The sequence below is a fragment of the Taudactylus pleione genome, unplaced genomic scaffold (assembly GCF_031769625.1).
Source record: "Taudactylus pleione unplaced genomic scaffold, aTauple2 ptg000887l, whole genome shotgun sequence".
Classification (NCBI taxonomy): domain Eukaryota; kingdom Metazoa; phylum Chordata; class Amphibia; order Anura; family Myobatrachidae; genus Taudactylus; species Taudactylus pleione.
The window spans coordinates 1,413,291-1,694,540 of NW_028285288.1; the positions used below are offsets into that span (position 1 = coordinate 1,413,291).

General features: G+C 46.3%; 2 protein-coding genes across 3 annotated transcripts; one reads left to right on the forward strand and one right to left on the reverse strand.

The window, feature by feature from the left end:
* The first annotated feature begins 11,786 nt into the window (after window positions 1-11,786).
* On the forward strand, window positions 11,787-180,255 carry LDLRAD3 (low density lipoprotein receptor class A domain containing 3). Of its 2 annotated transcripts, XM_088459028.1 has the most exons (6): window positions 11,787-12,033; window positions 68,613-68,759; window positions 94,558-94,683; window positions 95,689-95,823; window positions 176,053-176,398; window positions 178,329-180,255. In XM_088459028.1, the coding sequence occupies exons 1-6, from the start codon at window positions 11,895-11,897 to the stop codon at window positions 178,564-178,566; spliced, it is 1,131 nt and encodes a 376-aa protein (XP_088315154.1). In that variant the 5' UTR covers window positions 11,787-11,894; the 3' UTR covers window positions 178,567-180,255. The 2 variants fall into 2 exon arrangements, with proteins under 2 accessions (XP_088315154.1, XP_088315155.1); XM_088459029.1 differs by lacking the exon at window positions 68,613-68,759.
* A 73,934-nt stretch (window positions 180,256-254,189) lies between these two features.
* Window positions 254,190-265,155, reverse strand: COMMD9 (COMM domain containing 9). Its single transcript, XM_088459030.1, has 6 exons — window positions 265,035-265,155; window positions 259,733-259,858; window positions 258,734-258,873; window positions 257,745-257,779; window positions 255,278-255,381; window positions 254,190-254,677 (listed from the first exon to the last, which is right to left on the reverse strand). Exons 1-6 carry the CDS (start codon window positions 265,101-265,103, stop codon window positions 254,537-254,539), a joined length of 615 nt encoding a protein of 204 aa, XP_088315156.1. The 5' UTR covers window positions 265,104-265,155; the 3' UTR covers window positions 254,190-254,536.
* Window positions 265,156-281,250: the final 16,095 nt, after the last annotated feature.

Below are 281,250 nucleotides of genomic sequence, written 5' to 3' on the forward strand. Positions count from 1 at the left end.
CAGCGTCTCCTGGCCTCCCCTATCTCTTCCCTGGCCCTTCCCCATGAGGCCATGGCCCTCTCTCAGGTGCACTATATTATGTCCCTATTTATCCCCAGCGTCTCCTGGCCTCCCCTATCTCTTCCCTGGTCCTTCCCCATGAGGCCATGGCCCTCTCTCAGGTGCACTATATTATGTCCCTATTTATCCCCAGCGTCTCCTGGCCTCTCCTATCTCTTCCCTGGCCCTTTCCCATGAGGCCATGGCCCTCTCTCAGGTGCACTATATTATGTCCCTATTTATCCCCAGCGTCTCCTGGCCTCCCCTATCTCTTCCCTGGCCCTTCCCCATGAGGCCATGGCCCTCTCTCAGGTGCACTATATTATGTCCCTATTTATCCCCAGCATCTCCTGGCCTCTCCTATCTCTTCCCTGGCCCTTCCCCATGAGGCCATGGCTCTCTCTCAGGTGCACTATATTATGTCCCTATTTATCCCCAGCATCTCCTGGCCTCCCCTATCTCTTCCCTGGCCCTTCCCCATGAGACCATGGCCCTCTCTCAGGTGCACTATATTATGTCCCTATTTATCCCCAGCGTCTCCTGGCCTCTCCTATCTCTTCCCTGGCCCTTCCCCATGAGGCCATGGCCCTCTCTCAGGTGCACTATATTATGTCCCTATTTATCCCCAGCGTCTCCTGGCCTCTCCTATCTCTTCCCTGGCCCTTCCCCATGAGGCCATGGCCCTCTCTCAGGTGCACTATATTATGTCCCTATTTATCCCCAGCGTCTCCTGGCCTCCCCTATCTCTTCCCTGGTCCTTCCCCATGAGGCCATGGCCCTCTCTCAGGTGCACTATATTATGTCCCTATTTATCCCCAGCGTCTCCTGGCCTCTCCTATCTCTTCCCTGGCCCTTTCCCATGAGGCCATGGCCCTCTCTCAGGTGCACTATATTATGTCCCTATTTATCCCCAGCGTCTCCTGGCCTCCCCTATCTCTTCCCTGGCCCTTTCCCATGAGGCCATGGCCCTCTCTCAGGTGCACTATATTATGTCCCTATTTATCCCCAGCGTCTCCTGGCCTCCCCTATCTCTTCCCTGGCCCTTCCCCATGAGGCCATGGCCCTCTCTCAGGTGCACTATATTATGTCCCTATTTATCCCCAGCGTCTCCTGGCCTCTCCTATCTCTTCCCTGGCCCTTCCCCATGAGGCCATGGCCCTCTCTCAGGTGCACTATATTATGTCCCTATTTATCCCCAGCATCTCCTGGCCTCCCCTATCTCTTCCCTGGCCCTTCCCCATGAGGCCATGGCCCTCTCTCAGGTGCACTATATTATGTCCCTATTTATCCCCAGCATCTCCTGGCCTCCCCTATCTCTTCCCTGGCCCTTCCCCATGAGGCCATGGCCCTCTCTCAGGTGCACTATATTATGTCCCTATTTATCCCCAGCATCTCCTGGCCTCCCCTATCTCTACCCTGGCCCTTCCCCATGAGGCCAAGGCCCTTTTTTGACAGGCTCAAACAGCGCCCCCTGACCTGTGGTGCCCTGTGCGATGGCACCGGCCGCACTACCCTAGCTACCCTTTGTATAAGCAGTGTATAGCGTTGTGTATGAGCAGTGTATAGTGGTGTGTATGAGCAGTGTATAGTGGTGTGTATGAGCGGTGTGCAGGAGCGGTGTATAGGGTGTGCATGAGCGGTGTATAGGGGTGTGTATGAGCGGTGTATAGGGTGTGTATGAGCGGTTAATAGGGTGTGTATGAGCGGTGTATAGCGTTGTGTATGAGCAGTGTATAGGGGTGTGTAGGAGCGGTGTATAGGGGTGTGTAGGAGCGGTGTATAGGGGTGTGTAGGAGCGGTGTATAGAGTGTGTGAGCGGTGTATAGGGGGGTGTGTGAGCGGTGTATAGGGTGTGTAGGAGCGGTGTATAGGGGTGTGTAGGAGCGGTGTATAGTGTGTGTAGGAGCGGTGTATAGGGGTGTGTATGAGCTGTGTGTAGGGTGTGTGTGAGCGGTGTATAGGGGTGTGTGTGTGTGGTGTATAGGGTGTGTGTGAGCGGTGTATAGGGGTGTGTGTGACCGGTGTATAGGGGTATGTGTCAGCGGTGTATAGGGGTGTGTAGTGGCGGTGTATAGGGGTGTGTAGGGGCGGTGTATAGGGGTGTGTAGGAGCGGTGTATAGTGTGTGTATGAGCGGTGTATAGGGGTGTGTATGAGCGGTGTGTAGGATGTGTATGAACGGTGTATAGCGGTGTGTGTGAGCGGTGTATAGGGGTGTGTAGGAGGGGTGCATAGGGTGTGTAGGAGGGGTGTATAGGGGTGTGTGAGCGGTGAATAGGGGTGTGTGAGCGGTGTATAGGGGTGTGTGTGAGCGGTGTATAGGGGTGTGTAGGAGCGGAGTATAGGGGTGTGTAGGAGCGGTGTATAGAGGTGTGTAGGAGGGGTGTATATGGGTGTGTTGGAGCGGTGTATAGGGTTGTAGGAGCGGTGTATAGGGTGTGTAGAGCAGTGTATAGGGGTGTGTGTGAGTGGTATATAGGGCTATGTATGAGCAGTGTATAGGGGTGTGTAGGAGCGGTGTATAGGGCTATGTATGAGCAGTGTATAGGGTGTGTATGAGCAGTGTATAGGGGTGTGTATGAGCAGTGTATAGGGTGTGTATGAGCAGTGTTTAGGGGTGTGTATGAGCAATGAATAGCGGTGTGTATGAGCGGTGTATAGGGTGTGTATGAGCGGTGTATAGGGTATGTATGAGGGGTGTATAGGGGTGTGTAGGAGGGGTGTATAGGGTGTGTAGGAGGGGTGAATAGGGGTGTGTAGGAGCGGTGTATAGGGTGTGTAGGAGCGGTGTATAGGGGTGTGTTTGAGCGGTGTATAGGGTGTGTAGGAGGGGTGCATAGGGGTGTGTAGGAGCAATGTATAGGGTGTGTAGGAGCGGTGTATAGGGGTGTGTAGGAGCGGTGTATAGGGGTGTGTTGGAGCGGTGTATAGGGTTGTGTGTGAGCGGTGTATAGGGGTATGTATGAGCGGTGTTTAGGGGTGTGTAGGAGCGGTGTATAGGGGTGGGTATGAACGGTGTATACGCTGTGTATGAGCGGTGTATAGGGTGTGTATGAGCGGTGTATAGGGTGTGTATGAGCGGTGTATAGGGTGTGTATGAGCGGTGTATAGGGTGTGTATGAGCGGTGTATAGGGTGTGTATGAGCGGTGTATAGGGGTGTGTAGGAGCGGTGTATAGGGCTATGTATGAGCAGTGTATAGGGTGTGTATGAGCAGTGTATAGGGGTGTGCATGAGCAGTGTATAGGATGTGTATGAGCAGTGTATAGGGGTGTGTATGAGCAATGAATAGCGGTGTGTATGAGCGGTGTATAGGGTGTGTATGAGCGGTGTATAGGGTGTGTATGAGGGGTGCATAGGGGTGTGTTGGAGCGGTGTATAGGGGTGTGTAGGAGCGGTGTATAGGGGTGTGTAGGAGCGGTGTATAGGGTGTGTAGGAGCGGTGTATAGGGGTGTGTAGGAGCGGTGTATAGGGTGTGTAGGAGCGGTGTATAGGGTGTGTGAGCAGTGTATAGGGGTGTGTGTGAGCGGTGTTTAGGGTGTGTGTGAGCGGTGTATAGGGGTGTGTGTGAGCGGTGTATAAGGGTGTGTAGGAGCAGTGTATAGGGGTGTGTAGGAGCGGTGCATAGTGTGTGTATGAGCGGTGTATAGGGGTGTGTATGAGCGGTGTGTAGGGTGTGTGTGAGCGGTGTATAGGGGTGTGTGTGAGCGGTGTATAGGGGTGTGTGTGAGCGGTGAATAGGGGTGTGTGAGCGGTGTATTGGGGTGTGTGTGAGCGGTGTATAGGGGTGTGTAGGAGCGGAGTATGGGGTGTGGAGGAGCGGTGTATAGGGGTGTGGAGGAGGGGTGTATAGGGGTGTGTAGGAGCGGTGTATAGGGTGTGTAGAGCAGTGTATAGGGGTGTGTATGAGCGGTGTATAGGGTGTGTAGGAGCGGTGTATAGGGGTGTGTATGAGCGGTGTGTAGGGTGTGTGTGAGCGGTGTATAGGGGTGTGTGTGAGCGGTGTATAGGGGTGTGTGTGAGCGTTGTATAAGGGTGTGTAGGAGCAGTATATAGGGTAAGTAGTTGCAGTGTATATAGGAGCAGTGTAGAGTGGATATATATGAGCAGTATATAGGCTAAGTAGTTGCAGTGTATATAGGAACAGTGTAGAGGGGATATATGGAGTGTAGGAGCGGTGTATAGGGGTGTGTATGAGCGGTGTATAGGGGTGTGTATGAATGGTGTATAGGGGTGTGTAGGAGCAGTGTATAGGGGTGTGTAGGAGCGATGTATAGGGGTGTGTAGGAGCGGTGTATAGGGTGTGTAGAGCGGTGTATAGCGGTGTGTGTGAGCGATGTATAGGGGTGTGTGTGAGCAGTGTATAGTGGTATATATGAGTGGTGTATAGGGGTGTGTATGAGCAGTGTATAGGGGTGTGTATGAGCAGTGTATAGGGTATGTATGAGCAGTGTATAGGGTATGTATGAGCAGTGTATAGGGTATGTATGAGCAGTGTATAGGGTATGTATGAGCAGTGTATAGGGGTGTGTATGAGCAGTGTATAGGGTATTTATGAGCAGTGTATAGGGTATGTATGACCGGTGTATAGGGGTGAGATTGAGCAGTGTATAGGGGTATATATGAGTGGCATATAGGGGTGAGTATGAGCAGTGTATAGGGGTATATATGAGTGGTGTATAGGGGTGAGTATGAGCAGTATATAAGGGTGTATATGAGCAGTGTATAGGGGTGTATATGAGCAGTGTATAGGGGTGTGTATGAGCAGTGTATAGGGTATGTATAAGCAGTGTATAGGGGTATGTAGGAGCAGTGTAGAGAGTATGTAGGAGCAGTGTATAGGGGTATGTAGGAGCAGTGTATTGGGTATAAAGATTTGTAGGAGCAGTGTATAGGGGTATGAATGAGCAGTGTATAGGGTATGTATGAGCAGGGTATATATGAGTAGTGTATAGGAGTATGTATGAGAAGTGTATATGGGTATGTATGAGCAGTGTATAGGGATATATCTGAGCAGTATATAGGGCAGCATGTAGTTGCAGTGAATATAGGAGCAGTATATAGGGCAGCATGTAGTTACAGTATATATAGGAGCAGTGTATATGGGATATATATGAACACTATATAGGGCAGCATGTAGTTGCAGTGTATAAAGCAGCAGTGTATATGGGATATATGGATTAGTATATAGGGCAGCATGCAGTTGCAGTGTACAGTATATAGGAGCAGTGTAGATGGGATATATTAAGTAGTATATAGGGCAGCATGTAGTTGCAGTGGATATAGGAGCAGTGTAGAGGGGATATATATGAGCAGTATATAGTGTAAGCAGTTGCAGTGTATATAGGAGCAGTGTAGATGGGATATATATGAGCAGTATATAGGGTAAGTAGTTGCACTGTATATAGGAGCAGTGTAGAGGGGATATATATGAGCAGTATATAGGGTAAGTAGTTGCAGTGTATATAGGATATATAGGAGCAGTATATAGTGTAAGTAGTTGCAGTGTATATAGGAGCAGTATATAGCGTAAATAGTTGCAGTGTATATAGGAGCAGTATATAGTGTAAGTAGTTGCACTGTATATAGGAGCAGTGTAGATGGGATAAATATGAGTAGTATATAGGGTAAGTAGATGCAGTGTATATAGGAGCAGTGTAGATGGGATATATATGAGCAGTATATAGGGTAAGTAGTTGCAGTGTATATAGGAGCAGTGTAGATGGGATATATAGGAGCAGTATATAGGGTAAGTAGTTGCAGTGTATATAGGAGCAGTGTAGAGGGGATATATGAAGCAGTATATAGTGTAAGTAGTTGCAGTGTATATAGGAGCAGTGTAGATGGGATATATAGGAGCAGTATATAGGGTAAGTAGTTGCAGTGTATATAGGAGCAGTGTAGATGGGATATATATGAGCAGTATATATTGTAAGTAGTTGCAGTGTATATAGGAGCAGTGTAGAGGGGATATATATGAGCAGTATATAGGGTAAGTAGTTGCAGTGTATATAGGAGCAGTGTAGATGGGATATATAGGAGCAGTATATAGGGTAAGTAGTTGCAGTGTATATAGGAGCAGTGTAGAGGGGATATATATGAGCAGTATATAGTGTAAGTAGATGCAGTGTATATAGGAGCAGTGTAGATTGGATATATATGAGCAGTATATAGTGTAAGTAGTTGCAGTGTATATAGGAGCAGTGTAGATGGGATATATGAAGCAGTATATAGGGTAAGTAGATGCAGTGTATATAGGAGCAGTGTAAAGGGGATATATGAAGCAGTATATAGTGTAAGTAGTTGCACTGTATATAGGAGCAGTGTAGATGGGATATATAGGAGCAGTATATAGGGTAAGTAGTTGCTGTGTATATAGGAGCAGTGTAGATGAGATATATATGAGCAGTATATAGGGTAAGTAGATGCAGTGTATATAGGAGCAGTGTAGAGGGGATATATGGAGCAGTATATAGTGTAAGTAGTTGCACTGTACATAGGAGCAGTGTAGATGGGATATATAGGAGCAGTATATAGGGTAAGTAGTTGCAGTGTATATAGGAGCAGTGTAGATGGGATATATGGAGCAGTATATAGTGTAAGTAGTTGCACTGTATATAGGAGCAGTGTAGATGGGATATATGAAGCAGTATATAGTGTAAGTAGTTGCAGTGTATATAGGAGCAGTGTAGATGGGATATATGAAGCAGTATATAGTGTAAGTAGTTGCAGTGTATATAGGAGCAGTGTAGATGGGATATATGAAGCAGTATATAGTGTAAGTAGTTGCAGTGTATATTGGAGCAGTGTAGATGGCATATATATGAGCAGTATATAGTGTAAGTAGTTGCAGTGTATATAGGAGCAGTGTAGATGGGATATATATGAGCAGTATATAGTGTAAGTAGTTGCAGTGTATATAGGAGCAGTGTAGAGGGGATATATAGGAGCAGTATATAGTGTAAGTAGTTGCAGTGTATATAGGAGCAGTGTAGAGGGGATATATGGAGCAGTATATAGGGTAAGTAGTTGCAGTGTATATAGGAGCAGTGTAGATGGGATATATGGAGCAGTATATAGTGTAAGTAGTTGCACTGTATATAGGAGCAGTGTAGATGGGATATATGAAGCAGTATATAGTGTAAGTAGTTGCAGTGTATATAGGAGCAGTGTAGATGGGATATATGAAGCAGTATATAGTGTAAGTAGTTGCACTGTATATAGGAGCAGTGTAGATGGGATATATGAAGCAGTATATAGTGTAAGTAGTTGCAGTGTATATAGGAGCAGTGTAGATGGGATATATATGAGCAGTATATAGTGTAAGTAGTTGCAGTGTATATAGGAGCAGTGTAGAGGGGATATATATGAGCAGTATATAGGGTAAGTAGTTGCAGTGTATATAGGAGCAGTGTAGATGGGATATATGGAGCAGTATATAGTGTAAGTAGTTGCACTGTATATAGGAGCAGTGTAGATGGGATATATGAAGCAGTATATAGTGTAAGTAGTTGCAGTGTATATAGGAGCAGTGTAGATGGGATATATGAAGCAGTATATAGTGTAAGTAGTTGCAGTGTATATAGTAGCAGTGTAGATGGGATATATGAAGCAGTATATAGTGTAAGTAGTTGCAGTGTATATAGGAGCAGTGTAGATGGCATATATATGAGCAGTATATAGTGTAAGTAGTTGCAGTGTATATAGGAGCAGTGTAGATGGGATATATATGAGCAGTATATAGTGTAAGTAGTTGCAGTGTATATAGGAGCAGTGTAGATGGGATATATAGGAGCAGTATATAGGGTAAGTAGATGCAGTGTATATAGGAGCAGTGTAGATGGGATATATGAAGCAGTATATAGGGTACGTAGATGCAGTGTATATAGGAGCAGTGTAAAGGGGATATATGAAGCAGTATATAGTGTAAGCAGTTGCTGTGTATATAGGAGCAGTGTAGATGAGATATATATACGAGCAGTATATAGTGTAAGTAGTTGCAGTGTATATAGGAGCAGTGTAGAGGGGATATATGAGCAGTATATAGTGTAAGTAGTTGCAGTGTATATAGGAGCAGTGTAGAGGGGATATATATGAGCAGTATATAGTGTAAGTAGTTGCAGTGTAGAGGGGATATATATGAGCAGTATATAGTGTAAGTAGATGCAGTGTATATAGGAGCAGTATACAGTGTAAGTAGTTGCAGTGTATATAGGAGCAGTGTAGAGGGGATATATAGAAGCAGTATATAGTGTAAGTAGTTGCAGTGTATATAGGAGCAGTGTAGAGGGGATATATAGGTGCAGTATATAGTGTAAGTAGTTGCAGTGTATATAGGAGCAGTGTAGAGGGGCTATATGAAGCAGTATATAGTGTAAGTAGTTGCAGTGTATATAGGAGCAGTGTAGATGGGATATATGGAGCAGTATATAGTGTAAGTAGTTGCACTGTATATAGGAGCAGTGTAGATGGGATATATGAAGCAGTATATAGGGTAAGTAGTTGCAGTGTATATAGGAGCAGTGTAGAGGGGATATATGAAGCAGTATATAGGGTAAGTAGTTGCAGTGTATATAGGAGCAGTGTAGATGGGATATATGGAGCAGTATATAGTGTAAGTAGTTGCAGTGTATATAGGAGCAGTGTAGAGGGGATATATGAAGCAGTATATAGTGTAAGTAGTTGCAGTGTATATAGGAGCAGTGTAGATGGGATATATGAAGCAGTATATAGTGTAAGTAGATGCAGTGTATATAGGAGCAGTATACAGTGTAAGTAGTTGCAGTGTATATAGGAGCAGTGTAGATGGGATATATGAAGCAGTATATAGTGTAAGTAGTTGCAGTGTATATAGGAGCAGTGTAGAGGGGATATATGAAGCAGTATATAGGGTAAGTAGTTGCAGTGTATATAGGAGCAGTGTAGATGGGATATATGGAGCAGTATATAGTGTAAGTAGTTGCACTGTATATAGGAGCAGTGTAGATGGGATATATGAAGCAGTATATAGTGTAAGTAGTTGCAGTGTATATAGGAGCAGTGTAGATGGGATATATGAAGCAGTATATAGTGTAAGTAGATGCAGTGTATATAGGAGCAGTATACAGTGTAAGTAGTTGCAGTGTATATAGGAGCAGTGTAGATGGGATCTATGAAGCAGTATATAGTGTAAGCAGTTGCTGTGTATATAGGAGCAGTGTAGATGAGATATATATGAGCATTATATAGTGTAAGTAGTTGCAGTGTATATAGGAGCAGTGTAGAGGGGATATATGAGCAGTATATAGTGTAAGTAGTTGCAGTGTATATAGGAGCAGTGTAGAGGGGATATATATGAGCAGTATATAGTGTAAGTAGTTGCAGTGTAGAGGGGATATATATGAGCAGTATATAGTGTAAGTAGATGCAGTGTATATAGGAGCAGTATACAGTGTAAGTAGTTGCAGTGTATATAGGAGCAGTGTAGAGGGGATATATAGAAGCAGTATATAGTGTAAGTAGTTGCAGTGTATATAGGAGCAGTGTAGAGGGGATATATAGGAGCAGTATATAGGGTAAGTAGTTGCAGTGTATATAGGAGCAGTGTAGATGGGATATATGGAGCAGTATATAGTGTAAGTAGTTGCAGTGTATATAGGAGCAGTGTAGATGGGATATATGAAGCAGTATATAGGGTAAGTACTTGCAGTGTATATAGGAGCAGTGTAGAGGGGATATATGAAGCAGTATATAGGGTAAGTAGTTGCAGTGTATATAGGAGCAGTGTAGATGGGATATATGGAGCAGTATATAGTGTAAGTAGTTGCAGTGTATATAGGAGCAGTGTAGATGGGATATATGAAGCAGTATATAGTGTAAGTAGATGCAGTGTATATAGGAGCAGTATACAGTGTAAGTAGTTGCAGTGTAGAGGGGATATATATGAGCAGTATATAGTGTAAGTAGATGCAGTGTATATAGGAGCAGTATACAGTGTAAGTAGTTGCAGTGTATATAGGAGCAGTGTAGAGGGGATATATAGGAGCAGTATATAGTGTAAGTAGTTGCAGTGTATATAGGAGCAGTGTAGAGGGGATATATGAAGCAGTATATAGTGTAAGTAGTTGCAGTGTATATAGGAGCAGTGTAGAGGGGATATATGAAGCAGTATATAGTGTAAGTAGTTGCAGTGTATATAGGAGCAGTGTAGATGGGATCTATGAAGCAGTATATAGTGTAAGTAGTTGCAGTGTATATAGGAGCAGTGTAGAGGGGATATATAGGAGCAGTATATAGTGTAAGTAGTTGCAGTGTATATAGGAGCAGTGTAGAGGGGATATATAGGAGCAGTATATAGTGTAAGTAGTTGCAGTGTATATAGGAGCAGTGTAGATGGGATCTATGAAGCAGTATATAGTGTAAGCAGTTGCTGTGTATATAGGAGCAGTGTAGATGAGATATATATGAGCAGTATATAGTGTAAGTAGTTGCAGTGTATATAGGAGCAGTGTAGAGGGGATATATGAGCAGTATATAGTGTAAGTAGTTGCAGTGTATATAGGAGCAGTGTAGAGGGGATATATATGAGCAGTATATAGTGTAAGTAGTTGCAGTGTATATAGGAGCAGTGTAGAGGGGATATATAGGAGCAGTATATAGGGTAAGTAGTTGCAGTGTATATAGGAGCAGTGTAGAGGGGATATATATGAGCAGTATATAGTGTAAGTAGATGCAGTGTATATAGGAGCAGTATACAGTGTAAGTAGTTGCAGTGTATATAGGAGCAGTGTAGAGGGGATATATAGAAGCAGTATATAGTGTAAGTAGTTGCAGTGTATATAGGAGCAGTGTAGAGGGGATATATAGGAGCAGTATATAGGGTAAGTAGTTGCAGTGTATATAGGAGCAGTGTAGATGGGATATATGGAGCAGTATATAGTGTAAGTAGTTGCAGTGTATATAGGAGCAGTGTAGATGGGATATATGAAGCAGTATATAGGGTAAGTAGTTGCAGTGTATATAGGAGCAGTGTAGAGGGGATATATGAAGCAGTATATAGGGTAAGTAGTTGCAGTGTATATAGGAGCAGTGTAGATGGGATATATGGAGCAGTATATAGTGTAAGTAGTTGCAGTGTATATAGGAGCAGTGTAGATGGGATATATGAAGCAGTATATAGTGTAAGTAGATGCAGTGTATATATGAGCAGTATACAGTGTAAGTAGTTGCAGTGTAGAGGGGATATATATGAGCAGTATATAGTGTAAGTAGATGCAGTGTATATAGGAGCAGTATACAGTGTAAGTAGTTGCAGTGTATATAGGAGCAGTGTAGAGGGGATATATAGGAGCAGTATATAGTGTAAGTAGTTGCAGTGTATATAGGAGCAGTGTAGATGGGATCTATGAAGCAGTATATAGTGTAAGTAGTTGCAGTGTATATAGGAGCAGTGTAGATGGGATATATGAAGCAGTATATAGTGTAAGTAGTTGCAGTGTATATAGGAGCAGTGTAGAGGGGATATATAGAAGCAGTATATAGTGTAAGTAGTTGCAGTGTATATAGGAGCAGTGTAGATGGGATCTATGAAGCAGTATATAGTGTAAGTAGTTGCAGTGTATATAGGAGCAGTGTAGAGGGGATATATAGGAGCAGTATATAGTGTAAGTAGTTGCAGTGTATATAGGAGCAGTGTAGAGGGGATATATAGGAGCAGTATATAGTGTAAGTAGTTGCAGTGTATATAGATGCTGTATACTAGTGTAGCAGTGTATATGGGACCTGTAGGTCGAGTGCAGTGTGCGCATGTCAGGTACACAGTCACACAGACACCAGGGGAAGTGAGCAGCGATGACTCCCGGACGGATACGCCGCTGAATGGATCCAGCTCTCCCGGGGACCTGTGCGCTGCGGTATCCGGGGAAGGAGCGGCCGGGGCCTGTGCAGCTCAGCAGCCGCCGGGCCGGGTCTGTGCTCCGGGACATGTGGATCCTCTGCCTGCTGCTGGGCTCTGCGGGTGAGTGCGGGTGCTGGGTACGGTGGTGCTGTCACTGAGCTGCCCACATGCCAGGGCCCCCAGAGATATACCATCCCCCCACTGGTATATACCCCTTCCCCTGTACTCTGACCTCCGGCCGGCAGCCTCTTATTCACTGTAATATCATCATGTGTCACATTGTATCGGTGTGTGTGTGTGTATATCGTACACTATGCTACATTGTATCTGTGTGTGTGTGTGACCTGCATTGTGCTACATTGTATCTGTGTGTGTGTGTCCTGCATTGTGCTACATTGTATCTGTGTGTGTGTGTGTCCTGCATTGTGCTACATTGTATCTGTGTGTGTCCTGCACTATGCTACATTGTATCTGTGTGTGTGTGTGTCCTGCATTGTGCTACATTGTATCTGTGTGTGTCCTGCATTGTGCTACATTGTATCTGTGTGTGTGTGTCCTGCATTGTGCTACATTGTATCTGTGTGTTTCCTGCACTATGCTACATTGCATCTGTGTGTGTGTCCTGCACTGTCACATTGTATCTGTGTGTATCTCATGCACTTCTGTGCTACATTGTATCTGTGTTAGTGTGTGTCCTGCACTGTCACATTGTATCTATGTGTATCTCATGCACTTCTGTGCTACATTGTATCTGTGTGTCCTGCACTGTGCTACATTGTATCTGTGTTTGTGTGTATGTGTCCTGCACTGTCACATTGTATCTATGTGTATATCATGCACTTCTGTGCTACATTGTATCTGTGTGTGTCCTGCACTGTGCTACATTGTATCTGTGTGTGTGTGTCCTGCACTATGCTACACTGCATATGTGTGTGTCCTGCACTATGCTACATTGTATATGTATGTGTCCTGCACTATGCTACATTGTATCTGTGTCTGTGTGTCCTGCACTGTGCTACATTGTATCTGTGTGTGTGTGCTATGCTATATTGTATATGTGTGTGTTTCCTGCACTGTGCTACATTGTATATGTGTGTTTTTCTTGCACTGTGCTACATTGTATATGTGTGTGTTTCCTGCACTGTGCTACATTGTATATGTGTGTGTTTCCTGCACTGTGCTACATTGTATATGTGTGTGTTTCCTGCACTGTGCTACATTGTTTTTGTGTGTGTTTCCTGCACTGTGCTACATTGTATATGTGTGTGTTTCCTGCACTGTGCTACATTGTATCTGTGTGTGTCCTGCACTGTCACATTGTATCTGAGTGTGTGTCCTGCACTATGCTACATTGTATCTGTGTGTATCTCATGCACTTCTGTGTCACATTGTATCTGTGTGTGTGTATCTCATGCACTTCTGTGTCACATTGTATCTGTGTGTGTGTATCTCATGCACTTCTGTGTCACATTGTATCTGTGTGTGTGTATATCATGCACTTCTGTGTCACATTGTATCTGTGTGTGTATATCATGCACTTCTGTGTCACATTGTATCTGTGTGTGTGTATATCATGCACTTCTCTGTCACATTGTATCTGTGTGTGTGTATATCATGCACTTCTGTGTCACATTGTATCTGTGTGTGTGTATATCATGCACTTCTGTGTCACATTGTATCTGTGTGTGTGTATATCATGCACTTCTGTGTCACATTGTATCTGTGTGCATATCATGCACTTCTGTGTCACATTGTATCTGTGTGTGTATCTCATGCACTTCTGTGTCACATTGTATCTGTGTGTGTATATCCTACACTATGCTACATTGTATCTGTGTGTGTGTGTGTGTGTATATATATCCTACACTATGCTACATTGTATCTGTGTGTGTGTATATATCCTACACTATGCTACATTGTATCTGTGTGTATATCCTACACTATGCTACATTGTATCTGTGTGTATCCTGCACTATGCTACATTGTATCTGTATTTCCTGCACTGTGCAACATTGTATCTTTGTATGTGTACTGCACTATGCTACATTGTATCTGTGTGTGTGTCCTGCACTGTGCTACATTGTATCTGTGTGTGTGTCCTGCACTATGGTACATTGTATCTCTGTGTGTGTGTCCTGCACTATGCTACATTGTATCTGTGTGTGTGTGTCCTGCACTATGCTACATTGTATCTGTGTGTGTGTGTGTCCTGCACTATGCTACATTGTATCTGTGTGTGTGTGTGTCCTGCACTATGCTACATTGTATCTGTGTGTGTGTGTGTCCTGCACTATGCTACATTGTATCTGTGTGTGTGTGTCCTGCACTATGCTACATTGTATCTGTGTGTGTTTGTGTGTGTCCTGCACTATGCTACATTGTATCTGTGTGTGTGTGTCCTGCACTATGCTACATTGTATCTGTGTGTGTGTGTCCTGCACTGTGCTACATTGTATCTGTGTGTGTCCTGAACTGTGCTACATTGTATCTGTGTGTGTGTCCTGCACTATGGTACATTGTATCTGTGTGTGTGTCCTGCACTATGGTACATTGTATCTGTGTGTGTGTGTGTCCTGCACTATGGTACATTGTATCTGTGTGTGTGTGTGTCCTGCACTATGCTACATTGTATCTGTGTGTGTGTGTCCTGCACTATGCTACATTGTATCTGTGTGTGTGTGTCCTGCACTATGCTACATTATATCTGTGTGTGTGTCCTGCACTATGCTAAATTGTATCTGTGTGTGTTTGTGTGTGTCCTGCACTATGCTACTGTGTGTCCTGCACTGTCACATTGTATCTGTGTGTATCTCATTCACTTCTGTGCTACATTGTATCTGTGTGTGTGTCCTGCACTATGCTACATTGTATCTGTGTGTGTCCTGAACTGTGCTACATTGTATCTGTGTGTGTGTGTCCTGCACTGTGCTACATTGTATCTGTGTGTGTGTGTGTCCTGCACTGTGCTACATTGTATCTGTGTGTGTCCTGCACTATGCTACATTGTATGTGTGTCCTGCACTATGCTACATTGTATGTGTGTCCTGCACTATGCTACATTGCATATGTGTGTGTCCTGCTCTATGCTACATTGTATATGTGTGTGTCCTGCACTATGCTACATTGTATCTGTGTGTGTGTGTCCTGCTCTATGCTACATTGTATCTGTGTGTGTGTGTGTGTGTCCTGCACTGTGCTACATTGTATCTGTGTGTGTGTCCTGCACTGTGCTACGTTGTATCTGTGTGTCCTGCACTGTGCTACATTGTATCTGTGTGTCCTGCACTATGCTATATTGTATATGTCTGTGTCTCCTGCACTGTGCTACATTGTATATGTGTGTGTGTCCTGCACTGTGCTACATTTTATCTGTGTGTGTGTGTGTCCTGCGCTGTGCTACATTGTATCTGTGTGTTTGTGTCCTGCACTGTGCTACATTGTATCTGTGTGTGTGTGTGTCCTGCACTATGCTACATTGTATCTGTGTGTATCTCATGCACTTCTGTGTCACATTGTATCTGTGTGTGTATATCATGCACTTCTGTGTCACATTGTATCTGTGTGTGTGTATCTCATGCACTTCTGTGTCACATTGTATCTGTGTGTGTGTATCTCATGCACTTCTGTGTCACATTGTATCTGTGTGTGTATCATGCACTTCTGTGTCACATTGTATCTGTGTGTGTATCATGCACTTCTGTGTCACATTGACTCTGTGTGTGTTTCCTGAACTGTGCTATACTGTATCTGTGTGCTCTGTTACATTGTATCTGTGTATCTCATACACTTGTGTCACATTGTATCTGTTTGTCTCCTGCTTGTCACATTGTATGTGTGTGTGTCTCCTGCACTGTTACAATGTGACACAGTGCACACATAGATACAATGTATCTGTGTAACTCCTGCACTTCTGTGTCACATTGTATCTGTTTGTCTCCTGAACTGTGTGTCACCTTGTATCTGTGTCTCTCCTATACTGTTACATTGTATCTGTGTCTCTCCTATACTGTTACATTGTATCTGTGTCTCTCCTATACTGTTACATTGTACCTCTGGCCCCCTTGCTCTCTGTCATGGTGTCTGTTTGACTCCATTGCCCTGCATCATGCCATCTGTCTGGCCCCTGATGCTTGGCATTTGTCTATCTGGCCCCCTTGCCCTGTATTATGGCTTCAGTTAGTCTGTATGTCCCCTTGCCCTGTGTGTTATGGTGTCTGTCTGTCCCCTTGCCCTGTGTTATGGTGTCTCTGTCCCCTTGCCCTGTGTTATGGTGTCTCTGTCCCCTTGCCCTGTGTTATGGCTTCAGTCAGTCTGTATGTCCCCTTGCCCTGTGTTCCTGTGTTATGGCTCTTGTCCGTCCCCTTGCCTGTGTTATGGCGTCTGTCCGTCCCCTTGCCTGTGTTATGGCGTCTGTCCGTCCCCTTGCCTGTGTTATGGCGTCTGTCCGTCCCCTTGCCCTGTGTTATGGCGTCTGTCCGTCCCCTTGCCCTGTGTTATGGCGTCTGTCCGTCCCCTTGCCCTGTGTTATGGCGTCTGTCCGTCCCCTTGCCCTGTGTTATGGCGTCTGTCTGTCCCCTTGCTCTGTGTTATGGCATCTGTCCCCTTGCCCTGTGTTATGGTGTCTCTGTCCCCTTGCCCTGTGTTATGGCGTCTGTCCGTCCCCTTGTCCTGTGTTATGGTGTCTGTCTGTCCCCGTGCCCTGTGTTATGGCGTCTGTCTGTCCCCTTGCCCTGTGTGTTATGGCGTCTGTCTGTCCCCTTGCCCTGTGTTGTTGCATGTCTGCAAGGCCTACATTCAATGTTTGACACAGTGGGGTAGATTTACTAAAGTTTGTAAAAATAAATGGTGGTGTTGCCCATAGCAACCAATCATAGTACAGCTATCATGCCTCTATTGCATTCTTGAAAATAATAGACGGAATCTGTTAGATTGCTATTAGTAACACGACCACTTGTCTGTTTTAGCGTTTTCTGGAGTGTGTTCCCCGCAGCTAACGTCATCTGAAGCCTATGGGTTACACTTCGCAATGGCAACCGCACACGTGTGATCTGTAGACTGCTCATGTGCAGTAGTCCCAATAGAGGAGTGAATAGACCGCTGATGCAGTCATTTCGCTTCGAACACATCGCAGGGACGGGCTCCTTTCGTGGCCCCTGACCCTGCATGTGCTATTTAATACCTGCAGATGCTATAGTCGCATTCTGCAATGCGATCATGGGTGCTAATATCACACCCACATTGCATTGAAGCATGTGATTATTGATATAAGGAGTCCCCTTAGAGGTAAGGTGGGATTCTCCCCCCCTCTCCTCTTCCTTTAAGTGGATCAACTGTGACCTGTAAGTGGGGCACTGGGCGTGCCAGTGGGCATACTTGTGTGGGGGGAAAAACACGGTTAGGCCACATTTTTTGATGCCATTTTAGTAGAACACTGAACCTAGCTTAGATTTGGCTGCTGTGAGTTATCCATAATTATATTGTGAATTAAGTCTTGTGTCTTTGATGCCTTAATTTGCTCACCGCAGTACTTGCCTATGTTTTGCTGAAGTCTGTACTGCAGAGGTGTGTGACTATGTAGTAATGTTTGCCAGTCATGTGACTCACCGACGTGATTGTCAGTAATAGGTAGCGGTTATTAGGCGTTAAACGATGACTCAATTATTTGACATTATTTTGGTTTAATCTTTGCCTCTTATTCTCAGCCGTTTGGTGCCGCTTGGCACGGAGTTTCCCGGGTTTGCAAAACAAAAGTGTTCCCTGCATGTGCCCTGGATGTGATCCTACATGTCATTGTGTAAATAGACCATTTCTGTTGTTGCATAAGGTTCTCATCTGCAGCCATTTTTCTTGTATTTTTATTTTTCTGCAAATTCCTAAAAGCTGCCAGATTTGAATCTCAAGCCGTGCTTAAATGTCTGTCATCGTTCTGTCAGGGAAGCGGAGGTGATCAGGGGGTGTTGGCCTGTACACTGCCAACACAGCGCAAAACTCACAAAGCAGTCTTATCGCTGTAATGCTGCCAGTGGCCAGGTACAGATCGGGCTACAAGCTGGCCTGTAGGGGTGAATGAAAGGTTAATACCTACCCATAGGAGCAATCATTGTTCATTTCGCTAAGAAGTAATGTCACTGAGGCGAAACCTGGAGCTGGATACATATGCGCTCTGAACATACGCAGAAAATAGGGCACATACATTTTTTTTTTTTATTTCTTACATGTTTACATTGCATCGGATGTGCCAGACGTATCTGCAGGGCTACATTTGTACTTAACTGTAACGCAGACCGTGTTAGTGGTAATGGTATATGTCACAGGATTACCTTATTTTTACACAATGTTACAACGTGTTATATGCATAGAATAGGGTGCTGACAGTACTCCAATGGGATATGTCACAGGATTACCCTATTTGTACACAATATGACAATGTTACAACGTGTTATATGCACAGAATAGGGTGCTGACAGTACTCCAATGGTATATGTCACAGGATTACCCTATTTGTACACAATATGACAATGTTACAATGTGTTATATGCACAGAATAGGGTGCTGGCAGTACACCAATGGTATATGTCACAGGATTACCCTATTTGTACACAATATGACAATGTTACAATGTGTTATATGCACAGAATAGGGTGCTGACAGTACACCAATGGTATATGTCACAGGATTACCCTATTTGTGCACAATATGACAATGTTACAACGTGTTATATGCACAGAATAGGGTGCTGGCAGTACACCAATGGTATATGTCACAGGATTACCCTATTTGTACACAATATGACAATGTTACAATGTGTTATATGCACAGAATAGGGTGCTGGCAGTACACCAATGGTAATCTTCTTTCTTGCTGTAGTCCATATTTAAAGGACAAGTGAATAGATGGCTGTGCCTTGATATGATATAGTCAGGGCAGTAATTAATTGATGATTCAGCTGAAGAGACCTATATGCAATCAGCCAATTAGAAGTAGCTAGATGGTGTTGCTGGTGACCTCATTGTTGTCATGGCGTATCTTTACATCAGCCCTGTAGTATGCCTGCCCCGCTAATTGTACTGTACTCTGCTTACACTTGACCACCTCTACCTGCCTCCTTCTGCCTCTCCAGGCCCCCCTCCCTTTCCTCTTCTGCCTCTCCAGGCCCCCCTCCCTTTCCTCTTCTGCCTCTCCCAGGAGGATATGGATAGTCTTCATTCTAGCACCCTGCACCTGTCACAGCCCGTGCAGTTCCTCTTTCCTGCTTGGGGTGACACTCTCTGCTCTGGTGCTTCTAGCACACACTGGTCTGTATTCCAGAAGTTTGAATGCGCTGAGTGTGCTAGAAGCACCAGAGCAGAGAGCGACACCCCAGGCAGGAAGGAGGAACTGCACGGGTTGTGACAGGTGCAGGGTGCTAGAATGAACACTATGTGGACATGTGCAGTGGTCAGAAATGTCTTTTCTTATGCACGTAGACAGCATACAATAACCACAAGATTGATAATTACCACTGCCATGAATATGAGTGGGCACAGCCGTTTCAGTAGGTGATAGACACAAACTGATGTACCCAGAGAGTCACTGTGCGAGTCTAGACTTGTTCCCCGTGTGGGTTGTTAGCGGGTCTGACTGCTCTGTAACAACATTCTGCATTGATTAGTTTTTGTTTTGTTTTTTTGCATGATTTTCCGTGACACTTTATGGGAAGACTGGTAAATAGAAATGACCTGATAAGAAGCAAGCAGGACCCACCAATGTGCCAGAATAGTGCATTTATTGTGTAGCTACATAGTTTTTATTTTATCTTTAGAAAACTCTCTTAACTATATTGCTTATTGGTGTTTTCTAGTTACATATAGTTGAGGTTGTTTTGTATCTAAGTTCAGGACCTAAAGTTACTTTTTGGTTTGCTTGTTTTTTTGGGTTTTTTTACTTATTACTTACCGTCCTGCATTCATTTACTAAATATGTTGCATTTTCTTTCTAGGGTCTCTGATTATTAGTCACTTGTTTATAGAGTTATTAATTTCTTTTGCCCTGTAATAGATGTGCACCTGCTCGCTGGATAAAGTGTACTCTAAAGCAGAGCACAGGGCAGAGATGCCCTCGCTGAAAAGTGCTAAATACTTAGGGGGAAATTCAATTCTTAGAAATGTGCTCTTGTGATGTCCCCCTACACAAATCCCTGAGATTTACAGTACAGCGACATTGCACATTTTCCTACCTACATCTAAGGGGCGCATTGGCAAATTGCTGGTGTCAGACAGGCAGTTTCTGACCTGTGCTGGCCCCGCCCCCAAACTTGTGATGTCATGCTGAGAGAGCGGGGCCACCGACACCAGGAAGAAGAGCACTGCCTGGGCGTATCTGTAATGGGTGCAGGGTGTGTGCGGTGCACATGTGGCCCCTGAGTTCTGCCTACACCACAGACCCTGTACCCAATTATTTTTACCTCTCCAGAGTCCTGCGTTGACCGGTGCTACAGACAGATATCACCAAAAAAATGGGCAGCCATAATCCCGGAGATTTGTGCATAGGTAGTAGAGACGTTTCCAGGAACATAGCAAAGGGTCCACAGTCTCGAAGAGACCTGCACATGCGCAGTATCCTCTAGCTCGCAGGTTCTTAAACTCTTCAGTTTCCCTTAACAGTGCATGTTTTCCAGGTCTCCTCCAAGAATCACAAGTGAGATAATTAGCTCCACCTGTGGATCTTTTAAAATGTGTCCGTGAGTAATGACTACACCTGTGCACCTGCTGGGTGACTTGGAAAACGTGACCTGTGTGGGGTACTGAGGACCGAGTTTGAGAACCACTGGTCTAGCTCATAGCCTAACCCTTAATCTAATCCTAACCCTAAATATCAACAAAAGAAGTCTACCCAAATGCATGTCTACATATTGAGTGTCGACCTAATGACCATGTCGATATTCTGATGACATTCTCAACCTGTCATCCTTCTGAATATCGAAAAGTCGACCAGATACCCATGTGAATAAATTGCTGATCTATGTCTGTTTTATGTGTGGTTGTTTTGTATCTACAATGAGAGACAAAATCTCTTTATATTTATGTTGAGTTGTGTAAATTTAGTATTCACTGTTTGTCATTGGGATTAATACATTTGTTGGCGCACGTTCAGTATGGAGCTGACAGTTGTTACATGTTGTTGGCTGACCTAGGTGGCTCACACAGCAGTTATTAATAATAATAATAATGTCATTTTGCTGTATATTTACTTGCTTATAGTAAGCAGTAAGTTAACCTCAGTTTATCTCTAATTAGCACTCACAATATTAAAATAATAATAATAATATTTAATAATAATATCTTAGAGTGCCAGCATAGTACGTTGTGCTTTACAATGGGGAACACACATGGATTCAGTGGCCATTTTGTGTCTCGGGTGTCTTGATCCTAATTAGCAGATAGGCTGCTGAGTCTGAGTGCATTCTCATGTGTATTGCTTTGGCATGCAATATGGCCGTCTACACTATATAGGTGATGGGAGTATGCCAGTATCTAAAAAGTTAGGAGCCAGCAATTTTATGAGGTAAAATATGTGAGCAACTCCCAGAAAATTAGTTTGGGTGTAAGTTTAGTGGATGTGGCCATACAAAACATTATTCACGGAGCATATTAATATGGCAGATATGGCCAACAGGGCATGAATACAGTGCCTCGAGCACTCCCACGGCTTGTTTTATATTGTTTAGGGGTCTATTTACTAAGCAGTGTTGAGACAGAGTGAAAAGTGATAAGGTACCAGCCAATCAGCTCCCAACTGTCATCTCACAGGCTGTGTTTGAAAAATGACAGTTGGGAGCTGATTGGCTGGCACCTTATCACTTTTCACTCTGTCTCCTAACACTGCTTAGTAAATAGACCCCTTAGTGTCCCTCAGCTTACACTTATACTGGCCTATGCCCCTCGGCACAATTTTATACTGGCTATTGCCACCAGAACCCAGTTATAACAGTGCCCCTAGTATGTTATTGTACCATTCAGTTTTATCTGCCCTGTGATATCCCCAGCCATACTTTTTGCTCCCCTCCACACGGATCGGTTTTCATGTTTTGCTTCTAATGTGACCCGTTCGTTAGAGAAGCGTATTTGCTGTTGCACACTAAGTAACGTAATACACTTCACAAATAAATTTGCAGCCTAAAATTAAACTCTTCCCACACACAGCACACTGTTTAAAATAAATAGTTGAACAAGGGGCAGTGCCCCTTCATCATGAAATGCTGCACACTGGCCTTAGTGCTGGACCACGTGGGCTGGTTTCCCAATTCCCACAAGCCCACTTTAGAGCCCAATGAAGAACCGTGGCAAAACATTAAGGCGCTGCTAATTTTAGACAACATTTAACCTTCTATGACCTGTTTTTTTAAACGTCATAATGTGTTTTTTGTTTTTTATCTTCAATTACGAGCAGCCCATGTGGCTAATTATCGTAATGTACTGTGTGCATGCATTCCGGTGTGTCCTGTGTAAGGTGTAACTCCTGGCCTAGGCCACCTCAGTAAGCTGTACAATTTATTGGAGAAAATCTTGTTTGGTTCGGGCTGTATTTTACTTTATATGCTACAAAATATCATCTCCAAGTCCCTGTCTAATTGCCCGGCTTGGCAGTAGTCACCAATTTTTCATATGATTGCATAATGCCTATTTATCATCACTAACATGGTCCGTTACACGTGAGGAAACGCTAGTTTCCGCATATTTAAGGTAACGGGCCGTTCATCATCAAAGGTCTGATAGGAACACCTGATATTCAGTAAACTTCAAAAACCTTAATGTTTTTGGAGTTTGCCTGAGAGAACAAACGCCATCTTCAGATGGCGCTTGTTCTCGGAGCTCCTCTCCTTACTATGGGAAGGGGTTCTGGGGATGCGAAGATCTGCCGCCTCTTCACTGGCTCCCCAGCGGCTTTGCACATGTGTGACCTTACCTGACAAAAATGAACCCTAGTGTGTCTGTGTGTGAGCATGTGGTAGGGAATATAGAGTGTAAGCTCCACTGGCCAGGGACTGATGTGAGTGGCCTAATATCCTCTGTAAAGCGCTGCGGAATATGTGTGCGCTATATAAATAACTGGTACTAAATACATTTGCGTCATTGGATACACTTGTACCCGCACAGCAGCACCTCAGTCAGTTGTAGCTTGTTACCCCTAGAATCCGCTTTACTGATGCAGTCTGATTAATCTACCTAAATTGGATTGAATAGTTTCTGCCACTTGGATGTGGCCTACTGCAACTTTTACTAAACTAATTTGTATTATCTTCTTTTGCGGATAGCCAAGTGGCATATCTGTGTCATAACTAAGGGTCTATTCCTGTGTTTATTAGCCTTGCATTGATATAATCAGGCACATGCCCCCCGACCCTGATCTTTGGGTACGGTTGCATTAAAAACAAAACACAGCAGAGTTATGTGTCCCAGACCCAGAGTGATGAAGTAAACAAATGATTATGATGATGATGTAAACACATGGCTGAAAGGCACAGAGGAAAACAAATTGGTCTGCACCCCTGTGATGCAGCTATGTACAGTCCTTACCATTTGATAATGATGATAGAATGGAACAGATATTTGCCTAATATATGGAACAATGCTTACTGGCCAGGTTATTCTTCATCTCACATGAAAACACCATGTACATTAATATCATGTACTGTAAGATATGGAGCGTTACTTGCCAGACACCTCGTGCGCTGATGGTCCCTCTGGCACCTCAGACATTGTCATTTTTAATTAACCCCAACCCCCTTCCCCCCACCCCCTTCCCTACGTTACAGCCGCATCTGCTTAAATTGAAAAAAAATAGTGATTATTTTATTAGGATACTCGGGAAGGTCCTCTGCCCCCTGAGCTGCGTTCCAACAGCAGAATGACTGTTTCATTGTATCTCTGTTAATTCTCATTGATTAAATGGACAGGATGAATCCTTCCCACCTTATCTCATAATTCATGACTGATTTATGCTCTGAGATGTTCAATATAAACCTAATTCTCCCAGACTCTGCCTATGAATAATATCCATGTTAATAACTTCTGAATTTTCTCTGACTAAGCTGGAGGTAGTAATAACATTAATTGTAATATGACTAGAACAGTGTAAACCACATGTGGAGCTGACATTATATTATGGGCCTGATTCAGAGCCGGTCGCTATTTGCGGTCGCTCGTTCAGAAAATAGGGGTGGCTATTCAAATGAACCGTTCGCTGTTTGCGGTCTGTTCACGCCTCTAGGTCTGAACGAGCGAACAAAACTTGCGGTCGTTTTTTGGGAAACTACGCCCCCTGGCCGCTCGCATCCTACGTCATGTCCGCTATTTATTTGATTAATCGAGTACATCGACCAGGGTATGAACTGCTCGCTATTCTTGTGGTTGGTTTTTGCTACCACAATTTTGCGAGCAGTTCTGGCTATAAAATAACCCAGTGACGTGGTCAATGACGCTGTGTTTTAATTATGCACACCCATAAAACGCCCGTTTTGACCTTTAAGCACGTCTGCGATCGGATCTCCACTCCCCGTTTTCAAGCACCTTTCCCTGTTACCACCCACATACGTCTCCTCCTGTCACTCAAATTATCAGGCATTCGCTATTTTGCGAGCACATGAATTTCGACCGCACTGACTGGTTCGCGCATGCGTATAACGATCCGTACGCATGCGCAGTTGGGCAAACATCGCTCGGAGCGAACGAGCGGCCGGTTACGAGTGGCTCTGAATCAGGCCCTATATTTATGAATGATGTATGGCGCATATCTGTCAAACATAACGCTGGCCAGGCTGTAAGGCAGAGGGTTTGTTATATAAACTTGCTATGCATGGCTGTAATCTAATAAAGTGAGTGATCTATCTTTGTGCATAGTTTATAACCTGTGACACTCCCCATGCTAGGGTTGTCCATCGATACCCACACACCCGATGGTTGGAAGTGGAACCATTGATGGTACCCATTTGCGCATGTACACCTCCGCCATTGGTCCTCTGTGGCCAATTTTCATGACCAAATTGATGGTAAAACCATTGGCTAGCTCATGCCTTTATACAGTAGATCCCTCTCAACATTTTGGAGGCCATCATTCTGCTAGTGCACAGCCACAAGGCCATAACACACTGGGGGCGTGTCCATGTCATTATGGGTGTAGCCAACTCTGATCGCAACCGATGGATTCCCCACGACCCCCTACCCATCACAGGTCAGGATAAATGTGGTTGGCAGGTATACATTATATAGGTGAGCAGGGGCAGATATTGCATGCAGGCAGCAGGAATATGCCCTTAGGGCTTGGATTGGCAGGTGGTTAGATCTGCTGTACGGTACCCTACACTACGTGTGCAGGAAGGTGAAGCTAACTTAAGCAGACATGAAAATGATATTACTAGCCACATGTCTGCAGTGGTGCAGAGAGGGGGAGGGACTACGAAGTGCCCCACCCCCTCCCAGTACCAGGTCCCCTGCCAGCCCTGCATGTCTGTACAATTTGAATGCAGAATTCTGTTATTTGACAAGTATTTATATTGCACAGCGCTTTGCAGGAGCTTACACTCTATATTCCCATTCACCAGGGCTGTAACTAGGGGTGTGTGATTGGTGCGCTACACAGAGCGCAGGGCTATGTGGGCGTTACCGTCGCTGCCCCAGGACCCTTGCTTCTGGCTAGCAGGGTAGCTGGAGTGGCACCCTGCAGCCAGTATCGCTGTGGCAGTGCCGCCTGTAGCATCCTTTTGGACGTCTTGACGTGTGTACAGCTGCCCGGCGCATCTTGCGCCGGGCGCTGTTGCACTTCTGGGTGTTGGCAGCCCCGCCTCCTGTGTGTGATGTCATGCACAAAAGGGGGTGGGGCCAGGTCAGGGCGTTGTTACGGCCCTGCCTGTCACATGGACACACGCTCGTATAGACTAGGTAAGTTTTTTTTTTTCCAGAAGCCAATCAACATATGCTGGGAGGAAACACACGCAAACACTGGTGACATACAAACTCCACACGGATAAGGGCCTTGGTGGGAATCAAACCTAAGCCCTCAGCGCTGTGAGGCAGCAATGCTAATCATTGTGTATTGTGCTGCCCTTCAAGACCAAATTAAGGTATTATCTCCGTTAGATGAATGTGATGTATGTACTATGTGCTGAGCACTCTGTATGGTTTGGGTATGAAATAGTCACTGGTTCTAATTCCAACAGCGGCATCCCGATGGATGAAGACCCCAACAGGGGTGGTAAGTATGCTATCGCTACCCCTCTCCACCACCCTAACCCCCCGCCCTCAGTGGTGCCTAACCCTCCCTCCCTGTAGCCTAACCCTCCATGGGGGGTGCCTAACACTAATCTCTCCCCGAGGGTTCCTAAACCTAACCCCCCCCCCCCCCACCCGCCACGGCTAAGACATTGTGTGCGCTATATAAATAACTGGTAATAAATAACAAGTCCCGCTTACCTTCATTCGGGATGCCGGCTGTCGAGATTACGGCGTCAGAATAAAGATAGGCGTCAGGATTTCGACGCCTATCTTTAGTCCCGGGCCGGGATTCTGACAGCCAGAATTCCAGCCGTCGGTAATATAACCACATCCCCTGTGTATAAATGGCGTATACCTTTAGAAGAAAGAGAAAAACAAAAACAAATAAACAGGATTAGACTAGAGCTGGTTATTTAAGCTTACGGGTTCTTACTTCTTATTATACCGAATTACAGGGAACGCTGAGGTCTCATCGCTGCGTACGGATATGGAGACGGTTATTTAATGAATGCCTGTGACCCCTGCGACATGGCTTGAGAGGAAACGAGAAACGTTATTAAAGACACATCTCAAGTTTCCCGGGGTCAGATTGCAGCATACACAGAGGTGAACACACATTATTCTGTATGTTATCTGCTTATGCAGCATGTCCCCTCTTCCCCATGGAAATGGATTAACCTTTACGTGGCTGTTGAAATATCCGCAGCAGTAGTAAAAGACGTTCTCCAATGGTACAGCGGGGTCTCCAGCTTTATTGCAGCTTTGGTTTGTGTCTCTCCAGCTGTTGTGAAACTACAAGACCCAGCATACCCTCCCATCGATTAGCTGGTAAAGCATATTGGGACTTGTAGTTTTACCACAGCTAGAGAGCCACAGGGCCTGATTCAGACCCGCTCGCAAGCGGGTCGATGTTGCCCAAGTGCGCATGCGCACGACAGGTGGCTCCATCGCGCGCATGCGCGAGACCCGAATAACAACGGCCAAGCCGTTGTTATGGGTCTCGCACCAAAGGGGGCGTGCTGTCGATGGTGATTGACAGCACGCCCCCTTTGGTGGGCGTGCTGGGGGCGTTGCTGCCCAGATGGAGGCGTTCCCATGGGAATGCCTACCATCTGGGTCCGGCCCCACTGACATCACTAGTGATGTCAGTGGGAGTGCTTTTGGCTCTGATAGAACCAAAAGCACTCCAGGGCTTGCAGCAGCGAGACCCTACCGCAAGGGTCTCGTCGCAAGCCCGATGGTCTTGACCATCGCAACCATCATTTTGGCCACTCGCTATAGCTTTGGGTGGTCACCCACAGCTATGCAAGCAGCCAGGAGGCCGCTCCAAAAAGGAGGAGGGACGGCCCTGAATCAGAGCGAGCGCTCCGTCAGAGCGTCCGGCTCTGAATCAGGGCCACAGTTTGCTCAGGGCTTGATATGCCTTCATGAAACTATTACCATGTAGACTTTATTATTTACTTACTTTGCCCTTGAATATGACAAAGGACAGCTCTGTGGTACATCTGTGTACAAGGCATAGGTCAGGGTTCATCTGTGTTGTGTATAAAGCTCGGTATGCACTATACCAGTGATTTTCAACCTTTCTCAGCTCGAGGCGCACTATTCAAGATTTTAAAATTGCCAAGGCACACCATCCGGCAATGCGGCGTGCGTGACCTGTGAACGATATGATAATGTACGATGTTACGTTGTTCCGATGGTGATCTGATATATAACACAAGAAAGAAGGATTCTAGATAGATGTTTTTCTATGGTTCTAACTTGGAGAGTAAACCCGTGTTTGGAATTCATTTAGAATCAAATAAATATCTACAAGCCTGCTAATAGATCAAACACTAATAATGAAAAAAATAAAGACCATCAACACTATTTATGTATTATAACAATAGCTGGTTAATTACAAATTGCACTAATGCTACAAAAGATTACATGTCCTTTAGAAAACAAAATAATCATGTTGCGTAAAAAAGCAAATGTCAGGAGGAGGAGGAGGAGCGGGGGGAAGAGATTAGCACAGAAAAAGTGCCAGCGTCTCAGAGCTCACACCCATGTTGGTATCGGTAAGTAATGGTATCGGGATCAAATACCGATAGCGGCAGCTCAACGGGTCGAAATCCTGACTACAGGAGGTAAGTACTCTACCCCACCCCTCCCCCTCTCCCTCCCCTAACCCTCTCTTAGTGGTGCCTAACCCTAACCTCTCCCCTCCCCGCACCCTAAATCTAACCTTCGCAGGGAGGTGCCTATCTTCTAATCCCCCTTTCCATGCCCTAACCCTCCCGGGGGGGTGCTTAAGTCCCCCCAGCTCACCTTCATTCGGTAAGCCGGGTGTCGGGTTTTAGTAGTGGGGCTAATGATGGGCATCGGGATTTCGGCGGGCCTGACTACATCCCACCATGTTCACGGGATTGTGCTATATATACCAAAACCAGACAGCACATTTGCCAGAGTGATAAAGCCACACTGGCGCCATGTTACTCATCTGCATGGGTCATCCCAGAGGATAATCAGCACTACGACCCTGGACAGCACTAGGTGACCCAAGAGTAAGGGGGGATCCAGCCTACACCCCAACAGCAGAGTGTCCCGTACACATCCACACAACACGTTTAGGGTTGGAGGTAAGAGAGAGCAGCATGTTTGCCACAGAGAACCAGGAACAGCAGTAACACTGTGCTGGTATCATACCGGGGTTACCTCCCCCAGCACTGCCCCAGCCACAGGTAAAGCTGCAAGTAACGCGACTTGTCCCGCTCAGCGGTGGTGCACCGGCCGACCATCTTGCTTCCATACACGAGGGCCCCTGTATCCTGCACCTGCAGTCCCAACGCGGTGTGCGTTACTTATGATGTCACACCACCACGTCTCCATAGGTCACGTTTTAGGCGCGCGCCTGAGTCTTCCAGAAGAGCCCTGCACTGCCTGGGCCCGTAGTACAGACAATGTCTAGATAGACACCAGATGTTAGACAGTCAATAGTTAGACAAGGAAAAAAGTTAGACACAAACAAAAGTCAGACATGTAAAAAGGTCGACAGGTACAAAAGGTCGACATGAAAATGGTCGACAATTATTTTTTTTTGTGCAGAGGCTCATTCTGACCTGTCTCCTGACAGTCTGACTACTGCGCTGCCCGAACGGAGTGGTAGGATGGGCGGGAGGGGAGCTGCAGAGCCATGGAATGCCCCTAGGCATTTGCTTAAAATGTCTATGCCTAAGGCCGGCTCTGGCTTAGGACCTGATTCAGAGCCGCTCGCTAGATGCGATTGCTCGCCCCCCCAGCGTATGCAAATTCGGCTAAGTGACGGCATGGCAGGCGATCGCACGGCAAGGCATAAGCACGCCCACTATGTCTTGGCGAGCGAGCACTTTGTGTATCTAGACGCCCATTAGCGTGTCTTGAGACGCCCACTAGCGCACGTCATCTCCAGGAAGTGTATGCAACCATCGGTACATCGAGAACCATCGGAAGCGATTGCAGCGCTTGTGTTAGACTCTACCCGCCCGCAAACACTGTGAGCAGTTCAGTGTAAAATACAACCAAGTGACGTGTACGGTGACGCATCTTTGCTAGTTATGCACACCCACAAAACTCTGTTATGACGGCCAGACACGCCTGCGTTCGCAACACCACTCCCCCGTTCACAAGCACCTTCTCCAGTTACCACCTACAAACGGCAAAATCTGTCACTCGAAGTAGCGGCCAGTCTGTGTACTGTGAGCGCCTGAGTCCCCATCGCAGAGACCGGCTTGCGCACGCGCATTGCGAATTTTACGCAGGTGCAGATGGGCGACTATCGGTCAGTGCGAGCGGCCGCAGCTTAGCGAGCAGGTCTGAATCGGGCTGAGAAACGTGGCCAAATTCTGAAAATGTCAGTTTTTCGTATTTTTGTCTGAATCTTTCTTTTAGTACATCCTGCCCATAGTACCAACCCATCACCTCCTAACGGTCATTTTACAGACTATGGGGTCTATGTACTAAGCTGTGGAGAGCGATAAAGTACCAACCAATCAGCTCCTAACTGTCACTGTACAGGCTGTGTTTGAAAAATGACAGTTAGGAGCTGATTGGTTGGTACTTTATCTCTCTCCAAGGCTTGGTACATCTCCCCCTTTGTGAGGAAAATAGAAATACTAATTTAATAATACATTCACTGATATAACGCCAGCATATTGCATCTTACAATATGCAACGATGACACAATTTATGGAAGGCTGTCGTCGGCATATTAATGTTTTCTTAGTTGCAATAAGTCACAGATTGGTGCAATTTATGTCCTGTCTTATTGTGGCAGAACCTCCAGTCCTGCGGTGTGTAACAGGGGTTAAAGATCCCCCCCCCCCTACTGCGCGCACTCCGAGACTAACTTTTATTTTCTGCTCGTATCGCTAAAAGCCCGAACACATTGCTTGGCTGTCAAAGTTAAACATTCAAAGCTGTAACTGGAAATTGCATATTTTATCACCGACATAAAGCACAAGTCCTGCGCTTCTCTTAAAATGTGATTTTTATTTTAACCAAATTAAAAATTGATGCAGTGTGTTTACCAAGTTAAAGTGCGGCGCGTGCATCCATAATGCGCGGAGCACAGCCGGCAGTATTGCTGCTCGGAGCAGACATCTGTTACACAAACTGCCCACATCTAAGAAATATGCCCTTATCCGCTACGACTCTTTTTTTTGTTTTCTGTTTTATTTGGATGAAAACGATTTTTTTTCCCTTAACGTCCCCGGTTGATGACAGTAGCTCTTTAATCGTCCGCGGCCTGTGAGATAGGGAATGTGCACCCTGTGATTTACGCCGGTGATCAGCGCTTTTATTTGGTGATAAAAATATAACGTTGCAAATTAAAAAGAAGACAGAGACAGCTAATGTTTTAAGAGCGTTCCAAGAGCCCTGGGGGAGAATGAGGGGGGGGTTGTTACTCCGAAATAATAACTGGAGCACTGTCTCTGGCGGAGACGTGATTGTATGACTGGTTCTTTGTTGCCCGTCTGTGCTGCCCGGAGGGTGACGGGGCATCGCAGGGCACAGTCTCAGTAGCTGAACGCAGCTGAGGGAGCTGGCAGGGAATGGGTTAAATAAGGGTTCCCCCCCCCCCTGGTTATTGGAGTGGCTGACTCCTCCGGGAAGCATTAGCGATTCGCAAAATGGTCAAAGCGCAGCGCAGAATCCACTTGGGTAGTGTCTTTAATTTGAGGAAATTGCCGCTAGAGTTTCGCCACACTGGCGGGTTTATGGAGAAGGAAGGCGGCGTTTGCCGCGGAGTAAGTTGTCCGCGCAGGAGGAGTGGTTTGGAGTTGGGGGGAGTGAGAGATTTTCTTGCTCGGCGGCGCGTGGCAGTGCAAAAATAAGATCTTTAAGTTAACGCAGCAAGATTTATGAAACGCGTTACAGAGAGGGTGCATTTTGCGAGGAGCACATAGGGGTGCGGAGGGGCACCAGCCATTTCCACCCTGTAGAAGGGCTTGTGCTTTGCATCAGCGCAGAGCCGGCGGACATTGGATTTCGCATGGCCCTGATGACGCAATTCGTGGCATCAATTTCACCCCACAGTTGGCCTTCGTACCTGCCCCTCCGTGATTTCCCTGAGGGTAGAACCAAAAAGTCGACGACACTGTGGAAGGCTCTGATGATATTTATCATGTCACCCTGACCACTCACCCTCCCTTCACCCTAACCTTCTGCCTGAAGGTTAGTTCTACAAATTTGGCAAGTACTGTACACTCTATCTAGACAGGCAGAGAATGACTGACAGCTGGGCAGACTTGTTATGCAGAATTGACAGGGGTGGATCAATTGCTTTATATGCAGGGGATGGGTTATCAATGTCTCCCATATCCAAAATGCTTGGGGCCAGGGGTATTTTGGATAACGGAATATTCCGTATTTCGGAATATTTGGATATGGGAGACGCAACCTCTATTCTTGTCGACTCACTGGTGGGCTCAGCGGTAGGGCATATCGCGGCAAAGTGGACCGGCCGGAGGGTGTGATGACACGATTGCCTCATCGTGGTCCAACTCTCTCTACACAATGCCGCGGTTATACTGTCATAAAGTGGCGAGTGGAGCCAGGATGATGCGATTAAGTGCGAATTGCATTTTGGCCGTACAATACCCATTGGCGTCAATAGGGACCAAACATAACTTTTACGGCTTCAGCGAACCCTTCCAGGCTTTGCTAAGTCACCACGAGGCTGAAGCACTATGCACATGTGTAGACGCCCGTCAGTATCTCGGAAACGCAGCAGACGAGGACAATAGTGCTGGACATCGCCGGACCGGTAAGTTATGTTAAATACCAGTAACATATTTATTTATTTATTAACAGTTTCTTATATAGCGCAGCATATTCCGTTGCGCTTTACAATTGGAATTATAAATAGAACAAAACTGGGTATAACACATCATAAGATATATAATTAGGTATTACAATTATACCTAATGAAATATGCCACAGGCAAACAGAATCGTTCTTAATTGGAGCCCTCAGTCTCAGGCCTTTGTCACCTGTATGTCATCCAATACCTTGTGCGATGTGGGAGGAGCTACAGCTGTCTGTCATGTAGCGGGTGAGATAATACATTAAAACATATCCGCAGTATAATGGGGAAGCAATCGGGAAGCCGACTGCCTAAATACCGGCAGCCGGCTTCCCGACTGTCATATCCCGGCATGGGTGAAATGCCGGGCGTCTAGATGTAGACGCACGCATTTCCCCGAAGCCGGGAGACTGGCGCCCGGCATCCCGATCATAGTGATGCCGGGCGCCGCGAGCGGACAGCCGCGGGGGGGGAGGGTTAGGTTTAGGGCTCCCGGGGGGGACTTAGGGTTAGGCACCCCCCCGGGAGGGTTAGGGTTAGGCTAGGGGGAGGGAGGGTTAGGGTTAGGCACCCCCAGGGGGGACTTAGGGTTAGGCACCCCCCCCGGGGGACTTAGGTTTAGGCAGCGGGGAAGGGGGTAGTTAGAGTTAGGCACCCCTAAGGAGGGTTAGGGGGGTTAGGTTAGTAGATACTGACCTATCCACGATCGGGATTTCCAGCGCTGTTGGGCTTCCTCTGCTCGGAACTCTGCTGATGTCGACCTGCCGCTGACGGGAAGCAAACCGCCGGCGATGCGGCCGGCGGTATTTCATACCCATTCCAGTATACCGTGTTACAGTAGGGATGGCCATTCGGAGGTCCCTTATTGATCTGTTGGATCAATATATTTGTATTTAATAAACTTGACAATCGAGAAGATATTGATCTTCTTTTCCCAGGATGGATAGTATTTTCAGGCATGCATAGTTTAAAGCAGGGGTGGGGAACCTTTTTTCTGCTGAGTGCCATTTTGATATATATATAACATTATTTGCGTTCTAGGTGCAGGCCACGCCCCCTCCACATGTCACATGGGGGCGTGGCCACAATTGCCGGTGATTACAGCAATACCCGGAGCATAGCAGAAAAAAAATCCCAGAGGGCCAGACCAAATGATTCCGAGGGCCTAATACGCCCCCGGGCAGGAGGTTCCCCATCTCTGGTTTAAAGGAACAGTATAAAAAAAAAATCACGAATTCGCAGAACAGGCCAGCACAGGTCACTCATGTGCAGTGATGCCAAAGAACTGGTAATAACATTGCCGCCCCCATTGAGATTTTGTTTGTTTAATTGACCCTATCAATGCACCAGGCCTCCAGGATCGACCTGAAAAAGCTTCCTGGGCATCGATGTTTCAGAAAAATCGATCTTTGTTCCCGTCCCTGGGTTGCGGTATCTTTTCTTTTTTTTTTTTTACCTTCAAGGCTGAAAGGATACATCTGTATGCACTAAGTAGTATATATAGTAAGTACAGTTGTATACTTTTCATATTTTATTTTTGGTCGCCTTTGGATATAGTGCAGAAGTAATCGGTGCAGGAGGAAACATCCAAACCAATATTTAATTTAGGTGTGCCGTTACGTGCCAGGTAACACACTATTTTATATTTCTCCCTTTTCCCCTTCAGTTTGCGGAATTGCAGCGATAAACAAAAATGAGCCAGGAAAGTTTAATATTCCACTTCAGGAACAATTTTCTTTAAGTGACTTTTTGACCCAGTTGCAGGATTTAAGCTGCCGATCTCATCCCCAGCAGGCAGGGGGTTAAGCCATTTCGGGAGCGCAGTTCCGTAATATATTCAGAAGTTGAGACTGAAGAGATTGCCCCAGGTAACGCGCTGAGTGGGCTGTCAGATTTAATAAGCCTACGATTTCTCTTGTGAACTGTACTGCAGTTCTGTCTATTAAAATATTAAACATATATTCATGTATCCTCCAGACTCTGAGGGGACATGTCTGCTGACAGCCGTCTGATATAATGTTCCTTATATCCCGCAGACCTGCATTCATCCGTCTGCTGAGCCGTACCTCACAGATTGTGTCTGCTCCCTAATATATATAAGTATCAGTGGCTGTATACGTATGGAGGGAACATTCCCCTCAGGCCGCAGGCACCTAATATGGTCGTTGGATTTGAGGCGGCATTAGTGTACCTACCACAGGCATAGGCAAACGCAGGGGGGGTTTCCGTCTGCCTGGAAACCCCTCTCCCCAGCCCACACCATGACCACAATAGAAATAGTTATATAATTGTTACTTGTGCTGCATGTTCTTCTCAGTATCACAAATGAAATAATTAGCACCACCTGTGGATCTTTTAACATGTATCAACCAGTAATAATTAACCTGTGCACCAACTAGAAGATCTGGAAAACATGCACTGTTCGAGATGCACTGCTATAGAGCCCAATATGTACATATACAGTATGTCCGGGGCAGTGCTAGGTTCTTCTGCTGCTCCTCCAGGCTCCCGGACTTGCTCCAATAGTCTGGAATGGTGCCCACATCTAAAATAAATAGGTTCAGCACAGGCAAGATGGCCCTACTGGCGCATCTAATGGCTTACTGTGATCGCTGGTCCTGTATATGCTGGAATTAATACACAAAATACACTTTGTATGACGCTTATTAAAGCTGGTTAAGTACTAATTCTGCCCTCTTCATTGACAGGCCACGCTCGCTCTAAAATTAAGCATTTGGAAACCCCCCTTTGGAAATCCTGCGTTTGCCACTGATAGGTGCAAGGAGTGCAGCTGCTATGGGGCCCAGAGCTGAGAGGGGGCCCATCTTCCTTGTCAAAGTTACATGTGTTATATAGGGGCCCTTAAAAACTTTTGCTATGGAGCCTTCAAATACCTAGTTACGCCCCTGTGAGGCGGCACAGTCTTTGGACATCGGCTGCACGGAAGCCATTATTTAATGCCTTTCCTGCGCCAATTCGGTTTGTTACATTTATGTGATTGATAAAGAAATCAAATCAATGAGAGAATTTGCTTATTCTGAGGCTCCAGGAATACTGCAGTGTGTCCAGGTGACTGGGCCGTGGCGCGGACAAGCTAGCATACTGTGTAATCCCGACTGTCACGTATTTCAGCAATTATTTGCAACTGCGTACGCACGAAAAATTCTGAAAACCCCCCACGGAGCCTGCATTACCATGATGCCACTGCGATCGGGACAGACAGTTGCAGAAATGGGGCGGCAAAAGTTATGGGTGCCCCTGGCAGGTGGCTAGAAGTGACCGCAAAAAAAAGACCAACTCATGGACGTGTAATGGAAGGGATGCAGGTGTTTCGGTAATAGCAGCTGCGTTCCCTACTCACAGAGAAACGGAGACTGCCATAGAGCAGGTGCCGATGGCGTCTGAAATATCACCGGTGGTGGCGCAGCTTGCAGAGACGCTGAAAACGTCGCTCACCTCTGTATGGGGCCCACTGTGTTCCTCTCCCTGAGAATCCCAGGCCCAAGGTGGTTTTGGCCTGAACGGGATGAATGTTTTTGTGAATGGAAGCAGAACAAAAAGGGTTTTTTGTTTGCGGAGAATGGGAGCGTTGGATCTTCATTTGGGCAGGGTGGGAAGGACACCTTTAAAATGGACACAAGCTCCTCGCAAATGAAAAAAAATAAATAAAATGCTCCATTTACAACCGTGTTAATGAGTAAATGATCAGTGCGCAGTCACGGAAGTGATAAGATGGTTAGTGGCCAGGATAAAAGACTTTGAAGTTTTCGCCTGCTAGACAAATTAAATTTTGGCTCACACCAAAAGATAATCGTTACTTTTATTTTTTTTAAATAAACTTGAAAAAAATAAATGAGCAGAATGGAGCGGAATAAACGGGATTTGTCACCTTCTACTGGATTCTTTTTTTTTTTTTGGATTTTTATTATTAAATAAACGAACCGTTGCTTTGTGTTTTCAGATGAAATTTCATCAAATTAGGTCTTAAAGGAGGAGCTACGAAATTAAAGCAAAGATATGTGCATACGATTTCATTTTATTTTATTTTAGGGCGAGATATAAAATGTGATCCGTTACAACCATGGTCATGGACTGAGGGCGGGATGTACTAAGCATCGCTTCCATGATGTGGTACATCCCCCCCCTGACTTCGGGTACATACCGCGCTTCATTACCGCGGTATGTACCAATAATTTCACAAAGGACAACTCTCCCAATAAGCTGTCGGGCAGAGGAACTTCCAGGTTTAACACCCAGGAGTCCCTCTGCCATCCTTCTGCACAAGGGCAGATGCCCGCTGGCCACGTCGGGTGATGGGAGGGATCCGATCAGATCTCTCCCAAGGGGGAGCGTCCCAATAAGAAGCCCATCGAGACGAAACTTAGTACATTTGGGGAATGCGTAAAACCCCTGAAAACTGAATTTTTTGTGGTTTTACCGCATTTTTACCTTTAGTACATCCCACCCTAAATCTTTCCGGGACAACTCTCTGATGTCCCGCTGTCCCGGCGAGGTAGTTACGCGTCCATGCTTCAGTCATGACAGTAAAGGCGCATGAATGGCAGTCGGGCTGCGCGCGTGCAAACAGTGACTAATGGAGGGGGGGGAATCGGTCGCATTCCTCTTCGGGAAAATATTACAAATTTTAGCCCATGGGCTACCAATGGCTTACCTCATATAAAGATGGCATCGGCTGTCTGGATCAAGCTGCGCTTTCCGGAGCTTGATACATTCGACTAGATCGCAGCCCCATAGAAAGCTAAGGAGACCGCAACAGGTATTTGCTGCGTACCCTGGATCATAAATAGTATACAGTCTCCCGTATCCAAATATTCCGAAATACGGAAATTTTTTAGCATGACTGAAATAGTGAAACCTTTTGCTTTTTGATGGTTCAATGTACACAAACTTTGTTTCAGGCACAAAATTATTACAAATATTAAAATGACCTACAGGCTGTGGGCCTGATTCAGATCCGGACGCTATTTGCGCTCGCTCGTTCAGAAAAAAGGGGTGGCTATTCAAATTAACCGTTCGCTCTTTGCGGTCTGTTCACGCCTCTAGGTCTGAACGAGCGTACAAAACATGCGGTCGTTTTTTGGAAAACTGGCCGCTCGCATCCTACGTCATGTATGAACTGCTCGCTATTCTTGTGGTTGGTTTTTGCTACCACAATCTTGCGAGCAGTTTTGGCTATAAAATAACCCAGTGACGTGGTCAATGACGCTGCTGTATTAGTTATGCACACCCTTAAAACGCCCGTTTTGACCTTTTAGCACGCCTGCGTTCGGATCTCCACTCCCCGTTTTCAAGCACCTTCCCCTGTTACCACCCACATACGCCTCATTCTGTCACTCAAAATAGCAGGCATTCGCTATTTAGCGAACAAACGATTTTCGGCCGCACTGACTGGTTCGCGCATGCGTATTACGATCCGTACGCATGCGCAGTTGGGCAAACATCGCTCGGAGCGAACGAGTGGCCGCTTACGAGCGGCTCTGAATCAGGCCCTGTGTGTATAAGTTGTATATAAAGCATAAATGCATTCTGTTTTTAGATTTGGGTCCCATTCTCAAGTCATTTAATTATTTAATGCAAATATTCCAAACTACGGCATATTCTGATATCAAAAATACCCCTGGTCCCAAGCATTTTGGATATGGGAGACTCAACCTGTACTACGTTTTTAGGGAATTTAGTTATTGATTACCAGTTATTTATATAGTGCACACATATTCCGCAGCGCTTTACAGAGAATAATTGCCCAGTCCCTGCACCAGTGGAGCTTACAATCTATATTCCCTATCACATGTGCGTGCGCACACATACACACACACACCAGGGTTAATTTGTGTTGAGAGCCAATTAACCTACCAGTATATTTTTGGAGTGTGGGAGGAAATCGGAGCACCCGGAGGAAACCTACGCAAGCACAGGGAGAATATACAAACTCTGCACAGTTAGGGCCGTGTTGGGAATCGAACCCATGACCTCAGTGCTGTGAGGCCGTAATGCTAACCATTACACCATCTGTGCTGCCAGAATCCTAAGGTGATGTGGAAATCCTGCCAGTTTCTGAGGTTTAACTGCAGAATCACTTTGACTTTTATATCCTCCTTAATGTTTGATGCAAAGTGACACAAATTACAAAGTCCTGCGATGAACAGACACTTTTTTTTTTTGGCTGGATATTGTTTCCCCCCCCCCCCCCCACTGACCATAATGGGTAAGGTGATCCTGATCCGTATACTGTTATTGCCCATATTCAGGAAGATTCCAATCCAATCTCCCCAAATTTCCAGGAGACCCAAGTGTGCTGGGAAAAGTAAGCAACTCACGATTCCTGCCCACTTATCCAAGGAGGGGGAGGGGTGTGGAACTGTGTATCGCGCCATAATGTGATCATTTCTCAGCGCCACCCACTCACCCCTCCCACCTGTACCTTCCCTAATTCTCCCAGAGCCATGTATGCTTCAATATGGATCCCAATTTCCCCCCCCCCAAACATTATAGTATGTACTCTATATTCTATACTATACTTGTATAGCGCCTGATTTTGAGTTGCACACACTGCCGATTATTTGCAAATGCGCATGCCCGAAAAGTTCTGAAAACTCCTTCGGTGCGAGCATTACAGAGCGTACAAACCAAGATGCTGCTGCCAGCAGGACAGATGGTATCAGAAATGAGTTGGAAAAACGATGGGCGTTCCTGGGAGGTGACTGAGAGGTGGATAGAAATGGGCGCAGAGAAAAACTCATGGGTATGTTATGGGAATGTGTGTGCATGGGCGCTAAATGTGGCCATCTTATTTCTTACACGTCCGGACACATGGATGTACACAAGGGAAGGCGCTTGTGGACCTGATTATGAATGCACACAAAAGTTTATTATTTATTAACAGTTTCTTCTATAGCGCAGCAAATTCCGTTGCGCTTTACAATTTGAATCAAGATTAACATTATACTGGGTTGTAAAAGACATAGATAAGGGTAAGAGGGCCCTGCTCACAAGCTTACAATCTATAGGGGAATAGGTGTTGATACACAAGGAGAGGTGCTATTGCAAATAGGTCCAGCCCAATTGCAGATGTTCTTGGTGGGCTATATAATCCAATCACACTGGAAAGTTGGCCTAGGGTTAGGAGGATGTTCACTTGAAGAAAGAGAAGATGTGATAGGTGTTTACTATAAGAAGAGAGTTAGATAGGGAGCTATAAAAGGGTAGGTGGGCGGTCCTGGAATCTGATTAGCTTGTCTAAAGAGGTGAGTTTTCAGAGAACGCTTGAATGTTTGGAAACTAGTGGAAAGTCTTATTGTGCATGGGAAGGCATTCCACAGGGTGGGTGCAGCCCGAAAAAAGTCCTGTAACCGTGCATGGGAACAAGTAATGCGCGGGGATGAGAGACGCAGATCTTGTGCAGAATGGAGATGTCGGGTTGGAAGATATTTTGAGATAAGTGAAGAGATGTATGTTGGTGTGGTTTGGTTAATAGCTTTATGTGTGAGTGTAAGTATTTTAAATTGAATACGGTAGAAGACCGGCAGCCAATGGAGGGACTGACAGAGTGGATCAGCAGACACTGAACGTTTGGTGAGAAAGATCAACCTCGCAGCTGCATTCAAAATGGATTGTAGTGGGGAGAGCCTGTTTTTGGGAAGACCAATAAGGAGACTATTGCAATAGTCAATGCGGGAAATTATGAGTGCGTGTATAAGAGTTTTTGCAGTGTCTTGCGTAAGATATGATCGAATTTTGGCTATGTTTCTTAGATGTATGTAACAGGATTTAGAGACAGATTGAATGTGGGGAACAAAAGACAGTTCAGAGTCAAGGATGACACCTAGGCAGCGAGCTTGTGGGGTGGGGTAGATTGTCGAGTTGTCAACAGTAATAGAGATATCAGGTTGGTAACTGCTATTGGCTGGTGGAAATATAATTAATTCTGTTTTGGATATATTAAGTTTGAGGTGGCGAGATGACATCCAAGATGAAATGGCAGAGAGACATTCAGTGACACGGACCAGCACAGATGGTGACAAATCTGGGGAGGATAGGTAAATTTGAGTATCGTCCGCGTACAGATGATACTGAAAACCAAAAGAGCTGATTAGTTTGCCAAGAGAGGTGGTATATATTGAGAAAAGCAGAGGACCTAATACTGAACCTTGTGGTACTCCAACTGATAGAGGTAGCGAAGTGGAGGTAGAATCAGAAAAGCGAACAGTGAAAGAGCGATTAGATAGGTAAGATGAGAACCAAGAAAGGGCTGTGTCTTGAAGACCTATGGATTGTAGTGTTTGTATGAGAAGAGAGTGGTCAACAGTGTCAAAGGCAGCTGAGAGATCTAGAAAAATTAGAAGTGAATAATGGCCTTTAGCCTTGGCAGTGACCAGATCATTTACTACCTTAGCCAGTGCTGTCTCAGTGGAGTGTTGGGAACGAAAGCCTGACTGAAGTGGATCCAATAAGTTGTGGGTGTTAAGAAAGTGTGTGAGGCGAGTGTAGGCAAGTCTCTCCAGTAGCTTGGAGGGGCAAGGTAGCTGGGAGATAGGACGGTAATTTGAGAGAGAGTTAGGGTCAGAATTTTGTTTTTTCAAAATGGGAGTGATCACTGCATGCTTGAACAGTGATGGAAAGATACCAGTAGAGAAAGAGAGATTACAGATTTTAGTTAAGTGTGGAATGAGCACAGGAGACAGAGCTTTACTGATTTGTGAGGGTGTAGGATCAAGAGGAGAGGTAGTAGAGTAGGAGGATGAGAAGAGTGTAGCTACTTCATCTTCATTAGTGGGGTCAAATGATGAGAATGTGCCATTGGGTTCAGGTAGGGAATTGAACAAGACCCTGGCTGAGGAAGTACATACCATTTCATTTCGGATATTATCAATCTTGTTTTTGAAATAGGAAGCAAGATCTTGTGCACTGATAGTAGCAGGTGGGTTGGGTGATGGAGGGTTAAGAAGTGATTTAAATGTATTAAAAAGTCGCTTGGGGTGAGAGGCTTGGGTAGAGATAACAGATTGGAAATATATCTGTTTGGCATTATCCAGTGCATTACGATAAGAGTGGTAGATTGTCTTATACGTGAGGAAGTCACTTGGAGTATGAGACTTTCGCCACTGACGTTCTACTTTACGTGAGAGTTTTTGTAGGTGTCTTGTGAATTTGGAATGCCACGGCTGACGTCTAAGTCTACGCGGAATGTGATGGGTAGCTGGAGCTACTTCATCAAGGGCTAGTTCTTGGGTCTGGTTCAGGTGTGATACAGCAGTCTCAGGAGAAGTGAAAGTAGAAATAGGTAAGAGTGATTGTTGCAGAGAGGTGGATAGTTGTTCAAAATTAATAGCATTAATATCTCTGCGGGTTTGAGGAGGTTTGGTTGATTTGCTTGGCATTGAGGCTGATGTAATGGAGGAGAGTGTGCAGGTGATAAGGTTATGATCTGAGAGAGGGAAAGGAGAATTAGTGAAATCAGAGACTGAGCATAGTCTGGTAAATACAAGACCAAGGCAGTGGCCATCTTGATGAGTAGAGGAGTCAGTCCATTGGGAGAGGCCAAGAGAGGATGTTAAGGATAGAAGTTTGGAGGCATGAGGGGATTGTGGACTGTCAATGGGGATATTGAAATCACCCATGATGATGGTGGAGATGTCAGAGGATAGGAAGTGAGGGAGCCAGGCAGAAAAATGTTCCAGAAATTGATTGGGTGGTCCAGGTGGACGATAGATAGCAGTGAACGCATGTATTGGCAGTCTCCCTTCTGGTTATAATACTGAAACTCTCTTACCATCTTTTCCCATGCCTGCAGGTCTTCCATGTTTTAGTCACATTGTTGCCTACAGGAGAATCGAATTGTAAATCAAAACCCCAGATTCTCTTCTCTGCATCTCAGGGGGCCACCAAGGAGTTTCTGGGCAAAGACCGTGATTTGCCGCATTCACTATTACAGCTGTCTGGACTCTGCTTTCGACTCTCAGAAACTCCTTGTTGGACCCCCCGGCTGTAGAGAATACAGCTTGCCTGACCCTTGTGATCAGTGTCTTCTCCTCAGCATCTGCTGCTATTGCTGGTGTGAGCTGCAGCTGACTGCAATAATTCTTTATTGGTATTCTATAAAAACACAAAAAGGACAATACAACAAATATAGTTTCAAATCTTTTTTTTTTTACCAAGAGATGATCATTAAAGTAAGTCTGTCATTTCTCATCATATGTTCCCAATTGTAAAGCGAAAGGAATCTGCTGAGCTATATAAGCAACTGCTAATAAAAAAAACAAACTAAGAATAATAAATTGGGCAAACCAACAATAATTAGGTGAAATAAAAGTTGAAAAGTAGTTTAACAATTTATATCTAAATTAGAGCATTGAAATAATGGCTACCTTGATCAGGTGTGTGTGTATATATATATATATAATATTTTATGTAGCTGGTTAATACAGTGAATTGTGGAGCACAAAGGCACTTTAAATACTCTTAGGATCCCATATGTAATTTTATCATAGCAATATATTCTCAATCAGACCCGGCAAGAAATATAGGCTTAGGGATGAATTCACACAAGGTCATACTGCGTTTGGGATTTGTTTCATAGATGTCACATTTATCATGTATTTTGTGCTGAGTCAGACAAAAGAAATGTCACAGCGAGTAGACGCAAACAAGAAATGAAGTATTGCAGGCAGCAGTGTTAGTATCAATACCACAACATATATTGCTACTGAAGTTATACAGAAATCCGTCCATAGGTGGCGCTAGACTCGCCCTTTGGGTGGAGCATAAAACGCCCCCCTCAACTGCACACTGCACATTCTGCTACCAGCTATAATCTCCTTTTTAAACTAGTTTTTCTAAAGTAGGCATGTATGGTTTAGACCAGGGGTGGCCAGACTATTGGACTCTGTGATCTACTTTTAAAACTAAAAACGTTTCGTGATCTACCGAGCCCGAAAAAGGAGGTGTGTTACGCAAAATAGGGGGCGGGACCTCACAGGAAGGGACTTGGGGTGGGGTCTGTCCTGCCAAAATCACACTTAGTATCCCCAATACAAATTACTCCACACAAAAGCCTTATCTTAATTACATTACAACACATAGTCGTGTCCTTTATTCACTTTACGACAAACAGTAGTATCCCATATACACAATGCCCACTGTAGTAGTGCCCCTTATACAGTGCCCACTGTAGTAGTGCCCCGTATGCAGTGCCCATTATGCAGTGCCCCTGTAGCTGTGCCCATTATGCAGTGCCCCTGTAGCTGTGCCCATTATGCAGTGTCCCTGTAGCTGTACCCATTATGCAGTTCCAACTGTACTTGAGCCCATTATGCAATGCCCCCTGTATTAGAGCCCCTTATGCTATGTTCCCTGTATTAGAGCCCCTTATGCTATGTTCCCTGTATTAGAGCCCCTTATACAGTGCCCTCTGTAGTTGTGCCCATTATGCAATGTCCTTGTATTATAGTCCCTTATGCAGTGCCACTTATGTAGTGCCCCCAGTAGTTCCCTTTATGTAGTTCCCCTTATGCAATGCCCCCAATAGTGCCCTTATACAGTGCCCCTTATGGTATTCCCCCGCTAGTGCCCTTTATGGAGTGCCTGCAGTAATGCCCCCTATACTGTTCCCCCAGTAATGCCCCTAGTAGTGCCCCTTATGCTGTTTTCACAGTAATGCCCCTAGTAGTGCCCCTTATGCTGTTCACCTAGTAGTGCCCCTTATGATGTTCCCCCAGTAATGCCCGTAGTAGTGCCCCTTCTGCTGTTCCCCTAGTAATGCCCCTTCTGCTGGTCCCCTAGTAATGCCCCTAGTAGTGCCCCTTATGCTTATCCCCTAGTAGTGCCCCCCCTTATGCTGATCCCCTAGTAATGCCCCTTATGTTGTTTTCACAGTAATGCCCCTAGTAGTGCCCCTTATGCTGATCACCTAGTAGTGCCCCTTATGCTGTTTTCACAGTAATGCCCCTAGTAGTGCCCCTTATGCTGTTCACCTAATAGTGCCCCTTATGCTGTTCCCCCAGTAATGCCCGTAGTAGTGCCCCTTATGCTGGTCCCCTAGTAATGCCCCTTATGCTGGTCCCCTAGTAATGCCCCTACCAGTGCCCCTTATGCGGGTCCCCTAGTAATGCCCCTTATGCTGATCCCCTAGTAATGCCCCTACCAGTGCCCCTTATGCTGATCCCCTAGTAATGCCCCTAGTAGTGCCCCTTATGCTGTTCTCCCAATAATGCCCCTAGTAGTGTCCCTAGTAGTGCCCCTTATGCTGATCCCCTAGTAGTGCCCCTTATGCTGTTCTCCAAGTAATGCCCCTTATGCTGGTCCCCTAGTAATGCCCATAGTAGTGCCCCTTATGCTGTTCTCCCAGTAATGCCCCTTATGCTGTGCCCCTAGTAGTGCCCCTTATGCTGTTCTCCCAGTAATGCCCCTAGTAATGCCCCTAGTAGTGCACCTTATGCTGTGCTCCCAGTAATGCCCCTAGTAGTGCCCCTTATGCTGATCCCCTAGTAGTGCCCCTTATTATGTTCTCCCAGTAATGCCCCCAGTAGTGCCCCTTATGCTGATCCCTTAGTAATGCCCCTAGTAGTGCCTCTTATGCTGATCCCCTAGTAATGCCCCTAGTAGTGCCCCTTATGCTGTTCTCCCAGTAATGCCCCTTATGTTGATCCCCTAGTAGTGCCCCTTATGCTGTGCCCCAGTAATGCCCCTAGTAGTTCCCCTTATGCTGGTCCCCTAGTAATGCCCATAGTAGTGCCCCTTATGCTGTTCTCCCAGTAATGCCCGTAGTAGTTCCCCTTATGCTGTTCTCCTAATAATGCCCCTAGTAGTGCCCCTTATGCTGATCCCCTAGTAATGCCCCTTATGCTGTGCCCCTAGTAGTGCCCCTTATGCTGATCCCCTAGTAGTGCCCCTTATGATGTTCTCTCAGTAATGCCCCTAGTAGTGCCCCTTATGCTGTTCTCCCAGTAATGCCCCTTATGTTGATCCCCTAGTAGTGCCCCTTATGCTGTTCTCCAAGTAATGCCCCTTATGCTGTGCCCCAGTAATGCCCCTAGTAGTTCCCCTTATGCTGGTCCCCTAGTAATGCCCATAGTAGTGCCCCTTATGCTGTTCTCCCAGTAATGCCCCTAGTAGTTCCCCTTATGCTGTTCTCCTAATAATGCCCCTAGTAGTGCCCCTTATGCTGATCCCCTAGTAATGCCCCTTATGCTGTGCCCCTAGTAGTGCCCCTTATGCTGATCCCCTAGTAGTGCCCCTTATGATGTTCTCTCAGTAATGCCCCTAGTAGTGCCCCTTATGCTGATCCCTTAGTATGCCCCTAGTAGTGCCTCTTATGCTGATCCCCTAGTAATGCCCCTAGTAGTGCCCATTATGCTGATCCCCTAGTAATGCCCCTAGTAGTGCCCCTTCTGCTGATCCCCTAGTAATGCCCCTAGTAGTGCCTCTTATGCTGATCCCTTAGTAATGCCCCTAGTAGTACCCCTTATGCTGATCCCCTAGTAATGCCCCTAGTAGTGCCCCTTATGCTGATCCCCGAGTAGTGCCCCTTATGCTGTTCTCCCAGTAATGCCCCTAGTAGTGCCCCTAATGCTGTTCTCCCAGTAGTGCCCCTTATGCTGTGCCCCCAGTACTGGTGCCCCCTCCCCTGTGTAGTACTTGCCTCTCTTCGCGCTGGTCAGCGCTCCCTCGTAGATGTCCGCTGACTGGCTCTAACTAGATCCAGCAGGTGCGCAGGCTCTTCACATCACGGGAGAAGCGGGATGACGTGATGACGTTACCCGCGCACTGCATCACTGGGAACGCTGGCCTCTGACGCAATCAGGGGCTTCTTTAGTCTCCTTAGTCTTCTTTAGTTAGGGACACAAGGAAAGGCAAATATCTGTGTCGCCATGGTCAATATTGTCCTCATTAGCATGTCAACATGACGGCCATGTCGGCATTCTCATATCAACATTGTGAGCATCTAACTAATATCACAAACTCTTTCTTACAGGTAACCAGAATAATAAATTTAATTGAAACACACTGCATATATAAAGGGAATTGTAGCTTTATATACATAATATAGCTGGCGGAAACCCTGGGGTGAACACAAGCTGCAATCAACCTGTCCCACCACAGTAGCGCACCTGCCAGAATTGTGACAAAATAAGCCCCACCCCTGAACTGTGCAGACCACACCCCCAAATACATGTAAACCGGGTCTCTATCTGTGCAATCATGATCATTCTCCCCCCTCTAAAGCCCACCTTCTTTAAACCCAATTCCTTTCAAGGCCTGCAATGTGGAAGCCACTGGAGCTGAGATCAATAACAGGCGATTGGCCTGTAATATTTTATTATTCAGAGAGGGCCGTGCATGCTCAATAGGTAATCAAAGTCCACCTAGGGTGTAATTTCTGACGGGCAGGGCCCTCCACCTACTGTACCTAATTCTCACCCTGCTCTATCCTTGTCTCCAGCGCGGTCCCTCCCACTGACTCCCCAGCTCTGGTCCTGCCTGCTCTCACTGACTCCCCAGCTCTGGTCCTGCCTGCTCTCTCACTGACTCCCCAGCTCTGGTCCTGCCTGCTCTCTCACTGACTCCCCAGCTCTGGTCCTGCCTGCTCTCTCACTGACTCCCCAGCTCTGGTCCTGCCTGCTCTCTCACTGACTCCCCAGCTCTGGCCCTGCCTGCTCTCCCACTGACTCCCCAGCTCTGGCCCTGCCTGCTCTCTCACTGACTCCCCAGCTCTGGTCCTGCCTGCTCTCTCACTGACTCCCCAGCTCTGGTCCTGCCTGCTCTCTCACTGACTCCCCAGCTCTGGTCCTGCCTGCTCTCTCACTGATTCCCCAGCTCTGGTCCTGCCTGCTCTCTCACTGACTCCCCAGCTCTGGTCCTGCCTGCTCTCTCACTGACTCCCCAGCTCTGGTCCTGCCTGCTCTCTCACTGACTCCCCAGCTCTGGTCCTGCCTGCTCTCTCACTGACTCCCCAGCTCTGGTCCTGCCTGCTCTCTCACTGACTCCCCAGCTCTGGCCCTGCCTGCTCTCTCACTGACTCCCCAGCTCTGGCCCTGCCTGCTCTCTCACTGACTCCCCAGCTCTGGCCCTGCCTGCTCTCCCACTGACTCACCAGCTCTGGCCCTGCCTGCTCTCCCACTGACTCACCAGCTCTGGCCCTGCCTGCTCTCCCACTGACTCCCCAGCTCTGGCCCTGCCTGCTCTCTCACTGACTCCCCAGCTCTGGCCCTGCCTGCTCTCTCACTGACTCCCCAGCTCTGGTCCTGCCTGCCTTACTCTCCCAGGACTGGTAACTACTGTTGTTCATACTTTATAGAAATCTCACTGTGATTTGTTTTTTTCTGCCTTGTGTATTGTTTGTTTGAACTTATCGCCTTGTTTGTGTGTAATTGTGACTTATTGTCATCTGTACCTTTATAGCAGTAATATGATTTATGCTTTTGAAAGGGCAATTTATCTTGGTTTTTGCTACATTAGAGCATGTGAGCAGATCTCCCCGGCTTGCTATATAGGAAACCTTCATAAAACATTATGTGTTGCCTGACTAATCATCTCAAATGTAACGGAGTCGGGGGTGGGGGGGGAGTATCATGCCGCAGAAATTTAAATGCAGCCATATTACTGCGTGTTTATATATAACGGGCCGTATTAGAGAGTGACATTTATTAGCTTAATGCGACTTTGCAAACACGCTGAGAAAATGTCACGTTTGGTAAATGTATGCGATTGTCATATTGCATTAAGTCAAACACAGGAAAGGTATCATTCTGTGATAACAACCAATATTGCTCACCGTGGGGCATTATACCTGTATTTAATACAGTAGTGCACTGTAATAAGGGTGTTTTGGGGAGGGGATGGGAGGATAATGTCGGTGTCGGTGGTTGTAAGGGGCCCCTGTCTTTTCTCATTCCCGCTCTATTTTATAAGGTATATTTGCAGTCAATATTTAAGTATTGGTGCCAATAGGGAACCATTCTCTGCTTGGAGACCCTTTTATTTGCGATCATAAAAGCCGTCCCTATCACTATCTATGGGGACTGCGAAAATAACGGCTCTGGTGGGGTCTGTCCTGCCAAAATCATACCTAGGGCCGTACTCAATTCTGAGCGAAAAGTCGTTTTCACGTGTTTTTTTGTGATAATTTCGGCTTTTTTTTGTTTTTCTCCGTATTCAATTCCAGTCCGTTTTCGCCAATGCGGAAAGTCACGGCACTGAAATAGGCGATACTTTATCTCCACAGAACAGCAGTAGAAATAAGTGTCAAAACTATATTTTGGGAAACCACTCAAAACCCTTGGTACACCCCTCAAAGGACCGTTCACCCAAAAAGAAAATAATTAAAAAATTCCGGGAACACCTTAAAAAAAAGGTATTTGAAATTTGGGGCGAAAATGACAAAAGTGGGGTGACAACTTCAAAAAATAACTAAATAAGCTTCTGGGGGTGCTGTAAGAAGGGGCCAAGTGTTTTTGGGATTGCAGGTGTTCGTATGACGGAGGAATTTAACTTTTCTTAAACTTCACTTTAGAGACATAAAAATATGCTAGCGCCCATTTTCAAGTACCCCAAATTTGATGTAACTACTTATTTTCTCCAACATACAGCTTTATGCCATTCTTCACCACTTTTACCAAGACGCTAATAACAAGGATTTCAAACACCTTCAGTACCACAATTAGTTTTATTAGGGCTATTGGAACACTTCTACATTGATCCCCAATGTTAGTGCAGCTTTTTGAGGGGGTTCAGATTAATTTCCCCAATTCTAACAGCACTTTCCGCCCGTTCTGCATTCGCCACTTGACGTTTTCGCCTGTTTAGGAATTGAATACAGCAGAAAGCGGGGAAGTTTTTGCGTCCAAAACACGCTATGTAGGCGAAAAGTCAGCAGGCGGAACTTTATCGCGGATGCGAAACTAATTGCATGCGGCCCGTAGTATCCCCAATTACTCCACACAACAGCCTTATCTTAATTACATTACACCACACAAGTTTGTAATACTTGCCTAAAACTTGTACACTTGTGTAATTAATGACATTACACCACATAGTAGTGGTGTCCCTTATTCACGTTACGAAACACAGTAGTTCCCCTTATACAGGGCCGGCTCTAGGGGTGTTCGACCTGAGCGGGCGCACCCCTCCCCAACATGCCGATTTCAGTGGGACATTACTGTCCCGCTGCTTCACCCGTGGGTCGAAGTGGCCCACAGGTGGTTAAATTGGGAGGTTGGGCACACTCACCGCCGCGGCGGTGCCAGACCCCGGAGACTCTGAATGGATGCTGCGCGCATGCACGCGGCATCCATTCAGTGACAGGAGAGGGCTGGGTGAAGCCCAGCTAGTGAGGCTCCCCCCAGCCTGACGTTATTTGGAGGCGGACACGCCTCCTAATAACGTCATGTAGTGGCGTGACCTATGGTAATTAGGCCACACCCCCATTTTCGGTCGCGCGCTTCGGAAGGGGCCGGCACAGGGTGCTCTGACCCCTGGAGTCGACCCTGCCCTTATACACAGTGCCCACTGTAGTAGTGTCCCTTATGCAATGCTCCAGTAGTTGTGCCCATTATACAGTTTCCCTTGTATTAGAGCCCATTATGCAATGTTCCCTGTATCCCTATCACTCTTTGGGGACTGCGAAAATTAGCAATTTACTTAAAACTAATGGTGCATACACACGGGGCCTGATTCAGACCCGGTCGCTCTGACAGAGCGCTCACTCTGAATCAGGGCCACGTTTTTTTTTTTTTTTTCTTTTTAAGAACTGCTTTCTGGCCGCTCGCATAGCTGTGGGTGACCACCACAGCTATAGCGAGCGGCCAGGAAGATGGTCGCGATGGTCAAGACCATCGCGACCATCGGGCTTGCGACAAGACCATTGTGGTAGGGTCTCGTGGCCACAAGCCCCAGAGAGATTTCGGCTCTAAGAAGTGATGTCAGTGGGGCCGGCCCCAAACGGTAGGCGTTCTCATGGGAACGCCTCCGTTTGGGCAGCCACCCCCCGGCCCGCCCACCAAAGGGGGCGAGCTGTCACTCAACATCGACAGCACGCCCCCTTTTGGTGCGAGACCCGGAGCGACGGATATTGCCCGTCGCTATCCGGGTCTCGCGCCTGCGCACAACAGAGCCGGCTCCGTCGTGCGCATGTGCACTGGGCCACCATCGAGCCGCTTGCGAGTGCACTGCGCTTGCGACCGGGTCTGAATCAGGCCCACGGTCAGATGAACGATTTTACCAACAATTTGACCAACGATTTGAATGATTGAACGATTTCTGACTATTAAAATGAATGGAATCGTCCAAATCTGACTGGACACAAATCAGATGTCAGATATCATTATCTGACCATCGGGAACGCGCATCGTTCATCTGACAAACATGTCAGATATGTCAGATTTTCCTTCAGATATGAACAATTGAACGATTTTAAAATCGTTATTGTACAGATCTGAAGGAAAATCTGACCGTGTGTATGCACTATTAGCTTATTAGATATAGCAGACGGGCTACAATTTCGCAGGCCAAGGCCCGGGTATTGTGCACATCTTGGTGTGCCAGACTACATTCATTCCATACGTGCCGACTATCTGGCTGCCCCTTCCGGGAGGGAGCAGCCAGATCGGCATTACTGGGGGGCGTGGCCAGCAAACGGGGGCGGGGGCGGCCAGATGACACATTTTGTGGGCGGAGCGGGGGGGGAGCCACGCAAGCGCGTCATTTTGGCCCCGCCCCGCTACACACTGCCGATTATTACAGGCAGTGTGATGCAGGGGGCGGTGCCAAAATGACGCGAATCGCGTCACAGCCCCCCTTCGCTGCCAGGGTTTTACAAACAATTGGGGTGGGACAGGAGGGGTCGGCAGCAGCCGGGAGACTTGCCTGCCTTCCCGGGAGGTCGGGAGCGGCACCCGATTTTCGGGAGGCTCCCGACCAAATCGGGAGGGTAGGTAAGTATGATTCATTCTTGTGCTGTTTTTTCTATTGAATTATAAATATTATATTGAATTGCCCCACGGCGGGCCTGTGATTATTTGGATCTGCCCCTGATTTGCTATTATTATACTGTGTGCCCGCAAGTAAGGGAGCAGCAGTTAACTATTGCCTTTTTATACCTTTTGTTGGCCTGTGCTTGCCATCCCATTGTTCTGCTATTGATGAAAGGCTGAAGGAATAGTAAATATAATCATTTATTTTCACTGAGTGAATCTGATTTCTGCTCTTTTAGGCAAATATTCCAAACTTGTGTTTTTTCCAGGGATGTGCAGGCTCGGTTCTACTCGGTTCTACTCGGTTCTTTTTACCGGATCTTATTGGGTTTCAGCTGTCACGAGTTTTGGATAGCCAATAAGATTCGGTAAAAAGAACCGAACGGAACCGAGTAGACCGAGCCTGCACATCCCTAGTTTTTTCCAGACACATCAACCCCCTAACCAATGAGTCCCTTCACCGTCTGTTCTCCAATGAGGCTCATTGGTAATATGTGACTGAATTGGAAAATCCAATTTTCATGGGTGACGATTAAAGTGGCGTAAAGCTTTAGCTGTAGAGCTGAAACCCATGTCAACCAATCAAATGTTGGCTTTTATTCTCTATACTGTACTAGTAAAATTAAAGCTTTACATTGGTTGGCTGGCGTAGGTTTCAAACCGCTGAAAGCTATAAGCCCAGGGCTGGTCTGGCCATCTCTCATACTTCTGGCAAATGCCAGAAGGGCCGATGGACCAAAGCCTGGCCGAGCAGCTCCACATCCTGACACTCTGCTCGGCCGGGATACTGAGAGACGGAGGTGTGTCGTGAGACCAGGCCCCCGAGAGACCAGGCCACCTCCCGTTAAGCGAGGCACAGGGGATTGCCAGGGCCTGTTTAGAGCCCCAACCCATCCCTGTATAATAAGCCCCCATATTTATCATTGATTCAGATTGCTCAAAGCTTATCCCTTCAGTAATTATAATCATTGGTTCTCATTTGTGGCTATTTCTTATGTTACTATATTGAATGTTGTAAGATCAACTCCAATGTATAATCCTTGTTTTGCTTTCAGATTTGACCAATTACCTCATGTAGAGCCGTATTCAATTTGAGCAGACCCGTTGATGCTTTTCCTCATCCCGGACTTTTCGCCTGTTTTGCAGGCGGAAAACTATCGCGCACGTGCCCGCGTATCCCCGTATTCAATTTGAAAGTACACGAAAACGGGACCCGGCAATACTTAAACAAGCGGAAAGTCATTTCAGATTTGGGGAAATCAGCCTGACACCCCCAAAAGATGCTCTGACATGGGGGTTAGCTATGGTACCCCCCGATTTGGCTTGCTGAAGGTATTTGGTGTTTTTAAATGGGCTTAATAGTTGCTAAATAGCGTTTTTGTATAAGTGGTGCAGAATAGTATTCAGGATTATTTTTTGCAGAAAATAACTTATCCCAGCAAATTTGGGGTACTTGAAAATGGGGGTCAGCATACTTTAAAGTTAAGTTTATAAAATCGTGAAAAATCCACCTGCCGCAAGCACCTGCAATGAAAAAAAAACACCTGGGGCATACTTGGGGACCCCCCTGGAGTGTAGTTTGCTAGTTTTTAACTTTGTCCCCCAATTTATTTATTTATTCGACCCCCAAATTGAAAGTGATTTTTTTTTGGGGGTGTTCTTAAGTGTTTTTTTTTTTTTTTTTTTTTAATTACACACTTTACCTTTGGGGGACTGTCTGAAGGCTGCACGGGGGTTCACTCAACTTTGCACCCCAAAACGGCAATACTTTTCCGCCTGGCGAAATGACGTCATCGGTTCCGTCTTTTCGCTCCAAATTGAAGCCGTAGTCTTCATTTCAGCATCCAGCACCTGTCACAACAACCTGTGCAGTTCCTCTTTCCTGCCTGTGGCGTCGCTCTCTGCCATGGTGCTTCTAGCACACTCTGGTCTTTATCTCAGCAGTTTGTTGCATCAGCTGAGTGTGCTAGAAGCACCAGAGCAAAGAGCGACACCCCAGGCAGGAGAGAGGAACTGCACAGGTTGTGACAGGTGCAGGGTGCTAGATAAAATAGAGGTAAGTGCGAGCGCTCTGGATTAGAATTATGGATAGGATTGACCAATGTTATTTATGATAGCAAGAGGTCTAGTTCATGGGCATATGTAAGATAAATGGGGAGGGGGGCAATGGGGGAGGGATGAAATATAATATAAGGGTCCAGGTGTGAACCACCATGTAGACTGTAGGTAGGGTGTTCACTTAAAACATCAGTTCAGTCACTGTGTGGTCCCAAAAAAGATTATATAATGAATACACCTAGGTCAGCAATAACTTGTGGCAGTATGTTCTTATAATACCATCCGTTGATCTATCTATGTACAGTTATTAATGGTAGGTGGTATATGAAAGCAGTTCCCTTTTGTCCACTGGTATAATTATCGGTCTCCCGGCTCGCCTCCTCAATCGTTACCCATATGCAAAGAAAGGGAGAACCGGAGCATCAGGAGCAGGCAGGCAAGAGTGATGTAAGATATAGTATGTAGGTAAAGACTTACCCAGGTTCTGCCTCAGTTTTGCTGGTTCACCTGTAGTCCTTGCTCGACGGTCCAGTGTGTGTGGGTATGGGGGTAGCTGTCAGTCCGGCTGGACCATATATACACTATTCATGGACTCAAGGGAGTGAGATTTAAAGTTATTTATTGCCTGTCCACATGCAAATGGCTCCTTGTGGTACAGGTGTAATAGGTAATATAAAATAACAAGATACACATTCACTGGTAGTGTGAAGGTTCAAGGTTAAAAAGGTGGGTCGCTGTACTGTCTCCAACGCGTTTCGTCCCCTGTAGGGACTTTTTCAAGGGTAGGTGGTTTGGAGGGCACAGTAACTGACTTTAAATACCTGCATTTGGCTCCACACATGGTAAAGATTAAGCCACTTCCGGGTTCGCACTCTCCGCTGTGCGTCAGTCACGTGACTGGAGTGTGCCTGGCCTAGTACATAACGCGCTGACTGCGCATGCTCACTGTAGCGAGAGCGGACATTTCGCCTCATATTAAACTGATTGCTGTGTTCCTTACGTCTCCCAGTTGGTAATAGAGTTAAAATTGGTCTCCCCTGTCTCTATACTGAGGGCGGCCATTTTGGGTAGGACTTGTAATAGTGTAATCTTGCTGTGGATACGTATTTGCAGTGAACGAACACTGTACACTTTAGAACTAATCACATAGATGTACCTTGTAAATCACATGTGTATATACATGTGTATATACCTCATTGCTAGTTCTCATTGACAATGCATCAGTCTATCTAGTGATGTAGGATACATAATAATGTGATACTTTATCTATTGCCTTCCCGGTCGTAGGGGAGGGGGGGGGGAGGGAGAAAATGGAGGCGGGGTGGAAAATAGGATATTCAGTATGATATTCAATATAAGATATTAAAAAAATTCCCCAATCAAATCCCGACCTTATAAATTGTGGTATAGCCCCATAATAGATGTAAATGTTGATCCTGCTATCCTTCCTACCGGAAAAGAGCCTCAAAAGTTTAAAGGGTTACATTCAGTTGCTTGGTCTTTGGTGGGGTATAATGATCCTTATGTATTATAATAATACCTAAGATATGTGTATTTTTACAATAGGCTTCCAATTGATGGTGCTGATACTTATTGTTCAAAAAATGATAGGAATAGTGTTAACAACTTAAATTGTTATGTATAACCTCCATATTTTGCGGCAACATCTCATGATTGGCGATGCGGGTATGATTCTCAGCCCATAGCTAGAGCCTTATGGGTCAATATTTAGACCTTCCAGTTGGAGAGTCCGCAATTCGAATATCCACCGGCTTTCTACTCTGTCAATTCTGGTAATGTGATCCCCACCTCTCCAGTTGGGCTCAACCTTTTCTAATCCAGAGAATATAAGACCCTCTGGATTGCAGGCATGTACTGTCCTAAAATGGTCTGACACACTGTGCCCTATTAAACCTTTTTTTATATTGTTAATATGTTCGTTAATTCTGGTTTTCAAATTTCGTGTGGTTCTTCCAACATATTGAAGTTGGCAGGGGCATCTTAATACATATATAATGTGGCAACTATCACAAGTGCTAGTTTCCTTTATTTTATATTTCTTTCCTGTTCTGCTTGATACAACCTCTGTTGTTGGTGCAGTGCTTCTATATTTTAATTGTGTACATGACCGACACCGTCCGCAATGATAGAAGCCTACATTTACATTGCGTCCCTCCAGGGTTTGTTGTCTTGAAGTTGCTCGATTTGGTTTAATGTGATTAGTTATTAGTTTTCTACCAATGTCTGGTGCTTTTCGAAAAACTACATCCGGTTGGGTGGATAACACCGGGTGTAGTTTATCGTCCATATGGAGTAAACCCCAATGTTTTTTTTAGGATGTTTTTCACTTTAAATGCAGATCCTGTGTAATTGGTAACAAAATAGACTTTATTTGGATCCTCCTGTACTGTCTTGTCCTTGTATTTTAGAAGTGGTGATCTCGGGTTAGTTAATGATCTTTGATAGGACTCCTCTACACGTCCCATGTCATAGTGTTTTGCATTAAATTGATCTTTCAAATCGTTACTTTGTTCCAAGAAGTCCGTCATGTTGGAACAATTTCTCCTTATACGGGTAAACTGACTCATGGGGATGCTATTTAACCAGTTAGGGTGATGGTTGCTATCAGCCCTAATATAGCTATTCACATCCACCTGTTTGTGATGTGTTTTAGTTTGAATCCTATTGTCCTGGATAAAGATATCCAAGTCCAAAAATTGGACTTTTTCTTTACTGTACTTGGTAGTGAAAATTAAGTTCCGATCGTTGGCGTTAATATACGTCAGGAATTGGTCTAGTGATGTCTTATTACCTTGCCAGATGAATAGTACATCATCTATATAACGTCGCCATAGAACCAAGTTTGCCCCAAGCTCACTGGGGGACCAGATGTTGTTGTCCTACCAGTGACTCATGAAGAGGTTCGCGTAGCTAGGGGCAAACTTTGTTCCCATGGCTGTCCCACATCGCTGCAGGTAGAATTCATCCCCATACCACATGTAATTATGGCTGAGGATGAACTCTATGCCCTGTAGGATAAATGTCACTTGTTGTGGGTCTAGTTCTGTGTCCATAGCCAAAAAATATTTTATACTTTCCAAACCCTGGGTGTGGTTGATGACCGTGTATAGCGACGTAACGTCGCTAGTGGCTAACCATAAATCCTCAGACCAGGTTATATCTTGCAGTACATTGAGTACCTGTGTTGTATCCCTTAAATGTGATCGCTGTTGTTTCACATAATTCTGTAGGAATTTATCAATGTATTGTGACAATGGTGCGGTTAGGGAATTAATCCCAGATACAATCGGCCTTCCTGGTGGGTTGACGGGATCTTTGTGTAATTTTGGAAGATAATAGAACACAGGGATCACAGGGTGGGGTGTGTTTAGAAAATCATATTCCTCTTTCTTAAGGATCCCTGTCCTCAAGCCTTCTTTTAAAAGTAGATTTAATTCCTCGTGGTAGCGTGTGGTGGGGTCCCCTTTTAATTTTGTATATGTAGCCGTGTCCCCTAGGATTCTCAGGGCCTCTTTTTTGCAGTCCTCCTGGTTTAGAATGACCACCCCCCCCCCCCCGCCCCTTATCAGCCGGTTTAATAATTAATGTGGTGTCTTTTTTTAGGTCATTTAGTGCTTGCATCTCTGATTTAGTTAGATTACATGCAGTACTTCTAGATGTATTGATCTTGTTAATATCGTCCATAACTGCCTTCTCAAAGGTGTGGATGTAAGGACCTTTGAGGTAACTTGGGTTAAATTTGGACTGAGGTTTCAGTGTAGTATGCTTGTATCTGTCACTGTTCAGATTGTTGTGTGGGTTACATGGTTTGTCTAAAAAGTATTTTTTTAGGTTCAATTTTCTGATGTAATTCTTTATGTCCATATATGTTGAAAATTTATCGATCTTGTTGCTAGGGGCGAACTTAAGTCCTTTGCTGAGAACTGAGGTTTGCATTGGTGTTAGTATTTTATTACTTAGGTTAAAAATTCCTATTGGCTGTTTGGCATCTGATTGGGTTATTGATCTTTTTTTATTTTTTTGCCCTCCCCTGCAGCCTCTTCTACCGTGTCTAATTTTCTTTTCTGTGATAGTAGATTCAGATTTTTTGAGGGGGGTATTTGGGTTCCTAGATCTAAAAAACTGTCGCCCCATTTTTTGGCTGATGTAAGATCTTCTTGTACGGCACTTAAGAGTGACTCTGACGTGTTTATGTTGGGTAATGTCATTAAGTTATTTCCTTCTGGATTTGTCTCTTTGGGGCCAAGTGAATCCCTCCACCCTCTTTCAAATGACTGTCTTATAGCGTTGGTATAATAATCCTTGTCTGGGCTTAAATCATTCATGGAATGAACAGAGAAACTGTGTGATTCTTCCTCACTATAAGTGCTTAAATTTAGGAGATTGAACTCTTCAATGTTGGTTGCCGGTTTTGTGTGCAAACGAGTCATGAACTGTTGGTAGGTCAAGTTATATTTTTCATATATCGGGGTGCCTGCAATGTTTAACCTATCGTGTTTGCAGACAGTGCTGGCGATGTTATTCATCGATTTCTGGTGAATGTTGCTTTGTTTATCTTTATGACTGGTATTCAGTATTGTTTTCTTATTATGTTTTTTGGTTTGTTTCGTTGTTTTCTTTATTAGGTCTCTTGACTTGTGTCTATGTGTACTCTTAGTCCCAAATCTATCCCTGAATATTTTGGACTTTTTTGTGTTTATAATGAGCTCCTCCTCTCTATCTAGTTTTTGTTTGATAAGCTCTTCTAAAATCTGGTATTCTTTATCTCCTTTGTGCGGTTCTAGGCTACTGTCTAATGTATCAATGTCCCTTTTTAGTTTCTCTAATTCAAGATCTCTTTCTTTAATAATCAGTTCCATTAATTTAACAGAACACTCATGTAACACTTTGTCCCAATTTTTGATGAATTCAGCATTGTCCTTGTTATGAGTAGGTCTCTTTTTAATCTTTAACCCTTTAGGTACAATATCGTGTGATATGTACCATTGTATAGTGTGTTTGTCCCACCAAATTCTAGTTTCTTTTTCTAATAATTTCTCAAGTTTAATGAATGTCTGACAGAAGGGCTCATTGGATGCATCTAGTGGTATCTGACTGTTTATTTCTAAGAATACAGTGTTCGCCCTATCTGACCTGGATCCCCTATAATCTAGAAGGCCCATGCGTGTATAAATGTGTCTTCTTAAGCTGCCAACCTGTATGGGATATAGGTTCAATTTATTTTAATAGTGGTCCGCGCTACAGGAGTGTGATTCTAATTCTAGCTGCTAATGCACAAAGAAACAATGAGGTATCCCGACCTCGTAGAGAGCTGGATAAAATAGAGGTACGTGCGAGCGCTCTGGATTAGAATTATGGATAGGATTGACCAATGTTATTTATGATAGCAAGAGGTCTAGTTCATGGGCATATGTAAGATAAATGGGGAGGGGGCAATGGGGGAGGGATGAAATATAATATAAGGGTCCAGGTGTGATCCACCGTGTAGGGGTGCAGTGTGCTAGAATGAACACTATAGATAATTCCCATATAGCTTCAGAATAGCCCCAACAGGTACAGTATATTTGGGTGGGAGACTATTAGAAATTAGAAATGACAGGGAGGATGGCCTATCGCACTATAAATGGAGGGGGGGGGGCACTAAGCGCCATGCACTCTCCATTACTTGTCTCCAGTACTCACAATTACTTATTTGAATCCAAAATGAAAGGTAGATCGGTGCGACGGTGCAGTAAGACCATCTCTCATAAATAGTGATTTATATCATGCATAAATATTTCTATTGTTGGAGAAATATAAAACATAACAGGAGAAAAGTCTGGAAGGCTTGGTACCCGCAGATTTCCATTCCATCTATAGAGACCAGACAGCGCAAGCTCCGTCCGACAGGCTGCGCTGTTTAGGCTGAGTTTTATCCGCCATTCAGAAAAGTAATGATGCTATTTATTATATCGATGTGGTTAATGGTTCCTCTGCGTCCAGATAATTACCTAGCAAGGACGAGAAGGAAATGCTAGCCAGCAGAAAGGTCACTTGATCCTGCTTACATAGGCTTACCATACTATCCCTATAAGCCGGGACGCTCAGGAATTACACAGGTTCTGTGTCTGGCTGACTTCAAGTCTGCATTTCACCTGGTTTTAATCAGCCGCAGAACCTGTGTAATGCATGAGTGCCCTGGTGTAAAGGGATAGTACGGTAAGCCTATGTATACATAGAGAGTGCTGGCCCGGGGGCCACGTGCATGGCAATCTAGGGCCACCAAATATTTCCTAAGGATGTAATTGAGCCAATTCTAGATTATGACAGTTACTGTGTGAATTAATACTTCCTGGATGACCGTACGGCCTTAAAGCTTCCGTTTGTTTTCTTTCAATTGTTTTTGCATGCCTCTATCAGCTACAGCAATTCCTAGAGGAAGCGTTTTATACGGAGGTGTTAAAAGCCATTGATTGGTCATAGTCATATTTCTCCTATTTTATGGGGCACAATTATGGGTCAAATTTGTCCTCACAAAAAGTTTCTTGCACGCCACTGTTTTTTTTTTTTTAAATGTTACCATATAAATTATGGACCTATCATTAGTGCTCAAAGATAAAAAGTGTAGATGTAGCCAAGAGCAGCCTATCAGATTGCAGCTCTCATTTTATAGTACATACTTGATAAGTTATAGCTAGTAGCTGATTGGATGCTTTGGGCAACTTGAGAAGCTCTGATGCTTCTACCCCAGAGTGGCTATAAAAAATGTGCCTTGGTTACCAGAGCTTTTTACCAGGTGGGTAGCAGCAGGCAACCTGTTCTACAGATAGAGGTCTGATCCAGGCACGCTCTGCCCATGTGAGTGGTAGAGGGCACAATGTCAGTTGCAGCATTGCGCCAAGCTCCCAAGTTTACATAATATGACCTATTTTGGAGAAACGGTGTCTGTTTAAGTTTATCTGTTTTTGCTTTCATAGGAGGATTTTTTTTTTCTCCACTAGGCAAAGTAGGCATTAGCCTAGGGGCATGTAGTTGTTAGGGAGCATTGTGGCCATAGCTGTCACTACTAACATTTATAAATGATTGTGATGTGAATTCCTACTAATTCACGGTACTGAATTCAGCATATCTGGGTACGGCTAGTGCAGGATTTGACGATCATAACTGTTGTCTGCAGATATCTTCAGGGAAGAGCTTTGGGGTCTGATTCTTGGCTGTAGTGAGCAAAGGATACCTGGGATACTAAATGGAGGATTAGATTACTTTGGGTCCAATGTTCACACTCTGCCATTAATAATATGAACACTCTGAGGGGCTCATTTATAGTGCGCAAAACAGCACAAATTCCTGTCTGGTGTCTGTGTTCTGCGATTTGTTGGATCTAGGCCTCTGTCTAAGGGCCTAATTCAGACCCGTTCGCTATCTGCGTACTCTCACTGCAAATTTGTCAAAGCGACGCCACGGGAAGCGATCGCTCGCCAAGGCATAAGCACGCCCACCATGTCTTAGCGAGCGGCCACTTTGTGTATGCGTACGCCCAATCGCACAGGCTGAGCCGCCCACCAGCACCACGTCATCGCCAGGAAGTGTATTAAAACATTAGTACAACGAGCACCATCGGATGTGAATGCAGCGCTTGAGGTAGCTTTACCCTACCGCAAGCACTGCGAGGAAATCGGTGTAAAAAAAAGGCAAGTGACGTGTACTTTGACGCTGCCTGTTAATTATGCACGCCTCTAAAATGGCGTTGAAACACTCAGGCACGCCTGCGTTCGCATCTCCAAACCCCCCGTTATTAGTGTCCTGCCCCTGTTACCACCCACAGACGACCTCTCGTGTCACTCATTACCCTAGACTGCCTTTGCTGGGCGAGCGGGAGGGATGCGATCGCAGTGTGTAGTTCATGCACGTGCAGAACGAAGCATGCGCGTACGCAGAACATCGGGCCGCTTGCGAACGCACAGCGCGAGCGAGCGGCTCTGACTCAGGCCCTAAGTTCACGGGTATGGCGAGCAAGATGGATGGCATCAACATCGGAGAAGAGTTTTACATTGGCTGATAGCGGAGTTGGGTGGAGGCTGAGTTTGCTTTGCTTAGTAATATCCTCCTCATTCCGCAGAGCAGCTCAAAGTCGAGATATATGATAATGGAAACACTTGAATTGTGCTGTGAGCCGGTGGTCTTTTATATTGTCTTATACTTGTAATTGTATTGGACGCATTCCAGTTTCCCTTGGGCGAAAAAGCTAATTTCTTGGCTTCATACGGGCAAGTGCCATATGTAATAACAAACGTCCCCTCGCTCTATTAACTTAGGGCCTGATTCAGACCCGCTCGCTAGGATGCATTCGCACGTAGATTGCCGATGTTTGCAATCTGCGCATGTGTATAAGATGCAGTGCGTGTGTGCTAACCAGTCACAGCGATCGCCCCTTGTACACAGACGCTCCGCAAGCATGAGTGACAGGACATGCCGTTTGTGGGTGGTGACAGGGGGAGGTAGATGGTAACGGGGGTGGAGTGGTGCAACTGCAGGCATGTCTGTGCATCTGAACGCCATTTCTGGGGAGTACATAATTAAGACGCAGCATCAGCATACACGTCACATGGCTGAATTACACACAGCAGCGCTCGCAGTGCTTGCGGTAGGGTATGGTCAACCACAAGTGGTGCGTATGGGTACGATGTCAGCCGATGTTACCGATTGTTTAATACACTTCCTGGAGATGACGTGTGTTACTAAGGGAAAGTGGGCGTCTTGTGTCAGGCTGGTGGGCGTCTAAATACATACCGCGATTGCACGGCAAGACATCGTGTGCATGCTAATGTCTTGCTAGCGATTGCGGGATTTGCATATTTTGGCAGCTGACGGCTGCGTGCGAACGCATCCTTGCGAACGGGTCTGAATCAGGCCCTTAGGCCATAAATGTAGCTAAACCGTTAAAAGTTTTAAGAGAAAAATTGAAAATTTTACTTTGATGAAGGGGGTGATTGCAACATGGTAGCAGGTTGTACATTTTCACTGCTGCACAGTCCACCACTCCAGATAGCTCTGACTTGAAGCACACTATTGTGCACTATTGCTTTGCACAATAAATCTCCAAGAGCGGAGATGAGGCCTGAACTTGGAGTACACTGTACCGACTATCCAGGGTGTTGTGCATTGAGCATCCAGGAAGCTTCGCAAATAAAATCCTGTTGCCGCTGCTGAAAATATCCCTGTATTGCTGTAAGGAGGGTGCCTGTAATAAGAGAGTCGGGCCACTGCCTGGGGAGGGGGTTTGTGTCAACTATAAATATTGTATTATAGGACCCCATCCATCAACGAAGGTAAACGCCAGCGGCATTTTTCGTTTAGTATGACTGTGATACAAACGGAAAAGCCACTGGTATTTACCAATACTTAGCTCTCCGGCGAGGTCCAGCGAAGTCCTCCTCGTCTATGCGGAAAGTCAAAGCACTGAAATAGGCGATACATTATCTCCACAGAATAGCAGATGAAAAAAAGTGTATAATCTAAATTTTGGGGTGCAGATGTTAGGAAACCACTCAAAACCCCTGGTACACCCCTCCCCGAACCCTCTCCCCCCAAAGAACAATTCACCCGAAAAAAAAGAAATTACAAAATTACAGGATCACCCCAAAAAAACACCTTTGAAATTGGGGGTGAAAATGACAAATGTGGGGGTGACAACTTCAAAAACTAGCTAAATAAGCTTCTGGGGGTGCTCTAAGAAGGGACCAAGTGTTTTTGGGATTGCAGATGCTTGTATGATCACTTTTCTAAAACTTCACTTTAGAGACATTAAAATATGCTAGCACCCATTATCATGCCCCCAAATATGATGGCTCTACTTATCTTCTCCAAAAAATACTGCATCATGCCATTCATCACCACTTTTACACGGTCACTAATAACAAGGATTTTAAACAACGTCAGTACCCCAAATAGTTTTATTAGGGCTATTGGAACACTTTTACATTGATCCCCAATGTTAGTGCATCTTTTTTGGGGGGGTTCAGGCTGATTTCCCCAAGTCTGACAGTACTTTCCGCCTATCCTGCATTCGTCGCTTGCCGTTTACACCTGTTTTGGAATTGAATACGGCGATACGCACGATAAGTTCAATACACGCGATGTCGGCAAAAAGTCGGGCAGGCAAAACTTTTCCGTAGGTGCGAAACTAATTGAATACCGCCCTAAGTATGATAAATGTTGTGGTGGTACAACCTGCAGTCACCTCTGTTGTACTGAATGGGCAGCAGTGTCAATGAAAATGAGCTATTGTACTGATAAATCCTCAGATGTTATAGAATCTGAGGGATAATGCTGCCCCCTGCTGGTCGGCAGAATATTATCCAGTCTCAAAAATGTTGATGGTGACCAATTTTGGTTTAGGCAGCCGTGTGTGGTGGCTCCTTTGTGCTCCAGTTGTCTTTTTTTTTGGATCCTATGCCTAGAGTATTTAGGAGCCTGTTCATGATCAATAATGGTCCCATTACACATGTGGAAATATTGTGTCTTTAACCATATTCATGCGCCAGGCAACATTTGGTTATGTTTTGACGCCACACTGTAAGGCAGATATTTTTAGGACAGCATTAACCTGATTAAAGTATGTTGAGAAAAGTGTTGGAAGACCTGAGACCATCCAGCCAGACTTTAGCTTTGGGAAATTAGTTTTAGGGGTGGCAGAATAGGTGACGTAAGGGTAAGTACATTATATGGGATATTATAGGCGGGATTCTAATTTTTGCAGTCAGGTTTGGTGTGGATTAACCCTTGCACACTCACATGTCACGCAGACTCAGGTGGGTCCTAGCTGTGACATCTGATTTGACTAATGTGGATTAGATTAGACGCTTAGTGACTAAGCAGCGGGTTCTAAATTCCGGTGGTTTTGCTATCCGCAAATTTTCTAAGGCCAAAACCGCTTCCAAACCGCCGTCAAAACACATTTTAGAGTAGAACAGGACTAGAGCTAAAGGTACTAGTCAGCGGTTTTGGTATCATTTGGAAACCGCCGTCAAACCGCCACTAAGGTTTAGAACCCGCCACTTAGTACATTTTGCCAGTAACGGGGCTATTTATAATGCCAGCCTGCTCTCTCTAACCCTTCAGCAGGCTGCTGTAACAGAGCAGGGTCAGAGTGCCTGACCGCTGGGCATCCCTGCTTTGTAAGAATCTGTGTGTCCTGTTACACAGTGTACATGTGCATAGTAAGTGCACCTGCGATTGTGGTAACCAGTGGTGTGGGGCCCTCTGTCCCGGAATGCCTGAGAGATTCCACCCTCATGGATCCTATCGCCTTCCCCAGCAGTGGCAAACGCAGGATTTCCAGAGGGGGGTTTCCAAATCCTTAATTTTAGAGCAGGTGTGGCCAGTCCATGAAGAGGGCAGAATTAGTACTTAACCAGCTTTAATAAGCATCATACAAAGTGTATTGTGTGTAATAATTCCAGTATATACAGGACCAGTGGTCACAGTAAGCCATTAGATGCGGCAGTAGGGCCATCCTGCCTGAGGTGAATGTATTTAATTTAGATGTGGCACCATTCCAGATTATTGGAGTAAGTCCGGGAGTCTGGGGGAGCAGCACAATAACCTAGCACTTCCCTGGACATATATGTACATATTGGGCTCTATAGCAGTGCGTCTCTAACAGTGCATGTTTTCCAGATCTTCTAGTTGGTGCACAGGTTATTTATTACTGGCTGATACATGTTAAAAGATCCACAGGTGGTGCCAATTATTTCATTTGTGATACTGAGAAGAACATGCAGCGCTAGTAACAATCTATTAGATTATTATTTCTATTGTGGTCATGATGTGGGCTGGGGAGAGGGGTTTCCAGGCAGACTGAAACCCCCCATGTGTTTGCCCATGCCCAGTGTAGATGGGGTGGGAGTGTGATGAAGCGATTCGTAACATCACAGCACTGAACCTTCCCAGCAGGGTTGGGGCTGTCATGATGCAAATCGCATCACCTACCCAGAGGGTGAAGGTACCCTGGGAGGCTGGGATGGCACAACCTCATTGTTTAAACTGCAGGATAAACACAGATATCAGTAAACTGTGGCTCCCTCTGTGTTGTTAACTGTTGCCTTGCCACCCAGCTGCAGGGTGGCACTGTGGGTATGACAGTAGTGTGCCCGCAGCTTAGAGGAGCAGGGTGTATACACCTGAAGAAGACCTTACAGGCTGCATTACCAATTTTTATCCAATTAACAGAGTAGATTTTCCCCCCAAAATCAGGCTGTCCCCCAAATGTCAGCCTACCATAACACCACGCTGTAACCCTTTAATTATTTCCACCTCAGGCTCGCCAGCTGTTGCAGAACTACAAGTCCCAGCATTCCTCTGATTACAAGCCAAGCTTTAACTCCCTCCTCCAACTTTAAATAAACTTTGCAGTGGCTGAAACAGTCTATTCATTTTATCTAAGTAAAAATAGCTTCCATTTACTGTTGGTTATTATTTTCAGCCGTACTGTGAAGTTTCATGTAATCCTGTTAATTAGTTTATTTTTAATACCAATTAATTAAGTTTTCTGCTTTATGTGAGCTCTGTGCTGTCTATTTGATGTTTTAGCCATTCATTTCAGTGTCTGCAGTTACTTGTGCAGTACAGGTTTTCTTTCTTTACCCTGTCACCTATGTAACCAGCAGTACGGTGTCACTGTAGCACACCTGTGATGGGTGACCACCAGGGGAATGCACACCATTGTGTCCCTGGGGGATTAGGGCAGCACCTATGAATAATTCACCTAGTCTGGGTTATGGGTGTGTGTGTCTGACCTCCAGCTTTATCTGTGTATTGTGCTGTTGAGAAGCCAGCAGGTCATTGTCACTAACGAACTAGGGATGAAAGAAGTTCTGGATGTTATAACCAATAAATTCTTGTTAGATAACAGAGGGGTAGATGTATAAATCCTTGGAGAGAAATAAAGTACCAACCAATCAGCTTCTAATTATTCACACACAGCCTGTAAAACGAGCCCCCTCCACTGAACCTCTGCCTCATCCATTTCATTGCTCCATCTGTCCTCCTCATGCTGGCCACCTCCAGCACTGTCCTCCTCATGCTGGCCATCTCCAGCACTGTCCTCCTCATGCTGGCCATCTCCAGCACTGTCCTCCTCATGCTGGCCATCTCCAGCACTGTCCTCCTCATGCTGGCCATCTCCAGCACTGTCCTCCTCATGCTGGCCATCTCCAGCACTGCCCTTCTCATGCTGGCCATCTCCAGGACTGTCCTCCTCATGCTGCCCATCTCCAGCACTGTCCTCCTCATGCTGCCCATCTCCAGCACTGTCCTCCTCATGCTGCCCATCTCCAGCACTGTCCTCCTCATGCTGCCCATCTCCAGCACTGTCCTCCTCATGCTGCCCATCTCCAGCACTGTCCTCCTCATGCTGTCCATCTCCAGCACTGTCCTCCTCATGCTGCCCATCTCCCAGCCATCTCCAGCACTGTCCTCCTCATGCTGGCCACCTCCAGCACTGTCCTCCTCATGCTGCCCATCTCCAGCACTGTCCTCCTCATGCTGCCCATCTCCAGCACTGTCCTCCTCATGCTGCCCATCTCCAGCACTGTCCTCCTCATGCTGCCCATCTCCAGCACTGTCCTCCTCATGCTGCCCATCTCCAGCACTGTCCTCCTCATGCTGCCCATCTCCAGCACTGTCCTCCTCATGCTGCCCATCTCCAGCACTGTCCTCCTCATGCTGCCCATCTCCAGCACTGTCCTCCTCATGCTGCCCATCTCCAGCACTGTCCTCCTCATGCTGCCCATCTCCAGCACTGTCCTCCTCATGCTGCCCATCTCCAGCACTGTCCTCCTCATGCTGCCCATCTCCAGCACTGTCCTCCTCATGCTGCCCATCTCCAGCACTGTCCTCCTCATGCTGCCCATCTCCAGCACTGTCCTCCTCATGCTGCCCATCTCCAGCACTGTCCTCCTCATGCTGCCTATCTCCAGCACTGTCCTCCTCATGCTGCCCATCTCCAGCACTGTCCTCCTCATGCTGCCCATCTCCAGCACTGTCCTCCTCATGCTGCCCATCTCCAGCACTGTCCTCCTCATGCTGCCCATCTCCAGCACTGTCCTCCTCATGCTGGCCACCTCCAGCACTGTCCTCCTCATGCTGGCCACCTCCAGCACTGTCCTCCTCATGCTGGCCACCTCCAGCACTGTCCTCCTCATGCTGGCCACCTCCAGCACTGTCCTCCTCATGCTGGCCACCTCCAGCACTGTCCTCCTCATGCTGGCCACCTCCAGCACTGTCCTCCTCATGCTGGCCACCTCCAGCACTGTCCTCCTCATGCTGGCCACCTCCAGCACTGTCCTCCTCATGCTGGCCACCTCCAGCACTGTCCTCCTCATGCTGGCCACCTCCAGCACTGTCCTCCTCATGCTGGCCACCTCCAGCACTGTCCTCCTCATGCTGGCCACCTCCAGCACTGTCCTCCTCATGCTGGCCACCTCCAGCACTGTCCTCCTCTTGCTGGCCATCTCCAGCACTGTCCTCCTCATGCTGGCCATCTCCAGCACTGTCATCCTCATGACAGTTGCTTTTAGGAGCATTCTGGACTTATTTTTTAATGTATAGAAATACCATGAAGTACTTTCTATCAGCAGGCTTTACACTTTGGTGCAGTTCCATTTTTTCCTTTCTCTTCGCCAGTCCCTTTAGCTCCTCCCAGAGCTTTCCCGTCAGTCTGATTGAGGTGTAATTATCCTCTCGCAATAGAATAACTTTCGGAATGTGATTTCATGGGACGCTGGGGGGGGGGGCCGGATTTCATGGGACGCTGGGGGAGATGTATCAAGGCTGATAAAGAGTTATGAAGTTGCCCATAGATACCAATCTGCTTCTGCCTTGTATTTTATAGAATGTACTGAATAAGTACTAGAAACTGAAGGGTTGCTATGGGTTACTTCTCTACTCTTTAGAAGGCATGATACATCTCACCCTGAGCAGATAAAACAAATATTTATTATGAATCTGTACTTTAGTGGCTATGGCCATATTTGCCTGATGCATTTGTTTCTTACTCCCTCCTCCATTGTCTTACAGAGGGTCAACTCTTACCTGGGAATAACGTCACCACAGAATGTAACATCCCCGGGAGCTTCATGTGCAGCAACGGCCGATGTATCCCAGGCGGCTGGCAGTGTGACGGGTTACCCGACTGCTTTGATGAGAGCGATGAAAAAGAATGTCGTAAGTCCCAATGCCCCACCTGTACAACGATAGGTCACATGATTCCTGCCCCCACCTGTGCAATGATAGGTCACATGATTCCTGCCCCCACCTGTGTAATGATAGGTCACATGATTCCTGCCCCCACCTGTGCAATGATAGGTCACATGATTCCTGCCCCCACCTGTACAATGATAGGTCACATGATTCCTGCCCCCACCTCTACAACGATAGGTCACATGATTCCTGCCCCCACATGTACAATGATAGGTCACATGATTCTTGCCCCCACCTGTGCAATGATAGGTCACATGACTCCTGCCCCCACCTGTACAATGATAGGTCACATGACTCCTGTCCCCACCTGCACAATGATAGGTCACATGGTTGCTGCCCCACCTGTGCAATGATAGGTCACATGATTCCTGCCCCCACCTGTACAATGATAGGTCACATGATTCCTGCACCCACCTGTACAACGATAGGTCACATGACTCCTGCCCCCACCTGTACAATGATAGGTCACATGACTCCTGTCACCACCTGCACAATGATAGGTCACATGATTCTTACCCCCACCTGTGCAACGATAGGTCACATGACTCCTGTCCCCACCTGTACAACGATAGGTCACATGATTCCTGCCCCCACCTGTACAACGATAGGTCACATGACTCCTGCCCCCACCTGTACAATGATAGGTCACATGACTCCTGCCCCCACCTGTGCAATGATAGGTCACATGACTCCTGCCCCCACCTGTGCAATGATAGGTCACACGACTCCTGCCCCCACCTGTACAATGATAGGTCACATGATTCTTGCCCCCACCTGTACAACGATAGGTCACATGATTCCTGCCCCCACCTGTACAACGATAGGTCACATGATACCTGCTCCACCTGTACAATGATAGGTCACATGATTCCTGCCCCCACCTGTACAATAATAGATCACATGATTCCTGCCCCCACCTGTACAACGATAGGTCACATGATTCCTGCCCCACCTGTACAACGATAGGTCACATGATTCCTGCCCCACCTGTACAACGATAGGTCACATGATTCCTGCCCCCACCTGTACAACGATTGGTCACATGATTCCTGCCCCCACCTGTACAACGATAGGTCACATGATTCCTGCCCCCACCTGTACAACGATAGGTCACATGATTCCTGCCCCCACCTGTACAACGATAGGTCACATGATTCCTGCCCCCACCTGTACAATGATAGGTCACATGATTCCTGCCCCCACCTGTACAATGATAGGTCACATGATTCCTGCCCCCACCTGTACAATGATAGGTCACATGATTCCTGCCCCCACCTGTAAAATGATAGGTCACATGATTCCTGCCCCCACCTGTACAATGATAGGTCACATGATTGCTGCCCCACCTGTACAATGATAGGTCACATGATTCCTGCCCCCACCTGTACAATGATAGGTCACATGGTTGCTGCCCCCACCTGTACAATGGTAGGTCACATGAGTGCTGCCCGGACCTGTACAATGATAGGTTACCTCTCTGGAAGAGCACCTAGAAATGTGCTTTCCTGCAAAGCTGCTGCTGGAGGGTGCAAAATGTGTCCTACAATAGCTGTAAGATAGAGGTTGGGATAACAAGTGCACATGGGACCCCTCATTTGTTAAAACGCGCCTAGCGGGGAACATCACAAAATTGCATTTGTATTATACTGTAGAACAGACGCCCCATTTTACAAAAATGATTTCAGTCATTTGTTCATGCGTCCCACATCTGTTCCTGCCGCAGTAGGTGGGGCCAGACAGCAACACCTACTGCAACTCGGAACAATAGGGAGTCAGGGATGATGTGCGGGGAATGAGCGCTAGCATTGTATAAAACAGCAATTTCTTTTTTATATGTATGTGTGTGTGTGTATATATGTATATATATATATATATATATATATATATATATATAAAAAAAAAATTTAATTGTAGAATAATTTGTATTCTGCAAGTGTACAAAATTTAGTATCAGATTTAATATAATAATTTCAACTGTGTCAGCGATGTCCTTTTTTATATATGAGCTGCAATACCTTGCCGAGACCCCTAACCTCTGTGGCTGTCACCTTCCTCCTGACAGAGCCATAGAGCCGCCTGTTAATGGCACGCTTTATCATAGTACCGCTTTACAATTACTCTTGAAAACTTTTTAACAGAAACATTTCACTATAATTCATTCATTCAGCTGTTGAGGCTTTAGTGCCCATACAGACTGCGGTGTTAGGCAGCTCTAGACCGAGCTGCCTGTGATTCGGGGGACAGGCCTGATAGAGATAAGCTTCATCAGGCCTCACCCAGTACATGGGCAGCTGTGCATGGTCTGTGGGGCGAGTTCCATTGATGAAGACCCGTATCGTGTGTCTGTTACCTACATTCCAGGGTCCTGAATACAAACATTTCCCTGTGGAGTAACCGGTTCCTGGGTCACTGAAAGATGTCCCATCTGGAGCAGGGACTTTTACACAGAGACTGTTTGTTTTCTGACTAGAAAGTAGAGTTTATGTTACGTGCTTAATAAATAGTCACATTGTGTCAGGGCACAACACACGCTATAGATTCAATGGACATGTTGAATACTCTCATTTTTCACACATAATGACCAGTTGGTTCTTAAAAAAAGATTTAAAGGGAAACAAACTTAATAATGTAACTGACGTATACCGAATATTGTTTATTCTTCTCTTTGTTACACATTTGTGTCCGGGATAGCACAGGAGAGGCAGAGAGTAATACAGAACAGTTGTCAAAATAGAATATGAAAGAGTTGTATAAAATGTTTATATTTCTGAACATTGCAGGTTGTCCTATTAGTACAGTGTTCTCTGCATTCAGTATATTAGTGTTAGTGAGGGGCTTCTAGTTCTAGACAGGGTCAGATTAACTACAGTGCAGCTGGGCAGTCGCCGTGGGACCCACACACAGCTACATTACCAGCGCTGAAAGGGAGGGGGGGGGGCACACACAGCTACATCACCAGCGCTGAGGGGGAGGGGGGGGGGGCACACACAGCTACATCACCAGCGCTGAGGGGGAGGGGGGTTCCACACACAGCTACATCACCAGCGCTGAGGGAGGGGGGGGGGCTCCACACACAGCTACATCACCTGCGCTGAGGGAGGGGGGGGCTCCACACACAGCTACATCACCAGCGCTGAGGGGGGGGGGGTGCACCTTGGCCTAATGTGAACTGGGGACACTTCAATGTCCCCAGTGGTGCTGGGAGTATTTACACATCATACATGTTGTGGTGCTGGGAGCATTTACACATCATACATGTTGTGGTGCTGGGAGTATTTACACATCATACATGTTGTGGTGCTGGGAGTATTTACACATCATACATGTTGTGGTGCTGGGAGTATTTACACATCATACATGTTGTGGTGCTGGGAGTATTTACACATCATACATGTTGTGGTGCTGGGAGCATTTACACATCATACATGTTGTGGTGCTGGGAGTATTTACACATCATACATGTTGTGGTCCTGGGAGTAGTTACACATCATACATGTTGTGGTGCTGGGAGCATTTACACATCATACATGTTGTGGTGCTGGGAGCATTTACACATCATACATGTTGTGGTGCTGGGAGCATTTACACATCATACATGTTGTGGTGCTGGGAGTATTTACACATCATACATGTTGTAGTGCTGGGAGTATTTACACATCATACATGTTGTGGTCCTGGGAGTATTTACACATCATACATGTTGTGGTGCTGGGAGTATTTACACATCATACATGTTGTGGTGCTGGGAGTATTTACACATCATACATGTTGTGGTGCTGGGAGCATTTACACATCATACATGTTGTGGTGCTGGGAGCATTTACACATCATACATGTTGTGGTGCTGGGAGTATTTACACATCATACATGTTGTGGTGCTGGGAGCATTTACACATCATACATGTTGTGGTGCTGGGAGCATTTACACATCATACATGTTGTGGTGCTGGGAGCATTTACACATCATACATGTTGTGGTGCTGGGAGTATTTACACATCATACATTTTGGGGTGCTGGGAGCATTTACACATCATACATGTTGTGGTCCTGGGAGTATTTACTCATCATACATGTTGTGGTGCTGGGAGTATTTACACATCATACATGTTGTGGTGCTGGGAGTATTTACACATCATACATGTTGCGTGCTGGGAGTATTTACACATCATACATGTTGTGGTGCTGAGAGCATTTACACATCATACATGTTGTGGTGCTGGGAGTATTTACACATCATACATGTTGTGGTGCTGGGAGTATTTACACATCATACATGTTGTGGTGCTGGGAGTATTTACACATCATACATGTTGTGGTCCTGGGAGTATTTACACATCATACATGTTGTGGTCCTGGGAGTAGTTACACATCATACATGTTGTGGTGCTGGGAGTAGTTACACATCATACATGTTGTGGTGCTGGGAGTAGTTACACATCATACATGTTGTGGTGCTGGGAGCATTTACACATCATACATGTTGTGGTGCTGGGAGCATTTACACATCATACATGTTGTGGTGCTGGGAGTATTTACACATCATACATGTTGTGGTGCTGGGAGCATTTACACATCATACATGTTGTGGTGCTGGGAGCATTTACACATCATACATGTTGTGGTGCTGGGAGTATTTACACATCATACATGTTGTGGTGCTGGGAGTATTTACACATCATACATTTTGGGGTGCTGGGAGCATTTACACATCATACATGTTGGGGTCCTGGGAGTATTTACTCATCATACATGTTGTGGTGCTGGGAGTATTTACACATCATACATGTTGTGGTGCTGGGAGTATTTACACATCATACATGTTGTGGTGCTGGGTGTATTTACACATCATACATGTTGTGGTGCTGGGTGTATTTACACATCATACATGTTGTGGTGCTGGGAGTATTTACACATCATACATGTTGTGGTGCTGGGAGTATTAGAACCTCACCAGGAGAGGCGCCTGCTGCCTTTTCTGTCAGTGGCCCAGCCGGCTCCTGCTCTATTCAGTATCTGATACTGTAGGTACATTACACATGCGGCAGAACCCGTGACAGGCACATGCGTAGAAGCAGCGGCTTGTAGGGATAGCATCGGCTGCAGCCCCTACAGAAGTCCCGTCTTACCTGTGGCTCTCCAGCTGTTGTGAAACTACAAGCACCAGCATCCACAGACCTTAATCCAGCCCTGATAACCATAATAAAAAAGTGGAGAATGATGATGGTGAAATTAGGTTATATTTCCAATCAAAATGATTTTTCACATTATATTTATTTATACATTTTTTTTTTCTTTAATGCTGTATTACCACGTAATAATTACTCACTTTTCCCCCTCCCCTGGATTTCCATCATCGCTATTTGTGTTTGCTCCTCCCTCTCACATTACCCCCCTCTTCCCCTCCCCCTCCTTCCCTCCCCTCCTCAGCATTACGCACCAGTTTTTGGCTACAACACAATTCAGGGGCTTCCAGCCAAAACGGCTGCATGGAGCAGCCTCGGGGGATCCGCATAGTGATAAGGGGCAGGTGGGGAAAATGTAAGGATTTGGGTGGTATTGCGGCTTTAATTTGGCAGAGGAAATAAGTTATACCCCTAAATTATGAAATTATATGTCAAAATAATTTCCCCTTCAATATCCAATTGTTCATAGCTACAAAGGACTTTATTCACAAAAAGCTCTGTATGCACCACAAAACGCGTTGGGTTTGCACCAGTGCAACATTATGATCCAGCCACTACATTTAGAAATGCGCCTAGGCTTGTCATGAAGCTTAAAAATCAGGTGAGCGCAAATCTGTGAACGTCACACCCCACCTGGTGCCACTGTAGACCTGCAGTTCCCGTTAAAAATAAAAAATAAAAGTTGAATTGAATTACACTGTCCATTTTATCCTCCTCTATGGCATATACAATTCATGACAATGTCAGAATATCTAGACTGGTATTTTTGCATGTGACACTTTTGTGTGTTTGAAGATTCGCTGTGCATTGGGCCTAGAAAGGAACTTGGCTGTAAGGTGCAAAACGCGTGACATTTAAAAGCCTAGGAGGAGACCCGACCTCTGCCGGCTCAGATCTCTGTGGCGCTCTCCGGCAGGCTTGGTTGGCACTGCTCTTCTAACCTTTCTAATATCAATTCTCTCAGATCCCTGATGAAACATGAGAAGCTGTGATAGGTAACCCCTGACCATCGCTTCCCTAGACTTTCACAAAGAAAATCTATCAACCTTATAACATAGGTCCAGAGAATACGGTCTGTGTTTTACTGTCAGCAGAAACGATGCTTCTTTATTCTTAAATGCACAGCAGCTGCCTTGTGAGACTACAGCCCTATTGCATTCTTATATGATACGTCCCCTACAGAGGGCACTTGCAGTAAAACCCACCGCACACTAGCAGAACTGTCTCACTGCCACTAATGTTTCACTGTATTCTCCCCCTGTGTGACCAGCGTGTACCAAGTACCTGATGATCTGGCCTTCCTTGGGTGCCGTGTAGTTGCTACTCTTTCTAACTGTATTTATTTCAGCCAGTTGCTGTATTAAAGGGGAAAAATCATAATTTTAAATAAATAATGTACATGACCATTGCTTTACATAATTACATATGTTAAGAGCAGTCCAGCCTTATTTTTCATGTTGATTTGTCTATAAATATTAACGGTTGAAATATTTTTGCCTACTTTCTAAAATGGTGCTAGTAGGCATTACAATTCAGTGCAGTTCCATTGTTTCCTTTCCCTTCCCCATAGTCCCTTTAACTTCTTCCTGAGCTTCTCCTGACGGTCTGATCGAGGTGTAATAATCCTCCCACAATAAAATATTTTGGAGGCGGGGTGAGATCTGAAATTGGGCATGGTCAGGGATGCCCATTTCCGCCCCCATGTGAGCCAGATTGTGAGGTGACTGCACTGGCAAATAGCTCCCTATTGGTTTGCGCTGTGACAGACGGGTCGAGGGTGCACGACATACAGATTGGGCGAGCCAGGCAGCGTAATGTGATTTCTCACATACGTTATTGCAGAAACTCCGCCTGATACCATTACTAAAAATAATTGGCATAAACTTCTCTCTAAAATTTCTTTAGAGTTTTGAAAAAAAAAAAAATTATAAATAATTGATATATACACTTACAATACATACCCTAGTGTAGCTCTATTCTGTAGTGTTTGTGCGCACAAGGGTTATATAAATGCAGCGTCCGTCCCCCAGCGTGTTAGGTAGAATTCCCAGCATGCCTTAGGAGTCATTGCCTTCATTAAAGACACTAATTGCCTCAAACAGAAAGTAATGAGTCTCAGGCTGCCCTCTGGGCTTTTCACAATCCCTCCAGGTTATATTATAAAGAAATCGATGAAAGAAAAATTCCTTTGGCAGAAAAAAAAAAATGACACAATAATTTATTTTTTCAATAATAAAGACATTATTTTCTCAGAAATGGGCACCGCATGGCCTTGTTACAGGTCTATAATCCGCATACTGGCACACTGTCCAGCAAGAATATAACAGCAGGTGAGATGAGATTATTATTACGCCTGATTGGCTCATACAGTATGTGTGTGAGGCCTTCTACAAAGGCCACTGAGGCAATGCTGCCTTTACCTCCAAAACTACACAGGGCGTATTATCAGCGGACATTTTCTGCACCAACGTATTTGCTTCCCAAGCTCCATATTAATATAAAGTAATTTTCCCCCTGCTTATGTGACATAAACACGTTGGCCCTTGTTTTTTGTCTATTTACTAAGCAGTGTTAGGAGACAGTGTGAAAAGTGATAAGGTACCAGCCAATCAGCTCCCAACTGTCATCTTGCAAACTCAGCCTGTGAGATGGCAGCTAGGAGCTGATTGGCTGGCACCTTATCACTTTTCACTCTGTCTCCTAACACTGCTTAGTAAATAAACCCCTAAATTAATGTTATGATTTCTCTGAAAGGTACCCCGGCAGGGAGACTTACCCACTGTTCCGTGCAGCCGGGAGTGCACCCGATTTTCGTGAGCCTCCCGGCCGTTCCAAGTGCACTGTATGTATGTGTGTGGTGTTATTATTAAGTTATTTATTATATAGCGCACATGTACTGCGCAGTATTTTACAGAGAATATTTTATTCACATCAATCCCTGGCTGCTGGTACACTGGGAGCACATTTGTTGCCTAGATTTAGTGGAAGCAGCCATTTCTGAAATGTATCAAGGAATGGAAACATGGACCATTGGGGAAGTTGCAACCAATCGGCTCCTAGCTAGCATTTATCAAGTAAATTCTGTAAAATGATAGGTCGGAGCGGATTGGTTGCCTGGGGCAACTTCTCGGCTCTCTCGAAGGATTGATAACGTACCGTAGAGTGAGCAGACATTACTGATGCACAAAATGGCTGTAGCAATAGAACTAAATTCAGCCACTAAGGACCGCAGACGTCACAGTGGCAGGAATTTTATGCCCACAGTGACATGTACGCTAAATGCTCCTTCCATACTGTCTCCATCACACATGTGGCTCCATCGGAAACTATATGATTTACCGCCGGACGCCTGTCAGAATCCCAACAGCGGCTGCTCGACATGGGTGTAAATCCCGATCTTCCCTGAGGGAAGTATTCACTAACCTAATTCCCTCCCCTAACCCTCCCTTAGGGGTGCCTAACCCTAATCTTTCCCCCCAGTGGCTAACTCTAATCCCCCCTCTAAGTGCCTAAACCTAACCTCTCCCTCCCCCTAGCCTAACCCTAACATCCCGGGAGGGGGTGCCTAACCCTAAGTCCCCCCTGGGAGCCCTAAACCTAAACCCGGCATCGGTAAAATGACAGGCATCTAGATTTAGACGCCCGTCATTTAACACTCGCCGGGATAAAGCAGTTGGGAAGCCGGCTGTCGGGATTAGGTCCGTCGGCTTCCCGAATGCATACCGCTCCATCCCACTTGCATGTAGTTAGTAGATAAAACATCACATATGCTGGAAACAAAGTGTCCGGGTTGTCGCCTTTTTTCCTGGGAATATTTATGAGAGGTGAAGTCTGCTCCCAGGGGGTGTCCAGCCCAGGGTCAGCAGCACATTAAAGGAACACCTGGGAGCCACATGCAGGCCACTGTAAGAGGTGGACAGTGTGCCTGCCATACATACAGACAGAGTCATTGTATCCTGTTTGTTTGGTAAGTAAAGTAAAAGTCTATTTTCATGAGATGGAGACAAATCCGTTCTCCTGCCAAAAGACAGAAAACTGATAAAACATCTCCGACCAGAGCGGACAATTCTGTCACTCCCAATTCTCGTCACTGCGACCGTTCTCTGAAAACCACACCGTGAGTAACGCGATGGGACTGACAGATTCAGATTCGCCCCGATAAGTGCGCAGTACCTTGTCCTAACGCACTTCATCTCTGGAGATATATATAGAATCGACAACCTGCGGCATAGGCAAACGCAGGGGGGGGAGGAGATTCCGTCTGCCTGGAAGCCCCCCTCCCCAGCCCACACCATGACCACAATAGAAATAGTAATATAATAGATTGTTACTAGTGCTACATGTTCTTCTCAGTGTCACAAATGAAATAATTAGCACCACCTGTGGATCTTTTAACATGTATCAGGCAGTAATAAATAACCTGTGCACCAACTAGGAGATCTGGAAAACATGCACTGTTAGAGATGTGCTGCTATAGAGCCCAATATGTACAAATATGTCCAGGGCAGTGCTAGGTTCTTCTGCTGCTCCCTCAGACTCCTGGAATTGCTCTAATACTCTGGAATGGTGCCCACATCTCTAATAAATACATTCAGCTCAGGCAGGATGGCCCTACTGACGCATCTAATGGGTTACTGTGATCACTGGTCCTGTATATGCTGGAATTATTACACACAATACACTATGTACAGTATGACACATTGGGCGGAATTCAATTGTTTTTATCCCCTATCGTGCCCGACGGAGCTATTCTTTTCTTGCTCCTGTCGGGCGCGATCAGCTGCCAAGCGCTACATTTCAGCTCGCAGCCCCTGGGGGATGAGAGCTGAAATGTGCGAAAAGTGACATGTTTGGGCGCCCAAACATCACTTTTCACAATCACGCCCAGCACTTTGGTCGGGTTTAGCTGCTTTACACGGCTAAACCTGACCTCTATGGGCGCGATCACGGCGAAGAACGGCAGCAATTGAATGGCGGCCCGCGATCTCCTGTCACTTTAGACGGGAGATCCGGACCGCGTAATCAATTGAATTCCGCCCATATAATGGGTTACTGTGATCACCGGTCCTGTATATGCTGGAATTATGACACACAATACACTATGTATGACACATATAATGGGTTACTGTGATCTATGGTCCTGTATATGCTGGAATTATGACACACAATACACTATGTATGACACATATAATGGGTTACTGTGATCTATGGTCCTGTATATGCTGGAATTATGACACACAATACACTATGTATGACACATATAATGGGTTACTGTGATCACTGGTCCTGTATATACTGGAATTATGACACACAATACACTATGTATGACACATATAATGGGTTACTGTGATCTATGGTCATGTATATGCTGGAATTATGACACACAATACACTATGTATGACACACATAATGGGTTACTGTGATCTATGGTCCTGTATATGCTGGAATTATGACACACAATACACTGTGTATGACACATATAATGGGTTACTGTGATCACCGGTCCTGTATATGCTGGAATTATTACACACAATACACTATGTATGACACATATAATGGGTTACTGTGATCGCTTGTCCTTTATATGCTGGAATTATGACACACAATACATTATGTATGACACATATAATGGGTTACTGTGATCTATGGTCCTGTATATGCTGGAATTATGACACAAAATACACTATGTATGGCACATATAATGGGTTACTGTGATCTATGGTCCTGTATATGCTGGAATTATGACACACAATACACTATGTATGACACATATAATGGGTTACTGTGATCTATGGTCATGTATATGCTGGAATTATGACACACAATACACTATGTATGACACATATAATGGGTTACTGTGATCGCTTGTCCTTTATATGCTGGAATTATGACACACAATACATTATGTATGACACATATAATGGGTTACTGTGATCTATGGTCCTGTATATGCTGGAATTATGACACACAATACACTATGTATGACACATATAATGGGTTACTGTGATCGCTTGTCCTTTAGATGCTGGAATTATGACACACAATACATTATGTATGACACATATAATGGGTTACTGTGATCACTGGTCCTGTATATACTGGAATTATGACACACAATACATTATGTATGACACATATAATGGGTTACTGTGATCGCTGGTCCTGTATATGCTGGAATTATGACACACAATACACTATGTATGACACATATAATGGGTTACTGTGATCTATGGTCCTGTATATGGTGGAATTATGACACACAATACACTATGTATGACACATATAATGGGTTACTGTGATCACTGGTCCTGTATATGCTGGAATTATTACACACAATACACTATGTATGACACATATAATGGGTTACTGTGATCACTGGTCCTGTATATGCTGGAATTATGACACACAATACATTATGTATGACACATATAATGGGTTACTGTGATCACTGGTCCTGTATATGCTGGAATTATGACACACAATACACTATGTATGACACATATAATGGGTTACTGTGATCTATGGTCCTGTATATGCTGGAATGATGACACACAATACATTATGTATGACACATATAATGGGTTACTGTGATCACCGGTCCTGTATATGCTGGAATGATGACACACAATACACTATGTATGACACATATAATGGGTTACTGTGATCACTGGTCCAGTATATGCTGGAATTATGACACACAATACATTATGTATGACACATATAATGGGTTACTGTGATCTATGGTCCTGTATATGCTGGAATGATGACACACAATACACTATGTATGACACATATAATGGGTTACTGTGATCTATGGTCCTGTATATGCTGGAATGATGACACACAATACACTATGTATGACACATATAATGGGTTACTGTGATCTATGGTCCTGTATATGCTGGAATGATGACACACAATACACTATGTATGACACATATAATGGGTTACTGTGATCGCTGTGCCTGTATATGCTGGAATTATTACACACAATACACTTTGTATGACGCTTATTAAAGCTGGTTAAGTACTAACTCTGCCCTCTACATGGACTGGCCACACTCGCCCTGAAATTAAGCATGTGGAAACCCCCCTCTGGAAATCCTGCGTTTACCACTGTGCGGGCTACATGATTCTCTTTTGCGCATCACTTGTAAAGGATTTCTGCCTACAGATGATACAACTTTTTTGCTAAATACCTTGTATTGGCTTTCCAGTTGCCTTCTGTGCTTTTTAGCCATGCACCAACATCATCAGGCAGAGATCGGTTATGGGATATGAATGACAAAAAGCTGCTGCTGTCTTTTGACATTTGCATCCAGTGCTGGACCTGCAGATCCGGGACATATCTGTCCCTGACCAATAAAAGAAAAGAGTTCTGTATGATAGAAAGGCATGGCTGGAAAGCAGCAGACGGGAGCTGGGAATAGAGAGCAATGTATTTAGTAAAGAAAATGGAATAAATACAAATATATACAGTAATATACAGAGATTGACATTTACAGGAGCGTTCCAATATGAAAGAAAGTTGAGAAAAGCGATTGATTTGGCGTTTTACGTCATTGCGCAGGGAGAGGTGGGGCTGTCATGTGAGAGTGAAGCGGGATTATGGAGGGTGGTCCCCTCTGCTGGGATTTATTCCCAAACTTCGGGACGTGTATGTGCTAAGCATATATTTTTGACTCGTGGTCCGTGCCTGGAAGTCTTCGGTGGCTCCTGATGGCGTAAACAAAACTTTCCTACTCCTGATGTTGTCACATTCCCACCAATTTCTCTCGCAATTGCTGCATACGAAAGACCATTTTCACTTAACACCACAATCCTGGATCACGTCGCTGTGCTGCGGTCTTGAAAAATAAAGGATACCCAACGAAATACTGATAGGACAGTAACATCATAAGTACACAGGGACTTTCACCCTGAGGGCTCTATTTACTACAATCCGCATATTGAATGCGGATTGTAGTGTGATATTACCGAGTGAATTCGCATTGCGAATTCAGGCAATATCACAGGTATTTACTATAAATCCCTTGCAGGGACAGAGCTTGCGATAAAGCTCTGTCCCTGCGGATCCCATCCGCACTCTAGTCGCAGTATTTTCGAAAAAAATACCGCGACTAAGAGCCCGCACATGCGCCGACCCACCGTCGCTGCTACCTCCCACCGATGCTAAGCCCCGCCCCCTGTGATTGCGGACCTCCCCCTCCCACCCCGCGACCCCCCCCCCTCCCTTCATTACACTTACCTGCATCCTCCTGGCCTCCGGTGATCTTCACCGGGCTTCCCGGTCAGGTGATCTCCCATACTGCACTGGGACCCGATCACCTGATAACCGGGCAGCAGTGCACTATGGGAGACCAGCTGACCGGAGAGGAGCCATCACCGGAGGCCCGATCACCGGCCCCTGGAGTCAGGTAAGTTAAAAAAAAAAATGTTTCCATTTTTTTTTCTTTTTTTTACAGCAATCAGCTTGCGGTCTGTTTAGACCACCCAGCTGATTACTGGTACCGGCTCCCGCCTCTGCTCACTCCGTTAGAGCAGAGTGGGAGCCCGGTAACCGGGGGAGACCCTGGATAACGCCACCTCCAGGTGGCGTTATTATCACAGGGCTTCCCCCGGTATTTTATTACAATTTATTTTTAGTAACTCTGGTCGGATCACATTTCCCATTACAATTATGAGAAATGCGATCTGCTTTACTAAAAATAAGTGATACTTAGGGGTTGTAGTAGAATTTTACTAATTCTACTCCAATTGCCCTGTAATAACTACAAGTCATACATGCCTACCCTCCCGGTTTTCGCGGGAGGCTCCCGATTTTTCGGGTAACCCCCCACACCCCCGGAAGGGTAAGCATTTCTCCTGTATTCTGCCCACTTCCTAGTGAAGTGGGCAGAATTAGGAGAATACCCGCGGCAATCGCGGGTCTCCGTGAAGGGGGCGGGGTTTAAGCTGTGATTCAGCATTTGGCACCGCCCCTATGTAAATTGTGCCTAATCGCGGCAATTTTACCGCGAGGAGGCGGGGCTTAATGACGCGAATCGTCAAGCCCCGCCCCCGTCGGCTCCCTGCTGCTTCTCTTACCCGGGCTTCTCCCGGGAAGAGAATATTAAAGGTAGGCAACCCTGCTACAAGTGAAACTAAAATAATGTGAAAAGGGTGTGAAAACACCCTTTTTCACTTTATTTTAGTAAAAATAATGTTAATAAATAGAGCCCTTAGGGCGACTAGAGTGCGGATGGGATCCGCAGGGACAGAGCTTTATCGCAAGCTCTGTCCCTGCAAGGGATTTATAGTAAATCCCTGTGATATTGCCTGAATTCGCAATGCGAATTCACTCGGTAATATCACACTACAATCCGCATTCAATATGCGGATTGTAGTAAATAGAGCCCTTAGTGTTGTTTTCACTGCATAACCTCCCTTGTAATGCAAATATTTGACCTCTGTTTATTGTGTTGAATTCAGCATTAAATTTCCTTTCATTTGATCTATGAATCATTGCACTGCGTGAAGTGTAACAGTATTTTATAAGCATTTGAAGTTGAAAAACATTAAAATTTCAAAAAGTGTCCGCAATTTTGGCCACCGCTGTATATATGTATACAGTCATGTCACGTTACTATGACCACCTACATTTGACTTCGACAGCGCGTAGCCCATGTATGTCACGTGCTGTGCGCTGGCTTGGTGAGTATATAAGGTGTGCGATAGACCGCCTGCACACATATTGTATCACTTGTTGCTGTCATGGGTAAAAGAGGAGATTTATCTGCGTTGCAAAAATTGCTGATTATTGGCTTTCGGGCCAAGGGAGCCAACATCGCAGTTTGTGAACTGTTCGCCTGCTGCTATGGTGAAGGTGAATCGTGACTGGACAAATGGCACCATTGTGAATAACCGACGTGGAAACTGCGGAGCGCCACGTTCCATTGATGTGAGAGGTGAATACATACATTTCTCAAATCAAACACGGGAGTTACTCCCTGTTCTGGCTGCGGGTGGTCTGGTTTCTGAGTTAGGCAGAATCTCTATAATACAGGAGAAGAACAGGGACAATGAGATGTAATAATTCTACATAAGCGCCTTCACTATTGTGCAGCGTAATTGCTGTTATTTTATCTGTAGGGCTCATTTCCCTTTTCGCAGTTCTGCTCTGTGGTAGGTATAATAATCCGCACCGGAAACATCCTTTTCTTCCATCTGACTTTTAGCTTTTCAGTATCCTAAAATTTAGATTTTTTTTTTTTTCAATAAATAGATTAATACTTTAATAATCAGCAGCGGAATTTATATATTGTGATAATTGCGGCGTAGTCACCACTCACCCATTGTAGTTTTTCTAAAGGTGAGATACCTCAAAACTGTGTGTAAGGTATGCAGGGGTGAAGCTCGGGTTTCTACCACCCGGGGGCAAAGACTCAGCTTAGTGCCCTAAAATCCACAAACCCTCCTGCCACTTTCCACCAATGCCCGCCACCACTGTCCCTACTCTTTCTCTCCCTTCCAATAGTGGGTTGGGTATGAAATCCCGGCTGTTGGAATGCCGGTGGTCAGAATCCCGACAGCGGAATCCCAACAGCCAGAATCCCGACATCCATAGGAAGGAACGTAAGTATTTTCCTAATCCTTACCCTAACCCTCCCTCCCTGGTGCCTAACCCTAACCTCCCCCCCCCTAGTGCCTAAACCTAACCTCCCCCTCCCCGCACTCTAATACTAACACTCCCTCCCCGGTGCCTAAACCTAACCCTCCCCCTAATGTCTAACCCTAACCCCGCTACCTAACCCTAATCTCCCCCTAACACCCTGATACTTACCTTCGGGAAGGCCGCGATCGGAACATTGGTGCCGGGATCCCGACCTGTCGGTATTTCGGCGCCGGTATTCAGACCGTCAGTATTCCGCGTGCTGGGATGCCGACTACATCCTCCAATCATACCAAGGAAGTGCGAAATTCTCCTACATAAGAGTCACATTACACATTCTACATTATGTTATGTTATGTAAGAGACTTACCTTTTAGTTGAGCAGCTATACAAGTGTACATAACATGCACAACAGGGGCAATTCTAGAGAGGGACTGAGGGCCTCATTTATCAACCAGTTTTATCATAAGCAACGAGTGATGAGCTCCTTGTGTATGATAATAATGGTGCTCCAGCCAATCAGCTTCTAACTGACTTCTGTCATCTGTTTGAAAAATGACAGTTGGGAGCTGATTGGCTACAGCACCATTTATCATACACAACAAGTTTTATCACTCGTTGCGTATGATAAAACTCATTGATAAATGAGGCCCTCACAGTGGAGATGGACTGGTACTTAGGGGTATATTATTTACTAAAGTGCGAGTTTATAGATGTGGAGGTGTTGCCCTTAGCAACCAATGACGTTCTAGCTATTATCTTCTAGTAGGTGCTAGATAACTGACAAGTAGAACCTGATCGGTTGCCATGGGCAACATCTCCACTTCTATAAACCCCGTATATATACCCCTTACCCTTCAGCATCCATGTGCCCCGGGAGTATGCAAAGAGATTCAGGGGCAGTTAAAGTTCCCCTGGTGTCTGAGAAGTCATTCAGCAAAGTTGGTGCCATGGTTAGCATTACTACCTCACAGCACTGAGGTCTTGGCTTCGATTTCCACAACGGCAACAGACCTAGCTGAGTGGAGTTTGTATATTCTCCCCGTGCTTGGCTGGGTTTCCTCTGGGCACTCCTTTTCAATTTAAAAATCTACTGATAGCTTAATTGGCTCCCAAGCAAAAATGAAACCTAGATTGTATGCCCATGTGGAAGGGACTATAGATTGTAAACTCCGTTGGGGCAGGGACTAATGCGACTGACATATTGGTGGAATAGGTGTGCACCGTATGCTTGGTCACCTCTGTCTGCCCCCTCCTGGATCTGTCCCTTCCCTCCCTGCCGCATCTAGTATATTTACTCCAGAGTACTCCTCATGGGCCGGGCTGTCCCTTAGCTGCAGTGGGAGCTGTTAGGGTGGAAGCGGTACCTTTTTTTTTTTTTTCCTTCTTTTTTTGTAGATGCTGTGGGTCGTCCAAATGAAAATCCCATGCTTGATCATTGCAGCACTCCCCAGAGAGCAATTACTACAAATTAATTTATTCACAGGACTATTTTTTCTCTGTTATCAACAATATATATGTACAGCAGTAGCCTTGTCAGACTTATTGAGTGTATACAGCATAAGCTAGCACCCGGTAAGACATGACCGCTGTGCAAGGCTCTTGCAGAGGCACCATGAATAGCCTTAGCAGGGCAGCAGACCAGAGCTATCATAACTTGACATTTTGTGTCTGCGTATTAGATCACTGGGCATTCTCCTGTATTTAACATGTACAATAAATTGCATTAGTGCCCATTTAAAGGGTTTTTATTACCCTGTAATTGTTCAGTATAAGAAGAACACAGTTACAGTTCATGTATTGTTTAATTAATTGCAGACGCCTTACTGTGGGCTGAAAAAGACATTTAAGCTCACCGCGGGAATTCAGTGGACAGCATAGAGGCCCAAAATGCTCATGAGAGCGAAGTATGGGCAGTTAATCTTTTATATACAGTAATTGATTTATAATGTTCTGCAGGTCCTGCTAAGCTTTCTAATAAGAGACGGCAGCCACAACATCTTCCGTTCCTCCTCCTGCTTCTGTGTTCTATCTTTTGCTTAGCCTGTTGCACAGGGGGCAGCCATGAGTGGTCGTTGGTGGTGGTCTCTCTCTCTCTCTCTCTCTTCCCCCCCCCCCCCCATCCTAGACAGATGTCTGATCAGAAAGTAAAAGCTACCACATAGAAGCAGCCCACGCTCTCCTGGATTGCGGCCATTAATCCTATCCAAATTATATTCCTGGTAGAGAAACTGATGGCTATTTCGGATGATAGTGAGGAGATGGTTTTCTTAAGGCTATACTACCACCTACGGGGGTCTCTGACATCTCCCCAGATTCTCAAATCTTGCTCAGTTTTTCCCGCAGGCTCTGCAGCTAGTCCTGAACAGAGCGACCATTGTTGTCCGCACTGCAAATCTCTATGTATCAATCAGAGTGAACACGTGAGGAATTAGTTCATATTTCGAGCAAAACCTATAAGCTTGCAGGCGATCGTCAGGGCTCCCACTCTTCTGCAAGTCGTTACAGTCCCGTCTTTAATCATACTTTCCTACTCTCCTGGTTGTTGTGGGAGGCTCCCGAATTTTTGTGTAGCCCCCCCGCACTCCTGGAAGAGTATCCGGACCTCCCACATCCCACCAACGTCCTAGTGATGTGGGCAGGATGGGGAGATGATTGCCGAGAAACGCGACTCCATATGGAGGGGGGAACCTAATGACATAGGAACCTCCCCCCCATGTCCAGTTGTGTCTCCTCCCCGGGCATCTCCCAGAGTGGAGATACTAAAAGTCAATAAGTATGTCTTCCATCTGAACCTTTGTGGCGTTTTCATAGGGGTGTGAGCCTTGCACTAATACCTCCTAAAGTTAGTGATTTCAGGAGAAGAGCCCAAAAAAACAGAGCTATTTGGTTGTTTTTTTTATTAGAAGTCCTATATCTAGTTAACCAACCATTTCCCTTAATTGCCTGGTCCCCAAGTTGTATTTTTGTAATGGCAGCTTAGCGAACAGGCGCTGAACTAGGGATGTGCAGGCTCGGATTGGTTCGAATTTTCCCACCAATTTCGGATTTTTCCCACCAAAAAATCGGGTCTCAGAAAGAGGCAAAACGTAATCTTTCATGGACAAACATCAACATTCCTGGACAAAAGTCCATGAAAGATGACTTTTTTTTTGCCTCTTTCTGAGACCCGATATTTGGCGGGAAAAATATCTGAATTTGGCGGGAAAATCCGAACTAATCCGAGCCTGCACACCCCTACGCTGAACCCTCACACCGTTATTCTGAGATGACAAATGTCTAGAATCTCGGTCAAATTATAGAGGTAGTTTTCACAGCAGTAAGATCATTATCCCCGTCGTCCGGATTTGTGCCACTGATCAGTAATGAGAAATTGCATATTAAATTTGCTGTATTTAGCTTTTACATCTCAAACTGTTACTCAAATGAGAATGAATTACCCCATTGCACATTCGGATTGTCAGTTGTCATTCTGTTTTCTTTATCGGAGATGTATTACAGCTTCTGAGATGTCGTCTACGGAACAACACACGAGATCAGTGGAAAAAAAAATTAAAAATCAATGCTGTTCTGGCAATTAGTGAAAATAATTGCTTTTTTTCATTTATTTAGTAAGAACCTTCTTAATATATTCACATTCTCATGGCTGGATTATTAACATTTTATATTTAACATTTATAAATTGCCTGCATATATCGTTGTGCTTTACAGTTTGGAATAAAACAGTAATAAAACAAGAATGGATAATAACAGTCAGAAAAGGAGGTAGGAGATCCCTGCTCGCAAGATTACACTGTATAACAGTGTTTCCCAAACTCATTCCTCAGGGAGCACTAAAGGCCCCCATACATCTGCGACGGATCATCGCGATGTAGCGATCCTGCAACCCGGCATCGCAGGAACGCTACATTGCAGGAGCTTGGGGTTAGGCACACCCCTGGGAGGGTTAGGGTTAGGCTAGGGGTAGGGGGAGTTAGGGTTAGGCACCCCGGGGGGAGGTTAGGGTTAGACACCCCCCCCGGGAAACATAGGTTTAGGCTGTGGGGACAGGGAGGTTAGGGTTAGGCACTTAGGGGGGGAGGTTAGGGTTAGGCACCCCTAATGGAAGGTTAGGGGGGGTGAGTAGGGTTAGTTTTACTTACCTTAATCCCCTGTCGGGATCTTCACTCCTGCCAGTCTTCCGGCGCCAGGATTTGTTATTCATATTAATTCCCCCTAATATCATACCTGCCAACTTTTAGGTCCCCCAAAGAGGGGACAGTTCACGCATCGTAGGCACGTGCGGCCGAAAATGGGTGGGGCTTTGGGAAAGGGGGGAGTGGCCTCAGGAAACCGAGGCGGAGCCTTGCGGCTTCCCCTTTTACGTTACTATGGGGGCGTCTGTTCTCCTCCTGCACACCTGCTGCTCTGCATAGCAGAACAGCGGTTTGTGCTCCCCCCAACTTCCCCCCCCCCCCCCCACCGCGGGACAGTTGGGAGGTGTGTCTAATCCCCCTAAAATCTGGCCAGGATCCAACTAGACCTCCTTGTGTTGGTTTCATCCCAGTCGGTGCAGGGTTGTCCGAATGCATAACCAGACAGACAGACCGACATACGTATGTATAAGATTCTACTTGCAGCCAGCCTGTTTCTGTTCTGCTGATCTCAACAGTGCAAGATGTGGCACAATGGCTTCTTTTTGGTTCTAACTTATTTATTTATTTTTTTTTTAGATTAAACTTTGTTTATGTCTGTACACTGCCATTGTAATTACAAATGTACAACAAGTGAGCAAGTGGAGATGGATCCAGCAGGCACTCTATGAGTATTACTAGCAGTACTAGGGGGGGGGGAAGGGCTAGGTTTAGGGTGCGGGGAGGGGGAGTTTAGGTTTAGGCACCAGGGAGGGATGGTTAGGGGTAGAGAGAGGGGGAGGGTTAGTATACATACCGACAGCTGTTGGTATCCTAACCTCGTCAGGATGCCAGCGTCGGGATTTTGACTGCCGGGGACCCCTAGCTTCGGCATCCCGTACTAAGGCCCTCATTCAGAGCCGTACGCTCTGAGCAGAGCGCACGCTCTGAGTGAGGGCCGCCCTCCATAATTATGGAGCGTCCTCCTGGACGCTCGTATAGCTGTGGGTCACCACCCACAGCCTATACGGGCGTGCAGTTTGATGGCCGCGATGGTCTTGACCATCGCGACCATCGCCACTGCGAGCCGGAGCCTGCGGTTGAGTTTTTCAACCGCAAGGCCCGGAGTGATTTTGGCTCTATCAGAGCCAAAATCACTCCCACTGACATCACTAGTGATGTCAGTGGGCCGGCTTCTGACGGGAGGCGTTCCCTTGGGAACGCCCCCGTCAGGGAGGCACGCCCACCAAAGGGGGCGTGCTGTCAATCAACATCAACAGCACGCCCCCTTTGATCAGACACAACGAGCGAAGGAAAGTCCTTCGCTCGTCGCGTCTGGCGCATGCGCACGACGGAGCTCCCGCCATCGTGCGCATGCGCAGTGCACAACATCGACCCACTTGCGAGCGGACAGCCGCTTGCGAGTGGGTCTGAATCAGGCCCTAAGCCCTTTATACTATAATACAACATGTAAATAAAATAATGTTACAACTGTCATTGGCTAAAGATAATTAAATAACAATCTGGCCAAACTTGTTGTTTGACGGTAGTGTGTGCGTGTAATTCTTGCGCGGGCTTTAATGTATCGGCACAAGGCCGTCTGCTTATATAATAGGACCTTGGGCGAAGTTTATCCCCCATTCATCCCAAGTTGTTTTGTAATATTTGAAACTCATTTTAGTTTTGTTTTCCCAGCCCAGATATATTTTTTTATAGGCTGAGTTGATGATGTTTTCTTCCTTATTGATAACATGACAGGGAGTATCTGAAGGGTAAAGAATTTTGGGTAATGTAACCATTGTAATTAGATAAGGAAGCTGTCTGTGTTTCCATGGTTTCATCTCTGACAGAACTTTTTTATTTTTCTTAGCATGTAAGAAATATTTCACTTGTACAAAGCCGATCTGCTCATCTCTCGTTTAGAACGCTTAGTAAATAAACCCTCAGGTTTCCAAGTCTGGGAAACGCTGTGTTAATGCATTTTTTTTTTTTTTTGCTTGTGATTAAATTACTATATTAATTTCCAGTAAGTTATATAAACTATAAACCAATTAACAGTTGCAATTATGTTATAGTTAACTTAGGTATTCAATATTAATTAAAGTGTAACTTTCCCTGACTTAAGCTTGATTATCTATAAAATAAAAAATTTAAATAAAGTGTAATTTTCTTCTTTTTAGCAAAATGACTTAAATAAAGCTTCACTGAGCAGCAATTAAACCCTCAGCCCCCCCATCATTCATGCCCTGCTATTGTATGCGCTTTGAGAGAAAAAAAAAAAACTTAAAAAATACATAAATAATTAGGCGTACACTGAGGGATATTTGGTAACATCGCTGTATGGTGCAAATATAATATATGCTTTAACTGCAGCAAGCAGTCAGCGACTATCTGACACATGTTATACAGTGAAAATATTGGATTCCTTTCTATCAGGGCTTTTCAGCAAGACCCTTTTTTGCCCACATTACTGTTAGAACAATGTGTTAGCACATTTTAAAGAGACACATAGTTGCTCCATTGGAAACATAGTGAGTTTTAAAGCAATAGAGTTGAAAAAAAGTTTAGACAGAATGACATCAAAGCTTCATTAGCGAGAGCTGAGATGAACCGCGAGGGTTAAATGGAGAGTTTGAAACCAAATGGTTTATGTAAAAATAAGTTCCCCATTAATCAAGAGGTTGTGGAGAATTTCTGGTATAAATAGTGTTGTCTATACAAGTGTAATCCATTTATTTAGGTTAGGTTATATACAGGTTCCAGGTCTTTTGAAAAGGGAGAAGCAGAGACTCATAATGGGGTCCTGTAATGTGTATTTTATATAAGCACTGACAATCTGCACACCGGATTTGTGGGGATATATAAGGAGGTCTCTGTTTTTGGATCAACTATGCCTTGAAAAAGACCCGTGGAGGGTAGAAACGCGTTGGAAGTTGATCTAAAAACGGAGGTTATAGATATATTTTTTTCACTTCTGGCACATAGAAAAGGTATCTTGGAATTAGATTGGGGCAGCTGTCGGAAAGCCCAGTATGGACGGGACCCACGTGGATTTGCAGTACACATAACACTGCAGCCGCGGGTGAGAGCCGCGAGCATATTGCTCAGCCAGAGAACCGGCATAGATAGGACCCACGTGGATTCGCTACACACATAAAGCCAGAGCCGCGGGTGAGAGCCGCGAGCATATTACTTTATTAGAGAACTGGCATAGACGGGACCCACGAGGATTCGCATTATACATAGAGCTGGAACCGCGGGTGAAGAGACGCGAGTATACCATCCTGCCTATTAGGTTTACCAACAAGCCGGGGTGAGTGTATAGAGAAGCGGTTCAGTCTCTGGTAAGAGCCGAGCTTTACATAACATCCACCGCTTGAGAGGTAACACCATCCTGTGTATATCAGGTACTATAGGATTTTCTCTGTATCTCTACACTCACCGACAGAGGCAAAGCAGATTACATCATATGCGATTGGGTCCCCACAGGTCCGGTAGGATACCCCTTCCTTTCTTGTGCATAAATTTCATACCATTGAAGTGGAAGAGACTGTTTATTTAGAAGATTTGTGTTTTAAAGGATACAGTGTTTTCTTTTTCTTTTTTCATCTTGACATTTTGTTACATTAAAGAATTCTTCTTCTTGTTTATGGAGAATTGTCTATTTGGATCTTTCTTCAAAGAGGACTAGTATTGATCAGTTTTTTTTGGCCAGTTGGACAATTTTATTGGGACAGTGCATTTTTGCGTGTATGGGGCAGGTGAAGTGTTCTGGAATATTTTGGAGCCAGCTGTATACCATTTCTGACTTTGTCAAATTGTGAATACATTTTTTACCTAAAGACATATAGAAGTAATTTTTATCTTTATTTTTGAACAATATAAACACAGCGCTGATATATATATATATATGACACCATTTATATTTTTGATTTGGAACACCGGGCTGTAAGGTGTAGGTGTCAGGTGCAGCAGCAGTGTGGAGCTCTACTAGAGACTTTATTTATAAAGTACACTGAGGGATATTTGGTAACATCGCTGTTTGGTGCAAATATAATATATGCTTAAACTACAGCAAGCAGTCAGCGACTAACTGACGCATGTTACAGTGAAAATATTGGATTCCTTTCTATCAGGGCTTTTCAGCAAAACCCTTTTTTGCCCACATTACTGTTAGAACAATGTTGGGGCAACTGACTGACAATTCGCTCCCCGGCGATAGTGGCTGGGAGCAGTAAGAGGACTGTTCGTCAGCCAGTCCTGGTCTGCTCTGCACATGCGTGACCTGGCTCCATACGTACGCAGTACACTGGCAGGCCAGGTTAGGCTTCCAGCTGCACTTCCATTAAATAATGTAACCATTTGGGGGAGGTAATGTGGGTGTGGTGATTATAAAATGCAGGTGTGTTTGCGACTGTTTTGGGGGCGTGTCACAGCTTGACCGACACTTTCAGCGACCATCGAAGGGGTTTCTTAGAAGTGCAATGGTGCGACTGAGGGTGTGTCTTTGTACGCAAGCAGGGGACTTGAGACAACGCTAGTTGGCGTGTCCATACAGATCTCAGCAGCCATAATGGCCTACAGCTGCTGCGTACAGCATCTCGGCGGCGTCATGCATTGCGTCCACCTGGCTGAATCACGCCTATAGTACCGGCTTAATCTTGTACCTGTGACTGAGTTGAATTTTACAACCAAATCCCGTTTCTGGGCTAGCACCATTTCACGTGGTACTGTGGGGTCTATTTACTAAGCAGTGTTAGCAGACAGAGTGAAAAGTGATAAGGTGCCAGCCAATCAGCTCCCAACTGTCATTTTTCAAACACAGCCTGTGAGTAGACAATTAGGAGCTGATTGGCTGGCACCTTATCACTTTTCACTCTGTCTCCTAACACTGCTTAGTAAGTAGACTTCTGTATATCTTATCCCATCCTCTTTCCACCATGACACAAACCTCTGGGGCCGATTCAAGCTTTTGCCAGTTACGCCTCAGAGTGCTGATTCTGCTGGCTACCTATGGGGCTGATTCATTTAAGCATGGAAGCCACCAGAACGGCATCGCCCGTTACCTCACAGATGGCTGATTCTGCAAAATCAGAGAGTGCGTATCATCATAAGTCTGTTCATGAATACCAAAATAACGTTATTTAAGGAAAATGTCCTTAAAACTTTATTTTAGTATTGATGAATAGGCCCCTCAATCCGGCCCTAAAGCTTCCATTGTTTTTAGATATTATGAATGTTTGTGCATTAGTAAATGCTTATTATAAAATATCTGTGCCAGCTGCTACTATGGATGTTCCATATATAGAGCAGTAACTTTTACCATCTGTGTGTATGTAGAGATCCAAGACCTCTGGTGGCCGCCATTGTTGCTTTGCTGGTCTCTGATCTGACATAGTGGCATTAGGGGCCCATTTATTAAAAAAGTTTTAACACACAACAAGTTTAAAAAAAACTCTTTGCGTGTGATAATGGTGCTCCAGCCAATCAGCTCCCAACTATCACCTGTTTGAAAAGTGACAGTTGGGAGCTGATTGGCTGGAGCACCATTTATCATACGCAGCGAGATTTAAAACTAGTTGATAAATGGCCCCCCTAGCCTTAGAACTGCCGTGTACGCCCCACAATGGTGATGGACAGAGATCCCAGCTATATATGTGAGTAGCGGGACCAGGCTAAACTACCAACCAAAGTGATATTATTATTGGAAAGAGTAGGGATTTTGTAAAAATAAAACTTAACTTGGATAATTCCTTTACCAATAGCTGTAGTTTTTTTTTTTTTTTAAATCTGTTGTCTCCTTTTTCCAACACAGCTAAGGCCAAATCCAAGTGCGGCCCAACGTTCTTCCCCTGCGCAAGCGGCATCCACTGTATCATTGGGCGCTTCCAGTGCAATGGATTAGAGGACTGCCCTGATGGAAGTGATGAGGAGAACTGCAGTAAGTGACTACGGCACAGCGAGCTGAATGATAAGCTAATGGGAGGGGGGGATGCGGTTCCTTCTTGGGATAATTCCCCCCCCCGCAGTCTCCTTATCGCCCCTGCATTTACAAATGCCAAAGACTATGGGGCCTATTCATCATAACTAAAGTTTCCCAGGAGGTAATTAGGTTTACGCATGGAGTTCTACCTAATTACCAGAGGAATTCATCATTCCTCCTCCCCATAAGTATCTATTCCGAAAAGCTGTCATTTTTACGAATAGTTATCCCTCTCTACACTAACTTATCGCAGCTGGAAGCAGTGCTGCGCATGCGCTGTTACATCTGTAAAACCAGCGCATGCGCAGCACTGCCTACAGATGCGGTAAGTTTGTGTCCCCCCCCCTCCGCTCACCTCCCCCCCGTTCAGCACTTACCTGCTCGCGCAGCAGCCTCCGGCTCCGTCTGCTATGCGGTCATGTGGTCTCCCAGCAGAGCACAGTACTGTTTAAAAAAAAAAATATATATATATATATATTTTATTTTTTTTTTTTCTAAACTTTATTGTGTTCTGCTGGTAGAACACATGACCGCATAGCAGACGGAGCCGGAGGACGCACCAGAGCGCCGGAGGGAGACGTCGGGGGACCTGTCCAGCTGTAAGCAGGTAAGTGTTACCTGCTATTCGCCACCTCACAGTGGCGGATAGTAACACCATCAAATTCCGAATATACATAATTTTTGGAATTTGATGAATACCATAATTTCCATATCACCATACTAATGTACTAATGTATGGGGAGTGTGGAAATTAACGCAGGGGGACTTAGCAAGGAGATATCAGTGTTATCTCCTTTGCTAAGTGGCTACATGAATACTAATATAACGTTAATTAAGGAAAATGTCCTTAAAAACGTTATTTTAGTGTTGATGAATAGGCCCCTGTGTTAGATAAACTGTTGGAGCCATGTTATGTAGTTTGATAAAAATCAGCCCCTGAATGTCTCTGCTCCTCTCTTCCAGTTGCTCACCCCCTGCTCTGCTCCACCTCTCGGTTCCACTGCAAGAACAAGCTCTGCATCGACAAGAGTTTTGTCTGCAACGGTCAGAAAAACTGCGAGGACAACAGCGACGAGGAGCATTGTCCAAACACACAAGGTACGCTGACATCTAGCCCACTACACTGGAAGTTCTACCGCTAACAAAGACCCACGTTCAGTAGAGCAGCTGGACGGCATGTTGGTGTCTAGAGGACGACGCTGTGCGGTTAGGTAGAAGTATGGAAGGGTGCAACTAGGTGGGTGAGCAGCTCAAGCGCTACCCAGAATCCTTTGCTGCAGTAAGTTTTGTATGATGGTTGTTTAGCATTTAAAGGACAACTAGGTTACATTTAATGGCTGACACATTGCACAAAAGAAAATTGTTTCAGCAGGTCCCCTAGATTTATTTTTTGCAATTCAGTTCATCTCTACACGTCCATGTCCCTGCGTCAGACTGCGCCTCTGGGCCATTTACTGTATATATCACAGCGCCAGGCCAGGGGAGCGCACAGAGAGATGAATAAAATGTGTCTCAGGGAAAACCCTGTTTTTTTTATTTACTACTAAATTATCCTCAAAGCAAAAAAAAACATATTATTATTGCCGGAGGACTTAGTAGTAACTTTGCTTTAATGATAATCTACAAATGTGTATATCATGCACCCTTGCAATATATTTTACTGTTTGCACAAATGCACCTATGTATTCACCTCACACACTTGTGCTCGGCCAAAGTATGGCTCTTACAGTCAGCACCTACTGGGCTGAACAGGGCCATATTCAACAATGGGGCACAAGTGACTGCAGCTCCAGGCCTCCAGATATAAATAGGCCCATCAACATGATAGTAAGAAGATGCCCACACGGTCGGGGGGGCCACACTGTCAGCCATTAGTCTTACATTTGTATTTCTATGTTCCTCCCACATCAAGCAACTTTTCTACATTTACCTTTTTAAAGAGACATTAAGGTTGAGAGTATAGGGGTGTACACGCCCACATGGCACTGACCACACCCACACATCACTGGCCACACCTCCACTTCTCACTGTAAGCCAATGAACATTTTCAGGCCATTGTGGCCCTTAATCCAACCCTGGGGCTAAATATTCACATGGTGGAAACTGAATAAGGGGGCATATACACACGAGACGATATCTTTGAACAATAATGATATCGTCCAGCGATATGTCGTTCATATCGTTCCGTGTGTATGCAATGAACGACCAACGATGCGCGCTCCCGCGGGTCGTTAACGATGCCTTTTGTCGTCCGTACATGCAGGCCAATTTGGACGACATCGTCAAGAATTTACTGTTCAGAGATGTGGCAGGATGACTTCACTGAAAGTTATCTATCATAGGTATCTATCAGTGTGTACAACCAATGTCTATCATAGCTCTCTATCAGTGTGTACACCCAATATCTATCATAGATATCTATCAGTGTGTACACCCAATATCTATCACAGATCTCTATCAGTGTGTACACCCAATGTCTATCATAGATATCTATCAGTGTGTACACCCAATGTCTATCATAGATATCAGTGTGTACAACCAATGTCTATCATAGATATCTATCACTGTGTACACCCAATGTCTGTCATAGATATCAGTGTGTACAACCAATGTCTATCATAGATATCTATCAGTGTGTACACCCAATGTCTATCATATATATCTATCAGTGTGTACACCCAATGTCTATCATATATATCTATCAGTGTGTACACCCAATATCTATCATATATATCTATAAGTGTGTACACCCAATGTCTATCATAGATATCTATCAGTGTGTACACCCAATGTCTATCATATATATCTATCAGTGTGTACACCCAATGTCTATCATATATATCTATCAGTGTGTACACCCAATGTCTATCATAGAATATCTATGTGTATACACCCAATATCGTTTGTCCTGCACTACAGAAAGTTCAAGGGAAATCGTTCTATGTGTACCCGGCTTAAGCGTCACTTCACAGACCAATCTAACGATTTCAAGCCCAAACCCTTGGCTCATTTCATTATTTTTTTCCCCTAGAATACATCTTGTTAATCCAGCCTAATTAATTCTTGAATTAATCGGAGAGCAGGGGGCAGAATAGGTCTTTTATGTATGTGTCATTTTGTAAATGCACTTTCCCTCATCAAATGCCCCTGGACGGTAAGGAAAAGCTATCCCATTACAATGATAAGATGGATCCAATTGACATAACTTATGGATTTTAAGTGAAGCTATTACCCAAAATGCTTTGCTGCCGGCTGGCCATGTCTGATGCGTGACAGACCCAATACACAAAAGTAGCACGCTGTTACCCAGAACCCCTTCCAGCGGCAGCACGTCTGTATTCTACATGATCAGGCCATTACCCAAAGCTCTGCCTGAAGCGTCCGCTCCGTGCGCTAGTACTTGGTCAGATGACGAGACAGATAATTACTCAGAAAACCCGTTCGTAGAACCTAATTGTCCGATGTGCTGCAAATAAGACTGCGGCAGGCCGTCACCAACAGTCCCCGGCAGGCGGGGTGACTCAGAAATCACAGCTCATGAGTCAGGACCGCGCACCTGTTCGAAGGAAGTAAATAAATTCAGGGGAATAGTTTATTTTTAGGAACATCAGCTAGAAAACTGTATTTTCCCTAATTATCCATCTAGGAGGCTATTAGCAGAATAATTTATAGCTGCCGTAAGTGAGCATGTGAAGTGACAGTGTGTAACACATCAGAATATATAATGAGCACATTACAGATAAATAAATGGGCTCTTGGCACTGTGACCCCCCATTACTGCGGGGTGGGGGCTGCGATTGTGTCTCACAGCTGCAGAGCTGCTCAGGTTAATTCCAGGAATCGGCAGAACCCGTCTCCCCACCTCCTCCTCATTGCTTTGATATATCACTTTCTAAGGGCTCCGCTCCCCTGAGGATCTCCCCTTCTATACGCTTCTCTCCACCCCAAGTATCAAGGAGGACTTGAATGGATCAGGGCTGTGTTGCCGTTTCGCTGGCTTCCCTCATTGACTGACATGAGAGGATGTTTCTATGAGAGGTAAATAGGGGTGACTGTGCCAGGTGTGAGCGCTCAGGACGGGCGCTTGTCAGAGATTTGCCAGGAACTTGAAACTCTCTTAACCTTTACAAGGCCCATTTGCAGCGTCTAGCACAGGGTAGGGGTGGTATAAGGATGGATCCCGTCCGATAAGCGGTTAATTACACTCTGTGGGCGGGATGTACTAAACGGCAAATGCGGTAAAAACCCCGTTTCCGGGGTATTACCGCATTTTTCGTATGTATCATCACCTGGCCGCCGGGTCTCCGATGCGGAGGGTACCGCCAGCTTTTGCTGGCGTTACCCTATAGAAGCCTATGGGCTTCTACCGCATCACGCTGCTATGAGGGGATCCGATCGGATCCCTCCCAGCATGCCCCACAGCCGCCGCCTCACTCTGCACATACGCAGATGGACTTCCGGGGCATAAACCCGGAAGTCCGCGGCACAGCGCACATCGCAAAGGACAGCTCTTATCGGAAGAGCTGTCCTTTGCGCTACTGATCGCATATGTTAGTACATATGCGTTCAGTAGGAATGCGAGGCATGGCGGGATTAACTTCGCAAGGTTTATAGTTATACAGTTTTCATCAATGCCGACTACATACATGGAGCACACAGAATTGTGTGTTATATAATATGTGTGTATAGAGTGTTGTTGTTTGAGCCCAAAACCTGCTGCGCATATGTTACTGCGTATACATGGCTTCCTTCGGCGAGGCAGTGTGAACGGGCACTCTGTGCCATAGTAGCCTATCCTCCCGCACCCTGCGGGAAACTCACAGTTCACTGTGGAGTCCCCCGCTGCACCGCAAAGGAGACAGCGCGAGTCCGGTATTGATAGGGACGGTGACTGAATAAGAGGACGCCATGACGCTACCCAATACCTCCCCGGTGGCCGCCTTGCCCAGCAGAGCTGAATCCTGACTCTGAGGGCAGTAAAAAGGCTTGATCCTTGTGGCAGCCGGGCAGTGTGATATCATGTAACCTACCTCCAGTAATCCCTTCTGTGCACACCTGGTTCTGGGTGGCAGATGCCCCAGCGGGTAGTGTGCAGTGACTTTGGGGTCTATTTACTAAACCTTGGATGGAGATAATACAGCGATAAAGAACTAACCAATCATCTCCTGTCATTTTTAAAACGCATCCTGTGACATGGCACTTAGGAGCTGATTGGCTGGTACTTTATCTCTATCCAAGGCTTAATAAATATACCCCTCTGTATGGGCATGGATGTCAGGCTGTTGAATTGTGACTGTGTCTGTATGTGGTCAGCTCTTAGCCGTCTGCTATAACACAGAAAACGCAGTACTGCAGCAGCTTTATCAGAACGTCAGTCAGGCGCGGAGACATCCAGCATTTCCATAGCTCCGAAAAGTAATTGAAATAAATGTCCACCCTCTGTGTCTCATTAGGCAGGTTTAGTAAAGGGCACTGGAATAAAGTATACATTGGGGGGGAATTCAATTCAACGTGAATTGAATAGCGCAGGGAGCAAGCTCCCAGAGCTATTCAATTCAGTGCGCTGTGTGGTCGGAGAATGCGGGAACCTTAACAAGGGTATTAAGGCACGGTAACCGGCATTCTCTCCGGGCGCGCGGCTGTTAGTGCCGCGCTATGTAGAAAAACAGCTGCGCGCCCGGCACTTTGGTCGGATTTTTCCTCGCATCCCCAGGGGGGTACGAAAATAAATCCTTAGCGCACCCAAACAGCACGGTGTATTGAATAGTAGCTTCAGGAGCTCCCTCCCATCGATATATTCAACATCGCGCTGAATTGAATTCCCCCCATTGCTTGCCAACATTCCATTGGAAACTTTAGGCAAATACAGGAGACACCCCTGAGTGGCAATAGATACGCCCATAGGTGGAGCTAGACACACCCAGTAGGCGGAGCATGACACGTCTCCTCAACGATGTGCAGCGCATTCTACTACCAACTAACATTTTATGTAAACTATTTTTCAAAAGTAGGCAAGCATGCTCTGTGTTCTGCTACCCATCTGGTCTGCACTGGAGAGTATTGGATCTCAAGGGGTATTTACCTTTAAAGTCTTATTTGTGGCCCCTCTAGCAAAGTTTTGTAAGTGCCGCCATGTTACGCCAAAGTGTGAAAATACCACCTATTACACCATGCTTGCCTAGTCTAATGAATGTACGGGAGACTACTGAGCTTTGTAGAGTTCTCTGTGATTCCAGGGAGAGTAGACTGCCCCCCCCCCCCCTCTCAAATCTCATCCACTTTCCTAGTGGTGTGATCGGGGGCCTCAGTGATGCAATTCGTAGTGAATAGTCACCCTGGGCAGTGGGGCATATCGCATCATTGCTCAACGGCGGTTTAGAACCCCAATAACACAAACCATTTTGTCTTGTTCCCTGCTCTTGCCTTTTGGATTTACCATCTGGTATCTCACAGAAGGTAGGTCCTATGGTAGATATGCTTTGTCTCAAGTTCGACGTAGAAAACCTTGACATGTACAAAGGTAGTCAGGATCATAAGGTCAACACAGAAATGGTCGACATAAAAATGGTCAACACCTTTTTTTCTCCATTAGGGTTAGGCACTAGAAGGGACAGTTAGGGTCAGGTATCTACCCCGACGGTAAGGGAGGGTTAGGGTTAGAAAAAAAAAAAGCAAAAAGAAAGTGTCCAGTTTTATGTCGACCAAATTGTTGTCAACCTTTTGACCATGTCGACCGTTTGTATTTCTCTGCCTTCATCCATATCAACATTTTCTGTGTCGACCTTTTGTCCCTGTCGACCTGTCGCCTGTCTAACATCTGTTATCTGTCAAACCCATTTCTGGAGAGCAAAAGTCTGCAAGCTGGCAGCTCCCATTCTGCTGGCTCAGACAGAAAAGCCCCCCGCCCCCCCCCCCCCAGTCCCATCTCCTCCCAGAGAAGTATTGTTGCGCTGGGTGTATTTTGAAGGGTCTAAAGTACAAGTCATGTCCTAAAACCATAAAGGTTTAAAATGTAAAAAAAAAAACATAAACAGTCAGAAAATATGTAAAATGCTGTAATAATAGAAACAGTAATAAGCAAAATTTTCAGACTAGACACATAGATGGAGGGAGCAGGTTGCTTCCTGGATAGAATATGTTCTGTAAAGCGGCAAACATATGCGTGCAGTAACCTCACAAATGAGTTACTCGAAGTTTATGGCCGACATATATAGCCAACATGATGATTACCTAAAATAGAATCTACAATTTACTAACAGCTTGAATAAAGCAATTTCCAGCATTGCCGTCCTCTCACAGAGCAGGCGAAACGCGTTGTTTCCCCCTTTGTCGTCTTTCTATTTTCATGTCTGACACACAGAGCTGTGTTACTGGCTGTAAAGAACATTTTCTACTCTACTGGATCACTTCCAAATTGGCCCAGTTACTATGGCAATGTTATTTTAAAGCTAGTGTGAAATTAAGGCTTCGTTCGATGGATCTTCCCGTGCTTTGTCAGGTCACCCTTAACACTAGGAGAACATCTCCCATCGCTGGCACCTAGTCTGGCAACCGAGTTCAAAGTAATGACAGATCACTGCTAATATTTAATGCGTTGCATATATATTTACCCTTTCCCTAATCTCTAGCCATGAGTTTAGTACAGTATAGTACAGTATACCTTCTGTAATCAGTGCTAGATTCCGATCTCTGCAGCGTTCAGCTGGGCTTGTACTGTCATTACTCTTTTGTAAATTGAATTTTTGAATTGATCAAAGTGGGACACGTATGTGAGAGTTTATAGAAACGGAGATGTTGCCCATAGCAACCAATCAGATCCTACTTATCGCTTATCCTGCACCTTCTAGAAAATAATAGCTAGAATCTGATTGGTTGCTAAGGGCAACATCTCCACTTTTATAAATCCGCACTTTTTGTAAATATAGCCTGTAGTCCCCTGTAAAGAGCGGAGGTAGTAAGTTTTTGGGGTACAGTAATCAATACTCTATTCATTTATAAGCAACACAGTGATATAATTGATTAGGAAAAATTCTCCTCAGTGGGGACCATGAAGATTTGACCGCAATTTCTGCCATAAACGTAGGCGTCTTATTGCATCCATAACAAGTACACAGTTCGCACAGTACGCAGAGCTACTTTAAGAGTATGCAAATGTCTAATGTGTCTTTGTCACAAATTACACCGAATCGTAAGCTATGCGTTGAGTGTATAAAGCGCAAGTGGCGTATCACTACTACATATTACAGTCTGGATTCCATACGGTCTGACCGTGGGAAAACCGTACTGCATTAATAAACACACGGCTCCTTTCTCGCGTCCGCGTCTCCATATGGCGGAAAAACACAACGACAGGAATTTTTTTTTGTCTTTTTTTAACCAATTATGCCTATATGGACTGCAGAAGACCACACCAGAGCCAGGAATTAGTTGGGCAATAAGTTGCTGCACATGAGTTTTGTACTGGGGAGGACGGGAGAGGTCTTTTTTAAAGGAAAACATTTTTTAATTTTTTTTTCCTCTCAGAATTTCTCCAAGGCACAATGTAGATCCCGGGACACGCTGGTGCTTGTAGTACTATAAACCCATCCAAACACTTTAAGGTAGTCAGGTGCATCATGTAGAAATATGCTTTTATACACCCAGCGCTCGCCGCACCAGGTGTGTGGCAAGCGTTTGGGGCTGGCAAAACTAGATTTTGATTCACTGTTACATTTTGATTTTTTTTTTTTAAATGTATTTATTTTTCCAGCCGAATCTCATATCTTGCACCTGGGGGGGAGCAACTGTAACAGATTAGGCTCTAAAAGATGTATATGCAAGCTGCTTCCACCCCTAAATGGTACTTACTGTGCCAGTCACCCTAGCCTGCCCCTTCCCTCGCTGTGTTCACCTTTTTTAGTGTATATTAAGAGGTAGACTCAATCTGTGTAGCAATCAGTGCCCCCATATAGATGGCATTCTGTGTAATCGTTCTCTTTCACACAGTGTAGCCGGAGATAATTAGCATATTTAACAGGGGAAAAAAATATTTAATAACATTTTATTCGGGATGTAGTTTGGAAGCCAACGGTCTAAATCCCGACCGCCGGCTTCCAGACGTTCTAATTCCGGCATGGTACTTATGACAGGCATCTAAATCTAGACGCCTGTCATTAACCAGACGCCGGAAGACCGACGCCCGCCATCCAATCGAAGGGATGCCAGGCGTGGACAGCTGCGCGCGGGGGGAGGGTTAGGACTCCCGGGGGGGACTTAGGGTTAGGCACCCCCTCGGAAGGTTAGGGTTAGGCTAGGGGAAGGGGGTGTTAGGGTTAGGCACCCCCTCGGAAGGTTAGGGTTAGGCTAGGGGAAGGGGGTGTTAGGGTTAGGCACCCCCTCGGGAGGTTAGGGTTAGGCTAGGGGAAGGGGGTGTTAGGGTTAGGTACCCCCTCGGGAGGTTAGGGTTAGGCTAGGGGAAGGGGGTGTTAGGGTTAGGTACCCCCTCGGGGGGTTAGGGTTAGGCTAGGGGAAGGGGGTGTTAGGGTTAGGCACCCCCTCGGGAGGTTAGGCTAGGGGAAGGGGGTGTTAGGGTTAGGCACCCTCGGGGGAGGTTAGGGTTAGGCACCCCTAAGGGAAGGTTAGGGTTGGTGGGGGGAATTAGGTCAGCGATACTTACCTTAGGGAAAATCGGGATTTTCACCCTTGCCGGGCTGCCGCTGCCGGGATTAGTAATACCTACTACATCCTTTTATTCATATAGAGCCAACTTATTGCGCAATGCGTGCTGTTAGTTTGTTGTTGTTTTTTTTTTATTTTTACATACATTTTGTATTTGTTCATTATTTACGATCACAGATGAAAGCATCAGGTTTATTATATGTATCAGGGTATTCGGCTTTAGCATTTCTACTACAGGTTGAGTCTCCCATATCCAAATATTCCGAAATACGGAATATTTTCAGCATGACTGAGATAGTGACACCTTTGCTTTTTGATGGCTCAATGTACACAAACTTTGTTTAGCCACTTAACTGACGATTTTTTTCAGCAAAACCGGTCAGAAATTGCCAGGTCCGCAGGAAAGTCCGGGGAGTCAGAAGAAAACAGTTCTGCACATGCGTAGAACAAATTTCCTCTCCAAAAAAAGCAGCGGGCGGTGCGTTCGCACCTTGTCAGCTGAAGCACAGCTACCTGCGTTCGCATCCCATACGACCACGTCAGTTAAGTGGTTTAAGGCACAAAATTATTAAAAATATTGTATAAAATTACCTTCAGGCTGTGTGTATAAGGTGTATATAACACATAAATGCATTCTGTGTTTAGATTTGGGCCCTATTCATAAGACATTTCATTTCATTTCAATATGGTGTACAAATATTCCGATATCCAAAATACCCCTGGTCCCAAGCATTTTGGATATGGGAGACTCAACCTGTAGTCTGTGGCTGGTGCCAAAAAATATTCTGGCATGTGGGTATAAGAGTCTGCTAAAGTGTAATCCAATTATTATTACTATTATAGATAAATGGGCATCGCCCGCCCGCCCGCCCGCCAATGTAGTCTACAAATATTTTTTTTTCTTGTTTTTTCTTTTTAAACATACCCATCTGCTTAAATACATTATGCAGTAGTTGTTCTTGTTCGTAGGTGTGTGAGGTTATATGTGGAATCTCCACTTTAGAGATATACTGTAGCTCTGCAGCTGAAGCAGACTAGCAGACATGTACTCTTACAGGCTGTGTCATGGTGCCAGTATGTGGCCAGATCTGGCCAGTGCCCAGGACCTTATCTATACTGGCACATACATCTGTTGGCACATTGCACAGATCTGACCGTTTAGCTTTCTCCCGAACATGTTTATATTATGAAGAGACTGCGATATATTTACTAAAGCTTCTAAAACAGACAAGTAGTGATGTTGCCCATAGCAACCAATCCATACTTGCCTACCCTCCCGATTCGGCCGTCGCCCCCCCCCCCCCACGGTAATAAGTGACACGATTCACTCTGAATCGCGTCATTTTGGCCCCGTCCACTGCTTCACAATGGCGGTAATCTCTGCATTGTGTAGCGGGGGCAAAATGATGCCCTGCCCACCAATGCCAGGCAAGCTGTTTGGCTGAGCCCCCCTGCTATGCCGATCTGGCTGCCCTCTCCCGGAAGCGCCAGCCAAAATGTCGGCAACCCTGAACCAATCAGATTCCGTGAATCATTTTCTAGCATGCAATAGAGAAATGAGAGCTAGAATCTGGTTGGTTGCCATGGGCAACATCATCACTTATCTGTTATAGAAGCTTTAGTAAATCTACGTCAATTGTGCCGTCTGTCCATGACTAACAGAATTTTATGGCAGTCCCATTCGACATCCCCCCCCATCAACCCGTATCGATCTTGCCAGGGATAGCAGCTTCTGGGCAGAACGCACCGTCGCCAGCTAGAAGAAATAGTTGTCGCCTTCCGTTGTCTTTTAAAAAAATCTTTCCTTTTTTTAAGTTGTATATTTTTCTCCCCGGCTGTAACACATTGCCGTTACATTAAATACTGACATTAGGAAAGGGAAGGTCGTGCTATGGTTTGTGTGACATTCAGGCAGCACTGCTGGGAATTATGGCTTTCAAGCGAGAAGAAATAACCCCCCCCCCCCATGGAGTGAATGCATTTTTGTGAGATCTTAATGGAATTCTTCCCGTCTTTAAAAGATTCCATTGTTACATCTACACACAGCGCAAACAATTGCATATGCCTTGGCTCGCATAGAAACGCCTTTTATTCCAGCGTTTCCTGTGGCGTTAAAAGCTTTCCAGTCCGGTTTCTGCACAGAGCCTGGTGATTGGCAGCTCCGGATACCGGGGCTTCCTCCGCTCGTCGGTCCAGCCTCAGACTGCGCGGGGATACCTGCTGGGGATATGGACGTTATTAAAAGGATTAATCATTCTGCTCCCGCTCTCCAGTCTAGGCTCTTATTCTCTAATTAGGCTGAGAGGCAGCCATAGGAAAAAGGGCTAAAAGATATGAACTTATTTTGGGGATAATTATTATCATACATAAGTTTTCTAAGGTTTGCATGTTAATCATTCAAATGATACTTTTCTGGAAGTATCCATCTATAATAATATAATACAGGACACCTGTGGGGTTATCTAGGTAGAGGTCAGTGTCAGTGCTAATCGGATCACGGTGACCCCTGCATCAGTCACTGACTATTAATAAGGATTAATGTGGAAGTGTCCCCTGCCCTGTTAATACAGCAATTCGTTATCAGTGTCTGACTGCGGCTGAACGAGGCGGCTTGTTTATTAAAGGGACACTGGGCAAAAGATACACATTGGTTAAGGCTGAAACACAATATTGTAACATCCAAGGAAGACTTTGCAAAAGTGTTCATACCCTGACAGCTGGGAGAGGTATGAAACTAATTTGCATCATTGGATATATGTATTTTTTTATTAATATTAAGCTGTTATACTGGCAGCAGGATCCGTCCAGTCAGGTTTGTTGGCAGCCTATGCCTCAGGCCCGTGGCAGAATTACTTTCGCTGGTGTCCACAGTAGATGGGGCCTGGCACAGGCGGAATACCCTGCCGAGACCCCCACAGGCAAATGCATTGTGATGCCTGGATTAGGCAGGGTGGGACGATTCTGGGCATGCCAATGGCTACACTGCGTGTGCACCAGCCCTCGAGGGTCTTGGGCATGGCCAGGCATACCCTGGAAGTTGGCGATTCTGTGATCCTCCCCAGCCTCAGGCAGACTGGCAGAGTTCTAGCTCTCAGTCATCACGGGGTATGCAACTTCGCTGGTTCTACTACTTAGAGGGGCCTATTCATCATCGAAGGCCGTATGATCTCCGATGATGAAGGATTGAACTCGCTGCGAGGGATACTTAATTATCCAACTGTGGTAGTTAACGTTAATCTGAGCTGGAATTGAAGACCTATATGCGCCTTCTCTGATTTTTACATCTCGTTTAATAATGTAGCCCTGCGAAATGAAATCTCTTTTGCGTGTGCACATAACAATCATGTACCCAGCGTTTACTAGGCAGGGGACAGCCTCATTCCGCCACCAGAAGCTGCACTCCCCACAGAAGCCGCCATCTTGGCCTGCAAGCCCGTGCGCTTTCCTTTCATGAAGGTGCCATATTCGGCGCCCAGTTCGTGCTCTGTCCACTACATTTATTGTCATTGCCTTCTGAGGAGTCGGATTGCTTCTAGCCAGACCGCTCACACACAAACGTCAGATGGGAATGCTGGACTTTAATCGCAGCGGCGCAGTAAGGGAATCACTCTGCGTACCGCACACGCTGGATGGTGTCATAATCCCAACACCAGTCAGAATCCCAGTACCGGCATCCTGATGGTAAGTAGTGGATGAGGGTTAGGCACTAGGGGAAGGGTTAGGGTTGGGCCAGAGGTTCCCATACGCGGTCCTCAAGGCTCCCAAACAGTTCAGGTGTTAGAGATATCCATGCTTAACCACAGGTGACTTAATTGTACCTCAGTCAGTTTGATTTAACGGAATCAGTATGATTTACCGCCGGACCCATGCCCGGCGGTTGGAATCCCGACAGTGGCATCCCGGCAGAGGAGGACATCCTGATCGTCCAAGGTAAGTATTGTCTAACCTAATTCTACCCCCTAACCCTAACCCTCACTTAGGGGTGCCTGACCATAACTCCCCCCCCCCCCCCCCAGTGCCTAGCCCTAATCCCCCCTCTAAGTGCCTAAACCTACCCCCTCTTCCCCGCCCCCTAAACTTAAGTCCCCCGGGGGTGCCTGACTATAACCTTCCCCTGGAGGTGCCTAACCCTAACCCTCCCTCCCCCTAGTCTAACCCTAACCTTCCGGGGAGGGGTGCCTAACTCTAAGTCCTCCCCCAGGAGCCCCTAACCTAAACTGCTGTCCGCGCTCGACGCCCGGCATCACTTCGATCGGAATGCCGGTCTCCTGGCGTCGGTAAAATGACAGGCGTCTAGATTTACACGCCGGTCATTTGACCCTTGCCGGGATTAAGCAGTCGGGAAGCTGGCTGTCGGGATTAGGTCCGCCGGCTTCCCGACTGCATACCGATTTAACACCTGTGCTCAACCATGGTTATCTCTAACACCTGTACTGTTGGGGAGCCTTGAGGACCGCGTTTGGGAACATCTGGGTTAAACACTAGGAAGGGGGGGGATGGGGAGTTTAGGCATTGGGGGGGGTTACATTTAGGAAGCAGGGAGGTCGGGGGAGTGGAAGGAGAGTATACTTACCTCCTTCGGTTTGAATTGTGACCCTGTCGGGAGGTCGGCGTCGAGATTCTGACCGTCTGTATCCCGTACCCCACCCACACGGGGCTAAATGGAGGACATGTAATAATGTTGGGGTGATTGATTTGCGCCAATCCAAGTTCTGATCTGAGCAGCACATGGATCCGCTGCCATAGATACAACACTGCAATCTCTAGGAACAATGATTCAATTGGGACTAGGTTTGGTGCCCACCAGGGTGTGAGGGAGATGGGGAATGGGGGGGTGCAGGCAGAAGTAATGAGAACCTCAGCTCTATTTGTCATTTCTCCACCACAGCCTTCTCTGGTCCCTTAATATTTCATGAGTGCAGTGAGACGCATCTTTATGGCAAATAATTGCACCAAGCCCCGTGTGAAAGCCTGAACGCTGTGCGTCTGGTAACATACTCGAGTGGATGTGATTATTCAGCGGTAATTACACATCACTGCAAACGGGTCACTTTCCAGCAGTTCCCAGCGGATACAGATCCGCATGCAACACCGCAATGTCTTCCAGCCGGTGGTTTGTTAATGGGAGTGACCCGGAGCGTGCCTGCAGTTCACTTCACCCGAGACGCACAATAGGTGCTCCCACTACAAAGACTGCCAGAGGATACATCTCCAGCATGTGGCAGCTGGCATGTAACTCTTGTGCAGAGCTGGATGGAAGCCATCTGCACTGCTGAGGTATAATTTGGAGCAGTGACACCCGCAGGCTAATAAAAGTACTGCACTGCATGTAAAAAAATGCTTTTGAGAAGCTACATAGCCAATAATAAATGTAATCATAGATTTGACTTGCTGTCTAATTAAACATACAGTTCAGAGTTTGGTTATTTTTTTAATTTCATACGATGTTCTAGGTAACATAGTCCCCCTTTAAATGACAAACTAATTGGTAGAAATAGCTAATGTCCCAGAATGTTGTAGTTATAATCATAATGCATTGAGCTTGTCATGAACGGTAACAGCAAGGAGAATAAGGAAAAAAAACCTTAGTAACGAACATTGACTGAAATACATTTTCTATATATATACTTGGAGCTCGACGTCATTTATTCCCATGTAAGTGACTTTTAAGTGACAAGCTAAGTTTTGTTTACAGCTGGGAACTGGCTGATTGCTAAGATGAGAAATCGTATCTATTAACGTCCCCAGTATGTCATTAGAACTACACTATGTTTGAGGGGGATTTAAATGAATTCTATTCAGAACAACCTGACGCTGCTGTCCGCTTCTGAATGTGGGTGGGAAGCTATATACAGCGGTTGCATTGATTTTGTTTGAGAAAGATAAAGCAGCACCATATATTGCTTGTATGGTGTGCACCTTTTACTGTATCTAGGTTTATCTTTGACTGCGGGGTCTATTTACTAAACTGTGTTAGGAGACAGAGTGAAAAGTGATAAGGTACCAGCCAATCAGCTCCTAACTGCCATTTTTCAAACACAGCCTGTGACATGGCAGCTAGGAGCTGATTGGCTGGTACTTTATCTCCTAACACAGCTTAGTAAATAGACCCCAATGTGTATCAGCACACACAAGGTGGGAATTGGGCCATTATGAGATGTACAATAACCTTTTAGCCATAGGTGATCATCATCTGCACAGTGTGCTATACATTTTAAAGGATGAGCCTATATTTGTGAGCATTTAGTTAAATGTGCACAATAGACCGTAAAGGGACAGATAGTGCACCTGAAAAGGGCCATGGCCTCATGGGGAAGAGCCAGGGAAGAGATAGGGGAGGCCAGGAGATGCTGGGGATAAATAGGGACATAATATAGTGCACCTGAGAGAGGGCCATGGCCTCATGGGGAAAAGATAGGGGAGGCCAGGAGATGCTGGGGATATATAGGGACATAATATAGTGCACCTGAGAGAGGGCCATGGCCTCATGGGGAAGGGCCAGGGAAGAGATAGGGGAGGCCAGGAGATGCTGGGGATAAATAGGGACATAATATAGTGCACCCGAGAGAGAGCCATGGCCTCATGGGGAAAAGATAGGGGAGGCCAGGAGATGCTGGGGATATATAGGGACATAATATAGTGCACCTGAGAGAGGGCCATGGCCTCATGGGGAAGGGCCAGGGAAGAGATAGGGGAGGCCAGGAGATGCTGGGGATAAATAGGGACATAATATAGTGCACCTGAGAGAGGGCCATGGCCTCATGGGGAAGAGATAGGGGAGGCCAGGAGATGCTGGGGATAAATAGGGACATAATATAGTGCACCTGAGAGAGGGCCATGGCCTCATGGGGAAAAGATAGGGGAGGCCAGGAGATGCTGGGGATATATAGGGACATAATATAGTGCACCTGAGAGAGGGCCATGGCCTCATGGGGAAGGGCCAGGGAAGAGATAGGGGAGGCCAGGTGATGCTGGGGATAAATAGGGACATAATATAGTGCACCTGAGAGAGGGCATTGGCCTCATGGGGAAGGGCCAGGGAAGAGATAGGGGAGGCCAGGAGATGCTGGGGATAAATAGGGACATAATATAGTGCACCTGAGAGAGGGCCATGGCCTCATGGGGAAGGGCCAGGGAAGAGATAGGGGAGGCCAGGAGATGCTGGGGATAAATAGGGACATAATATAGTGCACCTGAGAGAGGGCCATGGCCTCATGGGGAAGGGCCAGGGAAGAGATAGGGGAGGCCAGGAGATGCTGGGGATAAATAGGGACATAATATAGTGCACCTGAGAGAGGGCCATGGCCTCATGGGGAAAAGATAGGGGAGGCCAGGAGATGCTGGGGATATATAGGGACATAATATAGTGCACCTGAGAGAGGGCCATGGCCTCATGGGGAAGGGCCAGGGAAGAGATAGGGGAGGCCAGGAGATGCTGGGGATAAATAGGGACATAATATAGTGCACCTGAGAGAGGGCCATGGCCTCATGGGGAAGGGCCAGGGAAGAGATAGGGGAGGCCAGGAGATGCTGGGGATAAATAGGGACATACTATAGTGCACCTGAGAGAGGGCCATGGCCTCATGGGGAAGGGCCAGGGGAAGAGATAGGGGAGGCCATTAGATGCTGGGGATAAAAGAAGAGGAAGCTACAAGTGAGAATGGTAATAAACAGGAAAATTGACAGGCCCAAACAGCGCCCCGTGCCCTGCGGTGCCCTGTGCCATGGCACTGGTCGCACTACCCTAGTTACGGCCCTGCTAATCGCTCACCTATTGAAATCCCTGATATTATAGCAGACCAGTAACACAGGGCGCCTTCAGCTGCAAGCTCTGTGTAAAGTTCAGCTCTTTTATAGCTATACAAATTGGCCATGATTGTTCCTGAAGTTGGAAACGTCCCCGGGTGCCGCAGCCCCATAGCGTTAAATGACATTGGATGTGTGACGCGGCCCATTACTGGAATAGGCTGTGAGCTGTGGATACACAATGATCAAGCTGAGCTTGCTGTGTCATTCAGAGTCTATTTTTGGGGTGGCTGTAGGAACAACTCAAGGGGTCAGCAGTGGTCACGTAGTGGGTGGTAGGATAGGAGATATCACCAGCTGTTCCCTGCAGTGCTAGGAATGACTCTTCCTGGAAGGTGCTGAGTTCTTGATGGAGACTCCTCACAGTGGAGAAAGCAGCAGATTGAATTCAACTGCCCAACTCTGTGTATATCAAATAAACCGCCTCCGATAGGGGCATCCTGCTGTGCACTATTTTGGACAATAAATCAAGATCACATGGTTTAAGTAGTAAATAGATGCGTACTAAAGGGGTGTTTCTCGTAGTGGGTGTGCAGCTCCTACTGAGAGGTTGCCCGCCTCTCTATAAAAAATAGGGGTACTGCTCTCAACCATTACAAGGGTATGGGCATACCTCCCAACATGACCCTCTCCAGGAGGGACACAATGCTCTGGTCCTGGACTTCCCTGGTAATTTATGATTGGTGGTGGCTCCAGAGGTGGGGCTGCAGCACAGTCCAAAATTCAAATAGGGGAGTCATACCAACTGCCAGTGAGTCCCAGCCAGTGATGTTGGCAGTGTGTGACATGACAGTTGGTGTGACTCCCCTATTTGAATTTTGAACTGCGCTGCAGCCTCACCTCTTACCAGGGAAGTCCAGGACCAGAGCATTGTGTCCCTCCTGGAGAGGGTCATGTTGGGGGGTATGGTATGGGATGTTAGTATTGTTTGTTTAAATGTAATGTTGATGATGAAGGAGAAGCCCCACGTTTAATTTCATCAATTTTACTAAAGAATATGTATAAGCAGTAAATAAAAATATACACACAATAAAATAAAGGTTATCCAGCTGCTGGCAGGCATTTTGTGGCTACTGCCATCTCTAGCTGCTGCCTGCATGTATTGTGATGTCACAGTTCAGGTCACAGCCCTATATAAAGGATGCCCAGCTACTGGAAGCCATTTTGTGGCTACAGCCATCTCCAGCTGCTGCCTGCATGTATTGTGATGTCACAGTGCAGGTCACAGCCCTATATAATGGATGCCCAGCTACTGGCAGCCATTTTGTGGTGACATTTTCTCCTACATTGATGCTCTCTGAGTGGTTCCTGCTTTATTTAAGCTACTTTGGATAATGACTACTGGTATGGACTTAGGATGACATCTTCCAATAAGGTCCAGAAAATCAACATCTTCAGAAAAAGAATCTGAATAACATCTTCAGGTAAGAATAGTATTAATAGAGGAAAAATATCCCCGGCGCTCGCTTTGCTAAAGAGGGAATGTGTATAGTGCTGCAAGTCCCAATAAATTGGATTCCCCAAAATCCAAAATAGATAAAAAAAGATGGCATATAAGTGTATTCCACAAATAACCTCTATTGATTGCAAAATTTTATTGCATTTATATATATTATTAATATTTTGGAGTTGTGCACCTGAGATTTGTCTGTTTCTGTTCCACAAATATGCAAAGAGGGCTGCGCTCTGTTAGTGGTGAGCAATCATAAGTACTATTATGTATGCTTGATTCAGAAGCGATCAATATATAAAGAGGAGGAGGAGGAATAAATATGGTGATGTGGTTAGATATACAATATGATTACTAGTAGCTGTTTGTAGAATCTCGCTTTGATCTTAATTGAAAAAAACGTTATGAGATGAGACCGATAAGGGATGTTTGGACTTGGACAGGTAGATTGCGTCAGATCAGCACCTGCTGACCAATGTTACAGGGGGAGTGTGTCCCTCACCCCACTGAATAGCAGTGTTGAGGTTCCAAAAAGTTACACTTAAATGTCTGGTACCCAGATAATGGTGAGCGTCTGTCAATAAAGAAAAAGATTCTGGTGAGGCCGCACCTAGTCTTAGTCCTCCGTCTGGGTCCTGTTCCTATCTTCTTCCGGTCTTCATCCACTCCTGCTTCTGCCGATGGTACGGGCCGTATTCCAGTGGTCGCCGCTAGTGCAGCCACTGGCTTGGTCCCCCGCAGCGTCCGTGGGCACTTCCCGTCCAGTCCCAAGATCTCGCAGGCTGGAGGGGATCTGGTGGCCCCGGATGACTACGCGCTCAACTCACCTAGCTTGAGGAGACTGGGGCAGGCAGAGGGACGTCCATGGAGAGCGATGATAATGTAGGATGTCGGGTTTGAGCTCCTACGCGTGTCTGCTAGTTTAGCCTTCCTCAGGCTGAGGGGGCGAATTTAGACTTGGGGTTTGTTTATTATGTAGCTCTTGTTCCAGGGTAGAACTTTTTGGGGTTCAGGTAATTGAGGAAGTTACAGTTATTAAAATATTACCTCACAAATGCCTCATTTATATAGATAGGGAGCTTCAACTTGCTGCATAGCCTCAGTAGGTGACTTCCTCCAGGGGGTGTACTCACTGTGACTTCACTTGGGTGTACAAAGATGGCTGTCCTTTGCGGGATGTAGCGGAGGTGGGACCTGGCCAAGGTCGCTGGCGATAGCGTCAGGATCCAGCGGCGGTGTGGGCATTGGCGGCAGGCCTGGATCGAGAGGATCCAGTCCCTGCCGGCCATTCTGCAGAGTTCGGCAGTGGAGCCTATTTCAAAAATGGCGCCTCAGCGCCATTTTTGAAATTCACGCAAGATCTATTGTGCACATGATTTGCATATTCATTAGATCATGTGCAGGCTCGGATCAGGGTGATCTGTGATGACTGCATCTTTGTGTAAAAAAATAACCACAGATGAATGGATGGGATCAGTGATACCCGTCTGTGCTGCTGTGCTTAAAAAAATTGAAAACCTGTGTAAAAAACAAAACAAAACTGCGCCCCCCCCCCAAAAAAAAATAAAAATAAAGATCAACCAGCACAGGGCTTTGGAGACCCAGTGCTGGTTGTGCTACATATAAGGGATAAACGATGTAGGGGTCCCCCCTGTATTTAGCGAAACCAGCACTGGGCTCTGAGCTGGTTCTGGAAATACAGGGGGAAAAAATTAGTACAGCTCTCCTGTATTTTCCAGAACCGGCACCAAGGAGAGCGCGGGCTTCCAGCAATATCTCTTACATGGTTTCTGTTCCTGTGCTAAGGACGTAACATTGCTGCTTGGCGCAAGAGGCGCCATGTCGGCTAGGAGGGCTGAGGAGACTCGGAGTAGGGATATGGTAATTGCACACCTAGTACACAGATATAGCGACAGCTCTGTAAAGGGAATGAGCCATTTACTTACAGATCTGCAGAGCACAGCGCATGCTGGAACTTGTAGTTGTACTACAACTAGAGAGCCGTAGTTTGCCTTTCTCTGCCTTGTGGTAAAGCTAAGATTGTCACCATATATTCTGTCTGAGCTGTAAGTATGCTGTGCTATACTATAATATGTCATGTTTCAGCATGCAGTACCGTACAGCTACAGATTTGTATATACCTCATATACTAGATTGGTAATTTGTAGCAGTTGCCGCTGTAAGTGTGTCACTAAGGAGGTGTCATTTTGTCAGCAGCGGGAATAATTTGCACAGATCATAAGACAAGATACTGTACATAGACCGGCACTGACAGCAGCAAAACAATGGGTAAAAAGTACGTTATGCCTAAAAAAAACTAAACTCACCTTACGTATAATCGCAGCTGTAGCCGCCATTATTAGACTCGGCACTTACACCCACCCCATGGCTGCTTAGTGAGACAGGGAACTGAGTAATAAACTAGATTTGAGGCCTTATTTATAGCTGGAGGCTATTGCAGCCCTGACTGTGCCTTTATGCTAATTTCACAGCCGGGGGAATTCGTACAGAAACCACCGGCGCTGCTAATCCCATGCTTTGCACCATCGCACATCGCATCGGTCTTATGGAGGCACAGATGATCCATCGGAACGGTTACCTCCCAGGAACGCTCCCAATGAAATGGTCTCTCTCTGCGACTAGGTTCATTCTGCATCCCCTGGCAGTAACCATCGGGACAAATGCGCAAACTGAAAACATTGTCCGCTTGCGTCCGATGGCACGACAGCTCCCACCTCCGAATCAGGCCCTTAATGTGCATATAATTTTACTACATATTAACCACTAAACAGGGGCATTTCTAGATGGGAGGGGGCCCGTGTGCAGTCTCCGACACAGCCCCCTCCTCTCTGTCCGGCGGCCGGCAGCGCACTGAGCTGTGCGAGGCCAGCGCTGGAGTTATAGACTCTGGGCACTAGAGTGTGTCCAGAGTCTATAGAGTATGCGCAGGTCACCGGGAAAATGGACGCGGCAGCCATTTTCCCTGTACAACGCATGCGCAGACGATGGGAAAATGGCCGCGGCAGCCATTTTCCAGTCATCTTTACAGCGCCGGACCCCCGCGCCGACGTGGGACTCCGGAGAGGGAAGTAATACTATGGGTGCAGGGTGAGCGGTGTGGGGCCCCCCTGCCCCACACACCTTGCACTCATTATAGATACGCCCCTGTCACTAACACAGTACATCTCAAACTCTGCAAGACACACTAAGGAGTTTGTTTACTAAGCACCCCTAACTGCAGGTTTTAAGTATATTTATGGTTGAGCACAGATAGTTAAATCAAAAGGACTGAGGTCAGGGTTGCCTACCCTTCTGGAAGTCGCAGGAGGCTCCCGATTTTTCAGTTAACCCCCTGTACCTCCGGAAGGGTAGGCACTTCTCCCACATTCCACCCACTTCCTAGTGAAGTGATCAGAATGGGGAAAATATCGGCGAATCCAGAGGTAGGGGACGGTTCTAATGATGCAATTCTATGATAATCGTGTCATTTGGCCCCCCCTATAAAATGCACTGTCCGCAGCAAATTTCCCTGAAGGGGCGGAGTTTAATGATGCAAACCTCTCAGCTCCGCCCACCTGGGTTTCCTCCCCGGGCTTCTCCTGGGAGGGAAACAGAAGAAGTCGGCAAGTATGACTCGGGTACTAATTAAGTTACCTGTGCTCAAGCTTGGACATCCTTAAAACGTGGACTGTTAGTGTGGCTTGAGTTCCGAGTTTGTGAAGCACTGCCCTAAAATATGTCCCAAGGCATCTGCCAGCCGTACTAGCGAGAGCCTTTCTCACAAGGGCCTGCTGGATTGCCTTCTATATACATTACATTTACGGCTGCTGGGGGTCTGAAACTCATTAGCGTACCAGGGTTATCAGACAGCAGAAATAAACCATCTGACCACAGCGACACAAATCGCGCAGCTTGCTGAGTCTCACAATATTCTTCTGTAATCACTGTACATAAACCAGTGGGAGAGGAGCACAGACTTCTGGGTAATTCCATTTAAAAAAATGCAAAGGTCAGTTGTAGAAATGTCATTACATAGAGAGGGGCTTATTTGCATTGTGTCTCTGGGGCGTGCAGTTTGGAAACCACTCGGTCTTATTGATTTAAGGGCTGGTTCAGCAGTGCATGTAAGTGCAGTCCTGAACGCAGATTCCCGATGATCAGGAGTCTGTGTGTATGCAGGAACTGTTCTAAGAATGTGCAGAACGGGTCCTGTGTGATCGCACGTAACCCTTGCTATGCCTCTGCCTGATTGACAGGAATTCCCAGATTTGACAGGCATTCCCGGAATTGGGGGCGTGTCGGCCCCGTTTTCCGGGAGTGGCAAGGCCAGGATCTGCATCCACGGACGCAGTTTCCTGGCCTCGCAAGCCGGCCATCCTGTGTAAGCTGAGGCTCACTCAACTGACTGGCGCTGTCCACCATAACGACCGATGGTCTTGATAATTATCCCAGCCTGCGATTTCGGTCACAGTGCTGGAATCGCACATGCAGCAGGGGGCGTCATACACCTCCCGCTGCATTTACATATTTGCAGGGACGGAATTGCAAAGCTACTTGCGTGCGGCTTTGCAATTCCGTGCTCTGCGGAATCAGTCCCTTAGTGCGACTGTCTGCTCACACGGTGACTTGGATGTCGGCAGGAACCGGCATTATGCTGCAGTCACTGAAAGGTCCGCCAGTGATTGCGAAACTCGCGATTAGAAGTGTCTTGGGAAAGTGCTGGACGTTCCTGGGCGGTGGGTAAACGGGCGCACGGAGATGGTCCATGGGCGCGTTATGGGAGCGTAGCGACATTTGCATAAAGTCGCAGAAGGGGCGTCTGCTTTCACCTCTTAAGTCAAGCCCATCAGCCCACTGATCCGTATGGAGCATGACCTACAGTAGGTTTAATGCTCACAGGAACATTACAGATATGAATGTTGGTGCAGGGATTATGTAAAGTGTTAATAAGAATAATACTACTATACAGCCTTTTCTCCATGCACAATAGCAGAGATTTCATGGCTTCTGTGCATGACAGACCCTACCCGCCTGCTCCAAAACCCTGGTAGGAGGCATTTTAATTAAGACAGTTTGTTCAAGGCAAAAGCAGTTTGACGCTCGGCTGTCACCCAGGTGTTAGAATCCTGTGCTCAGGAGCGCCCAGCACGGAGCCAGCCCACAGTGGGAAATCACTCGGCTATATGAGCGGCGTGGGGCAGTAACGGGAGGGCGCTGGCTTTAAACGCATCTTCTGCAGCTGTTTTATGACACATCCATAAAAGGGGAAAGCACCAAAGTGATTTCAGGATAAATGGTGACTCTGAAGGAGCGCTGTGGATGAGTGGGTGCAGCAGTTTAATGCATCTCCCCTATGAGCTGCTCATGTCTTGTAGTAATAGAAAACCATTTTACATTCAAGTTTTCTTAATGGTTTTTCTTTTTAACCAAATTTCAATTAGTAATTAATAATATAAAATAAAAGTGGTTTTGACACTTAGGCCCGTATTCAGTTAGAAGCAAAAATTCAGTTGACGGACTTTTCACCGTCATCAGAAACTTATCGCGTGCGCCCTCGCTTTTCCCCGTATTCAATTCCAAATCGGCGAAAACGAGACGTGGCGAAACTGAAGTCAGCGAAAAGACCCCCCCTCAAGTCGATTTCGCTAGCTTTCAAATTTGTCCCCCAACATTTTTTTTTTTACGCCCCCCAAAAACGAAAGTACTTTTTGGGGTGTCCTAAGGTACTTTTTTAAAATTTGTTGACACAGATTACCTTTAGGGAACTGTCCAAGGGGTGCAGGATGGTTTTGGGAAGTCTGCACCCCAAAACCCCAATACTTCACTTTTTCTCGCCACCTGTTCATAGGCGATACTTTTTCGCCAGGTCTGATGCATTGAGTTTTTGCATCGGCGAAAAGTCGGACTAACTGAATACGGGGATAAATGAAACCGGCGAAAAAGTATCGCCTTTGAATACGGCCCATAAATGGGTATGAGGAAGGCGCGGGATGTTTATCACACAGGCACTCGTCCATTTCTCTCATTGGGGCTTATTGTACGCTAATGCCATCACAGTGCCGCAGATGCCAGGATAGATACTGAGACGCCCACCGGGGCCATTGCAAATCCAAGAAGCTGCGCACACATAGGCAGACGCCATCGCAGATCATTAGATAGTAGGCCAACTGAGTAGCCATATGGACTCGCAGAATGGCCGCCCGAACTGAGATGTCGGAACCACTTTATCTGCGCACGGGATCACAGTTGTAGGCTGAGACACCCCCCCCCCCCCCCAAAATGCTACATTTTTGCCGCCACTCCCCGTTACTGCCCTCAAATGGTCAATCATTTTGCAAAGACCTCCTTGCCGCGAGCAGCATCGCTAAAGTAACTTGGCACATATGCAGTGCGACCGTGACACTTGCGCAGTCGGACGATAATGGCTCAACTGCGTAAATATTGTACATATCTGAATCGGGCCCATTGTCCACGAAAATGCAAACAATTGCCCCTGTCCATATTCCTCATCATCATAAGTGAGGAAATATACCACCCTGGGTGGGGCCAAAGGTACACCCGGAAACATGGCGGATTTACACCAATGTACAGACCACGCCCGTTGTTGCGTTGACCCTCCCTCATTGAACTACTTCTACGTGATAAATAGTGACTCATTACAGCCCAGTTCCGTCTCTTCAGCCGCCAATGACGCTGCGCTTGAAATGCGTTCACGCCTCGCCATTACTTGAGTACGCTCTGATCTGGAGCATGCACGGTGCAAAAACGGGCAACATACACTTTGCCAACAGGTCAACTACAGATCAGCCGCCGTATGTTCACTATTATTCACTAGTATTTGCACTATATGGTGCGAGCATCATGGCACAACTAAGGCACAGCGGATAGCCACTTTCCGGGATCTGCAGGACATGCCCCTAGTCCCTCTATCCATTGAATAGATGCAACCCAAATGGGACACTACATCCAAAAGTTGGGACAGCAGTAGAGTGTCCCCGGGCTCTTACCTTTCTCTCAGATTACCGTCTTTGTCGCACTGGTATAGTACGCAGCTCTACTCGTAGGGAACAGGGGACACTTCTTTGTGCTTTTATTGCACTAGTTGTGCGAAAGAGACAAAACAATACTGAGCGTCGGGACGCCTGGTGCGGCTTATTCTCATATTTCGTGGCGCACCAAACAGAGATTGTGGTGTGATTTGAGGATCGGTTTAGTGAAGGCACATTTGTATAAAATCATTCCGACGCCCCTGGTCAGGAATATAATGGAGACGGACCATAGCTGTAGTATATACTGCATTGGTGCTCTAAAATCAGAGCGTCCTACAAAGCCTCTGCGATGCCCTGCCCATGGCGTGCGAAGTAGGGTTCCCCGGGCTGGTCCTGCCTTTCTAACATAACGCTGGGGTCTATTCAGCAATGATTTTATTACATAAAAAATGCAGAAACTATGATTTCTGCATTTTTTAGGTAAATCCTCTATTCAGCTATGGGATAATGCAGAAGATAACGCAATTATCTTCTCTATTAATTCCCACCTCGCAGAGTACCGCACTCTAGGGATCAGCCATTGATCTCTATCCTGCTTTAACGTTTTCTGCTATTCAGCAAATCAAAAAGCATTAAATTACTCCAAATCCTTACTCTATATAACGTCATCTCAGATTATCGTTATATGAGGAAAATTCATTAGATTTCCTGAAAACTGCAGGGACAGAGGGAAATTTTCCCATAAGTCCCTGCAGCATCCTGTAACACCGCCCAGTCTCCGTTCTTGCTTCCCGGTGACCGCCGGCAGGTAAGGCCAATTACAGCATGTTAAGCCTGCCGAAAGTGATTGACATGTGTATACAGGCTTTATATTAGCTTGTATGCATTTATATTTATGTGCTATTCTATTTAACATTTATATATACATTTTAAATATAAAGGGGCCTATTCATCAACACTAAAATAACGTTTTTAATGACATTTTCCTTAAATAACGTTATTTTGGTATTCATGAACAGACTTAGCACAGGAAATATCACAGATATCTCCTTGCTAAGTTCCCCTGCGTTAATTTCCACACTCCCCATACATTAGTACATTAGTATAGGGATGTGGAAATTGTGGTATTCATCAAATTCCGAAAATTATGAATTTTCGGAATTTGATGCAGTTACTATTCGCCACTGTGAGGTGGCGAATAGCAGAATCGACTTCCCTGTATCCGCGTGTGCAGGTCCCCCGACGAGTCCCTCTGGCGCTCTGCTCCGTCCTCAGGCTTCGGAGGCTGGTCGGACATGTGTGCTCCCCAGCAGAGCACAAGAAAGTTTAGAAAAAAAAAAGTTTTTTTTTTTTTTTTCTAATCTGTCATGTGGTCTGCTGGGAAACCACATGACAGACCAGCAGGACGGAGCCGGAGGCTGCTGCGCGGACAGGTAAGTCAGGGGCGGGGGGAAGGTGAGCGGAGGGGGGTCGGGGGGGTACACAAACTTAACGCATCTGTAGGCTGTGCTGCGCATGCGCTGGTTTTACAGATGCGATAAGGTAGTGTAGAGAGGGAAAAGTATCTATTTCCCGAAAAGCTGTCATCGCAAAAATGACAGCTTTTCGGAATAGATACTTATGGAGAGGTGGAATGATGAATTCCACCTATAATTAGTTAGAACTCCATGAGAGTTCTAAAGCTAATTATCTCCAGAGAATTTTTAGGTTTAATGAATAGGCCCCAAAAGCACATAAATATACATGTATACAGGCTAATATAAAGCACATAAATATACATGTATACAGCAGGGTTGCCTACCTTTAATATTCTCTTCCCGGGAGAAGCCCGGGTAAGAGAAGCAGCAGGGGGCCGACGGGGGCTTGACGATTCGCGTCATTAAGCCCCACCCCCTCGCGGTAAAATTGCCGCGATTGGGCACAATTTACATAGGGGGCGGGGCCAAATGCTGTGATCCATGCAGAATCAAAGCTTAAGCCCCGCCCCCTTCACGATTGCCGCGGGTATTCTCCTAATTCTGCCCACTTCACTAGGAAGTGGGCAGAATGCGGGAGAAATGCCTACCCTTCCGGGGGTGCGGGGGGTTACCCGAAAAATCGGGAGCCTCCCGCGAAAACCGGGAGGGTAGGCATGTATGGTATACAGGCTAATATAAAGCACATAAATATACATGTATAGGGCTAATATGAAGCCTGTATACACATGTCAATCTATTTGGACAACCTGGACTTGTACCTACCTGTCCGCGGTCACCGCAAAGCAGGGACGGAGACTGTTCCCGAGCGCGTGACTGAGCATGCGCAGGAACAGAAGGGATTTCGGAAACCGATAACAATGCCGACTGTAACATCGCCGGGACAGCGTGCTGCCGTAACCGCTGCACCTGCTAAAAATATTGCTGAATAGGGCCATAAATATTTATAATTGATAAAAAATCGTGACGATGTTGCCCGATAATTTTCTGGTGAACATCGTCACTATAGCTGATTAGACCCCGCTGTGTTTGACTCGTGTTGCAGCGCGGGCGCAAATTTATCAATACTTCACTACCACTTGCCTTGTTTTCCGAAGACACTGCCTGGACGTGATGCAGCTTGCACAGTGCAGGGTCTGGGTTATCCTCTTCCCTAATTCCCCTCCCTCCCCGCTGACGCCCTGCTCTCCGTCTTATACAGCGGCAAAGCCAGATGTCAGCCGGCTTTGTGCTTAGACATTGTGTTTGCAGAGGGCCCTGTAGGGCCGGGTAGCACATAGAGCTGTATAATGTATAGAAGGCTTTCCCCCAGCTTCCAAGATCATCCGAGTCTCTGCTGCGGAAATTGTCATTCATTATCATGCCCGTGACATTTAAGGTTGGTGACTGCAGCACAGAGCAATTTATCTAATGAAAACCAGCCTTCAGTGCCGCCTTTATTGGTTAAGTGACACAACGTGCCTGCTGTATATTTGGTGTACTGCAATACGGTGCTACATGGAATTAGGGGCCCATTTATTAATTGCATATGCAATGCGATCTTGGCGCAAAATTAGCGCAGGAATGTATGAAATGGGACGGGGACTCAGAAAGGAATCCGTCCCTGCAAAGTGATTGCACAGGGCCGGATTAAGGCTTGTGGGGACCCCGGGGCAACTAAGTTGTGAGGGCCCCCTCCAAGCCCCATACGGAAACTTTGTCACCAGATGTCCTGGGCGGCAGAGCTGCTTCTGAGTTCCCTCCTCAGCGTCACGGACATGTCACCTCCTCAGCGTCACGGACATGTCACGTGACACTGATGAGGGGACTCTGGAGCCGCTCTGAGTCTGTGCTGCATGCAACAGAACAGCCGCTGCTTCTGAGCCCGACCCCCATCCGGAAACAGGTGCCGCTGGACACCTGTTCTCGGCAGGGTCACATGAACCCTATTTGGGGGCCCCAGGACATCCCCCCCCTTAATCCGGCCCTGTGATTGCATCAGCGGTCTCTTCACTCCTGTGCCAGGACTCCTGCGCATGTGCGGTCTACAGACCATGCATGCACAACGGCCATTGTCGAGGGAAACCCTCTCCCAGTATATTTTGCGATGTGTAGCCCATCTTCAGATTCAGTTAGTTGTGGAGGCCAAGCTCCGGAGGTCAGATCGTCTGCAGAGTGCTCCTCATCCAAAACAAAATCTGAAGCGTAACTGCGGCAGTGGTGGGGTTAATGTTAGAGTGCAGAACTCTCCGGCACGGTCTCCTCTCGCTACAGAGTTTGGTACTGGGACCCACCTCTGACCTGATGACCTCATGTGCAGCTGGCACCATCCGCATACACACGGGCAGATTTTCCTTCAGTTCTGTACAATAACCATTTTAAAAATCGTTCGTATCTGAGGGAAAATCTGACATGTTTGTCAGATCAGGGCCGCAACTAGGGGGGCGCTGGAGGTGCACGTGCACCGCTGCACCTGGTGCCAGTGTCCTCCAGCCCGGCGCTGCAGAGAGGCTCCAAGCCGGACGCCCGCTGAGATGTTATTAACAGCAGGCGCCCGGCTCCTTCTCTGCAGCGCCGCGGTGGAGCCGGAGGCTGGAGTTCTCTTCTGAACTCCAGCCTCCGGCTCTCCCCACGGGCACTATGGGAGAGACATCATGATGACTCCCCCATACTTCCGAGGAGCAGCCGGGCGGACCGGACGCTACACTGGATGCATGAGCGGGGTTCAAGGTAAGTATTTTTTTTTAATAAGCTGCACTACAGGGGCATTATTATGGGGGCATGGACATTACCAGAGGGGCATTACTATGGGGGCATGGCACATACAGGGGCATTACTGTAAAGGCACTATAGGGGCATTACTATTGGGGCATGGGCACTACAAGGGCATTACCCCAGAGGCATTACTATGGGGACATGAGCACTACAGAGGCATTACCACAGGTACATTACTGTGGGGGTACTACAGGGGCATTGCTATGAAAGCATGGGCTCTACAGGGGCATTACCACAAGGGCATTAATAAGGGAGCATGGGCACTACAGGGGCATCACTGTATGGTGGGCACTACTATGGATGGGGGTATTAACATATGGGCATTACTATGGGGGCATTACAATATGGGCACTACTACGGGGCATTACTATATGGGCTCTACTACAGGGGCATTGCTATGGGGGCATTATCATATGGGCACTACTACAGGGGCATTACTATATGGGCACTACTACAGGGGCATTACTATATGGGCACTACTACAGGGGCATTACCTCAGGGGGCATTACTATAGGGGCACTGATGCAGGGGGGAATTACCAGGGGGGGGCGCCAAATTACTGTCTTGCCCCTGGTGACAAAAATCCTAGTTTCGGCCCTGGTCAGATGAACGATGCGCGTTCCCGCTTGTCAGATAACGATATCTGACATCTGATGTGTTTGCAGTCAGTTTTGGACGATTTCCATTCATTTTAATACGGTCAGAAATCGTTCAAATCGTTGGTAAAATCGTTCAATCATTCATCTGACACATCTGACCGTGTGTATGCACCATTACTGTGCCGGATGTATGTTAGCTCTTGAGGCGAGACACCTAAATAACGCAGTTAACCCCTGCAATACTGCTATGCTACTTAATGCTGATATCATGTTCATATCAATAATCTCAGCATCCTGGTTAGGGACTCTAACGAGCCCCTTTCACATTCCACCTGACACCTATAATATTGTGCCCACATAGGCTATAGCAGTAGTTAAATGGACTAATCTCTCTGTTTTCCTGTTAGACATAAATATAGAGGCACAAACAAGCCTGGGATCCCAGCCAAAGATTCTGATTAAGGAGAGGCTTGGGGCAACCTCACCACTTAATTACACCATTGCCCGATCCAGAAAAAGGAACACGCCGAGAAGTCACAGGCACGATTAAGGACGTTGTCAGTGCTGAAAGGACTGTGCCCCTCTGGAGGCGGGTGTGTGCCCCCTTATAACTGGAAGAGGTCAACGGTGACAGTGATTTTATGTAGAGTTACAATACACTCCTCATCGACACAATAAGAATGAAATACGGGGATTGGCCTACGAAAGGGACCGTTATAATAAATGCCTTTACTGTCACTGGAGGGGCAGTAGTACAGGCTTGTTTTGTCAGGTCGCAATCTGCCTCTGCCCTTTGCAGAATTACTGAGGAATAAATAATTTCCATTTATAATTGCTTTAATATATCACCGCGTGGTGTCTAGGTTGCTTTATGTAATTTTAAAACTAAATTTTTTTGAATGATTTATAGTGAAATTATTGGAATTGGAAGACTGTGGAGAGTAGCCAGGGCCTCATCGATGCATGGCAGCAGCACCGAATAGGACTCTGGACCTCATTCAGAGCCGGTCGCACAGAGCGTGCGGTCGGTCTGAATGAGGGGAGGACGTCTTGAATTTTCAAGACGTCCTCCTTTGCGATGGTAAGGCTGTGGGTTAACACCCACAGCCTTACAACCGCCTAAGGTGATGGTCAAGACCATCGCGACCATCGGGGCTTACGACGAGACCCTAGGGTAGGGTCTCCTTTGTCGTAAGCCCCGGAGAGCTTTCGGCTCTGTCTGAGCCGGAAGCTCTTCACTGACATCACTAGTGATGTTAGTGGGGCCGCCCCCAAACGGTAGGGCTGCCACCCCCCCGGCCCGCCTTCCAAAAGGGGCGAGCTGTCAATCAACATCGACAGCTCGCCCCCTTCGGATCGACACCCGCTACGACCGGTGCTGTCGGTCATAGCGGGTCTCACGCATGCGCACGCCAGCGCCGTCGTGCGCATGCTCTGTGGGGGGCCATCGACCCAGTCCGAGCGCATCGGCGCTAACGACCGTGTCTGAATGACCCCCCTCTGTGCCGCCCCTGCCCTCAAAACACGTGACTTCACAATGTCACATCAAGGGGGCGGGCAGAAGGAAATAGAGCATTGCCCGGCGCATCCAAAGCGCCTTTGGGGCCATGGGCGCAACCAGGTTTGCCCTGACGAAGTCCTGCCCCCCTGTGTTGTTGCTGAACTATATCTCTTCCCATGATGCTCAGTGTACAGCTGGCTGAGCCTCATGTTCCCCAGCAGCTGGTGTAACAAGCATGGCAGCTCCCACTAGCAGTGATAATAATAATACATGCAAATGAGGTTTCTTGATGCAGAATAATGATGGTTAGAAGAATCTGAGCCCCAAATGGGCTCACAGGCTACAAGCTGCACAGATAAAACTTTAAGCTGAGAACCAGGATATTGATGCCACCTAGGCATGGTAAGTCCTACAGGAATAATTAATTATGTCCCCTATATGGATTTTCCCCTCTATATAACACCGTGGCCTAAATGTAAGAGAGTGCCAGTTTTACTAAGTGCCGGCATTTCATTTTAGCACCAAGATTTGAAGCGGTAGCATTCCTTTACAATGCAAAACCAACCTGTGTTTAAATCTCAGTGCTAAATTGCTGAAATGCCGGAACTTTGCAAATCTCGCACTTTGGGTCTGATTCAGACCCACTCGCAAGCAGGTCGATGGCCGGGCAGTGCGTGCACGAGCCCGGGAGCGAGCGAGAAATCACTCACTCCGGGGCTCGCAATAAAACGGAGTTGATTGACAGCTCGTCCCGTTTTGTAGGCGGGGAGGGGGGGTGGCTGGGCAAACGGAGGCGTTCCCGTAGGAACGCCTGCCGTTTGAGGGTGGCCCTACTGACATCACTCGTGATGTCAGTAGTTGAGCTTCCTGCTCTTTTAGAGCAGGAACGAGACTCTACCACAAGGGTCTCGTCGCAAGCCCGATGATCGCGACCATCACCTGGCCACTCGCAAAAGCTGTGGGTGTGCACCCACAGCTATGCGAGCGGCCAGGAAGCCGGCTACAAACAAAAAAAAAAAGCCCTGATTCAGAGCGAGCGCTCTGAAAGAGCGTCCGGCTCTGAATCAGGGCCTTTGTTTTATATGGGCCCTTATCCTGAATTAGCATTTATTGGCTAATTCTACCACACACACAAAGTGGCGTGTAGTTGCTGGAAGCCACAGAAGCCTGATTTACTACCTTATGCTAATGTGATAATCTATGCGGGGGTCCTGGGCTGCTCATTGGCTGAACACCAGCCTCCGCAACCATTGTCATTAGCATCAGATGAGAGATCTGACAGAAACAGACTTCCCCACACTGCGTGCTGCTCAGAATCGCTTGGAGCGTTACATACACACTCACATATCGGGGTGGTTCCGTGCGATTGCATTGGCACCGCCCAGTCCCTGCTCCGAAACGCCCTATTTCACGGAGAGACCGTTCCGTCTGACTCAAAATAAGGCAGAAATAAGGAAAGATGCGTAAGTTTGCGCGTGCGTCTGAGCTGTATGATAAAACGCGCCGTCTGCATCCGTACGCAGAGATCCGGTCCTGATTTTCACAGTGCATAATTGTAACACCTTGCTATATTGTGCTGCTGTCTGACTTATGGGGAAATTAGGATTCTGAGTTTTTTTAGTATTAATTAACAGACTTAGGGGCCTATTCATCAACACTAAAATAACGTTTTTAAGGACATTTTCCTTAATTAACGTTATTTTAGTATTCATGTAGCCACTTAGCACAGGAGATATCACAGATATCTCCTTGCTAAGTTCCCCTGCGTTAATTTCCACACTCCCCATACATTAGTACATTAGTATCCGAAAATGATGTATTTTTGGAATTTGATGGTGTTACTATCCGCCACTCTCCGGTATAGCGGGCTATACTAACCTGCTTTCAGTGTGAGCAGGTCCTCCTCGGCTCCCTCCATCGCTCCCTGGTCCCTCTTCCGGCTCCGGCTGCTGCTCTGTGTGTTCTCCCAGACACACAAGATTACTGATTACAGCTGCGATAAGTTAGGTATAGGCAGGGAAAGTATCTATTTTCTGTAAAGCGGTCACCGCAATAATGACAGCTTTTCAGAATAGATACTTATGGGGAGGAGGAATGATGAATTCCTCCGGTAGTTAGGTAGAACTCCGACTTCTAAACCTAATTACAGGTGCGTTTCTAGAGAGGAGGGGGCCCGGGTGTAGTCTCTGACACGGGCCCACTCCTCTCTGTCTGGCGGCCAGCACCAGAGTTATAGACTCTGGGCACTAGAGTATGCGCAGGTCACCGGGAAAATGGCAGCGGCGGCCATTTTCCAGTCGTTTTTACAGGGCCGGACCCCCGCTCCGACGTGGGACTCCGGAGAGGTAAGTAATACTATGGGTGCAGGGTGTGCAATGTGCACACCCTGCACCCATTATAGATACGCCCCTGCCTAATTACCTCCATCGATATTTTAGTAATGAAGAATAGGCCCCTGTGTCTCCGTGGTTTTCCCCACCGGTGAGAGTTTGGTATACAATTAGGAGCAGGTCCCTATTTTTCATAAAATCCATATTTTAAGGAAAAATTGTCAGCACTTGCTCTGGAGCCCTTTGGTTACCCCCCTTCCCCCAATAACTAATAAGCAATTAGAAGTTTCCAATTAGCTTAATTAGTCCTTACTCAGCTTCTGCAGCGCTGTCCTCCTCCGCCATCTCTATCCCAGCGTGGCAGACGGCACCCACGGGACCAGGCACAGGACAGGTACTACTAACCCTGCACACCACTACCCCTAACCCTGCACCCGCTCCCCACACACACTACACTACCCCTAACCCTGCACCCGCTCCCCACACACACTACACTACCCCTAACACTGCACCCGCTCCCCACACACACTACACTACCCCTAACACTGCACCCGCTCCCTACACACACTACACTACTCCTAACCCTGCACCCAATCCCCACACACACTATACTACCCCTAACCCTGCACCCGATCCCCACACACACTACACTACCCCTAGCCCTGCACCCGATCACCACACACACTACACTACCCCTAACCCTGCACCCGCTCCCCACACACACTACACTAGCCCTAACCATGCACCCGCTCCCCACACACACTACACTAGCCCTAACACTGCACCCGCTCCCTACACACACTACACTACTCCTAACCCTGCACCCGATCCCTACACACTCTACACTACCCCTAACCCTGCACCCAATCCCCACACACACTATACTACCCCTAACCCTGCACCCAATCCCCACACACACTATACTACCCCTAACCCTGCACCCGCTGCCCACACACACTATACTACCCCTAACCCTGCACCCAATCGCCACACACACTACACTACCCCTTACCCTGCACCCGATCCCCACACACACTACACTACCCCTAACCCTGCACCCGATCCCCACACACACTACACTACCCCTAACCCTGTACCCGCTCCCCACACACACTACACTAGCCCTAACCATGCACCCGATCCCCACACACTAGTGCTCATCTGCACCCAATCCCCGCACACTACATTACCCCTAACCCTGCACCCGATCCCCACACACACTACACTACCCCTAACGCTGCACCCGATCCCCACACACACTACACTACCCCTAACCCTGCACCCGATCCCCACACACACACTACACTACCCCTAACCCTGCACCCGATCCCCACACACACACTGCACTACCCCTAACCCTGCACCCGATCCCCACACACACACTACACTACCCCTAACGCTGCACCCGATCCCCACACACACTACACTACCCCTAACGCTGCACCCGATCCCCACACACACTACACTACCCCTAACCTTGCACCCGATCCCCACACACACTACACTACCCCTAACCCTGCACCTGATCCCCACACACACCAATGCTCACCTGCGCTCGCTCCCTGTGCACACAACTACATTACCCCTAACCCTACACCTGCTCCCCACACACACTAGTGCTCACCTGCACCCAATCCCTGCACACTACATTACCCCTGCCCCTGATCCCACACACACTACACTACCCCTAACCCTGCTCTCATTCCCTGCAACTCATGTGGGATTTTGCCCTCAGAAAAAAACAAAAAATTTGGATACCGTGAAATTCAGGAGCGCGCATACCCGTGATAATCTAAAATTTGTTGCGAGGTTCACGTAATTTCTTCCTGGCAAAACCTTGCTGCCAAATGGATATGACCCTTAGGGGCATATTTACTAATCATTGGGTTTTAGGCCCGATAATTGGAATTTCTTATTGCTGCTATTCGTGACAATAATACAGTTTTACCTGAATGTATTAATATACTCATGCAGGGACAGGGGTTCCGAGACGAGCCAGTCCTGACTCCCTGCAATGTGTACAGAAGTGAAACGTTTGCAAAAGCAATAATTTCAATTTTATATCGTGAGCCGGGGCCGTTCTGCGCATGTGCGATGGGTATTGGCGGGGACGGTTTAGGAGGAACCCTCTCCCGATAATTTTTGTGACATAGCAGCCCATAGGCTACTATAGGGTAATGCCATACACACCTGGGGTCACCGCCTGCGGGTGGAAATTATGGCAAATGCAGCAGATATATGCTATGGTCCCTACTTCATATTTGTGGGTATCTCCTGACAGCTGGTGTTTTCAAGGAATATCCCGTAAATATTATTAGATAAATAGGCCCCATAGCCAGCGCTGGGACTTCTCAGTGTTTCCATGTTGGCCGACTGAGAGAGCCTCTCCTGGGTTACAGCGACTGTGGAATATTAACCATTGGCCCCGTCCGTTGAGCCTTGCAATTGTAGAACATGACTTGTTTGCAATATGGCAGAGATTTTAAAAACAGCAGCTTGGTATAACTCCGTGCAAGTCACAATAATTCAGCCTTCTGCGAGTCTCAGCCACGCGGCGTTAGATGCGCAGAGTTTGTTCGGATGCGGAAAGGTCTATCTGACAGCTTAATGCCACCCTGAGGTGCTATGTTTAAATGCCGCTGCCACCGGGCCCTCTTCCAGTCTCCCGTGTCCCATTAAGTGATGTTCAGCTCCTGTCAGTTTATACCCCCGTAATGTTAAAAAGAAATCAATGACATTTTCTATGTCAAGGGGCTGTCTATGTGCCACTGGGGGCTCTGGGCTGGAATAACAAGGCTTCTTTCTCTGTGCACTGTGACAGGGAAGCCAGCGCAGCACAGCGAGAAGGGCCAGGAGTGAGGCGTTAGAGTAAAGTGTCAGTAGTGTGCGGTAGAGACAGTACATATAACATATAAGGGCACGTATACACATGGGAGGGGAAAAAGAAAATTGCTATTGAAGATTAGTAAAAATCGTGTATGTTGCCCTCACTTTTAAAAATCATTAGAAGCCTGTTCATCAGTATTTCACAAATCTACTGCGCAGCATACAATGGGCCTGATTCAGAGACGGACGCAAAGCCGGTGATTACGCAGTTGAGCGGTTATCGGTAATCGCCGCATGCATCAAGTTTCATTTTCATTGCTGCTGATTTAGTTGCAAAGTGAGTGACAGGCCCTTTTGTGGACGGCTAGGGGGGTGGTGACTCAACTCGGGCGCTTCGAGGCAGTTTTCATGGCTTCTTCGCCTGCGACTGAAAATGCGTACTTAGTGAAAATTACTATGGTGTCTCAGTTCCTGCCGCCGTTCTGCGCGATCATACGGTTACTCAGATGCTGATTAATATTGATGTGCATATTTCGTACAGCCGCTGCGTACGGAATCGCAGTTGTGTCGGCATTTGCATCCATCTGTGTATCAGGCCCATTGTATGTAATGAGCCTTTCTATTTTACTGAGCGCGGGCGCTCCCGAACACTGCTGGCTACAAATGCATGGTACGCAAAGCAAACACTTGTCGCACAGTGATTCAGCACAGATCGCTATTGCGATTACGAAAGCAGCTTAGCTGCGAAAGTATGCTGTTAGCAAAAGCTCAGCCGCCATAAAGACGCCCTCTTCTGCTATCTCACATCCGTCCTACTCGCAGACCTGCGAAAACATTGGTAGCATCGAGTAACATCGGACCCTCACGCACAATTACAGCAGGTCAGACCTTACTCAGAAATTGCAAGTCATCTCGCATGCAGTGAGTACACAAGGTGCGTATGCCATCTCCAACCTTACTGAGAATTTCATACCGGGAATTCGATGGTTGCCAGCCATCAGATGCAGCTTTCCGATGCTCATCTGATGTCTGGCTGGGGGGGGGGAGCGCACACAGCATCTATTCTTGATGTAGGGGAGCCTGGGGGAAGCCCAGCATCTCGCCCCCTTTCATGTAGGCTCCTCCCCCGTTTTGGACGCAAGTACAACCATCGCCACGGTTATACTATTTAATGGTTGCGATGTGATGGCGAGTTGCCATCGCATCGCTGGATTTAATTTTAGAAGCCTGGCATCGAATGGTTGATTCCGATGTCCATGCCTAGCTTTCATTCCCTCACTCCGGCAGTTGAGAATCTTCTCATCGGTACTGCTTCCAGCTTCGTCTCGGTACAGCGTGCCGCTATAATACATCTCCCCCAATGTGATGTTACATTTACCTTTACACTAGATGTTTCAGAACAAAGTAACAAAAAAAGTTTACATAAGGCAACATCATATCTTATCAACCAAACAACTGGAAAATTGTGACGCTTTAAGATGCATTAACCTCTTATACTCCACGTCCGGCCATTATCTCATTTCTGAATCATTGTAGAGATGTTACGTTCTGCTTGGTACAGTTGGTTTTGCTAATTGCACTTACTGGAGAATCTGCAGAATCTCCCTCCCCAGCCGGTGGCTACTAAGGGCAGTAACTGGTTCTGGATGACGGAGCATTGTTGGGTAATTATGGGTTGGCTGTGAAGTGATGTGGAAATCTCTGCCTTTTCTATTTCCTTCTAATAAGTAGGTTATTAGCTTTTAGGAATATCGTTTTTATACTAATGGAGTTTTTAATCACAGCGTTCCTTCTGTAATGCATTAATGTGTGCATAGTGTACCGCAAGATGTCATTCTACAGTAGATGCCTGCAGAACAGTGTTCAGATATTTTTCTACAATGCTCTGCAAATCACAGTGCACTGATTATTGCATGTAGTGCTCGGCAAAGCTAAGTAACCTGTAATGGTCCATGTAAAACGGGTTGGGTACGGGTTGCCAGCGCTCGGAATCCCGACACCGGGATCCCAACAGAGTTGGCATACCGACAGTGGGCCTGATTCAGACCCGGTCGCAAGTGCTGAGCGCTCACAACCGGGTCGATGGTGGCCCAGAGCGCATGCGCACGACGGAGCCGGCTCCGTCATGAGCATAAGCGAGACCCGGATAGCGACGGGCAATCCGTCGCTCCGAGTCTCGCACCAAAGGGGGCGTGCCGTCGATGTTGAGTGACAGCACGCCCCCTTTGGTGGGTGGGCCGGGGGGGTTGGCTGCCCAGAAGGAGGCGTTCCCATGAGAACGCCTACCGTCTGGGGGCGGCCCCACTGACATCACAAGTGGGAGAGCTTTCGGCTCTGTTTGAGCCAAAAGCTCTCTGGGGCTTGCGGCCACGAGACCCTACCACAGGGGTCTCGTTGCAAGCCCGATGGTCGCGATGGTCTTGACCATCATCCTGGCCGCTCGCATTAGCTGTGGGTGGCTGACCACAGCAATGCGAGCAGCCAGGAGGCCGCTCCATTAAAAAAAAAAAGACGCCCTGATTCAGGGCCAGTGTTCTAACCCTCCCCTTCTCCCTACCCTAACTCTCCTTCACCGGTGCCTGACCCTGACCCCCGCACCCCTAGTGCCTAAACCTAACCCTCCCCCCTTAGTGCCTAACTCTAACCCTTATCCCTAACCTTGCTACTTACCTGTGGGAATTCAGCAGTCGGGATACTGACCGCATCACAGGTAAAACAATGGCCTCATTTCTCCAACATTCTCTGTACAGTTATTTCCATCCGGTGTTCTGCAGAGCTGATATTTCTGTATCCACATTCCTCAGTAGAGGCAGAGCTCATGTCTCTACATAAAGTGCTCTGCAAAACTTGTGGGTCTCTCCACAGATCTGTCTAGCAACAATGCAGAACTCCTGTCTCTATAGTCACAACGCTCTTCAGAACATTGTTCCGCAGAATGTTTGCATCTCTCCTAATGTTGCTCTGCAGAGCTCATGTCAGTGCCTAGCCACAGCACGTGCGGAGCTCACATCTCCTTTTCATCTTTTGTTTCCCACCCAAGTTTCTCTGTAGAGCTCATGTCCTGACTCTCTCCTCCATGGGGGACATATATTAGGTTGCAAAATCGTGCATTGTGGGCCTGATTCAGAGCCACTCGTTCGCTCCGAGTGATGTTCGCACAACTGCGTATGCGTACGGGTTGTAATACGCATGCGCGAACCAGTCAGTGCGGTCGGAAATCGAGCGCTCGCAAAATAGCGAATGCCTGCTAATTTGAGTGACAGGATGAGGCGTTTGTGGGTGGTAATAGGGGAAGGTGCTTGAAAACGGGGAGTGGAGAACCGAACGCAGGCGTGCCAAACGGTCAAAACGGGCGTTTTAAGGGTGTGCATAATTAACAAAGCAGCGTCATCGACCACGTCACTTGGGTGTCTTTTAGCCTGAACTGCTCGCATGATTGCGGTAGGAAAATCCAACCACAAGTACTGCGAGCAGTTCAGACGCCTTTCGATGTACTCGGTTAATCTAATAAATAGTGGAGATGACGTAGGATGCGAGCGGCCAGGGGACGTTTTATAAAAAATAGCGAGCGCATGTTTCATTAGCTCGTTCAGACATAGAGGCGTCAACAGACCACAAACAGCGAGCGCTCAATTTAAATATCCGGCCCCTTTTTCTGAACGAGCAAGCGCAAATAGCTTCCGGCTCTGAATCAGGCCCTGAGTTCCAACTATAGAGGGCGACTTTGGCCTCCAAATTGCCAGATGTAATACAGAGTGATTTGGAGGCTAAAATTCCAAACCAACAGCTCTGTGCGGCCGCTTTAACACTGACGTAATTCTGTCGTTTCAGCTTTGTTGTTACAGAAAGCAACATTTTAATACAAGCTTAGCCCCCTCCCCTGTATTATAGCCCAGCATCCAATCCTCATGTACGAACATGCACCCTCTTATCTAAAGATAACCAGCACCTAAAAAATACTGTATTGCCTGTCACAACCACCTTTATTGCAAAATAAAGGTGGTTATGACAGGCGATATAGCATTTTGCTTTTGCGGCGTGCTTGGTGGTCTTTTTAAAAAAAAATTGACTTTATTACATCCTGCGTCTTATTTTCCTAACATTGGACGATCTGGCCCTGGTGACCCATGTCTGAGAAGCGCCATTTTCACCGAATCACACCCTATGATATTTCCCCTCATAATGCTCTGCAGAGCTCATGTTTCCCTTCTCACATTGCTCTGCACTGTTCTGGCCCCACAACCCTCTGCAGGGCTCATGTTTCCCTTCTCACATTGCTCTGCACTGTTCTGGCACCACAACCCTCTGCAGAGCTCATGTTTCCCTTCTCACATCGCTCTGCACTGTTCTGGCCCCACAACCCTCTGCAGGGCTCATGTTTCCCTTCTCACATTGCTCTGCACTGTTCTGGCCTCACAACCCTCTGCAGAGCTCATGTTTCCCTTCTCACATTGCTCTGCACTGTTCTGGCCTCACAACCCTCTGCAGAGCTCATGTTTCCCTTCTCACATTGCTCTGCACTGTTCTGGCACCACAACCCTCTGCAGAGCTCACGCTTCCTTCTACCCACATTGCTCTGCACTGCTCATCGTTCTATAGTCACAGCGCTCTTCCGAGTCCCCCCAGTCTGCGCCTGGCTCCAGCTAACATTAGCTTTTGCAGTATCACCCGGAGAGGAATGTTCTTTATGAGGCGTGGAGGGATCTGCACGCTATATACAGAAAGCAGCTCTGAGATAATTAATAGCGTAATTAAATACAGCAGTAAAAGCTCCTTTGCACCTCCACGTGTTTCCGTATATACGGTGAGACGTCGTAGTTTGTGCTCCGTCTCCCAGGGGCCATTTTATCAATAGTCACATATTTCAATGCCATCTAGGCACGATAATAGCGCCCATGATCACATTGCAGTATGCGATATTACCGGCCCAATGTATTACATAGCACATGCAGGGACAGGAGCCCGTCCTTGTGAAGCGACTGCGTCAGCGGTCTCCTCTATTGGGACTGCTGCTCATACGCAGTTTACATATCATCCATTCGCGGCAGCCATTGCTGGGGAGGGTTCCTCCAAAACACTTTCCCAGGAACTTCTGCAAAGTGTAGCCCATAGGCGACAGCCGCACCGGCTGCGGGGGCCAAACTCCGGAATGTGCTTGGTAAATCTGACCGCCACCTAACCCCCATAGAAACCTATGGCGGCTGCGGCTGCTATCGGAAATGGAAGGACCGCAACAGATATCGCATATATCTGCTGTAATCCCTCCATAGTACACCTGGGGGACACTTAATATTTGCAGCTAAAACACCCGTTTTCGGGGAATATGCCGCAAATACTTATTGATAAATAGGCCCCTCTGAGAGCTGGGGCAGAATTTGCGCTCGGACTGTTCTCATTGACAGGCTGAGGTAGGACGTATTGTGTCTGTATTCGTCTGCAGAATGTAAAGTAAAATGTACAAGTCGGCGATTAGGTATATTAGAAAGGCGAGAATGTAATCCTGCCGACCCGCTCGGAATGAGCCTGGGATGTCTCGATGAGCATAAAACCACCTGCCGTGAATGGGTAGATCTCCAGAGAAATTTGTTGGTAAATGGGCTATTTAATTTGCCAATTTAGGCTTTACGTGCCCCCCCCCCTCTTACTCCAAAGTGATAATTACAATGACTTCTCACCGGCACACACAGGACAGAGAATGTGGTGAGGTGACACAAGGGGTTAGCTTGCTGCCCGTACAGCTCTGTCACCTCATCCCACCAATCTATCATGTCATTCCCACCACAGGAATAAGACTGACAGGCGAGCTCTTGGAGGGGATAAGGTGGTTTATGGGGCCTATGTACCAAGGCACAGCAATACAGCCTGTATAGCATAGTTTCCCATAGCAACCAATCAGCTTCTGCCTATCATTTTATAGAATGTACTTAATAAATGCTAGCTAGGAGCTGATAGGTTGTTTTGGGCACTCTTTAGGAAGCTTGATACATCTCACCCTAAGGCGGCGTCCCTACAGAGACCACCCCTATGAGGACAGCGTTAAAATTCCGAAAGTTGGGTAAGGCTAGAGAAATCTATTGGTACTAATATACAGTATATGCATGTGTTGGGCAAAAAAAATATGATATACGGACGACTGAAGATTGACTTCCGCCATCAAATTCTTTGTTTCTTCCTAAGACGCACAGTTTTCAATTATAAATATCACTGCGTTTTCCGAGGTGGCCACTGGTGATTGAAACGTCATTTTCCGCCTCAGACACCGGGAGGTTGTGAAATAGAATTGGGAGCGGAGATTGTACACATTAATCCCTCCGATGTTAATGCTCCTAGCCCACAAGCTGAACGCGCCATGCAGAATAATTGCGCTGCCTGATTACTGTATATACGTTACAGAGGATGATTCTGCCTCCGCTGCATTCAGGGGGCAATGCCCGTCCGCTCCTGCTCACCAGCAGGAATCTGTCATCTCTGCTGCACTAAAGGCTAAAGTGTGGTTTTGTTGGTGGGGAGCGGAGGAAGCAGGAACATCAGTGGTGTTTTATAGCTCTGTGTTCACTGCCTGGAATGAAGATGAAACATGCTGTTTTATTGTGGCGTTCTCATCTGAGCTGGCAGAGGAACAGATATATATATAATATATATATGGTTTTTTTACCCTTTTGATTTTAAGGAATGACAGGATCTCTCTAAGCGCGAGAGCAGAGTTTAAATTGCCTTTGACGGGACACCAAAAAGCTTCTGTAGTGCAGAGTTTTATGGGTGGGGAGGGGATTGCACATGTATTATCTGACACATTTTCTCGTTTTGCTGTCTCTGTATATTACGGCGGGGTTGGCCCCGTATAACCGGCAGTCGCTAAAAGCCTAAAAGCCTTCATGTGTTAGGCAGATGTTAGATCTGACCTTAGTAGTGATAGGGTTTAGTGGATGTATGTATATATAATATATATATATATATATATAATATAATATAATTTCACATCAATTGCCTCCCCAATGCCTCTACTTCACACATGGCTGTCCTGGTCAGCAGATACAGCCCTTATCGCCCTCCTAGTTGCTCCTCTGCACTGGGCCTTGTCTCCTTTCGCCCGCCTCTAATACTTCTCCTGTGCTGCCCCTCACATAGAGAACTCCTTTCCCGACCTGACCAGACTCTCCCCAACTTTCTGTCTTCTGCCAGCTCCAGTCCCTTCCATACCTGCCTACTCTCCAACGATGTATTTAGTGGTGCTCTCCCAGGCGACCACCCGAACAGATCTGGTCCTCATCCCCCAATGAAGTGGACAGGTGGGGACGCGCTGATATGATTTACGCAGCCACACACCCCCTACCGTCCCTGGACCCTCCCCACCAATATCTCAGTAGTCACTAGTGTCATCTTTTCAGGTGTCCGGAATTCCTTTATCAGGGAACTTCTTGTCCTTCCCGGTTTCTTCTCTGAGGATGTGCAAATGTTTGCACCTACCGTTGTCTCCATCATAGGCCCGTATCCAATTAGAGCTGAATAGCCGCGATCAGTGAAAAGTTTTCGCCAGTTTCCAAAGTATCGCCCTATTCGATTCCTGGACGTTTTCGCCTGGGCGAAAACTCTATAGGCAAAATCAGGCAAAAAAAGTATGGGGACTTGGTTCAGAAAAAAAATTCTTAATACTCCCTAAAAAAGGCATGTCACTTTTTGTGTTTAAAAATGGGTTTTAAATATTGAATCTGGTATTTTGGGGTGCTGTATGGATGGGACAGCTGTTGTTAGGATTGCAGGGGTCTGCAGAAGGTGTTTTTAATAAAAAAAAATTAAAATGCACTTTATTAACTCCAAAATATACTAGAACCCATTTAAATGTCCCCCCAATATAACTACAGCAATTATTTTTCACCTAAGAAATTGCTTTATACAATTTTTTCACACTAATGCAAAAGTGCACATAACAGTCCTTTGACTCAATTTAGGAACCCAAAATACTTTTATTACAGCTATTAATACACGTTTATATTGATTACCAGGTTCACTTACGCTTTTTTTGGAGTACAGACTGATTTCCCCCCCAAAAAAGTAATTTTCGCTAGTTTCACCATTCGCGGCATGCGCACGTCCGCGGTTTTGCCTGTTTTGCAATTGAATACAGGGAAAAGCTGGAACGCGCATTGTGAAAATATGCGATAACTTCGCCTCAAAACAGGTGAATGATGTGAAAGCATTGCGCTTATCGGCGATGATTGAATACCGGCCTTAGGGCTCGATTTAGACCCGCTCGCTAGATGCGTTCGCACGCAGCGAAAGTATGCGAATCCGCGATCGCACGGCAAGGCATTAGCACTCCCACTATGTCTTAGCGTGCGATCGCAGTATGTATGTAGACGCCTGGCAGCCTGTCTTAAGACGCCCACTTATACACGTCCTCTCCGGGCTATGTATGCAACCATCGGTAACATCGAGTACCATCGGAAGCGATCACGGCACTTGTGGCTGACCGTACCCTACCGCAAGCACTGCGAGTGCTTCAGTGTGAATTTCAACCATGTGACGTGTACTATGACGCTGTGTCTTCGTTATGCACGCCTCTGAAATGGCATTAAGATGCTCAGGCACGCCTGCGTTCGCACCTCCACTCCCCGGTTTTCATCGACCAACCCGTCACCACCCACAAACGGCTCATCCTGTCACTCATTCTAGCGAGCTGTCTATGCGCAGCGAGCGAATGCTTCCCGATCGCATGAACTAGTTTGCGCACTGCGATGTATGCGCAGATTGCATACATTGGCTGCATACGAACACAGCCTAGATAACGAGTCTGAATCGGGCCTTTAGAACGGTAAGCTTTCTGACCTCCGAAATGTGACCGATTTCCTCATAGTTACAGCAGCAAAGTGATGGTTGCGTTACCAGTAACAATACGTGGTCAATTGAAGAAATAGAACTGGTCTGACAACCAAGATAGTGTTACTTTAATAATGTCTCTTCCATTCTTAAAAATAATCATCCCCTCTTTATGCTTCAGTGGGACCTATCCCATCGTACAAAGGGCGCTGCGTAATAGGCAATTCTCTAACCCGCTTATTACTTTCACATCTCAGCCTGCTCCCTAATGATCTTACTATATTCGGCGCAGACCAAGTATGTTTCAGACAAATCATTCTTGAGAGACTAGCTGGCTAAAAGTTTAATTAAATACCATGGCTTGCTGTGTCCTGCCCGTCTCATGCATATTCATCGTAATTATGCTAGTAATAGAAAGAAAAAAAATAGTCCATCTAATTATCCCACAGTTACGTCCTATTTCTGCATGCCCAGAGTTTTCTTATAATTACTGGAGAAATTAATTGAAGAAGTTTCATCACTTTGCCCCATTACGGCTGAAGATTATTGGATTTTTTCTTTTCTTTTGGGGGTTAAACCACCGTCTTCTCACTGAGATTAACCCATTCGGATCACGCATCTAGAGGAGCTTGAGATGTTTGAGGAGTAGGATTGCCAGCCTGGCACATGTTACATGCATGATGTGCGCCCACGTGAGCAATTTCAATCAGTGTAGTGTACCACACCAATAGTATCTGTTATACACATTGTGCCACACTATAGTAGTGCCCCTTATTACACATGCCATGCAGTAGTAGTGCCCCATTATGCCACACAGTAATGCCCTTTATACAAATTATACCACACACAGTAATGCTCCCTATAACACATGCTACACAGTAATACCCCTTACACATTATGCCACACAGTAATACCCCTTACACATTATACCACACAGTAATACCCCTTATGCATTATGCCACACAGTAATACCCCTTACACATTATACCACACACAGTAATGCCCTTTATACAAATTATACCACACACAGTAATGCCCTTTATACAAATTATACCACACACAGTAATGCTCCCTATAACACATGCCACACAGTACACCCCTTACACATTATGACACACAGTATACCCCTTGTACATTATGCCACACAGCAATACCCCTTACACATTATATCACACAGCAAAGCCCTTTAAACACATTATACCACACACAGTAATGCCCCTTATAACATATTATGCCACACAGTAATACCCCTTACACATTATACCACAGTAATGCGCTCTACAAATTATGCTACCTAGTATTAATGCCCCTTACACATTTTGCCACACAGTAAAGCCCCCAGCAGTCTCTTACCTCCCCGTTGTGTCTCACCAGCAGCCTCAGTCTCCTCTTCATGTGTATTTGGTTGCCTGCTTGGCAGGGATCCATGAAGAGACAGCGGCACCACGCTCATAATTTCAAATCTGACGCTGCTCACGAGCCAATCAGGAGCCACTGCTGCGACCCCCACAGGAAAAGTCACCGACTATGGCCCCCACAGGGAAAAAAAAAAACACATCAGCCCCCACAGGAAAATAAAAAACACAGTGAGCTAGTCACTTCAGTGCAATGGGCGGGGAGGAGGAGGGGACATCACAGGTCACGCAGCAGCCGCATTGCTATTTATAGGTCACTGTCCGTGTCGCGTCTGAGCCACCTGGAAGATGAGCCCAGCGCAGCCCGGGCCAGCCAGAAGGAAGTTATCTCACTGTGGAGGTTGCATTGCTGCCGGTGATTGGCGATTGCTGCCAGGCCCGCCAGACATCCGTCCTGGACCCCAGCGGTGGCCGCACAGCATCCCCTATGAGGTGGTGTCCCTGTGCGCCCGCTCTGCTGGAACGGCCCTTAGTGATGCATAAATGTGATTAGTCTGAATTAAGAATCTTTTTTTGAGTAATGTATTATTGTTTAGTTATATAGTGCTAGCATGTGAAGCAGTGTGCCACCTGTCCCCTCAGGGGGAAAGACTGTGGTGCCATTGTGTGTCCCAGTAAACATAGGATACATAAAGGACATGGAACAAGCTTTTTGCTTTCAGCTAAGACGTAATTGCCTATAATGAACGTTCTGCCTGGAGATGTAGTTCATTTGGGTCCAGTATCCAGGAGCTCCCAAGGCTGCTAGGTGGGCCATTTGATACTGAATCCAAACGAACTACATATCTCCAGGCCCAACGTTCGTGGTAGGTAATTACGTCTTGGCTGAAAGGAACAAGCTTGTTCCAGTGTTAACACAATTTACAGTTTTATTTTCACTGTAAATTGAGTCTTTTTCAACTGTGTATCCATGCAGTATAGATGCACCTCGCGCTCCTTGCGCTATGAGGGGTGGGACAGGAGTTGGAGTGTTGTGAAAGTGCGGTGGCAGTACAGGAAGGCTGAATACATTTTAGTTATTAATAACACTGTCCAGGTATGTACATTATGCATGAGCTGTGTACTGTAATTATATTATGTACTGCTATCACTGTACAGCTACATCTCCAGGTTCTACTGTTGTCACTCTGTCACAAGGGCGTAGCTATAGTAAGTGCAGAGAGTGCGGCTGCTACGGGGGCCCGAGCCACCTCTGGGTCTCGGCCCTATCCCTGCACCAAGTTTTACAGACATCTGGGCCCAGAGCTGATCTAAGCTACAGCCATCTCTAGCTGCTGCCTGCATGTATTGTGATGTCACAGTGCAGGTCACAGCCCTATATAATGGATGTCCAGCTACTGGCAGCCATTTTGTGACTACAGCCATCTCTAGCTGCTGCCTGCATGTATTGTGATGTCACAGTGCAGGTCACAGCCCTATATAATGGATGTCCAGCTACTGGCAGCCATTTTGTGTCTACAGTCATCTCTAGCTGCTGCCTGCATGTATTGTGATGTCACAGTGCAGGTCACAGCCCTATATAAAGGATGCCCAGCTACTGGCAGCCATTTTGTGACTACAGCCATCTCTAGCTGCTGCCTGCATGTATTGTGATGTCACAGTGCAGGTCACAGCCCTATATAATGGATGTCCAGCTACTGGCAGCCATTTTGTGTCTACAGTCATCTCTAGCTGCTGCCTGCATGTATTGTGATGTCACAGTGCAGGTCACAGCCCTATATAAAGGATGCCCAGCTACTGGCAGCCATTTTGTGACTACAGCCATCTCTAGCTGCTGCCTGCATGTATTGTGATGTCACAGTGCAGGTCACAGCCCTATATAAAGGATGCCCAGCTACTGGCAGCCATTTTGTGTCTACAGTCATCTCTAGCTGCTGCCTGCATGTATTGTGATGTCACAGTGCAGGTCACAGCCCTATATAATGGATGTCCAGCTACTGGCAGCCATTTTGTGACTACAGCCATCTCTAGCTGCTGCCTGCATGTATTGTGATGTCACAGTGCAGGTCACAGCCCTATATAATGGATGCCCAGCTACTGGCAGCCATTTTGTGGTGACATTTTGTCCTATATTGATGCTCTCTGAGTAGTTCCTGCTTTATTTAAGCGACTTTGGATAATGACTACTGATATGGACTTTGGATTACATCTACCAATATAGGTCCTCAAAAGCAAAAAGAATCTGAATAACACCTTCAGGTAAGGACTATATAACACGTTTTTGCCTGTCACCCTCACCCCTTCAGACACCTCCCTCCATTTTATCTGCAGTTTTTAATTTAGAAACCGTGGATAAAGCAAATTATTCATCTGATATGACACTGCGTGACTGCAAACAAAAAATATGGTGGTTGCTCATATCAGCTTAATGACATAGCACAGGTGCTTGACTTAAGGTGGGAGAGCTTGGGGGCAGCCCGGCATATCCGTAACTGCCGGGCACGCCCCCAAGAGTTTTGAAATAGGAGGTGTGCCTTAAAGACACGCCCCATCCCTTGTGGCTACGCCACCTTTTTTTGGACGCATGCTGCTGGACCTAGAGTGAACTCTACAGGCATATACTACTGTTCTCTCCTGGTGTAACCCTGGCACATATACTACATGTTCTCTCCCGGTGTAACCCAGGCGCATATACTACTGTTCTCTCCTGGTGTAACCCAGGCACATATACTACTGTTCTCTCCTGGTGTAACCCAGGCACATATACTACTGTTCTCTCCTGGTGTAACCCAGGCACATATACTACTGTTCTCTCCTGGTGTAACCCAGGCACATATACTACTGTTCTCTCCTGGTGTAACCCTGGCACATATACTACATTTTCTCTCCCGGTGTAACCCAGGCGCATATACTACTGTTCTCTCCTGGTGTAACCCAGGCACATACATTACTGTTCTCTCCTGGTGTAACCCAGGCACATATACTACTGTTCTCTCCTGGTGTAACCCAGGCACATATACTACTGTTCTCTCCTGGTGTAACCCAGGCACATATACTACTGTTCTCTCCTGGTGTAACCCAGGCACATATATTACTGTTCTCTCCTGGTGTAACCCAGGCACATATACTACTGTTCTCTCCTGGTGTAACCCAGGCGCATATACTACTGTTCTCTCCTGGTGTAACCCTGGCACATATACTACATGTTCTCTCCCAGTGTAACCCAGGCGCATATACTACTGTTCTCTCCTGGTGTAACCCAGGCACATATACTACTGTTCTCTCCTGGTGTAACCCAGGCACATATACTACTGTTCTCTCCTGGTGTAACCCTGGCACATATACTACATTTTCTCTCCCGGTGTAACCCAGGCGCATATACTACTGTTCTCTCCTGGTGTAACCCAGGCACATATACTACTGTTCTCTCCTGGTGTAACCCAGGCACATATACTACTGTTCTCTCCTGGTGTAATCAGGCACATATACTACTGTTCTCTCCTGGTGTAATCAGGCACATATACTACTGTTCTCTCCTGGTGTAACCCTGGCACATATACTACATGTTCTCTCCCGGTGTAACCCAGGCGCATATACTACTGTTCTCTCCTGGTGTAACCCAGGCACATATACTACTGTTCTCTCCTGGTGTAACCCAGGCACATATACTACTGTTCTCTCCTGGTGTAACCCAGGCACATATACTACTGTTCTCTCCTGGTGTAACCCAGGCACATATACTACTGTTCTCTCCTGGTGTAACCCTGGCACATATACTACATTTTCTCTCCCGGTGTAACCCAGGCGCATATACTACTGTTCTCTCCTGGTGTAACCCAGGCACATATACTACTGTTCTCTCCTGGTGTAACCCAGGCACATATACTACTGTTCTCTCCTGGTGTAACCCAGGCACATATATTACTGTTCTCTCCTGGTGTAACCCAGGCACATATACTACTGTTCTCTCCTGGTGTAACCCAGGCACATATACTACTGTTCTCTCCTGGTGTAACCCAGGCGCATATACTACTGTTCTCTCCTGGTGTAACCCTGGCACATATACTACATGTTCTCTCCCAGTGTAACCCAGGCGCATATACTACTGTTCTCTCCTGGTGTAACCCAGGCACATATACTACTGTTCTCTCCTGGTGTAACCCAGGCACATATACTACTGTTCTCTCCTGGTGTAACCCTGGCACATATACTACATTTTCTCTCCCGGTGTAACCCAGGCGCATATACTACTGTTCTCTCCTGGTGTAACCCAGGCACATATACTACTGTTCTCTCCTGGTGTAACCCAGGCACATATACTACTGTTCTCTCCTGGTGTAATCAGGCACATATACTACTGTTCTCTCCTGGTGTAACCCAGGCACATATACTACTGTTCTCTCCTGGTGTAACCCAGGCACATATACTACTGTTCTCTCCTGGTGTAACCCAGGCGCATATACTACTGTTCTCTCCTGGTGTAACCCTGGCACATATACTACATGTTCTCTCCCAGTGTAACCCAGGCGCATATACTACTGTTCTCTCCTGGTGTAACCCAGGCACATATACTACTGTTCTCTCCTGGTGTAACCCAGGCACATATACTACTGTTCTCTCCTGGTGTAACCCTGGCACATATACTACATGTTCTCTCCCGGTGTAACTCAGGCGCATATACTACTGTTCTCTCCTGGTGTAACCCAGGCACATATACTACTGTTCTCTGCTGGTGTAACCCAGGCACATATACTACTGTTCTCTCCTGGTGTAATCAGGCACATATACTACTGTTCTCTCCTGGTGTAACCCAGGCACATATACTACTGTTCTCTCTTGGTGTAACCCAGGCGCATATACTACTGTTCTCTCCTGGTGTAACCCAGGCGCATATACTACTGTTCTCTCCCGGTGTAACCCAGGCGCATATACTACTGTTCTCTCCTGGTGTAACCCAGGCACATATACTACTGTTCTCTCCTGGTGTAACCCAGGCACATATACTACTGTTCTCTCCTGGTGTAACCCAGGCACATATACTACTGTTCTCTCCTGGTGTAACCCAGGCACATATACTACTGTTCTCTCCTGGTGTAACCCAGGCGCATATACTACTGTTCTCTCCTGGTGTAACCCTGGCACATATACTACATGTTCTCTCCCGGTGTAACCCAGGCGCATATACTACTGTTCTCTCCTGGTGTAACCCAGGCACATATACTACTGTTCTCTCCTGGTGTAACCCAGGCACATATACTACTGTTCTCTCCTGGTGTAACCCAGGCACATATACTACATGTTCTCTCCCGGTGTAACCCAGGCGCATATACTACTGTTCTCTCCTGGTGTAACCCAGGCACATATACTACTGTTCTCTCCTGGTGTAACCCAGGCACATATACTACTGTTCTCTCCTGGTGTAACCCAGGCACATATACTACTGTTCTCTCCTGGTGTAACCCAGGCACATATACTACTGTTCTCTCCTGGTGTAACCCAGGCACATATACTACTGTTCTCTCCCGGTGTAACCCAGGCGCATATACTACTGTACTCTCCGGTGTAAGCCAAGGGGGAAATACTACTGTTCTTCCAGTTCCTTTTCTTTCAATTTAGATGCATATTATGTCCATCTCCACATGAGCCCCTTGATGTCTGGGGTCACCCAGTAATGCTCTGTGCACATGAATGAGCATCTGTATTGCATGGCACTGGGGGCATCTATTTGGCGCCAATATGTACAGTATGAGCCGTAACAAGGTGTTTGTTACGAAGCTCTTTGTTTTCCCTGTCTCTCAGTCCCTTAGTATACAGTAAGCGCCTTCCCGGCCGTTCTGTAGCTGCTTCCTAGAAACTGTTTATTTTTTCCGTTTTTTTATGAACTAATCTCTGAATCCTCCGTGCAGAAAATTCCTCCCGCTTGCGGCTTCGGAGATGACAGAATAACACTGAAAGCACAAAGTGCTGAGCTTGTGGGTCTGTGTTATACAATTACGGTGCCTGCATCGTGCGCAGGGCTTAGCGCGGGCTCGGCAGGAATAGACAAATCACTGTGTTGCAGAAAACAGACTTTCATTGTTCTATATTTTTTTCTTATTGTTCTCGAGCATCTCAAATGGAAATGATTGAAGCTATGAATACTGATATTTACCATTTCTGCACCACACGAGATAGAGCCTTTGCAGCAAACTGGGTGATGTAACGCAGATTCTTTTTTATTCTGCAGAAAGATCACTAATCAGGTGTAGGCTTCCATGCCAGTTTCCAGTGGTAATTAGACAGGTCCAGAATAAGGGGGGGTGACTGGGTGGTCACCCTGGGGCACCCGCACAGGAATCGGTTTGACCCTGCAATTACGGAGAACAGGCGCCCACCTGTTCCTGGATGAGACCTGCCGTGGTCCTGTGTTCTGCATGCACAGTCAGTGCTGCATACACAGTCAGTGCTGCATACACAGCGGCTATTGAGTCCCCTCATCAGTGTCATGTGACATGTATATAACGCTGAGGAGGGGACTCAGAGACCGATCCGGAAGATGAGTCGGGGGGGGGGGGGGTGACGCAAAGGGGGGTGCTCATTTGGGGGGGGTCACCATGTGGCATACAGGAAGGGCACTGTAGGGCAAGGTAACGAAAATATGGCCGCCCCCTCCAATTTTGTTATTTGGGGTACTTAAATGCTCTCAATAGCTGCTAATTAGCGTCTTTTAGTGGTGAAAATAAGTAGTCCCAGCAAATTTGGGGTACATGAAAATGGGTGCAAGCATGGTTAAAAATCTCAACAGTGAAGCTTAAAAAAAACGTGAAAAATGCACCATCAGCAAGCACCTGCTATAAAAAAAAACCTCCCTCATACTTGCAGACCCCCCAAAAGCTTATTTTGCTAGTTTTTAAGTTTGTACCCCAACTTTTTTTTTTTTTCCACCTCCTTTTGCAATGCAAATTTTTGGGGTGTTCCTCATTTTTTTTATTAGGCTTTTTTTTTATGCAGTTAACCTTTGGGGACCTGTCCCAAGGGTGCAGGGTGGTTCCCCCCCACCACCTTTGCACCCCAAAACCACAATTCAGCACTTTTTTCCGCCTGCTATTCATAGGCGAAACTTGTCTGCCTATTACATTGCATTGACTTTCTGCTTATGCGAAAGTCTTTGCAGTTGAATAGGGCGAAAAGGGCCTGGCCGAAAAGTTTTTATTTTTTTATTTTTGTGAGATAATTGGTCAGCTGCAGTGGTGGATCGCTGGGTAGGGGAGGTTCCTGCGCCATGTACAGTAATGTACTATTGACACCAGGCTGCGACGTCAACTGCATACGATGAAGAACTTGGCGTGAGAAAAAGCCACGGCCGCTGCATCATGTATTAGTGATTGAATGCAACTTATGAATTGTTTATATACTAACGTATCGGTCAGTGTATTCTGCCACGTTTCAAATACTGTAATAGGTGTAAATAGAATCCGCCTGTCACCTGCACACACTGATGCCACTGGTTCCTGGGGAATTGCTTTTAAGTCTGCGCATACGTCCCGATTGTTAGCGCTTAGAGACACGGGATAGAATCGGAAGCACGGTCGGTGGAATTCAGTGGGCGTTTCTGTGAGGTTACATTACAGGGGGTTGGCTGCCGGCATGTTGCTATAAGCTGCTGCGTCTAAATACGCTGAACCCGCTCACGCAGGACGCCATACTCAGACAGAGAGAGTGCACCTGCCATGGTGCAGGTTTCTATGGTGCTTCTGATGGACGCACTGAGGTGGATTTGCACTGCGGTAAGTGGGCGTTTCAGTATTCACAAAATGGAGACTCTGAATCGGGCACACATTGTACCAGGTAGTTAGGATAAGTGCTTTGGCGCGGCTCAGTTGCAAAGGCCATGGCTATTTGGCGAGATTTGAGGATGGATGGATGTGGACACATCTGTATACACATGAAGAGATCAGACCACCACTATGTAGTGGTCACACTGCCCACACGATGGGTAATCCTATGTCTCGTCAGGTCAGGCTGCTGAGAAGACCTCACTCACCAGCCATTGACCATTTCTTACCAGTATCATAAGAGATAGAACTGGCATAAGAATTGTTCAGGAGAAAGGGACCCTTCTGAGGTCGATGCCTATTGCTCACAACTGTTTTGAGGTTTGTGGAGTTCTGGACCATTGGTTAGAGAGCATTGAAGAGTCTAGCGGATGGATCCTTGAGCTGAGGTATATCAAGGCCCCCGGCTTTCTATAGTAGGCTGTTTTATTGTACCTCAAAAATAACAGTTTACTCACTTACAATAGATTTTATTTTACTACAGTATGTCCACTTGTGCAACTCCCCCCTCATATATCTCTGACCCCATCTCAGTCCATGTTCCCTCTCCGCTCTTACTCAGACTGTTGCCTTGCCTCTGGGCTGATTGCCACCTCCCACATCAAAAGACTTCTCCCGTGCTGCCCCCTTTCTCTGGATCTCACCTGTAGGGCTTCAAACAGGCCCTGAAAATTAACCTGTTCATTAAGGCACCCCTCACACTTTTAGCTCACGCCCACTGTACTCCCTCCGTGTATCTTCCCAGTTCACCCAATTTAACCCCCTTCTCTTAGAGTGTAAGCTCTTGCACGCAGCCCCCCGCCCCCACCACTCGGTTCTAACCCTGTACTATCCTTGCCTCCATTGCACCTCATTCACAGCCAGCAGCTCTGATTCCTTCTGTCCACTCCTCCCAAGGCACTAGAGCATTGGGCGGGATGCATGACGCATCGCACTCACTATGTGACGCATCCCGCTGCACTTCTCATGCATGCCGGCATTAGCAATGCCGTTATGCATGATGATCACCACAAAGGGATGCTCTCTCGGTAAGAGCAGCCCTTCGCGATGGAGAGACTTCCGGCTCTGTGACCCAGAAGCCCCTCTGGCATCCTTCTGTGCAAGTATGCATGTGCAGGATGTACGCGCTGTGGGGGGTACAAGGTGGGATCCAACTAGATCCCTCTCTCAGCACTTTCCTGATAGAAGCCCATAGGCTTCAGGAAGAGGTCGCTACCCACCGCAACCAAGCCCCTGAGTGCATCACATTCCGGGGCTTGGCGCATATGAGAAATGCGGTCAAACCCACATTTTGGGGGTTTGACTGCATTTCTCCCTTTAATGCATCCCGCTCATTGAGTGCTACTGTTGTTAACTGTCTCTCACTTAAGGGCCGATTCATCATCGAAGGCCGTATGGCCTCCGATGACATTTTGAAATCGCTGCGAGGGAGGTGGCGGAAGGATCCACTCAAATCCCTCTTCCCATCCCCGGAGCATCCGAGAACAAGCGCTGTCTAAAGATGGCGCTTGTTCTCGGCAGCAGACTCCCTCCTGATGAGTGGCTCGGTAACTTAAATATGCGGAAACTAGCGTTTCTGCATGGTTACCGGGCGGCCATTTATCGTTTGATGAATAGGCCCCTTAGTTGTTTAGAAATCTCACTGTTTGATATATTTTTTTCCCCAGTCAGCCACTTATATGAATATATTGTATGTTTTATTGTAAGTTTCCCCTGCAGTGCTACGGACACTTAGTGGCACCATAAATATAAAAGATGACAATAATGTAGAAAAAAAAAATAGTCAGATGTGGCATTATTGAAAGCTTACAAAGGGGTAATGTGTAATCTTCTACAAACCTTAGTGTTTAATTAATGAGAACGGTAGAGGATCCTTCGTATACAGCTCAGATTTTATAATTTTTGAGACATCTATTCTGATAACATACGACCAGATGAACATCCAAACCCAAAACACCTGCTATTGTGCTCTGAAATGAAATGATTATCACGCATCTTGATTTGCGTTCGTCGTCGCGGTAAAGCGATCCCTTTGGCCCTCCCTGTCTGATTACACACAGATGCCCCGATCAGTACTTTGCGCAACTGCCCGGTGCGGCTGAATCACTTCCGTTCATTTTCCCGCGCACGTCACTTTAATTAAGCAATTCGGTCTCAGGGCCTGATTCAGACCCGGGCGCTATTTGCGGCCGCTCGCTGGCTAAAAGGGGCCGGCTATTTAAATCATGTGCTCGCACTGCACCGCGTAAAGCCCCCACTAAGTAATAGCGAGCGGCCACACTATGCGCTCGCACCTGTATAAAGACGCCCCTTTGCCACTCGCAACACACGTCATCTCCGGCAGTTGTAGGATTAATCGGGAACATCGAGAGCCATCGGAGCTGCTCGCAGCGCTTGTGACAGCCTTTTCCCACCACAACATTGCGAGCAGTTCTGGCTAAAATACAACCCAATCACGTGTGTAATGACGCTACTTTGCTAATTATGCACACCCATTAAGCGCCATTCTGACGGTCAGGCATGCCTGCGTTCGCACATCCACATCCCCGTTTACAAGCACCTTCCCCTGTTACCACCCACAAAGGGCGCTATCTGTCACTCAAAATAGCGGCCCGACTGCGGGCTACGGGCGAGCACTTTCCCATCGCAATGACTGGTTCGTATATTCCTCTCTCAGTAACTGTGATGAACTTAAATTGTCATTTGCTGATCTGGGATGGGGGCCCTTGTACTGGATGGGAGGGCTGACCCCTATTCAATGCAATACACTGCTTGGCTGTACGTAGGAAGTATCAGCGACAGCCAGTCTAGGATTCCCCTCAAAAAGGAGCCAAGTAAGAATGTATAGACTGAGATCTCAATGTCTTAGCAATGACGAGACTCAGTGAAAAGTCCTAACTCTCTCCTTGAAGCAGATATTGGAGTGTGTACACCGGAGGCGTAATTATACCTCCATCCACACTCTCTCATGCCGGCAGTTTCATCTCTGATGCTATGAGAGATCCCGCTGTGTCCCCATTGAAGCCAGAATTCTCCCATTCTCCGAAGTGCACAGACATCTCGTTTACTGCAAGAAATAATAAAAGACAGAATAGAGAACGTTTCTCTGCTGTCCTTTCATTCCCAGGAAGGAGGACTTGTCCATCTGCTGCTATCTCATTGTCACATAGAGATTAGGGAGACGGAACAGATTGTTATTTATCTGATACTTGTTATTAGCTACAAATTGACAGTTTCTCCTGCTGGACTCTCCGAGATTTGAACAAAAGGGATTAGTTCATCTGTGGAAAGTATCAGGCGTTCATTAGCGAAATGCGGATTCTTCTCAGCGCATTCTGGTGGTTGCCATGCACTTAGGCCCTCATTCAGACCCGCTCGCAAGCGGGTCGATGGCGGGGCACTGCACACGCAGAAATTCATTCGCTCCGGGGCTCGCTACAAACGGGGACGGCTGTCGATGTTGATCGACAGCTCGCTTCGGGTTGTAGGCGTGGAGGGGGGGGGGTGGCTGAACAAACAGAGGCGTTCCCGAAGGAACGCCTGCCGTTTGTGGGCGGCCCTACTGTCAGTAGTGAGCTTCCTGGTCTATTTGAGCAGGAAGCTCACTGGGGCTTGCGGTGGACGAGACCCTATCACAAGGGTCTCGTCGCAAGCCCGATGGTCGCGACCAGGTGAAAAGCTGTGAGTGGTCACCCACAGCAAAAGCGTCCGCCCTCATCAGAGCGAGCGCTCGCTTTTTGCGAGCGGCTCTGAATGAGGTCCTTAGTTTCAGGTCTTATTTATTTATTTCATCAAACAAGGTTATGGCAGGGAGAGGGAAGGTGCCTGTTCCGCTGGTCTCTCCCACTGCTGCTAAAGAAACAGCAAAATCAGCACTGATATATATATATAAATGAATTTGTTCTGGATCCTTCCTCATTGTAGATCTGTCTATGATGAAATAGTCAATAGACTTAAAGGAGGTGCACCCTGGAATAAGACTAACAGTATAGACACGAAGCAGAAAATAGTAATTCCTTAGTTTGTGGGGCTCAAGGTTATACAAAGTGATAATGAGTATGTCAACTGAATCGAGGAAATATTCTGATATATTCAAATATAACTTTTATTCGTCCTGTCTAAAATAATATCAACTCACGAAATATAAAGGAAAAAACAATACACATGATAAAATTGTGTGACCACTATTATTTGACTATATTATTTACTATTATTTAATACATATACTCATCATCATGGGGCGAAATGGTTAATTCTGAGTTCATATGAATTAATTAACTGGGGGTCTGCAGTACATGGGACATACCACACTTCCCCCTCAATTCAATAAATAAGATACAACATCTCCCAGGGGTGCTCTTATCCCACCCTCATAGAGGAAGTCTATTAATTAACGATTTGTCATGTATCTAAATATCACATTATCTCAGAGGCAGAATGTTATGTAGAAATCTCTAACGTCGGATAATGAGGCTTATGAATAAGATCACCACTATGTTATCCCCACGTGTATAGATATGTAACATGCTATGTACCAATAACATCAATGAAGGATCTCGTATATGTGGTAAGTTTACACATATGTTGGAAACAAAATTCATTTGTTTGATATTATATTACATGGGGTTAGATACAGTTAGAGAGATTAAGTTTTGAACTATGTTAGGATTATATTTATTCGTATACAGATCTCTAATATCTGTATGTATTTTGCAGTGAACCCCCGAGAAAACCCTATCATAACCTTTGTCCTTCTCCCACTTATTTTCCCTCCCCCATTTTTTGTGTACAGCTGCATACGATATAGTGTGAGTATCTTTAAGTATATCCCGTTGGCATATTTGTGAACACTATGTTACCCCCTTTCTTCCCTTGTTTGTACAGCTACATATTATGAATATTTACACGTGTATCCTTTGAGGCGAAAACCTTTCAAGCGCGGCCCCGCTTTTCGCCCAATTCAATTCCAAAGACGCGAAAATGGGACCCGGCGAAACGCAAACAGGCGAAAAGTGCTGTCAGATTTGGGGAAATCAGCCTGACACCCCCCAAAAGATGCACTAATATTGGGGATCAATGTAGTTTTCCCCGAATAGCCCTGCTGAAGCTATTTGGGGTACTTGAATGCTCTCAATAGCTACTAATTAGCGTCTTTGCACAAGTGGTGAAGAATAGCATTTAGCCGTTTTTTTGGGTGAAAATAATTAGCCCCAGCAAATTTGGGGTACATGAAAATGGGTGCAAGCATGGTTAAAAATAGCAAAAATGAAGTGAAAAACGCACCTTCAGCAAGCACCTGCAATCAAAAAGAACACCTCCGCCATACTTGCAGACCCCCCCCAAAAGCTTTTTTTACTAGTTTATTAAGTTTGTACTCCAACTTTGCACTTTTTCGCCCCCATTTTCAAAGTCATTTTTTTGTGGTCTTAAACTTTTTTAAAGATTTTTGTTTTACGCAGTTAATATTTGGAGGCCTGTCCCAAGGGTGCAGGGTGGTTTCCCCACCTTTGCACCCCAAAACCGCAATTCTGCACTTTTTTTATGCCTGCTTTCACAGGCGAATCTTTTTAGCCTATACCAATGCATTGAGTTTCCGCCTAGGCGTAAAGTCTTTGGAATTGAATACGGGGATAAGTTTTCGCCTGGCGAAATGATGTCATCGGCAAAACTTTTTCGCCGAAAACGGCTTATCGTGGCTAATTGAATATGCCCCTTAGAGTCTATTTACATTTACAATTTGAAATGATCTTTAATTTAAAGATTTCCCGATTCCACTTGCTCATAAAATTGTTCAGTTCTCCTCACAGTGATTGAAGGAGGAGATGCTTAGTGACCGTGGCCGTGTCTAATTTCCTCCTCCTCATTAATTGGTGTAGCATTGTAGCAGCACTCCTCATAGTGACTGCAGGAGTCATGTGTATAATGCCCCCATCTCCTCATTACTTTGTGTAGCAGAGCTCCTCACAGTGACTGCAGGAGGAGGCACTTAGTGATATGTCTGTGTGTATAATATCTTTATCCTCATTACTTTGTATAGCAGCACATCTCATAGTGATTGCAGGAGAAGGTGCTCAGTGATAATGGCTGTGTATAATCTCCTCCTCCTCATAACTTTGTGTAGCAGAGCTCTTCACAGTGACTGCAGGAGGAGGCACTTAGTGATATGTCTGTGTGCATAATATCTTTATCCTCATTACTTTGTATAGCAGCACTCCTCATAGTGATTGCAGGAGAAGGTGCTCAGTGATAATGGCTGTGTATAATGCCCCCATCTCCTCATTACTTTGTGTAGCAGAGCTCCTCACAGTGGCTGCAGGAGGAGGCACTTAGTGATATGTGTGTATAATACGCTCCTCATTACTTTGTGTAGCAGAGCTCCTCACAGTGGCTGCAGGAGGAGGCACTTAGTGATATGTGTGTGTATAATACGCTCCTCATTACTTTGTGTAGCAGAGCTCCTCACAGTGGCTGCAGGAGGAGGCACTTAGTTTTAGGACTGTGTGTATAATACACTCCTCCTGATTACTTTGTGTAGCAGAGCTCCTCATGAACACTGTGGGAAGGGAGTGCTCAGTAGTCATGGCTCATTACTTTGGGTAGCAGAGCTCCTCACAGTGGCTGCAGGAGGAGGCACTTAGTGATATGTGTGTGTATAATACGCTCCTCATTACTTTGTGTAGCAGAGCTCCTCACAGTGGCTGCAGGAGGAGGCACTTAGTGATATGTCTGTGTATAATACGCTCCTCATTACTTTGGGTAGCAGAGCTCCTCACAGTGGCTGCAGGAGGAGGCACTTAGTTATAGGACTGTGTGTATAATACGCTCCTCCTGATTACTTTGTGTAGCAGAACTCCTCATGAACACTGTGGGAAGGGAGTGCTCAGTAGTCATGGCTCATTACTTTGGGTAGCAGAGCTCCTCACAGTGGCTGCAGGAGGAGGCACTTAGTGATATGTCTGTGTATAATACGCTCCTCATTACTTTGTGTAGCAGAGCTCCTCACAGTGGCTGCAGGAGGAGGCACTTAGTGATATGTCTGTGTATAATACGCTCCTCATTACTTTGGGTAGCAGAGCTCCTCACAGTGACTGCAGGAGGAGGCACTTAGTTATAGGACTGTGTATAATACGCTCCTCCTGATTACTTTGTGTAGCAGAGCTCCTCATGAACACTGTGGGAAGGGAGTGCTCAGTAGTCATGGCTCATTACTTTGGGTAGCAGAGCTCCTCACAGTGGCTGCAGGAGGAGGCACTTAGTGATATGTGTGTGTATAATACGCTCCTCATTACTTTGTGTAGCAGAGCTCCTCACAGTGGCTGCAGGAGGAGGCACTTAGTGATATGTCTGTGTATAATACGCTCCTCATTACTTTGGGTAGCAGAGCTCCTCACAGTGACTGCAGGAGGAGGCACTTAGTTATAGGACTGTGTATAATACGCTCCTCCTGATTACTTTGTGTAGCAGAGCTCCTCATGAACACTGTGGGAAGGGAGTGCTCAGTAGTCATGGCTCATTACTTTGGGTAGCAGAGCTCCTCACAGTGGCTGCAGGAGGAGGCACTTAGTGATATGTGTGTATAATACGCTCCTCATTACTTTGTGTAGCAGAGTTCCTCACAGTGACTGCAGGAGGAGGCACTTAGTGATATGTCTGTGTATAATACGCTCCTCATTACTTTGGGTAGCAGAGCTCCTCACAGTGACTGCAGAAGGAAACAAACATGTCAGTGGTTTGTTTACATTTGTATTTTTTCAGAGAGGCTGAAACATCTAATACTTGTACATAATAGCGCAATTCTGCATACAAATACTACTGACCTAGTTTGATGATGATATTAAGAAGTAACAGAGGAACCTATGTAAGTTAATTCAGACGTTTGCAGCATTTAAAAAATAATGTATTCTTCTAGTTTCCCTTCACTAAAATACATTTACAATAATCTCCGTGCGGCACGCCAGCTTAATGCAGTTGGCAAACTGAAGACGTTAATTTAACTTCTCAAAATCTTGCATCCAAAGCTCGGGGGACTCATTTCAGAAGACAGAAGAAAAAATAATTTCATATAATTGCAGACGAAAAATTGCACAAAAGCCGATTTTTTTTTTAATATTTTTGTTCATAAATTGAGAATTTATGCCATTGTGTGGCCTGATCTTGTCACTTTCATTGCTAAGAGCACAATTAGGCTGTCTGAGCCTTGTAGTTCCACGCTGACATCCCACGTCTACCCTAGCTCTTTAATGACAGAGTTTATAATATCAGCAATCGTCATTGCTCAGACTTGGGAAAGTGCCTGAATATAACTGAAGGCGCAGTTAGTGACTCTCCCTAGATGCCCTGCGACAGCGCTGATCTCCCATACTCCCTGAAGAGTCTAGTAATCTCCCTGAGGCTCATGGGCTAAAGAACAGACTTATTGGCTTCCTGGACAGGCTCAGTCTGTGACCATTGCAGATTTATTTTGTATGCGACAACTGCACATATTTTTCAAAACTTAAATAATTGGTTCAAAGTACAGCCTCCCACCGCACAGTACAGCCTCCCACCGCACAGTACAGCCTCCCACCGCACAGTACAGCCTCTCAGTATCATGCTGTTATAGATTTTGGAAATGACATTTTCTATATAATATACTGTAGTTTGTTTGCAGAACAATGTAACTGCTTCATGGTTTGCAGCAGCCAAACTAGTAATATACAGGATATCAGGGCAAGTGATCAAACACACACATCATCCTCAGAACAGTGATTGCAGGACATAGGCCTCCTGGCAGCTGCATCTTTTGGGGGTCACATATCTGCATGAACAGACACTAACTGTACTTGGCCTATGTTTCTGCAGCCTCTGCCTCCACTGTTTTGCCTATTAAGCATTAAGAGCCATAAGCAGGGTTGCAGCAAGGGGTGTGCAAAGGGGCGTAATGCTGGGGGGGCGTTATGGTTGCTGTCTTGATGGCATCCCGCCATGCTGATCTACCTTGCACGACGCTTGGAAAGGGATGCAGTCAGGAAGTCGACGGTCGAAATGTCGGTCGCCGGCTTTCTGACTGTCAAATCCCGGCAGGGTACTAATGACAGGCGTCGAAATCCCGACGCCTGCCATTATACCTACGCCGGGAGCCCGACACCCAGCACACCGGACGAAGGTAAGCCAGGTGGCGGGTGCAGACAGCCGCGGGGGGGGGGGGAAAGGTTATGGGCTCCCGGGGAGGACTTAGGTTTAGGCACACCCTGGGAGGGTTAGGCTGGGGGAGGGGTTTAGGGTTAGGCACCCCTGGGGGGGAGGTTAAGGTTAGGCCCCCCCTGGATACTTAGGTTTTGGCTGCAGGGATGGGGGGGGGTTAGGTTTAGGCACTTAGGGGGGGGGTTAGGCACTAGGGGGGGAGGTTAGGGTTAGGCACCCCTAAAGGAGGGTTGGGGGGGAGTAGGGTTAGTCACTGCTGCCGGTCCTCCGGCGTCGGGATTTGAACCGCCGGACCTTTCGGTTCAAATCCCGACACTGGAAGACCGGCAGCAGTGACAGCTAAAAACTCATTTTCATACCGATTCCGCTTCGAAAGGCACCCCACTGCTTGCCTGGTACTTGTTGTGCGACGTTATGACGATATCACGTGTGCAAGGGGCTCTGGAGCAGAATGCAGAGCCACTGGCCATAAACACTATTGATGATTAACTCTGCATATGGATGGAGGAGTATAGTTTTTGTTTTGCGGATGCACACTATGAAATGCATAGTTTATGCAGAAATGACCTACATCCAAGTCCTCTATATCAGTCCCTGGATGAGCAGCATTATTTCGCTCATTCTGTGTTTTAGTTGCCTCCTAGACCATACCTGCCAACTGTCTCTGATTGTCAGGGAGACTCCCTGATATAGCAGCAATCTCCCTGTCTCCCTGAGAGAGTCTAGTAATCTCCCTGATTGCACCTTACCCCCATTATGTAGCTGTTATATAGAAAAAAACAGAGATATATATACATTCATATGGGATAATTAATATAATTTCCCTGCATTATGTATAAGGCACAATGATCCCTACGGCTACATGCATTGCCAGAAAAGTATCACTGTGTTTCATCAACAAATAGATCTTACTGACTGCTTTGGGGCTCATTTACATTTGGATGTAAATCAATTTGATGACACGCTTCTCAGATGTAGCAGTACACGCCTATCACATGTATGACACGCCTCTCAGATGTAGCAGTACACGCCCATCACATGTATGACACGCCTCTCAGATATAGCAGTACACACCATCACATGTATGACACGCCTCTCAGATGTAGCAGTACACGCCCACCACATGTATGACACGCCTTTCAGATGTAGCAGTACACGCCCATCACATGACACGCCTCTCAGATGTAGCAGTACACGCCCCCACCACATGTATGACACGCCTTTCAGATGTAGCAGTACACGCCCATCACATGACACGCCTCTCAGATGTAGCAGTACACGCCCCCACCACATGTATGACACGCCTTTCAGATGTAGCAGTACACGCCCATCACATGACACGCCTCTCAGATGTAGCAGTACACGCCCACCACATGTATGACACGCCTCTCAGATGTAGCAGTACACGCCCACCACATGTATGACACGCCTCTCAGATGTAGCAGTACACGCCCATCACATGACACGCCTCTCAGATGTAGCAGTACACGCCCACCACATGTATGACACGCCTCTCAGATGTAGCAGTACACGCCCACCACATGTATGACACGCCTCTCAGATGTAGCAGTACACGCCCATCACATGACACGCCTCTCAGATGTAGCAGTACACGCCCACCACATGTATGACACGCCTCTCAGATGTAGCAGTACACGCCCACCACATGTATGACACGCCTCTCAGATGTAGCAGTACACGCCCATCACATGACACGCCTCTCAGATGTAGCAGTACACGCCCACCACATGTATGACACGCCTCTCAGATGTAGCAGTACACGCCCACTTTACCGCTGTCCTCATAGGTGTTGCTTCACAATCTCCCTGACATGCTTTTTCAAAAGTAGGCAAGTATGCCCCTAGGTTGGCGTAGAGTTGCTCTTTGGTAGCGCTGTCCCTGTTAGCATAGAGCTGGAACGGATGGGGCACGTCTCCAAACCCTTTTTGCTGTATTCAGTTTGCACTTGTACACTGAGTTTACTGCCAAATTACATGGCATTGAGCAGCGAAAAGACGGAATTTGTGCAGGAACGGAAGTTTCCTAGCTGAGTACTGAGTAGATGCCATACATGTTGGTAGCTGCTCTATCACTTTATTTAACTTTATTCTCATTAACCCATACTAACACTTTAGTCTCTCTTTGGTGTGCTGCACTGGGGTGGCTGGCCTTCGCCGTCTTTTTGGGGGTTCTGCACCCCGGACTCTGACCAAGCGATAGGGACCTCCGGTATCAGAGACGTAGTGACGCGGCCCGGAGGCTTAGCCATATCTTTGCAAATACATGCAATTGAGCTCTCTGAATTATCTACCACCATGTAGGGGGGGGGGGGAGAGGGGGGAGAGGGAGTCTTAATTTTACATAGGAAGATTATTAGGATGAGATACAAGGACCCCTCTGCTGGGACCGTAGATATGTGTTGGGCCGGGACTTTCCTGCAATAAATGTAGCCATAGCCCAGATCTGGAACAGGGATGTAATCAGGAAGCCAACGATCTAAATGCCGACCGCCGGCTTCCCGACTCTCTAATCCCGTCAAGGTACTAATGACAGGCGTCGAAAACTCAACGCCTGTCATTATCCATACGCCGGGAGCCTGACGCCCGGCATACCGAACGAAGGTAAGCCGGGCGCGGACAGCCACGGGAGGGGTGGGGGGGGGGGGTTTAGGTTAGGGGCACCCGGGGGGAGGTTGTACCTCGAAGAGCACAGAGTGTGCCAGATAGGCACAATGCACCACCCAAGTGGGCGCTCTGTAAATGGGGCTCAACGAAAGCTGCCACTTTGCAGGACAATGTCCAACATGGTCCCTAATGAGATGTCTCAGTGCCCACACCGTTCCTATAATGCACTAATACACTTCTGTCTCTTAAATATTGGTTTGTCCTAGAAATCGGCTGCGTCTACTGTGTGACAGGTGCACTTTAACAAATGCCATGGCGCAAGGAATTCTGCCCAGATTTCATGCCCGTTATCTCAGCTAACCCCCCCCAAGTAAATGAGTATGGGTTCTCTTAGGAATAGCAGGAACGTTATGGCTGAGCGCATTAATGGTTTGCAGCTCTGTTGATGGTATCCATTCATTTCACTGGAAACCCAAATGCAATTTGCAGTATCAGTATTTCTGTATAAAGCAGCATTTTAATAGGTGACAGGAATTTGATGGGACTGTAATCTCTTTAATCACCCTCCGCTCATTTTCTGTGTCAGTCAAACGAAGGGCAGAGTGTATATTTAATGAAACGCCGCATCGCAGCCCTCCCGTCAGCGGGAATTTGCTAGTTGCTCTCAGAGGCAGCAAACCGTGGTTTTCAACCTTCACCGGGGGAGCGACCAGCTGCCTGCGTGCAAGGCAGAGTGTCTCAACTGGCTGATCCAAATCTGGGATGGGTATGAATGTAATTCTATTACTGGCGTTATCTGGGAAGCTGACTCTGTCTTTCACCCGTCACCTCAGGCCAAAAGGGAACATGCATCATGTCTAAGGATAGCAGATATTGTAGTTATAAATGACTTCTGCTCCTGGCCCTGTGCCTCCTTTTGTTTTGGTGAATAAACCTGTTTAGGAGCTGATTCTGAGATGAGAGCAAAGCAAAAAAACCCAGCAGAGACGTTGTATCTAGAACACACAATGCTGCAATGCAAGGGGGGCAAATACAGTTATTGTGTTTGCATGCAGGGTAAATAGTGGCAGCTTCTGCATGGAGCCCACACATGCTGGGCAGCTTTAGTTTAATACCCCTTTTATACCAAAAGTCCCGGGTCTGACCCGTGGTTTGGAACACGTTTCGAACATGGATCAGACCCGGGACAGAGCCCCTTCCCACTGCAGTGCCAACCCGGGTTATGCCCAGGTTGGCACCGTTCACTCCGGACCCCAGGTCTGCAGTGACCCGGGTCTTCCAGTGTTGCAGTGGACGCTTGGAGATGTCATCTCCAAGTGCCGTGGAGAGCAGTATGCAGACACAGTAGTAATGTTATCTGATATATACTGTGTATGTGTATGTATATATATATATATATATATATATATATATACATGCAATAAACAGCGGCACTCACAGGACTTGCAAAGAAGACTCCAGACTCCCAGGGTCAAGTCCTGTGAGTGCCGCTGTTTATTGCATGTATACATTTTGGCCTGTTTAGACCATCAGATGGCACCCGGGCACCAGTATTTCATTTAACCTGTGGAGTGCCGGCTTTATTTCAATATATATATATATATATATATATATATATATATAATATATTGATCTTGACGTGGTAGAGTGTGGGAAGGGCTCATTTGTGTCTCAATTTTTTTTTTTAACTCTTACTATTATATTTAATTGAAATAGCACAGTAAAGGGACCCAACAAGTGTCCAATTGTAGGTTGTTACATTTAATTGTAACTCAGGTTTTCCTGAAAGCTGGGTTAAAGCCTGCTATGACACGGGTGGGCCGTGGACAGATGTGTCTGCAGCCTATGACCAGGGGGACAGATGTGTCTGCGGCCTATGACCAGGGGGACAGATGTGTCTGCGGCCTATGACCAGGGGGACAGATGTGTCTGCGGTCTATGACCAGGGGGACAGATGTGTCTGTGGCCTTCTATGACACGGAAGGATAGTTATCTGTGGCCTTCTATGACATGGATGGATAGTTGTGTCTGTGGCCTTCTATGACACGGATGGATAGTTGTGTCTGTGGCCTACTATGACACGGATGGATAGTTGTGTCTGTGGCCTTCTATGACACGGATGGATAGTTGTGTCTGTGGCCTACTATGACACGGATGGATAGTTGTGTCTGTGGCCTGCTATGACATGGATGGATAGTTGTGTCTGTGGCCTGCTATGACACGGATGGATAGTTGTGTCTGTGGCCTTCTATGACACGGATGGATAGTTGTGTCTGTGGCCTGCTATGACACGGAAGGATAGTTATCTGTGGCCTTCTATGACATGGATGGATAGTTGTGTCTGTGGCCTTCTATGACACGGATGGATAGTTGTGTCTGTGGCCTACTATGACACGGATGGATAGTTGTGTCTGTGGCCTGCTATGACACGGGTGGATAGTTGTGTCTGTGGCCTTTTATGACATGGATGGATAGTTGTGTCTGTGGCCTGCTATGACACGGATGGATAGTTGTGTCTGTGGCCTGCTATGACACGGATGGATAGTTGTGTCTGTGGCCTGCTATGACACGGATGGATAGTTGTGTCTGTGGCCTGCTATGACCAGGGGGACAGATGCGTCTGCGACCTGCTATGACACTAATGGACAGGTGTGTCTGCGACCTGTTATGACACTAATGGACAGGTGCGTCTGCGACCTGCTATGCCACTAATGGACAGGTGCGTCTGCGACCTGCTATGCCACTAATGGACAGGTGCGTCTGCGACCTGCTATGACACTAATGGACAGGTCTGACAGGCTGCTCGGCTTTGGAAAAGTCATTTATTAAGCATCAGAAAATCCAGTTTTGTGATTCCATGCGCATCACTCTGTGGACATTTATAAGGGAAGCTCGTGGTTTAGCCAATAATTGGTCGTATATCCGCAAAACAAAATGCATTGCGTGTCCACAGATCTGACACATCCTGTATCGAATACAACACATCTAGCTGACATAATGTATTCTCTTAGTAAACATCAATAAGTGTGTACAAAGCTTCTTGCAGACATCAGATTATCCGGGGATGAATTCATCAAACATAACTCCAGAAGATGGGGCTCATTTTCCCGTCTAATGTTCCTGCAGTTTTGACTAGTTTAATGTTCCATTTCTCAGAACCGCGCTATATGATGAAGTGTGTCCTATTGTCTCTGTACAATGGCACCTTGCTGACTGACGTGTGAGATGCAGCGTTCTCTCTCTCATGGGTATATTAATCTTGTTTACAGCACTGATGGGAACAAACAGATGGAATTCACAAGTGGAACAAAAAGTTGTCTGTAAAAGTTGGATTCCCATCTTTCCTGGCAGACTGCCGGGGAGGTGACAGGAGGGAGAATGAGGATCTGTCACTCACTCAGTAATAAAGGTGTTAGATGACCTTGCACTGTTGCTAATCACATGGTTTATGGAAATATATGCAAATGAGCGTACATGGGAATGACAAACGCTGGGCATACTTGCCGACTATTTAATAATTCTCTCCGGGAGAAGCCCGGGGGAGGTGAAGCAGGTAGGCAGAGTTGGGGGTGGCCGGATCACGTCGTTAAGCCTCGCCCCCTCATCATTGGGCCCCGCTCCCAACGCTCAGAACCGGCGATCCGCACAAACATTCTGCCCACTTCACTAGGAAGTGGGCAGAATTGCGGGAGAAGTGCCTACCCTTCCAGGGGGTCCGGAGGGTTACCCGAAAGATCAGGAGCCTCCCGCGAAAACTGGGAGGGTAGGCATCTATGGTGCTGGGTGTTTAAGTGAAATAAAAAATGTATGATTAAAAGTAATGATAATATTTTGTGTTTATATCAGAGGCTCCCAAACGCCCCCCCTACCCCCCACTCAGTACCGCCTGCTGCCCAAATTAGCAAGCAATAGTGGCGGCCATCACAGTCATGGAATCAAATTGGAATAATGCCACTATAAGGCTGGAAACATTGATGGTTACCATTACCAATGGCATCCCAGTTTCCTTGTCGATAATAAGATTATCTTTAGAATACAGATGTACTTTTAATAGTGCCCTAGGGAGGGGAGGGGGGGGGGGGGGGGATTTGCACCATTACACAGCAGGGTAATGATGGTGCGGTTCACAGTGAAATGTGCCATTAAAGCACTGGAGCAGGATCCAGGAGGATATTCTGCTTTCCTGGTAGGCGAGTGTGACCTGCAGACATAATCATTCATTTGTCTGCTCTGCTGCCGGGTGTCTGACAATGGCTAAAACTCTGTGACCGATCTGTAGTATTACAGCACTGGCCCTATGTTCCCCAGGATGGAGCGACATCACCCAGGCAAAGAGCCGCCCATAGTTACGTTACACAGTAAAGGCTACTCTCATGCGAACAACCAGACCACTGGGCGAGCTACAAATGTAACGTTCCGTTACATAAGGACTGGGGAAATATTGGAAGGGGCCAAAGTACAGTGGTGACGCATAGTGTATCCAATTCACAATACTATAGCAATGTTTCTGCTACAATCTATTTGCAGTATTATAAATCTGATTCCTGTTTCATCTCAAGGGGAAGGTGACGGATGCGAGCACTGATCTGAACATATTCAATGTTTTAATTTTGTAATTGTGTTTTGGTCTCATTTCTGTTTACATAGTGAATACAACTTTATTAGTAACACTGTCCAGATGTATTCTATTGTGTATGAATTGTGTACTGTAGTTTTATTTTAGCATCTACTTATTTCACTGTGTAGCTACAATTCTCTCCTGGTGTAACCCAGGCACATACTTTACTGTTCTCTTCTGGTGTAACCCAGGCACATACACTACTGTTCTCTCCTGGTGTAACCCAGGCACTTATACTACTGTTCTGTCCTGGTGTAACCCAGGCACATATACTACTGTTCTCTCCTGGTGTAACCCAGGCGCATACACTACTGTTCTCTCCTGGTGTAACCCAGGCACATATACTACTGTTCTCTCCTGGTGTAACCCAGGTACATATACTACTGTTCTCTCCTGGTGTAACCCAGGTACATATACTACTGTTCTCTCCTGGTGTAATCCAGGCACAAATACTACTGTTCTCTCCTGGTGTAACCCAGGCACATATACTACTGTTCTCTCCTGGTGTAACCCAGGCGCATATACTACTGTTCTCTCCTGGTGTAACCCAGGCACATATACTACTGTTCTCTCCTGGTGTAACCCAGGCACATATACTACTGTTCTCTCCTGGTGTAACCCAGGCACATACACTACTGTTCTCTCCTGGTGTAACCCAGGCACATACACTACTGTTCTCTCCTGGTGTAACCCAGGCACATATACTACTGTTCTCTCCTGGTGTAACCCAGGCACATATACTACTGTTCTCTCCTGGTGTAACCCAGGCACATATACTACTGTTCTCTCCTGGTGTAACCCAGGCACATATACTACTGTTCTCTCCTGGTGTAACCCAGGCACATATACTACTGTTCTCTCCTGGTGTAACCCAGGCACATATACTACTGTTCTCTCCTGGTGTAACCCAGGCGCATATACTACTCATTGTTTTTCCAGGAGTAAGGCAGTACATTTTGTACATCTTGCATATACGGCTACTCTGTATGAGGGGTGCATTGTGCACTTGTGATTTAGATAATTCTGTCTGACTCTGCATTTGGCCCTTGAGTGGTCAGAAGGAAGATGATGCATTTGGTATTGTCATACACTTGGTGTCATCATAAACATTGCCCCGTCCACTTGATACAAATGGCATCGCAAAGTCATGCTCCTTTCTTTTGCTAACTGCCCTCCACATCTTCCATAGGACACTGCCTCAGCACTTCCCTCTTATTTACTAACCCAGTGCCGCTAGATTTGAAGTGGCAATAAGTTATAAGCTCGGGTTGTTTTTGCCTTAATAACCCATCGTGCCCTAATGGAACTCCCTGCGCTTGTCTCTGATTTAAAGTGAAATATGCTACATTCAGTAGCAGGTTTTGTTCTCAGCTGTTGCAGCACAGAAATATAAGCGAGAAACCAGCCTAAGTGTAGAAATCCTGGCAGGCAGCCGCGTGTTCTCTTTAAAATGTCTTTTTACACAGTGACTTTTATCATTTCCTTCTGCCGTTGTGCGCGTTCTCTTTACTGCTCTGTTATTGGAGCTGGGGGCTCCCCAGAAGTGCCGGATTCGGATGGCGTGCCAAGCACTTGCTGAGTCTGTCATTCTTTCTGCAAGGAGGAGCAGACCGCCTGTTCACCTCCATTATATCTGTGGTTATAGTCGCCTCTGAAAGCATTATCCCTCCCAGACACTGAGAATTTGGCACATCCAATGTTGTTATGCAATTCCAAAGCTGTGATAGAAACAGTCATTCTCTGCTGACAGTGCTAAACAATGCCAAGTAATGCGAGTACGCCTCTCTGACATGAGAGCGCTGGGAACTCAAATACTTTGCCCATTTCTGCTGGACACCATACAAACTGTCTGTTAAATAGTCAGCATTAAAGCTCGTACGCACAGGTGTTTATGCTGGTGACCTGCTTACACCAAACTGCGATTTGTCATCAACTTTACAGAGCAGACGTTCAATAAGCAGTAATGTTGCAATTGAAGCCTGTTCAGCAATGCATCTCTAAGATACCCTACAATCAGGACTGGATTAGGGATGGCCATCGATTTATAATCATCGATGGTTTATGGCCAATGTTGAATGTTTTTCCCATCGATGGGGGAGAACCAGATGGTCTCCCTCCATCGATGGAAGAACATAACCGAATAATTTCTTTCAAGGTGACGAGACACGGAGCATAGCTCCGCCTACAGACACCCGCAAAGCCACAGACCCCGATTCTGATTGGCGCACGGGCCAGTCAGTCATGGAACAGGGATGAAGCCATCAATGGTCATCCATTGCATAGTTGATTACCATCGATGGACACTTTATATTTTGCCATCGATGGTAACCATACCGAGGACCATCCCTATGCTGGATTAAGGGCCTGGGGCTGAAAATGTTCAAGGGCCTATACTGAAAAGGGGAGGAGTTGTGACCAGTGCTGTGTGGGTGTGGCCAGAGCCAGTTGGGCGTGTACACTATCAGCCCCAATGTCTCCCTAATTACATACAATTAGAAAATTTGCATAATTTTGTGAGAAAACTAGAAATGACATTTGAATACTTATGGTGATGGGCCTATTTATATGTGGAGGCCTGGAGATATAGCTCCATTCGCCCCATTGTTAACCTCGCCCTGCCTACAATAAGCACAAACAACTTATGACCAAGGGTGTAATTAGCATAGGTGCAGCCAGGGGCATTTCTAGAGAGGAGGGGGCCCGTGTGCAGTCTCCGACACGGGCCCCCTCCTCTCCGCCCGGCAGCGAACTGAGCAGTGCGCGGCCAGCGCCAGAGTTATAGACTCTGGGCACTAGAGTGTGCCCAGAGTCTTTAATGAATGCACAGGTCACTGGCAAAATGGCCGCGCACACCCTGCACCCATTATAGATACGGCCCTGGGTGCAGCTGCTATGGGGTGACAACGACCAGGACCACAGCTTAAGTGTGTGGGTTTTTTTTTAACCATGAATATCTAGGCACGCCCATGCTTCTTGTGACCTATATCTTAACTTTGTTATAAGTCTTATTATAAAGGCTAATAGCAGATTACGGGAGCCAGTTTTTATGTCACCACTTGAGCGTACAATCTCTGAATTAAAGTATTTATGTTGCCTAAAGAAGGTAAGCTAGCCATGCCGCCCAACTGTCCCATCTCTGTCCTTAGAGATGACTGTCGTGCACATGGGGGCGTAACCATCATGGGTGCAAAGGGGCAGGGCCGGATTTGCCGCTAGGCAACCTAAGCAGGAGCCTAGGACCCGGCGGGTCCCGAGGGGCCCGTGACCAGGCCCACCAAAAACTGTCCCTGGGCCTGGGGAGAACCTGCAGTGCTGTTTATGCCATGCTGCTACTAGCACCAGCCGCGAGACGTCATGACCGTCTCTCCCATGGTTCCGAGGAGCAGCCTGGCAGACCAGAGGGCGGAGGACACAGGAGCGGGTTTAAGGTAAGTTTTTTTTTTTTTTTTTGTGTGTGTGTGTCAGCGGCTATAAGGGCACTCCAGGGGGCATTACTATAAGGGCACTCCAGGGGACATTACTATAAGGGCACTCCAGGGGGCATTACTATAAGGGCACTCCAGGGGGCATTATTATAACGGCACTCCAGGGGGCATTACTATAAGGGCACTACAGGGGCATTATTAATAGGGTATTACCATATGGGCATTACTATAAGGGCACTCCAGGGGGCATTACTATAAGGGCACTACAGGGGCATTATTAATAGGGTATTACCATATGGGCATTACTATAAGGGCACTCCAGGGGGCATTACTATAAGGGCACTACAGGGGCATTATTAATAGGGTATTACCATATGGGCACTCCAGGGGCATTACTATAAGGGCACTCCAGGGGACATTACTATAAGGGCACTCCAGGGGGCATTACTATAAGGGCACTCCAGGGGGCATTACTATAAGGGCACTCCAGGGGGCATCACTATAAGGGCACTCCAGGGGGCATTATTAATAGGGTATTACCATATGGGCACTGCAGGGACATTACTATGGGGTCATTTCCATACGTGGACTACTACAGAGGCATTACTATGGGGACATTACTACGTTTAGAGTGCCACTCATCCACTTGCTATACATATACATTTGTGTTTACTTGTGTGTGTGTATTATATATATATATATATATATATATATATATATATATCTCTGATAGTCTAGGCACCTGGCGCTTCCTGGTATATTTTACTGAAAGAGTCAAATAGTGTTCAAAGGTGTTCCAATATGTCCATTAAAAAATTGAACACCCCACTTCTCCGTAAATAAGAGGTGGCTGCTTTTCCTTCAGAATGCTGGTTTGAGCAAAACAGCTAGGTAGATCTGAAAAAGTAGGAGAGAAGGAAAGGCGCCTAATAGTGTAATATATTTAGTGAACCTATGGTAAAAATACAACAAATAATTAATATGTGCGTACCAAATAATGAATTAATATTTTCCAATAAGGTGATGCAGTGTTATCACAAAGTGAGAGGCGAAAAAAAAAAAAAAAAAAAGGTTTTTAAATGATGTGCAGAAAATCTACAAATAGCTAAAAAATATTGATGTTGACCTCTTCCTAGAGGTTCAATTAATATAGAGAACCAAACCACAATAAATATTTATAATATAAATATTGAATAGGGACAGCAGGGTAAAATCTACACCACAAAAGAAAAAAATAGTTTTCAATAAAAAAGGGGAGAAAATGGGAAAAAAGTGGGAGCAGCACTACAATCAATAAAAAGCACTAAAAGATATTCTTAAAAAAAATTCCATAAGACTTAGCTGAGTACAAAAGTCCGGTAAAGTGCTGGTACAAACACTTAGTATGGCAGTCCGTTTAGTCCATACATTGGAGGGTGGGACTCCTCCACCCTCCAATATATGGACTAAACGGACTGCCATACTAAACGTCCGGTTCTTGCATGGCCGGCCAGAGACGGAGTGTGTGAATTAGCTCATAGTGCTGGGTCACAATGCAAACATCGCTTTGGACATAGAAGGCTCCCGCAGGCTGTATCTCAGGGAGAGAGGGAAGGGGATATAGAGGATAACCAATGCACAGGTAATACTCTACTAACAAGTAATACAAAGAACATTTGGGCTGCTATCTCCACTGGATTTCCTATAGTCAATAGAAGAGTAACATAGGGGATTAGTGGTTGTGCTACTCAGAGGAAAATTAGTTCAGCAAAACAAAAAGGGTTTATAAACAAACCAAAGGACTCTGGACCTCATTCAGAGTCGGTCGAAGCAGCCGCACGGTCGTACGCCACCGATGTTCGCTATACTGCGCATGCGTACAGTTCGCAATGCGGTACGCAAACTAGCCGTTACGATCAGAAATTTCTCTCTCCTTGAACACAGCCAGGTCGGTAGTTTGAGTGACAGATTGAGGCATTTGTGGGTGGTAACAGGGGAAGGTGCTTGAAAACGGGGGTGTGGAGATCCGAACGCAGGCGTGCCTCATTATGTGAACGGCGTTTTATGGGAGTGCATACGGATTATGGGAGTGCATAATTAACAAAGTAGCGTCATGGCACATGTGATATGGGAGGTTTTTACACTGACATGATCGTAGAGCTAAAGAGAGGGTATGGTCAACCTTAAGCTCAATGACCAGTTTCGATGGTTGCCGATGGTCTCGATTAATCCTTATATGCCCGGAGATGACGTGCAATGCGTACGAGAAGGGGGCGTATTTTTTTGTCTTCCGACCGCTTCCTCCCATTGGTCGGCCAACTACCGATCCGAACTTAGGGACGCAACTTGCGAGGGAATCATTTGCATATATGGCCCCTTTTCGCGTACGACCGTGCGGCCGCTTCGACCGACTCTGAATGAGGTCCTCTATGCGGGGGCACTCTTATAGCAAACAGAGTAAATACAACCCTTATTTATGTTCAAGAGAAAAATTATCAAATTGACTCAGCAAGGTAAGGGGGGAAAAAGGGCAGTGTGGAGTATGTGATGGGGTTATGAGGGGTGATCTCTATGTGGACGGCGAAATATGGAAACAGATAAACATATACAATTAATAATACCATGTATCATAAAATACAGCCAGAATACAGACTTGTAATATAGAGTTACTATTTGTCACTGCACCAAAAATGTACAAAAAAATCAATCCGTTCTCCCGCAGGCTACAGGAGCCCTCTCGGACCAATACTGTGTTAGTGAAGTACATGCCTTTCCTGTCTACTGCATGGGTGTATATCTATAATGGGGGACCACACTGCACACCCATATACTATACCTGTGCATTGACACCACAGAAATCACTAGGAAGATAGAGCTGGTGCCATTTTCCAGGAGATATGCGCAGTAGAACAAACTCTAGTAACATGGTGCCAGCGCCATTTTCCTGGTGATCACTCTACAGAATAGCACGGCTCAGTGACTGTGATAGAGGAAGGGGGGGGCCTGCACTGAGGCCAGGAACAGACTGGGGCTCTAAATCAGCCCTGGGTATCCCCTGTGTCCGTGCGCTCTCAGGTAAACAGGGGGCGTGGCCTTGTGTCACGGTGGAATGCACCTGTCGCTCAGTATCCCGGCTGAGGAGAGCACCAGATGTGGAGCTACTCGGCCAGGTTTTCAGACCGAACCGGCCCATTCGGCCATTTGCCAGAAGGCCAGTCCGGCCCTTACTGAGATTGTACATGGCCCCGCCTCCCTTATTCCTCCCCTGCTGATAGGCTGACTGATTGCAAAAAAAAAAAAACTTTCAATGGGGGTCAGGCCAGGGAAGGGGCACATGCCTCCTTGCCCCCCCACTCCTGCCCACAGTTGTTATGAATTAAGTATTTATGGCCTTGTAAAGCATTAAAGAAAGCATACTGCCATAAATGTAATTTATATCTAGATATGAAAGCCAATTGCGCCTAATTGAAGAAAAAAAAAAAAAAAGCTGCATCCATTTTTCACAAACAACAAAACCCAGAAATGCTGTTTCCATAGTTAAATATTTCATAATTGCCAATATGCTAATATTTTCCCAGGAACAGGCCTGCCTTTGCCGATGGGCAGGTGCAGTTATGTCGCCCAATCTAGATGAACCTCAGAGCATGACAATCCATTTCATTGCATGTTTACTGAATTTTTTATGATAATTAAGCATTTATGCATATGAAATACCCCAAATAAAATTAACACTTAAAACCCAGAAAGAAGAATGGAGACTGAAAATTGCACAAAACATGAGGAACATACAGACAAAAGCCCGGTACCGTCATTTTTTTCTTTTAAGTGCCACATGCTATATAGATGGGACATATTATATGTATTGTGCCTTATTGATCATTTAAAGGAAAACAATGTATAACAGTGTAGTTGCTCAGAATGTTCCGCGTAAGTGTGACCGGTCCTTGTAAGTAGCTCATTTTGCAATACGTAGCACTTCAGGAGAACTCAGCCACGTCACATTATATCCGCCATGCTGTGACATGTTTATTTTAATTTAATTTATGTTTTATCGCTTTGTAAATTTGAGACTACAAATCAGTCTTTCAAACTCGCAGCAAGATGTCAGCGAGCAGATGGCTGACACTCTGTAGAGGGAACATCAGAGCCGCATTTTAAGTAACTGCCGCAGTTTTAGTTAAGAAGTGAAAAGTAGGAGAAATAAAAATGAGCAGTTTGTCACTTTGTAGCGTCTCATTAGTGCAAGTAACGCTCTGAGGCCCGTACTGACTGCGCAGTGCTAACAGCGCCCGGTATATCTGATACACAAAAGGAACAACACCCATCAATGGCGGCACTACCAGGGAACTAGTCATCTATCCTAATAATAACACACCATACAAATTCTGCACCAGTCACTCCACCGGTAACAATAATAAGCGACTTGTAAAAATATAAATGTATATACGTGGACCAAGTAGTAAATAAAATAAAGAATTTATGCATAAAAATGCACAAGTTATTAAATAGTCACTCATGCGGACTGTACAAACAAATATAATAAGTCTTGCCTAGAGAAACGGGAATCCAAGAGATATTTTATATGCATGAAATATTAAGATCCGTAGATAAGTAAACCGTTGATGGTATTATTTGTTTAATACAGATTATTCTTATCAATCCGCAGCGCCTAGAATGATCCACAAACTAAAGTTTGGGAACATAAAGAGGGGAGGCTAAGGCTGGCCTGCGGGCCAGGATGGTCAGGCTATGGGAGGGGATGGTTAGGGTTAGACTGCGCAAGGGGAGGTTAGGGTTAGACTTCAGGAGGGGAGGTTAGAGTTAGCCTGCAGGAGGGGATGGTCTGCCTGTGGGATGGGATGGTTCGGGCGTGAGAGGGGATGGTTAGGCTGTGAGGGGAGGGGGGGGGTTAGGATTAGGCTGCAGGAGGGGATGGTTAGGCTGTGGGAGGAAGTTTGGTTTAGTCTGTGTGAGGGGGAGGTTGGGTTTAGGCTATGGGAGGGGATGGTTAGGGTTAGCCGGCGGGAGGGGATGGTTAGGGTTAGCCGGCGGGAGGGGATGGTTAGGGTTAGCCGGCGGGAGGGGATGGTTAGGCTTAGGCTGTGTGAGGGGATGGTTAGGGTTAGGCATTGACAGGGGATGGTTAGTGTTAGGCTGTGAGAGGGGATGATTAGGCTTAGGCTGCGGGAGGGGATGGTTAGGGTTAGCCGGCGGGAGGGGATGGATAGGGTTAGCCGGTGGGAGGGGATGGTTAGGCTTAGGCTGTGTGAGGGGATGGTTAGTTTTAGCCTGTGAGAGGGGATGATTAGGCTTAGGCTGCAGGAGGGGATGGTTATAGTTAGCCAGCGGGAGGGGATGGTTAGAGTTAGCCTGTGGGAGGGGAGGTTAGGGTTAGGCTGTGAGAGGGGAGGTTAGAGTTAGGCTGTGAGAGGGGATGGTTAGGGTTAGGCTGCCGGAGGGAAAGTTAGGGTCTGCGGCAGGGGATGGTTAGTGTTAGGCTGTGGGAGGCAAGTGTGTAGAGCAGGGGTCTTCAACCTTGGCCCTCCAGCTGCTGTGGAACTACATATCCCAGCATGCACTGCCATAGTTTTAGCATGCTGTTATATCAAAAAGGTGGCAGTGCAGCTGGAGGGCCAAGGTTGAAGCCCCCTGGTGTAGAGAGTCAAGCCGGGCCTGGGGGCATGGCCTAATCGCAGGAGGCGTGGCCACGGCCCCTTAGGATAAAAATATTCCAAACAATTCACTATGAACTACATTGTCTTTCCGGCATTGGCCATCTCCCAACCGCAAGTAGAAACGTCTGTTATTACGGCATGCCTGATGTTTTGCTGGTACTGTAGCTGTTTCTTAATCTGCCTATACATTCTCATGTCTATTAGTAGGAAGTGAGGGGTCAGTTTAAATTGTCCCAAGTATTACATTATTAAAGTACACTGGCAGTTAAAGAGAAACATCTGAAATAGTTTTGTTGAGTTGCTCCAAGTGTTTCCATGTGAGTCCGTTTCTCCAGTGTTCTATCCCTGTGCCCGGGTGTGGCATTGTGGTAGGTACGGTGATGTTATGGTGTATAGGGACGGTGATGTTATGGTGCTCCTATTAGTTGAACCTTTCTGTTTCCTCCACAGAGAGCGGCAGCGAGCAGAAGTACGTGTCTTCCGAGAACCAGCTTCTCTATTACCCCAGCATTACGTACACCATCATCGGGAGCTCTGTGATTTTCGTGCTGGTGGTGGCATTGTTGGCCCTGGTCCTGCACCATCAGAGGAAACGCAGCAACCTGATGAGTCTCCCGGTACACCGCCTGCAACACCCACTGCTTCTCTCCAGGCTGGTGGTCTTAGATCACCTGCACAACTGCAGAGTCACCTACAACGTCAACAATGGGGTCCAGTACATGTCCAGTGAGGGGTACCAGCCACCAGTGAACATCGAGTCCCCCCCGTCCTATAGCGAGGCAGTGCTCGACCACAAGTGAGTCGTCTCTCCTAAATGCATTAATCTATCTCTCTTATTAACGGCAAGGGGTGCACCTGCCACGGAGCCCCACTAATATCTGGTGATCTCCTCCTAATGTACAGATGTAACCATACACCCCTCTACTCCATATAGATAGTACAAAGATCATGGCTTTGTGCTTCTTCGTTTACTAGCTGGGGTGCACTACAAGTAACAGCAGATCAATAAAAATAAAAAAAGGGGGGAAGACAGTTTGTAAAGGTTTTGGTCATCGAGGGATCTTATTCAGGGACACACATGTGCCGTGTTCGACTGGGCTGGTAAATTTAAATTACGTGTTATTATAGCAGTGTCACAGGGGAATGAGCATAAAGTATCCCGGGACGAGTGAGGGGTTCGCGTGATGTAGTCAGTGGAGGGGAGCGAGAAGTAAACTGATATCTAGCAAACCGGGAGGGCAGGTGGAGGAGAGGAGATAACCTGCTGTGACAAAGGCACGGGGAGCTGGGAATTAAATAATATATCCAGAGCCGTAACTAGACTTTTTGATGCCCTGTGCCAGAAAGAGCATTGGCGCCCACTCATTTTTCAAAGGGACATAATGCACCCAAAAAAGGAGAATGCCCTCATGGGCAAGGGCCAGGGAAGAGATAGGGGAGGCCAGGAGATGCTGGGGATAAATAGGGATATAATATAGTGCACCTGAGAGAGGGCCATGGCCTCATGGGAAAGGGCCAGGGAAGAGATAGGGGAGGCCAGGAGATGCTGGGGATAAATAGGGACATATTATAGTGCACCTGAGAGAGGGCCATGGCCTCATGGAGAAGGGCCAGGGAAGAGATAGGGGAAGCCAGGAGATGCTGGGGATAAATAGGGACATAATATAGTGCACCTGAGAGAGGGCCATGGCCTCATGGGGAAGTGGGGAAGGACCAGGGAAGAGATAGGAGAGGCCAGGAAAAGCTGGGGATAAATAGGGACATAATATAGTGCACCTGAGAGAGGGCCATGGCCTCATGGGGAAGGGCCAGGGAAGAGATAGGGGAGGCCAGGAGATGCTGGGGATAAATAGGGACATAATATAGTGCACCTGAGAGAGGGCCATGGCCTCATGGGGAAGGGCCAGGGAAGAGATAGGGGAGGCCAGGAGATGCTGGGGATGAAATAAGAGGAAGCTACAAGTGAGAATGATAATAAACAGATATATGACAGGCCCAAACAGCGCCCCCTGACCTGTGGTGCCCTGTGCGATGGCACCGGCCGCACTACCCGAGCTACGGCCTTGAATATAGCTGTAGGAGGTGACGAGTTTATGATACAGTACATTGGTGGGGGGTGGGAAATACTTGAGAAACACCCTCCCATCCCATTATATACATACTAGTAATATGTACCCGGCGTTATATATATATATATATATATATATATATATATACACACACACACACTGAAAGGGGTGCTCCTACCACCACATATGTTTCATGTCCTTAATATAAGACCTTAATCAGCAAAGGACCAATCTGTAAAGATTGAAATATAGGGAACACTGATGCCGTGGTATGTTGTACCATATGGGGAAAGGACAAGGTTAATTCTGCTTATTTAACAACAATGCATGCACGTTTCCTAGTACTGTAAGCTTTACTGTAGATTGATATAATTAACCCTTTATGTTTATATACATAGACAGATTTAGATCAGACTTCTCACATATAAATATTGGACCTCAACGGCACAAATGACTGATCTAGTTCTGTAGCTCGCAATCTAGTCTCCAATATCCATTGTACAAGTACCAGGCCATCTTCTGCTTATGCCCTCATAATAAAGCTCTCAATACACCAACTTCTCATCCCATCCTAATACACAGTCATCAAGACACGTTCCCTTCTCTTCTCCTCATCCGAATATAACAATGGTAAGAGCATGTTCCCTTCTCTTCCAGCTCACATCCACCATGGTTCTCCCTGCCTCCTCCTCCGTACCATTCTGACGTGGAAACTTCCAGCATGACAGAACTTCCTCCGTACCGATCTCGGACAGGGAGCGCCACAAGCACCGGCATGACGGACAACAGCCTGACCACACCCAGTAGCAGTTGGGACTCCGCCAGCCCTACAGATCCTCAGGAAACGGTCTCCTCTCCCAGCGATTCTCAGCTCAGTACAGTCCTGGAGGTCTAAGCGCCCACCGCCCACCCGGTAACAAGGGTTCGGCGAGAAAATGCCTGGAGATAGACTAAGATACCGTATCATGGGTTGGACTGCGGCATCTCGTTACCGGCAAATGTTCCTTCTATTTTTTATAGATTCCAGAGGTATATTTTTTAGAAGTTTTTTTCTCTTTCTTTCTATTTGTATTGTTTAATATTGTTGTTTAGCTACCACGCTTTATCCTAAAAGCAATAAGGCACTTAAACTAGACCACAGTGGCTCATGTGATTGGGACAGAAGAATTGCTTTGGGGACTGTTTAGTTGTATAGGTTTGCGAAGAGACGAACTGTCCCGGTGGAAAGTCCTTTATAAACTGAACCAGTCCACATCCTGCGATGTAGGAGGCAGAGTGGAATTAGTAGCCATGAGAATGGAGCCTAGTTCCCCAGGGACCAGTAAAATCGCTGAGGCACGAGGTGCTAAGTACCTGCCACCTTTGTATATATAAGCGTATGGGGCGCTTTACAGTCACAGAAAACATTTTGATGGCATCTGCAGCACTGGAAACCCGTCTCGCCTCTCAGGGCTTAAAACCAGACGCCGACCTGGATATTTTTTTTTTTTTCTTCTCTTTTTCATTTGGAGCTTTTAGCCAGGAAATTAATTGTTGAGAGACTCGTAGTCAAAATGATCTTACGCACAGAAATCTAGAACGCATTAAAAAAAAAAAATACACCAATATACTTGGGGAAAGGATGAATTAATAATCTCTCGGGCAAGCATGCGTGGGCAAATCCAAATGTCAGAGTCTCAATCTGTCGAGAACAAAAGTACAGGAAGAATAAAGCACTGAAGCCTTGTGACACATTCCCATGATGCTCTGGGGCTACACTACACACCATGACGCAACTATGGCAAAAAAAAAAAAAGATGCCTCAGATCTAATAAATAATAAAATTTTCTGTACTTGATGGACACATTGATAACCTATAAACTGAAGATCAACCTTTCTCGTCAGACAATCAATGGGCACTTCGCACTGTAGGACAGTGTCTACAAACCAGCCTTGGAACCAAACCTTCCCATCACTGATCAAAGCTTTCAACTCTCACGTGTCTATACTTTCCCCCCGGTGCCTTCTCTAACACGGTCCCTGCTTAAAGTGCTTCTGTCAACAACATATAGGTGGAGGCAGGCATTTTGTGTAGTGAACCAATTCATGGAAATACAGCACAGTAACTCACTGCAGTGCAAACCAGAGACATTACTTTATAGTGGACATTGTGGAGGCAAACATTTTGTGAGCTCAAATAATAATATTCAACTTCACTAGGAACCAGGTGACATCACATTGGTGGGTACTTATGAATATTGTTTAGACTACAAGATGGCTGCCTCTACGTTGTGTAGACTACAGTTGCTCTTCCAGACTATAGCAATGTGTCACTCAGCAGGGCTTAATGCACAGTCTTTGGGAACAAGTAACGAGTGATGTTAATGCATTCTTTCTGATAACACTGTGGAAAGGCCGCACAGCGCACAGGAGACTGGATAAATGACACCACCTCATTTTAAGCATACCAGAAACAAATAGAGACCTTCCAAAATGTAGACACGGGGGAGGTCACTGTTTTAATATGAAGCCTGAGCAGTATTGTATTGCTACATATACGAGGGCTGATTGACAAGTAATGAGACTGCCTCTGTCTTTCTGTCCCATAGGTAGACGTGGCAACGCTATGCTGGTTATTGTGAGGCTCATACATCGATGTGTCTGACCCTGCGGTTGGACTGCCGTAGTAGTCTTTGGTCACAGCGAGTGGAAGATCTTCGTACGTTTCATCATGGCGGATGAGGAAGACTGTGTCTGTGAGATTACATCAGAGATGTGCGACTGAATTTTGTGTTAAACTTGGAAAAAGCAGAAATGAAACCCGTGAAATGTTACGGCAAGCATACGGTGGAGAAACAATTAGCCGTGCTGCAGTATTTTGGTGGTGGAAGCCCTTCAAAGAGGGTAATACGGGTGGAGACTGACTAAGCGCGTTCTGGGAGACCATCCACCGCGGTTACAGAAGCCAACATTGACAAAGCTGCGGATATATTGCAGAATGACAGAAGGTTAACTTTACGCCAACTTTCGTCACGCATCACAATCGATGTCAGGAAATCGGGTATCCTCTCTGACATTCTGAGATTTCTGGGTACCCACGTGGCACACACGCCATGCATTTCCATTTCCTTTGTCACAATACGCTGAACCCGTTTGAATGAGATGCCAAGTGAAGCGGACCGTTCGTGTAAAGTTAATCTTCTTAAAATTTGCGGTGACCAAACAAAGACGACTACGGCAGTCCAACCACAGGGCCCGACACATCGATGTATGAGATTCACAGTAACCAGCATAGCGTCACCACGTCTACCTATGGGACAGAAACACAGAGGCAGTCACATTACCTTACAGTCAGCCCTCATATGATCTTGGGCTTCATCGCAGCATTACTTTATAATGTGCATTAAGCTATCCGAATACTATTTTTCTTTTAAGCTCAATAATATGACATTTCTTAGGCAAAAGAGGCAGAAAATAATATTGTGACCCACCTAACCGTTCCTTATGTAATATGTATATATAGTGTAATGTGGAACTTCCGTCTGGCTGGTAGGGCATGCTGGGACTTGTAGTTGCTAAACAGCTGGACAGCCAGAGCCTCTCTCGCCCTCACATGTAAATGTTACTGTATTGATGATTACACTAATTGCTTTGTAAAGTGCCTTGACACATTGAAACGAGGTAATCACCCATCTCCAGCTACAACGGGTACATTCATTGGCATTTGGGTTACGTTTAAATGAACCAGTCAGATTGTGTAAAATCTGATTTAGAATACGGTGGGCGTAGATTTACAGGAACGGCAGATTCTGCAGTATGGGAGATGTTCAGATGGGATATAGGAAAGATAATGAAAGCAGATTAACCTGTACTCGCAGACACATGCTGCGTCCTAGTACACACGAAGCACTTACTGAATGGCGGCACTATAAATTCAGTGCAGGAAGTACCAGGACAATGTCATCTGCAACCAATGCAAAGATCAAAGTTCAGCCCTCACCCCATTGCGGCATTATACTCATGCCAGGTTGACTTGGTGCCCTGTGACACCTCCTGCCCAGGACTGCTGTCAGTGTTGCCTTCCCCTAGAGTACCGTCCCTACCTATATATATATATATATATATATATATATATATACACCTGAAAGTGTTCATTTAGCAGTACAGAGCAAAGCATAGTGCAGCCAGTGTGTAAATAGAATAGAGGGGCAGTGATCACAGACGTCAGTACTGTTGCTGACCTGCACAGCCATGATCTCCGGTCTACTTTAGGCTGGAAATGTAGCTCCGGCATAGCCGCAGTGCTGACACTCTGATAAATATGTCTGTGTGCTGCTGGCTTCGTGATGCGTTGCTAAGGTGAAACAATGAGCGCACCCTGACACTTATTATTATTAATCTCCCTCTGGGTAACAGTATAGCTGTACACTTGCCTTTTTCTAGCGGGCTGTGGACGATGAGAATAATTATTCTTACTAAAATGTCAAACCCAATATACCCGTAAGAAGGCCGCCATATGAATAATGCCATCTGCTGAGGTCTAATAGATGCTGATACAAATAGACAGCCCTCTTTAATATATCCTGCTCCCTCATTTAGTAAATAGGGCCCCCTTACTATTAGGTAAAGCTGGGACGCAGGATCGTGCCGTGGCTCATTACGCTGGAGGGGCTCAATCCGTCCAGTCCACAGAGCCTGTCGCAATCATGAATGTCTCCTGGTTTCAGGTAATAGTGCCGGGATTCCTGGAACGGCAGGTTATATTAATTGAGGGTCGGAACAAACCATAGCCACATCATCCATTAGGCAACTTAGCTCCTACTGAAGACCCCGGTAACCCTAACACACGTTTATGTTTTGTGGGTTTTTTGAGAAATGGCGGCAGAAATGGCGCTAAAACCACTTAATCAGGCTCTGGAACAAGCCCTTAAGAAGTAAAAAATATTACGCATCATTGTTGTAGTACAAAAACTATTTATGCAATTAAAGTGGTCCCATTCTATACACATAATGGATGCAGCCATTTTGTCTGCTGGAAAATGCAGCCAATCAAATCACTATGAACCGGTGACATCACCGAAGCATAAGACAGCTACATACCCCAGTGATAGGACTAGTTCCATAGTGAATGGATACCCTGAACATTGGCTGACCCACAAAATGGCCGCCATCACTCTGTGTGTAGGTAATGGCAACCGCTTCATTCGATGTTTGTTGCCCAGCCTGACAGAATGCAAAAAGAGGAGCTAAAAATAAATAAGTGTCAAATATGTACGATTGTGAATAAGCAAAAAGGCTCTCACCATTTCAGGCTATTAAATAAAATCTTTCAATCAAAACAAAGTATTGTTGTCGCCTATTACTTTCCCCATCTTCCAGTCATCTGTCAGCCATACCAGTAGATCCCAGTGTGATCCCATCGCTCGGCACAACTGATTCTCTCCTGATGCTTACTGTAGTTACAGATGGTCAGCATCATGGTAAGCTCCCTGTCCGTACAAACACAGCACATCGGACAACAAGCTGTAATCTGCATAGAGAAGAATAACTTATCATCACCTATAGAGAATACTGCCTTAATGTATGTTTGTGGGAAGCAGAGTTAAGTAGGATAGACAAATGCAATCATTTCGTACCTATGAAAAAATAAAACGACATCTTCTCCCCATATACAGCAGTAATCACAAATGGAAGTTGTTTCCCCCCCCTACATAGCAAGATGATTACCTTTTATAGCACGTACTGTATGTCCTTTTCAAAATCTCTCTGGAGGGAACTTATATATGGCTGCCAGAATCTCAGCGTCATGTGAAGGCAGAGGGGGGGATGGGGGAGATAGCCTCTCTGCTCACTACGGGACCTATTTATCAATTCATAGTTGTGGGATATCCCCAGAAAACACCATAGGGGGTACCCGCATATAGTATCCCCAGAATGCATATAGCCAGGGTCCGCAGGATATATTAGATATCAGAGAAGTCTCCTGCAATCTCCCATTTTGGTTGCAAAAGCAGCCATCATAGGTTTCTATGGGGGCTGCTATTTAGGCGAATTTACCAAGTTCCGGAATGGGATTAATTCCAGATCTTGGCTCCGGCAGCCAACGCCATGTGAAGATGGTGTAAGCCCAGTGTAGCCTACAGTATGCGCTATATTATGCAAAAAGTACTGGGAGAGGGATCCATGTGATCCGTCCCCGGCACTTACCACCAGCAATGGCTCCTACCCTCTTACACATACTTGCCTACTTTTGAAAAAGTATTTCAGGGAGATTGTTAAAGAAACACCTATAAGCGTGGTGGTAAAGTGGATTGTACTGCTACATCTGAGAGGAGTGTCATAAAATTGACTTGCATCCAAATGTAAACGGGCCCAAAAGCAGTCAGTACGATCTATTTGTTGATGAAAACACACTGATACATTACAGAAAATACATGTAGCCATAGGGATCACTGTGCCTTATACCCAATGCAGGGAAATGATACTAATGATCCCATATGAATGTATATATCTCTGTTTTTTTTTTCTTCATATAACAGCTTCATAATGAGGGTAAGGTACAATCAGGGAGATTATTACACTCTTCAGAGAGGCAGGGAAATTGCTGCTACTTCAGGGAGTCTCCCCGACAATCAGGGAGAGTTGGCAAGTAAGCTCTTTTCTTTTTTTTTCACCTAAAAGGACGTGACCACATCTCCCGCGATTAGGCCACCCCCCCCTTTTGCCTAGGCCTGGTGCGGCTCTTGGCAGGCCTGGAGACACCTCCTCCTGAGACTGCCGGTCCTGTGTGTGACTGGTAGGTAGCTCTACCAATGGGAAGCCACTGCCAGTCACAGTGTAGCCATCACAGTCACGGACATCAGCTGGCTCACTGAGGTGGCGGGTTTTTATAATCCCCCATGGCCCTGCGGGTGTATTTTAATACATCCAGGCGAAACCTAAATTTATTATTGCCATGCACAGCAAAAATAGGCATGGTTCTTGGTACTCTGGGGGCATGAGGTGACGTCAGCGTCATGCTCCCGGCAGCAGCCGGGCAAAAATATAGGAGCTATCGCTCCTCCGAGCAAGTCGCAGTATGGAGATAACGGCGGTGACGCAGTGTTAAGGTAGTTGGGCAGTATGGTGTACCGGCCTCTAATTTCTTAATAGTACGCCTTACCGGCCCGTACCTCCTTTCACCACTGTGGTAGTCGCCGGACACGATGAAAAGTCATGAATAGCAGTCAGAAGAAACACACCAAGGAGAAATGGTAAATACGGAGGGGCCTATTCATCATGGATAAATGGCCATTGTCTGCCACAGGGATTACGGTAATAAAATAAACACACAACTCATGGGATCGCTACTTATAGGGAAAAAAACACTAATAAAGAAGAAGTCAGTGTTACAGGGAATATGGGACATTTCACCTTCTGCAGATCATCCTTTCCATCTGATAATTACCTGTGTGCCACGTGCCTCCTCTGCAGATCATCCTTTCCATCTGATAATTACCTGTGTGCCACGTGCCGCCTCCTGCAGAGCATCCTTTCCATCTGATAATTAACTGTGTGCCACGTGCCTCCTTCTGCAGAGCATCCTTTCCATCTGATAATTAGGTGTGTGCCACGTGCCTCCTCTGCAGATCGTCATTTCCATCTAATAATTACCTGTGTGTCACGTGCCACCTCCTGCAGAGCATCCTTTCCATCTTATAATTACCTGTGTGCCACGTGCCTCCTTCTGCAGATCGTCCTTTCCATCTGATAATTACCTGTGTGCCATGTGCCTCCTTCTGCAGATCATCCTTTCCATCTGATAATTACCTGTGTGCCACGTGCCTCCTTCTGCAGATCGTCCTTTCCATCTGATTATTACCTGTGTGCCACGTGCCTCCTTCTGCAGATCGTCCTTTCCATCTGATAATTACCTGTGTGCCACGTGCCTCATTCTGCAGAGCATCCTTTCCATCTGATAATTAACTGTGTGCCACGTGCCTCCTCTGCAGATCGTCATTTCCATCTAATAATTACCTGTGTCACGTGCCACCTCCTGCAGAGCATCCTTTCCATCTGATAATTAATTACCTGTGTGCCACGTGCCTCCTCTGCAGAGCATCCTTTCCATCTGATAATTACCTGTGTGCCACGTGCCTCCTTCTGCAGATCGTCCTTTCCATCTAATAATTACCTGTGTGCCATGTGCCTCCTTCTGCAGATCGTCCTTTCCATCTAATAATTACCTGTGTGCCATGTGCCTCCTTCTGCAGATCATCCTTTCCATCTTATAATTACCTGTGTGCCACGTGTCTACTTTTCCATCTGATAATTACCTCTGTGCCACGTGCCTCTTTCTGCAGATCATCCTTTCCATCTGATAATTACCTGTATGCCATGTGCCTCCTTCTGCAGATCGTCCTTTCCATCTGATAATTAGGTGTGCCACGTGCCTCCTTCTGCAAATCATCCTTTCCATCTGATAATTAGGTGTGCCACATGCCTCCTTCTGCAGATCATCCTTTCCATCTGATAATTACCTGTGTGCCACGTGCCTCCTTCTGCAGATCGTCCTTTCCATCTGATAATTAGGTGTGCCACGTGCCTCCTTCTGCAGATCATCCTTTCCATCTGATAATTACCTGTGTGCCACGTGCCTCCTTCTGCAGATCATCCTTTCCATCTGATAATTACCTGTGTGCCACGTGCCTCCATCTGCAGATCATCCTTTCCACCTGATAATTAGGTGTGCCACGTGCCTCCTTCTGCATATCGTCCTTTCCATCTGCTAATTACCTGTGTGCTACGTGCCTCCTTCTGCAGATCATCCTTTCCATCTGATAATTAATTACCTGTGTGCCACGTGCCTCCACTGCAGATCATCCTTTCCATCTGATAATTACCTGTGTGCCACATGCCTCCTGCAGACCATCCTTTCCATCTGATAATTAATTACCTGTGTGCCACGTGCCTCCATCTGCAGATCATCCTTTCCATCTGATAATTACCTGTGTGCCACGTGCCTCCTTCTGCAGATCATCCTTTCCATCTGATAATTACCTGTGTGCCACATGCCTCCTGCAGACCATCCTTTCCATCTGATAATTACCTGTGTGCCACGTGCCTCCTTCTGCAGCTCGTCCTTTCCATCTGATAATTAGGTGTGCCACGTGCCTCCTTCTGCAAATCATCCTTTCCATCTGATAATTACCTCTGTGCCACGTGCCTCCTTCTGCAGATCGTCCTTTCCATCTGATAATTACCTGTGTGCCACGTGCCTCCTTCTGCAGATCGTCCTTTCCATCTGATAATTAGGTGTGCCACATGCCTCCTTCTGCAGATCATCCTTTCCATCTGATAATTACCTGTGTGCCACGTGCCTCCTTCTGCAGATCGTCCTTTCCATCTGATAATTACCTGTGTGCCACGTGCCTCCTTCTGCAGATCGTCCTTTCCATCTGATAATTAGGTGTGCCACGTGCCTCCTTCTGCAGATCATCCTTTCCATCTGATAATTACCTGTGTGCCACGTGCCTCCTTCTGCAGATCATCCTTTCCATCTGATAATTACCTGTGTGCCACGTGCCTCCATCTGCAGATCATCCTTTCCACCTGATAATTAGGTGTGCCACGTGCCTCCTTCTGCATATCGTCCTTTCCATCTGCTAATTACCTGTGTGCTACGTGCCTCCTTCTGCAGATCATCCTTTCCATCTGATAATTAATTACCTGTGTGCCACGTGCCTCCATCTGCAGATCATCCTTTCCATCTGATAATTACCTGTGTGCCACATGCCTCCTGCAGACCATCCTTTCCATCTGATAATTAATTACCTGTGTGCCACGTGCCTCCATCTGCAGATCATCCTTTCCATCTGATAATTACCTGTGTGCCACGTGCCTCCTTCTGCAGATCATCCTTTCCATCTGATAATTACCTGTGTGCCACGTGCCTCCTTCTGCAGCTCGTCCTTTCCATCTGCTAATTACCTGTGTTCCACGTGCCTCCTGCTGCAGCTCATCCTTTCCATCTGATAATTACCTGTGTGCCACGTGCCGCCTCCTGCAGAGCATCCTTTCCATCTGCTAATTACCTGTGTGCCACGTGCCTCCATCTGCAGACCATCCTTTTGCCATCTGATAATTACCTGTGTGCCACGTGCCTCCTTCTGCAGATCGGCCTTTCCATCTGATAATTACCTGTGTGCCACATGCCGCCTCCTGCCTAGCATCCTTTCCATCTGATAATTACCTGTGTGCCACGTGCCTCCTTCTGCAGATCGGCCTTTCCATCTAATAATTACCTGTGTGCCACGTGCCTCCTTCTGCCCAAGGCAGCGGCCAGAAAAGCGTTATGTACAGAGGTCACTGTCGACATTTAGAATTTAACTTGGACATAATGTAGACATGGGTGCAATGTCGACATTATGACATGTCGATATTGTGCATGCTGACCTGTCGACATAATATACCACCACAAAGAATGAGTACTATACGCACTCTGATATACCTGTGTATCAGCATTATTTGTGTGTCTATTAGGGTCAAAGAATGTTTCATGCCAATATACAGCCTGATTCAGAGATGTGGCCAATGCCATCGCGGTTTCGTATGCAGCGAAATCGCAACTGCGATGTATTTAGCATCGCAATACAAAACCGCCGTGTTTTGTACTGAAACGCCCACCTCCGGTTTTGCAAGTCCAAGCATCTGCGTACAGGTACCGAGTATCCCCGGGGCTACTCAGGAACTGAATTGCATATGGTATCGCAGACGCAGGCTGTGACACGCCCCAAAACAGTGTCAACGTGTCTGCGCTATTCCCCGTTACCTGCCAGAATATCGGCATTGCACCTCTCTGAATCACGCACACAACTAAAGTTACTGCATTTCTAGGGCATTGTCAGTCCGCTGGCTGACATCTGAAAGACGAGCGCCGCAGTGACAGAAGGAATAGCGCTGTGTAATATCATTATTAACAAATGGATAAAAAAAAAAGAAAACCACTAAAACAACTTGAATGGGCCGCTCACACTTTACAGCATTTCATTGTGCGTAACAGAAAACGAACCGCTCCCATTATATAATTGGCTCCATTGAAATAGTAAATTGAGTTTCAGACGAGAAGCCGTGCCCTCCCTGCGTTCCATGCTATCACTGTGTCAGCATGAGGGTCCTGTGACCTTTCTTATGGCGCATTGAGTTGTCTTTGTTCTTTATGAACTATAAAGCACAGTTTGAATGACGTGTCCTATATAAGTGAGGGGAAAATAATGATAAATAATAATGTAGATCTACGGGGCAGCTTAGAATCAAAGCATAGTTTGTGCATAACGCAGGCTAAGAGAGAACTTGTCAGGTGCAAACTGTTCTGGTTATATTCATTCCCCTCACCCACTAGTTACCTGGCAGCTCCGATTCAGAGATGGACGTTATTGCGATTTTCACGCAGATAGAGCGATTGTTTGCCATCGCGCATGTGTATAAGCCACCTGTGCAGCGATCGCATTGCAATTGTGGACACACAGAGGAATCCATCGTAAAGTGAGTGACAGCTTGTCAGCGTTTGGAGGTGGTCAGAAAAACACAGGCGTGTCTGACCATTTAGATGCGGTTACAAGGGAATGAATAAATAAGCCCCTGCCATCTCCTACGCAGCATTACCGCTCTCTGCGTGACAGGAGAGCTGCCGAGTCTGCGGCAGGTCAGACCTTCCGCAAGGGCAAGATGGCAGCTCGAGGTTACCAACAGGTAAACGACGTACGCATGTATAAAGGTAGCAGTGGGCGACCTTATGCGCCCGTGATTTTTGGAAGTATTAGCGTATTTTCGCGCTGCATTGCGTACGAAATCGCATTTGCTTCCCTCTGTGAATCAGGCCCACGGATCACAGTTAAAGTTAACAACATTGATTATATAGGGTGTGATGTATCAGAGGCCTGATTATGTATCACTATTGCGATCGCAGCTGTGAATAAGTTTGCAGTCCCACTGAGAAAATATGCTAATGAATGCTATCGCTATGCCGACGCTGCCTAACATAAGGACGCCCACTTTACCTTACACACATCCGTAATACTTAGCAAGTCTGCGAAACAATCGGTAACATGGAGCACCATCGCAGCCTCACGCACACTAGCGCAAGGTCTGACCTTACTCAGAAGTTGCTAACCTCATCGCACACAGTGAGAGTCCAGGCTGCGTATGGCATCACAGTGGCTAATTTATGCACGCCCATGTAATGGTGTTCAAACACACTGGCACGCCTACGTTTCGCCAACCACCCCCCTGACACCACCCCAAATGGTACTTCCTGTCAATCACACTGCGATGGGTCTGAGGACCTTATTCAGAGTCGGTCGCAAGCGCTGATGCGCTCGTTACTGACTCGACGGTTAGTCCTGCGCACACTCAGCGGCTGTACTGCGCGTGCGCAAGCCCCGGGAGCGACTGAGAAACTCTGTCACTCCGGAGCTCGTTACCAAAGGGGCGGCTGTTGATGTTAATCGACAGCGGCCCCCGTTTGGTAGGCGGGCTGGGGGGGGATGGTTTCCAAAACGGAGGCATTCCTTTACAGTGATGTCAGTGGAGATCTTCCTGCCCCATCAGAGCAGAAAGCTCCCTGGGGCTTACGAGTGCCTCGACGCAACCTTAGGGTCTGGTCGCAAGCCCCGATGGTCGTTAAGCTGTGGGTGGTAACCCACAGCTTAGTAATCGACAAGGAGGCGGCCGTTCAGGATGCAAGCGGCCGCCCTGATTCAGAGCGACCGCTTGCATGTAACGACCGCTTCTGAATGAGGGCCATGAGTCACTGAGGGGTCTATTTACTAAGCAGTGTTAGGAGACAGAGTGAAAAGTGATAAGGTGCCAGCCAATCAGCTCCCAACTGTCATTTTTCAAACACAGCCTGTGAGATGGCAGTTGGGAGCTGATTGGCTGGCACCTTATCACAGACTTATCACTTTTCACTCATAACACTGCTTAGTAACTAGACCCCTAAGATTGCAATGTGATTGCAGTGAAGCCTTCTCGCACTGCGATTCATATGCATGCACAGAACGCAACAATTGGCCGAATTCATACTTGCCAACTCTCCCTGAAATAGTAGCAATCGCCCTGACTCCCTCAAGAGTCTAGTAATCTCCCTGATTGCACCTTACCCCCATTATGTAGCTGTTATATAAAGGAAAAAACAGAGATATGACTGAAATGGGATCATTAGTATCATTTCCCTGCATTGGGTATAAGGCACAGTGGGGCAGATGTATGAAGCTCTGGGAAGTGATAAAGTGCAGAGTGATAAACGACAAACCAATCCGCTTCCCAATTGTCATGTTACACGCTGTGTTTAAAAAATGACAGTTGGGAGCGGATTGGTTGGTCGTTTATCACTCTGCACTTTATCACTTTGCAGAGCTTCATACATCTGGCCCAATGATCCCTACGGCTACATGTATTATCTGAAAGGTATCAGTGTGTTTTCATCAACAAATAGATCTTACTGACTGCTTTGGGGCTCATTTACATGTGGATGTAAGGCCATTTTATGACACGCCTCTCAGATGTAGCAGTACATGCCTATCACATGTATGACACGCCTCTCAGATGTAGCAGTACACGCCCATCACATGTATGACACGCCTCTCAGATGTAGCAGTACACGCCCATCACATGTATGACGCCTCTCAGATGTAGCAGTACACGCCCATCACAAGTATGACACGCCTCTCAGATGTAGCAGCACACGCCCATCACAAGTATGACACGCCTCTCAGATGTAGCAGCACACGCCCATCACATGTATGACACGCCTCTCAGATGTAGCAGTACACGCCCACTTTACCGCCGCACTCATAGGTGCTGCTTTCACAATCTCCCTGAAATGCTTTTTCAACATTATTCAAGTATGTGTCAAGCCTTGGAGAGAAAGTGGAGAAGTTGTACAAGGCAACCAATCAGCTTCTAACTGTCACTTCATACACTGTGCTAGATAAGTGACAGATAGAAGCTGATTGGTTGCCTTGTACAACTTTTCCTTTCTCTCTCTCTAAGGCTAGATACATCTCACCCAGGGGGTCCTATTACCAGGAGACTCCATTCCAGAATGACTGTTGAAAACTATACAGCAACCAGCTATAAGTCCATCAAATTGTGACCCTCGCCAGTCTTCCCCTCCAGCCCCCCCTTATATCATATAGAACCAACGTTATCTTGTGTCCAGGGTGACCATAGGCCAGTAGGTATTCACCTGCCTGAGCACTTCTGCCCTGATGGTCCTCACCTCCCTGGCACTTCGGCCCTGAGGGCACTCACCTTCCTGAGCACTTCTGCTCTGAGGGCACTCACCTGCCTGAGCACTTCTGCCCTGATGGTACTCACATCTGCCCTGAGGGCACTCACCTGCCTGAGCACTTCTGCCCTGATGGTACTCACCTGCCTGAGCACTTCTGCCCTGATGGTACTCACCTGCCTGAACACTTCTGCCCTGATGGTCCTCACCTGCCTGAGCACTTCTGCCCTGATGGTCCTCACCTGCCTGAGCACTCCTGCGCTGAGGGCACTCACCTGCCTGAGCACTCCTGCCCTGAGGGCACTCACCTGCCTGAGCACGTCTGCCCTGAGGGCACTCACCTGCCTGAGCACGTCTGCCCTGAGGGCACTCACCTGCCTGAGCACGTCTGCCCTGAGGGCACTCACCTGCCTGAGCACGTCTGCCCTGAGGGCACTCACCTGCCTGAGCACGTCTGCCCTGAGGGCACTCACCTGCCTGAGCACTTCTGCCCTGAGGGCACTCACCTGCCTGAGCACGTCTGCCCTGAGGGCACTCACCTGCCTGAGCACGTCTGCCCTGAGGGCACTCACCTGCCTGAGCACGTCTGCCCTGAGGGCACTCACCTGCCTGAGCACTTCTGCCCTGATGGCACTCACCTGCCTGAGCACTTCTGCCCTGATGGCACTCACCTGCCTGAACACTTCTGCCCTGATGGCACTCACCTGCCTGAAAACTTCTGCCCTGAGGGCACTCACCTGCCTGAGCACTCCTGCGCTGAGGGCACTCACCTGCCTGAGCACTTCTGCCCTGATGGCACTCACCTGCCTGAGCACTTCTGCCCTGATGGCACTCACCTGCCTGAGCACTTCTGCCCTGATGGTCCTCACCTGCCTGAGCACTTCTGCCCTGATGGTCCTCACCTGCCTGAGCACTTCTGCCCTGATGGTACTCACCTGCCTGAGCACTCCTGCGCTGAGGGCACTCACCTGCCTGAGCACTTCTGCCCTGAGGGCACTCACCTACCTGAGCACTTCTGCCCTGATGGCACTCACCTGCCTGAGCACTTCTGCCCTGATGGCACTCACCTGCCTGAGCACTTCTGCCCTGATGGTCCTCACCTGCCTGAGCACTTCTGCCCTGATGGTCCTCACCTGCCTGAGCACTTCTGCCCTGATGGTACTCACCTGCCTGAGCACTCCTGCGCTGAGGGCACTCACCTGCCTGAGCACTTCTGCCCTGAGGGCACTCACCTACCTGAGCACTTCTGCCCTGAGGGCATGGGGGGGCAAATTGTGGCGTAGCAATAATTGTTGCTGAGCGGAAAACACATACAATAGAAACTCTCCTAAAAGGTCTCCAGTGTTTTACCAGACAGGACAATTACATCCCAGAAATAAACATTTCAGATACTGTATGAACCCTGCAGGTAAAGCTGATATTCCACCGCGGCTCTAGGAATGATTATCTTCCCACGCCTGGCGGAGGGGTTCCCTGCTTTATGAATTGAGGACGTTGGGAGGTACGCTGTAATCCTCTAATATTTACATACTGTAATCCATCATTAGCCGAGTCTCAGGGTTGCTGCATGGAAATGTATTATATAAATACTCTGGGCTGCAGCCGTCTGATGTTACAATTTACCAGTTTAGTGCAAATTAGACGGGAGGCAAAATATTAATTTACAAACCGGAAAAATCATGCGGACCCCCAGCGCACCTTTTATTATTACCGTTTATTTACAAGGCAACACAACTAAGTGTCCGCAGCTCCGTACATAGGGGTCAAACGAAACGGAATACATATAACCGTAACATAGGTACAATCATTACCATAAAAAGGAATTCCTCTGCCGCACATAAACCATGAAAAAAGAAAAATATAATATAAACTGGGGGGTATATTTACTAAAGTGCAGGCTTTTAGAAGTGGAGATGTTACCCACAGCAACCAATCAGATTCTACTCATTTATCTAACACCTTCTAGAAGATAATAGCTAGAATCTGATTGGTTGCTATGGGCAAGATCTCCACTTTTAAAAACCCTCCCTTTAATAAATATACGCCTGTGTGTGTTGTAAGATCCTATCCTTAGATATGTGAACTTCTCAGCCTTTATGGGAGTTTTTCATACTTCTAGGATCAAATATCTCTCAACGTACAGTAGTCTGAATTCTCAAATTAACACCTGTCAGTGATGACAGTAAAGAGATAACTTCTGATAAAAAGTTCCCCAAACAATACAAAAAAAAAAAACACTGTAATCCCATTTGGGTTCAATATCTCTACTTAAATGAAATTATGCTCGCCCTGTTTTGGTGCAAAATAATTCTCTCCAATAATGACTCAAAACCTGGCACGCGTTTCACCGGCATGCTTGCCTGCCTCATCAGAAGAAGGAATCCTGGATTCCCATTGGTTGATAAAAAAAAAAATGGTTGTACCCATAACAAAAATAACATTGTACACATAGTGCCCATCTGTAGCCTACAAACAACAGGGGCAAGGATAGTGCAACTCACTGTTGTATGACAGATCATGCAGTGGTGAATCGCGCGGAGATGGTCATTTCAGACAGTAATGACCTGTACCCAAGGTATGGGCAATAAAACAGTGTCAAAGTGGCTGAAGGGAAGAAGGAAACGAGGGAGTGGAGCACTGGCGATATGGATAGCACTAGAGGAAGAACAAAATGGAAGACTACATACTAAGGGGAAGAGAAGAACAGTTGGAAGGTGAACTGGGAAGGATGTGTACAGGAGGAGTACAGAAGATGAGTGGCGAGTTATGAGGAGGACCAGTAAGCAGTAATAAAAATAAGGGTGTTTTTAGCGTGAGTTTAAAGTTGGGGAGACTGGTAGAAAGTCTAAACTAAACAAGGGAGTGAGTTCCAGAGAAGGAAGGATATTGAGGGGTGAGCATGAAAGGAATTGTCCAGGGTGGAGGGGAGGACGCAGATGAGGTTGGGGATGTACAAGAGGGGAGGAGTTAGGACTTTATACGCAAGGATGAGGCGTTTCAACTGTATTCGGAGGAGGATATGGAGCCAGCAAAGCAGGAACAGAGGCGGGAGACAGACAGCTTATGGCGGGAGAGGCTAACAAGATGAGATAGGTTAAAATGGGGAGAGCCTAGTGTGAGGGAGGCAAGGAGGAGAAGTTAGTGTAGACAGGAAATAATTGGTATGTGAATGAGAGTTTTGGTGGCATCGGGGGTAAGGAAGGGCCAGATTCTGGAGAAGATACAGAGGTGGAAGTGGCAAGATTGGCCCAAAAGTGAGGAGTGAAGGAGAGAACAGAGTTGAGAATGTGAAGAGAGGAGGGGAGGTGGTAGAGGGACCCTGGGTGGCTTGGAAACAATGATTTTTGTCTTGTGTAGGTTTAGTTTCGGGAAGCACTGGGAAATCCAGGAGGAAATATGTGGCAGTTAGAGACAGGAGAGAGGATTGAGGGAGGGAGGTCAGGGAAGGAGTACTAGTGTCAACAATGTGGTGGTATTAGAGGCTGTAGAAGTTGATGATATTCCCAAAGGAAGAAGTGTAGAGGGAGAAGAGTTAGGGGCCAAGAACGAAGCCATGGGAGAGCAAAGGAGAAGGAAGTGGAATCATAGGTAGACTGAAAAGAACCATGAACCATGAGAGGACAGAGTCACAAGAGGAACGGAACATGTGAAAGAGGAGAAGGTGATCAACAGGGTCTAAAGCAACCGACAGATCAAGCCAGATAATGAAAAAGAAGCGAACCTTGGATTAGGCCACAATGACCTTGGTGAGTGCAGTTGCAGTGGATTGTGTGGAAACCAGGTTGAAGAGGGTCAATAAGGGAGTGGAAGGAAAGAATGTATGAGGCAGAGGTAGACAATCCTCTCAAGGGGAGCAGAGAAATATGGTGGTAGTTATAGAGAGAGTAAAGCTCCAGTGATGGGTTTCTTAAGCATAGGTGAGAGAAGGGTGTGTCTGAGGGAAGAAAGGAGAGAGCTAGAAGATAGGAACAGGTTGAATAGATGGCGAGTGGAATGGAGCTAAGGGCAGGTGAAGGGGAGATGGAGATAGGAGGATTGGTAAGGCAGGCGTGGCACCTTTTTGGTGGATGCCTTTATCCTGCTTCTTGGAAGGGACCATGAAGAACTCACTGTAAGACCTTTGCTGTATTGCAGGTCCTGATGGAAATATGCATTGTGCATAAGACAACACTTTACAACCACCTCCTTAATGGGACATTTTTCATCTAAAATACTGCTTGGTCAATCCTCATTCATGTCTTAAATGCAATGCAAGAGTGAGAGAGTGGGGACTATCTATATTTCATAAATCAAACTCAGTTGAGGCAAGTAACATTGCAGGGTCTCCCCCAAATTTTGTCCCACCGCTGCCACCTGCCTTGACCATTTGTTTGGTTTGAACTCAATATTTCACATACTCTGTACCACTCCTGTTTGCTTATGACCTGCCCTATTGTTGGACGCTATTTAGACATACAGTAGTGGTCAGTGACTGTTGCAATGTGCAGAACACCTTGGGGCAACTGAGTAATAATGAACACAATTAGTTTTACGCTAAAGAGGCTGCTCGCGGATGTATGTGCCAAATTGTGTTTTTCCAAACCCCAATTTATAAAGCGTTTACAGTAATTTTTCAAAGTTAAAAACCCATCAAGCTGTATTATGTCAAACTGCAAAGTTGTTTTTGTGACCTGGGATACGATTACAAACAGAGCAATGTATTATTATGTGGCAGTTTGCAACACTGCATAAGACGACGCATCATTTTTTATAAAATGATATGAAAACCATCTTGTAAAGATGCTCTTTGAGGGCATATATTAAAAATACATGCGAGACAAAATTAGATGCATCGCAGAGGGTTAAACCAAAAGAGTGTTTTTGCCAGACAGTTTGATTAAACTCCACAACCACCACACATCAAATGGGATTGTACTGTATGCAAACTGCAGATGAATAAATAATTCTGTTTGTATTTTAAAATCGAGCTGAGTCCTAGGTTAGTAAATAAACCTATTTTGTGCCTTGGCAATGGTTAAGCATAGATGTTTTTTTGGGTGGAACTGTGTCCTAGCTGCTGGTTAGAAGGGCATGCTGAGATTTGTAGTTCCACAACAGCTAGCAAGCTAAAGCTTTCCAAAGCCTGATCTGTAACTTACTGCAAGTTTTCTTAATGTTTATTTTCATTACAAGGAAACCGTACCTGCATTGCAGGGGATAGATCACTGTTGTTGGAGCGGAGACACAGTGATGGGATGTGGAAAACACTGCACAGACTGGTAGAATGGATGCCTACGGCCGTCATGAACCTACTGGAGGAGAAACACATTCATGATTTAGTGTGGGCGAGATCCAGAGCATATTTATTTTTGCATATTTTACTGTGGATAATTGCAGAGCAGGTGCTGAGAGATTAATATATGCAATAAACTAAAAATGTAAACTCAAATACAGTATTATTACACCATGTAAGTGCCTGAACAGACAAACACAGGTCCAGTCCCTCATGCTACTGCAGGTGGATTATCACCTAGCACTGCTCCCAACACACACAGGTTTAGCCCCACATGCTACAGGAGGTCAATTATCACCTAGCACTGCTCCCAACACACACTGGTCTAGCCCCACATGCTACGTCAATTATCACCTAGCACTGCTCCCAACACTCACAGGTCCAGTCCCTCATGCTACAGGAGGTGGATTCTTACCTAGCACTGCACCCAACACACACAGGTCCAGTCCCACATGCTGCTGTAGGTGGATTATCACCTAGCACTGCACCCAACAAACACCGGTCTATCCCCACATGCTACGGGAGGTGGATTATCACCTAGGACTGCACCCCACACACACAGGTCCAAGCCTGGATGCTACAGGTGGATTATCACCTAGCACTGTACCCAACACTCACAGGTCCAGTCCCGCATGCTACAGGAGGTGGATCCTCATCTATGCACAAACCCCCCCACCCTGCACTTCACCCCACCAACGACAGTCATCTTTTCCACAAGCAATGACCGCAGGATGCACATGGGAAACATATGCAACTTGCTTTTAACCGACTCAGGGGTCTATTTAAAAACGGTGTTATCGTTTCTGGGCTCCAGAGAGAACCTTGCTTCCCAAAGAGATTTAATCCAGGGAACATACAGCTTCACCCCATTGCCGGGTATAGCTAACGCAATCCTGAGATGACTATGATCAGCACCCCCACATAATGCTCCCCGTCATCTATGTAAAACCAAGGGACAGGACCAGACACTTGAACCACTAATAAAGAACAAAGGGCTCCATTTATCAACGATACATAACCCCCTTACCACTCGCTAAAGGGGTTATGTCTTTCTTTCAATATTTAACAAACAGCATTGATATAAGATTACCGCTGTATCACTCTCACCATCTGTAGGTGGCAAGATCGATATGGTCTCCATTGCTGGCAATGGGACCCGGCAGCATCCTTTACGGCTGTGGCAAGGCCTTCCAGGCACTGCTGCGGCCCCACCGGGTGGAACACTCATGCACGTGCGCAGCCTGACTGTTCCTGGCAGCGCGAGGCTGCCAGCAGCTGAGCGGAGGATGCCGCTGACAAAGGGAACGTCGCTGGACCTTGCCGGTGAGGTAAGTAATGATGAATACCAGTGGCAAATGTGTCTGTATCACTGCCATACTAAACAAAATACCACTGGTATTAACATTTGTTGATAAATTGGGCCCAAAGTTCTGTGCCTCTGTACGATCTGGGGCCAGAGTTGCCGACTTCTAGCTCCCTCCTACCGGGAGGTAGCTGTCGGGTGTCCTCAGCAGGGGGGGGGGGGCTTGTCACACCAAAAGGGGTTGTGGCCCAGAACATGACGCATCAATGGGCGGGGCATGACAGCGCAATTGCGTCACCGCGGCCCCGCCCCCTCTTCATAATGAGATAAATAGCATTGTGAAACAGGGGGCGGGGCCACGATGACGCGATTCAGCGCAAATCGCGTCACCGCCCCCCCTCCTCGCTGCTGGGGATTATACTGTATTTGCAGGGGGGGGGGGGCAGATGAATCGCCGGAGACCAGGAGGCTTGCCCGCCTTTTCGGGGGGGCAGGAGCGGCAACCGCGATTTTCATTAGGCTCCCGGCCAAATCGGGAGGGTAGGCAAATATGTCTTGGGCATTTATGGCAACCGCCGGGGGTGGCACAGTCCATCACTGGGCTCTATAGCACAATTTAGGTAGGGTCTCTGCAATGCAAATATAGTCTGTAGGACACCCCATCTGTTCTGAAAGGGGGCAGAGAGGAGGCCTCTTGTGAGCATGCGTGGTCTAGCACGTACACCAGCAGGTCCCTTCACCCTCTGGGCCCGTATCAGCAGCACCCACGGTAAACCTCACCCTCTGGGCCCGTATCAGCAGCACCCACGGTAAACCTTCCACCGGTCTGCACAACGATGCCTCCAGGACTTGGCTAGCACAAGGATTGCTGAGATGGAAGGACCACGACTGGAAGACAGGGGACTATTAGCAGACAATGACAGATCAGAGCAGACACTGAGCGACAGAACAACAAGGAGCATGAGACATACAGGACTGAGACTGAATGACAACAAGCCGCAGTCTGAGACTAGAACAAGATCCAAAACAGAGGGAGAGCAAAGTGTACTACTGATACTGGCCTGCGACTTTAACCGCACAGGAATTAGTTTTAAACCTGTACAAAGTCGCAGTGGAAGCACAACGGAACTTGGCGTTCTTACACAGACTCAGCGCCCATCGCATACAGATGTACAAATGACGCACATCCAATTCATCAGTGCAGTCTAGCAAAGTACTTGTGCTGCTCCCAGTTGCTTTATTTATGTGTATAAGATGCACATTTTCAGGGAGGTAAGGTGATCGGCATGGCCAGGTTGTCCAGGACCTTGGGTACTGACAGGAACTATTTGCTGTGACAATGTACGAGGACACATCTCTACGTCTGAGCTGAATGAAAGCTCCTGGGTCGGGTCTACCCTACACAGAAGCATCTGCATCCAAGATGGCTGCCCTGCGGCGGGGCAGTTGGAGTCTCGCTCTCCCACTTTACAAACGCCTTTCAAACTGTAAGCACCGAAGAAGTAATTAACACTATCTGAGCTTCTGCAAAACAACTTTAGCTGGGTACACATTAGACGATATGTGTACCCTGCAATGCGACGTGCCGACATGCTTTATAGGGGGGCCGGTGCAAGTTAGCTGATTCGGTGCGCCAGCTGTTTCCCGCTGCATGGGGTTGTCAGTCGCCTAGACTGATTGAGCTCCATGTAGGGCCGACCCTAACGATGCGACCGACGACCAAACGGGAACGCGCATGTCCCGATAAGAGCGTACACATTAGCCGAATTTGACGATATGTCGGACCGATCCGTCGGATAGGTGGAAATATCATCTAATGTGTATCCAGCATTACAGACAGCAATGACAGATACTGCAGAGCGCGCAGCTAGAAATGACATGTGCTAACTCATCCCGTCACATACAGTAACTTTGTAATAGATGCTGAGAGAATTATGCAGCTGACTCTCCAGGCTGCCGGTTCGGGGGACAGATCAAATAATCAGCCCAGTCACAGCTACAGAACGACACGTTGGAACCAGTTAGACTCCTCCGCCCCTCAGCTTCCAATATAGATTTGATGATTAGCAGAATCCACAGACTCCCCAACAAACCCCATCACTTAGGAGCCGATGTTCCCAGAGATGTAATGTTACACGTACTTTTCTTCTATAAAGAGAGAGAGAAAACAGCTGCAACAGCTAAATCCAGCCCTGAATTACCAGGGAAAATATCAGGAGCTGCAAATCTACGGAGACCTAGAACAGACAGCCCCGGAGAGAGAGTGCACCCGTCACTAGAGCGCAAAATTATACACAGCCAGAAATAGGTTAATCGTACAGTCTCCGGCCCCGACGACGCACCGCTCCTTCTTACGCTAAACAGAAATGCCAGGATGTGCAGGCAACATGTGCAAAACTGACACAATGTCATCTATACGACAAAAAAAGATAAAACAATACAATAACTAATCAGTGCGGATAACACACACAAATAGTTACAAAACTAGGAAACAGCTGATGGGACGGGATGCCTGTAGGTGTATTAGCCAGTCATACAATACTTAATAGGCATTATTCAGAGTTGAACGCAAACACAAGTTGGTCTTGCAACCGGGTAGAACTAGAAGGTCGGGAACGGGGTTGGAGTGGGAGTGTATTTAGGGCCAGCGGTGTGCAGAGGCGGCTAAAGTACAGTAAGGGTGCGGTGTGGGAGCGTTGATGTGAATTGTGACCAAAACCAGGCGCTGAGAAGGCTCAATCTGCCTATAGGGGCCGACTTGTGGGTACTGAACATAGCTCGCCGGAGGTGGGCGAGTCTGGGACAAGACAACGCAGCTGCCTCATTGTAGCCCGGACCCCCGCTTTGCAATGTTGAGATTACCGGCTTTGTGGAGTGGCGGATCAGAGCCAAAATTACGCCATTCAAAGTGAATCGTGTCATCGCCACTTGTGCCGCCCACTTTACTGGGGAAGTGGGTGGCCGTGGTTGGGTGGCCCCAGCCCCCAGGAGGCTTGTCCACCTTTCCAGGTGGCCAGTAGTGCCACATGATTTTCGTGAGCCTCCCGGGTCATTCCGGGAGGGAAGGCGAGTATAGTATTGGAACCTGGTGCAAATTGCACACTCATGAGAATGACAGACGCAGGGCAGGGCTGTCTCTGTTGGCTGTCTCCACCCATTAATGCAGAGGTTCCCAAACGCGGTCCTCACGGCTCCCCAACAGTTCAGGTTTTAGAGATATCTATGGTTGGGCACAGGTGGCCTAATTAGTACCTCAATCAATCTGATTTATTACCTGTGCTCAAACATGGATATCTCTAAAACCTGAACTGTTGGGGAGCCTTGAGGCAGGGCCGACTCCAGAAGGAGCCGCGCCCCGTGCAGAACAGGACTTAGGTGCCCGACCTAACTACCATAGGCCACGCCCCCTAAATGGCATTAGTTGGGGACATGCCCATATAGCATGCCTCCAGCTAACGTCAGGCTGAGGGCAAGCCCAGCACTACCTCTTCCTGCGCGACATCCATTCCTCTTCTCCAGGGTCGGCACTGCCGCACAGCTGCGGCGGAGGTGCCCAACCTCCCGACCGTGGGACACTTCGCCCTGCGGGAGGAATAGCGGGGCAGTGCCGGAAAACCTAGACTGTCCCGCTGAAATCGGGAATGGTTGGGAGGGGCGCGCCCTCTATGGGGCGACACCACTGTTCGACCGCACTGGCCGAACGTGCCTGGAGCCAGCCCCGCCTTGAGGACCACGTTTGTTAACCTCTGCATTAATGCCAGTACAGCGAAACACACACTTGTTTTACACAAATGAATTGTGCTTCAAACTCTTCTTGGGGAAGGTGGTCTACATGAGCGCTTTTATTTATTAACAAAGTGATGTTTGCATCTTGCTCGCTTAGGATTTCAATACTCCATATCACCTGGGTACTTAGAATCTACACTATACATCCATTTTATGTAAAGCACACTAAGGCCCTCATTCAGAGCCGTACGCTCTGAGCAAAGCGCACGCTCTGAATGAGGGCCGTCCTCCATAACTATGGAGCATCCTCCTGGACGCTCGTATAGCTGTGGGTCACCACCCACAGCCTATACGAGTGTGCAGTTTGATGGCCGCGATGGTCTTGACCATCGCGACCATCGAAATTGCGAGCCGGAGCCTGTGGTTGAGGTTTTCAACCGCAAGGCCCGGAGTGATTTTGGCTCTATCAGAGCCAAAATCACTCCCACTGACATCACTAGTGATGTCAGCGGGCCGGCTTCTGATGGTAGGCGTTCCCTTAGGAACGCCCACGGCACGCCCACCAAAGGGGGCGTGCTGTCAATCAACATCGACAGCACGCCCCCTTTGATCAGACACAACGAGCGAAGGAAAGTCCTTCGCACGTCGCGTCTGGCGCATGCGCACGACGGAGCTCCCTCCGTCGTGCGCATGCTCAGTGCAGAACATCGACCCACTTGCGAGCGGACAGCCGCTCGCGAGTGGGTCTGAATCAGGCCCTAAGTTTGTTATCATTTTGCAAACTCACACTGAAGCCACGCTGCCAGTCCTATTCTTGGCACATCAGGTAAGTGAAGGGGAGGGAGCCGCAGTCGCTGACTTGCCTAGGTGACATCTCTGAATACGTAGCAGAAATAACTTTTTTTTTCCAGAAGCTGAATGAGGCCCAATGTGTGCAGTGTAAATAGGAGACTTGTTGATGGAACAGCCTGAAAGGATTCCACCTGGAATAATTACCTACTTGGGGCTGAATGCAGGTCGCTCTCCTGGTGTTAATGGCGATCAGTTCTGTCCGTGCGTATGCCCAAAGCAGAACTTCTCAGAGCTTTGTATGCAGGAAAGCTGGATGTGGGAACTAGCGTATGTACAGTATAATCACATCTGTACCTGTAAGCAAGAGGCCTAGGAATATTGTCCAAAATATACAGCAGAAGCAAATGTGTGGCAGCCGAAATCTTTAGAGAACCGATTCACCTGATCCCGACCATTTCCTCGCCTAATGAGGACGGTTTCTTTAGACAGAAAGCAATAGACTTAGGGGTCTATTTACTAAGCAGTGTTAGGAGACAGAGTGAAAAGTGATAAGAAAGTGATAAGGTGCCAGCCAATCAGCTCCCAACTGCCATCTCACAGGCTGTGTTTGAAAAATGACAGTTGGGAGCTGATTGAAAGTGATATGGTGCCAGCCAATCAGCTCCCAACTGTCATTTTTCAAACACAGCCTGTGAGATGACAGTTGGGAGCTGATTGGCTGGCACCTTATCACTTTTCACTCTGTCTCCTAACACTGCTTAGTAAATAGACGCCTTAAGTTCCTACTTAGAAAAAAAAAAAAAAGACAGAAGCAGATCGGCCTACGTACAAGGAGGGCAATACTTCTCCATGATTAAATCAAAGCAACAATGACACTTTAGGGGTGTGGCCTGGAGAGGGGGCGGAGGGGGTTTCTCAGCAATGCAAATATCCCCCACTCCATGATCCCTCCTAGGCCCCCTGCTCTGTACTGAAAGGAGCACAGCAGATGCCCCTTATTGGTTTGCAGTGGTTTGGTGCATACTGAACCCCCTGTCGAACTAGGGGGCTTGAGTGGAATCACGGGGACCCTAAACCACATTTGCTAGGATGTAGCACTCTTCTACACTTTTCTACCCTTGGTTACATAAAGCTCAGTCCTTGACTGAAACTAACTGAGCTTATTTCAAGGATATCAAAATGAGTCTTGTATCAAACCTTAGGGTAATAATGCCCCACTGTACTGACACAGTCTACAAGCATCAAGTGCCTGTATTGTGCAATTCTGTGGCGTAAGCATTTTATTTTACTTATTTTTTCAGTTCCAGCTCTTTAAAGAATATAAGAAAACTTTGTTACAGTATATGGTAATGTAAGGCTTTCCAATACATGCCATGTTATAATAACCAAAGGAATGGTTCATTATAAAAGGGTTTAATTACTTAGCGGAGTAAGGGGTCTATGTACTAAGCCTTGGAGAGAGATAAAGTGGATGGCGATAAATTACCAACCAATCAGCTCCTAACTGCCACGTTACAGGTCATGATTGAAAAAATGACAGCTAGGAGCTGATTGGTTGGTACTTTCTCCATGGCTTAGCAGATCTACCCTTGAAGGTACCCATACATCTGACCGGTATTTCTGCGATACTGCGACGCCATCGGAAATGTCGATCTGCCGGGTGGAAACGCCAGACAACATCGATGGTCAGCGACCGTCGCAGGATCTCTGAAATGTTACATGTTAAATGTCCCCGATTTAACGATCGCGATTATTTGTTGATGGCGATCTTCAAATCGTGAAAATCCAACATGTTGGATTTCTGCGATGCCGGGTTGCAGCATCGCGGGATCGCGGCAATCCATTGCTGATGGATGGGCCCCATAAGAATGTTGGTACCTCTTTGATGGTACATAGTAACCTCTTCTCATGTTCTTAATCCACCACCCTCACCGCTAGTTATAGACTGGCAATACTGCACATATCACTGTCCTGCAAGTGAGCCTAACCCCAGGATATTTCATGTTTCCCTTTATTTTCCTTAGAATAGCTGAGCCAACAAAGGGCCTGATTCAGAGCCGCTCGCAAGCGGCCGCTCGTTCGCTCCGAGCGATGTTCGCACAACTGCGCATGCATATGGGTTGTAATACGCATGCGCCAGCCAGTCATTACGGTCAGAAATTGTGTGCTCGCAATATAGCGAATGCCTGCTAATTTGAGTGACAGAATGAGGCGTTTGTGGGTGGTAAAAGGGGAAGGTGCTTGAAATCGGGGAGTGGAGATACTAACGCAGGCGTGCCAAATGGTCAAAACAAGCGTTTTAAGGGTGAGCATAATTAACAAAGCAGCGTCATCGACCATGTCACTTGGTTGTCTTTTAGCCTGAACTGCTCGCATGATTGCGGTAGGAAAATCCAACCACAAGCACTGCGAGCAGTTCATACGCCTTTCGATGTACTCGATTAATCTAATAAATAGCGGAGATGACGTAGGATGCGAGCGGCCAGGGGGCGTTTTTTAAAAAATAGCGAGCTCAAGTTTCGTTCGCTCGTTCAGACATAGAGGCGTCAACAGACCGCAAAGAGCGAGCGCTCTATTTAAATATCCGGCCCCTTTTTCTGAACGAGCGAGCGCAAATAGCGTCCGGCTCTGAATCAGGCCCAAAGCCCCAACGCCTGATGAATGGCGTCTAGCGCCACTGAACAGGACAGAGCTACAATTACACACAAGCAAATTCATTCTAGAGAGTTAAAAAGGTCTCCTGCGAGAACACAATGAGCTGTATGGCATTATAGTGAAAGTAAATTGTAAAGGTCACCGGCATATAACTTTATGATGCTCGATCCTTTATATGGGTTTGGCACTTCTTAACGTATACTTACTTACTTTGGAATCTCCAACTATACAAATTAAAAACTACATTTGCTACAGCAGACAAAAAAAATACAAATAAAGATACTGTAATCATAATGCAGGGACTAAGCTGCTACTTACAGTACAACTAACTGATTGACAAGTCTGGTGCTTTATCCACAAAAATCACACCGACAAAACCTTTCAAACATCTCAGAGAATTTGACCTACGCGACATGAGCAGAGCACATCGGCCACCGGAAGACGACTAAACTTTCATTGTACACTTTCTATTCCTGTGACCATAACTATAAACCCAGAATAGGTCTTATTTTAGCAGATAACTGGTTCTTACGAGAGTCAGAAGCCTATAAAATGTGCGATAGTCAATGGTCAGTCCAAACCCTCATCTCAAATTCTTGGAAACAGTAAGAAAAAGAAAAAAAAAAAAAAACAGGCAAGACCTCTTCTGATGAATTTGGAATTTGCAAAGTATTTACTCCACTTAAAAGCCGCTAACTTAAATAAATGCAAATGATTACCTCTTATTTTGAGACAAATACTCCAGACAAAGTTGCCGTTGCTATCACTCAGTGTTGGTCATACACCGATGCTCTGAGGCGGAATGGGTATGAAATACCGACTACAGAAGCCCAACAGAACAAGATCCCGACTCGGGCTGGTAAGTACCCTAACCCTTGCCTCTCCCCCTCCTAACCCTTGCCCTCCTTTAGTAGTGCCTAACCCTAAGTCTCCCCCAGAGGTGCCTAAACCTAACCCTTGCTTCCCGCACCATAAACCTAACCATCCCGGGGGGTGCCTAACCCTAACCTCCCTCCAGTGGCATCTAACCCTAACCCCCCTCCCCCTAGCCTAACCCTCCCTGGGGGGGTGCCTAACCCTAAGTCCTCCCGGGAATACCAAAAACGACTCCTCCCACAACTACTTGCTAAGACGCCCGGACTTACCTTGATTTGTCCGGCGTCGGAATTAAGATAGGCGCTGAAATACCGACGTCCCCTGTCGGGCTTTAGTTGTCGGGATATAGACCGGCGGCATGTAGTCCGCCGGTCTATTAACTACTTCCCCTCCGAGGCCACGTTGTTAAAATTATAGATGTATTTAAACAATGAAGCGAATATTTGTATGACATGATAGAAAATGATTTACAGATATTGGAAAACGTTACCAAATTTCCGCCAACAAAAGCCAAGTCCAAAGTTTTGATCCTCATCCCCTGAACGATCAAAGATGAACGATCAAGAGGCTCCTCCATTAAAAATATTAATTTGGAATAAAGCTTTAAGATAGAAGCATTGAAGCGGACAAACATTTAATAAACAACTGAGGCAACCGATAGTAATTCTTAATATACTTTGATATAAGACATGAGAAATTTCCCTATATTTAATCCCAAATACCTTTGCAGAAAATCAATCCCAATTACACGATGAAGAAATGTTTGAGTTTTACGCTGACAACACCAAAGATAACAAACTTTATAAGGAAACGACATTCACCATCTATCAGTCCGGAAATTTAATCATTTCTTCTTTCATCTTGGACAAAAAACATAAATCAATCAATCAAGTAATACTAACAAGCAATCTGAGCATAGACAAAGACCCTGGACCAGCGTTTTTACAATTTATGCTACAATTGTAAAGAAAGCCTGGTAGCGTCTTCGATCTCCATCCGATATTATCTCTTGGTCTCGGCTCCTCTTTCCACAAGAAAAGTTGCTTGAGGCCAGAATTATTACCATCCCGTAACTTGGCAAGGATCCGTCAATATTTGCAAATGACGGGCCTATAGTGCTCTTGAATACAGATTTAAAGATTTTTGCCTATCTACTAACCTCCACGTAGATTTTTATTATTATTATTATTATTATATTGTTACATATGAATAGATTTTAAAAAACACCATCCCTCCTGCTCTCATTAGACGCAGAGAAAGTGATTAAAACTGATTATGCATGAAACCTTTCCTCATTAAATGAGGACCCCTGGGACATCGTCTCCAATACAGTATTACATTGTACACAGAACCATTCGCCAGCGCGGAAGTGTCTGGCTTCATTTTAAGGGATTTTAACATGGAAGCGGGAAAGGCAGTCTACGTCCTCCCCTAACGTGTCCTTCTGGACATGGAATCTTTAGCACAAGCTATTAGAGGAGACGCCAACATCAAAGGATTACCTGCACACGGTTCTCCTCAGCCGAGGGCCAAGACACAGAAGCTGCGACCATAATAACCTCATTTTGTACCTTCCATCCGGGAAGATGCAAAGGAAACGTGCGAAGAGAGGTGCGTGCAGCTTTATGGCGCTATTAACGCCTGCAATTGGGTGCTAATTCCGTCCGATGTTCCGGGAGGTTTATGCGGCTTGATAACTTGCTTTACGCCATTGCGGCCTGATGATGAAATGGTTCCCATCACCTAAAAACACTTCAGTTCCGACCATTCACAAACTTTCAAAAATATCATGTAACAATATCATAAGCTTAAAAGCGCTAAAACAGAAGTATATCCCAAGAAGTATATACCCTGAAACATTAAACTGCAATATATGTGGAGAGTAAAATGAATTGGAATCCGGGTTCTCCCGGACCTCCCAACAAGGAATTGTCTTTTAACACTTCCCCCCTTCTAGATAAGGTATGCAGTAGGGAAGCCGGCGGACCTAATGCCGACAGCCGGCTTCCCGACTGCTTAATCCCGGGCGAGGGTTAAATGACAGGCGTCTAAATGTAGATGCCTGTCTTTTTACCGACGCCGGGAGACCGGCGCCCGGCACCCCGATCGGAGGGACGCTGGGCACCGAGCATGGATGCCCGCGGGGGGGAGGGTTAGGTTTAGGGTTCCTGGGGGGGACTTAGGGTTAGGCAGCCCCCTGGGAGGTTAGGTTTAGGCTAGGGGAAGGCAGGGTTAGCATTCGGCACCCCCGGGGGGGACTTAGGGTTAGGCACCCCCCCGGGGGACTTAGGTTTAGGCATTTAGAGGGGGGATTAGGGATAGGCACTGGGGGGGAAGGTTAGGGATAGCCACCCCTAAGGGATGGTTAGGGTTAGGTGGTAGAATTAGGTTAGAGAATACTTACCTTGGACGATCAGGATTTCATCCTCTGCCGGGATGCCAACCGGCGGGAAATCATACAGATTCCCTAGATAAACCCTGTACAGGTGGATCCTACATGAAATGTGTTGGGTATATTTTGACCACACGCTCCATGTTGACATTCATTGTGTCGATACCGATGACATGTGTAAAAAAAAAAAAGGTCACTCTTTGTTACCTTATAAATAAAAATAAAAAACCTGTAACAGCAATCTGTGGGTGTGAATAACCTAAGATATAGGCATGGTACAAATATATTTAATTACAGATCAAAACAGTAGTATAAATACTAAACATAAACAAGGGAATCAGTAGTAAAACTTCAAAGGAGGTTTGTATAAAATAAATTCATACCCAGATGATGGGCATCGGGACCCCTTGAGCACCAGACCTTGGAATCTCCGGAAATTGTACACGGGAATGGAGGAGTGGGCACCAATGTGCGTGTCCTGCATCGTAGATGATGTCACGCATTCACTGCCGACGTGTTTCAACCTCCTAAGGATTATCCGCAAGACAAGAATGTCGACGAAATGTTAATGGTGGTCCAGCAGTGACGTATCTTGGTCAGTGGGTCCGGCAGGGACATGATGGTGACTTCCGGCTGTGATGTGAGGTGAGTAATGTCCCCAATTCTAACCCTACAGTCTCACAGCCTAACCCTAACCCACCACTAGCTGCAGAATGTCAACATGTCCCATTTCAACAAAGTCGGCATCTTAAAATGGTAAATGTCGATATTGCGACCGCATCCCACATGAAGTGTCCTAGTTTAGTAGATTCAATTGTTTAAAAGTATTAATTTTCGCCCTCTGTCCCATTGCGAATGCTAATAAACATTGAATACATTCAAAAAAGTGATGATACGCTATTCCGCACCATACAAGTGCCCGTTAGAAATACTTTTTCCAAACGGAACAGAAGGCAGCAAATACCTATTTGGAATGAGTTTCGAACTGTGGGCCTGATTCAGACCTGCTCGCAAGCCGGAGCGAGCGCAAAAAGCACTCGCTCCGGTGCTCGCAACAAACGGGGCGGCTGTCTATGTTGATCGACAGCTCGCCCCATTTTGTAGGCGGGGAGGGGGGGTGGCTGGGCAAACGTAGGCGTTCCTGCAGGAACGCCTGCCGTTTGTGGGCGGCCCTAGTGACACCACTCGTGATGTCAGTAGGTGGACTTCCTGCTGTATTAGAGCAGGAAGTCCACTGGGGCTTGCGGCAACGAGACCCTACCACAAGGGTCCCGTTGCAAGCCCGACGGTCGCGATGGTCTTGACTATGCGAGCGGCCAGGAGGCCGCAACTAAAAAAACAAGCGGCCGTCCTGATTCAGAGCGAGCGCTCGCTTTTTGCGAACGGCTCTGAATCAGGCCCTGTATTCCATCTCCGTTGCTTCCGTTAAAGTAATTACATCTAAAGCAGCAGACATATCAGTAGCATTGTGGTATACACAAGGTAAATGTCACGCCTTTGATCTCTTCCCTAGAGGTAGGTTTGTACAGCTTTATGGATTTGCAGCTGGGATTCAATATTCTCAAACAATAGTTGAAAAACAAAAATCTCTCTCTGTATTTCTTTTAGAATATTTATGGATACGGATTTTCCAATAAAAACACAGAAGAGACCTAAGCGCTATCAGAGAGCTGCTGGTAAAAAGGGGGGTGTCAGCCCCTTAAATGTAATGTAAACAAGAAATAAAAAAAAACCAGCGCTGTATGAATGACAGGTAATTACCAAATGGACAGTGAGGTCGTAATAATATTCAAATTTAATACAATAACCCTAAAAACACATGAAAAATAAGCAAGCATATAATCTAGTAAAATACGAAAATAAATATATAAAAAAGCCACATATTAGTGTGTATAGATCACATCTATTAAATCATTAGTGGATCCTCCTTCCACAATATAGTCATATAGGCTAATAAAGACAGTAGGACTTCAATATCCCTTTAGGCAAAATAATTTACCGGAATCCAATAGGGGTATGTATTTCCACAGTCCCTGGCAACATGCGGTGGCCAAATGAAGATGATAATGGGGCTGCCGTCATCCTCCGGAAAAGCAATATATCGCCAAAGTCAATAAGGGTTTCTTAGAGTCCAAAAGATAATAGTAGCCGATGGTGGAATGGAGTACATCCAGGAGCAATGTCAGCTTGATATTCAATTATTGGCGAAAAGCAGAGATCGGCGATAAGCGCGATGTTTTCACCTCATTCGCCTGTTTTGAGGTGAAGTTATCACGTACTTTCACAATGCGCGCTCCCGTTTTTCGCCCTATTCAATTGCAAAACATGCGAAAACGTGGATGTGCGAATGGCGAAATTAGCAAAAAGGACTTCTTTTATTTGGGGGGGGGAGAAATCAGTCTGTACCCCCAAAAAAATCGTAAGTGACCTTGGTAATCAATATAGAAGTGTATTAATAGCTGTAATAAAAGTATTATGGGTTCCTAAATTGAGCCAAAGGTCTGTTATGTGAATTTTTGCATTAGTTTGAAAAAATGATATAAAGCAATTTCTTTGGTGAAAAATAATTGCTGTAGTTATATTGGGGGGACATTTAAATGGGTTCTAGTATATTTTGGAGTTGTTAAAGTGCATTTTTAAAAACTTTATAAAACACAGCTGCTGCGGACCCCTGCAATCCTAAAAACACCTGTCCCATCCATACAGATCCCCAAAATACCAGATCCAATACTTAAAATTCATTATTAAACACTGTTTACATTTTCACCCCAAAAATGACATGCCCTTTTAGGGGGTATTAAGATTATTTTTAGTCATTAGGGGTGTGGGGGGGCAACAGTGGCGTAACTAGGGGGGTCAAGCAGGGCTTGTGCCCTGAGCGCCATCTGACCGGCGGCGTGGAGTGGGGGGCGTCACAGGCCGTGGTCCAGGACGCTGTGGTCAGTGTAGTGCTGACCGGACGGAGTTCGGTCAGCACTAAACACACAGCCGCCGGCTGTGTGCTTGGTTTAATTAGCAGGCTCTCATTCACTGCTGCGCCCACTCATGAGCTCCATCTTCCGGCACCCGCAGTGGCTGATGGATGGGAGAGACGTCATGACGTCTCTCCCATAATGCAGAGCGGGCTGGCCTGGTAGGACAGAGTAGCGGATGTCAGCGGGAGCAGGAGCCGGAGTGAGGATTCAGGTAAGTGGGTTTTTTTGGGTTTTTTTTATTTTCCGTGTGTGTCTTTGTCTGCACTACTGGGGGCACTGCATGGGGGGAACTACTACTGGGGACACTGCATGGGGGGAACTACTACTGGGGACACTGCATGGGGGGAACTACTACTGGGGACACTGCATGGGGGGAACTACTACTGGGGGAACTGAATAAGGAGCACTGCACAGGGGGGACCACTACTGGGGGCACTGTATAAGGGGCACTGCATAGGGGGGATCACTACCGGGGTCATTGTATAAGGGGCACTGCATAAGAGGGGGACCACTACTGGGTGCACTGTATAAGGGCACTACTGGGGCCTGCATAAGTGGGACCACTCCTGGGGCAACTACATAAGGGGGGCACTGCATAAGAGGGGGACCACTACTGGGGGCACTGTATAAGGGGAACTAATGGGGGGCTGCATAAGGGGTACCACTACTGGGGGTACTGTATAAGGGGCACTGCATTAAGGTGCATATGGAATGTTCCCAGAGTGACAAGAAAGGGGTGTGTCATGTTGACACGGCCCATTTTTCAGTGGCTACGCCCCTTGTGACCACGCCCATTTTTCAACATTCGCACATGGGGGGGCCTCCATTTTTCAATTTGCCCTGGGCTCCAAATACTCTAGTTATGCCACTGGTGCCCAAAGGGTTCTGAACCAAGTCCCCACATTTTGAATCAAAAATAGGGATTTTGAACATCTTTACTTCTGCCTTTGGGTGGAGTAACATTTTCGCCTGCTTTTGCCTATGGTGTTTTCGTCAAGGTGAAAATGTCCTGCAATTGAATAGGGCGATATTTCAGAAACTGGCAAAAACCGTGGATCGCGGCTTTTCGCCTCTAATTGAATACGGGCCTTAGAGAGATTTTGCAGACGGAATATGGTATGAGCCTATCAATGTTCATTTAATTTTAAACACATTGTTACTCTTCCATAATTAGACTTTTGCTTCTCAGATACAGACCAAAAAACCAGAACTAAACATTTTGCTTTTGCATGATAGCTCTGATCAATTAGTGCAATGTTACCCACATACAGACTCACACAGAAACATAGGGCTAAATTTACTAAGCGGCGGATTCGGTGTCCATTAGAAACCACCATGGATTGACAGCAGTTTCAAGGTTTATTGAGCGGAGTTTCTGGTGACTTAATGACAACCTGTCGTGGAACGTTCTATTTGGCTGCGATTTCTATTGAAACCACTTGGAATAGAAGCTAAACAAAACACTGGCACTGCACAGATCACTATGATCTGTGCAGGCTTTGTTGATTTTAAAAGTATAGAAATAGTTAAACAGTAAAAACAAATGCAAACATGGGCTTCCTCCCAAACAAATAACAAGCCCCAGACCTCTGAGCTTAAGGTGCGTACACACTAGGCGATCAGGAAAGACAGTACGGTTACGACATCGTTCCTGATCCCCTGTAGTGTCTGCACTGAACGATCAGTCGCTCAGTGCAGGCACTGTCCATCATTCCTGAACATGCCAATCTGTCGTTATCGTCAGATTGTGCTGCATGTTTAGGCGATGGACAATGTAGGAAACGACCAGCGGGAGTGCGCATCGCTGCTCGTTTCCGACATAAAAGTGCACGATTTGTGTACGATTACTGAGCGATTGCACGATTACGATGTCGTAATCGTGCAGTCGCTCAGTAATATCGCCCAGTGTGTACCCACCATTAGGCTGGTATTGAAAAATAGGGGGAAAAGGACGTTGCAGGGTTCTCCTTATTTTCAATAACCAACACCAGGCTGAACCTGCTAGGGGAATAACGCTAAAGCAGGGACACGCACAGTCTGGGATCTCCCTGCTATAACGTCAGCCCAGGAATAGAATCCATTGAGAAGTCGGGACCCCTAGGCTTAGAGGTCCAGGGCTGGTTTTGAATTGGTGGGAGTCCATGCATTTTTTTTTTTTAATCTAACTATTTCTATATTTAAAAACCTAACCAAGCCTGCTCAGATCACTTTACCCAAACACGCTTGCTACAGGCGGGTCTATTCTTTTTTTGGCGAATTTGCCGGCAGATTACGTAGGTTTTCTAAACTACCACTTCATAAATCCAGGGTTTCTATTCTATTATTTCTATGATCTAAAATATTAGTGATTTGATATTCAATTCTGTTCTATTCTTTTCTAAAGTGTGCTTTCTCAGCGGTTTTGTGGAAGATTTGGCTTTAGTAAATCAGCGGATTGCAAAACCACCAGGCATTACATTCCGCCACTTAGTAAATTTAGCCCACAGACTAGGTGATATAATATAGTGTCCCTCCTGCCTCTCACCTTACTCGCCAGGTACTTATCAATCTGGGGACTGCAGCAGCTCCTCCCCTCCTATCTCCCATTGTGTGTGCACTGAGGGGTACATTTACTGGGAGTTCTATTAAGAAGTGATATTGCCCATAGCAACCAATCAGAATCCAGGTATTATCTTCTAGAAGGTGCTAGATAACTGAGAAGTAGAATCTGATTGGTTGCTATAGGCAACATTCCTTCTTAAATAGAATGCTCATCTGAGTAAATTTACCCCTGAGTGTATATTACTCCTTAGACCTGTGCTTCTACACAGAGTCCACCGACCCTCTCCTGTCTACAGTGTAGTCATGCTCTGCAGCTGTAGGCAAGGGCCCCCTAAGAAAGGGTTTTGAGGCACATGCTCTCCCTTAACTCAGTTCTGCTCTATACCATGTGCCATGTGACTGTGGTTGCCATAGTAACCACATAACACTGTGGGGAAATATGCAAATTTATGAAATCGGTAATAGCAGTCTGAAGAAACAAACCAAGGAGAAATGGTAATTACCAAGCTGCCACAGGGACTTGTATTATTAATAATAATAATTTATAGGATTACTGCTTTCAATATATAACCTCTCTTTTATGCCGTTCTACTTGCGCTGTAAGATGTGATAGATGGCGCGTTGCACACGGCTTGATAGTCAGGGGAGGCAAAACACACATTATACTAAATTGTTTTTCAATTGCAAAAATGCTTTATGTGGGCTCAGAACAAATAAACAGAGCTTTGTCTGCCTATGGATCAGGAGTGAAGATGATTTCCTTTTATTATCAGAGGTGAAGGCCCCTTACACTGCGCTGCACAGCGGTTTGGAATGCCGATACAATGAGGCAGGTGTGAGAGTAACCAGCGAGACTCGCAGCACTCGTATTTAATCAGAGAGACGCTCTCAGAAGGCAAGCCAATGAACTCAGTAAGGAACGCAGGGCCTGGCTGCATACACTAAAGGCATTGTACGCGGCAAGGCGTCTTGGAAAATCATTTACATTTCAATTCTTGGCAGACAAAGGAAATGTTCTCGTACAGCTCCGAGTTCGCAATCTCTCGGAAATTCCCCACCTTTACAATAAGGCAGCCTGGCAGGAAGATGCTGCGTTGAGATTGTCGGACGGAGGAAATGCAGATACACGTTGCTTTTTAAATTCTCTGGATATTAGAAAATCAGAAGCCTTGTGGTTTGAAAATGAAACTTAATAGTGTTCACAGAAGGATTTTTTTTCTTTAGATATCCTCTCAAGTCTCTGCAAAGTTATTGCAATCCATCACAAAAGGTTCCTCGCAACGGACGTTATCTGTCTCGCAGAGCCAGCTATTTTGTACTTTGCAATCATAATTTACATTTATCAAATTATAGTCACATTTTAGCATGACAGGAGGAAAATCTGTGACATTGCAAATGAATAAAAATACCATGCAATAATGGAATTTTCCTGTATAACGTTCTAGAAAAGTGAGGCGTTCTTGGGCAGGATTCCAGAGTTCCGTTTCTGAAAATGACAACTAATTATTAAATTGCACCCGTCAGAGATAGACCTCTGGAGAAGCCATAACAGGTGGTGAAACGCGTTGTGTGGTTTTTGGTGGAACTGCCACTCTGTAAGTGATCAATTTTTAATAAGCTATATCTAGACCTGACCCCCCACCATCCACTCACCCTCACTTTTGGAGGTTATTTGGAACATTTACAATCGATTTGGATAAAGATATTCTGCTTTTTTTGTGTCCAACTACAGTTAATGCAACTTTGTAAAAACCTGTGGGACATATATTTGCTGCTACATAAGAGCCATTATTTAATAGATGCATGATTTGCATATTTAAAGATAATGGCGGAATACTCTATCCCCAAACTAAATTCCATTATTTTCCATGAGAAAATTTCCCAGCAATTTGCCAAGACCTTTCCCGATCTGGTGGGATTGTTGCCGTTCCTCACTGGAGGTAGAGAAGTTTGTCCATTTCTAGATATATAAATATTTTTGCGACACAGTTCCCTAGGAACCAATATTTTTTCATACCTCCCAACTGTCCTGACCTGCATGTACCATCCCGAACCATGAGGGCGACGTTTTGACCAAAAGCGGATGTTTCTAAGCAGATCGGAGCAGGCCGATTTTGTCCCAAATAGCCATGTGTAAACATTGGGAGACATTATTTTTAAGTCTTGAGACCAGTCTCATGCATTTATTCACTTCTACCACTTAGTATAACAGCCTATAAGTTAGAGGATTTTAATTTAAAATATTTTATTTCATACTTCAGTAAAACTTTTTACTATTTTATTGGTTTATTTTTTGCCCCCTCTTGAACCCTATTATTAAATGACGACAGACCAGTCGCTTTGACATCGGTGGTCATGAAAACATTCGAACGATTAGCGTTAACCCATCTGAAGGATATTGCATCCCTTCCCCATTTTGGACCCTATGCAGTTCGCTTATTGAGCGAATAATTTGGGGCTGCATTACATCTCGACTTGCCGGGTACATATGCAAGGGTCCTGTTTGTTGACTTCAGCTCGGCGAGCAACACAATTGTTCCAGGAAAACTTTAAGTTTAGCAGTTTATGAGGTAGCGTCAGGTCAACCACAACTGTGCTAATGGTTCCGATGTTACCGATGTTTTCGCTGACTTGCGGATGCATGTCATGGGAAGTGGGTGTCTTTATACAGTGATGGGCGTCTTAGTATAGTGCTGCGGTTGCAGTCATCAGCATATTTTCGCAAATAGCGGGTGCGTGCGATCCAAGCTGAATCAGGCCCTAAATCCACAGAAAACGGAAGAAACGATAGTGGATTTTAGGAGGCACCCTGCCTGTGATGTCTCCCGTTGTTATCAGCGACACTGTGGTGGATTCCTTAAAGTTTTCGGGTTCAGTGATTTCCCGGGACCTGAAGCGGGGGCCTAACATAGGCGCCATTGTGAAGACGGCCCAGCAGAGACTGTATTTCTTGCGGCAGCTTAGGAAGTTTAATTTAACCACAGGAATTGTTCATCCTTTTTTTATTCAACAATAATTCAGTCTGTTCTCTGTACATCAATCATTGGGCCTGATTCAGAGCCGAACGCTCTGACCAGAGCGCTCGCTCTGAATCAGGGCCCTCCTCCCTCAACTTGGAGCGGCCTCATGGACGCTCGCATAGCTGTGGGTTACCACCCACAGCTATAGCAAGCGTCCATGATGATGGTCGCGATGGTCAAGACCATCGGGCTTGCGACGAGACCCTGCGGTAGGGTCTCGGTGACCGCAAGCCCTGGAGTGATTTTGGCTCTATCAGAGCCAAAATCACTCCCACTGACATCACTAGTGATGTCAGTGGGGCCGGACTCAGACGGTAGGCGTTCCCATGGGAACGCCTCCGTCTAGCAGCCAAGCCCCGGGCACGCCCACCAAAGGGGGCGTGCTGTCACACCATCGACAGCACGCCCCCTTTGGAGCGAGACCCATAACGACGGCTTGGCCGTCGTTATTCGGGTCTCGCGCATGCGCACGACGGAGCTCCCTCCGTCGTACGCATGCGCAATTCGGCACCATCGACCCGCTTGCGAGCGGGTCTGAATCAGCCCCATTGTTCGGTATGGTTCTGTTACGGAACAGGAGGAGAGCTGACTGCAAAAAGTAGTTAGGGCTGCGGAGAGAATTATTGGTATTGACCTCCCCTCTCTTCAAGAATTATACTTGACCAGGGTCAGTAGGCAGGCTGGTAATATTGCTGCAGATCAAACACATCCAGGCTGACATCGGTTCCAATTGCTTCTCTCTGGTAGATCACAACCGGTAAAAACTTCTAGACACTTGAACAGCTTTTCCCCATAGTCTGTTACTGTGATGAATAAATGAGCAGTGTAGGGGTGTGGTAGGTGACTGGTATTGTGGCATGGTTGTTTGGTATTGTTGTGTTTTTATGTGAGTTTTACAGGAGAGTGCTAACCAGAAAACTAATTCTTTGTATACGTATGTATGTATGTATGTATGTATGTATGTATGTATGTATGTATGTATGTATGTATGTATACTTAACCAATAAAGCTGAATCTGCGCTAAATCTGAAGTACTAGGTCCTGTCTAATACCTCTTTTCCACCAAAAACCCAGGCCCGACCTGGGTTTTTGGACATGGTTCCAACCCTGGTCAGACCCAGGTGAGACCCATTTACACTGCACCTTTGATCTGGGTTACTCCCAGGTCAGCCCTGTTCACACTGAACTCAGGTCTGCCCTGCTAAACCTGTGAGGTCATAAAAAGTGGGAGGTGAATGCTCCACAAACACCAATCCACTCATTTTAGGCATGATCCAGATCAGATAACCCGGGTTGCACCGTTTACACTGCACCATTACCTGGGTCCATCCTGGGTCCAACCCTGGTAGCCATCTGGGTTGGATTGCAGGGTTACTTGACCCAGGTTATTTTTTAGGGACCCTTTTACACTGAGCTGCGACCTGGGTAGACCCAGCAAAAACCCAGGTTTTTGTTCTGGTGTAAACCAAAGTTGTTGTTGTTTTATATTAATTTAGCAAAGGGGATATAGGCCCTCATTCAGAGCCGTACGCTCTGAGCAGAGCGCACGCTCTGAATGAGGGCCGGGCTCCATGAAAATGGAGCGTCCTTCTGGACGCTCGTATAGCTGTGGGTCACCACCCACAGGCTATACGAGCGTGCATTTTGATGGCCGCGATGGTCGAGACCATCGCGACCATCGAAATTGCGAGCCGGAGCCTGCGGTTGAGGTTTTCAACTGCAAGCTCCGGAGTGATTTTGGCTCTATCAGAGCCAAAATCACTCCCACTGACATCACTAGTGATGTCAGTGGGCCGGCTTTTGACGGGAGGCGTTCCCGTGGGAACGCCCCGTCAGGGAGGCACGCCCCCGGCACGCCTACCAAAGGGGGCGTGCTGTCAATCAACATTGACAGCACGCCCCCTTTGATCGGACACAACGAGCGAAGGACTTTCCTTCGCTCGTCGCGTCTGGCGCATGCGCACGACGGAGCTCCCTCCGTCGTGCGCATGCTCAGTCCAGAACATCCACCCACTTGCGAGCGGACAGCCGCTCGCGAGTGGGTCTGAATCAGGCCCTTAGGGCCTTAGATGCTCTTTTTGTTGTTTTTTTTTTAATACAAAAAAAAAAAAAAAGATCTGAGCCTAAAACTTCTCTAGGAACCAGTGAGATCGCAGAGGCAGAAAATTACACTGCAAAAGGAATAGGTTACCTCACATAATAATTTGCCTGAACAAATCAGTTAACGCCAAATCGAGGGGATCAGAAATTTGGAGGAGTATAAAATGTCAGTATTAGTACAATAGTAATGTATGCACTAACTTCAGTAATAAATGGAGCTGAGATTGGGAACAGTGGCTATTACTGATAGGGTATAATCAGGCACAGCCCACCACCGCGACCATATACATGAACTTCATAGACACACCGGCGTGGTGGCGGCAGTCTGGATCTGGTATATTCCGTATCTATAGCAGCAGGGCCGATGCTAGGGTGCTCAGTGCCCCCCTGCAAACCATAAACCTAAACTATAAACTTGCGCCCACCCTTCCATATTTTATAAAGGGATAGCGCGCAATCGGCGCGTGTCGCAAAAATATGGGGCATGGCCACACAATAGTACCCCCAATACAAATTACGCCCACACAGTGCACAATCTTATTCACATTACACCACATAGTACCACAATCTTATTCACATTACACTGCACATAGTGCCCCTGATTCACATTACACCACATAGTACCACAATCTTATTCACATTACACTGCACATAGTGCCCCTGATTCATATTACACTGCACATAGTACCACAATCTTATTCACATTACACTGCAGATAGTGCCCCTGATACACATTACACCCCATAGTAGCACAATCTTATTCACATTACACTGCACATAGTGCCCCTGATTCACATTACACCCCATAGTACCACAATCTCCTTCACATTACACTGCACATAATGCCCCTGATACACATTACACCACATAGTACCACAATCTTATTCACATTACTCTGCACATAGTGCCCCTGATTCACATTACACCACATAGTACCACAATCTTATTCACATTACACTGCACATAGCGCCCCTGATTCACATTACACTACAGTACCACAATCTCCTTCACATTACACTGCACATAGTGCCCCTGATTCACATTACACTACAGTACCACAATCTCCTTCACATTACACTGCACATAGCGCCCCTGATTCACATTACACCACATAGTACCACAATCTTTTTCACATTACACTGCACATAGTGCCCCTGATTCACATTACACCACATAGTAAAACAATCTCCTTCACATTACACTGCACATAGTGCCCCTGATTCACATTACACCCCATAGTAGCACAATCTTATTCACATTACACTGCACATAGTGCCCCTGATACACATTACACCACATAGTACAACAATCTTATTCACATTACACAGCACAAAGCGCCCCTGATTCACATTACACCCCATAGTAGCACAATCTTATTCACATTACACTGCACATAATGCCCCTGATACACATTACACCACATAGTACCACAATCTTATTCACATTACACTACACATAGTGCCCCTGATTCACATTACACCCTATAGTACCACAATCTTATTCACATTACACTGCAGATAGCGCCCCTGATTCACATTACACCACATAGTACCACAATCTTATTCACATTACACTGCACATAGCGCCCCTGATTCACATTACACCACATAGTACCACAATCTTATTCACATTACACTACACATAGTGCCCCTGATACACATTACACCCTATAGTACCACAATCTTATTCACATTACACTGCACATAGTGCCCCTGATACACATTACACCACATAGTACCACAATCTTATTCACATTACACTGCACATAGTGCCCCTGATTCACATTACACCACATAGTACCACAATCTCCTTCACATTACACTGCACATAGCGCCACTGATTCACATTGCACCACATAGTACCACAATCTTATTCACATTACACTGCACATAGTGCCCCTGAATCACATTACACCCCATAGTACCACAATCTTATTCACATTACACTGCACATAGTGTCCCTGATTCACATTACACCACATAGTACCACAATCTTATTCACATTACACTGCACATAGTGCCCCTGATTCACATTACACCACATAGTACCACAATCTTATTCACACTACACTGCACATAGTGCCCCTGATTCACATTACACCACATAGTACCACAATCTTATTCACATTACACTGCACATAGTGCCCCTGATTCACATTACACCACATAGTACCACAATCTTATTCACATTACACTACACATAGTGCCCCTGATTCACATTACACCACATAGTACCACAATCTTATTCACATTACACTGCACATAGTGCCCCTGATTCACATTACACCACATAGTACCACAATCTTATTCACATTACACTGCACATAGTGCCCCTGATTCACATTACACCACATAGTACCACAATCTTATTCACATTACACTGCACATAGTGCCCCTGATTCACATTACACCACATAGTACCACAATCTTATTCACATTACACCACATAGTGCCACAATCTTATTCACATTACACTGCACATAGTGCCCCTGATTCACATTACACCACATAGTACCACAATCTTATTCACATTACACCACATAGTGCCCCTGATTCACATTACACCACATAGTACCACAATCTTATTCACATTACACTGCACAGAGCCCCTGATTCACATTACACCCCATAGTACCACAATCTCCTTCACATTACACTGCACATAGTGCCCCTGATTCACATTACACTGCACATAGTGCCCCTGATTCACATTACACCACATAGTACCACAATCTTATTCACATTACACTATACATAGTGCCCCAAATTCACATTACACCACATAGTACCACAATCTTATTCACATTACACTGCACATAGTGCCCCTGATTCACATTACACCACATAGCACCACAATCTTATTCACATTACACTGCACATAGTGCCCCTGATTCACACTGCACCCCATAGTACCACAATCTCCTTCACATTACACTGCACATAGTGCCCCTGATTCACATTGCACCACATAGTACCACAATCTTATTCACATTACACTGCACATAGTGCCCCTGATTCACATTACACCACATAGTACCACAATCTTATTCACATTACCCCACATAGTGCCCCTGATACACATTACACCACATAGTACCACAATCTTATTCACATTACACTGCACATAGTGCCCCTGATTCACATTACACCACATAGTACCACAATCTTATTCATATTACACTATACATAGTGTCCCAAATTCACATTACACCACATAGTACCACAATCTCCTTCACATTACACTGCACATAGTGCCCCTGATTCACATTACACCACATAGTACCACAATCTTATTCACATTACACTATACATAGTGCCCCAAATTCACATTACACCACATAGTACCACAATCTTATTCACATTACACTGCACATAGTGCCCCTGTTTCACATTACACCCCATAGTACCACAATCTTATTCACATTACACTGCACATAGTGCCACTGATTCACATTGCACCACATAGTACCACAATCTCATTCACATTACACTGTACATAGTGCCCCTGATTCACATTACACCCCATAGTAACACAATCTTATTCACATTACACTGCACATAGTGCCACTGATTCACATTGCACCACATAGTACCACAATCTTATTCACATTACACTGCACATAGTGCCCCTGATTCACATTACACCACATAGTACCACAATCTTATTCACATTATACCACATAGTGCCCCTGATACACATTACACCACATAGTACCACAATATTATTCACATTACACTGCACATAGTGCCCCTGATTCACACTACACCCCATAGTACCACAATCGTATTCACATTACACTGCACATAGTGCCCCTGATTCACATTACACCCCATAGTACCACAATCTTATTCACATTACACTGCACATAGTGCCCCTGATTCACAATACACCACATAGTACAACAATCTTATTCACATTACACTGCACATAGTGCCCCTGATTCACATTACAACACATAGTACCACAATCTTATTCACATTACACTGCACATAGTGCCCCTGATTCACATTACACCACATAGTACCACAATCGTATTCACATTACACTGCACATAGTGCCCCTGATTCACATTACACCCCATAGTACCACAATCATATTCACATTACACTGCACATAGTGCTCCTGATTCACATTACACCACATAGTACCACAATCTTATTCACATTACACTGCACATAGTGCCCCTGATACATATTACACCACATAGTACCACAATCTTATTCACATTACACTGTACATAGTGCCCCTGATTCACATTACACCACATAGTACCACAATCTCCTTCACATTACACTGCACATAGCGCCACTGATTCACATTGCACCACATAGTACCACAATCTTATTCACATTACACTGCACATAGTGCCCCTGAATCACATTACACCCCATAGTACCACAATCTTATTCACATTACACTGCACATAGTGTCCCTGATTCACATTACACCACATAGTACCACAATCTTATTCACATTACACTGCACATAGTGCCCCTGATTCACATTACACCACATAGTACCACAATCTTATTCACACTACACTGTACATAGTGCCCCTGATTCACATTACACCTCATAGTACCACAATCTTATTCACATTACACTGCACATAGTGCCACTGATTCACATTGCACCACATAGTACCACAATCTTATTCACATTACACTGCACATAGTGCCCCTGATTCACATTACACCACATAGTACCACAATCTTATTCACATTATACCACATAGTGCCCCTGATACACATTACACCACATAGTACCACAATCTTATTCACATTACACTGCACATAGTGCCCCTGATTCACACTACACCCCATAGTACCACAATCGTATTCACATTAGACTGCACATAGTGCCCCTGATTCACATTACACCCCATAGTACCACAATCTTATTCACATTACACTGCACATAGTGCCCCTGATTCACACTACACCCCATAGTACCACAATCGTATTCACATTACACTGCACATAGTGCCCCTGATTCACATTACACCCCATAGTACCACAATCTTATTCACATTACACTGCACATAGTGCCCCTGATTCACATTACACCACATAGTACCACAATCTTATTCACATTACACTGCACATAGTGCCCCTGATTCACATTACAACACATAGTACCACAATCTTATTCACATTACACTGCACATAGTGCCCCTGATTCACATTACACCACATAGTACCACAATCGTATTCACATTACACTGCACATAGTGCCCCTGATTCACATTACACCCCATAGTACCACAATCATATTCACATTACACTGCACATAGTGCTCCTGATTCACATTACACCACATAGTACCACAATCTTATTCACATTACACTGCACATAGTGCCCCTGATACATATTACACCACATAGTACCACAATCTTATTCACATTACACTGTACATAGTGCCCCTGATTCACATTACACCACATAGTACCACAATCTTATTCACATTACACTGCACATAGTGCCCCTGATTCACATTACACCACTTAGTACCACAATCTTATTCACATTACACTGCACATAGTGCCCCTGATTCACATTACACCACATAGTACCACAATCTTATTCACATTACACTGCACATAGTGCCCCTGATTCACATTACACCACATAGTACCACAATCTTATTCACATTACACTGCACATAGTGCCCCTGATACACATTACACCACATAGTACCACAATCTTATTCACATTACACGGCACATAATGCCCCTGATTCACATTACACTGCACATAGTGCCACAATCTTATTCACATTACACTGCACATAGTGCCCCTGATTCACATTACACCACATAGTACCACAATCTTATTCACATTACACTGCACATAGTGCCCCTGATTCACGTTACAACATAGTAGTGCCCCTTTTACACAATGCCCACAGTAGTAATGCCCCTTACACAGAATGCCCACAATAGTAGCGCCTTACACATAATGCCCACAGCAGCAGTGCTCCTTATACAATGGCCACAGTAGTAGTGCCCCTTACACAATGCCCACAGTAGTACCCCTTATACAATGCCCACAGCAGTAGTGCCCCTTATGCAATGCCCACAGTAGTAATGCCCCTTATGCAATGCCCACAGTAGTAGTGCCCCTTATGCAATGCCCACAGTAATAGTGCCCCTTATGCAATGCCCACAGTAGTAGTTCCCCTTATGCAATGCCCACAGTAGTAGTGCCCCTTATGCAATGCCCACAGTAATAGTGCCCCTTATGCAATGCCCACAGTAATAGTTCCCCTTACACAATGCCCACAACCAGAGCCGTAACTAGACTTTTTGGTGCCCTGTGCCAGAGAGAGCATTGGCGCCCCCCATTTTTTAAATGGGACATAAGATAGTGCATCTGAAAAAGGGCCATGGCCTCATGGGGAATGGCCAGGGAAGAGATAGGGGAGGCCAGGAGATGCCGGGGATAAATAGGGACATAATATAGTGCACCTGAGAGAGGGCCATGGCCTCATGGGGAAGGGCCAGGGAAGAGATAGGGGAGGCCAGGAGATGCCGGGGATAAATAGGGACATAATATAGTGCACCTGAGAGAGGGCCATGGCCTCATGGGGAAGGGCCAGGGAAGAGATAGGGGAGGCCAGGAGATGCTGGGGATAAATAGGGACATAATATAGTGCACCTGGGAGAGGGCCATGGCCTCATGGGGAAGGGTCAGGGAGGAGATAGGGGAGGCCAGGAGATGCTGGGGATAAATAGGGACATAATATAGTGCATCTGAAAAAGGGCCATGGCCTCATGGGGAAGGGCCAGGGAAGGGATAGGGGAGGCCAGGAGATGCTGGGGATAAATAGGGACATAATATAGTGCACCTGAGAGAGGGCCATGGCCTCATGGGGAAGGGCCAGGGAAGGGATAGGGGAGGCCAGGAGACGCTGGGGATAAATAGGGACATAATATAGTGCACCTGAGAGAGGGCCATGGCCTCATGGGGAAGGGCCAGGGAAGGGATAGGGGAGGCCAGGAGATGCTGGGGATAAAAGAAGAGGAAGCTACAAGTGAGAAGGAAAATTGACAGGACCAAACAGCGCCCCCTGCCCTGCGGTGCCCTGTACCATGGCACTGGTTGCACCACCCTAGTTACGGCCCTGCCCACAGCAGTAGTACCTTATACAATGCCCACAGTAATAGTGCAGCATACACAATGCCCACAGTAATAGTGCTCTTTAATCAATGCCCATAGTAATGCTACACTAATAGTGCCCCTTCTACAATGCCCACAGTAGTAGAGCCCCTTATGCAATGCCCACAGTAACAGTGCCACTTATGCAATGCCCACAGTAATATTGCCCCTTATACAATGCCCACAGTAGTAGTACCCCTTATTCAATGCCCACAGTAGTAGTGCTCCTTACACAATGCCCACATTAGTAGCACCCCTTATACAATGCCCACAGTAGTAGTGCTCCTGATACAATGCCTACAGTAATAGTGCTCTTTATGCAATGCCCACAGTAATGCTACACTAATAGTGCCCCTTCTACAGTGCCCACAGTAGTAGTGCCCCTTGTGCAATGCTCACAGTAATAGTGCCACTTATGCAATGCCCACAGTAACAGTGCCACTTATGCAATGCCCACAGTAATATTGCCCCTTATACAATGCCCACAGTAACATTGCTCCTTATACAATGTCACCAGTTTCATTGCTCCTTACACAATGCCCACAGCAGTACCCCTTATACAATGCCCACAGCAGTAGTGCCCCTTAGGCAATGCCCACAGTAATAGTGCCCCTTAGGCAATGCCCACAGTAGTAGTGCCCCTTAGGCAATGCTCACAGTAATAGTGCCACTTATGCAATGCCCACAGTAACAGTGCCACTTATGCAATGCCCACAGTAATATTGCCCCTTATACAATGCCCACAGTAGTAGTACCCCTTATTCAATGCCCACAGTAGTAGTGCTCCTTACACAATGCCCACATTAGTAGCACCCCTTATACAATGCCCACAGTAGTAGTGCTCCTGACACAATGCCCACAGTAATAGTGCTCTTTATGCAATGCCCACAGTAATGCTACACTAATAGTGCCCCTTCTACAATGCCCACAGTAGTAGTGCCCCTTGTGCAATGCTCACAGTAATAGTGCCACTTATGCAATGCCCACAGTAACAGTGCCACTTATGCAATGCCCACAGTAATACTGCCCCTTATACAATGCCCACAGTAACATTGCTCCTTATACAATTCCCACAGTAGTAGTGCTCCTTACACAATGCCCACAGCAGTAGTGCCCCTCATGCAATGCCCACAGTAGTGCCCCTTATGCAATGCCCACAGTAATAGTGCCCCTTAAACAATGCCCACAACCAGTGCCGTAACTAGACTTTTTGGTGCCCTGTGCCAGAGAGAGCATTGGCGCCCCCCATTTTTTAAATGGGACATAAGATAGTGCATCTGAAAAAGGGCCATGGCCTCATGGGGAATGGCCAGGGAAGAGATAGGGGAGGCCAGGAGATGCTGGGGATAAATAGGGACATAATATAGTACACCTGAGAGAGGGCCATGGCCTCATGGGGAAGGGCCAGGGAAGAGATAGGAGAGGCCAGGAGACGCTGGGGATAAATAGGGACATAATATAGTGCACCTGAGAGAGGGCCATGGCCTCATGGGGAAGGGCCAGGGAAGAGATAGGAGAGGCCAGGAGATGCTGGGGATAAATAGGGACATAATATAGTGCACCTGGGAGAGGGCCATGGCCTCATGGGGAAGGGCCAGGGAAGAGATAGGAGAGGCCAGGAGACGCTGGGGATAAATAGGGACATAATATAGTGCACCTGGGAGAGGGTCATGGCCTCATGGGGAAGGGCCAGGGAAGAGATAGGGGAGGCCAGGAGATGCTGGGGATAAATAGGGACATAATATAGTGCACCTGAGAAAGGGCCATGGCCTCATGGGGAAGGGCCAGGGAAGGGATAGGGGAGGCCAGGAGATGCTGGGGATAAATAGGGACATAATATAGTGCACCTGAGAAAGGGCCATGGCCTCATGGGGAAGGGCCAGGGAAGGGATAGGGGAGGCCAGGAGATGCTGAGGATAAAAGAAGAGGAAGCTACAAGTGAGAAGGAAAATGGACAGGACCAAACGGCGCCCCCTGCCCTGTGGTGCCGTCACTGGTTGCACCACCCTAGTTACGGCCCTGCCCACAGCAGTAGTGCACCTTATACAATGCCCACAGTAATAGTGCAGCTTACACAATGCCCACAGTAATAGTGCTCTTTATGCAATGCCCACAGTAATGCTACACTAATAGTGCCCCTTCTACAATGCCCACAGTAATAGTGCCCCTTATGCAATGCCCACAGTAATAGTGCCCCTTATGCAATGCCCACAGTAATAGTGCCCCTTATGCAATGCCCACAGTAATAGTGCTACACTAAAAGTGCTCCTTATACAATGCCCACAGTAGTAGTGCTCCGGATACAATGCTCACAGTAATATTGCCCCTTATACAATGCCCACAGTAACATTGCTCCTTATACAATTCCCACAGTAGTAGTACCCCTTATACAATGCCCACAGCAGTAGTGCCCCCTATACAATGCCCACAGTAGTAGTAGTGCCCCTTTACACAATACCCACAGTAGTACCCCTTACACAATGCCCACAGTAGTAGTGCTATTACACATAATTCCCACAGTAGGTGCCCCTTACATATAATGATACAGACATACAACATTGTACTTAACTGAAGCCCTGCTCCTGCGCACAGCGCTGTCGGACAGCTCTTCATGCTCGGCACTGCGGGAGCCGGAAGGCGGGGATCAGGAGAGAGCTTCAGCTCCTGGCTGCGGGGAAGGAACTGTCTGATGCACGCTGCTAACAAAATCTCAGCGGGCGCCCGGCAAATAGAGAAGGCGTCGGCGTTTCTCCAGCCTGGCTGCCCGAATCGCGCCAGCCCTGTATAGCAGCTACTGTATCCATAGTGATCTATATTCTCCAAAGACCCAACATCAGCAGATTCATATTATTCCCCTTTTGGGGGTAAAAGGGAGAATGGGTGTAACTACTATAGGTGCAATGGCTATGGGTCCCAGAGCTGAGGGGGGCCCCATCTGTCAGAGTTACATGTGTTATATACATTTATCACCATTGGATGGTACACGGGGCCCTCACACACTTTTGCTGTGACAAGAAAGTTCACCTGAAAGCCAGAGAAACTCTGTTTCGGGTTCTTCTCCCAAGTGGAATAAGAATGTTTTATACAGTGTATGGACACTGGGCCTGTTTCTGAATTGTACGCTATGCCGATCTTTTCGCAGTTGAGCAATTAGCGCATATGTCACGGTGCGTTACAATTTACTCGCAGTGTGCTGGACAGACAGGGAGCCTTTGGGGGAGGTAACGGGAAGTGTCACACCCTCCGCCTGCGATCCCGTATGCAAGAAACATGGCTCCGGCATCTCAGTAACTGTGGTCATCCTGCAGGATCACAGGCTCACTCAGGACGGCGATAATGGAATGATCTGCTACCGATGCTCCGTCTATGTACGCAGATGCTGGGATATGCACAGCCACACGTGGGTGTCTCAATACCTCTCCCGGCGGCTGCCATATTTGCATATTTCGCATAGCAAATGTCCGCAGGGTGAGACATGCCCCAAAACCGGTCACGACACACCTGCATTTGAGTCACCCCCTCCCAATTAGCACCCTCAAATGGCCCCTGCCTGTCAATCATTTTGCAAATAAATCCACACTCTGGGCCTGATTCAGAGCCGTTCGTAAGCGGCCGCTCGTTCACTCCGAGCGATGTTCGCACATCTGTGCATGCGTATGGGTCATAATGCGCATGCGCCAACCAGTCAGTGCGGTCGGAAAACGTGTGTTCGCAAAATTGCGAGTGCCTGCTAATTTGAGTGACAGGATGAGGCGTTTGTGGGTGGTAACAGGGGAAGGTGCTTGAAAACGGGGAGTGGAGATCCGAACGCAGGCGTGCCAAACGGTCAAAACGGGCGTTTTAAGGGTGTGCATAATTAACAAAGCAGCGTCATCGACCACGTCACTTGGTTGTCTCTTAGCCTGAACTGCTCGCAGTGATAGCGGTAGGAAAATCCAACCACAAGCACTGCGAGCAGTTCAGACGCCTTTCGATGTACTCGATTAATCAAATAAATAGCGGAGATGACGTAGGATGCGAGCGGCCAGGGGGCGTCTTTACAAAATAGCGAGGGCATGTTTCGTTCGCTCGCTCAGACATAGAGGCGTCAACAGACCGCAAAGAGCGAGCGCTCAATTTAAATAGCCGGCCCCTTTTTCTGAACGAGCGAGCGCAAATAGCGTCCGGCTCTGAATCAGGCCCTGTGAGCGACATCGGTAATGAAACCTGACGTGCGCCGTGCGACTCAAGCGCTTGCGCAGAACACTAGTTCTAGGTAATCGCTCAACTGCATGAAAATCAGCAGTGTCCATCATGGAAGGAAGATGTACTAAGAACTGAATAGTGATAAAGTGGGAGAGTGATAAAGTACCAACCAATCAGCCCCTGTCGCTTTACAGGCTGCGTTTGAAAAATGTCAGTTAGGAGCCGATTGGTTGGTACTTTATCACTCCCCAATTTATCACTTTTCAAGTCTTAGTAGTTAGTACATCTCCCCCTGAATCAGGCCCAATGTAACCAGACAGCCCAATATATACCACCACATCGGGCCATATTCAATTTGGGAGCGAAAAGTGCGTGCTGGACGTTTCGCTCCACATCGGAGGTTTTACGGGGATAAAGTATCAGGTGCGCGCCCGCTTTAACTCCGCATTCAATTAGAAAGCAGCGAAAACGGGACCCGGCGGAAAGGTAAGTATCGGGAAAAATATGGGAATTCATCCTAGGACCCCCCCTAATGATGTCCTGACATGGAGGATCACTGTGGGTACCCCCGTTTTTCCCTGCAGAAGGTAATTAGGGTTTTTAAATAGCCGCGGCAGGTGTTTTTTCCCGACTTTGAAGAAGTGATGAAGAATAGCACTTAGGTTTTTTTGAGGCAAAAAATAACTATGTCCGTCAAATTTGGGGTACATGAAAATGGGTGCAAGCATATTTTTAAGTCCCTAAAGTGCATTTTGAAAATTCATCAAAAATGCACCAGCCGCTACCGCCCGCATTCAGCAAAACACCTGCTGCAGACTTGAGAAGCACCCCTGAATTAATTTCATTAATTAAAAACTTGTTCTCCATAGTTTTTTTTTTTTTTAACCCCAAATTTAAAATAATTTTTTTGGGGTGTCCCTATTTTTTTTTTCTTTATTTTTTTTGACACAGTTAATTTTTAGGGGCTATTCCCAGGGGTGCAGGATAATTTTTTTTAAGCCTGCACCCCTAAACCCCAAATCTGCACTTTTTTTCGCCATATAAAACATGGTGCAAACTTATCCCCATTTTTTTTTTTCTAAAGCTGGCCACAGACATAGCGATCTGCACACGATCAGCCGATGTGTACGATTTCCCTGGAAACTCTCCCTGTCACCTCAGCACACGATCTGCACACGATTTGGTGTCCAATCTTCATACGATCTCTCCTGCATCCAGACTGTCACAGTGCATCGCCTCCTATATTGTCAGATCTGCCCTACAGCACGGCAGATCTGACGATGCGATGTGCGACCAGCGGGGACGCGCATCGCATCGTGATCGTGAGTGGGGACTCACAATATACTCTCAATTTGGCCATACTTTACACGATCTGTTGTTCCAATGTGTCAGAATCGGCCAGATCGGGTAAAATATCGATATGTGTGTGGCCAGCGTAAGACTTTTTGCACCGGCGAAAAGTCTTTGAAATTGAATAAGGGGATAATTCAAACATGCGAAAATGACGTCATCGGCGATAAATTATCGCCGATTCCGACTTTTCGCAGCCTAATTGAATATGGCCCACAGTCCCATAATGCCCATATGAGGATACCACACTCAAGAAAAGCCTTATATTGTATACAGACGTGCCCACATACACTTTTCATCATATGTACCAAACAGCCCTGTTTGGCGCGCTATGGACTTTGAGACTAAGCCGCGCCACGTGTACCGCCACGCAGTTTAGTCCCGAATTTGTGTCTTATTCGCACCACTAACGTAACAAACATCTAATGCATGAGTACCCTGGACAGTGGTGCTGGCATTACATGGGTAAAAATCAAAGAACAGAGGACCGATGAGAGTGAGCCGCGCCGATGCTCGTCAGTGTAATTATCTCTTAGGCACTTGTCTCGCTTTGCAGGAGTATCTGACATAGGCTGAGATAGTTACAATAAACCTGATCAAAACTGTCCTGAGATTTACTGTCAGCATCACCCAAAACTTGGGGAAGCAACCTTCAGCTGCTTAGGGGACGGTGAGGGGGTGGGAGCTCCGAGTCATTGTCATGCAGAGCACAGGGGAGGCTGTCACGTTGTACACGAGTCTGTGGAGAAGGTACATGTACCAGGCAAATAACTACTGAGCCTTAGGGGATCGGAATGGTTATTCAGTCGTCTCTTTGTTGTAAGGCAACAGTGCAGGAAATGAGCTGACAAAGCCACAGCCGGCAGAACCCTCCTATTGCAGAGACAATTAGTTTTATGTTCCAGGCTTACACGCTGCTTTCTCGCTGAGCACTGCAAACTGCCTCCCAATGTTATCACAAGTTCACCCCAATATTTAGCCCCGGGCTGCTCTGATCTGGGGGCCTGAATTAGAGCTGGGAATAGAGGGAGAAGGAGCCAGTAACTGTGCATCTTGGTAAAACCATGCTGCGCTGCAGGTGGGGCAGGTTTAAAATGTGCAGAGAGACTTAGTTTTAGGAGGGGGGTGTCCAAACTTAAATCTAAATTGAAGTGCAACCACAAAGCTGTGCAGTATTTGCAGGCTACATGCAGAAGCAGCCAGTATTTATCCCACATGCAAAACATGTGCATCATGGTTTGTCCAGGATGCATTGCATCATGGTTTGTCCAGGTTCACAGTTACAGAATCGGTATGATATGCCGGCGGCTGAATCCTTGCGCCGCAAGCCTGATCGTTCAGGACCCCAACAGGGGCGGTAAGTATCCTAACCCTCCTCCCTAACCCTCCTTTGGTGGTGCCTAACCCTAAGCTGCCCTGGTGGTGCCTAACCCTAACTCTCCCTTCCCGCACCCTAAACCTAACCCTCCCAGGGGAGAGTCTATCCCTAATCTCCCCCCGGGGATGCATAAACCTAACCCCCCTTCCCCAGAGGAATGCTGATACTTACACAGATCCTTACGTTCGGGATTCTGGCCTTCGGGATGCCGATGCAGGTATCTCATTCGGGATAGCGGCGTTGGCATTTTGCCGGGCGACGGGATTTAGGTGTCGCTATATCGATGTCCGGGATCCTGTCCGTCGGCAATTTAAAGGTATACCCACAGTTACTTGTCCTGTCTTACTCTGTTCCCAAATCTGAATCAGATCCGTAGCCCTCTCTAAGTTCCTATCAAGTTAAACCAGTATTTGGCAACCTATGGATCATTATCGGTCATGAAACTACATTTGCCAGCATGCCCTGTATACCCTGTCAGCCAATGTAGTTCGGCATCAGCTTGGCCTACTGCAGGTTTCTTAGGGTAGCTAATCCATGGGGATCAGATTGCAGTAGCTCACTACAGACATGTTTAGAGCATCTATATTTCTCAGTTATACGTTACATTTGCTGTATTAGCTGGTGGAAAAATACCCAGTACTAATGAAGATAAGGGCCGACACTACCATAAGGCAGACCTAAATGATTCACAAGGGTGTCAACGGTTAGTGGGCACCAAAGACACTGAAATGTCACTCATCCACTGGTTTTAATGCCCGAAATGCCAGTCACTGATGTGTAAGAGAGAAAGCAGGCAACTATCTTCCTGTGAAGGGCATGTAGCACCCACCTCCCGCTTACAAAGGAGCCAATTATGATGGGGGAAATGTGCCTTCTCTGGCGGCTACAAATGCCAGCACTGATAAGAACAGACCACCGATAAGCTACATGGCAGTAGTTCAAATCAATGTAATGGTCCATCAGCGGTGTAATCAGAGGGGTTAATCTAGACTAGAAAAAAACACCGTAATGGACCAGCAAAAGAGACATACATCCTACATGATCATAGTAATGCATCGATCTCAGCGACGTACATTTGCAAACATATGGTAACCCCAGCGTCATAACAGGGCTTTATTGCGCCCTGTGCTGGCACCGCCCAATGAGTGCATGCCGTCATGCCGAGGGGGCGGTGCCTCCAGCGTTGGACATTGCAGCACTGCCCGGAGCAGCGACAGAACTGTCCACAGAGCCCTGCGAGACAGCACTGCTCGCACATCACTAGTTAGAGCCCTGGGTAAGCCACCAGCCATGGCATGGCATCTCTGCTTCTCTCACACTAGGCCACCATGGCAAGTGGCCTTCAGTAAATCTATTTTTGAGAGAATTGAAAAATAAATGTTGCACCATATAGTGGTCACGTTACATAATACAAGTTTTAGTCATTTAAATGATCCAAGAATACCCGGCATTATCCAATGTGACGTAACCATTTCGGGTCACTTTTATTTAGCTCGTATTTAAATATTATTATTGTATCTTTTAAATCTCACCAGATCGTGAATGCATTATGTATAAGCCGCGATGATAATCACTGCTAAATAATGACATTAAATGGAACGATTTCCCTCCCTTCGTTGACAAAGTGCTGCACTTAAACAGGCGACCGAACACTAACAATAGGATAAGACAGATGCTGCATTAGTTACTGTAACTCCAAATGTCTCAGATTGCTCATCTTTAGAGACTGGGGACTTAGGCCCTCATTCAGAGCCGGACGCTCTGAGCAGAGCGCACGCTCTGAATGAGGGCCGCCCTCCATAATTCTGGAGCGTCCTCCTGGACGCTCGTATAGCTGTGGGTCACCACCCACAGCCTATACGAGCGTGCAGTTTGATGGCCACGATGGTCGTGACCATCGAAACTGAGAGCCGGAGCCTGCGGTTGAGGTTTTCAACCGCAAGGCCCGGAGTGATTTTGGCTCTATCAGAGCCAAAATCACTCCCACTGACATCACTAGTGATGTCAGTGGGCCGGCTTCTGACGGTAGGCGTTCCCTTGGGAATGCCCCCGTCAGGGAGGCACGCCCCCGGCACGCCCACCAAAGGGGGCGTGCTGTCAATCAACATCGACAGCACGCCCCCTTTGATCAGACACAACGAGCGAAGGACTTTCCTTCGCTCGTCGCGTCTGGCGCATGCGCACGATGGAGCTCCCTCCGTCGTGCGCATGCTCAGTGCAGACCATCGACCCACTTGCGAGCGGACAGCCGCTTGCGAGTGGGTCTGAATCAGGGCCTTAATACAAATATATAATGTACATAAAATAGTGATACTGCATCTAAATGCTGAGGGGCCTATTCAGATTTGCAAATAAAAACTACTAAATACTCAAATGTTAGATATACTCCAATAATAGACAAGCAATACTCAATTGTTAGATATACTCCAATAATAGACAAGCAATACTCAAATGTTAGATATATTCCAATGATAGACAAGCAATACTCAAATGTTAGATATACTCCAATAATAGACAAGCAATACTCAAATGTTAGATATACTCCAATAATAGACAAGCAATACTCAAATGTTAGATATATTCCAATGATAGACAAGCAATACTCAAATATTAGATATACTCCAATAATAGACAAGCAATACTCAAATATTAGATATATTCCAATAATAGACAAGCAATACTCAAATGTTAGATATATTCCAATGATAGACGTGCAATACTCAAATATTAGATATATTCCAATGATAGACAAGCAATACTCAAATGTTAGATATACTCCAATAATAGACATGCAATACTCAAATGCTAGATATATTCCAATGATAGACGTGCAATACTCAAATATTAGATATACTCCAATAATAGACATGCAATACTCAAATATTAGATATATTCCAATAATAGACAAGCAATACTCAAATGTTAGATATACTCCAATAATAGACGTGCAATACTCAAATATTAGATATACTCCAATAATAGACAAGCAATACTCAAATGTTAGATATACTCCAATAATAGACATGCAATACTCAAATGTTAGATATATTCCAATAATAGACAAGCAATACTCAAATGTTAGATATATTCCAATGATAGACATGCAATACTCAAATATTAGATATACTCCAATAATAGACAAGCAATACTCAAATGTTAGATATACTCCAATAATAGACATGCAATACTCAAATGTTAGATATACTCCAATAATAGACATGCAATACTCAAATGTTAGATATATTCCAATTATAGACGTGCAATACTCAAATATTAGATATACTCCAATAATAGACAAGCAATACTCAAATGTTAGATATATTCCAATGATAGACAAGCAATACACAAATGTTAGATATACTCCAATAATAGACAAGCAATACTCAAATGTTAGATATATTCCAGTGATAGACAAGCAATACTCAAATGTTAGATATACTCCAATAATAGACAAGCAATACTCAAATGTTAGATATACTCCAATAATAGACAAGCAATACTCAAATGTTAGATATACTCCAATAATAGACAAGCAATACTCAAATGTTAGATATACTCCAATAATAGACAAGCAATACTCAAATGTTAGATATACTCCAATAATAGACAAGCAATACTCAAATGTTAGATATACTCCAATAATAGACAAGCAATACTCAAATGTTAGATATACTCCAATAATAGACAAGCAATACTCAAATGTTAGATATACTCCAATAATAGACAAGCAATACTCAAATGTTAGATATACTCCAATAATAGACATGCAATACTCAAATGTTAGATATATTCCAATGATAGACGTGCAATACTCAAATATTAGATATATTCCAATGATAGACAAGCAATACTCAAATATTAGATATACTCCAATAATAGACAAGCAATACTCAAATGTTAGATATATTCCAATAATAGACAAGCAATACTCAAATGTTAGATATATTCCAATGATAGACGTGCAATACTCAAGTATTAGATATACTCCAATAATAGACAAGCAATACTCAAATGTTAGATATATTCCAATAATAGACAAGCAATACTCAAATGTTAGATATACTCCAATAATAGACATGCAATACTCAAATGTTAGATATATTCCAATAATAGACAAGCAATACTCAAATATTAGATATACTCCAATGATAGACAAGCAATACTCAAATGTTAGATATACTCCAATGATAGACAAGCAATACTCAAATATTAGATGTACTCCAATGATAGACGTGCAATACTTAAATATTAGATATACTCCAATGATAGACATGCAATACTCAAATGCTAGATATACTCCAATGATAGACAAGCAATACTCAAATGCTAGATATACTCCAATGATAGACATGCTACTCGAAAGATAAACACACTGAAATGATGGCCATACTTCAATGATAAACATGCAATACTCCATTGATACAGAGGTGTCCTTATTTAGCTAGAATTTTTGTGCTATATGGTGCAACACACATTGGGCCTGATTCAGACCTGCTCGCAAGTGGGTCGATGGTTGTGCATTGCGCACGCATGGCATGCACAAGCCCCGTAGCGAGTGAGAAATTCACTCGCACAGGGGGTGGTTGCTACAAACGGGGCAGCTGTCGATGTTGATCGACAGCTCGCCCCTTTCTGTAGGCGGGGTGGCTGGACAAACGGAGGCGTTCCTGAAGGAACGCCTGCCGTTTGTGGGCGGCCTTACTGACATCACCAGTGACTCTATTAGAGCCGGAAGCTCACTGGGGCTTGCAGCAGACGAGACCCTACCACAAGGGTCTCGTCGCAAGCCCGATGGTCGCGACCATCACCTGGCCGCTTGCAAAAGCTGTGGGTGGTCGCCCACAGTTTAGCGAGCGGCCAGGAGGCCGGCTCTGAAAAAAAAAAAAAAAGTGGCCGCCCTCATTCAGAGCGAGAGCTCACTTTTTGCGAGCGGCACTGAATGAGGTCCATGGTGCTACCTCGATGCCGCGTCACGGATAGCTAGTTGTGGACTTTTGTCTCTTTTTCGCACCACACCCACACACAAACAGGACTGTAGTGTACTTGGCAGTCATATCGGCCCCCGGTCTCCTGCCTTTTGTTTCTCAGATGAACTTCCTTGCCGCACTGCTATAGCACGCAATCCCGCTAGTGGTGTACAGGGTATGCAGGTACTATGTGCATTTAGTGCATTAGCAGTAGGAAACTGATGTAAATTCAGTTAAAAAATACTAAGTGACTGGATGCTTGACGCAGTCTAGTCGCAGTTTTTGTGGTGCGCCAAACGGGGCTATTTGGCGTGATTTGAGAATAAGTTACCGAGGACACATATGTAGACATGCTCCAAATAAATAAATAGTCACACGTTTTGTCTTATGGTCACTTCTGTTCTGGACCTTTATATTTGCTATGGTCATTCATTGGGTAAATATTGTAGTTTTGTGTGTTTTTTTTTTTTTTTAAATGCATAAAGTCTTAATGTAGTCAGTGGTTATGGGCACCCTTCAGCCACTATAAATTATCATACCCCCCCAAGGCATGAGGGACAGGCAGGGACCCCAGAGCACAGGTTACTATGCAAATGCTGGAAGAGTAACATAACACTGTATGGAACATGCAGGAAACCCCAACGGTGGAAGGATTCCAGGGTGCAAGTTGTTGCCCCAATCTGGTCACTGGATACTAATGCTGACGGCCCCTTTACCATGTCGCCACCTATATAGTGATAGAAGACACAAGGCTCGATTCAGACCTGCTCGCTAGGTGCGTTCGCACGCAGCAAAAGTATGCAAATCCGCGATCGCACGGCAAGCCATTAGCACACCTACTGTCTTGGCGTGCGACCGCGGTGTGTATGCAGACACCCACCAGCCTGTCTTAAGACGCCCACTTTCCCACGTCATCTCCAGGAAGTGTATGCAACCATCGGTAACATCGAGTAACATCGGAAGCGATCGCAGCACTTGTGGCTGACCATACCCTACCGCTTCAGTGTATAATTCTACCATGCGACGTGTACTATGATGCTGCGTCTTAATTATGCACGCCTATGAAAACGCCGTTATGATGCTCAGGCACGCCTGCGTTCGCACCACCACTCCCCGGTTTCCATCGTCCTCCCCATGTCACCACCCACAAATGGCTTGTCCTGTCACTCAGGCTAGCGAGCTGTCTGCGCCCAGCGAGCGAACGTTTCCCGATCGCAAGGACTAGTTCGCGCACTGCGATGCATACACAAGCACAGAATGCAAAATATCTGCAGGCTGCGTGCGAACGCAGCCCAGCGAGCGGGTCTGAATCAGGCCCACAGTACCCATGTAAAATTCCTGCACCCCACCCCAGTGGCTAAGTTTTCCAGGCTTTGCAATTCTGTAGGTGCTTTGTAATACTTTGCATTGATTTGGGGGTGGCACAGATGCTCGCTGCCCTCTGGGGGATACATAAATTACTGCAGCCACCAGCAGTCTCTCTCGGAAAACAGGGAATCTTACAAGTTAGATATTGGGAGTCTGGTAGATGAGGTGGGATTTAGTAGGTATCAATCTGAGCTGCACCCGGCTTCTTTATTTGTCTGTTTAAGCTCCGCTGATTTTTCATGTTTAGCAATTTCACAGGTCACTAACGGCTGCTGGTTCTCAGTTCCAGGCTGCGGAAATGAGGCTGCAGAACAACTTTCTGCGTTACACACAGACAGACGAGACCGGCTCCTATCGCTCAGCAAGACGTGCAACTGTATCATCCACTCTATTATAATCCATTATTAATGTACAGCACCAACAGAGAATATGTACAGATCAGAACCTGTCCCAGCTGAGCTTGCCTTCTAATTCCCTGGCCACAAGGGCATACAATCATCAAGGCAATTTAGTCAGAAGCCGTGTAAACCTACAGTACTTGGGGAAGGTTGGAATTATTTTAATTAAACATCGATTGTTCGCTCTTTAAAATGTAAATGCTGTAACGCAATGTATATAATTAATTTTCAATACTGCTCATTATAAAACACAATTATCTGTTTAAATTGTCTTGATATTCGTTTTTAAATGATGATACGGTGATCGTGGCTAAATTAAAACGAATGATCAACTTTATAACAAAATGCGATCAGCATAAATCGGCATATGTTCAGAATGGCATGTCGGCATTGTGAATGTCGACAGCCATTTTTATTTTTTTTTTAAACAATTTTCGGATTAAGGTTAGGTTTGCGATTAGAGGGCCCGATTTGGACTTGTGCGCAAACCAGATGGTTTATGTAGAAATCTGATGGCGGAGCGGTTGTGTATGCACAGAACCCGTTCTGCGTTTGTGCAGAGCGGGTCTTGCATAATCGTTTGCGGTGCCCCCTGAGCTACTGCCTCATTAACAAGCTGCGGCCATTTGGGGGTTGGGAGGGGGCGTCGAACAGGTCCTTTCTAAAAAACGGAGGTGTGTCACCTCCATTTTGTGGGAGTGGCGAGCCTAGGGTCTGCGTCTTCCGACGCAGACTTCCTGGCACTAACAAGGTCAAGCCACCAGCCATGCTGCTCAGGGGCGCCGAGAGGGGGGGGGGAGCAGGTACTAATTACCCGGGCCCAGGATTCCTGAAGGGCCCCGGGTCCTCAGAGCGCCCTCCTCCCCAGCGCCGCAAATCTAGTTTTTAGTATTTTTCCCTAAGGGGCGTGGCCACACCTCCCGTGATTAGGCCACGCCCCCTTCACCCGGGCCCGGCATCGGTCTTGGCGTGCCTGATCCTGCTCAACCTGATGGTTAGTCAGATGGCCGATGTTCACGCAAGTAATCCGATGGCTGTGTCCTCGGACGCAGCTACGGATCACTGAAGCATGCAGGAGGCGTCTTCCTACTACAGACGTCTCCTGCTGCTTTTGCATAGATTAGCATCGCTGCTGCGTCCTTGGGCGCATCTGAATCAGGCCTAGGGTAAAGGATAGCTACCTCGTCAATGGAAAACCGCGTGGTCACCGTGCCCAGAACATGCGGACATTCCAGAGTTGACATTTTGTACCACGCCCGCATAAATCATGATCTCACACTATCTACTAATTCGCTACAGAGAACACGAAACCATAAGCAGACTTTACAGGGGTAGCGCTTTATATAATAAACAGAAGTGGAGTATTTGGCGGCTCCGGTATATCGCTTACTGTGTCTTTATAAATGATGAGCTGCGCTGGGAACATTCATACTCCTAACACGCACACAGACAGGAACGTCCTAAACCCCCAACACTAAATTCTGCACCACAATAATGCATCAAAAATGCGTTGCTGGTTTCTTAGGGCCTGATTTAGCAAGGAACGCTATTCTGCTTATACGCACGCAACGCAGTTACTAATATCAGCGGTGATATGCAAGTAATTGCATTTGCAATGCGATCTCTGCCTAACATAAGAACGCCCACTTCCCCTTACACACATCAGTATACTTGGGCAACATAGCGAAACAAATCGGTAACAGCGAGTAACATCGGACCCATACGCACAGGTAAGGCAGGTCAGACCTCACTCAGGAATTGCTAACTTCAGAGCACGCTATGAGGCCTCAGACTGCGTATGGTATCGCAGTGACTAATTAATGCACATCCCTGCAACGCCGTTCCAACGCACTGGCACACCTGCATTCGCCCGACCACTCCCCCGTCACCACCAACAAACGGCACTTCCTGCCAATCACTCTGCCATGGGTCTGCGTACACACTGCGCTCTCATCCCCAATCGCAGTGTCTAGTTCGCGCACTGCGACACATGCGCAGATCACGAGAATCGTCCGACTGAGTGCGTCTTACCACTTGCGATCCTTGCTGGATCAGGCCCTTAGAATCCGGTACATTTGCACAAAGGTAGGCACAAGTGTACAGTTGCAAATAACCCATAAGCTGGCAACAGACCTGTACAATCGCACTTTAGATGTGATTTCACTTATGTTCAGAAGTCCCGATCACAGGGCCTGATTCATACCCGCTCGCTAAGATGCATACTCTCGCTGCTGTCGATGGTACGCAGTGTGAGCATGCGTATTCATCGCAGTGCGCATACCTTAGCGAAAGTTCACAATGCACTCGCTCGCTGCACGTAGACAGCCCAGCAAAGTGAGTGACAGGGGAAGCCGTGTGTAGGTGGTAACAGGGGCTGGCTATTAAAAACGGGGGAGTGGAGGAGCAAACGCAGGCGTTCCTGAGCATCTCAATGGCGTTTTAGAGGTGTGCATAATTATAGGAGAGAATCATAGTACACGTCACCTGGCTGGTTTTTACACTGAAATGTTCGCAGTGCTTGCGGCAGTGTACGGTCAACCTCAAGCGATGCGATCGCATCCGATGTACCGATGGTTGCATGCACTTCCTGGACATGACATGCACAAGTGGGCGTCTTAAAAAACAGGCTGGTGGGTGTCTGCATACACTATGTGATCGCTCTCTATGAAATCCCGGGCGTGCTAATTCATTGCTGTGCGATAGCACTGCCTACGCAATTTGCATACACATCGTGCGAGCGGCTCTGAATCAGGGCCACAGTGCCGATACCTGCGTACACACCTATAAAATCTCACTTGTGATATTCGACCACCAACTGTCTAAAGTATCGAGATTACAACACACCTAGGCGACGGCTGCAGCATCGGCAGAACGGTGGGCAGTGCGCACATTTGGTCAGATAACACTCCATCAATTTGAAGATTATTAAACTGTACTTAAAACCCGATCTTTTGAAACGACCAGTTTTCTTCTGACAAAGGGCCTGATTCAGAGCTGAACGCTCTGACCAGAGCGCTCGCTCTGAATCAGGGCCCTCCTCCATGAAAATGGAGGGGCCTCCTGGCCGCTCGTATAGCTGTGGGTGACCACCCACAGCATATGCGAGCGGCCAAAAAGATGGTCGCGATGGTCTTGACCATCGCGACCATCGGACTTGCGACGGAGACCCTGCGGTAGGGTCTCCCTGCCCAAGCCCTGGAGTGATTTTGGCTCTATCAGAGCCAAAATCACTCCCACTGACATCACTAGTGATGTCAGTGGGGCCGGCTTCAGACGGTAGGCGTTCCCATGGGAACGCCTCCGTCTGGTAGGCATGCCCCGGGCACGCCCACCAAAGGGGGCGTGCTGTAAATCAACATCAACAGCACGCCCCCTTTGGTGCGAGACCCGGAGCGATGGAAAGCCCGTTGCTCCCCGGGTCTCGCGCTTGCGCACGACGGAGCTCCCTCCGTCGTGCGCATGCGCAGTGGGGAACATCGACCCGCTTGCGAGCGTACTGCCGCTCGCGAGTGGGTCTGAATGACCCCCAAAGCACGATGGTGGGTGCGTTCTCCCTCTTCAGATGGAAGAGGCACTCCGCGGCGCACAGTACAGAATTACGGCCTCGATGTTCATAAGACATCTGCACTATTACCTGCATAAAGTCCCTACAACTGACCATTACTGTACATATTTTGCGTTCTATGTGGATGAGTTATAAATGCGCCATACGGTAGAGGAAAATCTTCCACCTCTCTACTAGGAGCACGATACAGGGTCTGACACACATGATCGGGCCTGTCTGATTATCAAATGTCTCCAGTGTTCCATTAAAAATAAAAATCTGGCGCTGAGGATCAGAGAGACCGACCATTAAACGGCCCATCAGGCGGCTCAGTTCAGATACAAAGAGTTGGGAGCCACAGATGAAAGAGACAGAGATAATCCTCTGTGACGGTGTTTACACTCCGGATGCTCCTGACATCCAAATAATCTGATCTTGAGCAGGACAGCGCTGACCTCCCCAAGGTCAAACACATCAATCCGCCCCGGGGAACCTGCTGTCACCACAGCAGATCAGCTATCAAAAAGCCCTTTCACGTCCCCCTCGCACCTCTGACTTCATCTCTCATTTTTATTTTATTTTTATATATTTTTTGAAGCCAAGTTATCTCTGTACAAGCTCTGCGCAAATTGCAGCGAACGCAGCAGCCGCATCAAAGGTCACCGCTCGGTGTTCAGGTCATCTCTCCGTGTATACTCATTGCACAAAGCGAACCGCGGCGGCTGTGTTTACGGGTAATTATTTCGGGAATTTCAAGCCGACTGCAAATTCAAGGATAAATGTCTAAATTTCAAAAGGTAAAATATATCCCCTGAAACAAAAGAAAAAAGTGTGTTATTTGTTACGTTAGGGCTTTAGGGATTAAGTAGAACTGTAATCCTGTGTTCAATGGACGACTGGTGCTTTGCCAAACTCTTTGATGGCTTATAAGGAGAGGCTCACCAGCCGCGGTTTCTGAGTAATTCATACCGCGACAAAGCGTTGTTCCTGACGTCTAATCAACATATAACACAAGAGAGGCGTGAACGCCAGAATAAATAACGGTGGAAAATATCTTTTATTTAGTGTCTAGCGATGGCAGACAGAGATAGCAGTAAGAATAGAACACGGAATGGTGTGAATACTTGTATAAACATTGTGCACAAGCCCATGTCAGGATACTGGGCTACACGGCAGTGACTGAATACACATTACATTTAGGACAGACCTAAATCAACTAATGAAACATCATACACAGAGTCTAAAACAAGGAATTATGGAAATGCTGCAATATCATTAAACTAATTTAAATTGACGAGGTTGTTAAAAGATGATATGTCGCACAGTCAGACTCTCTAGTACGCAGTGTCCCGTGGGGGGAAAAGTTGGGGTGGAGAGCACTGAGCAGTTCACAGTGCAGGGAGAGCTTGGGGCAGCCCAGCTCTCACTGGGTGATGGAAAGGGGGCCACACCCCTCTCCCAAGAGACCACGTCCCCCCCACCTTTTAGGGCACGTGCGTCCCATCAATTTACCTTAGACAGATAATTCATGGCTCACACCCAGCCCTCATTCCCCATTCCCCCCCACACAGAATCCTCTCACAGGACACACCGCTGTGTGACCGATACACAATTTTACATAATGGTAATTAAAGAACTAAAATGCTCTCTAATTATTTGTCAATAACTACTACTCATGTGTTACTGGGAATAATACAGCCGTACTGTGAAATGTATGGCTAACAGTAATAGTCTACTGCCTCATGCTTTCATATGGTCACGGAAATCTACAATAACTTCAAGTATACTTCATAGACTAGTAATCTAAGGGCCTTGATTCAGAGCCGGATGCTCTGATCAGAGCGCTCGCTCTGAATCAGGGCCCTCCTCCATGAAAATGGAGCGGCCTCCTGGCCGCTCGCATAGCTGAGGGTGACCACCCACAGCATATGCGAGCGGCCAAAAAGATGGTCGCGATGGGGAACATCGACCCACTTGCGAGCGTACTGCCGTTCGCGAGTGGGTCTGAATGACCCCCTAAGTGTGTGAAGCCTCCATTCTATTCATGGATTTCTACCTCCCTGTAACAACTTGTCTCTGTTCTGATCCCTACCACACTCTGGCATGATGAAGTGTCTCCGGCCTACGCTGTCTTTGTGGCACAGGAAACCATCCCCAACATGGCACAGCCTTCACGCACTCTCCTGGTTCTCATCCTACGCAACAAATTGCTCCCTCACTGTTTGCCTCCCTGGATCTACCTCCTTAGCATTCCAGTAAAGCCTGTTCATGGATGACACCCAAATGGACGTATCTACCCCAGATCTTTCCCCATATGCCTTGGTCCACCTTCCTGAATGTCACTGCCAGTTCATCTTGGATATGCTCTGGCCACCTCAAACCTAAATCTTTCAAAAATGTGGAGCGTATAATATTTTCCACCAGGCAGAAGCTCCAGGACCTCAATGGCGACTATTTCTCTTGGCAACACGAAAGTAAACCATTATTATAATTTATTTATATGGCGCCCCAAGTGTTCCGCAGCACCTTACACAGTACATAAACAAATAGGTGACCAGTGACTTACAGTACAATACAATACAATGCAGGACAAGGACAAGAATAATATACATTGCTACATTAGCGACCATAACACCCACTTAAGCAGCAGAGCATAAGAAGTACTATAGATGAAAGTAAAGTAAGGAGAAGCACAAGAGGGTAGAGGGCCCTGCTCGTAAGAGCTTACATTCTAAAAGGGAGGGGCAGACAAACAGGAGTGACACAGATGGGGCAGACAGGGAGGAAGGAGCATGGAGCAGGGAGTTAGGATGAGAGCTGGAAGGCCTTAATGAAGTAGTGGGTCTTGAGAGCCCGTTTGAAGGATTGTAGAGAGGTGGAGAGTCTGATGGGAAGAAGGAGAGAGTTCCAGAGGTGGGGAGCAGCCCGGGCAAAATGTTGGAGGCGGGAGTGGGATGAAGTAATCAGTTGGCATGAGAGGCGGCATGTATTAGTTGAACTAACAGGGCGGACAGGAGAGTGAAGGGAGATGAGGACAGATGTAAATGGGAGAGGATTGGGTCAGGGTTTGGTAAGTGAGTGTAAAAACCTAGAATTGGGTTCTGAAGGGGAAGGGGTGCCAGTGGAGGGTTTATAGGAGAGGGGAGGCAGATGTAGAGCATTTGGAGAGGAAGATGAGCTGAGCAGCAGCACTGAGGACAGACTGGAGAGGAGAGAGATGGGAATTGGGGAGGCCAGATAGGAGGAGGTTACAGTAATCCAATCTGGAGATGACCAGTGAGTGTACGAAGGTTTTAGTGGTATCCTGGGTGAGAGAGGATCTGACTCTGGAAATATTTTTGAGATGGAAACGACAGGACTGCGAGAGGTTCTAGATATGTGGTTTCAAGGAGAGGGAGAAGTCCAGGATAACTCCAAAACAGGATAACTAACCATACCCCTCAAGCTCGCTGCCTAGGTGTCTTCCTTGTATCCGAGCGGTCCTTTGTACCTCACATAAAAACTGAATCCAAATCTTATTTATTACACTCAACTAAGAGACATCTCCGGCAAACACACATATCTCACACCTGACACCGCTGATAACCGTCATTTTATTAGTCTTATGGAGCATACACACGGTCAGATTTGTCAGACTTGTCAGATGAACGATTAAACGATTTGAACTATTTTACCAAAGTTTTGAACGATTTGAACGATTTTTGACTGCATTAAAATGAATGGAATCGTCCAAGTCTGACTGCAAACACATCAGATGTCAGAAATCGTTATCTGACCATCGGGAACGCGCATCGTTGATCGTCCATCGTTCAGGCATGTCAGATATGAACGATTTTCCTTCAGATATGAACGGCTGAACGATTTTTAAATCGTTATCGTTCATATCTGAAGGAAAAATCTGACCGTGTGTATGCACCATTACTTGCAGGGCGGACCAGTACACACACCATATTCCCTCATCCCATCCAGAACACCTTACTGCCCTCTGTTTACACTACATCATTTTAACATGGCCCAACCCTAGGCCATCTCCCATACCCAAACGCCTTGTCAGATAAAATAGTCTCACACAACATCACTCAATGACCACTTTATCTATTAAGATGAACTACAGATGTACAACACAAGTTAAAGCAATAATCCCCCTGAAAAACTGAGGTGCTTGTATTATTGGCATACACAGTACATCACTATATAAGGTTATAAATATCCCTACTTCAGGCTATTCATGATATAGGGGTATATTTACTAAAGTGCAGGCTTAGAGAAGTGGAGGTTTTGCCCATAGCAACCAATCATATTTGCACTATATGTCCACTTAGCCGACATGCAGGATTTAATGAATCGTGATTTGCATATATAATAAGTATTATAAACAAAAAATACATTTTAAAAAAAATGTATATAGTCTCCTTATTCCTAAATGTTTATGATATAAAGTGGTATATATAAGGCGGCTATGATTCACTAATAAACCAGTCAGTGAGGAGAGACGGAGCCGGCTGGCCAGTAACAGCAGATGTCCTGCAGCAGCAGAGGGGAGGCAGATGTCCTGCAGCAGCAGAGGGGAGGCAGATGTCCTGCAGCAGCAGGACTCTGGTGAGGATAGAACGGCCTGGGCTCAGGAGATGGCAGTGTACTCGGGGCAAGGATAAGACCGCGCCCCAGAGGCCGGCCTGCTCCCTGTATCAGCTGCCCTGTTTGTACCTACTGTAGCTACTCCCTTGCCTGTGAGTGGCAGCTGGTGTGTATCCATCTTGTCATGCAGCGTCATATCAGAGGAATAATTGGCTTTATCCATTGTTTCTAAATTAAAAACTGCAGATAAAATGGAGGGATGTGTCTGAAGGGGTAAGGGTGACAGGCCAAAACGTGTTATATAATCCTTACCTAAGAATGTTATTCAGATTCTTTTTCTGAAGATGTTGCTGTTCAGGACCTTATTGAAAGATGTCATCCAATGTCTATAGAAGTAGTCATTATCCAAAGTTGCTTAAATAAAGCAGGAACTGCTCAGAGTATCAATGTAGGAGAAAATGTCACCACAAAATGGCTGCCAGTAGCTGGGCATCCTTTATATAGGGCTGTGACCTGCACTATGACATCACAATACCTGCAGGCAGCAGCTAGAGATGGCTGTAGCCACAAAATGGCTGCCAGTAGCTGGATAACCTTTATATAGGGCTGAGACCTGCACTGTGACATCACAATACATGCAGGCAGCAGCTAGAGATGGCTGTAGCCACAAAATGGCTGCCAGTAGCTGGGCATCCTTTATATAGGGCTGTGACCTGCACTGTGACATCACAATACATACAGGCAGCAGCTAGAGATGGCTGTAGCCACAAAATGGCTGCCAGTAGCTGGGCATCCTTTATATAGGGCTGAGACCTGCACTGTGACATCACAATACATGCAGGCAGCAGCTAGAGATGGCTGTAGCCACAAAATGGCTGCCAGTAGCTGGGCATTCTTTATATAGGGCTGTGACCTGCACTATGACATCACAATACCTGCAGGCAGCAGCTAGAGATGGCTGTAGCCACAAAATGGCTGCCAGTAGCTGGATAACCTTTATATAGGGCTGAGACCTGCACTGTGACATCACAATACATGCAGGCAGCAGCTAGAGATGGCTGTAGCCACAAAATGGCTGCCAGTAGCTGGGTATCCTTTATATAGGGCTGTGACCTGCACTGTGACATCACAATACATGCAGGCAGCAGCTAGAGATGGCTGTAGCCACAAAATGGCTGCCAGTAGCTGGGCATCCTTTATATAGGGCTGTGACCTGCACTGTGACATCACAATACATGCAGGCAGCAGCTAGAGATGGCTGTAGCCACAAAATGGCTGCCAGTAGCTGGGCATCCTTTATATAGGGCTGAGACCTGCACTGTGACATCACAATACATGCATGCAGCAGCTAGAGATGGCTGTAGCCACAAAATGGCTGCCAGTAGCTGGATAACCTTTATATAGGGCTGAGACCTGCACTGTGACATCACAATACATGCAAGCAGCAGCTAGAGATGGCTGTAGCCACAAAATGGCTGCCAGTATCTGGATAACCTTTATATAGGGCTGAGACCTGCACTGTGACATCACAATACATGCAGGCAGCAGCTAGAGATGGCTGTAGCCACAAAATGGCTGCCAGTAGCTGGGCATCCTTTATATAGGGCTGAGACCTGCACTGTGACATCACAATACATGCAGGCAGCAGCTAGAGATGGCTGTAGCCACAAAATGGCTGCCAGTAGCTGGATAACCTTTATATAGGGCTGAGACCTGCACTGTGACATCACAATACATGCAGGCAGCAGCTAGAGATGGCTGTAGCCACAAAATGGCTGCCAGTATCTGGATAACCTTTATATAGGGCTGAGACCTGCACTGTGACATCACAATACATGCAGGCAGCAGCTAGAGATGGCTGTAGCCACAAAATGGCTGCCAGTAGCTGGGCATCCTTTATATAGGGCTGTGACCTGCACTGTGACATCACAATACATGCAGGCAGCAGCTAGAGATGGCTGTAGCCACAAAATGGCTGCCAGTAGCTGGGCATCCTTTATATAGGGCTGAGACCTGCACTGTGACATCACAATACATGCAGGCAGCAGCTAGAGATGGCTGTAGCCACAAAATGGCTGCCAGTAGCTGGATATCCTTTATATATGGCTGTGATCTGCACTGTGACATCACAATACATGCAGGCAGCAGCACTGTGGTGAGAATAGATAAGCTGGGGCTCAGGAGATGGCCGTGTAACTCGGTGATCGGCCTCAGAGGTGGCCTAGGCCCTGTTGCAGTCGCACTCTGCGCACCTACTATAGCTACCAATGGCGGCCTGTCAGATATAAACTTCAGTGTAGACAGATTAATGAGGCTGCTAAAAGCCGACATTTGGTTTGATGTTTGCAATACTGAATAATGTGCTAATAGGTCTGGAGGGGGGGGGGTATTTTTGCATGAAAGAAGAACCTTTCACAATATTTTCCTCTGGGGTAAAAATATCTAAATGTTACTTATTCCTGCAAAAAACAAAACAAATGCACACTGTATACAGAGCAATTGTCACTCGCAGCATGAAATATCAGTCACTGGCATATATAGCTCATTAGTATTGTTTGAGGAAAAAAAAAAATCCAAAAACATTGCTTTACAGCAAACAGTCCGCCCGAGATATATCATGTATCAGTCCTCGGAGTGCTGACTGCATTCAAATTCAGCACTTCAAGACCGTGCTTACATCTCTTTGCTTGCACTATTCATACATTTACTTATCAGATGTCTAATAAATACGATCTTACGCCACAGCCAATCATGTGTAAGTGCCTCTAGCTGCAGACAAGAGGGTTTATTCACTAAGCGGCACCTAATACAGACAGCCGCTTCCCAGCTTGTATTAACCATACTTAAGCTGCACACACACACAACGATTTAGTAAATGAACGATTTTAGTAAACGATTTTCGTTCATTTTTTCAAGGGAAAAATGAACGAAAATTGTTTACTAAAATCGTTCATTTACTAAATGTAATGAACGAATTTTTTTGAGCTACAAACGATTTTTGCCTATTCCCTTACTGAAAATCGTTGAGTTGGTCAGTCTGACTGAACTACAAAAGTGAACGCGCATGAGCGATGATCGTTCATCGTTTTAACTCAGAAAGTGAACGATTTTTTCAACGATTGACGATATCGTTATCGATAATCGTTCAAAAAATCGTTGTGTGTGTATGCAGCTTTAACTACCTCACAAAACTTCTCTCCGGGAGCAGCCCAGAAATCAGCTGTTGCTGACAGCTACGGGGGGGGGGGCGGGTCCAGACTGTAGACGTCATTAGGCCCCACCCATTCACTAGAAAAGGCCACGATTCGCTGGCCTGTTAGGAGGGGGCGGGCTAAATGACGCCATTTGCGTCATTTTAGCCCCATTCCCCTCCCTACAGACCCGCACATTCCCCTTAATATCTCCCCATCCAGGAAGTGGGCAGGATGCAGGAGGCACCCCGAAAACTTGGGAGCCTCCCGTAACTCCCAGGAGAGTAGGAAGTATGGTTTAATCCCAACATTTATAATGGGAATGGTTTTAGCAGCCAAACACCCCTTGCTGTGCTATTAGAAGCGTTGCCTTTTTACACGTCAGGCTCAAACGCTATTGGAAGCGGTGACTTTTATAAGCTTCCACTTAGTGACTAAACCCCCATATTCCCTTACGACACACTCTGGATAAGGAGCCTGTCTGTCAGTACTATATATACTCACACGTCATCACACGCACATTGGAATGTATTTATGTACCTTTATTTATAGAGTGTCAGCTTCTTACCCGGCACTTTACAGAGAACGTTTAATCATTCATACGAGTTCCTGCCCTAGAGGAGCTTACAGTCTACATCAGGGGTCTTCAACCTTAACCCTCCAGCTGCTGTGGAACTACACATCCCAGCATGCACTGTCATAGTTTTAGCATGCTGTTATATCAAAAAAGATGGCAGTGCATGCTGGGATGTGTAGTTCCACAGCAGCTGGAGGGCCAAGGTTGGAGACCCCTGGACTACATGTTCTAGCACTTAAACACGCACACGTACAGGAGACTAGGGAGGTTTGTTGGACTGTGAGAGGACAGGGATACTGTAGTGGGGACTTTCTTTTTTTGAGGAGGGCCGGACGTTGTGCAGCACATTTGAGCACTATAATATTATATATATATATATATATATATATATATATATTTATTATATAGCAAACCATGAGTGTCAGCGAAGTGTTACAGTCAGACCTTCCCCAGCATTGTTCCGAAATTCCTCTTCTACAAAACCAAGATGCGGGCAGGTCTCAGACGCCAGCTGTGCCTCAGAAATACCCGCACGGAACAACACAGACACGGATAAAGGAGAGGATATGTGAGCAGCTGACACCTCTCCTGCCCCTCAGGACGGGAAACTCTATCCGCCAACAAGCCTGGACGTATGCTGTAGCAGAAAGCCATTCCCTGTTCCCTTACATCCCCCCCCCACCCCAGCGTATTCCCTCCTTGTTTGCGACACCTTTATAGACCATCAAAGACTCGCAATAATCAGCTGCCAGAGACTACAAAGCTCCTTATTTTTCCAGAGAGCAAGATTTGCATTTTTAACACTGAAATACAAATCAGAGGAGGCGAAGAAAAAAAATAAAACACAATAAGAAAACAAGACGACTATTAATAGAACAGCTTTGAAGTTCCGAATTCTTCTGTGGTAATTCCGATGGCACCGGAGGTTCCTTACAAACACAACGATTATAAGAATCTATTAGAGCGTCGTTTCGACCACAGACCGAAACCGCCAGGGTCAAGTGCCAATAACGTAAAAGCTGCATACACACACAACGATTTTTTTGAACGATTATAATCGTATGAAAAAATCGTTCACTTTCTGAGTCAAACGGTGAACGATTATCGTTCATGCGCGTTCACGTTTGTAGTTCAGTCAGACTTGTCAACTCAACGATTTTCATTAAGGGAATATGCAAAAATCGTTTGTAGTTCTAAAAAAATCGTTCATTACACTTTAAAAAATCTGACAGAAAATCGTTGGTCACAAAATCATTGTGTGTGTGTGTGTGTGTATGCAGCTAAAGGGATCATCCTTAAAAGATGTATGTGCTTAATTGTGCCCAGCAAATAGGGGGAGGGAGGGGGGGGCTATATGTACTGAATACTAGTATATTATCCCTTCGATAAATCATGCAGTAAATAAATACTCATAAATACAAAGTAGCAGGCGCAGAATTATATTATTATACTGTTATGTATTTGTGCAATGCTCAAAGTAATGTTTCCTAAAACCAGAAAACTTTGATGCAGTTGTTTCCTTTATATTCCGAAAATGTGCAGCTCCTAACGGATCTGAGTTCCTGTTAAAAATTTCTTACAGAACGACTGCTACCCCCCAGCCCCTTAAATAGTTTCTTAACCGCATAAAGGTTAAAGAGAGAGATTGAGCGGAAAATGTGGAAAAGCAGAGGCCGCTACATCTGTGGTTGGTATACGACCATGGATACGAGAGGGTTTTTGCGATGGGATTAAAGGCATTGAAGGAAAGTTCACAGCTGGAAGGATTTCTCTACAGCTACATAAAAGCAGCGACCTGACCCCATAGGCACCCACCGAGACCAAATTCATCCTCAGAGAAAGGAACCTGCTTTGGGAACTCAGCCGCCCAACAAAAGGGTGAACAGCACCACCTGCTGGATAAGCTTATGAATGACACGTTCTCTTGTATAATACTTTGAATATATTTGCACAAAATAAAAAGCAATGCGCCAACAACACAGGTCAATAGTCAGACGTTATAGAAAATGTTTTTACCGTACTGCAATCAAAACAAGTGACATCGCTGAGGCACGAGGCACATCCTAGTGACAGGATAAGTGTTGCTTCAGCCTACAACACGGCTGCCCGGACTGTGCACCAGCCACAGGTGCAAGCGTTAACGGCGGCGGCAGGTTCACAAACACCGCTGGTGAGACCTCCTTCATGTAAAACGAATAACAAGTCTTTACAGGACACTGATCGGTGGTCTCTCATTGCCCCTCGCGTCCTGTGTTCTGGGACGGGCCGACAATTACTTGTTGGCGACTGCAGAGAGCTGGTCTCTTATCCGGCCCAGACCATCCAGCATTGTGTCCAAGGTTTCTTTGCCAAGTTCCATGGTGAGGGTGTATGTTGCCGGATTCAGTCTGCACAGATCAGGATCCTCCTGGATCTGGCGAATAAGTAACACAAATATGATGTCAGTGACTTTTCTCTTCTTCTATCATAGCAAATAAGCCCCTTTTATCCTTAAGTCCCCCTCTCCCCCCTCCCGTTACAAATAGACACTTTAAGGATCGAAAAATTATTCATGAGAAAGCAGCCAATCAGCAAGATGTATCTCAGTGATGTCGCTAGTTCCCAGCGAAATGATAGGCTGACAATACTTCTGTATTTCTGCAATGGGTTCCTCTATGGCAGTCATACAGTTATGAGGCTGCTTATTTAGTAATATGGGACCAAGAGGAATAGTGCCCATTACCCAGAGATTAGCATAAAGCGTTACAGTCTCCCCTGACTGGATCTGATACAGATCAAAAAGAATCGGGCACCGCTGAGTCACTATGAATAAGCCAATCCAAGCAGTGCCATGCTACAGAGCAAGGCTGCAAAGCCGTAAGTCACCACTGCAGGGCTGGGGAACAGTATGATAAACTTACTTATAATACACAGTAGATAAATAGCTGAAAATCAGAGAAAGATAAAGGTAATGCGTAAAGAAAAGTGACCGCTGTTAACCCACCATAAATGCCGGCACAAGTTAAATACTCACCCTCATCTGCAGCAAACAGGTGGGCACCGCCATGCTAGCCACAGAGTCCGACGAAGTCTTAATGTCCACTCGCCAGTCCAGATCCACCAGGCGTGGTAAGGAGACTGAGAGGGGAGACAGAATTCAGTGCCAGCCCTGAACTATCCATCCACATAATGTTCACTTGTGTCCCTAACTCAGGTCATTTGTGGCTGGCTGGTACCTTACAAATCGTGGCCCTGCAAAACCGTAATATGTTCAGACGTAATTCTAACTCGCTCCTGTTACATATATTATGTGGATGAAGTTTTACACACACAAAGTAAAAGGAATAAAATAAATGTCGTAACATTGTGGAGCTGCAAATCTCATCTCTGCAAAGGGGTCTGCGCTCGCTATTGCCGATGGTTGCTAATCTGCGCATGAATCACAGTGCGCGTTTGCAAACTACACAGTGCGTTCGCAGATCCCTTGCTGGCCCAGCAGAGTGAGTGACAGGAGAGGCCGTTTGTGGGTGGTAACAGGGGCAGTGGAGGTACGAACGCAGGCGTGCCTGAGTGTTTCAACGCCGTTTTAGAGGCGTACATAATTAACAGGCAGCGTCATAGTACACGTCATCAGCCATTTTTTTACTCTATTTTCCTTGCAATGCTTGCGGTAGAAAAAAAAGCTACCACAAGCACTGCGTTCCCATCCGATAGAGGTCGATGTACCAATGTTTTCACAAACTTCCAGGAGATGACGTGGGTCAATGGGTGTCTCTGCATTCGCTAAGGGGAGTCTGCATACACAAAGCGAACGCTCGTGCAGGTACGATGGGTGCGTGCTTATGCCTTGGCGAGCGATCGCTCCCCGCCGCGTCTCTTTCAAATATTTGCATACGCATCGAGCGAGCGTACGCTCATAGGGACCGGGTCTGAATCAGGCCCTCTGTATTTGGAATAAAAAAAAAAAGTTAAGATGCAATTGGTGCAAATCTATTTATTTCTTTGCATGCAGGGTAAATACTGGCTGCTTGTGCATGTAGCCCACCGATGCTGGTCAGATTTATTCTTAACACTGCAATTTAGATTTAAGTTTACAAATACCCCTCCCAAACCTAACTCTCTATGCACATTACAAATCTGAATGTTTTTGCCACGGTGCATAGTCACTTGCTCTTTTTTTGGTTTGCTCCCAACTTAGAATCAGCCCCTCCATCTCCTCATTCCTTCCCCTTCCCCAAGTGTCCCAGCATACTGGCAGTAGGCTAATGAGGACGGGGTGTATATGATTTTTTTAGCAAAAATGTATATATCCTGCCCTTTTCTTCTTCTTAGTTTAAGACCTCATAATGTGACAAAGCCGCAATGACTAAAACATCTGCCTGCATGGCTAGTCTTACAGACTCAGGGCCTGCTTCAGAGCCGCTCGCTCGCGCTGTGCGTTCGCAAGCGGCCCAATGTTCTGCTTACGCACATGCTTCGTTCTGCGCGTGCGCGAACTATAAACTACGATCACAACCATCGCGCTCGCCCAGCAAAGGCAGCCCAGGGTAATGAGTGACAGGAGAGGCCATTTGTGGGTGGTAACAGGGGCAGGACACTAATAACAGGGGGTTGGAGATGCGAACACAGACGTGCCCGGGTGTTTCAACGCCGTTTTAGAGGCGTGCATAATTAACAGGCAGCGTCATAGTACACGTCACTTGCTATTTTTTAACACTGATTTCCTCGCAATGCTTGCGGTAGAGTAAAGCTACCTCAAGTACTGCGTTGCATCCGATGGTGCTCAATGTACCAATGTTTTAATACGCTTCCTGGAGAAGACGTGTGCTGGTGGGCGGATGCCTGTGCGATTAGGCGTACGCTCAGACAAAGTGGTCGCTCGCTAAGACATGGTGGGCATGCTTATGCCTTGGCGAGCGTTCGCTTCCCGTGGCGTCACTGATAAATTTGCATACGCATCTAGCGAGCGTACGCAGATAGCGACCGGGTCTGGATCAGGTCCTCACTACGGTCGTAGTAGCCTTATCGGGACAGTGGTATTGTTTCCTTCACGGAGGAGTCTAGAAAATGGGTTGCGATGCTCGGCACACACCTGAACAATTTCACAGACGATCCGACCAAGTTCATAATTTTCTCACTGATGAAATGATTTTCAGAACATCGACGTTATCATGTACTCTCTAATGATGTTTTTAAGCAGGACTAGGGGCAAAAACATCGGACAGATAATTGAAAATGCAGACACACCGCACGATATCGGCTCATCGTTTTCTACCGATGTCATGCAGCCCTTCAGATCCAATCTGACTGGTTTTGAAACCTAATCGGCCCTGGGTGTTGCGTACACACACTATGAGATTCTGGGGCAGAGCAGACGAATATATGCGGATTGGCCCGTGGGTATCTAAGCTTGCTGTTACTGAGCTAGAAATGTGATCCTGCCGATGGCGGCCACCTGTAGCAGCCGAGGACGCACACACACAACATAAGCACGCACTTACTGCTTGCGTTCTGGGCTTCGTTTCTCCAGACGGATCTAACGGGACAAAAATAAAAAATAAAAAAACATTTCAGGAGATATGTAACCTATTCATAACAAGTTCAGGTCACCGCATTGCCCAAAAGTAACATTCCCCCGGAGCACCCATCTCCAACACACTGTGGGGTCAGCTATTCTGTGGGTGAAACCGATATGACAAAAAACACAAAGGCCTACATCCAATTTCCGATTTCTGGACATGAAATGGGGCGCAACATAGGCATGGCAGCGCCTAGTTTGTTAAAATATTCCAATCAGGAACGTCATCACGCAATCAATTAAGCCCCTCATTGTGATAGAAGCTTGTGACGTCATTGAGCCTCGACAAGTGTCAACGGTTCCTGTTGGATAGACAGGGCGCAACGCCATGAATATTGACGCAGCCCACAAAGTGGTAGCCTCCAGTGTAGGTAGGTCACAGGGGTGCCTCAAGGCTAACGTACCTGATGTAACGGTCAGAAATACATATAATACCGGGCACGGTAATGCACAGTAACGAAAATGGTTCAAAGCAAATATCGTTAGGATTTACTGGTGTAGTATCTCTTAATCCAGAACTCTTTACAGGAATATATATTTAGGACCATGGGCATAACTACCATAGACGCAAGGGGTGCAGCTGCCATGGGGGTTAGAGCCTAAGGGGCCCCATCTTCTGTGTCAAGGTTACATGTGTTATATACATACGGTATATACATTTTTTACAATTGGGTGGTACATAGAGTCCCTTAACGACTTTTGCTACGGGGCCTTTAAATACCTAGTTACGCCCCTGTCTATGATTTATACCGTATTAATCTCAATGGGCCCTATAAAGCCACTGGCTATCTAATCATCATGGGAGTTGTAGTACGATGGTAAGTGGAAACTCTAACGGAACTACAACTCCCAAGATTCCTAGCAGCCAGCGAGTGAGCACATGACTGCCCCTGGGAGAGAGTCTCCACTCACACATTCTCCAGGATTATTTTGGTCAGGAGATTTTTCAGGTTCTGATGGAAGCCCTCTGGAAATACGGAGAGGACCTGCTCTGCGGTCACCAGGCCTCGGTACACCACGTGCCGGGTGAGTGCGTGTAGGCCGTGTACCACCTACACGGAAAGGGAAGTTTAGACAAGTAAGAACATTTCTGTATATTAGAGAATTACATTCAGTAGAACGCAAAGGGTGACAGACAGGATGACAATAATCAGATTGTTACCAATATTTCTAGAGACTTGCAGACCATTGCTCTGTAGCACTTCAGCACAAACATTTGAGCAGAGCATCTCACAATCGCATACAAGGAATGGTCTCAAAACAGAATTTTTTCTTATTTTTTTTAACACTCTTACTTCTAATCATCAGGGAATGGCCACTCTCAGATGAATGAAAGGTATTGCTTGTACAAGCCCCCTGTGACTTTCGCATGACATTTTATCTGTGTCTTTCAGCCATGCTTCAGTATCATCAGGAAGAGTTGGATATGATAACGTTGCATATGGAGTGGAAAAGTGTCAGATGTAGTTTGCTGTGTTGCAAGTACCCAAGAGCAAGATATATATTCTCCCAACCACCGGACTCCCGAAGGTAAGTAGCGGGGTTGGGGGGAGGATTAGGCACTATGAGGAGGGTTAGATTTAGGCACTAAGGGGGGAGGGTTAGGTTTAGGTACCGGGGAGGAAGAGTTGGGGTAGGGTTAGGGGTATGTTAGGTATACATACCTCGAGCTGTCTGGATGCTAACCTAGTCGCAATTCCGGCACCTGGATTCCGAACACAACCCATACAGATAGATAGATAGATAGATAGATAGATAGATAGATAGATAGATATGGCAGATCATATAAATACATGGCTAGATGGCACAGATATAAAGATGGCAGGCCTAAGCAATGTTTCATAAAACATTACAATAGGTAATGTCCTAGTGTGCTAGCTCCAGCTATACATCCGGGAACATTACTCTCACCTGAGCAGCTTCCTCAGCAGTGATGGAGAAGTTGGATGATACACTGTCAATCAGCTGTACTGAGCCAATGGCTGACCTCGGAAAGGCGTCTTTGCAGAGCTTTTGAACCACGTCCTTCGAGGGAGCCTTAAAAAAATATATCAGGTAGACGGATAGATTAGCACAGGGTGGGCGTGATCGGGTAGACAAAGTAAATGGCTTCATTCTTCCAGCTCCATCTGTGCTTTTCAGTCAAATACTTTTATGATCAGGCTCAGTTATTGATTACTGTTGCCCTAGGATATACAACGCCACGATATCTACAATGGATATAATTGTTTCCAGTGTCGTCTCCATGGGTAACACAAATACGTGACTGAAAAGCACAGAAGGGAGGCAGAAACATGATTTATAGAAGTTACAAGACAGAATATGTAAACCAATTAGTGACAGTAATGAGAGGGCTGAAAGGCCCCTTCTAAATGAGACTGCAGGGTAGACAAAATAGTGTAACAGTTGCACCTATCTCCTACAAATATCAGCATGTATCACGTGCCCGCAGGCAATAACGATATTTTAATACTTTATGTCAAACCTATCGTTCCGCAGTGAACTCCAAACCTTATTGATTGTACGTTAAATATTCATGGAACAATTTGTGTCGCTAGATTAACAGGCAATAATGTATTCATAGGCAATTGTAAGCTATAACAAAGACATCACAGCATTTACAACGGTGTACAACAGTAACTGCGCCTCGCACAATCCATGGGGAACGGACACCGGGAAAGACAGACCGCCGATTTCCACCTTGTGAGTTCACACAACGAACCTTCCTGTATAGAGAATGTCCTCTCCTGGGGCAGATAAGGGTCCCAAGTTACAGCATACCGCAGATTTATCCTATGCATTGCTATCACACTGAAACTCGGTAGCTATATAGTGGTGAACGGCGGTTGTTAAAGGGATGGCGAGCCACCAATAGGCGATGAAGTTAAGCGGCGTACACACGTAAAGATTTTCTGTCCAACCAGCCAACTAGCTGATTGGTTGGAATGAGAATCTGGTAACGTATGGGAGTAACCGATGATCAGCAATTTGCTCCTAAATGCCAGAAAACAGATGAAAATGGCGTCAGACAAGTTTGTTAAATCTTTGATCTAAACAATTTGTTCAAACAACAGTTTTTGTCCATTTTCCGGCGTTTGGGAGCAAATTGCCGATCATCAGTTACTCCCGTACGTTACCCGATTTTCATACCAACCAATCAACTAGTTGGATGGTTGGACAGAAAATCTTTCCGTGTCTACCCAGCTTTAGGGTTTATAATACCCTCTTCTCTCCTAATACTTTCCTAAGTGGACATGGCCATTAAGAGGGAGGGGGGGGGGGGGGGCGGCAAGGCACCTGCCTTGTACTAAGTGCAAAAGATCCACCGCCAAGCCGGCGTATATTTACTGACACTCATCTCTGCATAGCTCACATTTGCGTAAACCCTTTCTCACTAACCATTACTCATGTGAGAGCGTGTTGTTACAGTACAGTTCCACCTCTTTGGTCAGAAGTGTAGGATGCAATGGTTATGCGCAGGACTCTGCATTGCTCGCACTTGGGTGTGCCCATTTTGTGAGCGAGCGCAGTGCGAATTCATGCAAGTTATTACTCCGCATGTTGTAGTAAACGGTAAGAAACTGGGACATTTATATAATTTTACATATGACCGTTCAGACGGGAAATGAGCACACAAAGGTCGCTGGCTCGCAGGACACATGTACCCACTCACTGTAGCTTATCCTGAAAGAACTGCAATTTTCCTTATAGTGTTTTCCAACCAAGAGTCCCAATATGATTATATGGAATTAAGATCGGACAGGACGAGTACCTGTATTGTCCTGTATGTGGTTACTGGCTATGCACCAAAGATCTAGGCCTTCACCCTGCACACACCAGCCCGGATCTATGTCATTCTGTCCTGCCCATATTGTTCAGTCTAGCACCCTGCACCTGTTACTACTCATGCCGTTTCTCTCTCTCCTGCCTGGGCTGTCGCTCTCTGTTCTGGTGCTTCTAGCGCACTCAGCTGATACAACAAACCGCTGACATACAGACCAGTGTGTGCTAGAAGCACCAGAGCAGAGAGCGACACCCCAGGCAGGGAAGAGGAACTGCACGGTATGTGACAGGTGCAAGGTGCTAGAATGAAAACTACTCCCATGTAACACCAAATTATCCTCAGACCCGGTTACTTGTCAGGCCTGTGGAATCACCCACTGGCAGTGACTGGAGCCACCTTAAAATGATATTCAGGATCAAATAAAATGACTATTTGTTACCAGTAAGTTTATTAATGATTTACTATTTTGCACGCAAAATATTAAATAACCACTTTTACTGCAAAAAAATAAATGTCACCTCCATATACAAGTTCTAATTAAGGTTAGTTGGTCCCTCTCAGCACTACTGCCAGCTATTCGGAGGTGAATGGGGAGCAGTAGGGGCAGAGAGAAGAGAAATGGTCATTGGTTTGTGTACAGCCCAGTGACTGAAGTCTTGTTACTGTTGTTACGTAGTTGGCAAACATATCGCCCAGGACCCAATATGATACAGCACATTGGCTGTCTGCGTCTGGAGTGATGCAATCTCCTATTGGTGACCTGGGCGAATCCTAGAGCCCTGGGTCAGGTGCGCAATACTTCACGCTAAGTAATATTTTTTTAAAGTTTGTGATGGGCACTGCGACCCCATCTGCCTATATAAATGCACTTTCCTTGAATGCGGGGGTGTCCGTTATTCCATATAAACGTAACAGTCCACATTACATGGACACAACCCAATGGAGATAATGGCCCTCATTCAGAGCCGTTCGCTATTTGCGGTCGTTCGTTCAAAAACAAGGGGTGGCTATTCAAATGATCCGTTCGCACATTGCAGTCTGTTCACACCTCTAAGTCTGAACGAGCGAGCAAAACATACGCTCGTTTATTTGATAAAAACGCCCCCTGGCCGCTCGCATCATACGTCATGTCCGCTATTTATTAGATTAATCGAGTACATCGAACAGCGTATGAACTGCTCGCTATTCTTGTGGATGGTTTTTTCAACCACTATATTGCGAGCAGTTCTGGCTATAAAACAACCAAGTGACGTGGTCAATGACGCTGCTGTATTAATTATGCACACCCATAAAACGCCCGCTTTGACCTTTAAGCACGCTTGTGTTCTGATCTCCACTCCCCGTTTTCAAGCACATTCCCGTTACCACCCACATACGCCTCATTCTGTCACTCAAAACAGCAGGCACTCGCTATATAGCGAACAAATGATTTTTGGCCGCACTGACTGGTTCGCACCTGCGTACTAAAAACCGTACGCATGCGCAGATGTGCGAACATCGCTCGGAACGAGCGTACTGCCGCTAACGAGCGGCTCTGAATGAGACCCAATGCTCTCCTGGTACAAAACCAAAGTTGGTATAATAGCACAGAGGGGGCACAGGAAATCTCAGATATATCAGCGTTTATTTAAGCCCTGAGAGGTTCCCAAACTCTCACAGCAATGACTGGGTGAAGGATTCAGGGGCTCAGGCAATGTTAGGAGTAGGTCATCCACTAAGAGACAAACCTTATATTCATAGTTTGTAATCTTATATATCCAGCCAAAGTCTCCACTCCTAAGGCACAGAGTGCCACCCTTGTCTGGTACTGCAATCTGTCTGGTTTAGCAAACAGCAGAGTCCGAGCCTGGCAGCGTGATAATTTGGACCCAGCTCAATGCATAAACAAATGGTCACTTAAATTTCCCGACTTGGGGAACTTAACGGAAGAATCAACTCACACTATGTAAAGCCGTCTCAGGGATAAATTTACTAAAGGTCGATTTAAATCGATCAGCATCAATGGTGTATTTCTGGGGCTAAATTACACATTTACTAACAGACAATTTTTTATTATATTTTTTTATTAGGTGTTAGTAAATGTGTGATTTAGCCCCAGAAACACAACATCGATGTTGATCAAGTTAGATCAATATGAAATCAATTAAAGTTCACCTTTAGTGAATTTACCCCTCAGTATACAAAGCTGGATTGAAGGGGGTGGGGGTAATTGGAAACACTCACTGAGGGCTTCTCCATAAGCCGGTCGGGTAAAGGCCCCCCCATACATCAGCAACTGATTGCAGCAATCGTGCAATTTGCAATCGATTGTGTATAAAAATGTTTTCCCTTTTTCAATCGATTGCAGATTTGGCACAATCGATTGCAAATTGCTGCAATCAATCTCTGATGTATGGGGATCTTAAGATCCATCCTGATTCTTGGACTAGTCGTTATTTGTCTACCTCACCTGACACTTGTTTCTCTTACGTAGCAAGAGAATGAAACTAGCACCGAATGTCTATAGGAGCACAGCCTTAACCACACATCTATTATAACATCCGATGAGTTATAAGTAGACAATGAAACACACATCACATCGGCATCCTGTACGCTATGGATTTTCCTCCTCCCGTACCAACAAATGTGTGCGCACCTTTGTCCAGTACCCCTATAGCACAAGTACACATTTACTGAGTACCCCCTAATTTCTGTAAGGGTATACCGAGTATTACCTTTATGTCTGAGAATGTGTCATCTCCCCAATCCCCTCTGCATTGTATACACTGTAAACTTATGAGCAATAATGAATGAAGGTAATTATGTAGTTTATATAATTCGACACCACAGCATGAAAAACCGATCAACGCTGTCCCTGGTACACACAGGATCGGTCATGCTGTAAGTATTAAGGTCCATCAGTAATTGATTGCAGCAATCGTGCAATTTGCAATCAATTGTGTATAAAAATATTTCCCTTTTTCAATCGATTGTGGCAATTCTGCAATTGATTGAAAAAGGGAAAGATTTTTATACACAATCTATTGCAAATTGCACGATTGCTGCAATCAATTGCTGATGTATGGGGGCCTTTAGACCCTGAGCTACTTTATTATCTGAATTAGAATAATAATAATTTAAAGTTGACTGAATGCTGGCACCTGCCTGACACCCAGCTGGGCAGCACATAAGGGTAGTGTATATATATATATATATATATATATATATATATATATACACACACTCACAGTGTCTCAGTGTTTACATGGCTTCCAAAGAGCATGAAACCCATAAGCTGCCAGTAATAAACATAAGTGATGTGCCCTATAGCTCTACATGCTGGCTTGCACCTTCTGTAGAACTACAAGCCCCAGCATGCCTAGCCCTGTGGCAGCTGGAGGGAGACACACAGGGTGCACCTCCCATCCTGGGGTTCCCTAACACACCCACCTTCAGCAAGAGCTGCAGACTGGCAAAGTCCCTCTCCTGCAGCACAGCCATCTTCCTCCCTGCTGTCATGTGACCTGTGAGGCTCAGTGGTCACATGCTCCGGCCGCAGTGCGCGCTGGGAGGTGTAGTCTTTCTCTCGCCAGTCACCCTCAGCTTAGCCTGCACTAGTGCTGCCTGAGTCACTGAGGAAGCTATAATGTGCTTTTTTGTGCTTCTGCTTTTGACCTCATGTTGTATTATAGTGGTATCATGAGCCAAAGTGCATGGAGTCCTGTTGGAGAAAAGCTCTATATAAATAAAATTATTCTTATTATTGCTATGGAGACATGACATACACTTGTCGCTTGTGTTATAGTTATTCACATGCATATTGTGCGTGCCTGTGCTGTCCACTATTAGGGGGTCTGTGAGCTATATAATGTTTTTTAATAGTTACCAACATTGGCAGAAATCTCCCAGAATGAATCCCGGGTAACGCCATTATGCCGTTGCCATGGAGATTACAATTATATGCAGACTCACATACAAAATAAAAGTACTGTCATGTACCATTAAGTACAAACACGAAGCAGCTGCCGATTGTCGCCATCATTAGTGCGCACCAGGGCTTGTGCTCATGCAAGTTCTCCTTATCCAAAGATCCCTATACAGCATGTCCAATGGCTAACGCCATCTAAAGACATTGGGCCTGATTCACTACCGATCTCAACTGCGATTACGCACGCAATTGGCCGATTGTTTTGTACGGCACATGCGTATGCATCACAGTGCACGTGTGCGAACCAGCCACTGCGAGTGGCTACGCAAACCCACCGCAGAGTGAATGACAGGAGGTGCCATTTGTAGGTGGTGATGGGGGGGTGGTTGGGGAAACACAGGCGTGCCAGTGCGTTTAGAATGCCGTTGCAGGGGCGTGCATAAATTATCCACTGTGATGCCGTACGCAGCTTGAGGCCTGATAGCGTGCGTGGAAGTTAGCAACTTCTGAGTAAGGTCAGAGCTTGTGGAAGTGGGCGTGAGGCTGCGATGGTACTCCATGTTACCGATGGTTTCACAGCCTTGCTAAGTATTACGGATGGGTGTAAGGTAAGGTGGGCGTCCTTATGTAGCGCTGCAACGGCATAGCGATCGCAATGGATTAGCATACTATCGCAGTGAGACTGCGTGCGTAATCGCTATTGCATTTGCAGTTACAAATGTAGTGAATCGGGCCCTGTGTCAGCTATCACGGATTTCAAGTTTCGAAAAGCGTGTTTTTGCGGAGCTTAATAAAATTGGTGATGATCACCATCTCTATTGAGATTCACGGGACTGTGGTATGTACCTAAAAGTAGGAGACAGCTCGGCTATCTCTTATGTCCACCTTTGTTAAACAGACACAACACTAAAAGAGGTGCCTTATCCTGAGGAAATAAATTGTCTTTCCATGACTTTAGCATAATACATAAGCCCCCATGTCTGGGCTGTGATCTCGGGCTCTGTAAATGGCCCAGTGTTCTCTGGCAGATTATTGTAGAAATCATTGAAGCTCTGTTCTTCCCCTGGAGACCAAGCACAATGGGCCATTAATCCTGCATAATGCTCATGTCCCTCTCATTACAGCCTTCGTCTTGCAACTGATGTTACAACATTATACATCAGCCTGCTGGCGCTGCCCATCTGATGCCAGTGTGATGTGTGCATGCACCTTTTAAGTGATACAGTTATAAATCATACTTGTCTACTTTTGAAAAAGCATTTCAGGGAGATTGTGAAAGCAGCACCTATGAGCGCAGCGGTAAAGTGGGCGTGTACTGCTACATCTGAGAGGCGTGCCATACATGTGATCGGCGTGTACTGCTACATCTGAGAAGCGTGTCATACATGTGATGGGCATGTACTGCTACATCTGAGAGGCGTGTCATACATGTGATGGGCATGCACTGCTACATCTGAGAGGCGTGTCATACATGTGATGGGCGTGTACTGCTACATCTGAGAGGCGTGTCATACATGTGATCGGCGTGTACTGCTACATCTGAGAGGCATGTTATACATGTGATAGGCGTGTACTGCTACATCTGAGAGGCGTGTCATACATGTGATGGGCGTGTACTGCTACATCTGAGAGGCAAGTCATACATGTGATGGGCGTGTACTGCTACATCTGAGAGGCGTGTCATACATGTGATAGGCGTGTACTGCTACATCTGAGAGGCGTGCCATACATGTGATGGGCGTGTACTGCTACATCTGAGAGGCGTGTCATACATGTGATGGGCATGTTCTGCTACATCTGAGAGGCGTGTCATACATGTGATGGGCATGTACTGCTACATCTGAGAGGCGTGTCATACATGTGATAGGCGTGTACTGCTACATCTGAGAGGCATGTTATACATGTGATAGGCGTGTACTGCTACATCAGAGAGGCGTGTCATAAAATGGCCTTACATCCACATGTAAACAAGCCCCAAAGCAGTCAGTACGATCTATTTGTTGATGAAAACACACTGATACTTTTCAGACAATACATGTAGCCATAGGGAGCATTGTGCCTTATACCCAATGCAGGGAAATTATACTAATTATCCCATTTCAATGTATATATCTCTGTTTTTTTTTTTTTTTATCTAAAAGCTTCATAATGGGGTAAAGTGCAATCGGGGAGATTACTAGACTCTCTCAGGGAGTCAGGGAGATTGCTGCTATTTCAGGGAGTCTCCCCGACAATGAGGGAGAATTGGCAACTATGTTACAAATTCCATATAAAAATACCGCACGGATGGGAGACTATTTAACATAAGGAACCATGAAATGCTGAATACTGAAACTCTTTCTTCTATTCGCACTTACTTATATATCACCACCATATATTCCACAGCACTTTACAGTTGGAAAAACAGAATAATTAAACAAGACCGTATAATAACAAACAGACACAAACAGACTCCTGAAATATGTACTGCTCTCCCAAATTGCCACCCACTACCCAAATGAAGGAGGTGGTCTGGGAACTTGATGATGCAAAAAAAAAAAAAAAAATATGTATATGTATATAATATATATATATATATATATATATTATTCCCACTGGGTGGCGGTAGAGCTCACTGAATGTATATATTTCAGGGTGCACAAAGTTTGAACATGCCATTGTCTTTCATTTGCTGCATCAGTAACCTATTGACAAGAATTTGAGAAACCTACCTGCCAGCCTCCAATTGCAATTGCCTCTGCTGTATTAGTTAATTGATTTGAAATGTTAGATGTGTGAACTATGGGCCTGATTCAGCAAGGATCGTAACTGTGATTAAGCAGGCAATCGGCCAATTGTTGCATTCTGTGCGTGCATCGCAGTACACAAACACTCCACTGCGTTCGGGACTGGAATCGCAGTGGCTACGCAGAGCCATAGCAGAGTGATTGACAGGAAGTACCGTTTGGGGGCGGTGACGGGGGGGTGGTCGGTGAAACGTAGATGTGTCACTGCCTTTGGAGGACAGTGAGAGACCCGCCAAATCAGCTGGTGCGCTGGATTCTGGGTAAGCAATATTCTGCATGTACAACTTCAAGGAGGAAATTCAATTAATTGCGAGTTTCCGTCGGAACCTTATGCGGTGTGCGGTGGTGCACATTGTGGTTAATCACAACTGGGAAACCTTGCTTGTATCTCTATGGGGTGTGAGCATATGGGAGCTAGGTTTTCTCAGAGTATAACTCCGTATTATGAGTTAGACGCTATTGCTGCAATTTCTGTAGCTGTGGATATGTGTAAAATGCGCTAATGCAACAGCCGCAGAATCATATGGAGACACCCAGGGCCGGATTGATGGCCACATGGGCCTGGAGCTGAAAATGACCAAAGGGCCTATTATGAGAAGCAGAGGAGGCGTGACCAGTGCTGTGTGGGTGTGGCCAGTGCCATGTGGGCGTGTACCCCTATACTCTCTGCTCCAATGTCTCCCTAAATATGTAAAAGGAAAAAAATCCTTCATTTTGTGAGGTAAATAGAAATACAAATTTACTACTTATGATTTATGGCTGACCGTGTGGAGAGCAGATGGCCAGTCAACATCATGTTTTCATGACAATGGGCCTATTTTTATGTGGAGGCCTGGAGCTGTAGCTCCATCCGCCCCATTGTTAATCTGGCCCTGGAGACACCCACCAAAGCATTCGCAGCTGTAGGGCACTGAGGGCCTGATTCAGACCTGGACGCTATGCTGCGCTCGCTTTGAGTGATTTTACGCAATCTGCACATGCGTATGAGTCGTAATGCGCGGACCAATCATTGCGTTCGGAAATTGCTCGCCCGTTGCCCGCAGTCGGGCCGCAATTTTGAGTGACAGATAGTGCCGTTTGTGGGTGGTAACAGGAGAAGGTGCTTAAAAACGGGGGTGTGGCGTGCCCGACCGTCTGAAGGGCGTTTAATGGGTGTGCATAATTAGCAAAGTAGCATCATTACACACGTGACTGGGTTGTATTTTAGCCTGAACTGCTCGCAAAGTTGTGGTAGGAATATGCAACCACAAGCGTTGCGAGCAGCTCCGATGGCTCTCGATGCTCCCGATTAATCATTGAACTGCCGGAGATGACGTGTGGTGCGAGTGGCAAAGAGGCGTCTTTGTACAAATGCGAGCGCATAATGCGGACGCTCGCTATTACTTAGTGGGCGGCTTTACGCGACGCAGTGCGAGCACTTGATTTAAATAGCCGGCCTCTTTTAGCCAGCAAGCGTACGCTCATAGCGTCCGGCTCTGAATCAGGCGCTGAGTACACATACACAGCATCGAACGCAGATCAGGCAAACATCGACTCCTTGAGTGAGTCTAAGGACAGCATTGCCGCCATACGAGAGATGCTGGAACCATGTTATCTGTGTACAGGATCGCAGACACTGACGGAAACGCCACGAAAGCAACTGGAACACATCTCCATTTTAACCGTCACTCGCCGTTACCTTTCACAAAATTATCATTTCCTGTCAATCACTCGCGTTTGAATCCTCACTGCAAACGTAATCGCAATTCAATCGCTGCACTTGGTCCATGCGGCTGGGACGCCTGCGCAGACAGCCGATAACTGCGCAAACATCAAAAAAAGCGTGAAACTCTGAATCAGGCCCTATATTAGCGCGCGATGATCTGAAGAAACCTTGCGGCTACTGGTGACTCCCGCAAGAATTTCACCCAAATCTCAAGGTGCAATTCAGTCCCACCGATTGCACCTGGAAAAGACATTAGAAAAGCAGGAACAGAGGGCCTGATTCAGAGCCGGACGCTATTTGCGGACGCTCGTTCAGAAAAAGGGGCTGGCTATTTAAATTGAGCGCTCGCTCTTTGCGGACTGTTGACGCCTCTATGTCTGAGCGAGCGTCCGAAACATGCGCTCGCTATTTTGTAAAGACACCCCTTGGCCGCTCGCATCATATGTCATCTCCGCTATTTATTTGATTAATCGAGTACATCGAAAGGCGTATGAACTGCTCGCTATTCTTGTGGTAGCATTTTCCTACCGCAATCATGCGAGCAGTTCAGGCTAAAAGACAACCAAGTGACGTGGTCGATGACGCTGCTTTGTTAATTATGCACACCCTTAAAATGCCCGTTTTGACCGTTTGGCACGCCTGCGTTCGGATCTCCACTTCCCGTTTTCAAGCACCTTCCCCTGTTACCACCCACAAACGCCTCATTCTGTCACTCAAATTAGCAGGCACTCGCTATTTTGCGAGCACACAATTTCCAACCGCACTGACTGGTTTGCGCATGCGCATTACAACCCATACGCATGCACAGATGTGCGAACATCGCTCGGGGCTAACGAGCGGCCGCTTACGAGCGGCTCTGAATCAGGCCCAGAGTATTTGTCACACTGTGACAGGGAGTGAGGGCGGCGGGCACATATGTACAAATAAATCACCCACATTTCGTGTAGCAGTGCGTGTGGCGGGGACACACAGGAAGCGTCAGATGAAGTAGCCCCGATACTGCAGACTTGCTCTATACAGCGGAAATGAAATTAACGCTCTGCCAGTTTGCTAGAGGCTGAATGATACAGATGAACGGATGAAATGATCCCCCTTTAGCAACATGGGAAAAGCGTGTCTGACTGAAGGGGTGACTGCGACAGGGGGCAAGGAAACATCTGCTACCCCCCCCCCCTTCATTGAGAAATCACTGATTCATCCTTCTCTAATCCATTACTTCCCCTCCATTCCCCCAGCACGTAGACGGTAACTGCCCGTGTGTTAGGGATTCAGGAGGGAAGACAAGGTTTCCTTCCTGAGGGGAAACAAATGGAGAGAGCTCAAAATTCTCATTTCCCCAATAAATCAAATGTTAGTAACCCTTTCTCTTCTGCAGGGGATAAAAGTGTACGCAGCTCTAAAGAATACTGTGAAATTGTGAAGCCTAACTTTTTACAGTTTTAAGAACACCTTGCTTACAACGACACTGCACGCATCCCTCCTGATCTCCCCATGCAATCTGCTTATCCCCTCCAACTATGCCATACCGAGCGACGCAGCAAGATGACCCCTCTAATGGACCTTGGTTGTGGCCCCCAAATCTTGAGGCTTGGTGCAATTTTGCTCAACTCATTGACTTTTCCTCTTAAGTTTAAATTAACCTTTCCTTAGATGTTATATTACTTTGACCCTTGTATCCAGCCCATCTGTGTCACCCTTGTCTGTCTGCCCCCTCCTCTTTAGAATGTAAGCTCTCACGAGCAGGGCCCTCTTCCCTCATGTGCTTCTCCTTCACTTAATTATACTTTAATTTACAACAGCACCCAACCCTTGGTTACAGACACCATGCTGCTTATTCAAGTGTTATACAGCAATGTATAAATCATGTATCTGTCCTGCATTGTTTGTACTGTTAATAACTGTTTTTTTTTGTGTGCTTATTAGTTTATGTACTGTGTAAGGCGCTGCAGAACCCTTGTGGCGCCATATAAATAAAGGATAATAATAATAATAATAATAATAATAATAATAATAACAACAACAGAGGTAATAATAATTCCTTCCAGTCAGGGCTAGAAATGACCATCAAACATCGATAGTTAAGAACCATTGATGGTTAACTATCAATGGTCAATGGTTCTGCAATCGATGACAGAGATCCAATGGTTCTCTGCCATCAATGGCAGCCCAGGAACTTGTGATTTTTTTTTCTTGTTTACAACGTCACTGGGTTTAGCCCCACCCTCCTGGTGCCCCACTAAGCACCGCCTCCTCTGCTGATTGGCCCACAGCAAGCCGAGCCCCCAGCTGCGGTGACCATTGAGGGACGCAAACTATTGCTGGTTCACTATATATGGTTTTGTGCCATCAACAGTAACCACTGATAGAAGCATCGATGATGACCATTTATGGCAGCCCACCAATGGCCACCCTAGTCAGGGCTCAGCACACACACTCCTCTGACCCGTGATGCTCATCCCATGATCGAGCCTGAGCCAACAGAGACACTGCAGCAGGAATGACAGCCCCCGCTGCACTCTCAATATGTGAAAATATTGGGGGCATTTCCAGAAATCGTGGTACAGGAGAAAGGAGCTGTAACCAATAGCGACTTTCATCTGGTGTTTGAACAGTCTGACTGTTTAATAGGACTTTATTCGACTGCGCATGCATCCCAATTGTCTGCTCAGAGAGACGCAGTATGGATTCCAGGGCACACATGATGAATTGTATAGACCAGAGGTTCTCAAACGCAGTCCTCAAGGCTCCCCAACAGTTCAGGTTTTAATGATATCCATGATTGAGCACAGGTGGATAAATCAAATTGACTGAGGTACTAATTAAGTCACCAGTGTTCAACCATGGATATCTCTAAAAGGGGAGCCTTGAGGATCACGTTTGGGAATCTCTGGTACAGACAGTGACTTGGGTATTCCCAGGCGGTGACTAGAGACTCCCGGACTCCTGAGGGAGCAGCTGGTTGTCTCTGATGGGCGATCACTGCCTGCAAAAGTGTGGGGGATGCGTCGTAATGATGTGAATTGCATCAACAAGCCCCGCCCACCTCCACCAACACTGTCACAAGCGGCATCAACAAGCCCCACCCACCTCTATCAACCCTGGATAAATAGTACTTGGCCCCTCCCCTCACCCTTCCCTTGGACACCAATCACTGATTTCCGGATTAGCCAATCAGCAACTGGAGCATTCACAATGGGTGGGAAAGGGGGTCCCAGCCATAACTGTCAACCACCAAGTTTGCTGACCGTTGCTAAAAGACTGGAGATCAGAAGACCTTTCGAGTAGTAAATATAAGATCCCATGGGACACTAATATATTACGCAGCACAACAATGGGTTTTGTTCTGTACATCACTAGATTCAGTCCTTCGCTTTCGTTGTTCGCTAGATTCACTGTTTGACACTTTCACTATTTGAGACATTTTACTATAAAGGACACACAATGTTTTAGTAAACAATCTTACACGTCAGTAAATGTTTTATAAAACTGTCAGTGTACATAATTAAGGGTTGGCAACCTCCCAGCGCTAAACACAGTACTGTGCTAATAACAGGACACAAATTTGCTTGCCTGGACTAGACACATTCACAGCCCTGTATACCGACACTAACAGGTAACTTCCCTAACTCTAACCTTCCCTCTCCGATGCCTGAACCTAACCTCCCCCCCAGTGCCTAAACCTAATCTCTCTCTCCCCGTACCCTAAACCCAACCCTCCCTCCTTAGGGCCTAACCCTGACCCTCCCCCTAGTGCCTAACACTAACCCTCCCCCTAGTGCCTAACCCTAACCCTCCCCCTAGTGCCTAACCCTAACCCTCCCCCTAGTGCCTAACCCTAACCCTCCCCCTAGTGCCTAACCCTAACCCTCCCCCTAGGTCCTAACCTTCCCCTGATCCCCCGATACTTACCTTCGGGATCCTGTGGCTGGGATCCCAATGCTGTCTGGATTCCGGGACCGTTATTTAGACCGTCAGCATCCCACACTACATCCCACTTAAGTGTATTGTCTGATAATGTCAGCTTTTACTGTGCGTCTTATGTACTTCTCACACCTCTGTTAATATAATGTAGAAGTGTATAGTATTTGTTTTAATTGTTCTCTTCGGCTGAGTATAAAGTCAGAATGTCGACACCCAATTTTAGGGTTAGTGTTAGGGTTAGTGTTAGGCTGAAATTACAGTAAACTCACTAACGTGTATTATCGTGTTACCATATAACAACGTTCTTAAATACAATGTAACTTAACTTCTAAAAATAAAGACACAGACAACAGTGTTGGCGTTTAAATATTTTGTCAAATTTATTTTTGACAAATCATTAAATTTTAGACTATAAGTTAATACTAATAATGGTGATGGCACAAAAATAACGCACAGGACAATAACAACCAAACAGCTCAAACAAACAAACACACACACACAAGCCAAGCATTGGTGATCAACACTCCTTTACCTTCAACCACCGGTCCAGGTGGTAGAGCCATTTCCTGTCCAGGACAATTGGCTGTCGCCTTACTCCACTATAATGAGAGCGCACCCACTAAGCCTAATTATTAACATAAGCGAGGCCTAAACCGATGCGCCGCCACCATAACTCAACCCTGTAACAAGAAACACCTAAACCAGCAGAAAAATTAGCCAATCCTGCAGGACTAAAAATGCACGCCATCTCCACGAAACAAATGTGCATTGCGGAATTGAATAAACACCTGCTCCACTACACCACCACCATTCTCCACTACACCACCACCATTCTCCAACATGTACCTCACCACTGCAGTATCTACCTTCCTCCTAGCAATATCAACCGGGCACCAGAACCAGCACACCACCAAACGCTACTGTGGACAATGAAAGACCACAAAACTGGCAGGAAGGCAGAGCTTCTGCTATCAAATGGATCTAATAACAATAGAGCGCCAATCCAATGTAGTTCGCTGACCTAAATCATTCCCAATATGGGTAGAGAGGGAAAGAGTTGTCTGCAATGGATGCACAGAATTAAAATATACAGTAACTGTTATTATTCTTTAAAATATGTATATCATGATCTAGGGCCTGATTCAGAGCCGCTCGCTCTGAATCAGGGCCGGTCTTTTTATTTTAAGAACGGCCTCCTGGCCGCTCGCATAGCTGTGGGTGACCACCCACAGCTATAGCGAGCGGCCATGATGATGGTCGCGATGGTCTTGACCATCGTGACCATCGGGCTTGCGACGAGACCCTTGTGGTAGGGTCTCGTTGCCGCAAGCCCCAGAGAGATTTCGGCTCTAACAGAGCCGGAATCTCTCCACTGACATCACTTGTGATGTCAGTGGGGCCGACCCCAAACTGTAGGCGTTTTCATGGGAACGCCTCCGTTTGGGCAGCCACCCCCCCGGCCCTCCCACCAAAGGGGGCGTGCTGTCACTCAACATCGACAGAACGCCCCCTTTGGTGCGAGACCCGGAGCGACGGACTGCCCGTCGCTATCCGGGTCTCGCGCATGCGCACGACGGAGCTGGCTCCGTCATGTGCATGCGCTCTGGGCCACCATCGACCCGCTCGCGAACGGGTCTGAATCAGGCCCATAGTCCATTAAATATTAAAAGAAAGAAATCACGTTACCCAAGCGGTCCCCCAAGAGTTCTAGTGCAACCACAATGGGGAACATCTCAAGCAACAGCATGTTCTCAGTGAACCCCTACGCAACCCACCTAAACGGCCAAGGTAAAGCGCACCACGAACCGTTGAGGTAGGCTCAAAAATACAGTCACAACAGCAGCGTCAGTAAAATTGGAGCTGAGTGTTACTGCAGGAGTACTCAGCCACCTCCCTACGGAGATATAGCCATAGCCAGCGCCACATATGACCAAGGTGTATAGGGGATGCCATCTTAAGGAGATTCGCCGTCGACAGCTGGACGGCTGGGGGCGGTACCAGATTCGGCACGGAAGCAAGCCTTTTAGGGTGACGCCCCTAAGTTCCTGAGGGCGGGTTTCAGGGTAGCACGCTGCAAATATATTGAAAAACCCGCCTGCCAATTAAGGTAGGAGCAATAGGCCTCCTCAGCCGTGCCGCCTCCCAGCGCAGCAAGCGCTGGCCAGCCTGACTGATCAATTGATGGCCCAAGTGTGGAAGACAGGGATGCTAGCAAAGGGGTCAAAAATGCTGGCCCGAGACGACCGCGCATGGAGAGAGGCAATAGCGGCCGCTGGGTAAGAGGGGAGGGGCCCCACAGCAACGGGAGACAGTGTAACAAAACCAGGGGAGTAGCGAGGGTGGTTCCAGTGGAGAATGAAATGGACAGAGGGCGTCATACAGAGGGCCTGATTCAGAGCCGGACGCTCTGACCAGAGCGCTTGCTCTGAATCAGGGCCCTCCTACCTAAAAATGGAGCGGTCTCCTGGCCGATCGCATAGCTGTGGGTGACCACAAACAGCTTATGCGAGCGGCCAAAAAGATGGTCGCGATGGTCATGACCATCGCGACCATCGGGCTTGCGACGAGACCCTGCGGTAGGGTCTCGCTGCCGCAAGCCCAGGAGTGCTTTTGGCTCTATCAGAGCCAAAAGCACTCCCACTGACATCACTAGTGATGCAGTGGGGCCGGACCCAGACGGTAGGCGTTCCCATGGGAACGCCTCTGTCTGGCAGCCACGCCCCCGGCACGCCCACCAAAGGGGGCGTGCTGTCAATCAACACTCACTGTAGCACATGTACTCTGTCAATGTAAATTAAATGCCCAGAATAAATAATACAATCTCCTCTATCAACTGATATCAATGATTCAAAGGGATCACAGGGCCTGATTCAGAGCCGGACGCTATTTGCGCTCGCTCGTTCAGAAAAAGGGGCCGGCTATTTAAATTGAGCGCTCGCTCTTTGCGGTCTGTTGATGCCTCTATGTCTGAGCGAGCGAACGAAACATGCGCTCGCTATTTTGTAAAGACGCCCCCTGGCCGCTCGCATCCTACGTCATCTCCGCTATTTATTAGATTAATCGAGTACATCGAAAGGCGTCTGGACTGCTCGCAGTGCTTGTTGCACACCCTTAAAACGCCCGTTTTGACCGTTTGGCACGCCTGCGTTCGGATCTCCACTCCCCGTTTTCAAGCACCTTCCCCTGTTACCACCCACAAACGCCTCATCCTATCACTCAAATTAGCAGGCACTCGCTATTTTGCGAGCGCTCGATTTCCGACCGCAATGACTGGTTGGCGCATGCGCATTACGACCCACACGCATGCGCAGTTGTGCGAACATCGCTCGGAGCGAACGAGCGGCCACTTACGAGCGGCTCTGAATCAGGCCCACAGTTAGATCCTAGGTGCTATACTTAAATAAGGCAATGTCAAAGCAGCTACCCCTTAATGTCATATATTGCATCACTAAAGCGTTCTATTACACCAATAGGACCTCAATGCCCAGCAGAAAAAAACTGTCACTGTCTGCTGTTTCTACTCTTCACTCCAGTATTCCCCCCGCAGGCTGGCCATACCCCACTAGCTCAGTTCAGTACTGGGAGTGCGTGTGTGTGTGGGGGGGCTGCACTATGACATACACTTTCCCCTGGCGCCATGGTCCCACCTCCGGTAATAAGTGACACAGTGTTGGGCATCCGACAAGGCAGCACTCTGGGTCAGCGGAGCCAGAACTGCCTAGCTCTATGCATGGGAGACTAAATAACTGCTGGCGTAACTGCGTACTGCGGTAGTGGAGAGCCCACCGCTACTGGACACACACACGACCTCTGCGATATATAGGAGGGGCCTGCCTGTGCCTCCCGCTTGGGCAATCCTAACAGCCCTTGTTTGTAAAGGGGGAACAGGGCTCAGTGGCAAATGCAGAATTTCTACAGAGGGGTTCCCAAATGCTTCATTTTAACATGTTACCATTAAGAGGGCATAATCAGCACTTAAAAACCAGCTATAACAGACATCATACGAATGTACGGAATGAAGTAATTCCGGCCTATACAGGACCAGCGGACACGGTAAGCAGTTATATGTAGAAGTAGGGCCGTCCTGTCTGACTGAATATTTGTATGTCATATGTGGACTACATTCCAGATCATATGAGCAAGTTGGAGAATCTGGGGGAGGATACAAAAAAGAACCGTGCACTGCCCTGGATATAGATGTACAGATTGGTCTCCTTATGCCCTGGAGAGTGTATTCAGTATTAATACTTGCCTACTTTTGAAAACTAGTTTCAGGGAGATTGCAGGTGGTAGCATAATGTGCCGTGCAGAGCGCGGCACACCGCTGAGGAGGCATGTCATGTCCCGCCCCAGGGGGCGTGTCTAGCTTCACCTATGGGTGTGTCTACTCATTTAGGGGAGTGTTCTGCAGCGGCATTTGAAAACTTTAGTACTAACAGCAGTATTTTAGTAGGAAGCTCCTGAAAGTACAGCTGCCTGTTCAAAAAGATATATAAATCAAATATTAACTTAACCATTAAATGTCCTTAGACAATAGTTGCCAATGATTAGGGGCAGCTGTATTAGTCAGAGCTCTGTTATATATCTAGTGACCAGACACAGGCATTAACTGCACTCTGAAAGGGCACTCACTGACAGCTATCCATTTATTGTCTATCACTGACAGCTATCCATTTATTGTCTATCACTGACAGCTATCCATTTATTGTCTATCACTGACAGCTATCCATTTATTGTCTATCACTGACAGCTATCCATTTATTGTATATCACTGACAGCTATCCATTTATTCTATATCACTGACAGCTATCCATTTATTGTCTATCACTGACAGCTATCCATTTATTGTATATCACTTACAGCTATCCATTTATTGTCTATCACTGACAGCTATCCATTTATTGTCTATCACTGACAGCTATCCATTTATTGGCTATCACTGACAGCTATCCATTTATTGGCTATCACTGACAGCTATCCATTTATTGTATATCACTGACAGCTATCCATTTATTGTATATCACTGACAGCTATCCATTTATTGGCTATCACTGACAGCTATCCATTTATTGTCTATCACTGACAGCTATCCATTTATTGTCTATCACTGACAGCTATCCATTTATTGTCTATCACTGACAGCTATCCATTTATTGTCTATCACTGACAGCTATCCATTTATTGTCTATCACTGACAGCTATCCATTTATTGTATATCACTGACAGCTATCCATTTATTGTATATCACTGACAGCTATCCATTTATTGTCTATCACTGACAGCTATCCATTTATTGTATATCACTGACAGCTATCCATTTATTGTCTATCACTGACAGCTATCCATTTATTGTCTATCACTGACAGCTATCCATTTATTGTCTATCACTGACAGCTATCCATTTATTGTCTATCACTGACAGCTATCCATTTATTGTCTATCACTGACAGCTATCCATTTATTGTCTATCACTGACAGCCATCCATTTATTGTCTATCACTGACAGCCATCTATTTATTGTCTATCACTGACAGCTATCCATTTATTGTCTATCACTGACAGCTATCCATTTATTGTCTATCACTGACAGCTATCCATTTATTGTCTACTCACTGACAGCCATCCATTTATTGTATATCACTGACAGCTATCCATTTATTGTCTATCACTGACAGCTATCCATTTATTGTCTATCACTGACAGCTATCCATTTATTGTCTATCACTGACAGCTATCCATTTATTGTCTATCACTGACAGCTATCCATTTATTGTCTATCAGTGACAGCTATCCATTTATTGTCTATCAGTGACAGCTATCCATTTATTGTCTATCACTGACAGCTATCCATTTATTGTCTATCACTGACAGCTATCCATTTATTGTCTATCACTGACAGCTATCCATTTATTGTATATCACTGACAGCTATCCATTTATTGGCTACTCACTGACAGCTATCCATTTATTGTCTATCACTGACAGCTATCCATTTATTGTCTATCACTGACAGCTATCCATTTATTGTCTATCACTGACAGCTATCCATTTATTGTCTATCACTGACAGCTATCCATTTATTGTCTATCACTGACAGCTATCCATTTATTGTCTATCACTGACAGCTATCCATTTATTGTATATCACTGACAGCTATTGTATATCACTGACAGCTATATTGGCTATCACTGACAGCTATCCATTTATTGGCTATCACTGACAGCTATCCATTTATTGTATATCACTGACAGCTATCCATTTATTGTATATCACTGACAGCTATCCATTTATTGTATATCACTGACAGCTATCCATTTATTGGCTATCAGTGACAGCTATCCATTTATTGTCTATCACTGACAGCTATCCATTTATTGTCTATCACTGACAGCTATCCATTTATTGTCTATCACTGACAGCTATCCATTTATTGGCTATCACTGACAGCTATCCATTTATTGTCTATCACTGACAGCTATCCATTTATTGTCTATCACTGACAGCTATCCATTTACTGTATATCACTGACAGCTATCCATTTATTGTCTATCACTGACAGCTATCCATTTATTGTCTATCACTGACAGCTATCCATTTATTGTCTATCACTGACAGCTATCCATTTATTGTCTATCACTGACAGCTATCCATTTATTGTCTATCACTGACAGCTATCCATTTATTGTCTATCACTGACAGCTATCCATTTATTGTCTATCACTGACAGCTATCCATTTATTGGCTGTCAGTGAGTGCCCTTTCAAAGTGCAGTTAATATTGCCTGTGACACTCAGCCCCCACACTCATCACCCAGCCCCCATCAGGGTATACATATAGCGCAGATGACAGAGGTCTCATTGGCCCCTTATAATTAGATTGGAGGCCACACACCTGTCTGTGCACACACAGTGCAGCGCTACTGATCAGTGAGTGCAGCGCTGCCGGCTCCGCTCCGCTCTGCCTCTGCCCGCCGCCGCCGCACCTCCCGGCCACAAGCACACTTCGTGCACAGCTTCCTGACTAGCCGGCCACCGCTACTCAGAACCCCGCAGTGGCTGGCCCTTAAGTATCATGGCGTCACGGGTCGTGACGTCATGACGTCCCCTCAGTAAACTCCGCCCCCCGGCAGTCCGGTTCGCACATGCGCAGTAAAGGAGGGTTAGAAATAATCGGGAGATTCGGTAATGTTTGCGGGGGAGCGGGAGGGTTAATTAAAAATGGGAGACTCCCGCTAAAATTGGGAGGGTAGGCAACACTGATAATTGATCCTATAGATGTATATCAGTGCACCTTAACAGTGCATGTTTTCCGGATCTCCTAGTCGACG

Coding starts and splice junctions, on each gene's coding strand:
- LDLRAD3 (XM_088459028.1), top strand. CDS start 11,895: ATGGATCCAGCTCTCCCGGGGACCTGTGCGCTGCGGTATCCGGGGAAG. Junction 68,760..94,557: donor GAGCGATGAAAAAGAATGTC/GTAAGTCCCAAT, acceptor TTTCCAACACAG/CTAAGGCCAAATCCAAGTGC. Junction 94,684..95,688: donor AAGTGATGAGGAGAACTGCA/GTAAGTGACTAC, acceptor CCTCTCTTCCAG/TTGCTCACCCCCTGCTCTGC.
- COMMD9 (XM_088459030.1), bottom strand. CDS start 265,103: ATGACAGCAGGGAGGAAGATGGCTGTGCTGCAGGAGAGGGACTTTGCC. Junction 259,859..265,034: donor GTCTGCAGCTCTTGCTGAAG/GTGGGTGTGTTA, acceptor TATTTTTTTAAG/GCTCCCTCGAAGGACGTGGT. Junction 254,678..255,277: donor CCTGTTTGCTGCAGATGAGG/GTGAGTATTTAA, acceptor CTTATTCGCCAG/ATCCAGGAGGATCCTGATCT.